At 35.5% G+C, this 288,358-nt stretch overlaps 2 protein-coding genes across 4 annotated transcripts; both read right to left on the reverse strand.

Annotated features, from left to right (window-relative positions):
- Positions 1-3,784: 3,784 nt before the first annotated feature.
- Positions 3,785-154,892, reverse strand: Itga1 (integrin subunit alpha 1). Its single transcript, XM_076857298.2, has 29 exons — positions 154,813-154,892; positions 100,621-100,741; positions 87,744-87,856; positions 85,102-85,190; positions 84,865-84,976; positions 84,152-84,279; positions 68,867-69,015; positions 63,953-64,103; positions 56,962-57,127; positions 52,984-53,057; positions 52,359-52,503; positions 45,246-45,388; positions 42,308-42,451; positions 41,097-41,354; positions 38,494-38,624; positions 36,830-36,996; positions 33,450-33,586; positions 31,438-31,548; positions 29,531-29,740; positions 27,542-27,622; positions 24,177-24,253; positions 21,218-21,307; positions 19,772-19,874; positions 14,452-14,565; positions 11,962-12,066; positions 11,713-11,817; positions 10,835-10,927; positions 8,626-8,742; positions 3,785-4,022 (listed from the first exon to the last, which is right to left on the reverse strand). The coding sequence occupies exons 1-29, from the start codon at positions 154,871-154,873 to the stop codon at positions 3,978-3,980; spliced, it is 3,540 nt and encodes a 1,179-aa protein (XP_076713413.2). The 5' UTR covers positions 154,874-154,892; the 3' UTR covers positions 3,785-3,977.
- Positions 142,224-154,898, reverse strand: Pelo (pelota mRNA surveillance and ribosome rescue factor). 3 transcript variants are annotated; one of them, XM_076857299.2, is made up of 4 exons: positions 154,813-154,898; positions 144,811-144,944; positions 143,178-144,428; positions 142,224-142,872 (listed from the first exon to the last, which is right to left on the reverse strand). In XM_076857299.2, the coding sequence occupies exons 3-4, from the start codon at positions 143,901-143,903 to the stop codon at positions 142,441-142,443; spliced, it is 1,158 nt and encodes a 385-aa protein (XP_076713414.1). In that variant the 5' UTR covers positions 143,904-144,428; positions 144,811-144,944; positions 154,813-154,898; the 3' UTR covers positions 142,224-142,440. The 3 variants fall into 3 exon arrangements, with proteins under 3 accessions (XP_076713414.1, XP_076713415.1, XP_076965603.1); XM_076857300.2 differs by lacking the exon at positions 144,811-144,944 and having other exon boundaries at positions 154,813-154,889; XM_077109488.1 differs by lacking the exon at positions 154,813-154,898 and having other exon boundaries at positions 143,178-145,025.
- Between the last annotated feature and the right edge of the window lie 133,460 nt (positions 154,899-288,358).

Raw genomic sequence — 288,358 nt, forward strand, 5'->3', positions numbered from 1 at the left:
ATCATCACTGAGAAAACAAGGTCAGAAATCCTGTATAAATGATCCATTCACTGAAGCTGGTGGTAGTCACAGCAAGCAACACATGTTTAATTAAGATGATTTTCCTACAGAAATCTTCCTGAAAATTTCCCTTGGAGGAGAAGTCTGTTGGAGGGGGCTTGAGAGGTTTGGGAAATAAATGTAGAATACATAGAAGACTATTTTTAACAATTGATTTAACAGAAGCATGGTTATCTGGACAATAATGTGACTGCACTGCACATATGAGACAGGCTCTGAGCCTGAGTTTTCTCTAGTTTGCTCAGTGTTGTGCAGGGCAACATGGGTGGTTCACAAGGAATGGGTGGCATATTCAACAAAAACACTGACCACAGGAAGCACATTTCAGGGAAGCTGATGGGCTGCCATTCAGTGTGCAAGATGTGGCCTTACATAGAATATGGGCAAGTCTTCTCACAGATTCTACTACAACCAGAGTTACACGATCACAACCCAACTAATTTTTTCTTTTGGTGTAAAAATATTTTCTCCCCCAGTTGTACCTAGACCTTGATTTTATAAAAGGAAAAGAGAACACTCTATAAGTAAATACAAGCACGTGAGTACACATATGTATTTACAGAAGCAATTGTTGTGGTTGTCTAAATATCAAATTTGATGAAATATTTCTTCCCACAAGCCTCTTTTCAAGCACACTTAATGATACAAAAAATATCCAGGGTGGAAATTGTCCGTGAACCCAATGCTTAGAGAAATATAGTTTAACAAATTGCATCACAGATGTGAAAATTATTTATAAAGAATGACCTTTCACTATGGTGCTTGCAGGGCTCTGGATTCCTTGAAAAAGTAAAATCTTTGTGACCACTGAGCAGGTCTTATTCTTACAGTGTGCTACTCCTTGTATTTTTTGGCTTTCAAAGCCTTCCTTTTTTCTGCAAATTCATATCATTTTATTAACATGAAAAGAAAGTTACAAGTTTAGAAACTGAAGAATGGGCAGTCAGATAGCATTTTGTCTGCTTGGCTAAATATAATCAGCATTTTAGCGTGATTTGGAATATGATTATATTGTGTGTATTGACTTGAGTATAGACATGAGATGATTATCATCGATCTTACTATCCATGTATCTATCATGTAATCCCTGTATGAAGCCAGCTCATACTAGTTCCTAAGAGCAGACAGATTTCAAGGAATTTTGCAAGCTAATTATGATCATGTTGGTAATATGAAAATGGCTATGGAGAGAATATTTAAACCATGGAAACTGAAAAATGACAAAATCAGAGTTTTTTTTCATCTTTGAGAGCAAGTCGCTAAATAATTTAGCAATATGCATTGCAGAGTTGGTCAAGAAAGGACTTGCATACATAGTTTGGTTTGCAATGGAAGCAATAGACATATTTGAAAAGATCAAATTAAAGAAAAAGAAACAGGTAATTTATTTTAGCCCATGAACACATAAACAGTTTTAAATATTACCCACTTTTCTTATTAATTGTTTTAAAATAAAATGATAGAGTTTAGTATATTTCTTAATCATTAATATGATTTAAAACATTTGTACAAAGCTAATATAGAATATCTATTGACATTTTTAAAATCAAAACCTCTGCATTTATGTTTTTTACGCAGTTGTAGAAATGTTAGCTAAACCTAAATATTAATAAAAATATTATGTAAAAAGTAAAGGAATCAAATTTTCTTGCTGGTATAACTTTTGTGTGTTTATTTTTAGCAAACCCTGTTATTTGGTGTTAATTTTGAATTCCTTGTGTATCTGTATGTGTGTGCATGAATTTACAGACACTCATATAGAGACCTTGACAGATTATAATATTAGAGAAATGGAATCTCTGGTCCATTGAATATTCTACTAATAAACAGGAGGAATGACTTGTGATAAAAGTTGTGGCAGGTAAATGGCTGTGACAGCTATCTGATCTGATTAAACAGCTCTTCTCCTTTCTTCAAAGTTTAAAATATGTTCATTGGCTTTAATTTAGTTTAAATATACACACTCATGTTGCAGGGAATGCTTTCTCTTAGCAGTGAGAATTTAAATTGTATGTTGAATTTACTTCTAAGAAGGTATTAAGTTGGTGGGGGGGGGGCTCAGCAGGTGAGCAGTGGAGATGTGCAACTTTAACTCTGAAAAAGAGAGACCCTGAGTTTTATTGGGCAAAGAAAGAATAGGTGGAGAAAAAAATAATTTCTGAACTTGGAGAGAGATAGCAAGAATGGAGGAAATTCCAAAAGAGGATACTTCTGAACAGTGACAGGCCAACAGGAGGACATCAAAGCTCTGGACAAATTTACACTTTCTTCCAGCTCCAAATAACCTTGGAATCCCCCAGGCACATCCCTTTGGTTTTCAGGATCTTAGATGAAGAGGTGGAGAGTCCAGAGGTAGGCTGACTCTGAATCCTTAAGACAATTCCTCAGAAATTAGTTGAAAAAATTAAACCCATGGCATTTGATTTCTCTGTTGATTTGCTGTTTTTTTTTTGTTTTTTTTTTTTTTTTGAGGAAAGCAGAGCTTAGCACTTTCAGGATACTGACAGATTCCGGATCTTGTGATGGTAAATCAGTTGGAGAAAAAGAGTTGTTGCAGAGTATCAGCAAATTTTACAGCAGTAGTTCACACATGCAGCTACTATACATTCATTCATTGTTATTTTCCTAAGAAACAGAGCAACCTGGGAGGTGATGCTACAGTGAAATCTAAGGAGCTATAACAATTACTTAAAGAAAAAGAAGTGCATACAAAGATGTGTTACCTTTCTGTTGGTTTGAGCTTTCAAACCCTAAATTCTTGAAAATACATTTCTGGGGTTCTATTTAAAAGCAGTGACTTCTTGGTAAAATGCAATACTGAAATGAAACACTACCTTTCCATAAAAACAAGAAATATGTTTGGAAAATTAAATACTTTAAAAAAGTTAAAAATAAACATACTCTCACAGTTGGGGGTGGGGGTTTGAATGAACCCTGTACCAAGGAGTTGAGGAAACTCTCAATTTGTGTAACATCCTAGAACCCCGAGCATTCAAAAACTGCTCAGCAAAGATGATTTCTCAGCATTTCAGGGGCATCTATTTATGCTGCCATGTTCTGTTCAGAAACCATTTTGGCATGTCCCCCACACAATGTGGCTTTTCATGACAATAACTGTTATGCTACACAAAACTGCTTTGAGTACTTTATTCTGTATAAAAGAGTTTTGTGTTTGAGAGCTCAGTGTCAAAATTAAGCATGTTCTGTAAAATTTTAAATTAATCCATTCAGTGCACTTGTTTTCTGTCCTATATGGAAATTCAGCTGACTTGCATTATTTTCCAATCATGTTGGAAAAAATAAAATAAAAAGCTTTCCAACTACACAAAGTTGTTGAAAGTGTTCTCTGTGATTGAATTTGATTTTTTAGTCTATATTGTACAGGGATTCTATTGGGGGAAAATTTTTCTCATTTGAATTGGGAGAAGTGGTCTTTATCAGATAATTCCTTTCATGGCTTTGAAAATGCTGATTGTCATGTTGAATGTGGATATCCACCAGGAATCTAGGGAAAAAACTTAATTTACATTGTTTTGGAATTAAATGTTTCAATAATCATTAAGCTCTTTTTCTGCATTCCTTAAATACTTTAGGTGGTGGCATATTTGTTATTATGCAAATAAACATTTGAAGAGATTCTTCTTTAAACACTTTATAGTTTTGCTTACTCAACAAAAATGAGTAATTACTTAAAAATATTTTTCATCCCTTTATAAAATAGATCTTTGTGGTACTGTTTTTATTGTTTTTGGATCATGCTTGATCTGTCATTTTCCAAGTGATTAATCCCTGATGGATTACGTAGAGTTATGTGACCATGTCTTTGATTATATTTATAAATTTCTTGTCACATATTTGAGGCAAACCTGAGGAGAGATCATTGCAGAATTGTTATTTTTCTTCTTTTGTTAAATATTTCATTTCTCCATTTTCTTCTTTAGTGGCCTTTTGAAAAATCCAATCTGTTGAGAAAATACAAAACAGCATAATTTTTTTTTAAATTTAGGCAATAATAATACTAATTTCTTGGGATAGAATCTGATTTAATAACATTGACAATTATGGGCAAACAGTTAATTCATATAATTGAGAAATGTTTTTCATTGACCTATTAATCTTAGGTTTCAATAGAATGACTTTTATTAAGTTGCTTAATTTTTTATCTCTTTAGCTTCTCATTGGTTAAATATTTAATGCCTCTTAGTGAGATATTGCATGCAATCTTAGAGTTCATGGGAAACATTTTGGGAGACTACAAAATGCAGTTAGCTGGAATTGTTTCTATTTTGCTATCATCTTTTTTCAGGGTGGCTGCAGAAAAATGTTTATCAAATAATGATGGTCATCGGTATAGGTCATGAGAGCTGACAAGGAATGTTATAGGGTATTGAATGCTAGGGAGATTTCTGAAGTATCTGGATTAACTCTAGATGTGTTATATCTGCCTCTAGGCTTGGCATGAGAAGCCTCTTGAAAGACCCTGTATCATTTAAACATGAAAATAAATCCACTAACTGTAAGGAAAATTTCACACAGTGGTAAATGTGAGTCATATTCATTACATATTCATTATTCTTTGTCGATTTGGAGCATCATGCAAAGTTTTAAGTACTGTATTCGTTTTCTATTATACAGACTAATAAAAATAAATGTGAGAACTGGAAGGGATTTTTGCAGTGATTTAATCTAAAATGCTTACTACAAAGAAAAGGAAATTAAGGGTCTAGAGTTGTAACCTTTAACTCCACAAGTTTATGATAAATTATGGGAGGGAACCATATATTTTTAAAATAATGACTGGACACTTGTGGACTTAGAGGGTACAAATGGTCAAAAATAAGGACTTTCAGTTTACAGAAATTTTACTGGGGGCTCATGTCTTCCTCCATGCTAGAATCTAGTTGATGGTAGACGGGGAAAGAATGACAACAGAACAAACAAACATGAAAACTGCGATACATTTGCTTTCTGGGAAGACATATTTCTCCTTCCCATTTCTTTCAGTCAGCTAGAAGAGCTCTGGATTCACAAACCATTAAGCTCCTTGACTTGTGCCTGCATGTCCTGACTCAAAATAAGTCAGCCAAGGTTTTTCACAAAAGCAGGTGGTGAATTTTAAGACTTTCTCTTTCCTGTTCTGCCTGGCTTTTAAACTTCTTTCCTTCCTCTCTAAAGTCTCTTTGCTGCTGCTGCTGCTTCTTCTTCTTCTTCTTCTTCTTCACCAACTTTCCTTCTATACCCTAAACATCTTATTTTAAAACTTCTCTTATCTAGACTTTTCTACCCAGCCAGTTTTATAAACATTATTTTTCTTGAAGGGAAGTTTGGTGAACAGAGTGGAGATTAAGAGAACATAATATTTAGCTGCAAACTGGACTGGGACAATCCTACCCAAACTCTTAGTAAGAAAACTAGTTTTCAGCTTCCAGACTTCCCTGGGTACATTCACTTAGCTTTCCTTTTTAAATTATTAGTGATCCTCTTTATATTTGTCCTACTTTAAAACCCTATTTGATGAAACAGTCCTGGCAAAAAGTAAGTGCTTAATGAATATATAGGAATGAATGTTGAATGAATAAATTCATAAAAATATGTAAAAGACTAAAAATGATGAGTAAGGATAATCTCCTCATTCACTAGGAAATACGTTCCAAGACCCCCAGAGGATGCTGGAAACATAGATAATACTGAAACTTAGATGTACTATTTTTTTTTGCCCTATATGTAAACACCCACGATAAGGAGCACAGCAAGAGACTAACAACCATTACAACTAATAAAACAATGATAACAGTACACTATAATAAAAATCATGTCAAAGTATAGCATAATGAAAAGTTAAAACATCTTATTATACTGTACTGGATTCTTGGAACATGGTTGACTTGGGTAACTGAAAGTGTTAAAAGAGAACTTATGAATAGGAAAGGAGTAATGTATTCACCACCCCCAATAAGTTATATTGGGTGAGGAACAAAGCTGTAGGATTAATAAATAAATCATCATAGGTGAGCCTCAGGCATCTGTGTGAATTGAGTGTGGAGAGGCATGTTTATTTTTTCACAGTTTCTCTGTGGACTAAGTCATTTTACTTTACTGGGTACACTAGCCCTTAGCATTGGTGCCATATTTTAGGAAAAATTCCTCAACTTACATAAACAAGGTTCCTCCCATCAATCATGATGTATGTTAAGCTACAAGTTTTAATTCTGCCATGTGAACTACAAAGACACAGATATGGAGACTGTATCTTTTGGAATAGAATTGCTGCTTCAAGCGGAAACAGTAAGCACTAAATAAGAGCAAGTCCCCGTCCCTTCTACCTTAGAATCACAGATTTGATTGCTAGATCTCTCACTAAACCCACTGATCAAGCGAATCCAAAGTTCATTAAACAATCTCCTTTGGGGCCTAAAATGAAGACCTCAGAAAAGATCAGAGTGTATCATCACAACCTTTACTGGATGGCAAAATGTGCTCATTTTACATTCATTCTTTTTTTCAAATTAGAGAACAAAAACAGATGGATGAAGTTTGCGTTTGTCTGCCTTAAATTGAGTTTGAGGCCGGAGAGACCTATCCAAACATGAGCTCTGGCCTTCCTTTTCCCTTGCCTGTGACGTCCTGAAACGCTTCAGGCAAAAGGCCTGCTCAGACTAGAAGATCAGGCGGGAGGAACACATTGCCTCACAGGTGCTTATGAGTGACACTTCCTGTATTTCAAGCACAGCCAGTAAGCCAGCCCTTGGGTACCACAGTGTGGCAAAACCAGGTATTACAGTGAGAACACAGACACCTTGTATAGTAAAAGGAAAGACTGGATATAGGAGGTGGTGGAGTAGTTTGCCTTGGGGACTGTGCTAAAGAAAAGTCATGGATTTTATTGATTGAATTAAATGCTACTGACCTACATCGTTAATGTGGCTTTGTCCATATTCTCCTCTTGAGAGTAACCCCCAAAGAGAAAGTCACTTATCATAGATGAGTTAGGAAGAGTTGACAATTGAATTGCTAATGAATTAGGAACAGTTGGTAATTCAGGGGGAGAGAAACTTTATATTTAAACTTTTCAGTCAAACGATTTTGTTGCTCATGTACTAGAAAAAATGAACATGTAGCCACAATCTGTCTTTTTAACATAGTTCAACCATTTAACAACAACAACAAAAAAAAAATAGGTAAAAACAGAGTGGCATGTAAGTGAAAAAAAAACATTAAATTCATCTTTTCTATGGAATTTTATTCTCTAGTAAATTTATCCTAAAAATATCACCTTGGTTTGTTTGAAAATGATATAAAGCTATTTAAAAAGTTTTACATATCTTAGCCTAAGCAAAACTCCTATGTAAATATCCAGATTTATCTGATAGAAAATGAATGGTTACTTAGTTTTACAAAAGGATTTGAACTAAACATCTGTGAAACTTTTAGATACACTTTACATTAACTAAGTAAGTTCTCTATACCTTACTCAGGCAAAAATTTATTACTTAAAACATGTTATGCCTGTTTATACATTACAAAGTTTTTGATTTTTATGTGGCATATATAAATAATGGAATATCACTCAGCAGTACAAGGGAATAAAATCATGGCATTTTCAGGTAAATGGATGGAGTTAGAGAAGATAATGCTAAGTGAAGTTAGCCAATCCCAAAAAACCAAATGCCGAATGTTTTCTTTGATATGAGGAGACTGATTCAAAGTGGGGTGGGGTGGGGAGTGTGGGAAGAATAGACAAACTCTAGATAGGGCAGAGGGGCGGGAGGGGAAGGAGGGAGCATGGGGTAATTAATGATGGTGGAATGTGATGAACATTATAATCCAAAGTACATGTATGAAGACACAAATTGGTGTGAATATACTTTGTATACAATCAGAGACATGAAAAATTGTGCCCTATATGTGTAATAAGAATTGTAATGCATTCTGCTGTTATATATAAATAAAAAATTATAAATAAAAAGATACATATAAATGTGTGATTAGGAGAAGGTTTATCTTAACCATGAATCTACTGCTTCTGTGTCCTAAGATTGACACAGGAATCCATTATTTTTCTTTTCCTATAAAAGTTTTATTCTGCTCTGTTTATAAAGGTAACATTGCTTATTTAAGAATTTTAAATAATATATGGTTCCCTATAATCCTATACTCTAGAGAGATTCTCTGGTATTTTGGATGTATATTACAAAATAAATTTTTTTTTTCATTTACCACATGGGATCAAGTTGTGTATAACGTTTGAAATAGCAGGGTTTAAAAAAAATTTTGTGGTTGTAGATGGACGAAATGCCTTTATTTTATTTGTTTATTTTTCTATGGTACTAAGGATTGAATCCTGTGCCTCACACATGCTAGGCAAGTGCTCTGCCACTGAGCTTCAACCTCAGCCCCAAATAGCAGGGTTCCTTTTTTTTTTTTTTTTTTTTTTTAAATCTTGGTCATCATTTTAATGCTTATTTCATTGCTATATAATACTGTATTCCACAGCATGAGTAAAACATAATGTATCTCACCAATTTACTGTTGATGAGTACAATACAGAGAAACTTTGACACTTACCTTCCACAGTGCCAATATGAGCAGCATTAACAGTAATAACCCAGCAAAAGCACTCAAGAGGATAACCCACAATGGCACTCTGCCTGGTAGCCCATCTTTGGATATTTGAATAGCAAGCTGAAAATTATTAAACAAGATGGTTAATGTGGATAAACACCTATGAGAACTCCCAGAACATTGAGTTCTTTCAGGCTATAATTTTCTACCAAACAGTGTACTTAATCTCATTACTACCTACAGAGAAAACATTGGAGTTTACATTTGAAAATGTCCTTCCTCTATTCTAAATCTCTAATCGGGTTAAATTTATTTGAAAAAGTTGTAATTTGTCTCTCAGAACTTTATACATAGAGAGAAAACTGTCAATGATCAGAATGCTCAAGGGTAGGAGTGGATTTCTATTTACCCCAGGGAGAACCAAAGTATTGTATGTTTTGAAGAATAATAATAGACGATTGCACTATCACAATCATAGTTTAGTCTGGGGCATCATAAGTCATTGAAATAAAAACCCGAGTAGTCTCCTTATTCTAATACTCATGTGGTATAATTCTAATCATATGAAAAGATAATTACCAGACAATAAAATGCACAGATTTCAAGTATATAATAAAGTTTTAATATCCACCTCTAATGTGTTTTTATTATACCACACTTCTCTTCTTCTCTCCCAGATGAGTTAGCTCTCAGTCATCTGTAACTTAGAGCTGAACTCAAGAAAAGTGTGAAATGGATCATTTTCAGTGCTCTGGCTATGCATACTCTCTCAGTGTGACACACAACCTCAATGAAACTTGTCTGCTCTGTGTCCCATCCCTTAGGCATCTGAAAAAATTAGCTTATGGTAGATATCAATGGCTAATAATAGCTCAAGATTCTGTATTTGCTTATCAGAGAACATTTTAATTTCCCAACCTACAGGAGGATTAGGGTAGAAAAGGAAAGTAACAGGGGAGACATTTGCATATGGTGGATATTAATCAGAATCCTTCCAGTCACTGCTGGTAGGTCACTACTGATGCACTGGGACACAGAGCTGGAAAGAACAGAGATATACCCAGAATCAGGCCACCAGGACAGACTTTAAATACATCTAACACGATCCCTTGAATTTACAGATGTGGAAGCTGTCATATGGATATGATCAGTGGCTTCCCCAAGATCACAGTTACAAAATGATCACTTGAGTAATTTTATCAATGTAGGTAAATTTTTACATTTTTCCTTTAGGCTGAAGCATAGAATAAATATCTCCAGGGGGAATTTTTAACTAACATTTAGGGGAAATAAGGCTATACAATTTCAACACAACATATTTAGGAATCCTATGTACATTTTTGCAATATAATCACACTCATATTTTCCAGGTTTTAGTGAAATGCTGACTTTTGTGTGGAACAACTTTGCTCTTCACATTGATCAGGCTAAGTGCTCTATATGAAGTGCAAGCATTATGTACAGGCATTTTATTTTTCCTTAAGGGTATATGTTTAGCAGTTTGTTGATATTGAAATAGTTTGAAATAGGTGATGTTACAAGAATAGCAGAATGGCTCGGCTTGTGTGGTGCTGTTTATCCATATAGGGTATTTAAACCGTCCCAGGACAAGGGAAGGAAGTATGCAGAGGTGCCTTTATTCATAACTGCACAATTGTTCTTATTTCATAAAATGAGAAGGGAAAAAATTCAAACTTCTATTTTTACCAAGGACTCAACATGAATTTTCATTAGAATTTGCCATCTCATTTTTCCTTCCAATTTCCAAATGCCTTAATGAAGAAAACTTTAACAATTTCATATGTATTCCTGGACAGTATAAATGTACTTTCTATAAAAAGAAGTTACTTTTTCAGGTGTGCTCTTCAGCTGTCTGCTACATTTTGTAATGCCAGGTTTTAAAGAGGAAAGTCACAAATATATCATTTGTTATCAAGATGAAAGTGAAAACATCCATTTACTGTGCTAGTTAGAAGCAATAAAGTCAAAGGAGGCATCTTAGTTGTAAATATCTCGATTTCCCCCGTCTCTTATAAGGAAGAACAGGGCTGAAATCCCAGTTGACATCAAGGTAGTATGAACTAAACAGTAAGTCACTTAGTGACAACAGTAGCAGTCACTTTACGGGTTTACAAGAAATTATAAGTCATGATGTCACAAAATGTGGTGTGAAATACACTGTGTTCAAAACTTTAACTTTTTTAAAACTTACCTCTCTTTTTTGGTTGCTACTACTTAAAACTAGTGATGTATTTTCACTCTGAAGTTCTCCTCTTACTGTAAGATTTAAGCTGGAGAAATGTGTCTGTAAAGAAGATTAGATTTGTTTTTAACACATTATGCTAATTAAAATGATAGCTAGTCATGCCTGAGAAGTCCAATTATTAAAGTTGTGATTTTCCCAAGAGATTGAAAACACTGATTTTGCTAACTTCCAAATGGAGTTGGTAGTATCCACTGATGACTGGGTACTTACCCTTCCTCCTTTGCCTCCCCAAATTCTCATCTAGATCCTTGTTTTTGAGTGGAAAAAAAAAATTCTAAATAATTTCCATTCTGAGTTTTCCTTAGAGATATGAACCTCAAATTCTGCATACTTTTAATGTAGCCAGTCATGAAATAGCTAAACTCTGATAGTAAGATTTATATGTAAGATTATACATGAAATTGCCAGTATTCAACAGTTCTTGACTTATAAAATTAGCAACTTAATATGATCAAACCTGAAAAAAATTTTGCAGAATAAACTACGTACTTCTCGAGAGAAATAATATAAACTACAATAAACTATGTTTTAAAGTAGCTTGTTATCAAATGAATTTGGCTTTATCAGGGGTTAAAATGCCCTTCAAAATTTATTTTCATGGAATGAAACTTATAAAATGCACATCTAAAGATTACTTAGTTATTAGCAAACAGGAAGATGAAACTCACACAGTGGCTAAGTAGAGCTGGGCTTAGATGGCAGCCTTGGAGATTTCTAATCTCACATTCTTTTTACAGTAGTACTGTGCTTTGAACAAACACACATGTCAAACAAATATTTGTTGATGTGAATCAATGATTGCAAAGATCAATGTGAGTACTTACTTTTATAAAAGTTGGTTTCCACAGGATCAGTGAAACATTAACTTGGCTAATGTCAGAAGGCACAAGATCACATGTGATGGTAGCAAGTTTACATGTACTGCAGTCCTGTTGAAATGTTCAGAGGTTCCAGTTAGTGTTTTTACCAACTGACCAAAGACACTATATGAAAAAGATTTCAGATGGATATTTCTAGTTGATATTGAATTTATTCACTCGGAAAATCTAAGGACAAAATAGCACTTGATTTACCAGGAGTGTGCCTCGTTTGAGATCTTCAGATTTTGATATGATCATTTTCTTTCCAGAGTTGATACCAAGAGGATCCTCAAGGCTGTGGGGTCTGCAGTTTGCATTCTAAGAAATAAAAATATTTCTTTTAAAAGAAAATGACTAATGTGAAGAGTGAAAACAAGTTGGCCCTGTAATGTGAAGAATCTGTGAATAACAGCCATTGCCATGTATTAAAGATCCACCTTTCCAAGTGTGCAGGATTGAAGAGGTTTGTTCAGCACGTGCCATATAATCTCATGCCCAGATAATGATCACTGTTACCATGGTACCTTTGAATTGTAATGGATTCAAGTAAGGTTGCTATGGAAAAGAAAGGATGCTGGTAGCATTTGCTATTTGATAAATAACACACTCAATGGTTGATTGTTTTCTTCAAAGATTAGCTTGTAAAGTCCCATAATCCAGAAAGAAAAAAATTAAAACTCTACTGAGGAAAAAGAGTTAGCATTTCTTCTTCATTGTGATGGCTCATATGATGACTTAAGAAGCAGAATTGTAAAGGGAAGAACTTTCATTTTATTTATGTTTTGAATACCTACTCACTAAAGGAAAGACATTTAATTTATGTGGGAGACAGATATAAATGCCAGCCCTCCAGATATTAAAATGCTGCTACTTTAAGTTAGTGATGTATGCATCATCTTTCTGGACTTAATTTAATAAGTCTAATAAACCATTTGCTTCCCCAGAACTCTCTGCTTTTTTGATAAAAGGTAATAAGGATAAAAATCCATAAGTAGTACAAAAACTACACAATTTTGCTTTCTCTCTCTAAATTGTCACAACCCTGTGTTTTTGGATTAAAGGGGAATTCCAGAGGCTTATTCTTTCCTTGCCCTTAGGAAAACATTTAAATAATTACAATGCTACTTCTTGCTTATGGGAATAGCTTAATTTTATAAGATGTGTGAACATAAGTCAAACCCTGAAATCATGTATTCATTAATTTAATACTTTGATTTTCTATGTTTTAGACACTATGCCATAGTAACTCCTATGTAGTCTCATTCAAGGATATACATACAAAAGGAGTATAAGGAATGGAACCACCATTTGACCCAGCTATTCCACTTCTTAGTTTATACCCAAAGGATTTAGAATCAGTATACTACAGTGATGCAGCCACATCAATGTTTAAAGAAGCTTAACTCACAATAGCTAAACCATAGAACCAACCTAGATGCCCTTCAACAGATGAATGGATAAAGAAAATGTGGCATATATATATACAATGGAATATTACTCAGCCTTAAAGAAGTATGAGATTATGGCATTTGCAGGTGCATGAATGGAGATGGAGAATATAATAGTAATAAAATAAACCAATCCCCCAAATCCAAAGGCCAAATGTTTTCTCTGATATGCAGACACTAACTCACAATAAGGGGCACAGGATGGGGTGGGGGAAGCTAGGGAAAAATAGAGTTCCTTTGGATTAGGTAGAGGGGCGTGAAGGAAGGGGGGGGTATGGGGTTAAGAAGGATAGTAGAATGAATCAGACATTATTACCCTATGTGCATATATGACTACATGACCGGTGTGATTCTAAATCATTTACAACCAGAAGAATGAGAAATTATACTCTATTTATGTATAAAGTGTCAAAATGCATTCCACTGTCATGTATAACTAATTAGAACAAATAAAAAAATAAAACAAAGAAGAGTACAATATTACAATTGTTTGGGATAAGTGAGTTAACAATATTGCACTATTTTGTGTGCAGCTCTGCTTATTTAGGAAGCATTAACAAGTCTCTTTACAAGAGTTATTTGACACCATAAACAAACTTAAAGGATAACACACATTTCAGGCATAAATAATTATTTAAATATACTCTAGCACAGTGAACAATGATCCTAAGAAGATATGCCCAAGTCCTAGTACTCCAAACCTGTGAATTTCACTTTATTTGGAAATAGAATTTGCAGATGTCATTAAATTAAGCATCTTTAGATAAGAACATCCTAGATTTTAGGTGGGCCCTAAATCCAATGATAGTGTGCAGAAACAGAGACAGAAGAGAATGGGCTCATGTGAAGTCAGAAACAGAGACTGGAATTAGGCTTCCAGAAGCCAAGGAATGCCAGGATTTGCCAGCAGCCACTGGAGGCTAGGAGAGATGGAACAGAACAAATTCTCCCTCAGAGTCTACATAGCTCAACAATGTCAACACCTTGACTTTGAACTTCTGGCTTTCAAAATGGTGGAAGAATACATTTCTGTAAATTTTAATAACTATTTTTTGGTAATGTGTTACAGCAGCCTTAGAAAATGAATACATTTATGGAGTAACCAGTGGAAGTTACTATTATTTTTAATTTTCTGAATGCCTCTTCAGATTGCTTTGGTAAAACTCCTTATCACAAGTAGCCTGCAGAACAAAAGGCTTAATAGACGTTGGAGAGGTAACAGTAATGAGGTAATTCTAAGGCACACATGACTTACATCAGAAGAAGACCATCCAGTCGGGTATAGCACAGGGTAACCATCTGACGTCAAATTGGGAAATGAAATTGACAGCGTAAGTCCCGGCAACGGAAAATGTCCCCTTTTTTTAATCTATGGGGGGAAAATAGAGAGGTAATCATTTCTTTTTCTTTCAACTGCATCCTTTCCATTTTCGGTAGGACTATGGTTTTAAATTGATGGATTAAGATGTGCAATAATTTGAATCCCCAAATGAATGCAGTTTTTGTCACTATATGGAGAAATAACTTAACTAAGCAAGAAAATAAGGATGTTTTGTGGTCCTATGGATTAGCTACAATCATGTTGTTTCTTTATTCTTCACTCTTAAAATAAAACTGGGATTAATAAAAAATAAAAATTGAAAAATCATCTCTTGTCACACCTGTTGTACTTTCTATTATAACAACTTTTTTTTCCTTTTGTAGCTGTGAAGAAAAGAGACCATTTGCCTGATATAATTTACAGTATGTTTGGTTTTCTTCATCCAGTTGGTCATAATCGCCCAAAGCCATAAGTCATCCTTCACCCTGGCTCAATGGGCTCTGCCTCCACTGCCAACAAACCAGATCCCCATATGCTTCCCTTCACAGTTCAGTCCCCAGATAGAACTATCGTGTCACTGGCTGTTCATAATCTGGACTAATGAGAGTCCGATTGACTTTCATCTTAATCTGTTTTTAACCACTACTGCAGTGATTTGACTCAAATCCATAACAGCTGATATCCAGAACTCTAGCTTGGCTATTCTTACATCTGCGACAGTGATTAACCAGGATGCTTTTTTCAATATCTACTTTATTATTGCTTTTTCCCACATCATAAAGTTCTATTTTATTTTTGAGCTCATACAGACCTAGGTTAATGTTTTTCTTATCAGTTTTATTTTTTGATTGGAGAGTTTTTAAACATTGCAATGGAGATTTCACTTAGGTAAAGCTACAAGACCTTTACTATTGTCTTATGTGTTGTATGTCTGTATGTGCGTATATCCATATATCATATATGAGGAGCGCTCATGAATAAATGGATCCGAATTTTTTTTATTATTTATGTGATTTTAATGGTTTAATTTAAATTGGGTAAACAGCTGTTGAGGATTGTTTTAATATGTGTACAAATAAGCAGGTTAACAGATCTGTTTGTTTACTTTTACCTTTCCTTTTCATTACATTTAATAATTCTGTTCAGGATAATGTAAATTGTTCAAAAAATTGTTTTCTTAGTACCTGTTGAAATGTTACATAATTTTTTTTTTTTTTTTTTTTAGCATCATTGTCAGAATTCCTATCTTCATCCCAGTGCAGGTGAAGACAAAGATGAAACCAAACTACAGTTTCTTCGATAGTTATCACAACAAACTGTATAAACTGATGCATCAATGAATAATAACAAGTAATGCTCATTCAAGGAGTCGATTTATTTTGGGAGGATATGGACATATTGATAGATTCCTCCGCTTTGAACTGCTTACAGAACTTGCCTGGACTATGTATCACTTGTATGCATTGTGATCTATCTGTTGATGCAGCGAATTATGGTAGTGCTGGCGTATCTTTGCTGATGTGTCACTAGTGTTGCAATTTTTCCTAAAGAGCCGTCAATTGACTTGGTGTCGTGGCATTTCTGTATCCTCCTCCCTTCTACTAGTGATGGTCTAATTTTGGGGGCCAACAGAGGTGAGGCAAAGAACCTCACCCCCCCCACTGACACCAAGGCCAAATTTGGGGGCCAACAGAGGTGAGGCAAAGAACCTCACCCCCCCGCCCCACTGGTGCATAGGCCTATCCACAAGTATGGCTCTATGCTGGACCGGTAGTCAGTGACTGGTATGTTCCAATTGCAGTGGTATCAACCTAAATCAGGAGGCTGAGGCCTAGAGGTCAGTTTTCCGATGACGGGTAAGAACCATATGTTGAATTGGACAAACCTAACAGGCAGGGTCCCTAGCCACATTGCTTGTTGCTTAATTAAACAGAAGGGGGGAGATGCTAAGAGCCACAGCCAAGTAATATGATGCATGGCATTTTTGGTTGAAAGGTGACGCCAGCTAGCCATTGAGATGATATGATTATGTTAAGATTTGCATTCATATGGATATTGGACTCCAGCTGTTCACCTTGGCCTGCTACAGGACTCCTGGAGTGTTCCCATTGGTTGGGGAAGTGCGGTAGGAGGAACTTCCTCTGGGGATCCAGGAGAATGCCGGGTGCGTCGATCAGCAATCTTCCGGGGCATTGGCGGCAGTTTCAAAAAATAAAGTTTGTTCCTGCTTGAGTGGCTCGTGATTTTGTGCCCAGCCAGACTGCAGCACTGCAGAATTCCCATTTGATGTCACACTATACCATCAGTAATGAGGACAGCTTATTGGGAAGGATGGACAGGATGATGTTCAGCAGAAAGCTGGACCCTATCCAGAATCTCTGTCCATATAGAAGGTACAATTGGGTTGTGACCACCCTGTGCAGTGGCCCTTCTTTCTTCCACACAAGCATGGTCTCTGCATCCTAAGTCCTCTCTGTGACCTTTCTGTGAAACTAAGAGGAGGAGCCACTTGGTTTCCATGGATAGATGTCAGAAAATCCACAGACCTACCTCACTAAGTCTCCTAGACCAAGAGCTACTCAGATCTGGAGCAACTCCCTGTGGGGCTGAAGATTAAACATATCCTTTAATCCTAGATTCTGGAGATTCCCAATCAGCTGTGCCGGGCCTCTTGAAAAGGAACATGCTCCCCAACTCTATCGTATGAAAATATGCCTGCTCTTGCCTCACATGCCCTCCCCATTTGAATTTCATCTGTTTCCTGATATTTAGTCTAAAATCATGAATTCTGTTATTATTACTTGTTTTTTTCCTTACTAAAAGTGTTCCTTGTGAAAACATTGAAAAAATACTGAAAATGAGCAGAAAGTAAAAGTTTCTTACAGTTAAAATACCTTGGCAATATTTTAGTGTATAAGTTATCTGCTTTTATTATTTGCATGTAATTATATTTTGTAAAATTTTCATCACATAAAAACAAAATTTTCTATACTATGTAAAATTTATTATGATTGGCATTTTGAGAATGATTGTTAATAGCTAAATAACAACCACAATACCAATATTTGTTGCTGACTACATGACACTCTACTGTGCTAATGATCTTATTTACATTATTGCTTCAACCTTTTTAATAACCCTAGGAGGTAGATTCCCTTGTCTTTATTTTATCTATGAGGTAACAAGGTTAAATGAGAATAAAATAATTTACAAGGTCACAGAGCTGGTAAATAGCAGAATTCGGGTTTTGTAGTAAAAAAATGTACTTTCTAACATATATATATATATATATATATATATATATATATATATATATATATATATATTAAGCTGTCTATCTAGTGAACATATCATATTCTCTTCACTAAATACGTGGTAATTTAAGTAATTCATGAATTTAAACTTTTAGATTTTGTCCTGGTTTAATTTTTAAACTATTATGAATAATTTGTTAAGAATGTCACTGAAATCGTTGTACACCAATTAGTTCCTAGGGAAAATTCCTAGCAATAAGTTTACTGGGTCTCATCTAAAAATGTTCCCTCATTTTCATTCCATTAATTCAGTTCTAGAATTTATCTCAGCAAAATAATCAGAGAGACACACAATGATTTATGCTTAGAGATATTCTTAACAATGTTATTTTTATCAACACTATTTATGATAGTTAGGGAGTGCCTATTTCATATCTGGACCCTAATAAGTTACAATATATAAAGATCTACAACATTTAGTTTTTCTAAAAAAATGTTGTTGTGTTATCTTATCCAGGAAAAGTAAATAAGGCTACAGAAAAATTAAAAAAATGTACCAGAATCAAATAGAGGGGATGGCCTTCATGCCAATTCCCAAGGTATAGCTTGTCACAGCAATTACAGCAAAGAGTGCAAATACAACAGTTACTATTATGGTATTATGTAAAAATGTGGATGTGTAACCGATGTGATTCTGCAATCTTTGTAATGTTTTGAATAACCAATTAAAAAAACACCAATGAAATTAATCTTGAAAGAATACCTTGTTTCCATTTTGTAAGAGAACTTCCTTTTTTATTATTGGCAATTACCAAAAATATAGGGACTATCTTCATTTCTAATTATGTTGCATCATTTAATTGAGTATTACTTTTTCCACAATATTAACTTAAGTCCATACATGTAAGTAAGTGTTATATTAAAAAAAAAAAAAAAACAAATTGTTTGCTTCAGTGGCTAGGAAAAGTTTGTTATGAAGAATTCAATAGAAGAAATAAGTGTTGTAGTGGAAATCATCACTTAGTGGGGTGATAGTACTGTTATGTTTGGATGTGGGGTGTCTCCAAAAGCTCACGTGTGAGACAATGTGAGAGGGTTCAAAGGGGAAAGGACTGGGTTGCAAGACCCTTGCCTTAATCTAGTTAGTAAATTAATCACCTTTTGGGATTAATTGAGTGGTAATTGAAGGCAGGTGGAGTGTGGTTAGAGGAGGTAGGACATTGGGGGAATGGCTTTGGGGTATATATTTGTATCTGGCATGTGGAGTCAGTCTTTCTCTCTCTCCCTCTATCCTTTCTGATCACCATGTGAGCTGCTTCCCTCTGTCACACTCTTCCTCCATGATGTCCTGCCTCACCTTGAACCCCGAGGAATGGAACCAGCCTCATATGGACTGAGCCCTCTGAAACTGGAGCCACTAAATAAACTTTTCCTCTTCTATAGTTCTTCTAGTCAGGTCTTTCAGTGGCAGCAGTGAAAAAGCTGACTAAAACAAGTGCCAACATCATTAATTTACAGTGTAATGCATGTAAAGGGTAGTGGTGTGCAGAGTGAGATATTTATTGAGTAGAGAAAAATGTTACAAAGATAATTTTAAAATAATCAATTTTTGTAATAGTCATAATTATTAAAAATATGTTTTTCTCAGTCATACTAAAACTAAACGAATTCTACAACTTGTATTTAGGAATTAAGACTGGACAATTAATAGGTAGTATCTATTAGGTTCCATGGTTTACTTTTTTTCTATGAAGTCATTCTAAATTACTGTGCCTTATTGTGAGAAAATTAAAAACATAGGTTTTTAAAATTGATTTGAAGTATAATTATCAATTTAAATAAAAATGCTTTAAAATAATGAAATTATAAAGAAAAATATTCTTGGATCTAGAGATTAAATGTTGGAAATGTGTTATTTTAATATGTGTGTTTGTTAACATCTTAAATCATAAATTTACAAATAACACTTTTAGGATTTTTACTCAGAGATAATTTCTTACCAAATAGAATATGTTAATTTCATTTCCAATATCCTCAGTAGAATTAATAACTTCAGGGACAGTCTCATTGGCCGGAATTGAAATATGGTATTCACTTGCAGAGCTTTAAGAATTAAATTAGAAAAATAAAATACACAACAAATTAAACATTTATTTAGCTTTATTCTTTTCTTTCTTTATAACATGTCATCACAAAAATTCTTAAAAAGAGTTTAATCAAAGAAGAATTCTTTTACTCAAAAATTCAAAATCAAATTTCTAGGAAGGTGAGAATAATTATAAAATTTAGTTAAATAATCATTAATGCTTATTTGCTAAACTATCTATAACTTTTTAAATAAAATTTCATTGTTGAGTTAAAAGTTTCCATGAATTCACCACTATTTATATTTAGTGAAAACAACAAGCTAAAGTTTGGAATTTTTAGTAGTGTGAAATTTTAAGCAGGATTGACAAAATGTTTTCCTTTTCACATTTTAAAGTCCTATATTTAATACTAAACTTTAAAGTTTCATACATATTATCATAGTCTTTGGATCAACTTGGTGAAACTTAGGAATATATCTTAAAAAGCACTTTAATGAAGAGAAAGCAAAAAATATTTATAAGTGTTGATCAAAATTTTATTTTAAATAAGTGGAAAAATCTTAGGTAAATCTGTGTACCAAAAGAAATAGATACAACACAATAAAAATCAGCCAACAGAATTTAAATGCCAAGAAATGTAAGCAAAATCTATGAGTATATTCTATAATCCTTATGTTTGTGGTATTTTATTAAGACAAAGTTCCATAGAAAATGAATTAACAAAATCTTTAGACTAAACTGAACTTGACATTGATTCTTATGCATTTTGTATGCATTGCACATATTTAATCAGCAAAAGCTTGGAGTTCTGCTTAAGCAAGGGAATTTATAGGGGAAAGTTTGCCAATATGATTGATATTTGGATAGATAAGAAGTTCTTTTAAGAGAAACAATGAATTATGAATAGGGAAGGAATAAATGTTTCATCAATGAGATATGCTTTAATCTTGTATGTTTGGAATTGGCAAGCTTATAGGATTCCACGGGATGAGAAGGATGGCCAAGAATTATGTTGCTGACTCCTCAAAAAACACTATATTTTGTGAAGGTCTTCTAGATCTTTGGCTTGCATTTAAGAGTTAAGACTGGATTGTTAATGTGATCCAGTATTACTGCACCTCATATTTTGGGGTATTTAGCATATAGGTTCTGAAATGTTAGGGTACATGGCAATTACCTGGAAGATTTATTTAACATGAATGTTGGGCACATCCTCAGAGTTTCTGACTGGGGTGGGGCTTGAGAATGTGACTCTCTAATAAGTCCCCAGATGATGGTATGTTCTTGGCTGAAGACCACACCTCTAGAAACACTGGGTCAATAGAAAAGCATTGATATATAAATGTGATTTCCACCTACCTGTAAAATTGTAGTCCCACTTCATATTTTACTGGGATAGAAATATTTGCTTCATTATCAAAAAGAGTTTCAGGAGGTTCTTCACTGTCACTAGAAAATGCAGAGTACATTCAGACAGGTCATTAAACTGTTGATTATTGAGAGACATTTCTAAGCATTTGAAAGACAAGCTTATATTGGCAAATAAAAGCATAAAAGAATAGAATTATTGATTTTTTTAATCAGGGGGAGGAGGGAGATCAGAGAAGGGTACTGTTAAAAGTTTCCAAGTTGATGCTAATTTGAAGCTACAGGTGAAAAACCACACTGATTTAATCCCTTATTTCTCAAAAATTCTGTGATAATAATAATGAGGAACCCCAAGTGTAATCGTTAAAAATGCACAGATTGGTGGGCTTCTCTTCTACAAATGTGAATTTAATAGGTCTAGGTTGGGGCCCATGAATTTGTGTTTTTGCCACAAATCTCCCTGATTTATTTATTATAGATGAGGACTTTGCAAAGGACCACAACTAGGGTCACACAGCTGAGCAAATCTAAAATCTTGTTTTCTCCTTTATACTCTTTCCATACTAGGTACATATTATTTGTAAAACACTTGTTTAGTACCTTGATTTTGGTAATAATTTAAACTATGTATGTAAACACACACACACACACACACACACACACACACACACACACATATATATATATATACACACACATAAATGCATGTGTATATCTCATTAGTCTTATATTAGTGCTTGTTAAAAACCATGTATAAGTGATAATACTTATATGGCCAGAGAATGAAATTGGTCTTAGAAGTTGGTACGTTTGCTGAAATTATTTAACCTCTCTGTGCTTTAGTTTCTTCATCTATAAAATGGAGATTTGAGCATTAAATGATTGATAGATGGTGATTAAATGAGTAAGAAGTTTAAAGAGCCTAGGACTGTGCCCAGGACAGAGGAAATATCCCATAAGTATTATATTTCATTGTTATTATCACACACACCTGTCCATCAACTGACCAAGCACCTAGCACACTGTTTTCCAGAATGTGCAATAGCATCTTTTAAGGCCTTTGCTTATTCCCAAGTGTATATAGTGGCTTTGTGCGAGCAACAGGGGAGCAAAAGCCATGCGCTACCTTAAATTATAGGTACTAGCATCACTGAGCTTTTACTGTGAATGGCTCCCTTCTCTCTAATATATCCCACAGTGTAGCTAAATTCATCTTCCTAAGAAGCAGCTCTGAACACGTGACTTAACTCTTTGAAACTTTCTGAATCCTTAAGACCTATTCAGTTAAGAAAAACATGCCTCTTATTCATAATAAGTCTCTAGAATAATATGCTAGGATGCACAGTTTAATTCCCATTACTACATGATGTATTACACATTCTGCATATCTCAGCTAAAATTGATTACCAGTATTCCTCAAATTGATCAACTGATTTGCCTTTGAGTTTTCACTCAAACTGTATAATTTTGCCTATAAATGTTCTACCTAATTCTATTCACCAATATCTCTGAAAAATGCTTTAAGGTCTTCCTGATTTTAAATTTTCTTGATAAAAATTTTTTTAGTTTGTCATTGCTAAATAGATATAATTTCACCCTTTGTTTTTTCTGTAACACATGAACACATGGTTTATATTTCTATATTGGACTTTCCTTACTCTAGCATATAGTATAAAAATTTTATATTAATCTTAACCTGTATTGTAATATTCACCCCATAAGGAGGTTTGTGCCTGTAGTAATTTTTGTATTTCTTGCACTGATTAACTCAATATCTTTTCCATAATAGATGTCAAAGAAATATTTGTTGAATTGAAGTGAAATGAACATAGAGAAGTAATATATCCATTAATTCATTTTTGTCATTTACTCAGGGCTATGGTTTGGATAAGAAGTGTCATCAAAATGCTCCTGTTAATACAGGACTATTTAGAAGTGAAATAATTTGATCGTGAAGGATGTAACCTAATCAGTCCATTCTAGTTTGAAAGGACTGGCTGGGTGGTAACCATAGGCAGTTGAGGCTGGAGGAGGTGGGTCACTAAGGGTGTGCCCTAGAAGGGTTATTCTTCTTGTGGCCCTTTCCTCCTGGCCCCCACTTTCTTTCTCTTTCTCTCTGTGCTTCTTGACCCCATGATGAGCTGAGCAGCTTTCCTCCATTGGGCCCTTTCCCCACATGAAGTATTATCTCAATTTGGGCCCAGAGCAATGGAGTCAGCCATCTCTAGACTGAGACTTTGGAAACCATAAGTCCCAAGTAAGCTTTTCCGCCTCTCAATTGTTCTTGTCAGGTATGTTGGTCACAGTGATACAAAATGCTCAGTTATTCCCCATCTACTTAATTATTAGTTACCAGGAATAAAGCAACAGAAGATAGAACTTGTTCTCAATGAAGGCGGTAAAATGGATAATTACACTTAGAAGAAAGTTAATCCATTCTTTTAATTTCCTCATTAGTCCCTCCCCCCTTTTTTAGCCTATTTGTTCTATGATAACTTTCAGAAGCTTTGACTGATTTGGATAAAATTTATGAAGCACAAAGGGTGTCAGTTGATCTTGAAAGCCAGTAAATGTTTCAAAATTAGATCCTGTAAAATTTTAAATGAATTTAAAAAAAATTTGGCAGATGTAAGTGTTGTTGAATTGAAGTGAAATGAACATACAGAAATAATGTACAGTACAATATACATTATATATATTGTATAATATACAGTACAATAGTGTAACCAATAATTTAATCCATTTAATTAAATTATTTCTATTAAATTTTTTTATTTTTGTAAATTATTGATAGTATTTTTGTGAAATAAAATGGTCATGGTTTTCTACTTCTAGTGATCTTATATAGGTTATAAGGAGCTGCTAGCGAGTCTCTAAAGCCAAATATTCTAATTTCATGAAAGAAATTATAGACACACATATAAACACGTTCATACACACATATACTAACCTTGTTGTACTTAGATGAATGGTCATATTTTCTGTGAGGTAAGATGTATTAAACTGAAATAATATTTTGAAGGTTACCTGTGAAATAAAAATATGTGTCCTCAGTGATAGATACTATTTATTTTGATTCAAATATTCAGTTTGCTTAAATGTATCACCCAAATTTAAATTATAAAAAATATCTTATAAAATGAAACTTTATCCCATCTCAAAAATATATAGAATAAGATATGACACACATGTGTTTTAAAATGTAAATATGTAATATGCTTTGCATATTGCTGTGTTCTGAGTGTTTGAATTCTCTTAAACTAATGTGTTGAAACCTAATGACCAATGTTATTGTATTAGGAGATGGGGAGGCAGTTAGGTCCTGAGAACTTGCAGGAATGGGATTGGTGACCGTACCAGAAAATCATCCAGAAAGCTGCATTTCTCCATCTGAGGAGAAATGAGAGGATTCCTTCTCTGACTGAAAATCGAACCCTCAATAGACAGAATTTACCAGTGTCCTGATCTTGGATTTCTCAGCCTTCATAACTCTGAGAAACATATTTCTCATTTATGTGGTACACAATTTATGGTATTTTGTAATAGCAGTCTAAATGGACTAAGACATAAAAAACTATTGACTTCATGTACTTTATTGAAATATATTAGTAAAAATATATTAGTATAAAGTATTTATACTAACCATAAGTTATTGCCACAAAGAGACATTCTATTTATTATATACCATAATTTACCAGATCACAATGACAAAAAAATAATGCAATTGTGAAATGGTCATAATTAAAACTTTTTTAGTATGGAAACTTTAAGTACCAGCAGCCATCTATACACAGTCATTATCAAATAGGGAAAAAAATACTTGGATTCACTAGTTTGATATTGTAAATTTTTTTGGACTACTAAGGAATAATAAGAATCTTGCCTTTTTAGAAGAAAGAAAATTATAAGAAAAAATGGAAAGTTTTGTTTGTAATAGATTGTATAGTTAAAAAATACATAAGAAGAATTGAAAAATGATTTTGCTATACAAACATTCTGATACAGGTAATTGACTTCTAAGAAAGTTTGCCTGAATGTATGGACTACGTAGTGTATGACTCTTAATAAACACCAACAGGAAGACCAAAACCAAAATTATTTCTTCAAAGAAATATGTCACTTTCTGTATAATAGTTCAAGAGAACTCATTAGTAATGCTTATAAAATTATATTTATCAAATTCAAAGTTAATATTGTTTTATGCTAAAGTATTTTAGAATTTAGTCCAGCAAAGTAGAAAGTCCAAAATGAACAATTAATAGAAAATACCCCAAATTTTATCTTTGTGATTCAGGGAGAGGTTTTGATTTTTAAAGCCCTGGTAATCAATTTAGGTACCATTCACAGAAAGAAAGGCGAATCTCAAAGATCAGGAGATTTACTTGGTTATACCACATCATGTATGAAGTTCTCTTTTATATTTTCTCCTTCTACATATTTGATTTACATTGAAAATGGAGGAACAAAAAGTTCTTCTAAGAAGAAAAATGTCTGAAGTCTTATCCTTTCTTTAAAATAGAAAAATTCCAGTAGACCCTTGGCTGGGTAGGCTTCAACTACAATACACAAAGGGTCAGATTATCTAGGTGGCTCAGCTAGAGCCCTCTCCTCCCTTTCCTTAATCTCCATGAATAGATTTGGCATGTGAATCATCTTTGCATTCTTGATGAGTCTTTGCACCTAGGAGAAGATTCTAGAAAAGCAGTGAAGTGAAAGAAACTGTTTATTGCACACCACCTGATCTTAAAATGCTTAAATGGAAAATCTAGATCTTATAATCAAAGTGCATTCTAAGCATAAAGCCAAAGTCAAGATGGATTTTAGATTTTCTTCCCATCTCTCTATGGATAGCATAAGAGATACTTTGATTCACACTTGCACCCTAAGCAGCAAGGAATTACTGAATACAGAGAAAAAATGGTTAAGAAATTCAGTGGGGGAAATGAATAGTCTTTTCTCAAATGTTTTGGGGTCACTAGATATTTTTAAATAAAGAATGCATTGGACTCATTCCTTACATCCTGCACAAAAGTTTCTCAAAATGGATGGTATACCTAAATATAAGAGCTAAAATTATAAAACTCTTGGAAGAAAATATGAAAAACATTCCTGACCTTGGATCAGGCAAAGTCTTCTAAGACGTGACACAAAAGCATGAGGGACATAAAATTAAATAGAGGGACACAAAATTAAATAGATAAATTGGACTGCATCAAAATTTAACAAAAGTTTTGTTCTTCAAAGAAAATGAAAAGACAACTGACAGAATTCACAAATCATATATGTGATATGGGACATGAATGTAGACTATTTGATGAACTCTTACAACTTAATAATCCAAAAGACAACTCAATTCAAAAATGGATGAAAGAGCTGGGCATAGTAGCACATGCCTGTAAATCCCAGAATCTCAGGAAGCTGAGACAGGAGGATTGTAAATTCAAAGCCAGCCTCAGCAAAAGCGAGGTGCTAAGTAACTCGGTGAGACGCGGTCTCTCAGTGAAACACAAAATAGGGTGGGGATATAGTTCAGTGGTTAAATGCCCCTGAATTCAATCCCCAGTACCCTTCCCTTTACCTTCCCTCCCCCCCAAAAAAAAGGATAAAAAAATTTTAACACACAATTCTTCAAATACTATATACATGTGGCCAATGTGCAATAAAAAGATGCTCAAAACCTATTAAGGAAATACAAAAAAAAATTATAATGAAATATCATTTCACACCCATCAAGATGACTATAAAAATACATTATAATGTGGAGAAATTAGAACCCTCAACCATTGCTGGTGGGAATGTAAAATGGTGTATCCATTCATCTACTGTAAATTTGTCTTGGTGCTTAAATTTCACTTATGCAATACTTACTTTTGAGTTTTTTCTTAATCTACTTGGACTATTATAACAAAATCCTTGGCTTGAAAAATTTATAAACAACATAAATGCATTGCTCACAGTTTTGAAGACTGGCAATTCTAGAGCAAACCACTAGAAGATTAGGAATGAGGGTCTGTTCTCTGTAGACTGTGGCTGCTATGTAACCCCAGATGGTGCAAGCAACAAATTTCTTTTAAAGCCACTAATCCCCAAAGCCTCACTTTTTAATGCTATCACACTGGGGATTAAATTTCAACCTAAGAGTTTTAGGAAGATACAAACATTCAGACCATAGCAGATTTGAAGCTGAAAAGGATTGAATTCAACCTTTTTCATCCATATCGTCCTAAAATCCCATTAGAAGGATTTATATATTTGGCTTTGAGCATATCATTTTTCATATCCAATTGCTACATGTGTTTTTTATAAACTGCTCACCATTTCTCCTCTTCTTAGGAAAGGATATCCAACTTTACATGTGATATTATGATTGGATTCACAACTATCTTTTTGGATGCCCTAGAAAGAGAAATTAAAGAGAAACAGAGTAGAGAAGCAGGTGAAATATTTGAGCTTAAACTTCTTATTTTAGAATTTCCCCAGCTGTGTCTTGGTGACATCCTTGCCAAGATTTGTCTCTATTTAGCTGGAGGAGCCAGCACTCTGGGACGACGTGTTCCATAGTCCATGAAAATCTGAAAATTCATTTGAGGGTGCCTAAAAGACAACACACATCTCACTCTTTCCCAAATCCTCATTTGGAAAATGAGACCACTGATAACATTTACTTACAGGTGATTGTAGTACTGGACAAAATAATACTGGACTGCACAGAATAGCCCACAGTGAATGTTAGTACTTAAGAGTTTAGTGCAAGTAGAGAAGAGCAAGGGATCTGAGCTGGGACCACCAGGATTGAACTCCTGCCTCCACCACTGTTTGCTCTAACCATGTCAAGATTGCTCACCTATCTTGGTCTGATCATCTAACAAGTGGAGTTGGTAATGCTCTACTCTATCAAACCTAAAACGTCATTGAATGTGAGATACAACATTATTTTATAAACAAGTGGGAAGGAAAAAGCCATTCTTGCAGTTAAACAGCACACAGTTAATTGTAAAATGCAATTGCAAGAAATGTTAACATGTGAAAATGGTTTATCCTTGAATCTCCACAGTAACTAGGTACAATGATGTCTACTTATCAAAGAATGATAATCAGATCAATGAAATCCTTGGAACAGAACTCAGCATGTAATTCAAGAAGGGGTAGCCATTATTGATACTGTACTAGTATTATTAGTATTATTAGTAGTATTATTGATATTGTTCATAAAAGCAGAGGAGGTGCATGTTTGGTTTTATTGCCAAACTCAGTAAATTAGCTAAAGAGCATACAATTATTTTTAATATAGTTACCCTTTTCAGAGGGAATTTGAATGGTTATACTTTCCAATATTGCTTTGCACCTATATTTTGAATTTATATGACTATATTTATAAATAACATTTTGAATATAAGATATGGTATACTAACATAGTAATGTATGATGTACATATTATATACAATATATAATATATAATACATACATTTAATATATATGATATATAGAGTATATATATATACATACATAATACATATATGCTTAGATATATATTATTATGCATAATATGTATATATACTTCATATATTATTATATTAATATACTATTCTAATATTCAGAATATTATTTATGAATTTATTATATACTAATGCATATAGTAATATATGATTTTTAAGCCTATTTTAACCATCATATCTTTTAAGTGATATCCTATCAAATGGAGAGATATACAAGTGAAAATCTTGAATTCATATCAACTAGACAATAGCATTTTAATACTATCTGTAATAAGTGCATTGCCTTTTAACATGAATCATGCATATTATTAATTCATATAAGCAAATACAGAATTTCAATTCAAGAGAATTCATTTGGAGATCAGAATTAAAAGCAAAGTTCAAACTTGGAAGTATTAGCTACTCTGTGATATAAAGATGTAGGTACATAGATACAGATATCTATATCTACATATATTAGCACAGGGATCCCTCTCTGCAACTCTGTTAAAATATTTTGGCTTTGATATGTTCTTCCTTTACTCAGTCTCAATTTCAGTGGTTTAAGTTCTTTGTGAAACATACAATTTTGATACTTCAACTATTCCTTTCTGTGGCTGAATAAGAAGAAAGATACATCTCCAAAGAAATAAAGCAAAAGATTTTTTAAAAAGCTTGGTACTTTTACCACTAGTGTATGTTTACTTTATACAAAAAACCTTTTTTATTCTTCTAAATTATAATATGTTAAGAGCAATTATCTCAGTAGTATGAAAAGTACATTCAAGAAATGCTTGCTAAGAGAGAAAATAAATAACTACAAGTTTACCTCAATTCCAGAAAAAATTAGATTTGGAGAATATTGCACAATTGTTCTGGTGTTATAGGCACTGTCCCTTTTATTTCTCACTGTCAGGCTAACATTGAACTTGTCATTTTGAGACTTGACAATAAGCAGGCCCTTTTCTTTGGTGGATACATCCAGAACCAGGTCTGAGATACATTTTTCCTTATTTCCACAATCTTTGGCAAAAGGAATCTGAAACAGTAACAAGAAAGTATTTTTGAAAGTGTAGTTATACATTATTGAAAATTATGTATCTTTTTATGTAACAGAAATTACATGTATCAGAAAAAGTTAAGCAAGTCATAATGAGGATAGATTGTACTGCAGAAATTTTAAGAAATTTTATATTTATTCTTGAAATCTATAGGGAAAGAATAAACTTTTACACATATATATTTTTCCTAGTCCTTTTAAGAATGCACAGTATTTATGGCTATTTTCCACTAGCTTTAGTCTGTCAGAGAAGGTAAAAATTCTAAGATATTAAAGCCACTCAACACCAATTATAAGATTTTCTATTGAAAAGAATCAAATACTTAGGAATATAAAAAAGCTGGGTCTAGAGGATGGGAGAATGGTCACACCATGTATCTGGGAGTTCTGTTTGATTCTTCTTCACTAAGTCTCCCCACACCCACAGAACACAGCCAATCTCCAAGCACTGTCCAATCCACTCCCCCTTCTAAATACTGCCTAAATCTTTTCTCATCCCTCCTCTTCCTCTCTGAACTAAAGTAATAGCCTCCAACTATTCTCCCCCACCCACTCATTTTTCTTTGATCATTTTCCATATTGTGGCTGAAGGAATCCTCAGGAATTGCACATCTAGCCCCAACATTGAGCTGAATTAAAACTTCCAACAATATTGCATGGCTCATATAAAAGTTTAAAAAGTATGCTGTGGCACCAAGTCCTGAAGGATCTTGCCCCTGCTTTGGCCTTCAGCCTCAACTCACATCACCTCTCCCCTTGTTCTTTAGTTCAAGCCACAAAAATGAGTACAATTTAGCTTTTTTTTTTTTTTTTTTAAATATCTCGGGACCTTCATATATACGATCCCCTCTGCTTCCCTGACTAAGTGGGATGGAAAATCACCCACACCTTCAGGTCTCCACCTAACTGTGTAGGGGGCTTTCCTGGACTCCCCAGACTACACAGAAGTTCCTGTAGTGCTCTGAAGTTCTCCACAATCTAATTACTACCTAAAACCTTCATGTTGACAGATTCCTAGGTTTTACTGCAAGCCCTGTGCCTAGTATGTATAAGACAAGAAATCTATTTGGAAGGTAGGAAGAGAGTAGAAAATAGGTGTATGCGGGAAACTAATTCCTCATCTTGAATATTTCCTCTACGGGTGCTGCATGGCACTCTCCTCCATCTCTGTTCCCTATTTACTGTCAGGTGTGGGGCATTGAACTCTGAATTTGGAAGCAGGACCTGGGGAGCACAGCTCAGCCCCTTCTTGTCTATTTGCCTTTGGGGCAGCAGTGTGGACAAGGGAAGCATACATTCTGATTTACTCCACTTGCAAGTGTTACAGGTGGGCCCCAGTGAAGAAGGCCAGAGATGGGTCCACAACACTGTCACTACTTGGTTATCCATGATCTGAGTCCAAGGTTTACTATGAGGGTACCCTCTCTACCTAAACTGTGCTCTGCAACTCAGTGTTCCCTAGGGTAAAGGGGGGCATTTCTTTTGATTGGTCCTGAATCATTTATTAGTTTCCTTAAACTCCAGCAATAGGAAGTTAAAGGGTTAGGAAAGGTGTCTAATTACATAAATGTAACATAATATATATAATAATATGACATATATAGATATATGTGTTTCAAGCTTTTTGCTAATACAGTCACAAGTAGGTACTCTGAATTTAAAAAAATCTGACTTACGTATTCATGTACTGAATTTGGTAGAGAATCATCAAGGATTGGGCCATTTTCTGGATCAGTAAGATTAAAATCCAAAGTTATCCTTACAGAATCCTGAAAGTCATGCTTGTCCTAGAGTTTGAAACATAAAATATGTCATTGGTATCATACTGACCAGACATTCTAATCTTGTAGCTTTTTCTGCCCTGTGGCTTACTAGAACATTTTTTTTTTTTTACAACTAATTTGACAATATGCCTCATCAGACTTTTGTTTTGATGGATGGAGATGGCCTTTCTGCTTTGACAAGGGACACAGCTGGGAAGCAGAGGTTTCAGAATGTAACCAGTTGACTCACCTATGGCTTCTCAAAGAGGTCTGCTGAAGTAATGGGACACAGCATACCTTGTCCCAGGTCAGGATATACCACCCTGATCTGCATGCATAACAATGTCATTTCTCTTGATACCTTGAACTAAAAAATCAGTATGTAATACTTCTAGGAAAGTCTATCAATTTCAGAAGGGCAAACTGCCTTTAAATGGACTTATATTTTATTTTTATAATATATATATATATACACACCCACACACATATAAAATTTTATAATGCAAATTGATATAGAAATGATGTGAATATTATTAATAATTCCAAAATTATCACTAATAATAATTTTCATTTATAGTGTCCAAAATTATGAGTTTACACATTATTTTCAATACTTCTTTAACATGAATAACTGTTAGGGTTTTTATTTTATATTGGCTTAGTTGAGCCTCTATGGCCAAATAACTTTATTAAAGTAACACAGAATGTGGGGGAGTTGGGATAGAAATTCCATCTGGCTAACTCCAGAACAAGTTAGCCAGGAAATTTTGAAGCTAGTTTGTTTCTTTTAAGGTACTTGGGTACCTGGACATCGTGTAGATACTGAACTTGGGAACAAACAGACTGCAATTGCTTTTAGGAGACTGGTGGCAATGCCATATCTGTCTTACGCACATGGAATTTGACACAAAGTTTTAACTCCTAAATGTTCAGTTCTGATGAGCAACATCAGAGGGATTACTCCAACTTTATTTTTTTCAGATCATAATATTGATCTTTATGTTGATAGAGTAAGTTTATTATGATGTCTATCATAGGTCATACTGGCACAAAAACCATTGAGAAAGAATAAATATGGCATACCAGGATGCACATTTTCTGTCACTCTCCTCAACCTAACTATATTTTTCAAAATATTTTATATAAATACATGAAGAATATGAAAGCCAGTCACAGGTTGGAAAATCAGCCTGTATCCTTTGAAACTACAAGGTCATGATCAAGCGTCTAAGTCTTAATCTCTGTTACTCAAATCAGAGTTTCCTCACTACCTTCATTCTGCTTTAGAAAAAAATGATTATCATGTACACTTTAGGAAAATGTTTAAGAAACTCCCACCCTCGATTGAAAACACTCTCCACATATGCAATACCACAAGAAAATATATTTAAATTGGTACGAATTGGCTTATCAAGCCATCTCTAGAGATTACTAATTTGCTTTCCAAACCTCTCTCATCCACTGAAACAGAAAGAAACTGAAGTAGCACAAACCCTCAGAAGATTAAAAAAATAATAATACCAATGGACCCCGAAAGCATGTGTCCCAATTAATAGTCTGCCCTCAGGGCAGTTAATCACTGATCACTGATGAGGTCCAGAGAAGTCAAGTGGTGTTTTCAAGTTGAAAAAAGTGAATGAATGCAAGAATGGAAAGAATAAGGGAATGAGGAGTCCTCATTCATGATTCCTTGATTCTGTAATATATGGATGTCTGATACACACAGGGAAGATTAAAGAGTTTCTCATTTGGAAACGACCTGCAATTTTTATTTATTTTTTCTGATGAGGGAACAAGCAAAATGAAATTTACTTTATGTTGTCCACTTTGAAATAAAATAGTCAGAACTTGAATGACTTGAAATACAACATTTATATTATATTCTATGTTTGGAATAAGGCAGCTATAATATATGATTTACTTGCCAACATGTAGAAGGAATGCCTAGTACATTCTGATCCTTGAACTGTGATATTTCGTTGAATCTTTCTCTCCTGAGTTCCAGAGAAAAAACTTCGTGATATCTGTCTTAGTGAATCTAGGGTGACACGATACTGCATATCTATAAAAATAAAAGAATAGACAAAAATGTTTATTTAAGAATGATTTTCACAATTCAACTCATTGAATAAATATATAGAAATATCTTTTGAGCAATTAATCAAACAAAAGAGTTTTATTTCTTGGCATATTCACATTAGTGTAGTACAATGATACTAGCAGTCAAGAAGACCATCCTGAGGAGTGCTCATGATTTCATCATGAGTTCATCATGTATTGAATTATGCTTATTTATGATGTACATATATATGAAGTACATACATATGACATACATGTATGTGATGTACACATTCACATGCATACACACCCACCCATCTAATTTACTGACCATTCTGTATTTACTTGATTTTCACTCAAAATATTGATTTAGAAATGTTGGAATACTGTTTGGAATACTGTTTGGAATACTGATCATGTCATATTTCAATAGAGATAAAAAGACATTAATGGCATTTTTACCTTTTTCATAAAAATATGTCATTTTAGATTATGTTCAAAGCACTATTAAATTCAATAAAATAAGTATATATAAGTGAAATCTTGTACTTCATTTGAGGACTACAATCCTTATTTGATTCTTTAACTGTTTTACAAACATCAAATAAGATGAAATAATGTTGCATATGAAAACCTGATTTGTATTTTTGCATTACTATACCTTATTTATTTTCTATTCAGGGGACTATTTCAGAGTACATGTATACATATATACAGAAAATTAAGAAAAAATTATTTTAAGGATGAATGGTTTTTCTCATTAATTTGTCATTCAGATTGCAGAGTAAATTACTCTTCTGTAATCAATGGACTTACAGCTTTGGCTCCAACATATTTCAACATAATTTCAAAACTTCCTTAGAAAGTATGTGGATGTGTAACCGATGTGATTCTACAATCTGTATTTGGGGTAAAAATGGGAGTTCATAACCCACTTGAATCTAATGTATGAAATATGATATGTCAAGAGCTTTGTAATGTTTTGAACAACCAATAAAAAAATCTAAAAAAAGAAAGAAAGTATAGAACGCAGAAGGAGAAAGATGTTCAGACTGACATGATCCACCTGAGAAGCCCACACATCGTAAGTCTGACTCTAAAAAACTAGTGTGACCTTCTCAATAGAAAGGAACAAGTAGTTTGAGTTCTTTATATACTCCGGAGATTAGTGCTCTATCTGATGAGCATGTAGTAAAGATGTTCTCCCACTCTGTAGGCTCTCTCTTCACATTATTGGTTGTTTCCTTTGGTGAGAAGAAGCTTTTTAATTTAAATCTATCCTATTTACTAATTCTTGATTTTATTTCTTGTGCTTTAGAAGTCTGGTTAAGGAAGTCAGGATCTAATCCAACATGATAAAGATTTGGGCCTATTTCTTCTGTTAGGTGCAGGGTTTCTGGTCTAATTCCTAGATTCTTGATCCACTTTGAGGTGAGCTTTGTGCATGGTGAGAGATAGTGGTTTAATTTCACTTTGCCGCATATGGATTTCCAGTTTGCCCAGCATCATTTGTTGAATATGTTATCTTTTTGCCAATATATGTTTTCAATGCCTTTGTTTAGTATAAGATAACTGTATTTATGTGGGTTTGACTCTGTTTCCTCTATTCTGTACCATTGGTCTACAAGTCTATTTTGGTACCAACACTATGCTGTTTTGTTACTGAAACTCTGTAATATAGTTTAAGGTATGGTATTGTGATGCCTCCTGCTTCACTCTTCTTGCTAAGGATTGCTTTGGCTACTCTGGGTCTCTTATTTTTTCAAAATGAATTACATGATTGCTTTTTCTACTTCTATAAGGAATGTTGGGATTTTAATTGGAATTGCATTAAATCTGTAAAATGCTTTTGGTAGTATGGCTATTTTGACAATATTAATTCTTCCTATCCAGGAACATGGGTGATATTTCCATCTTCTAAGATCTTCTTCAATGTCTTTCTTTTTTAAAAAAATATTTATTTTAGTTGTAGGTGGACACAATATCTTTATTTCATTTTTATGTGGTGCTGAGGATTGAATTCAGGGCCTCATACGTGCTAGGTGAGAACCCCACCACTGAGCCACAACCCCAGCCTTTCTTTCTTTAGCATTCCATAGTTTTCATTGTATAGTTCTCAAAAAGCTTAACACCCAAAAAATAAATAACCAAATCAATAAATGGGCTAAGGAACTGAATAGATACTTCTCAGAATAAGATATACAATTGATCAACAAATATATGAAGAAGTATTCAACTTCTCTAGTAATTAAAGAAATACAAATCAAAACTACTCTAAGTTTTCATCTCACTCCTGTCAGAGTAGCAATTATCAAGAATACAAGCAATAGTAAGTGTTGGTGAAGATGTGGAGAAAAAGATACACTCATACATTGCTGGTGGCACTGCAAATTGGTGCAACCACTGTGGAAAGCAGTATTGAGACTCCTTAAAAATCTTGCATCAGAACCACTATTTGACCCAGCTATCCCACTCCCAGTCTACACCCAAAGGACTTAACATCAGAATACTATAGTGACATAGCCACATCAATGTTCACAGCAGCTCAGTTGAGAATAGCTAAATTATGGAACCAAACTAGATGCCCTTCAACAAATGATTGGATAAAGAAACTGTGGTACATATGCACAATGGAATATTGCTCAGCATTAAAAAAAGAATAAAAATTATAGTATTTGTAGGCAAATGGATGGAGCTGGAGAATATCATGCTAAGTGAAGTAAGCCAATCCCAAAAAACCAAAGGCCAAATGTTCTCTCTGATAAGTGGATGCTGATACATAATGAGAGGGGGTTGGGGAACTTTGATTGGGGCAAAGGGGAGAGAGAAAAGGGGAAGGAGCATGGGGACAGACACACTGGCGGAATGAGATGAACATCATTACCCTAGGAACATGTATACCCACATGGAGCGACTCTACATCCTGTACAACCAGAGAAATAAAAAGTTGTGCTACAATTGTATATAATGAATCAAAATGCATTCTGCTATCATGTAGAACTAATTAGAACAAATTTTTAAAAAAGAAAAAAAAAAAAAGGAGTTAAGTACTTAGGTCATCTGCAATATTAGTCTTCCCCAGGAGGGGGCAGAAGAAGGGAGAGGATTCTTTGAAAATTGAAAAAACAAAAAACAAAACAGACTGTTTTTGAAGTCCATTTCAAATTGCTGCCTCTGAGTTGATATGCCTGTACCAAATTCTACTGTATTTCACTGTGCCCCAAAGTACTTGCTTAAATAAGCTTACCAGCTTTGTAAATTGAGTCTTCTTTGGACTTCAATTTCGCATCAAAACATATTGTAGCATTTATGCACACTGTTTCCTTTCCCTCCATATGGCAGTTTTTCTTTTGAATATTCACTTTATTTGGTTCAAAATTCATGGTCACTTTAACTACAGCTACATCTCGAGACCTACAAACACAAAAACAATGGAAATCACTCACACCTTTATGCATTTCATGAATGCCATCAAGTTGGCAGTGCAATGTGACAGCATCAGAAGAGTCTCCTTTGTATATCCTGAGGACTCCTTTCCTCTAATGAGTCATCGATGGAGAAGAGAATGTATCTTATGTTCTGTGGAGATCCAGGCTCTTTTAGAAATATCCTGGGCATTTGGTTTAAAGTCTTAGGATCTAGTTTTGCTTGTAATGGGAAAAAAGTAAAATGAAGTGCCTGGGGAAGAGCTCAGAACCAAAACAATATTTGGGGGATCTCTAAGTTTGTTTCCCCAATTTGAAATGGTCCAGAGGTCCCTAGAAAACTTGTGGGCCCCAGTTAACCTTCATCTAGACTAAGAGATTTGTCTATTCTTGTGGGTTCAGCTGTGCCTATGTCTGGGAAGAAGAAGCAGAGTAATACTTGAGGCATTGTGTTAACCATGTGTGTTATTTCACTTAAATCTTAAATTGACTTTGACTTTAAGAAGAAAAACCATATAGTACTCCATTCCTTCTCCATGTTTTGCTTTTCCCAGTCTCAATTATCTGTGGTCAAACATGGTTTTCATTTTCTTTTTTCTTTTTTGATAGTTTTTAAACAATTTATTCACTGGAAATATGAAAAACATAGAAATGCATAAGAAAATAGGAATCACATAATTCTGCCTCAGCAGTAATAGCCATGAACATTTAGTACCCTTAATGTTTTATTTATTAGCAAAATAATAGAGACTTATGCAAATATATACATATATGCATATATAAACACACAGGTCCTTCTTTCACATATACACAAGCATATATATGTATATAGATATATACATATATGTATATAAATGCACATTTTTGGCTTTTGGTACTGGAGATTGAACTCAGGGGCACTTAACCACTGAGCCACATCGCTAGCCCTATTTTTGTATTTGATTTAGGGACAGGGTCTCACTGAGCTGTTTAGTGCCTTGCCATTGCTGAGGCTGGCTTTGAACTTGTGATCCTCCCATCTCAGCCTTCCAAGCTGCTGGGATTACAGGTATGCGCCACTGTGCCTGACTGTGCATGCACATTTTAAAACTTGTATAAAATATCAGCCAGTTTACCCTTTCATCAGCAATGAATGGACATGTCTGGTTTCCTGTTTATTAGTATGGATTCTCCAGACATGAGGCCACCTTGACCACATTCCACCCTATACATTCTTTCTGCTTCCACTAGATCTTTACAGTAGCTATGGCTCAGTCTAGTCCATGTGACAGGACTCTCGCTATTTGAATGTTTTTGACTACCTCTATTCATCATCTGCCATTTGTACTCAGATTCAACCCCTACTTCAGCATTGCAAAACTTGCTCTTTATGTCCCAGAGCAAGTTTTAGAAGAAATTTGTTATGGCATGAGCTCCAGTCACAATCTGAGCTCTGGAATTATTTGTGAAACACTGTTGGATTAATCAGATGTTATAAAATACATACCAAAAGAGGGCAGCCCCTCCAAGGCCCCCAATAGTCACATCAGTCAGACCATCACCATTTAAATCCATTTCTCCATGGATAGACTGGCCAAAAAATTTCAGTGTCTTTCCATCCCCACCTGATGGAATACGCTGTGAAAATCCCAATGGAGAATTTTATGTTAGAGTTTGTGCAAAAGAGCTTCAAATAATCTGGGAATTTATATTGGTTAACAAATATTGAAATCAAACTTTTTTTGCGAAACAGGAGGCCCCTCATGTAGTGACAAAAGGAAATATTCAGAAGTTCCCAAAGGATATTGTTCTTTTTATAGTACAGACAGAATCATTTCAGAATGATTGGCACCACAGAGAAGGGAAAAGATTATGTAGTATCATCTTGTATTCTCAAGGGAAACATGATTAACTGACTCTCCTTTCTAGTTACTTTTTAATCCCATTGTACAGAGATAATTAAAGGCAATGAAAATCTTGAAAAAAAAAACCTATTATAAAAGCAAGTAGGAAAATGGAAGATTGTTCTAGGGGTCAATTTGGGGTTCGTTAAATTTTGTGTCTGGTTATAAATAACATATTCCATCAAGTACATTTTTCAATATTCAGTCTTTTTTCTTTGGTGGGGATACCAGGGATTGAATTCAGGGACACTTGGCACTGAGCCACATCTCCAACCCTAATTTGTATTTTATTTAGAGACAGGTTCTCACTGAGTTACTTAATGCCTTGCTTTTGCTGATGCTGTCTTTGAACTCACCATCATCCTGCCTCAGCTTCCCTAGCTGCTGGGATCACAGGCATGTGCCATCATGCCATGATTCGACATTCAGTCTTTTTTACTGCGTGACAAAAATTGTCCTAAAAGTCAAGGTCACAATAGACCAACTCCACTCACATGTATTCTCAATGTAGGTAGAAGTGAATATTGAGCTGATTTGTTTATATCACCATACATAGATATCTGCACTTCTTGACTTAGCATTGGTATATGATGATGCTAATTTAATAAAGTCTGCTGACAAGGAGGCAGGACTTACAGCCCCCCTCTAAACTTGGGGTGTTATCATCTTCTTGTTTTTTACTTAAATAATAGAAAACAAGAAGCCAAATAAGGCAAACCAATTGGAAACATTTCTCATGCTAAAAATTGTATGTCCCATTGGAAAGTCTTTCCACATTTTTCAGCAAACAAATAAGGAGATGGCTTGGGAGAACTTAATTCCATTTGATTATCCTGTACACAAGCAGCACCTCTGGTTCCCATGGAAACAAGTAAGCACATCCTCACTTGTTCCCTGGGAAATCATTTTGCTGATAATTAAATGAGCCTAACTTTAATATTCTGCTTTGTTATTTTTGTTTAAAGAGGCATTTTGATTTATCACTATTTTACAAAATAAATTTCTTACGAAAATCTGTTCCATTAAATGACAAAATGTCTTCTTTTTTCTTCTTCAAATGCCATTCTATTGAATTAGCAGGATTAATAGTGAAAGAATAAAAGTGGTGGAACAAAAGAAATATACCTCTTCCTGCATTTCTTGGTTTCATCATGTCCCAATGGTAATAATGCCTGTATTTAGTGAACTATTTAATACCATGACAATTTTTAACAGAAACAAATCATTTATCAAATGAATAGAAACTTTGTTACTGAAATAACCCTTTGGTTTGTTCACTATTAATGTCATTATGACTTTATGAAAAATTCAACACTTTACCATACATAATAGATTTTGAGAACTATCTTGACTACAGAACCAAGGAGACCACTCAAATGCAAAATTAAATAAGTAATGCTATGATTTCTTTTCATGGCACATAAGCTAGAAAGTGGTGAGTTTTATTTTATTCATAATTAATTATTCAATGACTAACCAACTATTATTACAGAAAAACAATTATATTAGAACTACTTCAAAATCTCTTGTTTTTGTACCACATTAAGCATTTCTGTAAATTAATATTTTCCTCATGTATGAGGAAATTAAATTAATAGATTAGAGCTATTAATGGATAATAAATTTAAAACAGGAGCAACAGGAATCCCCTGCAGATTAAGCCCTCTTATATAATTTTCTTCTAATGAGGATTACTTACAAGAAAATTATAGACCTTCAGAAACTCAAATTTATGTGATGAAAATATGCCAATTTAATTCACAAATATAAATTTAATGACATCTTATTATAACAACATGAACACTAAATATGAAAATAATCTCACTCTTACCTCCTTTATTGACTAAATCATAATTATTGTTCTCTTATTCAGAGGAATACCCTCTCTTTAGTATCAAACACTTTGCAGATATTAAATAGCATTATTATGAAGTGTTCTTTTTTGTTTTTGTTTTTTTGCCATTTCAAAAGATCAAATCCTAGAGATATGGCAAATGATAACAGAAAAGAAACCAGATAAAAGTGTGAAATTAGAAGGAATCATTCTTAAAAAAAAAAAAAAAAAAAAAAAAAAAAAAACTCTCAGTTGAGAATTAGAATTGAGTTTCCCAACAGAGTGAGAAGAAAGAAATCAAATAGCTCATTAAGTAGCCAGGCAATGCCACTCAGCATTGGAAGGTGGGAATTTGTAGGTTTAACTTCTTACTTGTGCATACTCTTTCCTTACAGTCTTCCCACTACCATGATAAATGTAGACGGCGCCTGCGTGATCATTCTCCAGCGGAGCCCCTATCACGACGTCATTAAATCCGTCAAGATTGAGATCTTTTACAGCAGCAATTGCTGTTCCAAAACGAGCCCCGCATGGTTCATTTTTGTTTTCTTTTGTGCATGAGTTGTGCTTCAGAGATGAGCAGCAAGTCTGCTTAATTGGTTCCAGGCTCATTTGATATTCAAATCTTGTCTGGAAAAAAGATAAATAGGATACTTATGGATTTCTGTCACTACTAGAGCAGAGTAGATTTTTAAAGTGCGTGCCAAATCAACACTATTAAGAACTATCTGTACATTACTAGTACAGTTTGTAAAATTTCTTAAAAAGTGAAAGCAAAGTTGGGGATTCCAAAGAAGAGATTGTAGAATTATCAGAAAGAAAAATAAGAATCTCTTTTTAACACAATCAAATGAGTTTGTAATAAATAGCATATGTTCAAATCCAAACAACTGATTTTTTTATCCCTCAGTTTCTTCCAAATTTTGTGCTCTTTTTCTCTCTTCAATTCTCCCCCATAAAACAAAGAGGAAATACATCCTGTTCAGAAAGCAACTTTCTCTAAAGCTGCCTAGAGTGTGTGTGTGTATTTGGGGGGCCCGGGTGGAGGCAGGGGCAGAAAGCAAGGACAAAGTACTAGCCAAGGTGCTCAAGAACGTATTTTCTTCTTCTTCTTTATTAAAAAACAAACAAACAAACATTTTCTTGGAGGAAATTTTAAAAATGTGACTACAGTGGCTTCTGGGAAGCATCTGATGTCACTGATTTGGAACTAACTACCTCTTTTCTACTGCCCAACCCACTACATCTCTAATGATACCCAACAATGAATATAGTTTACAGGTGGATTTATTTAGCAGTTTAGTGAATTTTATTTTTGTCTTTTCTATCCTATGTATTCTGACAACAAACCAACCAACCAACCAGCACTTCATATTTCCAAGCAGAAAATATCTAAGGGTTGGAATGATTTAATTAAAATTTAAAATATTCCTTTCAAAACAGAGTTTGGTGAGATGAATGGGAGCTAAAATCTTTGCTCATTTTTCTAAATTGAATGAAAAAATCAGAAATGCATTATTCAAAATTGAAGAAAGGGAAAAAGGTTTTCCTGGGTTTCAGATACCAAATTCAGATACCATTACCTGATTCAGAGTGTACACGTACACTTTTCCTTGTTCCTCTTTCTCTGTTCCCATGTACATGGGAGCCCCGACCAGAAGGATGTCAGTGTTAGAATCTTTATCAATGTCAACTGTAGTTAAAACACTACCAAAATAGGAACCAATCTAGGGTATAAGACAAAACAAGAGAGCCTGGTTAACATCAGACATTCTCAAGGAAGTTAAAATCTGCATTTTTTTAAAACTTTTTTTCAATTTAGAACATGATTGATGTTTGGTTGACAAAGGAAATGAAATATAGAAACTGGTTGAGTATTTTTTTAAGCTAAAGAATATCAGTCTATCTCATCTTTGAGGGCAAATAGATGTCACTGATTTTATAGCTTAAAAGTAACAGAAAATATTTTCTTTAGATTTTTGTCTTTCTCCACAAATCAGATAGATAATACTACAGTGGCTTTTTTTTTTAAGGAAAATGAATAAAGAGGAGAAGGCATTCTAAAATGGTTTCATATATGTTTAAGTATAGTAATAGGAAATTATGAAATAAATGGATTAAAAGGAGCTGACTGGTTTTGGGATACTGTAGGGTATTTTATCTCATGGTCTTAGATGATTATCTATTTAACAATGGGTAAGTCTTGTCCCAGTAGTTATGAAAGATGGAAAAATAAGAAAGGATCACAGGGGGCCATCCCCTTGCCGCAATATATTGTCTCTTTTAAATATAGAGATCTGTTTGGGGGAAAAGCAAGAAACTCACATTTCACTATCTAAATGCTTAAATAACCTTTTAAAATACGTTTAATATTTGACACTCCTAGTTCCTCTCTTATTGACACTTCCCATCCCAGATTCTGTGCTTTCATTTTTGCTCTTATGATTCTGTTCCTATATCTCCAATCATCCTTTTTTTTCTTCTTATTTGCTGGTCCCATCCCCTAAACTTTGGCCTCCCTGAGAGCCTAGATCTGAGGTTTCCTTTCTATTCTCTTTCCCTAGACCATCAAAGCTTCCCAAACATGTTCACAGCATATTGTACATTTCTTTATGTTTTCATCCTCGAGGCTCAAATTCTGCATTGATAGACATATAGATATTGTGAGATGTACTTTTTATGGCTTTTGAAGGTAATTTTCTCACAGACTTGAAGGCTTAGAAGGCTTTTCAATATTAAATTAATCACAAATATTTAAAAAAATATATAGTGGGCTCTGTCAGCATTAGGTTTTTATTCCCCATGCTGACCAGGGTTCCCCCACTTTTTAGTGTTTAATGCCCAGCAGCTTTTCTCATTTATTTTACCTTACTGACATCTGCAAGCATCTGAATTTGTGCTTATTACTACAAAAAACATATCAAAATCTTAATACCAATTTTTTAACTTTTTTAAAAAGTACCACAACTGCTTTTTCTACTGGAGCCACATTTCTCTCAGATTTGCAGGCCTAAAACTGAAATCACTCATGATTTAAATCATTCATGCTATTTTCCTCTACTCAAGTAAGCAGTTTCCCACAAAATTTTATACTTCTTTTCACCTGTAGACAATTAACAGAAAGATAATCAACTGAAGATGTCAGCTAAAATGCTTCATTTTACTTTCTCAACTCCTCTTTATTTGTGCCTATTACACCTCTTCCTTTTCCATGTTTGATTGTTAATATCTTATTTTAGGTTCTTACATCATCCTTAAATCACAACGACAGCTTCATTTTTATTGCTGATGCATTTTGTGAGCATGAATGTGGCAAAGAGTTGATAAAAACACTTTTGCCTGGTATATGAGAATCTGACCTCTGGTGTACTCTGAGATTCCCCTGGGAACCAGCTGAGGATAGGATTCCAATTATATTGCAAAGCATCACATGGTGGTGAAATCAAGCAATGGCTGGAATGTTGTATTGAGGTCATGTGGAATCAAGAGTGAACTCTACCTGATAGAGGTAACATATTTTGGACTTCTTTGGGTGGTGGCTCTTGTAGCTAGCTTGCCCTCTGCAGACACCCTGTAAACTATGTCTGTGCTACTGTCATAAAGAATACTAGCTCCTATGAAGAGAGGGCTTTAGAGCCAGGGCAGTTGTAGATCTGCCTTGTGTAAGTTTGTGGCACCTGGGCTGTACGTTGTGCTGGTCTAGTTTACTGAGATAAAATACCTACTGAGCCCTAAGAAGAACCCCCTTGAGGATTGCAAAATAAAGTTAATAATTCCTCATTGTAGAACACTTGGAAAATACAGAAAACTATAAAAATAGACAAACGTTACCCAAGTTATTAAAATCCCCAAAATAGCAACAACAACAACAATAACAAATATCATAGATAGATGCTATTCTTTTGGTCTAAAAAGTACTATATGTATTTATAAGTTTGTATAATTTCTTAATTTAATTTTAATGTAATTAGTGTAATCTAATAATAATTTTCCAATTTGTGTTACAATCAATTTCCCAATACTTTGGGGATATAAGTCAAACTTTTTAGTTTGTGATTCAATGTTTCACACAATAAGAGTCCCCATTATTTTTTTAACATTCTCTTTTACTTTCCTTTCTACTTATCTATATTTTATCTTTCCTTCTAGACTCACCCCAAATTCCATCACTTATTATGGCTTTTTGCACCAATCTTAACTTAAAATAGTCTTTCTACTTTCTGAATATACTGTCTATATCCTGGCACTTTTATGATTCTTAATGTTTTAGATCTCTTTTCTTGTACATATTTTGCAATCTGCAGCTACCCCTATTATCTCTACATCTTATCTTCACTTCCATCCATCTGCAGTGTTTATGAGGCCAAAGGTACAGACACGTTACATCTTTCCAAAGAATCTAATAGGTAACCCTGCTTACGGTGGATATTGACTATGCAGGTATTGCTTTTAAAAGATTTAGAATAACAGAGACATACATGGAATGTGAAGAAACTAATTGGAAACAATTTTCAAGCTTACCTGTTCTCCTCTGAGCGTCTGGAGAATCTTGATGTCCCCATCTTCCATTCTGTAGATAACAACCTGGCCTGTGTGGTTGTACCGTGGCTGTCCAGCAATATAGAGGACACCTCCAGGAGCAGTGGCAGAATTTACTGTGTAACCTACCAAAGAGATTCCAGACATATATCTGGCCCCTTAAAGTCTGCATGTAATATGCTATGAATGACTTTAGATTGTCAACTTACGGAGAATCACTGATCTATTTTTAAATGGATTTCTGCTTTTCTGAAAATAATAATTTTTAAGTGCACATAAAAATCTTTTGGTTAGAAACTTTTTCATTATCTACCACAACAACTTTGTTCTGGAAAGGTATACCCCCCCCCCAATCTCAGTTTTTCATTGTTTAAAGGCACAAATGATATAACAGTGATGATAGAAAAAGAAAAAAAGGTATACAAAGCTCCTTACCATTCCTAGTTCACCATTTTGGAATATATCCATTATATTCTATTTGGACATAAGTATCTGTGCTGTAGACATTAATGATAACATACTGTTAGGATTATAGGAAATATAAATTTATTTCTTGGTAGCCTGATTTTAAATTGTAACTTAATTGGTGGATATTATTTCTGTGAGTTCAAAATAAAGTTATTAAATTTACTACTTGACCATTCCCTGATGGAATATTGGAATTTAAGTGGTTTTTGATTGTTTGCTATTGTACTAAACTTGCAAAAATAAATATTTATTTACTTTTACTAAACTTAAATCCTTGAGTTCAGCATTACTGTCTGCATTTTTAAGCATTTATTAAACATTTACTTACTTTTTCTATTTTTGGATTTTTTTCTTGACAGTAAGTTTAAGTAGATTACTAGATCAAGTTTTTAGTGGTTCTTATACTATCTTTGGCAAATTGTTTCAAAAACATTTCTATTAATTATTTATTCTTATGAACAGTTATATGGGACACAACTAGTCTTGGGAATACTTGGGAAATGTCCCCAAGTATTCTGACTTATTATGTAAATTTTTAAATATTTTAATAGGTGTTAAACATTATCTAACAATAGTACTTGGTAATTTTAATTTGTGTTTGATTATTAGTGAGCTAGTTTTTCATATGTCTGATCATTCATCCTTTTAGGGGCAGGTATTAAATTCAGGGTTTTGTGCATGCTAGCCAAGCATTGTGCCACTGAGCTACATCCTCAGCCCCTTTTTTTAAAAATTTATTTTGAGACAAGGTCTCACTAAGTCACCCAGGCTGGCCTCCTGCATCCTTCTGCCTCAGCCTCCCAAATGGCTGGGATTTCAGGCATGTACCACCTCACTTAGCCACTCCATTTTAGTTGAGTTTTCAAAATGCTCTCCAAAATTTGGAGTTGTTTTTTTTCCCCTTACTTTTACATTCATTTCCATGTATTTTATGTCAAATTTTTCCTGAGCCGTAAGTTTTTGATTCTTGTTTTTTCTTCTGTGTAATCTATTATCCTGGTTTAAGAACAGTTTGTTTTGTTGCAGTCAGGATTATCTCATTGTGACAGAGGGAGATTATAAATGGGTTAATCCAACCATGAGCTCTGTAGACACACCCAGTTCATTTGGGTGTTTTGTTCACATAGATGTGCTCAACGACCAAGGAATCTACCCATAAACCCTTGAGTTCAGCTTTACCGTCTGCATTTTTAAGCATGCAGAGCAAAATATCAGCACTCTTTCTGGGAATCCACCTTCGATTGGGCCCACCTAGGAAGGGCACCATCATAATGATGGAATAATGCACAATGGAATTATAAGGTAACTTTTCAAATACTTGATGTCCTTTTAGATATGCATACACATGATGGCTTGGAAAGTTTTATAGATATTCTTAAAGTGATGGAGAAGATACTAACATCTTGAATTGCATGATTTTGTAGGGCTTACTGGGTCAAATGTATAGCAAAGTATTTTGAGAGATCACATCAGGCCATTTATGGGAAAGAACTTGAATTTCGACTGTAAGTTAGATGATTATTATTTTTGGAGTCAAGAATTAGATTTATTCTTTCTGTCATTAGAAAACAGAGCTAAATCAATGGGTAAAAATGACTTTATGTACATGTCAACTCTCCAGAAGGAAAAACTGTTCTAATAACCAGAGCTGTTCATTAGTGGTGCAGGAAGCAGATTGTTTTTTAAAATTCCATAGAACAGCATTTCCAACAAAAAAGACCATATTTCTAATTTACTTAACAAGTATTTCACTATAAAGTATTAGTTCTACTTTGTCTCAAATTTTTAAAAGAGGAACAGAGGTTTTTGTACCACTTAATTCTTACAAGTGCTGAGGGAACACAATTCCTTAGACATATTATCTTTTATGAGTAGTTTTATCACGTTTTCATTTGTTCCTTTTTCTTTGAGTTCTTTTCTATTGTTATATATAACATAATGCAAAATATTCTTCAAACACACAATGTATTATTTTTTTATATTACTAGTGGCAATATTGCTTAAGAGTAAGAATTTTAGGATCATGTTTATGCATACATAAAATAGAAAAGGAGATGTGCAAAACAAAGATTGCATTATTTCCTGCCATTCTACTAAGAAATATGAAGAAGGGAGTGGGATAGTGCAAGGGTTTTAAAAATATGTTGATTATTATTACTTTGTGTGATTTTCAGAGCTGTGAATGCAAATGGGTAAATGACTCTTTAGAAAACAAGTTGAAAATTATGTTTGGGACTTGGAGTTGTACAATTACTTAATTAAGTCTAATAATTTGCACTTGATAACAGAAAATATTGGCTTATAAATCACAGGGACAGTAACTTGCTTCTTGCTGGGGGCTCAAGTGTTCAAAGACAATAAAAGGAAAAGAAAAAAGAGACAAATGTAGCCTAACTTTAATAAGGCAAATAATTATAAACATTCATGCGTAATATTGCTTCTTGAAAAGGAAAAGCATAAAATGAAAGGGGGGAAAAGGGTGGCCTCGTCCAATGCATGGATTTATGAACAGTAAATGAGGTCAGCTCCCACAATTCACTCTTTGGAAGAAGCGTGAGAAGCTGGTGAGGTCATGGGAAACAGGCATGAACTGTCTCCATTCCACTTCTTTGCCTCACGTCTTTCCTCTTCCTTTAGAATCTGTCTGGCATGATTAGAAATCAGCAAACTGTGGCTGGAGGAACACAATCTCATCTGCATTCTCACCATTAAGCCCACTTACTAAGCATATATTAAGCACATATTGAGGCAGTTTGCTGAGTTACAGAAAGACAGCCACATTGATGGGCATTGTGGCTCAAGCTTGTAACCCCAGCTACTTGGGAGGCTGAGGCAGGAGTAACACCACTTCAAGGAGAGCCTCAGCAACTTAGTAATACACTGACTCAAAAATTTAATAAAAAATTTAAACAGGGCTGGGAGAATTGTGCTTGCCTAGCATGTGCAAAGGCCTGGGTTCAATCTCTAGCAGAGAAAAACCAATAAATAAATAAGGGTATGTGACTATATCCTGAGAGAGATGTTCATTAGCTTCCATTCCTACTTTGTTTTGATCAATATTGATTTCAGAGGATTTTTTTTTCATACAGTATCTAACTCTTGCTTTGCTTCCTCCATTAGATTTTCCATGGTCTCACAGTCTGCAATCTGTATGGATTTTAAAATAAAATATTCCATCTCTTCTTAATTTGCAATGTCCATAAGAAAACATTTTGAAAGCCTCATTCCAGATTTAGAACATTGGGGGAAAATCCTACAACACAAGCTATCCACCCACATGTTTTACTGAGTTCTTTTCTATTTTGAAAGAAAGTTTACATATATCAGACTTTGTTGGCAAAATATCATGCACTCTAAATTTTGATTAAGCTAATAAAATGATTTGTGAAACAATATATATCATCTCAGCACACTGTAGGAAACATGCAAAAAAGTTCATATATCGTTATATGTACAGATATGGCTGGTACTTTTCTCAGCTTTATTGAAGTATAATTGGTAAGAGGGGACATATAAGTACTGTAGTCAGAAATGAAGGCTACTTTAATGTTTTCTTAATTGTGATGATATATTTAAACCCTGAATTCTCTAATTCTTCTTTAATCAACCAATAAATCAATAAGTAAAGCTTTGGAGGAATAACAGATTTAGGATTCTAACAGTTTATTTAGTTTTAAGGACTTTTATCATGTAATCATAGCTCAGAATACCAAAAATTCTGGATTGTTAAATTAATAATTAAATATGTGAACTTCCTAAAAGTAGAGAACATGTCAAACTTGTTTGTGGACTTCACAAAATGTTTTTAATTTTCTAAATATCCAGTACTTAGAAGTTGTAATATTTACGTCAGCTACTGTTATTATTACATATAATATACCTGTATTAGTTTTCTATTGCTTCTGTGACAAATCACCACAACTTGGTGCTTATTACACTACAAATGTATTATCTTACAATTATGTTAGAAATCTGTCAAAGTTCCCGCAGGCTAAGATCACAAGTAGCCAGGTCTATGTTCCTTTCTGGAGGAAAGGTAGAATCTGTTTCTTGGAGCTTTGTAGCTTCTAGAGACCACACATATAACATGTCTAGTGGTCCCTGTCCATATTCAAAGCCAACAACATTGCCTCTCTAACCATTTTCCATAGTTCTAGCTCCCTCAGATCACATCCAGGAGATGTTCTCTGATTTTAAGAACTTGGTTACCATGGGCCATGCCAGATTTCCTGGGATAATCTTTCCATCTCCAGATTCTTAACTTAATCACACCTGCAAAGTACTTTTTGATTCATAAGCAAACATATTCCTGAATCTGTGAATGAGGACACAGACATCTTTGTGAATCATTATTCTACTTACTACAATGATAGTAAGATGAATATTTATTGTATAACAGTACATACCAATAAAACACCTACTGAATATTAGCATCTGTCAGGCATTGTATTAAGCACCTTATGGTCATTATTTAATTTAATCTTTTCAATAGCCTAAATTATATATCAATTTAATTATTGCCACTTTATAAATAAACTGAAGTGTTGCTAAGGCTGTAGGAACAGGGAGAGACAAATATCTACAGCTGAGAGCCATCTTTAAATGACAGCTTCAGAACTGCATCAGGTCTTTAGTATTATGGCATTACATGGCATATGCCCATCACTTTTATTTTGATGGGCATATAAGATCCCAATAAGTGGATTTACTATTTACTTCATTATTCCCATTTTTTTGGACATGTGGGATAATGCTATTTCCTCTAATACCATATATATTAATAAAATGAAAATGACTGTTTACATGGCATTCTTAAATGTTGGATTTGTTAGGTTAGATTTTCAGAAGTGAAATTTCTGGGTCAATATGTTGTGAACTTTTTATGACTCTGTAAACACATTGTCAAATCCCTTTCATAAGGAGTTGTACTGATGTATGTGCTACTCATTATATTTGAGGGTAGTTGGTCTATAATTCTTCTATCTAAGATAGGAAGCAGTTTCTGATTGAACTGCTTCTTGATTCCAAGGCATTTCATGTTGAGCAGTCTCATAGAATCTTTCTCGAATTTACATCACAAACTTGCCAAATTTCAAAGTTGTACATTGTATGATTTCTTGTCTCAAACCCAATTTCTTCAAGTTATGGAGGGAGAGGAACTTTTGTTGGAGTGGTTTACAGATCTGTATTCTCTAAATAATCTTTTACTGGAACATTATAGTTTATCATTTTGCCTTTGAAATATGTGATAATAAAAACAATGGGATATTCTAGCTGTTGTCTGACCAGGGTACGATGTAATGAGATTTCTATAGGAAAGAAGACTAGACTTTCATTAATGTGGTTCAGAGAGTAGTCACAGTGTCCCTGCTGATCACCATTATATTTTTAGTTATCTATAACACAGGCTTTTATTCTTTTTATATCCTCCTACCTCTTTAATAGATGTTCTTGAATAAGGAGGCATATAGGAATACCAGTAAAAACCTGCCACTCTCCTCATAAAGTATAAAGGAACTGGCTTATGTTGCTAACAAGACTTGCTCCAGGACAGAAAGATCCCTCAGAGGAATGCCAACAGACTAAAATGTGAACACTTCAAGGTTAAGGTATTTGTTTACCACAGCATTCCCAGAACCAAGAACATATGCCTGGGGGCAAAAGAGGAGCCAGAAAAACATCTGCTGAAAGAGAGTTGGGAAGGTGCCATTCCATCCCACTGTTCACTGAGATCTTCTTCCAGTGATGAGGGTGCCCCCTAGTACCCCTGGCATCTCTGAGCCTGGTACAGATCCTGAATAAAGTGGTACCATATATATTCTTCCTTGTGACTAGAAGTCATTAGAAAGCAAGAGGAGGTTACATCACTGGGGTTAAGTTCAATATTTGCCTGATTACACATAGAGCTATGAGAGAAGAAGTTATATGATGAATCAACTTAAAATTCTCTGTCTCTCTGTGTCTTTCTTTCTCTGTCTCTGTTTCTCTCTCTATGCATGTGTGTGTGTGTGCACTGGGGATTAAACACAGGCCCTTGCACATGCTAGACACACATGCTAGCCATCCCTTTTTAAGTTTTTACTTTTTGAGATTGGGTCTTGCTAAATTGCCCCAGGCTGAACTTGAGCTTAGGATTCTCTTGTTCACCCTTCCTAGTAGCTGTGAGGTTATAGTCAAGAGCTACTGTGCCAAGCTAAAATTCTCTTTTTAAAAATTAAAACTATATACAAAAAACTAATGGTAAAAGTTATTTAAGAGAATATGGGAATCTATTCTTCAGAATAGAGAAGTTAAGGTCTCTTTTTCTACCTATTCATTTTCTGTCCATAGTTCTTGAATTTAAAGAAAATACCAGGCATAAAGAGACCTCTTAAAGTGCACATAGCCTGAATCATTCCCTGAACTACAAGGTCCCACTGAGAAACATTGACCTCCAGGTTCTGAAACTTCAACTTGCTAAGGCTCCTCATAAGTATGAAACCTTTTATGGATTTTTAAAAATACTTAATTCTTTGAGGTGTTCTCACTACATGGTTTGCACCTAAAGAAATGCAAGCAAATAGCGCTAAAGATTAAAACATTTAAAAAATAAAAAATAACCTTCTGTCAATTGCATTCAAACATTACCTAAATAAGAAGCAAGAGGTTCATTCTTCTTGGAAGATTCAACTTTAAAGGTTGTGTTTTGAGGTATTATGATTTGATTAGCTTTCTGCATAACCACTGTTCCATTCCAATCATAGGCTCCTACTGCTCCAAGCATGACCCAGTCCTTATACACAAATAGAAAAAGCAATAATGTTTAATATTTAACTACAAATGGTATGTTTTCTAATCTTGCCTTTTTGCTTTATTTTGGGTATCCTAAATCCTAAATCTTAGAAGTTTAAGGAATTCTTGCAAGACTCTTCATTATCTTAATTAACACTGAGAAAAAGATTCACTTCATGTCTGAAGCAAATAAATTAAGTATTTTGTTTAGCCAGATATGTGATTATATAAGACAAAGCTCAGACTAGCTGGTTCACAATTATTAGTAACATATAATGAGTTGTGTGAGACAATGTTTTCCTAATAATAAGACTGTGAAATGTCATTTTCCTACTTGGATTAAAAAACATCCTCACAGTCTGTATAACTGCTCATGCCAGAAACCACAAGTAGAACTTGTAATACTGATGGCTGGGTGTTAATTTGAGGGGAGGTAATCTAGCAAAAAGGTATTTCATTTACTGCCAAGTGATCAGCATACCTGTGAATAATGAGCGCTGAAGCCAGTCTGAGACATTTCCATTTCAAATGAAGCTGCTGACTGGTCTGATGTAGCTATAACATAGGAAAAGATCACCATAAGTAACCAACAATGCCTTTTAGTGCACTGCTGACTTGCAGGACCCAAAGACCCAGTAGAGCCTGATATCTTTTTTTTTTTTTTTTTTTTTTTTTTTTTTTTGAGAGGGGGGGGAGAGAGAGAGAAAGAGAGAGAGAGAGAGAGAGAGAGAGAGAGAGAGAATTTTAATTTTTTTTTTTTTTTTTTAGTTTTCAGCGGACACAACATCTTTGTTTGTATGTGGTGCTGAGGATCGAACCCGGGCTGCACGCATGCCAGGAGAGCGCGTTACCACTTGAGCCACATCCCTAGCCCAAGCCTGATATCTTATCAACCACAACTTTTAACATCTCAGATACTTTCAGTAGTACATTTATCAACCCAAAATTTCTAGGCTGAGCTGAGTAGAAGACAGGTTTGTGAACCAACTCCTGGCTCCATTCTCGTTCAATAGCTTCCCCATCCTTGCTGGAAGACTGAAGAAACTTGCATTCTTACACTGCAGCACACTCCTATGTGGCTTTGGGTTCACCTGGTTAAAGTTGCATTACAGAAGCGGGAAGCCTTTTTCATCTTTATGACCTGGGAATCCTGCGTAGGCTAAACTTACTTGATATTTTACAGGGCTGAAAAAATTTCATTCACGTATTTAAAGAGGAGTCTAGCTCCACCAGTCCCACCCACATTTCAGGCCATAAAACTGGCCCTAAATGCATAGTTTGCATTTATTATATCTCTGGTTATAGGTATCGCTCATAGATCAGGAGAGGAGTTTTTTAACAGGGCTCTAGGCTACATGCAGCCTGATCATGTACATTTCAAATATCCAGTGCACACTTTGAAATGCTTCACTGAAATGCAGAGAAAATACAGAGCATTCTCTCTAAGTACAATACTCCCAAATTATTCTCAAATACTCAGGAACCCAAAGCTACAATTTCCTGAGGGAACCAAGGGAATGTTGATTTACTTGCTTCCAGTAGGGAGTTACTGATTCATTTGGCTTTAAAGATAAGTTTAAAATAACAATTTTTTTTAAAGTCAGTCTACCCTCCCATTGAGGCATGAGAATAATCAAATATGTGAAATGAAACACATTTACTATTTATTTACTGGTGTCAATTATCAACAAATCCATTAGTAATTGCCTTTTATAGGACTAGACTAATGGAATAATCATTAAGAATTTTTCAAATCTATCGTTTTAATCTCTTGCACTTATTGCCCTCTCAATGACTTTAAGTTAAACATGTTTTTTGTTGTGGCTGTTGTTTTTGGGTTGAACCAAGGGGCACTTAACTACTGAGCCACATCCCCAGTCCTCTTTTTTATTCAGGGTCTCACTAAGTTGTTTAGGGCCTCACTAAGTTGCTGAGGCTGGCTTTGAACTTTTGATCTTCCTGCCTCAGCCTCCCATGCTGCTGGGATTACAGGCATGAGCCACCACACCCAACAAGTTAAACATGTATTCTAATAGACAGAGCTCAAAGGCAATTCCTCACTTATCTTTGCAAGACCAACAGTAAGAAATCAGCAGCCAACTGTGCATGTTTGCAGCCTGCACTGTGCTGCTCTTATTGAAGCTGAGAACCAGGAGAGAGAAGCTGTGTGACACTCCACCAGCCATATTGGCACCACGTAAGAGCCTGTCCTCTCTCTCTGAGCTTCTGACTTTGAACCGCTCCCTGTTCTGTTCTGGGTGTTGAGCTAACCACTCTGACTCCTGCACAGTTTCTGGTTAGGAATTGCATCATTTTCCCCAACCCTTGATAGGAGAGGGAGACGTTAGACCATTTCCTGTTTCATTAGGCAAGAACTTGGCATGCGTGCCTCATTAGGTGGCATTGTGCTTGGCAAGCAGGACCTTCATAATTGTAGCTATTTACCCTGAGAAGATAAATGTTGACAGGAAATGGATGTTTCCCAAGTAACAAGGAAAAAGGCCACTTTTGATCTCATTATGAAAAAAAAAAACAAGAAATAATCTAGTCAAAATACTGGTTTTGGTTAGCTTTAATTATGCAACAACAAAGATGTGGAAGATGTTTTTAGTCTGTGGAGTTCCTTATAAGACACTTTTTATTTTTACATATAGAGACTTCTTGAAATATACTGGGCACTCCTATGTGGGACTTGTTACGTATAGTGTGGGTAGGCTAGAAACAACCTGAAAATGTCATTTCAGGGAAATTGAGCCCCACCACCCCCGAGGATTTGGGATTCATTTCTGCCTGTACTAGTTTATAGTTACTTGCTTACTTAAGAAAATATATAGAAATGCTACTATATATTTAGCTATCTAATATGACTGATAAATATTAAGTTATTTTTACAGATTGTTTGTTGGCCCATGGTTGTTAAAAATTAAAAGTGCAGAATAACTCAGAAGGCCTAACATATTTCCTTAAATCCAGGCAAACTTATGACCTGGACTGTTGATAAATGACACTATGATGGCTGTGGAAATACCGAAGTTACATAAAAATGACTTGTACACAGAGTACTGGACAGCTGAGTCCCTCAGAAGCAAGTGCAACTTCAAACTAATGAATAATTCTAGAGTCCTTTCTCTGAAGGCTCAAAGGGAAAGGAGCCAGAGAAAAAGGGAGACATTTCTGCCTACATTGTCAATCCCCATTATCTGTAAATCAAACTCTCTAAGTACTGATTATGACCCAATTGTGAAGTCTACAGGAAAAGTGTGGTGAGGATTTTTTAGTTGCTGTTGAGAGAGAATAGAGTAAAATGAAAGAGATCAGAAATTATCATAGTGCATTTCATATAATTAGAATTATTTTTGTGAAACTTGGTTTTATTTTTAAATGCACATATATATGTGCGCTGGGTTGCAAAGAAAAACATATTCATCATCATGGGTCAGTTCAGAAGAAGTCTGAAAGCCATTACTTTAGATCATTTTCTTTTTCTTCTGTGAGTTTAATATTCTGTGTTAGTTACTTCCCTGCATTTTTCTAGCCTCTGCTGGGAATTTAAAAATTCCCATGTTTGGGAACTCAAGAATGACCCACCTTTTTTCCAGTAACACCTCATTCCCATTTTACGTCTTGCTTGATATCATGAAAACTGAGAGGGAACTTTTAGATTTCTACTTTTATGAAATAGAAACCACAATTTTCAATGTTTCCTTACAAAGAGGGTCAACTGGACTTGGATGCAGAATAAGGAAAAAAAGAATTCTCTGGTGGTTCCTCCTCCTAGGTGGGGAGCAGGGCATGTTCTCTGAGACTCCAGATCATCATGGAATGTGAAGAAGGAGGCTATGCCAGTTTGCCTGGAATAACATTTCTGAAGACTTTTAGTTTCCAAAGTAATCTGTTACTTGACATCCCCCATCTAAGGCAGAGGAGGGATCATTGTGACTCAATATCCTGAGCACTGAGAAATCAAAGAAAATTCTACAAATATGCAACATAATTCAGTGAACTGAAGTCTCACCACCATGGGGCTCGAGGCAGAGCTCTCTCTGTGAAGACCATTAAAATGTTCAAGAAGCTAAATGCAGAGAAAAATAAATGAACAAAGAAATCATTACAGCAGAACAAAGAGAGGGAAGCAAACAAAGAAACAAATGGAAAAAAAAAAAACAAAACTTGAGCTAGAGGCTTCACAGTCTAGACCTGTGTCACAGAAGAGGAACAGCACACGGGCACATTTTTGTTCTTGCACATCTACACTGACCATTGTCTTCATAGGCTCTTCTAACAGCACTATCATGCTCTTATACAGATGGTTACTAATAGACACAGGGCTATATGAAACAACCAGCTACCGTGCACAGTGAAAACGTATTTGTGACATGCTAGGAATACATTCAAAAACTCGACTGCATTGAGTTTGAATTGTAGAGAGAACATGCAGGATGAGGAGAAATAGTCATACCTTCCAGGGCAAATATTCTTTCTCCCAGAGCTTGAACAATAGTGACGAGAGCCAGTTCATCAGAGACGTTGAAGAAATGCTTTTCAGTGGGTTCACTTGCAATTGATTTTATTTCCTCCACAAATTTTTCAGTGCTTAAATTTCCTCGGTTATAGCTGCCAAGAATCTAAGACACAACAAAAATGGCAAGAACATATTTGACTTCTGTATGTTCAATGAGGATCTCAAACATATTGTCAGTAAACAAAAACACAGAGTATCTTAGTGTAGTGCAATCTTTATGTATTTCCATACTTGTGGAAGAAGAATAATATTCAGAATATGTGGTCTAATATTAACTATTAAACACTGCAAGTAGTGTAGGAAAACATAAATGACAATTTCATATGTGAGCAAAAATGTCTTCTCTTTCATTCATGTGTTCATATTTATTAACAGCTATATCTTTGAAAGCTAATACTTCAAAAGTAATATCTAGCTTCTGAATGTCTCTGAATCATTCCAGTTAAAGACATTCTCTTCTGCGGGACAAAATCAATCAGCAAGTAAGTTGCTTGATATTGGAATAAGTCATAATCTAAGTCAGCAACCCAGAAAATAAGAAATTTGGGCATTTCTTTTTGAAACCAAATGCTGAAGTCAGAGGCATTCTATTTTATGAAGAGGAAAGGGAGGCATGAATACCTATTATGGTTAACAATAATTATTTAGATATATGCAAGCAGATTTTCTCATTTAGTTTATCTTGAAAGTAGGTTTATTGAAATACAGTTTATATAGTAAAATTCATGCTCTTTAGGTGGATAATTCCATGAGTTTTGGCAAATCAATATGGTTGTGTTACTATGAACTCAAGATATAGAATATTTCCATCAACCAAAAAGTTGCCTCTTGCCTTTTGTGGTCAATTCCTTTATTCCCACTCCTACCCCAGGCAACCATTGATCTATTTTATGTCCCTATAGGTTTGCTTTTCCCAGAATGTCATAGTTAGAAATTACATCCCTCTCTGTCTGGCTTTTTCACTTTGCATGTATTTGAGAACCATCCATGTTGCTGTGTGTATCAGCAGTTCAGTCCTTTCCATTGCTGAATGGAACTCCCCTGCCTGGATGCCTCTCCTTTTATTCATTGAGAACATTGGGGTTGTTTTCAGTTACAAGATACCACAAAATAAAGCAAGCTGTAAATTTTTGCACCTCGGTCTTTTTGAACATAGGCTGAGATGGGAGTGCTGAGTCTTACAGCAACTAGAACTTTTAAGAAACTACCAACTGCTAATGAATCAGACATAACTTTCCTATGTTCATATTAATACATCACCAAAGTGTCACATCATGTGTATAACCACAAGAATGGGATCCTAATTAGAATAAGTTATATTCCATGTACATATAATATGTCAAAATACATTCTACTGTCGTGTGTGTGTGTGTGTGTATGTATATATATATATATATATATATAAAACCTGCCAACTAATTTCCAGAATCATTGCTGGGCTTTCCCATTCCCATCAGCAGTGTAAAAGAGATCCAGTGGCTCTCAATCTTGTCAACATTTGGCATTGTCAGTATGTCTTTATTCACTTGTTTTAGTGTATTGGTGTATAGAAGCATTTTATTTACTTTGCATTTTCCTAATGACTAATGATATTAAGAGTCCTTCATGTAATTATCGGTCATAGTGTTTCTTCTTTAGTTGGTATCTGTTCAAATCTTCTGCCCATTATAAAACATGGGTTGTTAGTTTTATTTTCCTTTTAGTGAGTAGGAAAGTTCTAGGTATATTCTCTATATAAGCCCTTTATATGTTTTGCAAAAGTTCTTTTCAGTCTATGGGTTGTCTTTTCATTTTTTAACTGTATAAAGAGCAGAATTGTTTAATTTTGAAGTGTAACTGAGCAACTTTTGCTTAAGGTTTATGCTTTTTATGTCTAGAATTCAGTTTTTTTGTAAAAGTTTCTTAGAATTTTGAATTTGAATATGAAAATATTCAAGTTAGTGAAAAATATTTTAAAATAATATGTAAATTTTAAAATGCAAACCAGTTTATAATCCTAAATATAAAGATAAATAGGATCAAATTCTATTTTTTAAAATGCCTAACTATATGGACATTAAGAAATTGGAAAATTTTGTACCATAATCTATTATTTTTAAAATTTATGTCTAATAGGAGTTTGGGTATTTCCTCCTTACATTTGCCTAAATATATTTTTAAAGTTGTTCTTTTACAATAAAAATATCAGTTTCCTAATAAAAGAAAAACGGTTAATCACACTATGTGCTAATGTGAGACTATGAGAATGTTCTTTACTGGAGAGAAGGTGGCAGTAGATTTGTTCCTAATTTGTTTCCCTTTGCTTGAGTAATGCCCTTGCCCCTTTCCCTCGGGAATATCAGGTCCTAGCACAGAGAAATGCCACATGTATCCACAGTAGAGGACTTCATGACAACTTCCTGACTCCTGATACCCCAGAAAATCACTTTCCTAGCTCCTGTACCTGTTAAAGGTGGTTACAAGGTGTAATGTGCTAATATCTGTGAAGAAGAGCTACTTTTAAGAGGCAGGCTGTTAAAGAAAATGGGAGCTAGCTCTAAGGTAATCAGTTTACCATTTAGGTAGGTTTTTAATTTTTGAAATCATTCTCTGCTAGGGTATCTAGACTTTAGCTAGGAAGGTCTCATCCAGAAGCTTAAAAATCACATCAAAAATTAAAAATTAACTCCCTGTCTACTTTGTTGAAAAGAAAGTGTTAAACATAGTAGCTGTTAACATTTAAAAACACACCACTGACACTTTCTCCCACTTTAGCTATGTGATTGATGGAGGAAGAGAATTAGTGGAGAATATACTAGAAAACTGCTTCAATAAGTGAAAGCCAATGGCTGTTGTTCTTATTACATTGAACAAATCTTCTCTTTCACTTAGAAACAATTATCAAGATGCTCTTCTTACAAAGAGGTATCTCATCATATCTGGGAAGCATACGACTCAGAGTCAAATAGAAAATCAAAGTCTTCGAGTTTCAGAAGAAACATTACATCCATGGTATTCCTCTCTAAACACAATGTTGAACAACAACTACCTCCTCCTCCTCCTCCTCCTCCTCCTCCTCCTCCTCCTCCTCTTCTTCTTCTTCTTCTTCTTTGTCAATCTTTTTGTTGTTAATGGGTTTCTTTTAGATTCATATATATTCTGAATTATGTGAGGCTCTTTGAGTCTCTACTGATTTACCTAATTCAGTCTTATAAGTTATTTGACATATGCTAGAGTGAAAAACTCCCATCGTTCCTCCCTGGTTCCTATTTAGCATATTCTAGTTTGCCTGTTGGATTCACCCATTAACTTCCATTTCATTTATAAATTGATAATCATCTATGAAAATACATATAAGTGCTGGGGTTGTGACTCAGAGGTGGAGTGCTCGCCTAGCATTTGTGAAGCACTGGGTTTGATCCATAGTACCACATAAAAATATTGTGTCCACATATAACTAAAAAAGAAACATTAAAAAAGAAAATACATCTAAAACAAATCTAATGAATTTTGTACTATGCATGATTGAGGTTGTTAATTGAGATGTGAATGTTATCAGACATTTATTGTCTATGTGACAGGACAGAGTCAAGTGAATAAAGTTCAATAGAAAAGAAAAGCTCAAGTGACATGCTTGTAGAATAAAAATAAGGTATAATATATACAATATAGGAGTACCTGTTTTGAAGAAAAGCATTCCTGAAGTCACTGTGACTTGCAAACTGTTTTTAACTATTTTACATTATAGATTTTAAAAAATAGAAACATATTTTGATTCTTCACCCAAGGGTCTGTTAGCTTGTAAAAACACAGCTTTCAATGAACAAGAAAGTTTCAAAAACAGCACTCTGAATTGCTCAATTAAAATATGTCAAGCCCAAACATTTGAAATTCTGCTAATGTTTACCTTAAATAGACATTCAGAATTGAAATTTCCTTGAGGTAAGAAGATGTGTCAAGTGTAAAGTGTACAATTCATTTACATAAAGTATGGTGTCTTTATAAAAAAAAATAGAAGAAATTCTAGGATCCTTTCTGATGTCTCCTTTTTATTTGAAAGCTGTAGGTGAAATACACCTTAGAGTTATTATTTTCTAGACTTAGAATCTATACAACAGACCCATGCTAACAAAGTCTAACACTCTCAAGTGACAGAAACAGACTATGGAGTAGAGGACACAAATCCAGCAAAGTACTCTCACCAGATTTGAAAGTTTGACAGGAAGTGTTCACAATTTTGACACAGAGAATTTACATTATCAATAGCCCATAATTTTGGAATCTATTTCCTGGCAAAACCTATCAAATGGTGGGTAAAAAAAAAAAGATGGAGTAGAAGGATGAATTCAGGAAATGACTGAAGCAGAACTTTAGGTTTATTCATATATAGATCTTGAGAAATCCTAAAATCTTTCTGTGTTAATGCACAAATAAAAGGAAGTAAAAGAATTGTTTTATTTTTGAGTTTAGCCCAAATAATATGCCAGCCACAATAACAAAACATATTTCACTAGGAAAAAGAAACATGCATTAGAAAAAAATAATAAAATGATTCTTGCTAAGTGAAATTTTCCTTTATGTTTTTATTTATACCACTTTTGAGCACAGTCTGATAATAATTCACTGATTAAAATAGAAAAAAAACTTATGAATATATGGTTCTCCATGAAATTCATGGAATTATGAGATCTGTTTCTGACTAGATGAGAGGCAATATGTTAGGAATTATCAATTAGGGATCCACCAAAGGGAAGCAGTGGTTTAATAGCAGAAAATACTGAAAATATAGCCATATATGATGTAAAATGCAAGATTCATTTGAAATGAAGAAGTCATTTATTGATATTTTCTTTATAGTCAATTTTTCCTAGTGCTGTTAGTTTTGATGATGTTCAGTACTATTCAGAGTCTGCATCTGTGACACCTGGAATGCCAGTCCTTATCCTCTGGGGGAAGAAGAACAAATGACACCACCTCTGAAACTAAGCCCGGGGGACACACTGGGCATGTACTGGCTTTGCAGACTAAAGGGATCAGCTATAGACTCTAAATGTCACCACCATTTGGACATTTTCTCTGAGTGAAGGCTGGGTCCTGTGAATTCTTTTTAACTATGAATGCAATCAAAATAGGTACATTGTAGCAACAGGAGAGGTAACAAAGACTCAACAATAATTGGCAAATGAAAATTTGTAAAAGTAACAAGAGGGGGAAATGAGAGAAGTAATAGATGTTCTAATTTTTTTATATTTTATATGTCAAATAAAATAATAAAATCTTGTTGTCAGAAGTTGTTCATAATCAGGTCATCTTAGTTATAAAATAAGGAATACCTTACCCCTGGGACACAGTGAATCAATTATGTCCAGAAACTTTTATCCATGGATGAATTTTTTTCTTCCCTTTCTACAATGTTCATACTTTGAAAGAACAGAAATAGATATCACTGATTGCTAAAAAAATAAGGTGACTAATATTTGGTTATTATTTATAAATAAAAGGGATTTTCTTGAAAAATAGAGTAGGCTGAACTCTTAGAGTTCTGAATATTTTCTCTGACTTTTTAAAAAATTTTCCCCCACATTTTTAATGGTGCATTATAGTTGTACATAATGATGTGATTTGTTTTTACATATTCATACAGGGACACAATTTAGCTCCCTGATTGTCCCAGGACTTAAAGCACTTATGATTTTATCATTTCACAGTTGCAAACTTTTTTAAAAATGATGAGCATCGAGTTCTGAATGACACTCTGCTACATTTCAAAATCGTTATCTCACTGATTATGTTTTTTAAATATATATATATATATATAATATAGTTGTAGGTGGACACAATATATTTATTTTATTTTTTTATGTCATGCTGAGGATTAAACCCAGTGCCTCAGTGTGCTAGGTGAGCGCTCTACCACTGAGCCACAACCCTAGCCCCTCACCAATTCTTTACCTGGGACAGGGGAGAGAAATAACATTACCCTATTTTACAGATGAAGAAGCTGAAGCTCAGAGTATTAAGTGGCTTGTCCACTTGCCACACAGCCAGTATACAGATAAGACAGAATTAGGACACAGGTGTTGTATAGTGTCTTTTGCTCTTCCCCTGCCCACCCTTCTATTCCCTTCTGTTCTGTTGCTCACTTCCAGGAAATGTCATAATCTAGGTTGGTGTAAGTCCCAGGACAGACTGACTAAGAGTTGTAGCTATGAAGATATCATTGTGACTTAGATTATTTTAAAAACCATCTCCCCCGTTTTCAGTCTATTAACTTTCAGTATAAATTATTAATTAGTAGGCAATGGGTTAATTACTAGTATATCTTCAGTGTCTGTCCTCCCTCTCTCCCTCCCTTCCTTCCTTCTCCTTCCCCTTTTCCCCTTTATCTCTCCCTCCTTCCTCTCCTTTTGATTTTCCTGCCTCTTTCCCTAGATCGTTTTTCTCTTGCCCACACTCTTCCTCTCCTTTCCACCTTCTTTTCCCCCCTCCCTATTTCTATCCTTCTTTCTCCTGCTATTCTCTCCCTGCCTTCTTGTTGTATTTTTTTTTTCCTTCTTCCTGTTGGGTGTGTGGGAAACCTTGCCTTTTGGTTTTATTTCCCCCATCAGGTTTTCCCATTACCCCTCCTCCTCCTCTCTGAAGGGTGCCAAGCAGAACAAGGGCACCAAAGTCAAAAGTTTTGGTGAGTCACTCGTCTTTCACTTCCTCCTTTCTTCTTTCCTCATTTCTTCCAATGACTGTGTGTTGAGTGTTTGATTGGCCCAGCACTGAGCTGGGCACTGAGGACACAGGACAGAGCAGGACCTAATCTTGCCCAACAGTTTACCTTCAAGTTTGACAGTTTCTCCTTTCCAACCCTGTGTGTGATCTTCCTTAAAACTCCCACAATATGCTCACAGTTGTCTTCACACCAGAGTTTGAAAACCATCTCTAGCGAACATGTACTTACAGCTATGGAAAATCGTTGGATGTTTTCATCTTCACAGTCTTGGATGACCTTGTTCAGTCGGTGATTGTCATGGGACTCTCCATCAGTCACAATGACCATGACTTTTTTAACTCCCCTTCGGGCACCGCGGGCTTCAGTGAATGCCTCCTTCCTGAAGTGAGCACAGGGGAAGGGAAGCTGATAAACACCACCCCAAGGATAGCAAAGCGAAAAAGCAAACTGAAACACTAGCACTCTGTATAGCTGGTGTGTTCCCCCAAATCTGTATCAATAGCCATTTTTCAAGCCAGGAGGCATGAGGATCCTTGTTTGTAATGGTTTCAGAGATGTTCCAGACGAACACCATGTGGTTCGTCACCATTTGGCTAATCACCACTCGTCTAATCACCACCTAGGCCATATACAAATTGCAGCAGTATTTTTTTCTTTGAAAATTTCAAAGGGAGAGCATGACCAGAGTGTGCAAGAGGAATAAAAGAATGTAGAGGTTGGTGGTCTGTCAGGGGCAAATTTGGCAAGGTTATAGGGAAAAGGAGGAAGTGGGTGAACTAGGTTTTATAACACAAACCACTAAAGGTGGAGTGAGAGGAGGTGAAATGAAGAGAAATAAAAAGTAACCTAACCACAAAGAAAGGAATTTTAGTTTAATTCAATAAGCATTTATGGAGAGAGACAATAGAGAAAATGGACAAATTTTTGTTTCTTTTTATGTATTCTACACACACACACACAAAAACACATGAATACTTTTCCCCATCTATTACTTCCTTTTACTCAACTCACTTTGCTCTCTGGAGTCTTGGAAGAGAGGAATATACTTTAATAAAGAGTGAAACAATGAAAGGATTTCATAATATACTCTTCTTAGGTTTTGAAATAAAGTGTAACAATCATTGCACTAAATGTGCCTTTAAATATTTTACTCTGATTATAAGGATGCAAAGCTGCAGTTAGGGATATATATGCCAAAGAAGCACCTCTCATAAACTACTGTTCCAAATGTTGCAGGATTCCTGTGAGTCCTGCCATGGATCCACAGGAAAAGCACAAGAGTAGGTATCTTGGATCAGGGGCAAAGATCTGGTAATGTGGACAGTGATTTATTTTTCTTTTTTATATTTAGAGCAAATATGACAACATGTTGACAATTGTCAATTCCATGTGGATAGATACATAAGATTTCATTTATTATTCTTTAAATTCTTTCTTTTCATTAAATTTTCCAAAACAACGAAAAAAATGGCTAACTGTATTTCTCCACCTGGTATCCTTCACAAAATCTTTCTCTTCAATCACAATTAAATCAAACTCTTCTGAGTCTTCTTCTAGACCAGGCTCTCACCCTCAGCTTTGTCCTTGGTCTGTGCAGTCCAGTTTTAACTGAAGCTGCTAAAGCAGAGTCATCTGACCCTATTCTGGTTCTAAGTGCTGCCTGATTCATGGGTCATTCTTTGTTCAAATGCACTGTTAAATTTAATTCATCTGAAGTTTTTCTTTTAGTAAGTAAGAAATATGTCTTCTGCCCTTGGTTCCTGACACATAATTACAAATTCCTTGGAATTTCCTGGGTGGTAGGAGGGTCTAATGATGTGACTCTTGGTGAGCTGCTGGATGGGAACTGGCCACCAGAAGGACAAAACCATATTTAGAAGCTTGGAATTTATAGCCCCAGTCCCCATTCTTTATGAAGTGGAAGACAACTAGAGACTGAATTAATGACTGATTAGTCATGCCTACCTCATGAAGCCTCCATAAAACCCCCTGAGCTATTGTTCAGAGAGCTTCCAGGTTGCTGAACATATGCAAGGTGGTACACCCAGAAAAGACATGGAAACTTAGGGGTTCCTCCCCCATATATGGGTCTGGATATCTGTTGCATCTGGATGTGCCTGAGTTGTATAACTTTATAATAAACAGTGCTTGTCAGTACTGTGAATTACTTTAGCAAATAATCAAACCCAAAATGACATTATAGGAACCTCTGATTTATAGCAAAGTTGGTCAGAAGGTGTGGGTAATCTGGAAATCTACTGATTACAGTTGGCTCCTGAAGTCTATGGGACTGAGACATTGATGTAGGGAATTGCACAAACTCTAGTTGATGTCAGAATTGAAGTAAATTGTAGCTGGTGTCAGAGAATTGGTCAGTGTGAAAAAGAACCTACTCATCTGGTGTTGAAACTGAAGCACTGAAAGTTCAGAGTATAGAAAGAGTTTTTTCTACTCTTCACCTGCCTTCAGCAAGAATCATGTTGAGTCAGTCTAGCAAGACTTACCCTAGCCTCATTATTTCCTCAGAGTAATTTTCCATTCACTGACTTTCTTCTCTGCTCCACAGTTTTTGTGTTCCAAGCTGAGCCCAATATCTCTTAGCTACTACAACCTCCATTGAAGCCAGGCGCTGTGGCATACACCTGTCATCCCAGTGGCTAGGGAGGCTGAGGCAGGAGGATCCCAAGTTCAAAGCCAGCCTCAACAAAAGCGAGGTGCTAAACAACTCAGTGAGACCCTGTATCTAAATAAAATACATAATAGGCTAGGGATATGGTTCAGTGGTTGAGTGCTCCTGAATTTAATCCCTGGTACAAAAACAAAAACAACAACAACAAAAAAAAAAACCCACAAAAAACAAAAAACAGTGGTCCCTCTTGAATCAAGTCTTTCTCATCATCTTTAACAAATATATGAATAATTTTTCTTCAACTTACTATACAAAAATATTTTTTGACTTCTTTAAATATATGAATAAATGTGAAAACAGATGCCAAAAATTAGGCCTTAATAGAAGTTTGGACATGGATATCATGAATTCGAACCTTTTGTAATTTTAATTCCTTAGAGGACTGCCAAAGATTGCTACTTTTCTTAAAGGTCAAGATCATAACTGAACTAAATGAATGGCAGTTAAAGGAGATGATTAAAAGACTGTTCTTAAAGAAAATCTGGTTGTTCTGAAACCAGGGCTGAATTTATGTAATAGAAGAGTGTCCACTGACAAAGCTCCTGAGTATATACTTTCTATCTCAAATATATTCCTTAATAAATTGTCCTTGTCTCCAAAATACTAGAATCCAATGTTCTTTCTTGGAATTAATAAATTAATTAGAAATTAATTCCAAGGAAATTAACTCCTTTAAGAATTAAAATATCCCAGGGAGGTTACTTTCTTTGGGGCAAGAAAATCTAGCCTTATATTTAAAAAGCGTAATTCCTATTATCAGGAATGAATATTTGGTATAGGAAGAAATGAAAATTTTAAAAGGTGTTTTGAATTGGGAGCCACTGAAAATGAAGATAATGGATTCTAAGAAATTTAAAATGTTGTTTGCACCTCACCTTGCCTGAAAGGAATAAAAATCAATTTAAAATATGCATAAATATGAAAACCTAATGTGTGAGAAAAATAGTGCTGCAATATTACTATGAAATTTTAGTGCATATTAAAAATTCAACAAATTCTGTGTCCTATACACAGACTCTTTGTGAAGCATGTAGGCAAAAACCATACAGAGACATACTGTTTAGAGTGGTATTTATGCAGAAAAAAAGCAGTCAGAATATTTCTTCAATTAGTTTCAAAGATGAATATTCATTCTTAAGTGATTGCTTTTGGAAAATGCACAATTCTTTGCAGGCTCAGAGTTTTCAAAGAACAATTGGATTTATTTTGAATGTGTGGTCACATTTAGTCAGTTACTAAAGAGGGCACATTCAGGACACCTAAATATATGCACACTGTGCATGCAGATTGGTGATCCCACAGGCAGGTAAATGCAAAATGATTCCTTCTGTTGGTGGTTATTTTCTCTTGAAACCCATGTAACGAAACCCACATGCTTTCCTAACATTTATGAGACTGAAGCTACACATGAAATTTTAAATATCTGACTATCCTAACCCATTCTTTGTAGTCTCCATATTAATCTCCACTTTAATCTCTTTATGACACTGATTTTTGACAGGCAAATGACCCTGGGCAATTAGCTCTTCAAAATCAGGTAAAGTCTAGCAGTTGAACAGAAGGGTTCTTCATTATTATTAGATTTGAATTGAGTATTATCCAGTTTTTGTTTAGAAGCTTTCTAGGTTGGACGGTAATAAGGGGAGCAATATCAAGAGAAAAGAACTAGAGGAAATTGGGGGAAAGGCAAGAAATAAAATGTGCGTTTGTAAGCATTTGTAAGAGAGGACAGTGTGCTCTGTGTTCTCCATGAAGAAATCTGCAGAAAGGAAGAAGGAAGGAATGGAAACTGTAGAGAATTCAAAGCAAGAAAGGAAGGACACAAAGCAGTACAAATGATGAAGCCTTTTTCATTTCTTTCAAACTCAGCACTGAAAATAATTTCAAATAAGACAATATTTAATTTGGCTTCTTAAAAATTATTACCTGACAGCTTCAATAATCCTAAATCAAGTACTAAAAATATATAGACAAACTAGAATATATATAATATATATATATATATATATATATATATATATATATAGATAGATAGATAGATAGATATAGATATAGATATAGATATAGATATATAGATAGATAGATAGAGAGAGAGAGAGAGAAGTAGATTACATTTTAATCCATTGTTTTAGGTTGAGATTCCAAGAAGGTGAAAGCAAAGAATTGATGGGAAACTGTTAACTAGCATTAAGTCTTAAGAACATGATGCAATAGACTACGTGCTTTTAAAAAATTGATTCTCCATCCAATCAATTATTGTTTCTTTAATACTGGGAAAAGGTAAGAAGGGTTGTGAGATTGCATTATAGAAAAGCTTGATTCTCTAGTAGCTAATCTTCTAAATCTAATTTAAAACAATAGGTCATTAAATATCACCAAGGAAAATGTTCAGAGGGCAACATCATGAGCAGTTATTTTGTATAGTCTTTTACTTCGGGTTTTTATTCAAATACCTTGCTGTGTCTATTCCAAGGGCTGTCATAGTCTGGCGGCCACCTCTCTGGACAATTTTTTTTGCTGCAACAAGTACCTCTTCAGTTGATGAATACTTATTGAGGTTGAACTCATGGGTTACATTTTCTCCATACTGTACAATTCCAACCTGAAATACCAAACCACCATGAGTTATGCATCTGGTAATATTCATTTTCAGTTTTCTCCAGTTTAAACCTGAAGGTCATATATAACACATTTCAGCCTCCTAGATAGGTCTGAAAATCTCTCAGTGCAGAAATCCTTCTTCAATAGCAATAATCATAATCATTCTATGGGTATGAATAGCCTGAAGAACAAAACTGGTTTATCTATTCGACTATGTTTCCTGAGTGATTCTGGCAGGCTTAAAAAATAAAAATAGTGTGCTATATTTTAAATTATTTTTTTCATTTTACTCTCTTCTCTAGTTTATTCAAATTATAGTAACAGAAGTAAGTTGCTATATGATCAGAGTCATAAATGAAGACACAGTTTTAAAAACTCACTTCCTATAGTGAAGGGGTATAAGAGTGTCTGGTTATTATTATTTATCCCAGGGCTCTACTCCTCCTCAAATGTGCCCCTGAAAACCCTCCATTCTTTAGTCACTTCCCCTGCTCCCTTGTAGTAATCAGAGGAGATGCTGAGATACACTGGAGTACATGATAAAACACAAATGGATGATATTTTAAACAGAAGCAGAGCACATGAATTCTCCCTTAAAGATGCTTAGTTGTGTATAAGATAATAAGAAAGAACTAGAAAATATATGTAAGTGAAAAATGAGATGTATATTATAAACTGAATGAAAACACAATCTATTCAGTAGATTAGCTCTGTTCTTCTATGAACATACCTGTCACCCAATATCCTTTACCATCTGTCCCAAGCCATTTGTTATTTGGAACAAAGATGACCAGAATACCTTTGAGAACAAGGTAGGATAACACCAACTAAACACATAAAGCATCAAAAAATTCATGAGGAAATATCCATGCCACCAATTCATGTTATTTTCTTGATCTATAATTAAATGTGATGGCTATTTTTATTATCTTTTGCATATAATTTTTTTCCTACTAGGAATTGAACCCAGATGTGCTTTTTTATTTTTTATTTTGAGACAGGGTCCCACTAAGTTGCTTAGGGCCTCCTTAAATTGCCTTGCAATTCTTCTGCCTCGGCCTCTCAAGTCGCTGGCATTTCAGGCATATGTCACCACAACCAGCCCTTCCTCATAGATTTAAATGTTTTTCTCCAGTGTCCTTACCAGCTTTTGATTAGTAAACTTGGGTGACACTGGATAATTATTAAGAGGAATCCATATAGGTTTCACATTATTTTTGGTATCTAAAAGTTCAGTGTAAATAAAAGTGAAATGATTTTGTCTCCAAGATAATCATTATACCTAATCCTAGGTCCTAAGGTGAATAAATAATGTGGTAGAAGTTAATTGCTCATCCATTCAGGACATCTTGCAGAGTTCATTTTGTTTTTTTATTTCCCTGTGTTTTTATTTGATTAAGCAAGAGGCTAAAGAATATTTGAAAAATTTCACTTCTTCTCCAGCCATTATTCTTGAAAGGTTTTGCATCTACCTGGATAGTCTACTGGACACTGTTGTCTCTCATTTCTTTGACTTCTTCAGCTTTTTTACTCTAGCTTACCTATGCCATCCTTTGCAAGGTCTTATCCTTGACCTTGTGATCTGGAAGAACTGCAGCCAACCAATTAAATTTCACATGTTCTTCTTTCTGGTGATTTACTTCAGCTCATTTACTGAGAACACCCAATTTATCAATTTCTTGGCCACATCAGGACTGCAAAACCTCAAATAAATTCATCAATCTTACTTGTTTTTGTACTTAGCCTAGATTTCATGGTCCAATGTCTATAATCATTTACTTGAAACAATTTAACTCTCTTAACCTTTTTTCCCCTCCATTAACTCACTTGGCTAACTTCCAAGTCTGGTTAAATCCCACTTTCTTCTCTGAGTGTTCTTCTGTGACACCAATGGTTGCTATGCAAATGCCACACAACTGGTTTCCCTTTAAAATTAATGACCATAGGTTTTGAATGGGGTTGCACATTTAAGTACTGCCCAACAGTCCTACTACTTTGTACAAATGAGTGTACTTTGTTCCCATTTATTGATTTTAGTCAAATTTATGTCATAAACTGTTAACTCCTCAGGAAAAAGAAACCATCCCACTTATACCTGAGGAAGAGAGCTCATGAGGGGAGGTGGAGCCCTGACAACCAAACAAGGCTGCTTTGAGCTGGATGTATGTTAATACTTTATATACACAACATGCTTTATGTATCTTATAGAGGCTGCTATGAACTATTCCATTATCTGTATAAATAACACTAAGAATGGTGAAAATTTAAAACCTTGCTAAGTTTTAGATATCAGTCCCTTATATTTTACATCTCCATCTACAATCTATTATCTATCTATATTATCTATTTCCCTCCCTCTCTCCCTAACATGTGTCTTACTTCTATTCTCTATTACAAACTTATCCTTTGTAGATGTTAAGATACAGGAGAAACTAAGGCTGATGGTTCCCTCATCTCACCTGTATACTTAGCTTCTAGTTACTCCACCTGAGACTTTCTTCAGCCGACTGCCCTTAGACTTGTGTTATTCATTTTTTTGTTGCCATGAACAAAATACCTGGATATGAACAACTTAGAGGATGACAAGTTTATTGGGGGCTCACAGTTGGTTTCAGAAGTCCCAGTCCATGGTCTTCTGATTCTATTGCTCTAGGCCCCAAATGAGGCAGTGTAGATGGTAAAAGGTCAAGGTGGAGGAATGCTGCTCCATTACTGCAGCCAGGAGGCATAGGGATGGGAAGGGACTACAAAAAAGGTGAACCCTTCCAGGGCACACCCCTAGTGACTACCTCCTCCAGGCTTGCCCCACCTGCATATAATTATCACCTTGTCCATTCAAACTAGGCTGGACTGATTTGATTACAGCTTTCACAATCCAATATGTTCACCTTTGAACACCACTGCATTATCATATGAGCTTTTGGGATACACTTCACATCCAAAACATAATAGACTCCTGAACTGCTTTGCCCCAAATGTTTAAAGAGCCAGAATTGCCAAGGAATGCTCTCCCCGCCCCACCTCTCACTCTCCCCACAGGCAATGCCTGCATCCAAGGAACAAAGAACCTGCCCCTTGACCCGAGTTGGAGCTCCCCTTTTAGATTAGGCTTAGGCCTGGACTTCATCTGAAACCACACCCCTATTGCTACTCCAATTTCATTCCCCAGATTCCTTCCTATTTTCTATTGGAATTGCTTCCTTAATAAATAACTAACATGCGAATCCTCTCAGAGTGTTCAATTCTCTCTTTTGGAGAATGGAACTTAAGGCAGCTATCATCCATGTTCCTTTATTCCTGCCTTAGCTCAGGCCACATACCATTGCCTTGAACTTGGACCACAGCAATGTTGGTCTTTCCTCTGATGATCTTCTTCCTTCCATTTCCATTCTCCTCATTTTTTTCCATATATTACTGGAAGATTCAGTCTGACATTCTGTATTCATCACATCCCTTCCCTCTTCCAAAACCTCCAATCACTCCATTGCCTACCTCAATGACTTTGAAATATAATTTAAAAGAGAACATTTTATTCTAATTTAAAAGAAAACAAATAAAACCTCAAGCTGCTTCTTGAAATACAAGGTTCCTTCAAAAAATGTTAAAATCTGGTTTTTCTCCCATGAGTCTGGTCCTACCTTCTCTATTCACCCTCATCTTAAGGACTTCTCAGGAATAACTGCACCTTACCAAATGCTCTTCCTTTTCCTTCCAACTAAGCTAAACTCTACCCATTTTGTAAGATTTAATTCAAGTCCTACTTCTCTACAAAACTCCCCCCACCTGGTCGTAGCCCATGTTGCCTTTCATCTTCTCAGAACTCTGAAGCAGATTTGTCTGTGAGTGGTGCATGCTTCACAACTGATCTGTGAGCACACTTTAGCCCTCTGCTACATTGTGAGTTCCAAGGCAGAAGGCAGAGGTAAAGAGCATGGACTCTGCCATACTTATTATGTATTCTTTTATTTCTTACTGCTGCTCTGCTGCTCACAGCTGACCTTCTTACATTCCAACTAGATGACTGTAACACTTCACATGAACAAGTAAAGCTGATATCACATGGAAATAATAATAAGCAGAAAAAGAGAGCTAAAGAGAAGTGTGGGAAATAAAAAGGGGGGGGAGGAAAAACCCAAGTCTCAGGGAAATAACATCCAGTGCAAGTCCCTGGCTGATACTGGCTGCTCGTTTCCTAGGAAACCAGATGGAATAAGGCCTGCTGTGAGTCGTCCCCAGAAAAGGGTACCATTTATTAATTTCCATTACAGGAAAAGGGTCAAAACACAAAAAAAACACATGTAATACTGTGCTGAGTATTGGTGAAACCCAGATCAATTGAAATAGTTTCAGTCCCACCTTAGCTTATAATTTAAAGTAGATACAACTACTGATTGACTGATACAAGTATAATGTGGATATATGCAGCAGAATCAAATGAGAATTAAAGATAAAAAGTGAACCAGGTACTGAAGACACATTGTGAGGTGGTGGGAGGAAAGAGAATCATGAGCATATTCATTGTCTCACATTGAAAAGCCTCATGGAGGAGGGAGATCCAGCTTCCAGAATAAGGTAGCTAGGTAAAAAATAATAGGTAATTCAGTATAAAAATACAATGGGAGGAAACAAAGTGTTCTTAAGGCTGGAAAATATCTCAAGGATGATAATTAAATGAATTTAAGCCATTTTTCAAAAATTAGAGAGGCACAACCAGTAATCATCACATTTGATCTGAAGTCGTCAATTGCACTGGAATGATACAAAGTCCAGGGGAGAGAAGTGGAGAGCTGTTAAGGAGTGATGCACATGGAAGATTCCAGGAATATTGTTACATGAAAAGAAATAAGCAAGATAGCAGCTAAAAGAAGCAACTGGATTAGAGGTAGCCTTTTTTTTTTTTTTTTTTTTGGTTGCTGAGGATCGAACCCAGGGACACTTTACCACTGAACCACATCCCTAGCTCTTTTTTTCTTTTTTATACTTTATTTAGAGAAAGGGTCTCAGGGGGCCTCACTTAGTTGTTGAGGCTGGCTTTGAACTCACCATCCTCTTGTCTCAGACTCCTGAGCTGCTGGGACTACAAGTGTGCACCACCGTGCCTAGCTGAGGTGGACATTCTTTAGGGGAGAATGGCAAAGAGAGAACTGAGGCATCAGTAGAGTGAACACAGTTACCATGGACTCTAGAAATACAAAGCAGGAGTAAGTAGTCACATGAGAAGGGACAGTTCCTTTTCAGAGATAACTGGAAGGGACATGTTTACTTCCTGGGGAGATTTGGTTTAAACTTCTTAGGTAGAACAGACGACACAGGCATCTAATGACAATCTAAAACCAAACAAGCCTGAGAGTTGATTCAGGCTATAGCATAAATTAGGCACAAAATCAGGCTATGGATTTTGTTTCACAAACAAAAAGTCTGGAACACTTATTTGAATTTTCCACTCAAGTATATGATCTATAATCCTTTTTCAGATAACCCCCCTCTCTAAACTAATACCCCCTTTCTTTTTCCCCCAGGGATTTCTAGCACCCCTTCATATATTAATAGGCATAGTTTTAGAAGAGAATTTCATATGGAATTATCTTGGAAACAGCAAGTAAAGCAGTTATACATGTATCTTTATGCCAGAATCCCTGTACCCCTCCCATCTCTCTCCACTTCCCCCCATCTATATAAAAATGCCACAGATTTCAAATGGTGCAAAAGAGAAAGTATTTCTCTTATTCCTGTCTCCAACTGCTCTCTTTTGAAAATATTCTCAGGGTCTTTAATATGAAAGTGTGAATTGTGAATCATGAATTGGAAGAAAGACATAATGTATTTTATTCTTTCTTAGGGAATATTTTGTGAGAAATATATTCCACACCGTATATAGCATAGTATGGAAAACATTGATCTACAATAGGAGTTACTTACTTTTAAAGGTCAATTAATTGTTTTGCTTTCATGATCTTTATCATATTTATGACATATCATTATGTATTGCATTTATTCAAATATATGATTTTACTTCATTTCACTTCTTTCCTTTTTCTTTCTTTCTTCCTTCTTTCCTTTCTTTACTTTTTTTTTTAGCTCCCAGGAATTGAAACTAGGTTTGCTTTGCCACTGAGTTCAATTTCTACCCCTTTTTATTTTTTATTTTGAGACAGGGTCTCACTAAGTTGCTTAGGGTCTCATTAAGTAATTGAGGCAGGTCTCATACCTGCAATTCTCCTGCTTCAGCCTTTGAATCGATGAGATTACATGCATGCACCACAGAACCCTGCTGATTTTACCTCATTTTAAAGTTGGAAATGTTTTTGGGATCAGGGACAAAATTTTACAGGCTATTATTATTGCCCATGACACTTAGCATAGTTTGTGATCAATTGAATATTTCACAAATATCTGCTGAATTTAAATGAATGAATTACCTAAATGACTTCACCCTTTGGGGGGTAGGAAAAAAAGAAGGGACAAATGTAAGAACATATAAAAGAAAGGGGCATTCCATAAATTGTGGAGAGGGGGCCATTCTGATTATTCTGTCATGAAATCCAGTCACATTTAAGACTTTGATAAATGTCTTAAATGACACAGGAGTTTAAGAAACAGAAGTAGTTAAAGTAGCTATGAGATATATTGAATCAAATAATTATAAAGGAAAGGGATTATTCATTCACTTAGAATTATAGTATTACCTTTTGTTGTAAGAGTTACAACGTCAGTGCCTAAATTTTAATGTCTAGCGTGAGCTAAATTTCTGGACTTTCTTTCAATGACTAACATTACAAAACCAATGTTTTTATTTTGGGAACTGATGACATTGTAAAGCCATGAGGTTTTCCATGTTACTGTAAGATTCACAATTACTTAATGTGATAAGACCTCAGACTTTGGGTCTGGCCAATATATATTTCATTTTATCAAACGAGGCTACAAAAGCTCTGACCTGCAACATGCTTCTCATGTGATAAGTTAGGCTGTGAATGCAGACTGCAATCTCAGTTAACTGTAATTCAGACCTTTCCGGCACTATTTTAGCTCAGGTCAGATTTCACCTTTTGTAACTATGGAGAGGACATAAATGGAAATGATTCAAAGATAGATGATGATTTCCTAAGTAAACAAGTCTTCAGAAACAGAAGTAAAATTGACAGATAACAGATAAAGGGCCAAAGATAACAGGTTGTCTTTAGGTGGCTTCTTGTTCCATAGAAGATGCTGCAATAAACAAAAGACCCAAGAACAAAAATGCAAAGGTAGGAGAGGTCACAGCACACTTTAAACATTTCGTTTTTGCAGAAGTGCAAGGGCTAGAAATTGGGGCTAGGAAAAATGGAGCAAGGTGAGTGAACACCTGCAAAGAAGAAAACCAGAGGTGAACGTTAAGTGTTAAGTAGAGAGGTGAAAACATGAAAAGCTTCCAAGAGGAGCTCAGGGAAGTCCCTACATAGAAGTTCTTTCTAGCTAAGTGGATCAAAGTAAGAGAAAGAGATTGCTATAATATTTTTTTTCCTTTACTAGGGAATGAACACAAGGCCTTTGAGGAAATGCTGGGCAAATACTCGATCACTGAACTACATCTATAACATTTTGTTCGGTTTAGAGACAGTATCTCACTAAATCACCCAAACTGTCCTCCATATTTTTATTTGTTGTTTTTAGATATACAGGACAGTAGGGTGTGTTTTGACATAATATACAAGAACAGGGTGCAACCCATTACAATTTTGATCCCACTCTTGTGGTTGAACATGATGTGGAGTTTCACTGGTGGTGTATTCATGTATGAACATAGGAAAGTTTTGTCCAATTCATTTTCTCTTTCCTATCCCCATCCCTTCTCCCTTCCCTTTGTTCCCCTTTGTCTAGTCCAATGAATTTTTATACTTCCTCTCCACACTCTCCTTTGTTAATCCACACATTAGAGAGAACATTTAACCTTTGTTTTTTTTTGGGACTGGCTTATTTCACTTAGCATGATAGTCTTCAGTTTCATCCATTTATAGGCAAATGCCATAATTTCATTCTTCTATATGGCTAAGGAATATTCCATTGTGTATGTCTGCCATATTTTCTTTATCTATTCATCTGTTGAAGGGCACCTAGGTTGGTTCCATAGCTTGGCTATTTTAATTGAGCTACTATAAACATTGATGTGGTTGTGTCAGTATAGTATGATGATTTTACTTCCTTTGTCCTCAAATTTGTGATCATACTGCCTTGGGCTCCTGAGTATACGAGATTACAAGTGTGCACCACACACCTGATAATGATGATTTTTAATATAGAAGAAATTACAAGTTCCAGGAATTCTGTTTTTCTGACATGATTGACTTGCCTCTTCTAGGTGAGGCTGTAGATGGTATTCCATAAATAAAAGAATGAAAGCACAATTGTGTCACCTAAGTATTCACCATCTACCAGGCAGATCTACAAAACAAAGAGCAAGGCCACCATGGAGTGATAAGATCAATTGCTGAAGAGTTTAGAAATGCTATGGAAACAAGTGAGGGGAAGCCATTCTTCTTGGGAAGGGTAGTCAAGATAATCAAAGAAGATTACAGAAAAATGACATTTGAGTTGAATCTAAGTTCACCTGGTACATAGGGTGGGAGAGGGACATTCCAGACAGAGGGAGTAACCTGAACACAGCACATTGCTTGCAGTGGGGGAGTGGGAGGGGTGGGGCCAAGGAGTCTGAAAGGCAAAAAGTGACAGAGGCACTGGGGAAACTGTATGCATAGAGAATGACAAGGTGTTCAGTGCCTTTAAGTGCACTGGAGAGTTTTGATATTATCCAGCAGCCAGTACAAGGTTTTTAGGTAGGGAAACTATCTGAATTTAACTTTGGAATAATTATTTAGATTAATTTTAGATAGAAATGGGGTGGGGGATGGAGATTAGATGCCAGTGAGAGAGAAGATCTGCCACATTCACTGTACCATATTCAAAAACTGTGGCATGATTGACAAGAGGATAGCTGCAGGGCTCAGCTCAGCTTCTTTTCAGACTTAGAAAACAATGAATCAAGCCCCATATTTAAGGCTTCTAGGGAAAAGGCCATAAAATGTGTAGTCAAAAGAAAGATAAATAATATTCCTAAAATTTAATTAATTTCTCTCGTTCATTTTGCCTGGTTTAATGTTATGCTACACTCCTGATGTGAACAATCTAGACATTGTTCCATTAGTATATTTCACTTTTATATCAAGTCTCACAATTTACTAGTTTTATTTAGGGTAATGCACTTGTATTTGACATATTTACATCATTCCCATTTATTATTAAAAGCAATGTTATGTTTAGGTATTGAGGATCAATAAGACCTCCATAATGTTTATACCATCATATCTTTTATGGCAAGCTCAGAGTGTTTCAGGTTTGTTTTTATAGGTTTTTTTTAAAGGCAATTTTATAGCCTTTACTCTGTCTTGGATAAAAGATTGGTTAGCAAAAATTCCTTGACTATGTTTGCAAAAGTGCTAATGGGGCCACACAAAAATACAGAACTCTTTAGAATGGATGCGCCCATAACTTTTGTTGCATTTCCCTGATGTATATTAATTGTCTCATGAAAACATTCAGGCAAGCATTTTCACTTGCCTTCCTTCTTTCCTTCCTTCCTTCCTTGCTTGCTTCCTTCATCTTTTTGGAGGTAACAATTAATTTCATATCTTTAGAGACTGTCTTTTACCATTTGTAATTATTAAATGACAAATTTATGACAGCATAAAATTGATGTAATTAATCTTTATCTAAGGTACTAAATGTACAATCGCAATGAATATAGCAAACAAACATAATCAGCAAGCAACCTTTTTCCTTGTATCCTGTTATCCCTTTAAAATTTATTTGGGGTGAAGGTCTCCTGTTATTCTTGAATGGAAAGATAAATGCCATATGCTTCAATTCTTAATTTTAAGATTTCTGTTTAAATATGATGCTAGAGGGCTAGGGGTAGAGCTCAGTTGTAGAGCTCTTGGATAGCATGTTTGAGGTTTGATCCCCAGCAATGCATAAATAATAAATAAATAAGGCACTCTATTTTAGGTTGTGCCACATGAAATTGCTATATTTTCTGGTAAACAAAAAAAGAATAAATTACAACTATTTCACATAGTTCTAAATTTAAAAAAATTCAAAAGACAAAACATGAAAATTAATTTGTAGTCAAACTTTCTCTTCTTCTCCTACTAAGGATATATAGGGGGTAAAAAGCCTGTGGTTATAAAAGGACATGCAGTTTTTTTTTTCTTTATTTGCTTTTGTACGTGTTTTTCTTAGTATACTTTTTGCCTTTTCGGGGACAGGGGTAGAGAAGATAAAGTCTGTGGTATAAAAATTCTTCCTGGAATGGTATTATCCTAAGATGAATCAAATCCTGAGAGGTGCATATAACTTCTTTATGGATTTTTTTTTTTTTTGAGAATCTCCTTGACTGAGATGTCTCACTCACATCCTTTCACAGAGTGAATGTATTTAATGACCATAGTCTATAGAAATTCTGATGTCTTCTGCTTTTCTCTGCAGATGCATGCACTTACTTCTACAAGACAGTATGGTCAGGACCTGACAAGACCTCATACTGGCTCTCCGTTTGAGTGACCCAGACTGACTCATGGAACATAATCTTCTTTTTTGATGTTGTTATAACAAATTCTGGGAATAGGCTGATCCCAGGGCAGCTACCTCTTCTTTGAGTTGTCCTTCCATCACTAGACACTGCTATTGTGCCCTTTAGATATTTCAGGCAGGAGACAGACATCAGTTGACTATGTCCCAATTCGATAGACAAACATCAAGATTATTGTATGATCCCAGGGAAGCCATTCTCAGTAGGTCCTCCTACAGAGAAATCCTCATAACATAATCCTCCTGCTAACTCCATCCCTGATGCTTTTATAATTTTGCTGTGGATGAGATGTCTAAGAGTTTGCTACTCTGCTTGCTCTTAGATTTCTATCTTTGTAACTTCTGGAAAATGTCTCCCAGAATTTGTTTTGATATTTGTTCCTTTCAGGAATGGGGTTGAAAAATTAAATATAAGGAGATGAAAAAATTCCAGCAGCAAATTCTGCCAATCAGTCAGAATTCAATGCTTTAATTCAAACAAAAAACATTCAAACACAAACAAAAGAAATGAAGGGAAATCAAACTTACTAAATTATATTAATAACTCATCAGGGGAAAATTGGTTGTCAAAACAAATTGTCCATTCTTGGAATTACAGTGAGACCACATGAAAGATGAACATGCTTTTCAGTGTACATTTCTGCAAAGAGGAAGTATCTTTCCAAATTTTCTATGAATGAATTTCTTTTCTGAATCCACTGAAGGAATATCAAACATTAAAGACAGTTTGAACATGTTATACTCAAAATCCTATTCAATGTTGTTTAGGAAATATAATAGTTTAGGTAATCTGCCCTTCCAATTCCTTTATTTTAGAGAATTATTTGTGAAATTAGTCCTAGACATAGCTTAATTAAACACGAAAAGATTAGTGGAGATTCAAGTATGAATAATAAAGACCAAAGTATACATTAATGTACTTAAAAGAATATTAAAGATGCCAGTTATAGAAAAAGTCTCATTAAATGTCTACATCAGAGAAGAATACAACACTGTATTTACTATGATATACACATGTATTCAACGAGTGTTCTTGAGGGTTTATTATTAGAATGCTGGGCTGGTCATGGATGTAAGAGATGAGATAGTCTTTAGGAAGCAGATTCTTTCTGGTAAAGTTAGAAGATACTACAAATGGCAGTGTGCTGATTGTTGTTTTAAGAAATGTTCCTCTGTATATAATGGGGTCCTAAAACTAAATAACTTTGGCTCCACTTCTCTTTCTCAGACTAAGTTCTTTTCCCTCCATTCACTGGTGCTTCTGGGCTCCAACGGCTGGCCCCTATTGTTCTGAATAGAGTTATTGTTCCCTTCAAGAAATACATACAACTCCATGAAGCCCACCAGAGTGGAATTCCCCGGTAGACAAGCAGAATAGCTTCTTGAAGAAGGGAGGGCCCTGATTCCCCAGGTGAGGTTTCCTGCTGAACATACAAGGTTCAGGGGCTGCCAACTCACTCCGGCCCCCAACTCCACACCTTCCAACTACAGGTCAAAACACACACACACACACACACACACACACACACACACACACACACAAACACCAAGCATGCAATAGGCCTGAACTTGACCATTATATGAACTTCCTGGGGTGGCAGATAAAGATAAAGAGCATCTTTATCTTTTGGAGCTGAGTACAGACAAACCCAACATGCATTCAGATCACCTTGTCAAGTACCAAACCCAGTGTCAAGGGCAAAGAACTGACAAGATGTGTGTAGAAATCCTGAAATCTAGTGCAACAGCCTGGCAATCCCACCGTTCGTGTCTGTTTAAGTTATGAACCTGCATCCTCAAGGAGCAGTCTGGGGACCCTAACCCATGCAGGGTCTCTCCTGTGCTGGACCATAAGCAAAAAGCCACATCCATAAGTATTGCTCACCTCTTCCTCATTTCTCTCTCAAATTGAGCAAAAGAACCCGTGGATGAACTGATAACACCAAAATAAGCTAGAAACATAAAAAGTGCTATCCTTGCCTTCTTGTGATTCTGAACAGAGCAGAAAACACATACACACCAAACAAACAACAAACAAAAACAAAAGTCCACACTGATTGGTAGCATCAGGACTTTTAGTAAGGAATTGCAGTTCTAACAGTAAAAAACAAAATTGTAGCAGAATGAGAGGAGTGTATAAATCCTTGTTATCTATTTCCAAAACTGAGTCACTGGCACAGGACTTCACTGAAACAGTGATTATTATTCTGAAAAAAGCTTGTAGACTGAATTCCTGAAGCTAAAGAATGACTTCAAACTCATCACAGCTACACCAATTTTCACTCATAGCTACAAATATTTTTAGAGTAAAATAAATAAATTTGAAGGTAAAATAAAATATTCAGATGACTATGCAATATTAGAAAATGCAAATGATATTCCCAGAATATTATTAGCTCTGGAAGGAAGAGATTTGATGAGAAGGTAAACTGGAAAGGACAAAACAGTGTAGAAGGGAAGAGAGCATAGCACAGAGAAAAGTGGTGGGAAAGGGAACACTGAGCAAGCAATTAGTTTCAGGTATATCAAGCAGGGAGTGGGGCGCCAGGAAGCGCCGTGTGGTTCCAGCTAAGGGGTTGCCCTAGGAAGGAGGAGGAAATAGAAAGGGATAGAGAAATACTATTTAGGCAGTTAGATTGGACCTGCTCTGAGAGCTCTCATAAGGTAAAGCATAGGACTGCAATTAAAGATCTGTGTGTTCTGATCCACTATGAACAAGCAAGGTGACCTTGAACAATATACCTGGCTTCTCACATTCCCTTCAAACTGTGACATTTGGGGCTCTTAGACTTCCTTGTTTTCAGTTTACAAGTCTATGAAATCTTATTGACCAAGATGAGAAAAGAGAGGAGAACAACAGAAAGGAGGAAGAGAGATGGATCTTGAGAAGCAGAAAAAAAAGGAGGCCCAGGGCAACTTGTGCTAGAAGTAAGAGCAAGTAAAAAGTCTAGAATGGTCTTTGAGGATGTAGGCTGACTCATGCCCCAAGGAAAGAGGAGATACAGTATCCTTTCCAAACCTCTAATGATTCACTTGAGAAGGTCAACCACAGATGAGGAGTTGCAACTAGGAAAGTTTACATTTTGTGATATGTAAAATCCCATTTCCTTTTAATGATTCTACATTGATTTCAGTAAGTTCTCTGTTGTCAGTGGGATATACATGACCGAACCTTCAACTAGACTTCTACGGAGCCCTATTCAACCTTGGAATAGTGAAAAATGATATTTTGCTTTTAGTTATGAGTTATAATTTGAACTCTTCAACTATGAAAATCTTTATCATTTTGAAAAGTTGTACATATCATGGGGGGGCTAACTCCCCCCACAGAAGCACACAGACACCAATCTGTGTATATGAGTGTACTGTGTCACAAGTTTAACCTGGATGTGACTAACACTGATATATATAGTCAGACCATTTTTTTCACTGCTTCAGAAAATTCTCCCAAATTAGTCTCAGAGAGGAAGGAGAGATCAGTGGACTGCATGTACATTCCTAGAGTTTTCTATGCCCTCTGATCGCCCCCATGCCATGCAGTAACCTTTAGACTCAGGTTCTAGTGCTGATTCCTACCTTGTACACACTGTCTCTTTTGACATTTAATTTGCCTATTATCTATCATGTCTGCTCCATATTTTATGTACGACCATATAAGTTTAAAAAACATTAAACAAATTAAAATTAACTCAGCGTCTAGAGTGAAAGAGTTCTGTAAGAATTTTCACTTCATTCAGAGGAGATAAAAGGGGATGTATTCAGAAACAGATGCTTGGTGGAGAACAACAATGGCAGTGACAACAATTTGACTTTCTTTAGCTAGAGCCTGGAGCATTGTTTTTTATTTAAGGAAGTAAATTAATATAGGGGAAAAGATATTTTAATCAATATCCAGTGGTTAGATATTAATTTGTTTATACAGTTTGAGAAAAGAGATTATAATGTGATGGATTCTTTGAGACTTCATTTTAGTTTCTGAAAACTTGCTCTGATATTATCAAAGGTGTCTACATTTGTTGCATACTTAGTAATTAAGTTATAAGTTTATAGATACCCTTCAGGGATATCTTTTAAGAACATTGCAAATGGAAGTTTTCATACTTTGTGTTTAGAAAATTACATATTCTAACTCAGTGCAGTGGTGCATGCTTGTAATCCCAGCAGCTTGGGATGCTAAGGCAAGAGATCGAGAGTTCAAAGCCAGCCTCCACAATTTAGCGAGCCTCTAAGCAACTCAGTGAGACCCTGTCTTTAAATAAAATGTAAAAAAAAAGGACTGGGGATTTGTCTTAGTGATCAGAACCCCTGGGTTCAATCCCCATTGGGGGGAAGAAAAAGAAAATTACATCTTTTGGAGTAATGTTCCTTTTATTAGAAATAAAACAGAGATATGACATATAAAACACATCCTCAAATTTTGCTTTATTAATTTATTTTCAGAATATTTTTATTTATTAAAAATTAATGTATTTTTATCTTCAGAACAACAGAAATAAAAATTCAGAGTCACATACCTGTGTCTGTTTAGGACCAATATCCATTCTTTCCAGAAGGTCGTTTAAAAAAGCCGTGACACTCTCCCAGGGGTAAATACTGTTGGAACCATCTAGCACTATGACTATGTCCAGCTGAGTGCTGCATTCTGCAATAAAAGGAGGCAGTTGTGTAAATTTGGAATCTATGTTCTCAAGGACAACAGCAATTCATTTTAAAAGGTGAATGGATGCTCTACAAAGTGGACACACTACTTTTCTAATAAGAAAAATAGTTTTAGATAAGTAAAGGAGAGAAGAAATACTTATTGCATTGTTAGGATTGTTCTGGCTTCATGGTGAGTAAAACACATCTCTAATTAATTTTAATTAATGTTGTACATGAGTTATGTTAGGAAATTATCTCAATATTAATTTGATAAAACACTTCTCGTTCTGTGAATATCTCACATGAAGTTCCTTTCCTCCAAGAGACTCACCTTTAAACACAAGTAATGAGACAGCCTTAGCTATGAAGTTTAAATATGACTTTCTAAAGGTTATTTACACTGTATCAATTCCAAAAATAGCTACAAAGCTTGGTTATAAGTTGGCAAAGCAAACATTTACCTAAATTGGTAGTGCTGGTAGCTGACAAAACACTCAAAGCTTTTTGGTATGCTCCCGTGTATACATACGCCTCATTCATTGCTTATGCTTTTCAAACACACGAGAAGATTGCATAAAATTGGTACCTTGTACGGGGGCAAAGGAGTTCACCACTTGAAATGTGGGACTGACGTCAGAACAGATTCCAGTTGTGTAGTGCAAATGTCCACATCTATAGGCATATAAGGGCCCACAAGCCTTTTAAAAAATTTAAAAATTAAAAATGGTAAGAATTAAAATGATATAACAGATTAACAGATTTTGAAATACTTATAATAATAGCATGCCTGTTGTGATGAAAAATATTACTCGTTCTTTCTTACCAGAAACCCTCCATTTGGGTTGGTGACTAACGTTGATCCAAAAGTCATGTTCTCCTTTACTTCTGTGACATTTGGAATTGATGTATTAACTACAAAATAGAACAAAGTGTTTAATATGAGTGAAAATAAGTTTCAGAAAGTGAAATGAAGACCAGTAGAGGAAAGGAAAGGGAATAGGGGAAAGGGAGATGGAAGGAAAAGGGGAAGTACGGGGACCTAACTGGAGCAATTTTATTCCATGCTTGTATAATTATGTCAAAATGAATATCAATATTATGTGTAACCATAATGTACTAATAAATTTTTTAAAAATTTTTATTTGGTTTTCTCATAGCACATTCTTCCCTTGGTTCAACTAAACAGACTTGCAAGTTTTACCAAGAAATATAATGAGCTAGCTAATGCAAAAGAGTTGGCTTCTGTCCCAGAAATGTTGTTACAATGTTTCAAATAGTTTGTTGAACTATGAAAGAATGCAGAACTAGCAGGGCAATGAGAGTGTGGGACTACCTTTCACAAGTTTTTGCTAATTAAATCAAATAAAATATTTAATTTCATAAGATGGTAATAAACAACCAGTGACGAAATGCCAGTTATGTCTAGAAAGCAGAAAATGTGTAGAAGATCAGAAACACAATTTTTTTCACTATAATTTCCAAATTCTTGGGGGCATTATGAGAGTTATAGTGAAAACTGAAACAAGATTGTAGAGGTGACCAGGAAATTTGGATAAAGGGAATATGATGAAGAGAGCTACATTAGACATTACAAATACGAATGCTAGATTCTGCAGCATACCAACCTGACAAAATTGGCAAGGAACTCCTTTTATAAATATATATTTTAACAGTTTGGATAGGAAAAAGCAAAATCATCTAAACCTTGTTTAGTAAAGTGCATAAATATTTGAAAGGAACAAAATTCAAGATCAAGAAAAAAATTGTCTCAGCCTCATACCTTAAGACTATAGATTTAAATTTGACAATGAAACAGAGGTTTCTGAATGATTAATATGTCTTCTGATCTGAGAATTGGTCTTTATCCAAGACTTTGGTCTTGCTTTCAAAGCACCTAGAACTGGGCTCTTAGATACATTGTTCCTGAATAATCAGGATTAGATTTTTTTATATAATGGTTGATCCAAGAGCAGCATTGCTTGGACAATTAGGGGATACCACAGACACTACCCTGTTCTCCTTGATGTGGTTAAATTCTCTAGGCTAATTTTAACACTCTGTTCCAAATAATAGAGGAATAGCTCCTATCATTAAAAATCCTTTGGAAATAACAGGTATAAATTCTAGGAAAAGGAAAAAAGTATGTCTGAAACAACTATCTGAAGGAACTGGAAAGTCACCAAAACCAGGCAGAAACTAGGAAGGAAACTATACTAGGAAGAAGAAATTGGCACTGAGTGAGTATCTTATTTTTGTGTTTTATTTTGGTTGTTTTTTGTTTGTTTGTTTGTTTTGTTTTGTTTTTGGCTTTTATTTTGAGGGAAGACACTAATCAGTAGTAAAACTCTAACAGAACTCCCAGTCTTGCTATCTTGAAGAAAAACAGGATAGAAATTGGGGCCAATGACAGAATCTGCAAAGTATAGAGGGGAGATATCTTCAGGGAAAAAAAAGAAGCACAAAATGACAGTTCTAACATATGCATTCTGTTCAAATAACTGGAAGACTTGAATATTAAATGTGCAGAGTGGACTTCATATAGCTCAGCTGAACTGAATGGAGATTTTAACTGCTTCTCATTGCAGTAAAGTTAGTATATGCAAATTGACCTTAGCCACATTAATTGCCTGTTAAAACAAAAGTTTAGACTGTTCAAAGGAACATAAGAGAATCTAAAACTTTTACACTTGTAATTCAAATATACAATCAGTTTATGATTCAAAAATCCTACACATAAGAAACAAGAAAATATGACTCAAGGAAAGGTAATAGATGTAAAATAAGGTTGAGATATTTCAGTTGTTGGCATTATTAGGCAAAGGTATTAAAGCAACTATTGCAACTATGTTCATGAATGTGAAGGAAAAAACTGCTCATAATGAACAAATAGGAAATTCTTAAAAGAAAACTAAAATGCAATTTCTGCAATAAACTTGTGGAACTGTAAATCATTTTTATGGTACTTAATATTGTACAGAACACTAATAATGTTCTAACATCTATCCTTCTAATCATGATCCAACTGCAGAGATTTTTCTATCAAATATATTTACTTCAACATTCAATATGAAAATTTTTTTTAAAAAATCAAATTTATTTATTACAATTTCTCTGCTCTATTTCCCTTAAGAACCAGGCAGTAAGTTAAATTTTGTGGAAAAAGGATGAGGGACTGGCTTATTTGAAGTTCTTTCATGTTGCCCTTGGTTTACAAAGGATCCAAATAATGCAGAGAGGTAGAAGTTACACATCTAGTAAGATACTCTAAATCTATGGATGTTTTGTTATGACCTGCTAAAGCAAATGAGGGCAGAGAAAACTGAAATGTTATTGTGGGTGCATTTGGATGATAATTGAAGAATGATTACAGATATTTCTAAAATATTTATTGGGTTACTTGAAAATTATTGCCAGCAAGAATATTGGGCATCATATAGAATGAGAATGTCTTTGATTTTTACATACCTGGGAGATCCAGTTTTGTACAAGGTAATGATTTATCTCTTCTAACTGGACACTTATAGACATCTCCAGTTCTAGTTTTGGGTTGACCAACTAAAGGAGAACCAATAAGCACCCTGGAAATTAAATGAAGCAATTAACATTTTTAACAATAATAAAAAAGTTTATTTAATTATTTTATGACTAATTCTAGATTATTGAGAGTAGGTTACCATGTATATAATTAGGTAATAATCCTGTTGGCAATTTAGTATTATCTAAAATAATATCACTGATTTGAATTTTAAAATATATGTGCTATTATTTGGATATAGAACGTCCTTTAAGTCTTATGTGTTGAAGACTTGATTCCTAATGCAGCAATGTTCAGAAGTGAGGCTTTTAGGAAATGATGGAATTATAACCTCATTTATTAATTAAGCCATTTTTTGTATTAGTAATCTGAATAGACTACGGGAAGGCAGCGGAAACTGTAGGCAGATGAAATGTGTTGGAGGAAACAGGTTACTGGTGGCATGCCCTGGAGGAGTATATCTTGTCCTTGGCCCCTTTCTTCCTTCCTCCCCACCTCCTTCATGGCTGCCATGACCTGAGCAACTTTCTTCTCCCACACCCTTCCACCATGATGATCTATGTCATCTTAGGCTCTGAGCAATGGAGCCAGGTGATGATGAACTGAAACCTCTGAAACTGTGAGTCAAAATAAGTCTTTCCTTCTCAGCAATAAATAGCTGACCAGCACACTATATGAATATGAGAGTAATTGATAGATTTGTTTTATTTTTTTCTATAATCTTATCAATTTTTAGACGCTTAAATAATAAATAATAGCTGAGTCTGCTACTTTGTTTACAAAACACAAAAAAGTATATGACTTTTTTCCCATGGAAAACTGATAATTTCCCAGAGAAGTCAAGAAATACAAATGTGGGATTATCATAAGATTTAACATTCTATGTGTTAGTTTATATGCACTTAGAAAATGGGGATAATTATGAGATCCAAAAAAAAATCACTTATTGTCTTTTTAAACAGAATTATAAAATCACTCTAATAGTGAGAAATAGAAAAAATAAAATCACTATTCATTTTAGTTCTCGAAAGTTGTCTAACAGTCTCTCATGATTTTGAGAGAAATTGAATAAATGAATGTGGTTGAATGTTAGGGTACTTGGGTGGACCCACAGTTGCTGATTCATTATTGCCTAACCAGCTACATCCCAAGACTGATTTCTGCCACCAAAGGACTCTAGCCATATACCATAAGGCTTTGCACTTGTGATTATCACAGACTACATCTTTATTGATGACTAGAACAAATACACAAAAGCATTCATATACTTAAAAGTTTATCTACCTATCAATATTTATATTTGAGGACTTAGATATATCTCAACATTTTAGAATAATAAACATAAAATTTAATAAGAAACCATGCAAATAACTTCACTTAACTGCAAACTATTGTCTATATTAGTACAGGATGTTGGAAACCTCACTAATGGGAGTTCATGTCAAAAAGTCTTGAGGGATTTCATTAACAGTGCTCAAACATGAGCCAATAGTGTATTTTGGTGCCAAAAATGCTAATGTGACCTTACTCTGCATTGCTAGAAATAGATGCCCTGGTCAAGTAAAGTGATAGCCTTGCTGTGCTCTGCACTGGTCAGACCACGTCTGGACTCTCCAAATTCAGAAGGACATAGGCACAATGGAATGTATTTAGGAGCATGTGACTTAGATGATTAAGGGCCTGGCAATTTTGTCAGACAAGAGATATTCACAAGAAAGATGAGAATATTTAGCATGGAGAAAGAATGTCTGAAAAAACCCTAAGAGATTGTACAGGGGTACAAGTCAAGCAGGCATACATTTTTAAATATTTAAAAATATTGAAATATCTGTCATATTGAAAAAGCAATGAAAACTTTTTCTATAGGTCCTTTGGGCAAACTAGCATTGATGAAAATAGGTTTTATAACAATTGAATTATTGAAACATTGAATAGACTCCTTAAAACATTCTTATAGTATAATGCCTTTGCAAAGCAATTTCTGCTGTGCATAAACACCCATTAAAAACGTTCAAAGCCTTTAAGGCATAATTATTATTTCTGGGAACATATTATTAAAAAATTAAAATAAATTAAAGCTTCATGCACAAAGATAATTCCAAGAAAAAGGTAACAGTAATATAGTCAAAACAAGAACTAATTATTTCTGATTCACTCTGTAAAATATTGTGCTGTCATAAGAAATAATAGTTAATAAGATTCCATGGTAGTATTAAAAATTATTTGTCACCAAATTCAAAGCAAAAGCCTACCTAATTTAGTGAAAACCTGTGACCTATTAAACTGAAAGATACTGAATCATTAATCTCCTCATGATAGCAATAAAAATATCTAGCATTTATTGAATTTATAACATGTACCAGACACTGTACTAAGTGTTTTCTATGCACTAAGTAATTATGTTCTCTTCATGAAAGATAGCATAAACTTTGGTGCCAGATTTTGTGAGTTCAAGTCATGACTTGACTTAACATTTACTCAATTGCCCTCTTTGTGCCCTAGTTTCTTCATTGAAATGGAGATAGTGGGAGTACCTATCTCACAAGATAATCGTGAAAATTAAATGAGTTAATGAATATAAAAAACTTACCACAGTATTTGGCTCACTGTATGTGCTACCTAAATTTTAGTTCTTTTTTATTGTTATATTTTTATTTCATATTATTAAATAGCTAACATCTTTGTAAAACATTGATTAAAAGAAAATACATCAAAACATAACAAATTATATAAAAAGATTATAATTAGTCTTTTTCAATGTTTTCAAACTTTTACATGTAATATGTCTGAATAAATTAGCTTTATACTTAAGAACAGTTTGGAGAAAAGAAGTATGAGCCTATTGTTCTTCAAAGTATTTAACTGAGGCAAATAGATTAATTAATGTTTGTTAAAAACATTCTACCTGTTGGGCATTTACACCAGGTCATGGAGACTTAAAAGGGATAAAATACACTCTTTTTTAATTTGCTTAAAATTTATAGGGACAACCCAAACTATGAGTGTATATTGTAATACTGAATAGGTTTGAACTTGGTACAACATCAGCAAAGCCTTAGAAGCAAGAAAAAATACCACTCCTTTGATAAGTACATATAGCTCAGGTTAGCTGGAATGTAAGTTGAGGCTGGATGAGGAAACAGGGTTTGATCCTCTTTAGGAAATATTGATATATTTTATAGAAGAGGAAGTTAGGAATTGTTGAAACTTTTAAGGAGAGTATGCCATGATCACGTCTTTAATTTTAAAGCTTATTTGCTTCATGTTACAGAAATAAATGGAGAGGAGCAAAACTAGGGTCAGAGACAAGGCCAGAGTTCCTAAAGTAATCCAGATGAGCAATTGAATTAAGGACATAGAGAGGAAAAAAAAATGACTCTAAATATTTAGGATATAAGTTATGTGAGTTTGGTGTGCATGGAGGTCTTCATAAGCAAAACTGAGGTAAACTAACTTGAAACAGATAGATTTCTTGGTAGCAATTTCAAGTATGTACAGGTGTGAAGATAGGGGCAATGGGGCTGGGGTCGAGGCTCAGTGGTAAAGCACTTGCCTAGTACCTGAGAGGCACTGGGTTCAATCCTCAGCACAACATAAAATAAAATAAAGGTATTGTGTTCATCTACAACTAAAAAAAAAAAAAAAGATGGGGGAAATGACAGGTAGAAGGAAGAAAGTCCCCCGCCCCGAAAAAAAAAAGGTGTGTGTGGGGGTGTTGCTTCTGTAGGTAACTGGGCTCAGTTTTGCTAGGGAAAACTATGTGGAACATGTAGGAGCAGGCTATAAGTATGGTTGAAGTCCTAATAATAAATGTTACCATGCCCCCCCCATAGTTTTGTTGGTGCATTATAATTGTACATATTTGTAGGATTTATTGTTACCTATTTTTACAGGCAAATGATATAACAATAAAATTTGGCCAGTATCATTCTGCAAATGTTATCATCATAAAAGAGTACAGAGTAAGAAGAGCTGAAGACTGACATTTGATGAAAATATCAGAGTTTTAATGAGTGAAAAGGAAAATTAGGTAAGAGTTATCAGAGAGGGATAGGAAGTAGTGTCAGAGAAGCCAAAAAGGGAAAGTAGGTCCACAATGGGAGTTGAGAACAGAAATCATGAACTTACAGTGGGCTTCATATCAAGTAACACCTAAAAAATGTAGGCCATGGCTTCTGCTTATATTATAAATGCAAACCTATATTTTGGGGGCAATGAAAAACCATTAAGTATCTAAGACAAGTTTAAATTCATTATGGAAGAAACCTCCATATGGTTAAATGATGGTAAGAAAGAACAAGTAACAAGAGAAAGTGGCACAGGAGAGGGAATGCAGATCCCTGTCAGATGGACAGAGTAGACACAAGAAGCACAGGTTTGTCTTAAAAGTGAGGAAGGCCAACATTCCCTGGACAGGGTTCTGTATAGCCCAGCATCAAGATGTGTGTAAATGTGGCAAGAATTGCATACACATTTGTAATGTGACTGTGACCCTCAAGAAAAAAAAAAAAAACTTTCTTCCTGTTGGATCTTGGATTTGTTTTGATAAATGGAATGCACTAGAAATGACCACTATGACTCCTAGGCTAGATCTTTTTCAGATTACATTTTAACTTTTTGGAAAATCTGAGAATACCACATTGTGAAGAAGTCTCTTCTAGCCTACGAGAGGAGGGAGAGGCCTCATGGAGAAGAGCTGATGCTTTACCTGACGGTATGAACCACCTGACATATGAGTTAAGCACTCTGGCATCAGCTAGCCCCACGCTGAGATACCAGATGAGTAAAGTCCTATGAATGAACCCAAGCAACAGGGGAATACCATGGTCCTCAAAATACTGAGAAACTATAAATAATTTTCTTGATTTAATCTACTCAGTGTTGGGGTGATTTGTTATACTGCAATGGTTGACTGAAACTGGAAGAAAAAAATAAGTTTTGGCCTCGTAGCTTCTCTCTCTCTCTCTCTATCTCTCGACCCCCACCCCCCCTCTTTCTTTTTGGAAAATAGTAGCTATAGTCATCTTGTGAGATTTTGGGGAGAGACAGTAAGGTGGTGGGCTTGCAGAGATTCACTAAAATTGCCGTAGGCCAGTCAGGCCTCCCTGGACAAGACAAAGTACTTTATCGCTGGTTGAGGGTAATTTGGAATGTAGTTCCTTACTGGGAAAAAGATAGGCTTGCAAATTCCCTTTCAATTCTCATGTTCCATCATCTGAATAAAACAAATGCAAATGTGTAAGGGAGGACCAGACTAGTTTGGAAAAATGTACTATGAACCAGGGGAATTGAGTACAATGGATGAAACACTAGTCCTAAACAGTGGGCTGATCATAAAGCTACTGTGAGGTACAAAGCAGAAGGAAAGGGAGATTGTGGATGGTGCAGGGAATGTGCAGAGACAGAAGAATGAAGACTGAATATGGAGGATCAGGAGGAAGTGCAGGTAGATACAACATAGGATACAGCCTGCAGATACTGGGACAGGGAGGCTGAGCTTGCATTTGATCTTGAGGGCAATAGAAAAAGTACCTAGGAAATGGTGATAGCTGTAAAGTGACATGAGACAGCAACTGGAAGCATGGCCTATTGCATATTCTAAGGTATGTGAAGGTAAGGTATGAGAGCTCAGAAAGTTGCAGAATGTACTAGTCCATGATGAAGGCAGGAAGTCTGGGGTTTGGAACCAACAACAAAGAATAGAGTAGCAGGACCCAGGACATAAAAAATAATTCTGGGTATGTTCCATACACTGACAAGCATGAACCTCTTGAAATTACATATATTTTACAACTTTAATCTTAAATAAACCTCACTTTCCCCAAGCTGCATAGAAATAACAAGATCCAAGAAAAGTATTAGCACAGGGTTTATGGAATTTCAGGAATTTCCAGCCTTCCCAGACTCATCATGTTGCTCTTTTTTTTTTTTTTAAAGCACTGATTCCATTTTGTCTAATGATATGATATAACCTACTTTTTTTTTTTAATTTTGTATTCCTCTTTCTCTTATATTCCAGGAGAATAAAAGCTCCACAACATCAGGCATTTTTGTTGTTTTTATTCACTTCTATATCCTTAGTGAATATAAGAGTGTCAGGGCTGGGCAGAGTAGTGCACACCTGTAAACCCAGAAACTCAGGAGGCTGAGGCAGGAGGAACACAAGTTCAAGGTCAGCCTCAGCAACTTAGCAAGGCCCTAAGCCACTTAGTGAGACCCTGTCTCAAAATAAAATACAAAAAGAGTGGGGATGTAGCTCAATGCTAAAGCACCTCTGGGTTCAATTCCCAGCACTAAAGACAACAAAAACAACAAATATCAATGCCAGGTTAAAAAAAATGATCATTTGGTGAGTATTTATTGAATGAATAAATTAATGACTATGTTAAATACTCTAAAAATCTGAATAAGGTAGACCTGGAAATTTTAGGTCCATGTGACCTGCTAGGAAGTCTGAATTGTGAAATCTTTCTTATTTTAGAGGCTGGATATTTTTCTTAAGCAGAATGCCATAGATGCCTTGGCATGACATGGAAGGCATTTCACCAGAACGAGGTTCTACAGAATTCCTGTTAGAGGAGAAGAATTGGCCAAAAACTAAGAAGGTTATTTATTGTTCAAAGTCCTGGACTTGACACATTCTTGTTTCATAAAACCTGTGGCAATTCATTCTGAGTTGTATTTTCCTGTTTAGAAAACGACTATGATGACAACATCCGCCCAAACCCACTAGGTTAATGTGAAGCCCCCAGGCATACTGTTTCAGAGACTGTGGGTTTTATCATTTTAAAATGTAATGCAAGTTGGCTTTAGTTGACTACATTTTATTTTTATTAGAATTTGGGGGTTTTCTGGCACTTTCGCAATGATTTGTCTACAGATTAAAAGAATCATAGAATGTTCTGAACATCATTACAGATCTCTTGAGAAACCTAATAAATTCAAGGATCATCAAAGTAAGAGAATACCTTTTTTCCAAATATCATAAAAGTTAGTGCAGTGAGAAATTTCTTTGGTTTGTAAGTCATTCTTGTTATTATGACTATTATTATATCTATGTAAAGAGTAGCTGGTTTCTGATGTTCCTGTTTTATATTTATGCCCACCCCCAATAAAGAATAGTTTTATGAAGAGGAGTGTCTCATAATTATAATATTTCATTAACGACCCTTTTTACCTCTTTCTTATGTCTAGTACGTAGATCAAACCAAAATCACTCTCAGAGCACCACACATTCCCTGTCAATTTTCTTTTAAAAAGTAAATGAAGTAAGTGTTCAGTCATTGGAGAGACTGAAACTTACCTGCTGACCCCATTAGCCATAGTAATTTTGCTCATGGATGATAGGGGGGTGGCAAAGAAGTGAGCCAAAGAAATGACAAGTTTGGTAGGGAGAAAATTTTAATTTCAAAGCCTTTATAAACAATGTAAAATAAACATTAAAATCTAAAAGAGAAAATGTTAGAAAGTCCTCCTGTCAAACTTGCATAGTCCTTATTTAAAAGATACACATATTGGAAACAGGGCCTCAATTACTTGGTTCACTGGTACCCCTACCTGGCATAGAGCAGAGTCCCCCAGGGAAAAGATAGAAGGAAATCATATTTTGATACACATTGGACTGAGGAGGGTAGGGAGGGATCTACAACTTGAAAATCTACCTCGGAAAGACAGACCCACTAAAGTCATGAAGCCCCCAAGAGAGGTTGCTTAAATAGCAATGAAAAGGCTCCATACAGAAAAATAAATAAATAAATAAATAAAGCAAACAAGCAAGCAAAGGACCAACAGAGAGTGGAAAGTCCCAAACCACATCTTGCATTTTTCCACTTAGCTGAGACTTTGCCATGCTGATGACTACAGGAAAAAAATCTGGAAGACTTTTGTGCAGTGCTGAGGATATTTAGATATTTAAATTTCTTCTCTTTAATACAGATTTATGAGGCTAATTGTGCTCTTTCTGGATTCTTCTGAGCTGCACTGCAACTACTTGGATGCTCCTGCTCCTGGTCTCCATAATGAACAACGGCTGATTTTAATCAGAGGTATAATGTGCTCTGCTACTGAGAAAATGTGGCTTCACTAGGAATAGATCAGCAAGGTTCTTTTCTTTAGTGCTAGAGCCACGAGGTAAGATGGGTCAAGATGATTTTTTTTTTCCAGTCATAGGTGGTTGAACTTTCAAAACATGAGCAGTAAATATGATTTATGAAGGTGCTCACCCTTGGAGAAAATTAAATAATAGAACCCATGTTCCCTAAACAATTATTCCATAGTTCAGTTCCCAAAGTAAGTCTGCATTCTATCTGATTTTATAAACACTTACAGACTATCCAAACATGATTCTACGATTTATTTTGCATCATCAGTGCCTGCATCTCTTTAGAACAATATGTGGCTACCATGCCAACCTTAAAGGTTGCAAATTTAGGTACTGAGGTTTGCTTACTTTGAAATTTACATCTTTTTGGTTACTCTGATTTTTTTGAAACTTTTCCATAAAATCATTGCAAATATGAAATGCCAAATGGAATTACAGTAGATGCTCACAAACTCTACATGTTAATATGTAAAGTCTAGTACTTACCACAAGGGTGGTTATTATCAACATTTACTTTTTAATATAGTACTAATAAGGTAAAAGGCATGAGTCTGAGAGTGAGACTTAAGATCTATTTCCAGTTCTGGCCATTAATAGTGACATACCTCTAGAAGAGTCTCTTTTTATTTTTTATATGGCTATTTTTCACTGGTGGTAACAGAACATTAATCTAGATCCAGTTGTTCAGTCAACACACAATCACTGAGTGCATATTATGTTCAAGGCATCCTGATAGACGTAGTATGCAGGGCTGCAAGTGCTCCAAAGCCAGTCCTTGCTCACTAGGCATTTCCCCTACTGTGTGAACTTCTCCCCTTTACCCATATTTCAGTTTGAGGTTTTCAACTATCTAGACATTATCTTGAACTCAAGCTGTTTAAAAATAGATTCATTCACTTCCTAATAAAATTTATTTTCATTTCTTGTATACATATATGTCTTTGGCAAGGAGTACCCAATTACCTATTAATCTGGTACAGAAATTTCGGAATATGTCTGACGCTTCCTACACTGTCATTTTTCATTTCCATGGTTCCACCAAAGATTCATCTAAGTGTATTCTAGATACATCTTTCTTTTATTCATAGAATAGGGTCTAATCTCATAAGCAGTAGATTGTGGCTCCTGTTTGCCTAGTTTTCAGACACTCCCTTCTCCATTCCAATATGTATGTAATTTATCAAACTAAACCTCATGAAACAACCAACAATGTCTTCTCAATGCCCATATGTAATGTTCAGACTCTTTTGATAGGCTTTTAAAGTCTCTTATACTTTCCCCTTCTACCTTCCCAGTATCAGATTTGCCTACTTACCAGTACTTACAGTTAAGTCTACCCTTGCTTGAGTGACTTTTGTGCTTAAAGTGATATTTCTTGTTCTCATATTGATGGGTAGCTCATTTTTTGAGACTCAGCTCAACATCATCTATTTTTGAATGGCAATTAAGTTTATCTATTCCAGATTGCTTGGTAGATTATTTATTCTTAATTATTTCATATATGTTACCTATTAGTTTTTATAATTGTCTTATGCTGATATTTCCCATAAATTTAGCATGATACAGACACATATGTTGTATCACATTAATACTTGTGGCTTGATTGACCCACATGCATGCTATGACAAAAGAAAGAAATTCCAGTACACTAAAAAACATACACAGAGATAACTAAATTAGATTTAATGAATGAGACAAGATTTATGAGTCATGGTCTCTGATCTCAAAAAGGCCTTATTATTAACATTATCTTACAAATGTATATAGAATTCTGAATGGTCCGCCTAAAGGTAAATTCAGTGTATATTTACATTATTAGCAACATATTTTCACAACGTATTCTTACTGGTCCATCTATTCTTTCTTTTGATTTCCTTCCCACCAACACCCAATACTGATCTTTTTTCTCAACTACATCTTCACCTCTCCAAAGATAGGACAAATTTGGAAAAATAATTTGTCTTGACATCAAGGTCTCATTCAGGCTAGATTTTTCTTTTTCCCATTCTATGACCTTCTGATGCCTTGAAATAAAGGGAGTAGAGAACTTAGTGTAAACCTTACAATAAGATATATATTAAAGTGTGAGATACAGAAAGAAAAGATCAAATAGTGGCACTGAGGAAATATTATTTTTTTAACTCTATTACAGTCCATTTAGATAATTAAGGACTTCTGATGCTGAACTGCTCTAAAAGCAGAGAGATAGGACATTATTATGATTTGAATAATAAAGAGGACATTTTGGTCCACCTTGTGTTAGGCAGGGCAGGAATGTCCGGAGGTAAAGTAATTAGATTATGAGTGCTGTAACCTAGTCAGGGGATTTGTAATTTGGTGGATTTGTGATTTAAATCAATTAGTGGATAGTAACTGTAGGCAGGTGGGGCATGACTAGAGGAAGTAGGCCACTGGGTATACCACTGGGGATTATATTTTTTCCTGGTGTTTCTCTTTCTCTCTGTCTTTCCGTCTTTCCATCTGTCTCTCTGTCTTTCCATCTCTTTCTCTCTCTCTGTGTGTCCCTCTCTCTTTCTCTCTCTCTGTCCCCTTCTCTCTGTCCCTCTCTCTCTCCCTGTCTCTCTCCCTCACTCTTTCTCTACTTCCTGGCTGCCAGGAGCTAAGCAGCTCTCCTCTGCCATGTCCTTCCACCATGATGTTCTGCCTCATCTCAGGCTCAGAGCAACTGAGTCAACTGACCATGGACTGAATCTCTGAAACCATGAGCCCCAAATAAAACTTTTCTCCTCTCAGTTGTTCTTGTCAGGTATTTTGGTCAAAGGGATGTCATACAATGCAGACTAACATATAGGACTAGATGGGAGAAGAAACAGGTTTTTCTTTTATGTGAGAAATAAAATAAAATGGAATGAAATTGTCCAAATTATATATGAATATACCACAGTGAATTCCACCTTCATGTATATATAAAGCACCAATTAAAAACAACAATAAATAAATAGAAGGAAGACTAAAGAGTAGAGAAAAGGAGGAGGGAAGGGAAAAATTAGGAAGTACTAGGGACTAGATGGAGCAGATTATACTCCGTGCATGCGTGATTACATCACAACAAACACCATTATTATGTATAACTATAATGTGCTAATAAAAGCATCTGAAATAAAAATAAAATAGGACAAAATATAAAATAAAATAATAAAGAAGAGAATTTCATAAAGTATTTTAACAATATTTGACCATCCTTTAAAAAGATACTTCATTTTAAGTAGGTGGTTTTAGTCTCTAGAGTTTGCTATTTCCTATATTCCTCTTTAAAATTTATGTATCTATTAGTCATTAATGAAAATTAATTTCATAAATGTTATGTAAACTTTACATTTTTAAAGAAAAACTCACTGCAGTTTATTGTTACTATGCACACAGAGAAACCTGACTTGTCATCTATTCACCATTATTCTCCCACAAATGAACCTCTTTGAACTGCAAGTGTAATTATAAAAGAATAAAATTGGCGTCTAGTGCCTAAAACAATATTTTACCTGTTTAGCCTTAAAAACTTGGTGGGGGGTGATGGAAGTGAAGAGTATAGGATAGATGGATGGAGGATTTAAAAACCCATCATATTATTAGATTTCTTTCTTTTCTTTTTTTTTAGTTGTAGTTGGGCACAATACCTTTATTTTACTTATTTATTTATTTTTATGTGGTGCTGAGGATCGAACCCAGCACCTTGTATATGCTAGGCATGCACTTTACTGCTGAGCCACTACTCCAGACCTATTAGATTTCTTATCTGGAATATTTGTTAGAAGAGTTGAAGAATTAAGTGCTTTCCCCAAATCTAGTGTATACCTAGCATATAATATTTATCCTTAGAAAATATGAGAACTCAAATCATTACCCTTAATAGTCTTTGGGGGAATATTATTAACCAAGTCTAAAAGATGAAGCAAGATATATCTATTCTTCTGTGAAATAATTACTGAGGGCCAAAAATTCACTGTTATCCAAGCAGATATGAAGTTCTTTCTGTTTATTATTGTGGTTGCTGGAAAAATGAGCTTGTTTAAGTTACTAGACTGAAGTGAAATTTAACTCCTGATCATTTTTATACAATATTCACTTTTAGAAATCACCTTTACTACAAAATAAAATAAATGAACTCTAATTATTCGCTTGACATAAACTTCAATAACTTAAAATGCCTAAAAAATCTGACCTAAAATTAACTTAACCAAATATTAACAGGTTTGAAAGGTATAACAGAAATCCAATAAGGTTCATTATAAATAATGGACCAAACATAGTAGATCAGTTAAGCACCAAAGATATAAGCTCCCAAATATGGAAGTATAATTAAACCTTTCAGGGCATCATCTCATCTTCTTTCAATCCTTCCTACTAAATTTCCATCAAGTGTATTCAAGTTATTCTAAAATGAGAACAATTAAGAAACTTTTACCAAAAAACATGACTACTAAATAATGACTGTTTTGGATAAGGACCCTCCTTGAGGTCAATTCAGGATTCAACAGAAATCACTAACCACTTCCTCTAACACAGCCAAGGAATTTTCTTTCTTTTACTTTAAATCACTTTCTGTTACCAAATGGTCAGATTGTATTTGCTAGCATTAATGATTCATTCTGTTAAATCTCATTCATTAAAAAAAAAACTGTACCAATTAATATTTTCTATTACCTTGTAAAATAACTAAACAACAATAACAAAATCCACTGGCTTACCATTTTCCTTCTTCATTTTCATATTGTTGAACTGTGTATCCAAACATATCTTCCACAGGGCCACTGAAATTCATTGCATTTTTCACATCAACATTGAATGATACGCAGAAGCCTAGAACAACTTTAAGAGGGAAAACAAAGTCAAGTTACACAATGTTAGCTAAGATCTCATCGTGTTTTGAATTATGGAAGGCATTCTTGAGGTTACACTGAAGGCTGTTTTCTTATTTAAAAGACCAGGGAAGCTCAAACAATGAGAACTTCGAGGAAGATCCTGATTTTAACTGTATTACCAACTAAAAGTCAATATGATGGCTTTAAAAAAGACAAGTATTAACATGCAGACAAAATTCCAGAGCAATTTAGTATCTGTACTATTTCTAGAGATAATAATTTTAAAAATGTGTTGGATAGTCCCAGAAACTCAGAATGATTAGTGCAGTTGCAGATAATTTTCTAGTAGTGAGCCTGACAGAGAATCTCAGCCACTGGTGAACTACACACAGCCTCATTTCCCTGTTTCAGCCACAGAATAGTTGACTAAAAGCCTCACAGGAAGAAGATTTCTCCTTGCTGCTTCTAAAAGGAAAGGCAAGCTGTCTGTATCCATCAAGGGATGGCTTCCCACATAGGCCTGAGATGTGTTGTTTCCCTTCCTTAATCAAGGTGTGGGTAGAAGCTTGCCCATTGTAAATTGAAAGATGTCATGTTGAAGCAGGAAGGCTGACAGCTGACATCCCCTTATAATGTTGCTGCTCATAACCGCACAAGTGGCTGTATGGATTGAGTTAGATGATATATCCAAAAGTTTACTCAATGCCTGGCACCTTCTATATATTCAACTGAAATAATTCTTCTCAATTTCCTTGTAGCCTAGGTAGTGGGAAATCCTTTAATAAATGAGACTGTCTCCTAAAGGGGTTCTGGAATCGTATACACAAATTGATGATGCCAAATTCCTCATTGGGTGCTGGTTTATAATGTGTACTCGAAAATTTCCTAAGTATTCCTCTCCTGGTTATAACTAAGAACTCTTTGAAAAAAGCACACTGCCTTATAAATCACAGCACATCAAAGGATATATTTGAAGGTAAAAATTCAGTTTCCTTTGTCAAAACCATATAGCCACAGGGATTCTGAAATATTCTCTCTCACAGTCTTACAGATTCTGAGTAGATTTAGTCACTCCAATCTTATAACCCTTACTATAAACTTCCCCATAAATACAGTCTAAATCCAGACTATTATAATTTCTAATCTTCAAATTTTTGTAACAATAATAAGTGCTTATGTGATGCACAGGATTCCGAGTTAACCTAGGAAAAAATTTATTCTTCAAGGAAATGAACAAAAAAAGATATTTTACATTGTGTAAATCTATTTATATTCTTTGATCTCCACTATTTAGAAGTAATCTCTTTTCTAACTACCCAAACCTTTTCTTTTCTTTTTTTTTAAGAAAACTCTGAGAAGTAGCTGTTAAACACTGTCTACACTGTAGTTATCTAAGTGAGTTTCTTTCCTAGATTGAATTGTTCTTAAAAGCAGAGACGATTTTACAAATTTAGCATAGTTCTCTGTACAGACAGGCAATAACATATTTGTAGACTGAAAGATAACATGCTGAAGGAGAAAGCGTTCCCACTGTAGTTGGAAATGAACTGGCTGTTATTCCATCCTAGTTAAGGAATACTTTTCAAATAGATTTTTAAGGGGAGAGACAGATGAGATTTGGCAGTTGAAAAAAAAAAAAGTACATATCAAGGATTTGGGAGGGTCTCTGCAAGTAGAAAGACACAGGACAGGACAAATATGGTTGCAAGATCATGAAGAGATTTGCCTGGCTGGTGTGAAGAAAAGGAAAATGAATGGACGAATAGCACACATCCTTTTATGTACATTTCCTGCTCATTCTTCCAGAGTAATGAAGAACAGCTGGTTACTGTCTTCTGTATAATTATCTTTCATATATTTGAAGTTTGTTTTAAACACCACATACTCTCTATTCCAAGCTAAACAGTATATGCTCACAGGTTATACTTATTAATTTTTTGAACAATCTCAACACATTTTTCATATGAGAAACATACAAAATAGGATTTCTACAGCAGGGTCACTCCATTTTGACACTATTGACACTAGGGGTCAGAAAATTCTTTGCCATGAGGGGTTCATCCTGGGTTGAGGGGTGTTTAGCAGTATCTCTGGTCCCTATGCACATGATGCCAGTATCACTGCCTGAGTTGTCACAGTCAAAAATGTCTTTAGGACACTGAAAATTGCTCTATGGCCAAAATCGCCCTCATCTGAAAACAAGCATTTAACACATAAAGATCAGAACACCATCACCAATTATTTTGTTAAAGAAGGTGATGGAACCCCAACTAGGGACCACAGATCAGTAGCATCTGCCTTGTCTAGGAGCTTGCAAGGACATAGAATCTCAGGCCCCACCCAGACTGCCTCAATCAGTATCTCTTCCCCAACAAGATCCCTGGGGAACGGTAGTATTCCTATTGGAGTCTGAGAAGCACAGGTCTATAACATGTTACTTCTTTTTTTCCCCACAATTTCCATGCGGGTAATGAAATTTACCTAAATTGAAGGTGCTCAACAGGATTTAGGCAAAAGGGGGACAGAGTTCTCCTAACTTAGGGTCCACTTCACCTTGTGAAAGTATTTTTCCAAAACATCCTTACCTTGAGTAAATGCTCTCCCAAAGCCCATTCTCATTACTTCCTTAGTGTAAGACCAAGAGCTTGTGGTTTCCTTTTGGGGCCTGTTTATTCTACATGTTGTATGGAATGTCTGGGGGTGTTTGCTGCACTTTTTTAAAATTTCCTGTCCTTAGAATTCTACAGGCCATTTGCCTGAAGTGATTGTAAATTAGTCTCTTTCATGTTTTCTGAGGCACCAAGGAGCCTGAAGCACAGGAGATGACATTAAAAAATAGTTTACATCTTGTTCTTTTGATTTAAAGGAGTGAGTAAACAGTAAAATCAGCTTCTCATAACTTTGAGTTCAACGTTCATTTTGGAACTTAGAACTTTATGTACCAGAAGTAAAGCAAAATCATATTTATTCTCAACCAAAGCAAAAAACCAAAAACCAAAACCAAAATAGACTGGTGTGTTTTAAGGAGCTACATAGAGAAAATAGGAAAATAGCTACATCTTCAATACTTATTGAATATTTATTGAAAATGATGGAAAATAAAACATAGATAATTATCAGATATCAAAAGTATATTCTGATTTTACATGTATCATTAAGAGAAGTTTTCTCCTTAAGAATAACAACTGTATTGTGTAACTTATGTGGTATTCTTTATTCATTTCATTAAATTTTCCAACAATCCTACAATCAAACAAAATTATTTTCATCATTATATGGATGAGAAGAAGAAGCTCAAGAAAACCAAGAAATTTTTCCACATTTCCACAGGATTCCAAAATCCAAAGCATTAATCACCATTCAAGTTGAGTCAGTTTTTATATCTTGTCCTTAAAACTGGAAAGTGCTAGGGAAAGGTGACAAGAGGCGGAGTTTAGAAGAGAGGTACAAATAATGAATTGGGATGAGTCTATGTAATTCCATCTTTTCCGAGGCAAATTTGAGGAGGAGGCTTTTCTTCACTGGTGATAGGCTGGGGAGGATTTTGGGAATGAGGGGGAGGTTGGCTAAGAAGTTATGGCTACAGAGCTCACCTAAAGCTTCTTAAGGGTTTCAGTTAAAACATACATTTAGGCAGAAAGAAATTAAAATACTTGCTCCTGTTCAAATAAGGTTATAAGAGGATTAAAAGAGAAGAAGAAGATATGATTGTGGATGTTAAAGAGTGCTTATGTAAAATAAATTATTTTATATAATCTTTTCCCCCCAGAATGAAATTTGATGTGTAAGACAAATAAGTAGGAGAAAGGCAGAACATAACCTACAGTTACAAGATGTTTCCTGCTTAAAAACATTTCCACATAAATAATAGTAGTGAGCAATTCAATAACCTGTGGAGGTTAGGAATAGAAGCTCAAGTAGGTTGAGTGATACGTCCAAGGCCAGGCTGCATTGGCAACAGAGGCAGGACTTCACCAGTTGGTCTTCTGAGGTCAAACCGTAGACTTTCTCTAACTGAAGTGCTATTGAGTTGGTTAAATTAAGGAGGTATTTTATCTCAAAATAATGCTCAAATAGCCCATGATGGCTCATAAGGTTTTGGAATATCTGAAGCTAGGCCAGACAAAAAAAAGCTGAATGAAGGTGGCAGAATCTGAGCATCTCTGTTGACTCCAGTGGAAGGAAGTTCTCCGTAACTCCTCACATCCCTGACTCCAACAAGAGTCACTGTAGCGTGCTTGATTGTTTCTTTGAAGAACAAAATCTGTACTTGAGGAGTTGTCCCAGGATTCTTGCTCTAATAATATTCGGATGGAAATATTTACTAGTTAATGGAACTCTGTACATTGTAAATTTTAAGCCCAATGCAAGAGAGTATCAGATAAATGATGACAAGGGAGCTGTATTAAAATGCTTTTGCTTTATTTCAATATCAGCTTGTGCATATTTATCCAATCTAGAAATAGAAGTTATGCAATTAATTTTACTTTATTATTTTAATATAGTGAAATGATGATATAAGATTCAGATAGGAGATAATAATAATTGCATTTGAAGAGTGAATTGATGGAGCTGGTGTTGTGGCTTAGCAGTAGAGCACTCACGTAGCACGTGCAAAGCCCTGGGTTCGGTCCTCAGCATCCCATAAAAATAAATAAAATAAAGGTATTTTTTTAAAAGAGTGAATTGATAGATTTTAGAGTAAATTCCTTGACGATATAGAAAGATGGTGATCTTTGGAGATATATGAACCAGTTATACCATGAATACAACCAAGTCTTTACTCTGATTAGATATATGCCAGATCCTGGAAATACAGTTATAAAGAGACAATCCCCCTGCTTCCACAGAGCTTGTATCCTATCTGGAAAAAAAATAGCAAGTGACTTAACTTCTATAAGCCTTAGTTTATCATACTTAAACCTAGCCAACACATATCTCCCAGGCATTGGTTACTGTTTGAAACACAAATTATGCATGCAGCAACAGAGAATGCCTAATAAATGAGTCAATCAACTCCTTAGGTAGAATCCACATAGCTAATTTACTATCTGGCAGAGGAGGAGATTTCTTTCACAAAATGCTTCCCTCATTGTGATGACTATTTGTGAGTTGAATAGTGATATAAATGTGCTATATCAATGGGTAAAGCACAGCGAATTCATTGACTCATTTCCATAGCAGACTCCCTGTTTCTCAACCTGGCTGCAATGACATAGGTAAAGAAAAAGATGACAGGCCTTCTAATTAGAAGAGCTAGCCATGGAGGAGGGGCAGAGGTAACACACATTCTTACATCACTCATCCTAGATTCCTTAGATTTTCAACTTAGTTCCTCAAGATGAAGTGCATATTTATGATACCATTCAGGATCTGAGCTGGTGAGCGACAAGCTGACTCTGAACTCCAATGACAATCTACTCTCATCTAACCTGGTTCAAGAATTGCAAGTCTCCTCCAAATACAGGGCAACCCTGCAGTGACTCCTTCTAGTGTATTCAGGCCTTATCAAACAAGTCACAGTCCTTGGCCACCTGAGAATGAGAAAGCACACCTGGGCAGTATGCTTTCTGTGGTGCAGAGCTGTGGACCCCCCTAATCTTCCCACATATGAGTACTTGTACCTCCTGGGCAGCTTTGAACACTTGTGCTGACATGCCTGGTATTTGCTCTGCTAGAATGCACATAAACTCCTGAAGTCATACATGCTCACTATAATTTGTCATTCGATGGATATATCATGTATTTTCTAGGACTCCAAATTTCCCTTTTTTTCTCTTTAGATACAGAAAAATATCGATTCAGCTTTGTGGCAATGTATGGGATTGGAAGAAAAGTATTTTAGTGATGAAACTGGTTAAAATTGAAAGTCCTTTCCCCTACCTTGAAAAATATGACATCATTAGACTATTCCTATTATGAATCTGAAATCTTAATTAGTTAAATTACTCTTATTAGGCTAAGTGGATCTTAATTTGGGAGTTATAATGTTACTATAGATATAAAATTTGATGGTGAGTATAACTGGATCTGTCCAAAAAGGCTATAGAATTGCATATTCTAGTTGATTTGAAATCTGAGATGATCATTTTCATAGCATTTCAATCTTAAGAAGATGTCTAGTGGTAGAGACATGAGAAAAAAGACAATAATATCTCAAAGAGTATAGAATAAACAAAAGTTTTTCCATATGTCCTCATACTCTTAAGTTTAGGAAATTTATATTTGCTGTAAAAATAATATATCCAACTTTGTATCTTCCTCAATAAATGGAACTTCCTGATAACAGTGAAAGGTAGAAAAAAATCTGGCTCAATAAACATTGACAATCAGAGTTCTTTCATCAGAAATGATGAAATATGTCAACAAGATATCCACCTCCATCAGCAACCAGAAATGCCATTCAAGTGACTGGGTAGTCATGAGATTGATTTTCAAGTTTCTTCCTAGGAGGCTGCTTTTTAACTTTAGTTCTCTGTAGTAGGTAAATTTTTGTAAGCTTTGAATTTTAGTTCTGAAGTTCTGTGAGTCTCAAGTTACTACAAATGGTATTTGAACTTCAGGCCACATACGGGTGTGTTCAAGATGGTATTGCCGTAAACTGGTTTTTGAACTTCAAAGTGAAGCTGTGTACCTATGTTTATCTGTACATGACCAGTGAGAAGAAGGCAAGGAAGCATAATTCTGGCACATGGTAGGTATTTAAAACAAGTTTGTTGTATGGAACAGAATGGAACAAATAGAAAATAAGAACTTTTAGTATAAAGGTCATTTTGGCCGTAAAAACTATGTCGCCTTTCATAAGTGCTACCCAGATTACTGAACTCCACCAGAATGTTTCCCAAACATCCTTTGTTAAAAATCCCCCTTGAAAATTTTGACATACGTTTGTTCTTCCATAGTGTTTATTTTCTTTGTAGTATCTACAGACATCTGCTCATGGCTCCATATCCTCCCACCACAAATAATTACATGCTTTGCCGGCTCCTTTCAGACTGTCCCCACTCTGAATCTTGGAAATTCTTAATCAGTCTCAGAACCCAACCCACTCCACCCTGTCAGCATCATGTTCTGGTTCTGTGTTTTACAGGATAAAAAAGCTGCAGAACCTCAGGGGTCCCTGGATCCCACTGTGGGAATACAACCCGTGTGTTTGTGCAAGCAACATGAGCACAGGACTCTGTTCTCCAGCTGCCTTGGCATCTTTAGAGCTGAAATCACTAATTTCTGTGACTGTGAAGCATGGAGCACTATATATGGAAAGGCGTATTATACTTTAAAACAAAGCAGGATGGTTTCATCTTGAAATATTTACCCAGAAATATGAGATTTGCTGTCTTGGGATATATCAGAACTTGACGAACAGCTGTACTTGTTAGTGGTATCTTCAATGGATTTTATTAACTTACATATAATGTTTTCTCAGTGGTGTATATGAATGAGACAGTAAGGCATTTCCAGTGTTTATTTTTAATACATACAACAGGTACTTTCAAGGGTCAGGAAAGAAAAGAGGTAGTTTGCATTGTAAAATAAATTATTTTTAATATACCTAATATGCTTAACTGACAATTTCAAATTCCAGACACTAACAAATTCCACTATTGATTCTCCTCACCAATTAATTAATAGGATAATTTTTCTGGATGAGCTTTTGGTGAGCTTTTGGAAGACATAACATGTCCAAGTGTGTGGGTTAATGGGAAATATGGTTTCAAAATACTTCCATTATTTCACCAGGGCCAATGAGCTACCCACTTCTTGTTTTTTTTTATATATGTTTAACAACTCCAATGGAAATTAGAAGATTGAAAATCATTTTATTAACCTGCATATGTCTCTTGACTTTTCTGACCCATGAGGCTACCTGTTGTGCCTATTAACAAAAATAACCACAGGACTGGCAAGTATTGCTGGCACATATATCTCCTTGAGAAGAAATTCTATGTAAGTCACTAAAATTTACTAAAAAGAATAATGGTTAATGAAGGTACAGTCTTGGTTAATAAAGGTACAGTCTTGCATTCAGTTTCCTTCTTCTAATGCATCAATAAACAAAGTGCAGATCAATATCTGAGTAATATTTGACCTTAAGATAGAACCAGTGGCATCTCAAAAATGTAAAGAAAAAAAAAGATTATCCAGTAAATTCATGTCCAAATAGTAGAGGAAGAGCCAAAAAATTTTTTTCTTTCCCTAATGTAAAATTCAGAGATTGTAGCTAAAATTAAGAATATACTTCAGTGCAATCAAAAGACAAAATAGAGTCAAATGGAAAAGAATAGCTATACTACAAAAAACCAAACAACCCAATCAACAAATGGGCCAAAAATCTAAACAGACACTTCACAGAGGAGGATATACAATCAATCAACAAGTACACAAAAAATGTTCACCATCTATAGCTATCAGAGAAATGCAAATTAAAATCACTATAAGATACCATCTCACTCAAGTAAGAAAGGCAGCCATTATGAAGTCAAACAATAACAAGTGCTAGTGAGGATGTGGGGAAAAAGGTACACTTTGTACATTGCTGGTGGGACTGCAAACTGGTGCAGCCAATTTGGAAAGCAGTATGGAGAGTCCTTGGAAAGCTGGGAATGGAACCACCATTTGACCCAGCTATTCCCCTTCTCGGACTATACCCAAAAGACCTAAAAAGATCATACTACAGGGACACAGCTACATCAATGTTAATAGCAACACAATTCAAAATAGCTAGACTGTGGAACCAACCCAGATGCCCTTAACAGATGAATGGATTAAAAAAATGTGGCATTTATACACAATGGAATATTACTCAGCATTAAAAAATAACAAAATCATGGCATTTGCAGGAAAATGGATGACACTGGAGCAAATTATGCTAAGTGAAGTTAGCCAATCCCTAAAAAACAAATTCCAAATGTCTTCTCTGATATAAGGGAGGTGACTCAAAACAGAGTAGGAAGGAAGAGCATGAGAAGAAGATTAACACGAAACACGGAAAAGAAGATGGAGGGAAAGGGAGGGTAAAGGGGAATTGCACGGAAGACGGAAGGAGACCCTCATGGGTTCACAAAATACATATAGATAAGTGTCACAGTAGAATGGGTAGACAATAGTGATGGGAAGAGAGGGGAGGGGAGGGGGGATAGGGAGGGCAGAAGAATACAACTGACACTAGAATTGCTGTATGTATACATATGGCTGTATAACCAATGTGATCCTGCAATCTGTACACGTGGAAAAATGAGAATTCATACCCTATTTGAATCAAATGTATGATATGTCATTGTATTGTCTTGAGCAACTAATAAAAAAAAGAATAGCTGCACTGTTTTCAAATATGCATGTTACCTCAAAACATTTATTTAGATTGTTGAAATTTGAAGAGTAAAAGTTAAAAACTTTTTAAAAAATGTTATCATTCCTACTGCTATTTAGTATCACCCATAAAGTATAATAGGTTTTCTTCAATAGAAAAATTCCAACATGTAAAAAACATCAATTGGTTGTGATTTTTTAGATATAAAAACTATTATTGGCATTCTGATTCAGCTACATTATTCTTTCAAGAAGGGAGTAGGCCTAGATTTTCAAGAATGTTTTAATTAGTGTGCAAGGTTTTAAGGACACAATGAACACAAAAAATGAGGTCTACCCACATTTTATTTTGCCATAGGCCCTAAATTTTGCTTTCCAAGACCTCTCATTCTTTTATGTGCTGTATGATTTAGAAGCAGGAGTATATTTGATAAAGTTCTGTTTTGGGGGGGGCACTCCGAATGGAACCTAAGACCTTGCACATGTTAAGCAAGTGCTCTACCACTTAGCTATATCTTGATCCCTAACATTTCTTTTTTTTCACAGAGTTTATCTATCTAAATACTTTCTGGCTTAATGTAAATGTGATCAGCTACTCACCTGAATAAATTAACTTATTAATTTTGATTTTAACAAGAGGAAATACTGTGAAAACTCTGACAGTATACTTCAACCAAAGCCATCATTTATAAGCTCACCCTAGAGTCACCTGTTAGCTTTAACAAGCAATTTCATATTCCAGATACTGAGAGACACCATTATTGATTCTTCCATGCTGCTTAATAGGCTATTTTTTTTCTGTATGACTCAGTGCTGTCCCTAATAATGCACTATAATTTAAATTAAAATGACACTGTGTAGCTTGTTTTCCTTCCTAGCAACTTATTATTGTAATTTTCCATTATCTCATTCACTACCAAACATTCTCTTCATTCAAAAGCTTTTTGGTACCTCTGCTCAACTTCAAACTTGTCCAGAGAATCAAGAGAGAGAAAAAAAAGTAAGCTGCATGAGTGTAATTTATTATTCACCTGAAAACATTTGGAAAATAAATCAGAAAGTATTTTAAAGGACATTGGAGTTTGTTTATGAGAAGTGAAGCAAAGTCTCAGTAGCTTGGAATGTTGAAACATTTCAGAAGGCAAGGGTCAGTAGGGTGCTTGTTTTCTTTTCAGAGAAAAGAGATAACTTTTTGATGCTTTCTTTTCTGTTTTGAGATAGCTCTAAACTTTGTTTTCTTAGCTATAATTGTTGCTAAGACCATGATGATCTTTTAACACTTAAAACATTAGTTGAGCATCCTTGGATCCAAAATCTATTCCTATCTGGTAGCGGCATCTTTTACATTCTTTCCATTAGTACACTAGAGTATCTTCAAATGCAAGTAAATACAGAAGTTGTAGTCAATATCCCAAACAACTGCAGCCAATAGTTCCCTTAAATGGAAATATTCTGAATTTAGAAACACAGCCCTAGTTACCAAATACTTGTTATATACAAGGATCTTAATTCAAGGTAGAGGTTACCCTTTGAACTGAGGGGAGAAGTAGGAGGGGAATAGGCTTCAAAAGGAGATTAAAATGTGGCTTCACATTTTTTATAGAGGAAATGGGTGCTTCACACATCTGATGTTCCTTTCCATGTGGACAATAATTTCACTGTCTGTAACACTCCTGGTCTATTTCTATACCCACTCTCCTTGCACACTTAACTGATTCATGAGGCTGGAAGGAGAAACTGCCTGGGTAGTCCAGCCATCTCTTACTCCTGTTCTCTTGGAAGTGGATCTGCCTACAGAAAGAAAATGTTTTAATTTTTGCTTCCAGTATTAGGCTCTCAGCTGGTGCCGGGGGGTAAAGCGAGCTCTTTAGGGTTCAGTTTGGGGGAATTTCACATATCAGCCAAACCCTATTCTGATTCTTTGTCATTTCTCAATTGATTCTGACCTCAAGTAAGGAAGAGGTTTGCTCATTATTAGGCTTTCTCAAAAATTCTAAAGAAGTTTTATTTCTTATGAAAATCAAACAGTCATGGAAGAGTGTTTAGGTTTTACAAAGCTGGATAGTAGGTACATTGACATTTCTTTCTTATTTCTCCTAATTTTTTGTTTGCTTGTAGTATTTCATGATAAAAATACTTTAAAGTGATGTCTGTGTAATTATCATCATGTGTTTGAAGAAATGTCAACATGATGCTTCTCTAATACTTTTTAATTTCATCACTATTTTGGCAATGAAATCAGGATAGACAAATGCCAATCTTGTTCCTTTGAGATGCAAGGAGACAAAAATAAAAGAACCTGAATGAATGGTCTTTATTATCTTTACTCATCACCTGTTCTCTATGCTCTCAATACTTTTAGTCACATTGAGGGCAAGGGACGAGGGCAGCAGCAGCAGCTGAGAAGGGCTGGTGAGGAAAAGCGGGACATATGGTAAGTTCCGAAGTGGGCAGAGAGAACAACAGACTGGTGGAAGTCTGGCCAAGAGCTGTTGGGAGCTGACACATCACATTCACATTCTGGTATGTTTCTAAGTTTCAACCTATAAGGATAAAAACATGAATGACTTTGGAAATGAAATTGACATTATGATTAGATACATTTCATTATTCTTAAACAAACGTAGTTCCCAGAAAGGTGCCAATTGCTAGATATTTCTCTAGTTCCTCTTCCTATAATGCGATTAGTTCTTGTCCATGGTCCAATTTCTTTCTTTCTTTTTTTTTTAAATACTTATACTTTTCTTTTATTTATTTATTTTTATGTGGTGCTGAGGATCAAGCCCAGTGCCTCACATATGCTAGGCAAGTGCTCTACCACTGAGCCCCAGCCCCAGCCCATAGTCCAGTTTCTTATTTCACATTCTACTCTGTGCTGTTCAGTCTGGATGGAACTGGGGTTCTTTAGAGACCAGCAGACAGTTCTCACCACCAAACAGAGTTAGATTAAGGAAGAGACTTGTGATTCAGGAACTCATAATTCTTTGCTTAGGGTGAGATTTATGAAATAGGGAAGTCAAATAACTGACTTTTCACAGGCAATTCTATTTCACCAACATTAAACACTCAGGGAAAATGCAAAAGAAATATGTCATCACCCAATTTAGGATTTCCCAGCATTCGAGCAGTGGGTGGAACATCTATTCTGAGAATATCAACACAGAAAGATGAAAGGAAGATACCCAAGGAGTTTCTGTAATTATTAGCAGGCTTATTAAAATATAGCAAAACTAATGCAGATAAATGAGAATGTGTATTGGATAATTTTCCTCAAGAATTGCAGTTTTAAAAGATTTTCTAATTGATGTCAATCATTTATTACCATTGTATATATTTTTTGAACCAAAAGAATAAAGGTGGATGACTTGACTTTATAATTGTATCTTTAACAAGGCAGAAATTAGCAAAACCAAACCAACAATAAAAACCTCACCTTGTGTATTGACAGAAAACTTACACCACATTTCCTCAGAAGTGTTTCTTATATTAAAACTCACACATAATCAACTGTTTGGGAATTCATCAATTTATCCTCTTTCTGTTGCCTGATGTGTATTTTTGAAAAACACATATGTGGTTATAATATTGTCTTATCCTTGGATGGCTCTCTGGAGTCCAGTACTCCATAAATAGCATTGTAGACTCATTCAAATTAAGGTTTTTTTCTACCTTTCCAATCTCATTACCACTCCTACCTAAGAATGTCAATTTATGTCCACCCATTAATATTTTCAGGTTCTAGAAATATCTGCATTCTCAACTGAACTGCCAAAGTTCTTCCCTCTCCTTGATACTCCTTTCTTTACTTCTTAGTGAAGTGAACCTGCATCTGTCTTTCAAAGGTTATTTCAAAGTCACCTTCCCCAGCTCCTTCCATTCATAATCACGATCTTTCTGTAGAACTTTTACACATTCATTTCATAGGATCTATCATCATTTTATATTACAGATAACTAGTCTGTGTGCACTCTCAGAGGATAGTTGGAATATAAACTAATTGAAGTTAGGAAATCAGTTTCTTATCCTTAAAGCCTAGCGAAATTTCTGGAAGTGAAAATAATAGTTTCTTAACTTCTAATATTCATTTCTTCCTTTTCATTAGTAATAATATATCTATCTTACTTGAGGCATTAGTAGTATATATTACTAGAAGACAAATTTTAGATATGTATAACCTTATGACTACATTCTGGCCAAAGAAAAGTAAATGGAAATCTTGTATGAGACATTCTAGAAGGTCCTTATGCAAAATTGACTCATCAGAGAGGTTTACCTTCCACTTTTTCTTTTATCCTTCTTCTACCTTTTCCCTTCCTACTTCCCTCAATTATGAAGTCCTACATAATAACTAGAACTCTATTATAGTGCATTGTGTCCCCCTAGTATTCACATGTTGAAACTCTAACTCCCAGTGTGACTACATTTTGAGATAGGGCCTTTAGGGAAGTAATTGAGGTAAAATGAAGTCACAATGTAGGCAATTTCAACTTTCTTTTATATTAACTCCTAAATAGACTCTTGCAACAAAATAACTAAGTTACTCTAAACTACCACTTTATGATCACATAAAGGAAAAAGAAACTCTCAATATCTAAAAATATATCCTAGGATAAGTTATATTAGTTGACACTGAGTAAGCTTTCTGAAAACTCTTAACTCTGGCAAGAGCATGATAGTAAAATCAAATGGTAAAATTTAAGAGAAAGGTAAAATGTCTGAGATATGCCTGCTTGCTAGAAAACATCTTTTCCCAGAAAACATATTGCCATATGATTTATGGGGCCCCAAATATAACATATAATATTCTGAGGAAAGTTTTTAAGATCTAAGAGTTATAGAAAAGCTACATCTTATAAAATGCATGGACAATTAAGTGGCATTAGACTGGAATGCACTCTTTTATAAGGTAAAAGTTAGGATACTGATACAGTAGCTCATCTAGTAAAAAGTCATTTACTATCTTTTCAAAGAAGTCCTTTCTGTCTATTGAGATTACACACAGGTAACCAAATGTACAGTTTTTGATTGCTTTCCAAAAAGAAAAATATCTTTTTCCACAAACCCAACCAAAACAAATAAAATAACCCAGAAAAACTAATCTTTTATAAGAAAGGACATCAGAAAAATATATATGTATGTGTATTTGAATTTAGACATTCTTTCAGAATATAAAAAGGGTCCTTAAACACCTAGAATATCTGTCAGCATTTCATGTTTTTTTATTGATTTTATTTTTTAAATAAATGACAGCAGAATGCATTACAATTCTTATATACAGAGCACAATTTTTCATATATCTGTTTGTATATAAAGTATGTTCACACCAATTCATGTCTTCATATATGTACTTTGGATAATGATGTCTATCACATTCCACCATCATTGCTAACCCCCTACCCCCTCCCTTGCCCTCCCACCCCTCCGCCCTATCTAGAGTTTGTCTATTCCTCCCATGTTCTCCCTCCCTACCCCATTATGGGTCAGTCACCTTATATTAGAGAAAACATTTGGCATTTGTTTTTTGAGAGATTGGCTAAGTTCACTTAGCATTGTTTTCTTCAGTGCCATCCATTTACCTGCAAATGCCATGATTTTATTCTCTTTTATTGCTGAGTAATATTCCATTATATATATATGCCACATTTTTTGATCCATTCACCCCCTGAGGAGCATCTAGGTTGGTTCCACAGTTTAGCTATTGTGAATTGTGTTGCTATAAACATTAATATGGCTGTGTTCCTGTAGTATGCTGTTTTTAAGTCCTGTGGGTATAGACTGAGCTGGGTCAAATGGTGGTTCCATTCTCAGTATTCCAAGGGATCTCTCTATTGCTTTCAAAAACAGCATAGTATTGGCACCAAAACAGACTGGTAGACCAATGGTACAGAATAAAGGACACAGAGATTAACCCACAAAATTACAATTACCTTATATTAGACAAAGGTGCCAAAAACATGCATTGGAGAAAAGATAGCATCTTCAACAAATGGTGCTGGGAAAACTGGAAATTCATATGCAGCACAATTAAATTAAACCCCTATATCTCACCATGCACTAAACTCAACTCAAAGTGGATCAAGAACCTAGGAATTAAACCAGAGACTCTGTGTCTAATAGAAGAAAACGTAGGCCCTAATCTTCATCATGTGGGATTAGGCCCCAACTTCCTTAATAAGACTCCTATAGCACAAAAATTAAAAGCAAGAATCAATAAATGAGATGGATTCAAACTAAAAAGTTTCTTCTCAGAAAAAGAAACAATCTGTGAGGTAAATAGAGAGTCTACATCTTGGGAGCAAACTTTTACCCCTCACACATCAGATAGAGCACTAATCTCTAGGGTATATAAAGAATTCAAAAAGCTAAGCATAAAAAAAAAACCCAATCAATAAATGGGCCAAGACCTGAACAGACACTTCTCAGAAGAGGATATACAATCTATCTATCTATCTATCTCTCTATATAGATAGATAGATAGATAGATAGATAGATATAGATATAGGTATATAGATATAGATATAGATAGATATAGATAAAATATTCATCATCTCTAGCAATTAGAGAAATGCAAATCAAGATATCATCTCACTCCAGTAAGAATGGCAGCAATTATAAAGACAAACAACAATAAATGTTGGTGAGGATGTGGAGAAAAAGGTACATTCATACATTGCTGGTGGGACTGCAAAGTGATGCAGCTAATATGGAATGCAGCATGGAGATTCTGTCAGCATTTCAATCTATATCCAGGTTTCTAGTGACAGTGTTCATTCCCTGTTATAATATAATGGAGATGGTAATTGGTCATCTATTATAATTCTTCCAAGAGAAATACATTTGGATGACTATATGTATAGTAAACTATTAAGATTAGAAAAACCTGCATATAATTAATTATGACGTCTAATACTTGACTGATTTCATGATCAATTATAGAATGTTATATTTGGAAGAAATATCTCACCTATTATTTAATTTGGTCCTCTCATTTCATCAGAGCCAGAAACTACCTTCTTTAGGCATATATGTTATTCTAAACAAAGATTTCAGACTGTGCTGCCATGCTTTTAAGTGGCCCTACCACCCAGATCACAGCTGACTGGTCCGGTAATGAGCATCAGACCTGAAGTGAGCCAGCTAGTTTCCTGACATTTAGGCCATGGTTGATTAATTCCAGGGGGATCAATCACTCAACTCTGATGTCAGGCAGGTGCCTTGGTGTAGGCTTCTGTCAGGTAGAGGGATCTGAGAACAGGAGGCTCAGGAGCTGAGATAAGTGTGACTCCTACAAGGAATCAGGTTTTTAGGGTGAAAGAATGAGGTCAAGATGAGGAGGGAGAGGGTCATAGAATACAGAGGGAAGTGAAAGATAGGTTAGTTCAATAATGAGTCTTCACACAGCATTTTTCTCCACTCTGGCTGGGGGAAGGATGGGGAAGAAGAATGAGGCAGGGAGGGTAAGAAAAATAGAGAATTAAAACACTCAACTCAATTGTTCCTTCTTATGCTTTTTTTCCCCCTAAAAGCTATTCAGTATTAAAAACAAAACAAACAAAACAGAGAGAAAGAGAAAAAGACTGGGTCTGCTAAATACACAGTTAACAAGTATATAATACACAGATAACAAGTATATGCATGTATGTGACTAGAACATGAATATGTTTATTCACTCAGCAAACATTAATAGAAGTCCACCATACAGAGAGAGGTAGAGGAGCTCTAAGGGATTAAAAGGTGAAATAAACAATGGTCCTGTCCTCAAAGAATTTTTAGCCACTTGTGAAACATAATGTTAAAAAAATAAAAACACCTCCAAGATCATAAGTAATTCTAAAATTGTGACTATTGATGTGAAGATTTTAAGAATCCCCCATTTTTTTCTCTATTTAACCACTGGAAAGGTCTTTGCTATTTCATAGAGATGGGAATAGATATCATGATAATTATCTTGGGTACTCCTCTACCTATTATGAAAAACCATGCCCTCTTGTAGTTGATTAGGTAGGAAATTTAGTAGATTAAAAAGTTACTGAGAGGATTTCACAGTCAGGTAGCAAATTGCTTTCATCATTTTACATCTGTGTTAGAAGCACCACTAGAAAGTAAAAGTAAATCAGGAGGAAAGCGATTCAAAACTCACACAGACTTTCAAGGCCAGGTCAGATTTAAAGTTGAAGTCTTCCATTATGCACATAAGAATCATTCATTTAAACACACACAAGACGGTAGTGATGTCATCAGAGAATAACTCTAGCTTTGTGTGAGGATGGTCTTAGTAAGAAAGCAGAACTGAAGAGGCACCAGGTAACACATCTACCAACCTGATACCCCTCTCTGGTGTTGAGGATGAAAGGCTCACAAGGTGAGCCTTTCTGCTTCATGTCATTTATTCTATAGCCAAACCCTGTGGCATGTTTCCTATTCCATATTATGATCAAAGATCACCAACGCAATTTGAATGGATACTTTATAAATACTTGGCTCTTTACTACTTTAAAAATATAAAAAGAACTCTGAAATTTTTCAGACATTGAACTCCCTCAATTTTAGACCTTTTACCAACAAGAAATGACTTTCTGGATGAATTCCAATTAACTTACAAATGACTATTCAGATATTTTTAAAAACCCTGTCAAATGAAAGAGGGTATTTTGAAGATATATTCCCTGGTAAAATAATTAGGACTTATTCATATCCTTCACATACTCTCAGATATGAATGCTTACAAAGTTTACCTTTGAAAACAGGTTTTGTAGTGGGAATGATTTGAGAATGTGGTGAATCAAAGCCTGACATTTGTTTCTTAACAGTGCTGTCCACAAAGAAAAAAAATAAGATTCCAGAATAGCACAAGCATACAGAAAGTGGACTAAATTTTCTGAATAAGGCCATTGTTCAAATTCATAAATTTGTGTGTCCTTAGTCTGAAACTCTTTTCAGAGAGGCACTATATCTTACCAGGTTTTTATACTTAGAAAACCAAAAAACATTTAATATGCTGAATTGTAATTCTTGGGAAGAAAATCCACTTCATTTTCTTTTTATTTAACTATATGAAGTGAGACCCCAACAAATTTGGTCATAAGCTATAAACCATATTAAAATACTGGGGCTAATTGTTGGGTATATTATTTTTTATTATGACCTGAAACCTCAAGCAGTTGACAACAATTCCAAAGTTGGAAATCACGATGGCTCCAAATGCCCAAATCACTATATATATATATATATATATATATATATATATATATATATATATATATATATATATTCTTATTAGCTTCCTCTCAAAAAAATGAAAAAGAAAAACATAAATATTTTTTGCTAAACTTATTCTTAAAAGCTTCTTTTCAGAATCAGAATAAGTAAAATATTTTTCAAAGATTAAAATTTCTCCTTTTTTATGATGGTAAGCATTAGGCAAATTTCTTTCTTTGTCCTTAACCTGTAGGTCTTTTGACTCAGAAATCCAGATTATCACAGTGTTCTAAAATTGTTTGCATTTCTTTTCTTATTTTTTAAAAATGGAAGCATGTCATATTCAGTGCAGTGGGTTGAATTGAGTAACCCCCAAAATATATCCAAGTTCTCACCTTAGATATCTGTAATTCAACCTTATTTGGGGGAAGAGATCATTCTGGACCAAAAATGCAATGATTAATGTTTTCCTAAGAATATGGAGAGGGAGATTTTAGATACCTTACACAGAAACACAGAGGCTGTCATTTGAAGATGGAGGATGAGATTAGGTGATGTACCTCTGAGCCCTGGAATGCCAAAGGATGCCAGGTACCACCAGAAAATGGAAAAGGCAAGAAAATATATCTCAGAGGGACTGTGACCCTGCCTACTTCTTGACTATGAACTTCTGGCTTCCAGCATTGTGAGAGATACATTTCTGTGTTTTAAGCCACCATGTTTGTGGTGGTGTGCTATAGCACCACTAGGAAACACATGTGTTTAGAAAAGAAACCACATCCTTCTTTTTGAAAACTATATACAAGGACACTAATGATTATAAAGTGAGCATATCCATATCATCCAGGCTGGAAAAAGAACATTTATAATACAATAAAGTCCTTTTGGATTAATTTCCTTTTAAAAGAAAAGTGACTCAATAAAAACACAAACAACACAATTAAAAAATGGTCACAGGATATGAAGAAACATTTCACCAAATAAGTTACACAGTTGGCCAATAAGCACATCAAAAGATGTTCAACAGCTTTAATCATTAGGGGAAAATACAACAAAACCACACAAGACACCACTTTACACCAAATAGGATGGTCATCAGAACAAAGAAGTACCAGAAAATAAGTTTTGGCAAGGATGTGAAGTAATTAGAAGCCTCATACATTCCTTGTGGGAACATAAAATGGTGAAGTTGCTGTAGAAAACAATTTTGCAGTTCCTTCGAAGTCAAAGTTAACATTTGAAGAAACAATTACAGTTCTAGGTATATTACCTCAAATAACAGAAAACACGTCGACAGAAAGACTTGTTCATGGTTGTTCACAGCAGCACTTTGCATAATAGCCAAAAGTAGTAATAACACAAATGTCCATTAAACTGATTAATAGATAAACCAAATGCCTGCTTCTCCCTCCCTTCTCTCTCTCTCTCTCTCTCTCACACATACACACACACACACACACACACACACGCACACACGCACACACACACGCATGCACACACACATATACAGAAATTATCATTCAGTCAAAAACAAGAATGGAATTACTAACACATTCTACAATATGGATGAACCTTGAAAACTATACTATGAAGCCAGATATAAAAGGTGTGGTTTGATTCTATTCATGCAAAATATCAAGAATTTCCATATTCATAGGAACAGAAAGATTTGCATTTACCAGAAGCTGAACAGAGGGAGGATTGGGAGTGATAGCTTGATCCCACTTGGGGTAATAAGAAGTTTCTGGAACTTGGAACTTGGTAGTGGCGCACAGCACTGCGTTACATTATGCATGTACTTAATACCACTGAATTGTAATTTTAAAATGTTTTAAATAATTTATTTTAGGTATATTTTATCACAATAAAATAAGAAGCAACCCAATTAGCCATATATCATACAACAATGTGCTATCTTTAAAATTTAACTTTTTATCACAATGTAGAATTACATTACAATGTAATATTTTCAATGTAATATAATTATAACAAATAATATAGATTCCTCATGTATCCTTTCCCAGATTCCTTTAAAAAATAATTTTCTGTCCTGTTTTTTTTTATTTGAAGTAATAAAATAAAAAATTTAAAAGTGCCTTCTTTTTGGTGGCTAATATAAAATCGTGTAATTGGATATTCTGTAATTTCAGCTTCCTGCCATTAAAATTAGACAAAAGTACTGTATATTTTACTTGGTTACTTATCAGTCTATTAAGAGAAAGCCACCTTCTTAGTTATTTTATCTTTAATGGGAGACAAAAGGAGGAAACACTAATAAGGATAGATATCAAAATCTGGATGACTTAGGTGCATATTTTAATGTGTTTCCATATTTAATTTCATTGATGAACATTTTATAATTGCATTATTTAATTATTGCCACATGCATGTTTATTTACCATTTCTTTGTAACCCATAAAATCAAGCACGGTTAGGGCTGAAGGAAATTGTTTCACAGACCATTAAGTATGAAAACATAAAACACATACGGCACTCCTAAGATAGGATGCATATTCTTCAATCTATATCTCTTCAAGCATCTGACATACTGTCTATCTTAAGTATAGAAAATGCTAGTGATATTTTGTGTACTTGCAAAATAAACTGGTAAGCACTAATCATATATTTAATTTCTTCGTAAGGGTTCTCACAGACATGGGAAAACCTGTTCTATTTGCTAAATACCTCAGGAGAAATTAGAAAGAAACATTAAAAGCACTTTCCCCCTTTCTTTAATCCTTGTTTTCTCCTAGTTTCTATTTCTTCCTTTTTCTTTGACTGTACTTCACCACTCTGCACTATTTTCTGTCTCCACTGAGCTATATGAAAGCCCAACCACAGGTTAAATATTAACCAAGTAAATAACTATTTAGCTGGTTGTGAGTCCGCCTTCAGTAGGATTCTGAAATAAAAACTAAAACTAGAAGAGGTCTCAGGAGTTAGGTGGCCTCCATATCCCTAAGGCAGGAAAAGTTTGGGGTGTCAAGAATAGTGTCATTCACTATAAACACATCCATTTAATCTTTGTGATTTTAAATAGCTATAGTCAAATTATAAAATTGGTATTAAGATGAGTATTATATACATTCACTTTAATTTTGAAAATGCTTGTATTCTCAATTATGTTCATTAAAGATGATTCAAGTTGGTCCAAGATATATTTATCTTTTTTAAAAATTAATGACTTCTACTTAACAAGCTTTGTATTTTTAACAATAGGTTTTAAAATTTCTTAAATTGGCCACATGTAAAATGCCTAAACATATCATCGAGATCTGATGTTGCCATATTGATCATTCTATCTGTATCTGAGACTTGTTTAGGATTTGGAAGGATGTTATGATACTCTGGGTACTAGTAAGAGACCTTACTCCCCATTAAGCTCAGTAGAGTTGGTTTCTTGGAACCCTCCTTTAAGTAAACACTAAATAAGCCCATTTATGTTCTTGAGGAATTTCAGAAGACTACAGCTGGAAAAGTTCTAATTAATCTACCTACTTAGTATCCTAAAATTGTGAGAATCCTGAGGCTCAAGCAGTTGAAATATCTTGCCTAAGTTACTGTGGTTCTTTTACTAACAACCCAGAGGGGAAAACAACTTTCTGCTGTCATTTAAGTTTCCCTTCCACTATTCCACATTATAAAGCACATGAAGAAGCAGTGATGAGCCATCTTCACTATGCATCCCAGGGATGAAATTACAGTTCAGAGAAGTCAGGAAGATTGGAGGTGACTGGCCCTCTACAGTTTTACAGCTGTTTCCACTGGGTAAGACAGGATCAGGGGTGGAGACTAGAAGAGGGACTGTTGTGGGAATAGAGCCAAGTAACAGACTCCCGTTGGCAACAAACTAGGGCCACTTGGCCAGAAGCCACTTAAGTGCCATACAGCCCTGCAGAGCATCCAGAACACTCTCAGCTTCCAACTCTTCTAGGAAATTAGCAATGAAAGTGCTTCTTTGGGTTTGAGATTGTCTGGTCTTTCCCTATACAAGGTGAAAACAGCTCCAATATCAATACAAGAGAGAGGGGAGGGAGCGGCTGGAGGAAAGCTGGGTTTCATCCTATTTTTCTGTATCACTAGTCTCCTGAAAAAAAAAAGAGATGCTCAAATATGTTTATTTGAACAGAGTATAACTAATTATGCTAAGAACTTTGTCACTAACTTCCCTGAAGCAAAACCTTTCTCTCCTCTAAGACTTGATTTCCAAGTTAACTAGGTACAAATGATAACAATGTCCTTTTTAGGAAATTGAAATGAGATGCTGAATGTGAATACCATCTGAGAACTCTAGAACACTCTGGTATATAAGATAAAAGGTAGAAAACCGTCTCCATATGGAAAGTTTTCAAATAGGCTCAGTGCCCATTTTGTTATTAATATTCTTCCATTCCACAAAACATGGAAATTTAAGTTGTAATAATACAGGTATTTCTACTAAAAGATAATATATTCATTCTTAAAAGGAACCTCATGTTTTATACAAAGTCATTTATAAATAATAGAGCTCATAGTTAAAATAGATTTGGGATAGGCAACTCAAAACCTACATACCTTTTGAGCCCAAGAATAAACAAAGCCAATAACAACCTATATAAAAATACTAGTCTGAATTTAAATGCAAGTTAAGTGCTTAACAAATAAAAGCTCTGCTAAATGTAAGACTTCAATAAGAAGAGTAAGAAAATGTTGAGTCTGCAGAATTATAGGAACAAGGGAAAATGAACTAAGTCTAAAGCCAACCATATAATAAGTCCTTCCAAGAAATCGCACACTTAGGAAAACAAACCAAGAGGAAGAACACAAGGAGAATAGGTATTGTGTATCATAGTGTGTTAATCTGTGTTTGTTGTGTCCAGCCTCTGTGTACTTGGCATTCAAGCTGGTATTTGGTGGCATAAACATTAAGGTGCTGGGGAAAATAGCAACATAGTGGCTTATGTATTGTAGTAACATCATTTCTCCATTTACCAATTTTGTATGAGCTAGTTTGCTTTAGCAATGTGCACAAAAACAGAACCAACTCAATCTTTTTGAAGAGTTTCAGTAAGACCATTTTCACATAGAAGTAGGGAATGAGCTGTCTAAAAACTATTTTTTGACTAATATAGTTTCCTGGAAAGACAACAGACTTCCCAGTTCAGTCCATTGGACATTCTTTGAGAAACACTGATCCAAACTAAAATCCCTAAGCAGTCTAGAAATGTAATTAAAGGCAGTCATTCATTATTTTTTTATTAGTTCTAAGCAATTATACTTCACAATAGAAAGCTCTTAAATTCATTGTATACAAATACCTCAGGAGAAATTAGAAACACTAAAAGCACTTTCCCCCTTTCTTTAGTCCTTGTTTTCTCCTAGTTTCTATTTCTATCTTTTTCTTTGACTGTACTTCACCACTCTGCACTATTTTCTGTCTCCATTGAGCTATTTGTATACAAATGGAGCAGAATTTTTTGCTTCTCTGGTTGTGCATGAAGTAGAGTCACACCATTCGTGCAATCATGCATGTACCTAGGGTAATGATGTTCATCTAATTCCACCATTTTTCCTATCCTGCCTCCCCTTTGCCCCATCCAAAGTTTCTCCACTCATCCCATGTCCCCCATTACGGATTAGCATCCTCTTATCAAAGAAAACATTCAGACCTTAGTTTTTGATGATAGGCTTATTTTGCTTAGGATGATGTTTTCTAACTCCACCCATTTACCTGCAAATGCCATATTTTTTTCTTTCAATGCTGAGTAATATTCCATTGTATATATGTACCACAGTTTCTTTATCCATTCATCTATTGAAGGGCATCTAGATTGGTTCCACAGTTTAGCAATTGTGAATTGTGCTGCTATAAACATTGAAGTGGCTGTGTCTCTGTAGTATGCTGTTTTAAGTCCTTTCGGTATAGACCTAGAAGAGGGATAGCTGGGTCAATTGGTGGTTCCATTCCCAGTTTTCCAAGGAATCTCCATACTGCTTTCCTGATTGGTTGTGCTAATTTTGATGTCCCACTAGCAATGTATGAGTGTACATTTCCCCTGACATCCTCATCAACACTTATATTGTTGCTTGTATTCTTTTGTTGTTGTTGTTGCTGCTGCTGCTTGTATTCTTGATAGCTGCCTTTCTAACTGGAGTTAGATGAAATCTTAGGATAGTTTTGATTTTCATTTATCTAATTACTAGAGATGTTAAACATTTGTTCATATATTTGTTGATTGATTGTATAACTTCTTCTGAGAAGTGTCTGTTCAGCTCCTTAGCCCATTTATTGATTGGATTGTTTGTTTTTTGGTGTTAAGTTTTTTGAGTTCTTTTATATCCTGGAGATTACTGCTCTGACATGCATGTAGCAAAAACTTACTCCCAAAATGTAGGCTTTCTCTTCACGTCATTGATTATCTATTTTGCTGAGAAGAAGTTTTTTAGTTTGAATCCTTCTCATTTATTGATTGTTGATTTTATTGCTTATGATTTAGAAGTTGGAGTCTAATTCAACACAATGAAGATTTGGATGTACTTTTTTTTCTATTAGGTGTAGGGTCTCTGGTCTAATTTTTAGGTCCTAGATCCACTTTGGGTTGAGTTTTGTGTATGGTGAAAGATAGGGGTTTAATTTAATTTTGATACAAATGGATTTTTAGTTTTCCAAGCACCATTTGTTGAAGAGGATATCTTTCCTCCAATATGTTTTGGCACCTTTGTCTAGTATGAAGTAATATTTACATGGGTTTGTCACTCTTTATATTCATGCTATTGAATGGCAAAGACGTTTACTGAATCCAAGAGTATATAAACTCATCTTTATCTATTAATTAAGTAACATTTATTTAATACATAAGTCAGCTTAATATATAAGTCAGCTAGCTGTTGTTAGGATACATGATTTCTTTTTTTGTAATGACTATAACTAGAGGAAGATACACATGCATACACACACAAAAAGTGAGCTATCAATACAAAGAAATAATGACATACCAATTTAATGATTGAGGAGTTAAGAAACATATATTAGACCAGAGATTTTTCTGTCTATATGTTAAGTGGTAGAGTTTTAAACACAACACAGTCTCAAAATAGGGGAATAAAAGGAACACAGCAAACATTCAACTAGCATATGTTCTTGTTGAAACGAACTAAATGAAAACTGAGATAATATACATTTTTTTTTTAGTCCTTCCTGATTAACTTTTGAACTCAGCTCATGAATCAAGGGCTTAGATGGGTTTATGTGGCAGTGAGAACTTGCTAACGATCACTAGCACCCACGTATTCCTCTTTATTTGCCAATCTCCCTTGCAGTTATGGGGAGCCATGTGAGCTAGTTTTTGTCAGTGACTGATGAGAGGAAGTGATATGTCAATTCTGGCCAGGGCAGTTGAAAGCAGGTGTGCTGTTTCCTATTTACCCCTTTCTCTTCCCTTTGGCATGATCTTAGAGTTATGTGTTTCCAATGGCAAAGTACAAGGGGGAGTGGGGTCATTTACCCTACAATGGATGAGAAAAAAATTGGTGAAACAAAATCATTGTGGTATTAAACCACTGACATTTAGGGGTATTCAAAGGTAATTAATTGTTTTTATCCCATTTTTACTCTTGCATGAAGCATTCAACAGCAGATACTCCCAAATAAAATAAAATATGAATTTACAAAATTAGAATTAGAACATTAAAATGATAAGAGGTTGTTTATCCTTCTAATATATGTGTGGTGTTGGATGTTTTGTCAAGGAGTTGAAGATTGAGTTGGCTTGTTACACTATTCTGAAAAAGAAAAAGAATTCACAAAGTTTTCTCTAATTCTGAAAATTCTTTAGTGATTTAGGTATATCATTATTTTAAATTTCTCTCTGCAGAAAGAAATCACACAAAAATGTTTCTAAAAGATGTTGTTTAAGGTAAAATAGGAAATAGTTATGAAAAGTTAAGTGCCAAGTCTAAGTGGTTAATCCTGGCAGGAAATTCTTTGCAATACAATGGTTCAGATGCTGTCAGGTAATCTATCCTTGAATGTACTTCCCAGGAAATTCACAAAATATTCTTGTGCAGCAGAAGGAAATCCTGCCCTGACTGTTCCTATAATGAGTCTAAGTCAAATTTCAAAATTTGTCTCTCTCTCTCACACACAAAACAGTAGTGCCTATTGTGTAAATAAGCAAGGCTCTATGTTAGAAAATGTACAGGTGAAATGGAAACCAACTACAATGTGGCTTGCATACCAGCATCTCAACTGAACATACTTAGACAACTACACTATTTTTAACTCAATAAGCCTTCATTATGAAAGAATAAATGCACATGCCAAAGTTATTTTTATATAACTACTGATTTAATAACTTGTGAATTCAAATGTATACACACTTCTCCACTTAGATGAGTTGCCTTTATTATGTTCAAATTATAAACATACTCTATACCATGCTCCAGTTCAGGGAGTCAGCAAACTACATTCTCTGGGCCACATCCTGCCCAGAATATGGAATATGGCCATGTCATATCATTTACTATTGTGTATGGTTGTTTTTGTCCTACATGATGGCTGAGTTATATAACCACTACAGAGACCCAAGGGACTGCAAAGCAAAAAATGTACTATCTAACTTAAAAAAAAAAAGCCAATCCTTTCTCAAAAGTAAACTGCCCTTTCAACATGTATATTAATTTCAATATGCAAACATATGTATCTTAAATCTGTTAGATCTTTGTAAGTCTATACAATTTTAGTTTCCTACACTTAGTTCAAAGGTGGAAATAGAGAAAGATTCTGTCAGATAAAATAATGCTTTTGATTTTACTTTTCTTTTTATAGTGCCAGAAATTGAACCCAGGGGAGCTTAACCACAGAGCAACATCCCCAGCCCTTTTTAAATTTTTTTTTAATTTTGAGAGAGGGTCTTCCTAAGTTGCTCAGGGGCTTGCTAAGTTGCTAGGTCTGGCTTTGAATTTGCAATCTTCCTGCCTTTGGCTCCTGAGCTGCTGGGATTACTGGCATGCTTCCCCATGTTCAGCACATTGCATTGTTTTTAACATTTGGTGTACCAAAGCAAAATTGTCTAATTATGCAGATTTCAATCCTCCTTTGGGAAGGATATTTCTTTTCAAGCCATTTAATTTCTTTGAGAGGATGATCACTTCTATGTGATCAGAACATCAAAGGTTGAAAATTAACATTTATTTTGCATCTCCGTAAAGAAGTGACTTTAGCAAAACTTGTGACCATCCCCCTATGTCATTAATATTAAAATTTATTGAACATATAGTAAGAGTATAAAGCACTTGCATCAATGGTTTATAATTTAATCTTTTTCACATTTCCAGATGCTAATATTCTCACATTATAGAGGAGACTCACAACAGCTTAGTGATAACTAAAGTCACAGACCACTTAATGATAGCAACCAGATTTGGACTTGGTTCTCCTTGACCAAGCCTAGGGCACTTTTCTGCTCCACCCCTTCCTTGTATTCAACTGTTTTGGTATATTAAACTCCAACTGACTTCCACTAAAAGTAAGAAAGCCAAATAAGGAAAAATATATTTTGAAAAGATTAACATCTTATTAGTTCTAAATCAGACTAAATGTTTAATGGAAAAGAATTCCTCAGATATGATTTCTCAGTGGATACCATTTAAAGCTTAGAATGCTTCGGGTTTGAGAGGTTTTAAACTGCTCTAAACTGATTCCAAGTTGAGACAAGTTTATCACTCCAAGTGCTTCCATCTCTCTGCTCTTAGGGTGCCAATTCTGTCAAGGCAAAGGAACCCAGCTGCTGGGTGACACTGCTTAAAAACATTACTGCAAAGAAAACCCCCACCTGCTGTAGCCAGTCATAATACAAACAGACTTTTCCTAACTATTTCTTCCTCACAGTTCTGAATAAAAGTGAAAAGGCCTAGAAGAAATGAACACATAACTTCCTGGAAATAAAATGTTGAACAGAGTTTTGCCATCTTTCATATGCAATAATGCCTGAGGGGCTCTGGGAAGAAATATGCAAGGCAAAGGCAGCATGCTGTGCCCCTTTGGATATGGCCCATGGACCTTGGTTGATAGCTGGGACACTGGTATCTTAAAAGGAAAGGTGAGAGTGGCTGATATGATCTTTCTCAACTCTCCTTCAGCCTGATGGAGCTCTTAATTCACAAAACAGTCCATTCAGTAGCTATCCACCTCCCTACCCTTCCTGAAAAATAAAAGTTTCTAGTGTATTTATGTTGGAGGGGGGGGCAACATGAAAACTTAATGTGAGGGCTAAGGGTTTAGTTGAGCAGTAGAATGCTTACCTAGCATGCATGAGGCCCTGATTTAATCCCAGCACTAAAAAAAAAAAAAAAAAAAAAAAAAAAAAAAAAAAAAAAGCCATAGGTAGGGACAATTCCTTTGGATTAATAGAAATAAACACTAACTTTGTGTTTTTAATTCCTAACTATGAGGGGCTGATGTGTTTAACTGACTGAAAGATGTCATCAATTTTCTTTTTTCTCACAAGAAAATCTCCTTTATTTGAAAACAAGGATATTTGCTTTGTTTCTGCTGGCACATTGGTTTCCTTTCAGAATTGAAAGGAAATTCTGTTCTTGATAATTGGGAGGATCCCTGAGAGAAAAATTTTGATACAACATATAAAATAGGTAAAATGGTTTAAGCTTTACTCTGGGCCAAGCATTATAAAAGTTTCCATAATATCAAATAATTTTAAAAACCCTAGTAGGCTGTAGGTGAGAAAACTGAAGTTTCAACACAACAGTATTAGGGATATTGAACCCAGGTGCTCCAATTCCAGAGATTTAGCCACTGCCTAATACTGTCTTCCTCTTATAGGTTACTTCTGTATTTAAGAAATTTTTGTGTTTATTTCTATTTAGTGATATATTTTAGTGAAATATAAAATATAAATTTTAAAGCTTAAAATGCTTCCTTTGTTTTTCAAGATTAGGAACCCATTTAGAATTACTAATTGCTAGTTTATTTTGTAAGAGAACCTCACATTTCCAAATTGCATAATAAATACAACCACTATTACCATAAAGACACCTTATAATTAGGTATTGCCTGGGCATGATATATTTTTTTTATATTTTATTTTTTAGTTGAAGATGGACACAATATCTTTATTTATTTATTTATTTATTTTTTATGTGGTGCTGAGGATCAAACCCAGGGCCTTGTACATGCTAGGCGAGTGTACTACCGCTGAGCTACAACCCCAGCCCTTAGAATAATATTTTAAGATTCAGAAATTATCTAGGCAAGATGTGGCTAAATAGACACTCATTTTTCTTCAAAGCTAGATGAATTCTTCTCCATTCTTCCAACTAAGGCTCCAAAATTACAGCCAAGACCAGTTCTGAGTAGGGACATATTCACCAATGTTCTTTCTAATATGCACCCAAGCAAAGGTCTTTCTAGCCCAGGCTAATCATAGCCAGCCAAGTCAAAAACAGATTAACATGAGGGTGTCAGAGTGCTATATCCTGATAGATTTTAATTTCAGGTAAGCTTTTAGAAAAATTATCTCATTCACTGTCCCCTATCCACTCACCCCTTAATCTAGTAACCCTAGGAAACTGGGAAAAAAGCATTTCTTGTAGTCTATATATTTTTTCACATAAGATCACATCTACATTTAAATTTCATTTTAGGAGAGTAAAACTCATGGCAGATTCTGTTCTTTTAAATTTTAATGTCCTGCACAATTTAGTATTTGGTGTTCAACAGGAAATCTGGATATATTTGCTAGCTGATATTTGTCTTCTTCATGCTTAAATTTTGGCAGCTAGATTGGAAAACAATGTTTAAGCTAAGGACAAGTATGCATTGGGATGAGGAGGTACAACATCATCTTTCTCTTTCCTGCCTTCCATTTCCTTCCCACTCTAATGTCAGCTAGGGAAAAGCAGGACTAAGAAATCTTAAGTGACCTGAACTGACCTTAAGAAGATCTTAGACTGAAAGCAAAGTATTTCCTAAGTTTACTGCATGCTTCCATGATGCTTCAGGACTAATATCAAATTCCTTGCTGAAATTTTTCCCAGGCTGAACATTTAGAGATCAACTGATTTTGAAAATTTAAATAAGCCATTATTTTAAATCTATCAATAGGACTAGTTATTAAACTTGTGTGGGTGAATCTGTTACCCATTCCAATATTAGAAAAAAAAAAGTGAAAGGAGAAGTGATTTTATATTAATCATTCAACCAATTTATATGATTTGATTTTTTTTTTCAAAATAGATTATGATCCCTGCAGTCTGTTTCCCTAACAAATTGGCATCTCTACTGTGATGGAAAACACAGAGTTAAAAACTCAGTGTGAATTACAGACTGAAGCTAAAGAAAAGTAAAAAACAGTATCGTGGACTACATAAAATACTGATATAACTCCAGGCTCTGGAGTCATACTGATTTCTGTTCCTGGCTCAGCACCAACTTCATTTTTTCAAGAAGGTGGCCAAGCTGGTATCTGAACATGCCAGTCTGTCTTCAGGGTACTCACACCAGTACAATGCTGGGCCTTGGCAAGGTACTGAGTGGATGTTAGTTCTCTAACTCTGATTATTTTAAAGTGGTTAGTTGGTACTTTCTTTTGATTTTCCCTATCAGCATCCACACATTCTTCCTGATTTGGGGAAGGGGGTAGAATCTCAAGCTATGTGGAAATAAGAATGGGAGGAGATGTAGGATGGGACCAGAGAATAGCCCCTCATTTTGCCTGCTGGCCCATAAAAAGTAGACATGTAACCTCTTCATGGCTCAGCTGATGTCCCAACCATTACATATTATTCTCAGAAGCTCAGGGTTAGTTTTAAAGCCAGGATATTGGTGATGATTGATTGGGGGTGGTCATTACATCAGCTGCACTGTCCTACAGATGATCTCTGTAGCAGGGTTTTCACTATGCTTTCCTCTTGGTTCCTATTGGAGTCTCCTCATTTTCTTCCTGAAGTTACTTTCTTTTACATAAACAGAGTTGGTTTGTTGTTTGCAAGTAACTTAAGAGAATTGTGTTTGCTTAGATTTGTACATGGTTGAAGCACCCAGGGAAAGAAGCTGAACAGTAATTATAGTCAAATAATAATGAATAAGTACCTGAGAGTTAAGATGTTTAAATGAACAGAAAGAATAACTATTGTCTAACCTAAGAATTAGCATTACTTTTACTTGACCCAAAGTTTAATGATGGGTCACTGCTGACAGAACTAGCGTCTGCACTGTGGGCTGCAGGAGCTTCTGGGGTTCACTTCTGTGGTTCCTATATGTTGTCAGGACCTCCTGTGGAAGGTGAGTGGTTAGCATTCTGTGTGTACTCAGTGGTACCTGCAAAATAGTCACTGATTCTGGCATGAACTTCACAACTGAAATATACTTTTCTGTGCTCCCCTACATTTGCTGTTGTCAGTGACAAAAATGGGGTTTTCATGTTGAAATCTCTGTGCCATAAGGTGAGACATGCTATGCATACAGAGGTAAAGACATGAAAACATTATAAAGACTGCAAATAATCTTTACAGCTCATCCCTTGCTATGGGTAACTGGACAGAGGCCTCCTCTTGTTCTGGTTTGAACACTATCAATGATAGAGTTTGGTAGGGATTTCTGATGAAGAAGCATATTTTTTTTTTTTTTTGTATCACAGTTCCACAGCTGCTCTGGTGTTCAGGTGGTAGCTGTGGTCAAAGATGTAATAGGAATGAAGAAAACTAAGTTAAATTGAACACCTACAAATTTCCAGGTTTTTTGCTTAAAAAATGTAATTTATTCCTTGTAACTCTGTCAGGAGCGTCTTCTCATTTATTTTAATTTTATATACTAAAGCTCATGAAGCTACATTTTAAGATCATAAAGGCCGCATGATTTGCCTAAGTTCACGGAGCCAACCTGTGGGAGAGCTAAGATATTCTAGTCCAGAGCCTATGTTCTTACTCCACTAGACAAGTGAAAAACATTCAAAAGCTGGTCCAGGTTCAACTAACATCTTCTTACGTGATGCCAGCCATGCAATCTCTTCCTATTCTCAACAATAATAGCTTTCACTCTCTGTCCCATATATGATTTCTTTTTTCATTCTTGTTCTGTCTTTTTTGCATTCCCAAGTTTATAAGTTTCATCTTTCTAAAAGAGTAGGGACTTGATTTTCTATTCTTTTTTTTTTTTTTGTATTCTTACCTCATTGTATCTTGCAACACATTTGTACATAAAAGCATCAAGAAATAATCACAAATTGATCAATATTATTCTTAATTGTGCGTTTATGATAACAATGCAAATGCACTAACTCCATAATGAGACATTAAAGCTAAGGAACTATATTTTTCTCATCAATTTTTTAAAGTTGCCTTTACAAGTAGTGTCTATGTCCATTCTTTTTTCTTAAACAGTAAGTTGACTTGTATTGTAGCCACAGAACACACTAAAGCCACTGACCTTTTCAGTGATGGTACCCCATGGTTTAACTTGGTCACAGATAAGTAACACTTGGGGAGTTAGATCATTGTAATGTTTTGAGCAACTAATTAAAAAAATGCATAGGTGCCAGGGATCCCTTTCCAAATCTGACTTGGGTTTAGGAATCAGTCATCAATATGTGAATATTTACTATCAATATTTAAAAGTCCCTATGTAATTGATGCTGTCTTGTTTGAGAAAGCACTAGCTAAATGGAAAAGAACATTCCAGGAAAAATGAAGACCTGTGTTTTCTTATTGCCTGTTTCTTTGGAAAAAGCAAGCAAAGTTCATAGAGGAGGAAAATAACCAAGAAAGAAGTAGCAGGACTCTGCAACCTGGTATGCCACTGGAATGTAGCAAACTATTAAAAATAGTTGCAAACCTCAGGATTTTTGTGTACCTATTAAAAAACAATGGTTTAAACAATTGTTTTCTCATTAATGCTCAAGTTTAAAGCCTCCAACAAGTTTGAAGACATGGGAGTGCTTGGCAAAGCATCCCAAATAAATGACCCTCAACTCTGGAATTTGCTCCCACTATTAGGCTGCTCTCTTTAGCAGTCAGCCAAACCCAAAGTTTGGCAGCTTTTACAGAATGGTGCAAAATAGATCTTTTTTAAAATCTGAGAGTCACTAAGGATTTATTTTATATGACTTGCAATTATTGCTACTCACCAAGTAAAATCAATGATCTGCAAGAGAGATGATAAAACGGGAGCAATAGTTCTATACTCATTCTATAGAAAGCAAGCCTCAAAAATATGAAATCATTTTCTTAGGTCATACAACTTAATAATAGGACCTGGGCTTATCTCAGGATTCATGGGCCAGTTGTCATACAACATCCTCTAAGAGTAACATGCATGATTTCTTCTTTGTATCAAACTTGGTTATTCACAAACTTGCAAATATTAATATGACATACTTTGGTAACTGTAGCAAATAGCATTTAAACTATTTTTTAAATTTTTGAATGCAACATCCTTTCCATATTCCCAGACATAAAGTCTGTTTGCACTACTTCCTTGATCCTTACAATTAAAGTTTCCAATTTACTTAGAAGAACACATGTGAACCTGTGTATAACATGCAAATCTGAGAGTTTTAAATTCTTTATGAAACCATTAGGAAAATTCCTTCACTTTCTTCATATTTCCTGCCTAATGTATTTCCCATTACGTTTTATCATGACTTAGAGAAACTGCAGTTGTAAACGCGAAAATGACCCCCAGGAAAAAAAGAAAAAACTAATTAGTAAGCTCTATTAAGTTGTCAGGAAGCAGTTGGGCCCAGAAGGAGAACTATGGTAGTCAACAGTTCATTTTCTGAAAAAAATATGATTACATTTAATGAGGCAGATAGTTTATTTTTTTCTCAGTTCTTTCCACTTTTGTACATTCCACACATTATTCTATTTCCTTCCACTTCAGGCTGAGAATACCAGTGAGACACAGGGGTCAGAGAACTATTCCCAGAGTTCATCCCTCCTCATGTTTTGTGTTCTTTACTCCCTTCTGCAGCAAATTTCTTTTCCTTCTCCTGCTCCCAGTTCCCATTGGCCATTTATTAACATGCATAAATTAAGACAGACATTATTGTTGGTGCAGGGTGTTTTCCTGAATTTTATAATCAAGGATAAAACGATGAGCAAGGAGACAGGGAAGACCCAGTGCGTCCTTCTACTGTCACAGCTTTGTGGCCTTTGCTAGGCCTAAGCTGGCTTTCTGTGCCCTCTTTATCTTGACTGCAGGACCCTCAGTGGGCTTCCCTTTCCCTGACGTGGCTGCCACCATCCATTCTGTCCCAGGGATCTTTTTATCCAAGATACACTGTTGAGAGGACAGGTGTTCTAAGCTCCCCAGTCACAATTCTCTTACTTTCCTGAAAACAAGTTAAGCTTACTTTTTAGGTTTAAATATGTTGCTGTTAGTCATGAAAGAACATGAATATCAAGAACATGGATAGTATAAACATTTCAGAATCTTTCAAATTCCTTTCACTTATGGTCCCAGGTTTGTATTTCTGATTTCATCTACCTTTGTCATTTATCTCTGAGGGTGGGAGGTAAAGTCATAGCCTTTCTCCATGATGTCTCCTCTTCTCAGCTTTGTGGATTCCATTATAAATATTTAACATTTAGAGAAATTAGGACTTCCAGGACAACATGAGAACAAAAGTGTTTCCAGAGAGTAATGTAAAGTGAGCATGGGCTTCTGGAGTTCACCAGGTTCAGTCTGGAAGCATCTCCTCACTGAGGTCATGCCGAGTGAGGAGCCCCTCTGAGGTCCCACATTCCCATGCTAATAGTATTGTTGTGATGTTTACTGTCTATTTCCATCCTGGGGTGTGTTTCCTTGAGAGGAAGGGACTGTGATCTCTTTTTACTTTGGATTGCTGGGGGTAGCAGAATGCTTACAGTTGGTAAATGGTCTTCAGAAGACAGTCAGGTGAACTCTTCTCTAGTGGGATATAAATAATACTTCAGGGAATGGACAAGAGGGTTTCAAAGCTGAGCTTGGGGGTCAGTGATGCTGCTTATAGAGAAACTGTTCCTTATCCCAACCAACTTCCAGTATGCATTAGTGACAAGAAAAGGAATGGTATGGGTCAAACAGGAATGTAGACTCCTGTTTGTGTGACTTTGATCCAATTACCAGTGCTCTCTGGGCCTCAGTTTACATCTATATCATGAAGAGAGAAGGTCAGATGATATATAATGTTCTTTCAGATTTTTAACATTTTATGATTCTAAGTGATTCTGAGCCATGAATTGCAATGTATTTTAATCTTCTTTTCCCTGACCTCACTGGGGGGAAAAAAGACATCTACCATTGTCAACAACACACTTGTGGAGGAAAAATAACTATAAATTATGGCCACAGGATCAAATGAGCTGAAACACAAGATTAAAATATGTTTTATATCCAAGAACAATTTTTCACAATGGTGTCAAACAAAAAGTTCTAGTCAGTGTTTATACTAGGACTTGATGAAAAATTCCAGACATAAACTTCTGGAACCGAGTCTTGAACTCAGAAGGACCTCCCACCTCTGAATAAATTTTACACATAAAATCTATTAGGACTTTTTTTTCCTTAACAGGAATTTGTCCTTCAACAATTGAGCTTTCTTATTGAGCATATTACAGTACGGGAAAAACTGTGTATCCTGGGACTGTCACTGTAGACATAACAGAGAGCTAAAGATTTCTTTAAGTACCATTATCTTTTTAATAATTTTGGACAGAGGGCTGTGATATAGTAAGAGGTAGAGAAGTGCTTGTCTAATAAGTGTGAGGCCCTGGGTTCAATCCCCATAACCACAAGTAACAGTAATTTGGAGTCAAAATCATTTTGAAAGACATTATATTTCCTTAATTTCTTTAACAGAATATGTTGACTCTAATTCATTTTTTCCTCAATATGAATACCAGTTACTATATCACAGTCATGTCTACAGGTCCCAGAGAAACTTTCTAAGCCCTAAGCTTTGTTCTTTTAATGATTCAGGATTCACCTGAACTGCACATGTCATTTCTGACAGCTATAACTTTCCTTTTAGCTTGGCTATGTGTGATAATCTCTCCCAAGTATCAAATTTGCTGACTACAGGAAGGAAAAAGTTTCCAAATTCATCTTTGTATACCCCAGGATATCACAGTTGAAGCCACTTAAGGTGCTTAGTTAATAAATGTTTGTTGCATGCCTTAATATTGTAGGTTTAAAAATTGTTAAAAATTGCTAAAACTAGATTCAAAATAACAATAAGTAGATGTTGGATAAAAGCAGGCCTTATGCATGTGAGGTAAGCACTCTACCAACTGAGCCATATCCTCAGCCGGAGGTGCTTGCTTTAATATACATTTTACCTATACTTTCTAATACTCAGTATGTTCTAGACAGAGTGTCAAGATAGAGTTCCTGATTTTGCACAAAAGACAACTAAATGACAATGAGATAAGTAAAACACACAAAATAATTAATTAAACCTTGGATAATTATACAAAATTTCTTGTTATCAAATAATTTATCAATAATTTTCTAGGCACACATTTGACCTACTCCAAACTGAAAACTGAGAAAAGGAATGGCATTCTTAGATTTTTTAAGGGAGTAGATTGTTAGGGAACTTCATTACACTCACTAGCAATGACTTTGAACAAATTATTCTACCTGTTTTAATTTTAGTTTTCTCATCTGAAAATAGTAATAATAATATCTTTCTCATGAGGTTCTTGGAAGAATTAACATACATTTTAAAGCCCTCCCATAGGAACTTGTACTTAAACACATATTTACTTTTATTATAATAGTTTGTCCATGCTCGGAGTTGGGGCAATGGTATTAATATTGCCATAGCCAGGCACTGTTATTGCCAAGACATTTTTCTCTTCTATTTGCTGCCTGGAAGATATTGTCCCATGTTTCAGTATCAGATATTTTGGAACTAAATACATCCCCCAAATCAAAATAGACTATAAGGTCTCTAAATCTCTGACTTTCTCTCAAATTTTTAAAAATGTATAAGTCTTTTAAACAATCTTCCTGACTCCAGTATCACTTCCTCCAGTCAATTCTTGATGTTGAAAAACAGTGATACTTTTGAAATGAAGTTTATCATAATATTCTCTTGCTTAAACATAACAGTTGTTTCTCAGCATAGTCAAACTCAAACTCCTTATTGTATGACACCTGTCCTCCCAGTCTTCCCACATGACTTCCCCAAGTTTCCTCTCACCATTGTAGGTAAGCTTATTGGTTCTTGCTCTATAAAATTCCTCCTAAAAATGACCACCCTCTCAACATTGCTCTTTTATACACTTTTTACAAATTACTTGTGACTGATTTGATTAATGTTTCTCTTTTTCAAGTGCAGCCTAGTGAATGGTTCAAAGCAGAAGCTAAAAAAAGTGAATGGAATTAAATGTATCACTCTTAATGACTGATGTAATATAAATATGGACATCCTATAAGACAAAAAATATCCTCTCCTCAAATCCTTAGAAACTCTTCTTCAACTTGTAGTCTAATATATTCTGATACTAAGCACAAACAGTCATATCTGTGAGGAAATCCATATGATTTAAAGCCACCGTAACCCTTCTCCAACTAAGGGTTTCTGTTATGGAGGATCTGTGCACATACCATTTTATCTGTATACTTGTTTTCTGCAATAGAAACTTTTAGTTCCAAAATATATGAATTGCAGTAATTATGAGTCACTTCTATTAAGGATAATTTAAAGTTGAGAGAAATGGTACGAGGACAAAAAAAAAAAAAGGAAACTAAATTTAGTGACTGAAAGTAAGACAAAAAGCAAAATTAGCTTTATAAAGCTATTCAACCACATATGACAGGAAAAAGATCCAAGTTGCTTATAAAGGGATAATGAAAGTAAAACCCAGTCATAAAATTAGCAAGGTACTTAACATATAAATGGGGAACCAGAAATAGCAAAATATAATTTGATGTTATATTCACAATAAAGCAAAAAAGATCTGCATTTTTCTAATTTATTGAGTCTGGGTGAGGGTAGCAAATCTTTATGCACACTAAAACCAGATAGAAATTTACAGTACAACTTTAGAAAAGGTTGTTATTGAACACTTTATCGCATATTCCTCAATATTAATGAACAGAAGTTGGAATTATACTGATTGATGGTTCATTTTGATTTTTTGTAAAGTCAAATTACTAGAATTTTTAATGCCATTTGCTTTTATCATTATGTTGATATTTCCCCCATTACTCATTAAGAATTATACTCTTGGTGATGATATAAAGTGTGACCTTCTGAAAATAGGAATTAGCCACACATGGTGGCTCATGATGGTAATCCTAGCAACTCAGGAGGCTGAGGCAGGAGGATCACAAAATTGAGACTAGCCTGTGCAACTCAGAAAGATTTTTTCAAAAAAAAAAAAAAAGGGCTCAGTGGTAGAGCACCCTTGGGTTGAATCTCTGATTAACACCCCCAACACACACACACACACAAATTTAAGTTTTAAATCAATACTTCATATACATAACAATATGCTTATATTTAGGGGTTGGATCCTTGAGTATGGATAGCTGTTTTGAAAGACCTTAAAACTGAAATTTGTTTTTTTCTATGACTGGTAACCTCAGCCAGAGATTTCCTACCGCTGGATACTAAAGTATTGTCTCTATATTTATTATGTACAGCAATCACCTGGAGATGTTGGTACAAGTATATTCTAAGTTGAAAGTCTAGACTAGAATTCTGGATTCTAGTTTAATTCTCATAGATGCTGTTTGTCCATGGACTTCATTTTTAAATACTAAGTTTTGAATCAGTGGTGTGTGTGTGTGTGTGTACTTTAGTTGTAGATGGACATGATGCCTTTGTTTATTTCTTTCATGTGGTGCTGAGGATTGAACTCAGTGCTTGACATATGCTAGACAAGTTCTCTACCACTGAGCCACAATCCCAGCCTTTCAGTGGTTCACTTTTGATGCCTATAGGAATCAGCTGAGTAACTGTAAAGCAAACTAAAATACAAACCTCAGCATTCTAGGGAGTGAAAAGTTACTTAATTAGACTGGGGTGAAGTTTGGGCATGGAGGTGGTTTTATTTGTTATTTTTTTTTGTTTTTTGGTACCAAGGACGATTAACCACTGAGCCACTTCCCCAATCCTTTTATTTTCATTTCCTTGGTACCAGGGATTAAACCCAGGATTGCTTAACCACTGAGCAACATCCCCAGCCTTTTTTTTTTTTTTTTTTTTTAATATTTTAGTTAAAGACAGGGTCTCGCTAAATTGCTTAGGACCTCACTAAGTTATTGAGGCTGGCTTTGAACTTGCAAACCTTCTACCTCAGCTTCCAGAGCCTCTGGGATTACAGGTGTATACCACCATGCCCAGCTGGGCAAGGAGAATTTTAAGAGCTCTCAAATTGTAGCTAACATTTGAGAACATATGGCCTAAAATGTATTGCCTAGATTTATTAGATTTCATCTCAGTACTGCATAGATTTTCATAGTAAGCTGCTTCCAAATTTTAAAATTTTTACTGATTATGATTCATTATCAGATTCTCACTTTAATGATCTTAGTGGTTTCCTTTCTATATTCCTTATTTAATAAAATACCTTTATACATTAAAACTAAATATTTATAGAATTATAATGAAATATTGGCAATAAATTCTTTTTAGATTAGGAGGTAGATATATATAAATACAAACATCTGATTTTAAAATATATGGAAATGTCAGTTCCCAACAAACATTACATGAAAAGGTTCAGACCAGTTAGGAAGTTTTATCAAAAATAATCCCCAAACCTGTTATGTGATGAGAAAAGAACACAGACACAGAAAAGACAAGCAAAGGTTTACTTAGTATCACTTCTTGAGGTAGGAATCATTGATTCAAGAGTTACAAATCACTGTAAGACCTTTCCTAATTATTTTTCTAAGCTGAGGTTTATAAAGATCGAGATGTAATTCCATTCCTAAAGCTCCCTCTATAACTCTTAGAAATGCATATCAATAATATTTAATAAATGCTAGGTGCAGTGGCACACCTGTATTCCCATCTACTTGGGAAGCTCAGGTAGGAAAATCACAAGTTAAAAGTCCACTCTGGACAAAATTAGTGAGACTTTGTCTCAAAATAAAAATTAGGATGTAGCTTAAGTAGTAGAGTACACCTGGGATTGATTCCTACCACTGAAAACAAAATAGCAACAACAACAGGAGCAAACCACTTAATAAAAAGGATATCTTAACTTCTGAAGTACTTGCAGAAATCCCCTAATTACAGTAAGGAATACTGGAGTATAACCACCATGCACTAATGGTATGACTTAATCAAACTTTCTGAATATGCTTTTTAAGACCTAAAATAGTCCAGTAAGATTATGAAAACAGACTAATTCCACAAATTAAACATAGAATTAAGTGTAACTTTGATAAGCCAAAAAAAGTAAATAAACAAATAAAAAGTAGTGTGGCAGTGTTTCAATGTGAACACCTGAAATCTAAATTGGAAACTACTTTCAGGTTTGCCACTGAAAGTAGTCTCCAATTTAGATAAGGCACTTATCTTAGTCTTATTTAAAAAAATAGAGTCTCCAAAGAGATTAACTATTAACTCCATGATCTGAAAATGACTGATTAAGTATTCCTCTAAAGCAAGTATGATTTAGTCTAACAATGAAAAAGCACAAGTTTTTTCTAACATGATTAATTTAACAAATCTCTGAAGAAAAATAGCATGTTAAACTTGTCTTCAAAATTTACTAATTGGTTATCAATTAAAAGAGGAAATGCATGTAAGTCTAAAAAAAAGGAGGTGGGTAAAAAAGGAATCATTAAATGCAATGCAAGAATACCAGGCAAAATTAAAATGAACAATAAAAACTCAGGATAATGAGAGAATATAGCTTTTTTTCATAAGGAAAACTAACTCAAAGTATGCAATATGATATTTTATGATCTATGCCCAAAATAAGTATTCCTATTTTTTTAGATATAAAAAATTTTTTTCCAAGTACAAGTAAAATTATCCTAATTAATAAATATAAAACATGGAATTTATTTCATTTAAGTTTATTGTTTAGTTTGAATACATGTTCTGAGAACTATAAAATATCTAGTGTGATCAAATACATGAGAAATTCCAGTATGAACCCAAAAGTGCCCATCTTGCAGCTTTCTCTCAAAGGATGCTGAAAAAAATATATTAATGAAGTGAGACAAAAGGTTGTCTCAACTATAAATTTCAATCATTAATCTTCTTCAGAACTGGAATCATCCTCTTGGTCAGAAAGTTCAGGAACAGGAAATCGAAGAATGGCGGCTACTCCAGTCAATTGGCTGAGCTGTTCCCCAGATACATGAAGACTAGAGAATATCCTAACAGTGCCCGCATTTTCTTTTACACTGTCCACCAGCCTTACATACCGGCTACGTGTAGCTACATCCTGGTGTCTGAAGAGCTCATCGCTGATGAGCAATGTGTCAACAGCCATGGCTTCGTTAGCCTTCTCCACCTGCTTGAGTCCATAGAAGGCTCGGTCAGGTTCATGTTGTAACATTTTATAGAAGTCATCCAAGGCTTTAACTTCCCCAGCAGCTTTAGTGTCTGAAAGGCGGCTAGCTACAGTAGGGTCACAAAGGGCCTCTTTCAGGGAGTACTTGTGTCCAGAGGAGGCATGTACCTAGAATCACAATTATAAAAGACAAAAGAATCTCTGAAAGCATCCACTAAGCAGTCCATGTTTACCTAAAGTCTAAAGAATTAACAAGGATACATATATGTGTGTGTGTGTGTGTACGTGGACTTCAGCAAAGTTTATTACTTAAATATGCTAGATATTGAGCAGTTCTCTTTTCATTACTTCATTTACAATCCCAGCTAAGTAGAGCTTCTCCTCTTTCACTTTTCCCAGTTCTAAAACTTTAGGAGCAGTTTATACCAATCCCTCTGCCCATTCTTAACTATCTCTGAGTAAAAACATTTTACCTGAAGGAATTTGGACCGGTTTTCTAGGAGAACTTTGTTGTCAGTCTTCACTGCTTGCTGAAACATGTAGTCGCAGAACTGTTCCCGCACAAATCCTGGGCTGGCCACCAGGACACACTTTACAACATCGAAGTTTATGTGGCGCTGGATGGCCTGAACCACCTGTTCATAGAACCGCTCCAAGGCCCGGTCATGCTGGGAGCAGTTGCCTTTCCTTTTCCTAGGGATGTTCACCTCCACCTTGGCCCGAGTGAGGGTCATGCTGGGAGTGACTAAGCAGATATGTGCGAGACCTTCCTGCATGACCACCGCTGCCACATCAGCACTCCAGGCAGGGTCACAGGCCTGTTCAATGCGCTCCAGAACCACACTATCCCACTGTTTCTTGGCCAGGGTGAACTGGCGGTTGGGCTCCAGCTCGATGGTGTGGTAAGCCCCCATCTTGACATACTCATTCTCTTGGATATTGGTCCCTTTGACCCGCAGCTGGCAAGCTTGAGAGTCAAAGTCAATGGCCTCCACGCAGAGAGTGAGCGTTGTACGGACCCGGTTGCTTCCTACGCTGCCAGTGGAGGACTCGGTCTGTACCTTACGGATGGTGGAGGCGCGAAGGCTGTCGCCCACCTGCACTAGATTGTAAGTGTGCCACATGTCCTCAGGCTCCTCGGGGACCAGGGTCACCTGACCCGCATTGTCCTTCTCAATGTCCTTCCTCACCAGCTTCATGACCTTAGTTGAGGCTCAGTAACAGAACAAGAAGAACTGGGGGGGGGGGGGATCCCCAGAGGGAAAGGAGTAAGGGGTAGGGGGGAAGGGAGTCTAGGCCGGGAAGGGGGCGGGGTCCAGTTTCTATGGTCACTTGCCCGGAGGGAAGGAAATACTGTAGCTCTGACTCATGCAGCCGAGGGGGCACTTACTCTAGCCCTTCCGGTTTTAGTCTCCCCGCGCGGCCCGACGAACGCGCCCAGGAGACACAGCAGTGAACACGAACCTCTCGAGGCTGCAGCCGTCAGCTCCGAGCAAGTGGCTGACGCAACGAGGGCGCATGCGCAGTCCACGTCCCGCCTCCCACCGCCCGGCGCACGTTTTACGTCCTCAACGGAGAGGCGGGGCCGCGGTTGGCCTGCGCAGGCGTACTGAGCGATTGGCGCTCCTTGGCATTAACTTTCTTCAGAAGGAGCACGGAATCTTTGGTGGCGGTGCTTTTGTTTTAACGCTGAACTTGGACATGCTAAGTTTTCCCTTTCATTCCTGTTGTGAAGAATTGAATACGTGAGTGCAAATATATATTTTTAGCTGGGCGCGTTTGTCACGCTCAGCGGTCCTCACTTGGCGTACATCCAGTTTCAAAACTTAGATCTGACAGTAAAAGGAGGTCTCAAAAGTTGCGGACTTGGCCCCTAAAGTTCCAAATTGTGCTCGGTTTTGCTCAATCCTTGTCCGCATTCAGACGTGACACGCCTATTAGAGCCGGTATTTCCAGAAGCGATTTCTAAACGATTGCGTCTGGGTTTTGAGCAACGTGCCCAGCTGTTTTCTGCGCTGAGTTACCCGAGTCTGCACGATCTAATTAACCCAGATGTTAAAGCACTGATCCCAGAGAGAGCGAGAAGAAACTATGTGTGGAATTTACCCCTGGGTGGACTTCTCAGTGGCTTGACCTGGCGTCCTGGGAATCCCAGAATCCAAAGTTGGCAGTCAGCAGTCTGAAATGTTCAGGGTGGGGGTTGGTAGCAGTAGTTTGGCACGCCAGCTTCACTGCCAAAGCTAGGGTAAAGGCAGAGGATATGGGATTTGGAGATAAACTGATCTACTGCTTATGACTGACACAGAATGAATAGCTACAGAATCGATGTTAAGAAAATCATTATGACTGCCACTTTTCAAGTTGGAGAGTGGGAGCGGGATTGACTCTGAAGAAGACCAACAAGTAGGAAAAAAATCACCACAGTTTTCTTGAGAATTAAGATGGAGAGCAGAAAAATGCTCCACACATTTTCTCACGAACTTTCCTTTTGTGTTATGTATTTTAAGGTGGAGCTCACTGTTGGTGAGACAGAGATAAAAAGGAAGAATCTGGTTTTGGTACAAACCTTGATAATTTTAACTTAAGTGTCATTTATCTTCCTCAGAGACATTCAGGGGAGAAAAGGGTCCCTTACCAAGACTCTCATATAAGGTAGAACCATTATTTGTTTGGTGGTTTCTTCCCAACTATATTTTCCCATCACCCTATCTTTCTTCCTATCATTCTAAAGTTCCTAATGCACGTTGCCTTCTTCCTCCAATTCCAAGAGAACCCAGTAATTTTTCACTAAATAAGGAACTGGTCACATCAAAGCATGAAGGTGGATTGCCTTTCCAAAGGACATTTTACCATTTAAAAGGATCTCATTAACTTAGAATTCCTAACTTCTTAAAGTGAAAGTATACGTATGTGCTTATGGGAATATGTTTATGTGGGGAGGATAAATTTGAGCTGTGGGCTTTGAAATGCTCCTTGATCACCAATGGGAGTATACTTCATCTAGCACCTTAATTTGCCAAGGATTAAAAACCACAGAATCACAATGGTAGGTACAGAATAGGTTTTTATTGAAGAGCTGTCACTGAATATTCACCAAGTGCTTTCCTATGCTCTTTCTAATCCTTGCCTGTAAGGTAAATATTTGTCCTTTTTAAATTTATAGAAGAAAATAAATCATGGGGAAGTTGAGACATGTGTTAAAGATCACATAACTAGTATTCAAATTCTGGCCTGTTGGACTCTCTATATAAAGGCCCATTTTGTAGGAGTCTACCTAGAAAGTTTGAAAGCTCTAGATCTTCCTCTGCTTTTATTACTTCTTAAAATCATATTTTTCTTTTCCACATGGTTTTCCTTTGCCTAGCTTACATCATCATGATAATCTTTAACAAATATATTGTATTTTATAGGATATTATATTTTATATTCTATGAAAGTATACAACTTTCTACATTTAAAACATATAAAACACATGAAATCTTAATTTCATGGCTTTTTTTTTAAAAGATATAAGATTTTGGACTATCTTTTTAAATATCAATATGCCCCAGTGATTGCATACACAGCATTTTTCATGGAATTGCTATTTGATCTGGGATATCTGCAACAGCTTAGAACTTTTTCTTTTTTTAAAAAAGTAACTTGAGCTTATTGTTGAATGAACAGATGTTGTCTCTAAAGTTATGTGTTATGGCTTAATATAACTAGACTGGTCATTGTTACACTTTTATTTTGAGATATTTTGGATTCTAGTTCCTAATTAAATCCCAAATTCCTGAAGTTTCAAGCATCAATACTCTGGCCTCAAAAAGCTTTATTTCCCATTTATACCCTTAGGGGGCTCTTAAGAGCACACCTTGACAGTAACTTTGTTCCCTATACATCCTAGAAACTTTGTACTTTGCTATCTCATTCATCTGTTCTGCATAAATAGAACTTCTTTTCTTTCCTGTTTCCATAAATCCTATGTATCTATAAGGTTAGTTAAAATCAACTTGAAACTGTGCATCATAGCAATTTGAATGCATATCTTGTTTTTCTTATTGGGCTCTGGATGGTTTCATCATTGTATTACTCCACTATTCCCTGAAAAGTTCTCTGCATGTAGTAGGTACTCATACCTGCATAATAAGCTAGGTGGATAGAATGTAAAGTGTGGCAACTATATTAACATTATTTTCAAACACCTTTTAAGGCACTCATATTGTTATCTACTTTAGTTCACTTAATAATGGTAATTCTAAAACTCCTATGGTTAAAAATTCATTTATTTTCATTTTTTTTACAAAATAAGCAAAATTATGATAAAAAGACAAGCTCTTTTGCTTAAAATTATAGTTTTATTGCCTTTTTGAGAATAAAACCTTTATATCAGTAACTTTAATTATATCTGTTTTTCCTATAATGACTTGTTTATATTAATCATTCCAGAAGACAAAAAAAGTCAGAGTGGGTATCTCCAAAAGGTTGTTTTGCTTTTGTTTTTGAGACACTGGAGGAGAAGTGGGGTAGAAGTCAAGATAATTGTGGTTCTTACCCTTCAGTTGTTTTTATTGTAACTTTTGGCAGTACTCATCCTCTAAAACTCAATTTCCTTTACTTGTGAATTGAGGGAATTGGATTCAATAATTAAAATCATTGTAACTGTAAAAATTATGCTGCAACATGTAAAAAAATTAAATACTACCTATAATCTCACCTAACATGTTTTTTTCAATTTTCATGCTATCTTTTAACTTTGAATCTTTATAAGGTCCATTTTAGTGATAAAAGACTGATTCAAGTTAAACTATGTATACCAACAATCTGCAGACCTGAGTTAAATTTCATAACCTCCATAAACCCAAACTTTTCTCTATATTGTAAATGAGGTAATTTGTTCTGCTTCTCCCATTTGACGATTAGTATGTGGTTTTAATGATATTTCAATACTTTGTAAATTGAAGAGCTCTATAAACAGGTAAGGTACTATGATAAATCTCTAAGAATACCAAAGATTGAAGTTAGAAATCTGACAAGCCAACTGTGAGGATTCACTTTGACATGATCATAGTTATTCAGCCTTGGAAGCATAAGTGATTTGGTAATTTCCTAATGGATAATCTTTTGTGTGCATTTCTTTATTTTAGCACCTCATTTGTAAACCTTAGGTTCACCCTTCTGTGTGAAATTGTTCATGCACCTAATTGGTGAATTGGATGGAATACAGTCCTTCCTATTATACTAATATGTCAGAAATGTTTTTTTTTATGAGAATGGCAGGAATTACGGGCTCCTGGAGAACTGAAATCTTGTTTGAACACCTTGTGCTCAGCACAGTGTCATAGTAGGTACTGTATAAATTTTTTTTTTGTCTCCATCTTGTTTGCTTTTGTTCTGTTTTTTTGTTTGTTGTTTATTTTTGGCCAGACTTACTTTCCTGCAACACAAACCTGAACTCTTCATTCCTCTTCATAAAGCACCTTGGGAGCCTCTCCCATATTGCTTCTTCCAGACTGAGTCTCTTAAGGGTAGAAACTTCCTTTTATTTGTCTTTGTGTTCCTAGAACCTAACACAATGATAATCGTATATATTATATGAAAGAATGGTTACTAGTTTTCCTTCAATTCAGAACTTTTAAATTGTCTATCACTTGATCTTAAAATTAAGAAAGTATATTCTGTTTTATAATTTTACTAAGAATTTTCAAAGAGGATTATGCATAAGGTAAGTTTCTGTAAACTTAGTTTTTGAGATATCTATGCTTGCATAAGAAAATGGTGATTTATATGCATCTTAATAAGGAAAAAGTCTTGATATATTTTAAAATAATTTGTAATGGTAATTAGTTTTGATATACATGATTTGGGAAGTTATCTTTACAGAATTTATAAGTAGTCAAAACTCAGATTATGAATATCTAGTGTTAAATGGAATTGTTTCTTTAGAGAAAATGTACAAACCTCAGATGTTACAAAGTCTCCCATGTGACTTCTTCAAGCAAAACTAGACAGGTGTATGTGAGGATTATTCAGCTAATTTAGGCAAAAGGGAAGAGGGAAAAGGGAGAGTTTCCCCCTTTTTTTTTTTTAAAGGAACTTGTACTTATTTACTATTCCCTTTTTTTTTAAGGAACTTGTTTTCATTTACTATCTAAATTTCCTATGATTGAAAATGCTTACTTGCAATTGTGACAAAACAATACAAAACTATCAAATAAAATACTATGAAAAAAGTGTGTGTGTCTATTTATATGTATTCCTATGCATTATACGATCATTTTGCAAAAACTATTAAAATAAAACATAATACAAGCAGTTTTAAAGTCTAGTTAATGAAATTTTGAAAGTACATTTAACCTGTAGTAACAGTACATGATTTATAATAAAATATGTAAGCTACTATAACCATTTGATATTCTAATGTGATTTTAAAATTTGCATTCATTTAAGCAACTCATATTTCATATGCAAAAGCATATGTCTTCACTCTTGTTGATATTTTAATTACAATGATTTTTTGTTATTTCAGATTTTTCTCTTGTTTATTTACAGAGATCTGCTGTTCAGGTAAAACAGTATTATAGTTTTGGGACTTACAGTGAATTCTTAACACCAGTCATTGTGTGCATTTGAATTTCCCTTTAAAATTTAGTTAACTTTTAAATTACCCTTTTAAGTCAGAAAAGATTAGATTAAAATTAGGCCCTTACACAATGCAAACCCTAGTGAAGCACCATGACAAAAGATAAAGAGTTTTCTAAAGCTAGAGTCATTGATTCTGTACAGCTGGAACATTCTTTACTTCTTATTGTCATCTTTCTCCTAAAGCTCCCTTCTAAAGGTAGATATTCAGAGGAAGCTTTGTTTATGGGAACTTGTGAGGCTGCTGGTAGCAGAGGAGAAATTATTCCTTGAGTCAGATACAAACTTGACTCTGGAAGAGAACTAAGAGGACAAGAACAGTGTTCACAGAAAGGGTGTCATATTAGCCTCTTTGAAATCTTAAGGTGTAGTTTTCAAGTGTAAGAAGAAATTTCCATGTAGATATACTTTATATTATGGATTATAATTTTCAGATGTGTTTTTTCCCCACATTTCAATATCTCTGAAACTAGGATGCATCTGGCAATATATTAATTATATATTGGATTGATAGTGCTTGTCTTAGTGGTGCATAAAATATTGGTGCATTTTTCAATTGATGGTATTTCCAATTCAAGTAAATATAAACATGGGTGAGGATATAATTAAAGGGAACAATCTAATTCCTTAAGTACTTCATAAGTTTGTCTGTTATTTCATAATTCATTCAATAAAAGGTACTTGTGATTCCTAGATTCTAAGGGTAATAAGCAAAGACCCTGCTCTCAACAGAGCATAAAGCAGGCTTGGAAAACTGACAATTAGATATTTAAATATTTGGTATATTATAAAAGCAAAGGAAGTATGGTCACACCTGTCCCTGGGGAAAGGGTTTCATTATACTCCAGGAAGTTTCTTAGGAATGACACTTATGTCTAGAATTAAGGATCAGCAACAGTTGGAATAATTATACAATGGCTTGGAGGAAATTTCAGGGAGATAGATAACAGAGGAGCTGAAAGAAGTTAAAAAATCTTGAGAAAAGGAATATATTCATCTAATTTTCAACTCTTGATACTTTACTGTACTTGCTTGGAGAGTGAATACAATTAGCTTAATGCCAATTCAAGTACACCATTTTGTGTTTCAAACAACAAAATAACAGTACAGGTAATAATGGTATTTGGTCTCTCATAATTTTCTGTTTTTAACATGAGCTATTTTATTCTGCAGTTATTTTAAGGGACATAAAAATTTATCAAGATGTAAATCTCAGTGGGATGTTAGGATTGAGGTGGAGGAACAAAGGCAGAGGATCATCTGTCTAAAGAAGTGGGATCAAGTTGGGCAAGATGGCACATGCCTGTAATTCCAGCATTTTGTGAGGGTGAGGCAGGATGAATTCAAGTTTGCAACAACTTAGCAAGACTCCCTCAAAAAATTAAAAAATAAAGGACTGGATATGTAGCTCATGTTTGTTACAGGGCCCCTGGGTTCAAGTCCCAGTAACCCCCCAACTCCCGGCCAAAAGTCAACTTTTTGATCCGGAACTGTGTCCCCACAGATCATGCATTAGAATCTTGAATCATGAAACACAGAAGAAACATAGGTAAACTAGTGTAACAGATAGATTTATTACTCTCATTGCTTATTTACTAAACAACAAACAAAAATCCTGCAAATTCATTGCTGCCTTTACAGACATCATAATGACCAAGGAAGTTTTCAGCATCTTTGGTGACTCCTAATTCCTAACATCACATTGTCTGACCCTGGAGATAATTTCTTTGGTTTGGGTAAGTGATTTCCTCTGCATATTCAGCCATCTCCTCACTGGAGTTCATTTCAAACATGGAATCCTGCCTGTGCAAAAGGTCTCAGAAAAAGACCCTAAATGTTTATAGAGTGCAGAGACATACATAACTCACTTAGGGTGATTCTATGTTTATGTTAATAAACATTCTTATTTGTGTTATACTTAGTGTAGGGTGGATCATCATCTAATTTCACTGTACACCAAAAAATCATGAAAATAACACTTGCATTAACTAGAACCTTATTAAAGTTTTTTTTTTAGATGATTATATTTGGATTTCACAGAGGATAATCAAGAGGGGAATAGACTTACATTAGGCAGGCTGTATAGCATATTTCCGAGAATGAATTTGAGGTCAGGGATCTGAATTGAGTTAAATTTGTCATTTACTTTTGCTCAACTTTGGACCAATAAAATTAATCTCAGTACTTTGATATCCTCATCTCTCCAATAAGGATAATAGTCCCAAATCTTTGCACTTTTTTTAGATTAAAATGAAATAATACAAATGAAGTTGTTGGCACTGGGCCTTGCACATATACAACTTAGCATTAAACTGTACTAGGTACTCTCTGTTATTTTCTGTCTTGATCTTGTCCTCTGGAAAGCTGAATCCAACCACTTGGATATGGCCAGTGGAAGGACTGGGCAAGATATTACAGTGTAGTGGGGAAGGGAAGTATTTATTTCCCCTATCCACTTTCTTGCTGGGCTTCAATATTGGCATTAGCTGCACTCTTCTACCTGTAGCCATTGTTTTGGTCCAGTGACCCTACTATAGCTAAGAGTTCAGAGTCAAGCTCCTTGGGTCTAGGAATGGTCATGGTTTTTCTTCCCACTGTTCCTTTAGGTGCTTTCTCCACACTGTTGTTCCATCATCATTTTTTGGTGGTTGTTCCTTTACAGTCTCTTAAACTGTCTCTATGAAAATTTCTTCAGTTAAATTCTCTGTATGTGCTATTAGTTGATGCTGATACTTTGTATAAAATAACAATAAAGACTATATTGGGCATAAGTGAGAATTTTGATTTTGACAAATAATTAAATATTGAAAGAAGCTAATTCAAGAAATTCTAAATGCACTGGGAAGTTTATTGGGATGGTGGCAGTTTGTACTTGTGATGTGAGCTCAGCTTTGAACTCTGGAGTTTGTTTAGATGGCAGGGACTAGTGGGAAGGAAGGGTGGAGTTCTTTATTACATGCTTAAAACTAGAAGAGCATATCTATAGTGGCAAATAAACAGGAGGATTATGGAGAAAGTAAGGAATTGTGACTAGATATGATGGGCACTTTTATTTAAGAGTCATGGTAGGAATAATACTGATCTTCTAGAAATGACTGTGCTCTAATTCCAGAAACTTGTGAATGGCAAAAGGACTTTGGAAGATGTGATTAAATTAAGGATTTTGAGATGGGGGATTATTCTGGTATGCTCAGTGTGCATACAGGGATCTCTAGGGAAGCAATAGTGTCATCATCAGAGAAAGAAAAGTGACAATAAAACAGAGTCAGAGGGAAAGGTTTGGAGATGTTATCTTATTGGCTTTGAAGAACAACAAAGAGACCAAGAGTCAAGGGAAGCAGGTAGACTCTAGAATCTGAAAGAAGCAAGGAAACTGATTCTCCCATGGCTTCTCCTAGAACCTCTAGAAGCAGTACCCTGGTAACTTCTTGATTTTAGCCCAGTAAGACTTAAGACCTATAGAATTATAGTAAGTGTTTTAGATTGGAAAATCTGACACCTTGTTACAAAACCAAGAGGAAACTGATATGGGGCAGTAGGAGATAGGATGCTGGATTTGGGCAGTTGAGAATTTTGGATTTTATCTACAGTAATCAGGAACCACCATAGATTTCTGACTAAAAACTCAGATATAATGAAAACAATATATTAGGAGGGTGGATTAGAGTTTGGTTTCAAAAAGCAAACAAGAAAGATAAGCTTTACAGTAGTGTACATGGGTGGGTGTGGCAGTACAACTGCAGATTAAGTGTATACTCTGAATTGATGGGAAGTTTCCAAGTATGAACAATTGATAAGGAAGAGCTGTTATTAGAATATGATGACTAGTGGGGAGGCCAGCAAAAGAAAGGAAAAATTCAAACCTCTGATCCTTAATGTTGTGAAATGATCATAAAAACAGTATATATGAAGTGTCTGCTGAATCAATAGCTATTAAAATTCTAATTTAAATATTTATACACAGAAGAGCTAAATATTATAATTCAGAAATATCTTGCATTATTTCTGTTAAGTCCCTTCCAAGGATTCATCAAGACATATTATACCACCATATATATGACACTGTAAATCGTTAACCTTTCCCCCTTTTTAAAAGTTTCATTCTTTCTTTTTAGAGGAGATGCAAACTTGATTGGATCCTTTCTGTACTAGTAATTACTTATTTGGTAAAATGAAAAACAACTTGAATAGTAAGCTTCAGATTTTCAACAACAACAACAACAACAAAATGGAAACAATCTTCAAAAATGGGGATGAAGAAGAATCGTAGGTCAAATAGGTGTAGAGGGTAGTGGCGGTAGCTGGTAAATGAACTCCCTTCCCAGCTGAAATGCTGTTCAGAAGCTACCACTGTTTGGATTAGGAGCATTTCCTGATTAGTGGAGAATATTTGGATGAAAAGCCAGTAACTCAGTATTAACTCTCTACACCACCTCACTATGGAAAAAGTTCTGCTTGCTAATAATACATTTCTGAGTGATCTTCACAAAACATTAGCAATGCCTGGCCATCTGAGACAGGGCTTAACTGTCTAACTTGTCCCTCTTTTTAATGTTAAGTGCTAAATTACCAGTACTAACAAGTATGCCAGCTACAAAAACACAGAACCAGTGAATGCCAGTGATATGCTAAAGCCAACCATTCATTAAGCCATTATTTGGTGATTTTTCTTCCCTAAAGCTTATACCTATACACTTCCTCCTATCTGCCTTCTTCCTGACACCATTTCAACTTTCCCTCCTCAACCAGAAACTGGTTTAAAAGTCTTGGTTTAATCATTTGAAATTCCTTAGAAAATGCTGTGATCAACCTAAATTGGATATAACTTTGCATTCTAGTGTTATTTTAAATCCCCTCCTTAAAATTCATATTATGTAATAATACTATATTTTGCATCTTAAAATTAGCTTGTGCTGTGATATTTACAAAATAAATGTTCATTACTCCTCAGTTTCAAAATGTTCCTCCTCTCGGGTGCTGACATGGAAACTTCATTTAGGGACAGGAAACAGTTTTGCCTTGAATACACTCTTGTTTTTTTGTTTTGTAGCAGAAAAATCCTAAATACTACACAGCAAGAAAATGCAATACTGTTCATTGCTGAACAACCTGAAGATAGGAATTTTGCATAAAAATCAGGCACCTTTTAGTCATCCCCCCAAAACCATTCAACAAAATCCTAAAATACAATGAAGATTGTAAAACAACTTTAATTTGAAAAGGTGATTCTACTTAAAGTTTAAAGCACTGCCTTACCATTAGTCATGGAGCTGAAAGGGCCTGAAGTTACATCCGAACTAATTTTTATCTGAACCAAAAAGCAGAAGCTCCTATACACTAACCTGGCCAGGTTACCTGGAGTGCCTGAAAGTAGGCAGGCGCTCCCTCCTGCTCTCTGGCCCACAGCCCTGTGGACCTCCCTCCTGGCTCCAAGCCCCAAGACCCGCGCGCAGGAGATGCTCAGAGGAAAGCAGAGTTGCTCACCGGTGAGGAGCCAGCAGCAGGCGACAGCGACCCCTCGGCTGTCATGGCGCAGGAGGGCCATGGCTGGAGTGGCTACAGTACTCCGGGATGAGCTGGTTCAGAGGGCAAGACCTGGCAGGACTGGACTCGGGCGCCGCGCGCTTCTGGCCACTTCGACGGTCTTCTCGGGTCTCACTCGGTGGCCCCAGGCGGCCGCAGCGTCCAAGCGCGGCAGAGGAATGATTTCCTGTGTTTTCGTCGAATGCCTCTAGGTCAGCTCCACGTTTTTCCCATCCAGACGGATTGCCACATCGCCCGCCCCTTCGCGCTCTTGGTCTCTGAAATCTCACTGGCAGCCTCCCAGGCTCTGTCCGAGACATGGACAAATAAAGCCAGCTTCGCGGGTCGGTGTTTAGGCTAAAGTCCACAGGCTGCAAAGCAAACCTTAAAGGGACATCTCTTTCATTGAGAAGGGGATCTGGCTCTCTGTGCCAAATCCCTAAGGTGGTAGGAAGGCGGGCAAGGACTGGACCTTTAGAGGGTGTCGCCAGTCCTGTGGCTCCGCCTTCACACTCTTTACTTCTCCGGAGTCTGGGTAGGAAGGGCACTTTCAAAGTGTCCAGGCTCTTCAGGCCTTAAAGGGAGGCTGCTTTTCGGGGTCCGATTGCGCAGAAGGAATCATCATCATTTCACTGTGAAAATGAGCAGATCTGATACCCACTCTCCTTGCCTGCAGACGCTTGAACTTTGCTTTGAAGTCCCCACCACCCGATATGCTCCACTGAGGGCTTTGCTTTTCTTTGTGGAGAGTTTGCTTCCCTTACATGACTCCTTGTTAAAGGGTGGTTGTAGATAAGATTTTCTTTGGAAAGATAATAAGATTGGGAGTGGGGAAGGGGGGAGAAAGATGCCGGCAAGAGGGTAGAGGGAGGGAAAGAAAGGGAGGAAAGCAGTTTCCTTAGAAATGGAATGTGTGTGGGCTATTTTGTTTAAGCTGAATTGGGATGTTTGTACACTGGGAATTGAATCTCATAAAAAAACTCAGTGTACTGTTTTGTTTTTCTTGTTACAGACTTTAATGAGTAAGTGTGCTTTAAGTCGTGTTCCTGTCAGTCTTCCTGGGAGAGTGGGGCCAAAAGACTTGCCTAGGAGTTTGCAAGCTTCCCTTGCACGGTGGATTGAATAACCTCCCTGAGTCAAGAGCCATATTCACATGTTGGTTTCAACAAATATTTGCTGTTTTAAAAGCAGTGTGCCTTAGTGGTTTTGAGAATTCAAAGGTGACAAAAGAATGGATGAGTGGACTTGTGTGTAGAGGTGTTGGAGGGAATCAGTTCAAGTATTTGTCTCTATCAGGGTAGGTCTAGGCAGGACAAGAGTGCCACCCAAAGGAGGGCTCATTGCCTAGAACACAATGCAAGTAACAAAAGCCTGTAGGAGTGTGGGTAAGCCTGCAGGGGTGATTGGATATATTGTTAAATAGAGGAGTGCAGCAAGTAGAAGATGAAGAAGACAAATATTAACAAAAGTTAATGAAGGTCAAAAATAGGGTGAGCAGAGAGTCTGAAGACTGTCAAATCTCAGTACCATGACTGTTAGCCAAGGAATTCCTTTTCTAATTGTTGTATTTGAACTAATTCATTACTTAGTAAGTACATTAGAAACCCTATTTCTCCCTAATTTTTGATTTCATAATGACTTTTTAAAATTCTAGCTTTAAATTTACACAAATAAATCTCTAGAAAAATAGTATTGTATTGGGTCAGAGTTCACTCCTATTATGCATTATTGGGATTCCCTGGCCTGCATTCAGTGTTCTCATATTTTTCCACAGAAAAAATATGTATATATTTCATCTCCCTGTTTATAGTCTCAGTTATATCTTCTGCCTCTCAGTATGATCCATAGGGTCTTGCAAAATAATAAGTATCAATTATAGCTTGGGTATTGAAACATCATAATAAATAATTTCCCAACAATATTTCCTGAAATGGTTTGGTTTCAAAAAACACATAATAAAGTATATCTATGTGTGTTTGTGTGTATATATACATGTAGAGAGAAATGTGTTTATATATGTGTGCAAATGTATATTCATGTGCTTATGTGGCATTCCAGTAAATTGTAATGCATTACATGAGCGAAAAAACAAAAAGTGGTATTTTAACATATCACAGAGAAATAATATGGGGTTAAAATATCCTTATAATATGATCAAGGCTATTATCTATTAGAACTTTTCCCTTGGAGTGGGGAGTTAGAATATACTTTCAATTTAAATATTTGTATTTCCCTTGGACTTAAAAACTTCATGGTCACAACTATTATTACCAGTGATAGTATTAAAATTAATTTCAAATGTGCTATGATTTTTACAACAATGCTTATTGATATCATGTAAAACCATTGCAAATGTAGAGAGTGAAAAATAGCTATTGCTGTGTAATTATATTTAGAATAAGTACTCATTTTTGAACCACAATAGCTCTAAATACAAAGCTATGTCAAGCAAACTATTTATTTATTCTTATACAAAGACATTAAGAAAACTAAGAGAAGATAAAATCTTGCATAGTGTCATCAACTAGTAATCATATAAGTTCACTAAATGACAAATGTTAAACTCTAAACTAATACTTTTCTATTTTAAATGAGACCTGATTTGATCAGACTTCTTTCAGAGTTTGGAAGCAAGAGTGAAAATTAATATTACACTAAAAGATAGAAGACATAAGTGGTTAAGAATTTGGAAATTACTAGTCTATGAATAAGAGTAACTAGTATTATTAACCAAAAATATTGAAAGGAAAAACACTAAAGTATCCTTGGATTTCATCTAATATACCAAATAGATTATTAGAGTCAGTAAGGTTCTGGAGTCATGCTGCTTGAGTTGAAGCTCTGGAGCCACAATGTGTTAGCTGGGTGATATGGGAAGTCATTTAGTTTCTCTAAGCTTCAGTTTTCTCAAATGAAAAATGGGGATAGAAATAGTAACCTTCTCTAAAAATTGTCATGAGGATTAAATGAGGCTAGCTATAAGCATTTAGCACCATTCCTGATTGAAATGAATGTTCAATGGAAAGGAATCATTCTTTCCAGAAGATTCTGGTATTAAATGTACAATTTAATTGGTATTAAATGGACAATGGAAATGTAGGGCAGGTGCTGTATGTGAGAGGTCCTCTAAGAACTGAAGCAACCTGCTGGCCATCAGAAAGGGAATTTTAGTGTTTAGCTAAAACAACTCCATCAACTCCTATTATTGTTTCTGCAATCTTCAGCTTTAGAATATTTACTTCAGATTATGGAATTATCTTAAAAATATGCCTATAATATTAGCAAACATGAAGACATCAGAACCCCATATAACGTTAACCAGAATTTGCTTTTTAAATTCAATAATAACTATCCAAAGGATTTTTTAAGCAGAAGTAAAGATAGTTTAAAACTCTGCCCCTGGTGAATGCCTAGATTCTTTGGTAATAAGATCATGGGTCTTAAAGTCACAGGAAAAAAAAAAAGTACTCCCACATGGAAGGTATTTAGAAAATATATAAGAAAATCCCAAAATGAAAATTTTAAAATTTAATATGAGATTTCAAATAAATTTTAAGGTAGCATCAAAGAGTGCTTTTACCCACTCCTCATCCTCTTCACTGGGGAGTTGGAGGTAGGTGGGGTTGTCTAGAACTGCTTTTCTCTCTTTCTCTTTTTTTAAGGATATCATAAACATTATTTAAGATTTTATTCTGCTCAGCGGAATGTACTCCAAGACAAAGATGTGGGCTAATTCATAAGGCTTACCCATTTGGGCAACTTAATCTAATTCAATAATTTTTAAGTTTCTGCTCTACATTGGGTTTTAAGGCTATGCTATGCAGAGGTAAAAATGGGTAGGACAGTGGATCTTATTTTGCCAATATGCTGTCCATTAATTTCTTTCACTTGTTAATAAGAACAGAACATAATTAGTTTTTTCCTCAATTTTAACATTGGCATGTTTCATTTTAAGTTTATAAAATTAAACAGTCTGAATTAGTTGTTGCTGTTTCAGCTTGGAAACTCATGATTGCTTCCTCTATGACCCAAACAAAATCACAGTGATGTGGAGCTTGAACTTCACCACTAGCCAACCATTTGTTTTTTGTTATTACGTAATGTTCTTATGTTCATGTTTTTTCACTTAAAATATAAAATAGGTGTTCCTCCCAGCCTATTTCCTGAACACATCTGTGCCAGAAACCTGGTCCAAAGACTGGCAACTGGTTCTTTTTTTAAAAAAGGAGGGAGGGAAAGTACTTCAGCTCAGAATCCTGGTGAGGTGACCTTCTTAACATAGTAGGAAACTTCCCGACTTATTGGCAGACTTCAAAGTGACACATCAGGGTTATAGCAGGGAGGACATACCAGGGTGGTACCTTGGCAGGAATGTTCAATTCGTGGTGCTCTCTGACTCAGAATAACAACCACTGATGAGCAGAAACAATTTAGCTGTACTGCTGGGTCCCCTCATTTGAAATATGAGTTTATGATGTTTTATTATATTATACAGTTAGGTGATTCTAGGTTGATTTACTTATTTTCCTTTAACTAGTTTCTAAAAAGGAAAAAAGTAGATTGGCTCTAAAAATCCCAGGATTACAACCAGTAGTTGATTAATTAGTATTTGAAACCAAGAGTAATGTTTCTTGTAGTAGAATTGGGCCACTAAACAAGTATGTGGCAAAATACCCTGTCGTTAATAGAAAATCAATATATTAAAAGAGAAGGAGTCTTTTATTTGGCAGTACATAATTTTATACATTTCTTCAAAAGAAAGTATTACATATTTGGCTCTGAAATAAGACTTAAATAACTTGTTTTATAATAATTACATGCCTAGTTTTTGTCTGTACTACTAGACTAAAATCTATACCAAGATAGTCAATTACTCATTTTCATCCACTACAGACTCTGCCCTTATGTATTTCAGTCATCCAAACATTTAGTCAAACATTTCCTTCTGTGCAGCAAGAAGTCTCTTAGGACCTGGGGATTAAGAAATGCTCAGGAGGGCTGGGGATGTGGATCAAGCGGTAGCGCGCTCGCCTGGCATGCTTGCAGCCTGGGTTCGATCCTCAGCATTACATACAAACAAAGATGTTGTGTCCGCCGAAAAAACTAAAAAATAAATATTAAAATTCTCTCTCTCTCTCTCTCTCTCAAAAAAAAAAAAAAAAAGAAATTCTCAGGTGCTAGGTCCTTTCCTCAAGTAAATTTACAAGCTATTTGGAGATAAATGCATAGAATGTACTTTCTACTTGCTTCTGACCTCCCAGAATCAAGAATGAATAAAATCAACAGGGCTTCTTAGAGATAAAGGGCAATGGAGGTAAGCCTGTGGCAAGTGGGCAGGGAATTTTATAGGTGAACATTAAAGGTAATGGGCGTTGGAAGGAAAGGCAACATAAAATGCATGAATAGATTGGGATCAGAGTAAAGGGAGGCAAGTGAAGTTGGAACCAGATTTGAAAAGATCTTGGAAAGATGCCAGTGAATTTGGACTTCTTATAAGCATCAAATATTTTCATGTTTCTGAGTGATATACACAAATATGGTTTTTACTGTTTTTTTTTCTTTTTTTGTTTACTAACCTGGTTTGATTCGATATTATTTTTATTGTAGTAAAAACTAAAATATGTCACAGGCATGGAGCACACTGTGAAACTTTTCCCAAGATTTTTATGTAATACTTTCTTTGAAGAAATGTATAAGTATTTACTACCAATAAAAGCGTATGCACAACCTGAATAAAGCTGGATAAATTGTTCATTATTCTTTTCTGATAAGAGAAGATAACCTTTGTTGACCCTTTTGAAATTTGAAGAGGATAAATATGAAGCCACTTGTCATGATGTATCAAAAATTATTAACTACTCCAATAAGACCACATATAAAAGGTATTTAAACAGCAGTAATTATGTACTGCCAACGTGAAATATATTAATTGGGGGTGGGGGCAAAGTAGATTACTGGGATGAATGCATAATCATCCAAGTCTTTGTTCTGTGAAGTGATTTCTGCTTTGAAAAGTCCTCACTGCTGGAGGAGACATTGGGGCTCTCCATGAATGTCAGCCATGACTAATTCATCCCCCTTCAGAACAGGAAAGGGTGGAAAACCCAGAGACTAGAGACAGACTGGGAGTTTGAAAGCCACTGAAGTCACTCAAATGAAACAAGAACCTAAAGCCAATGTGAGTAGGCAATGACAAAGGATTTCAGGATTAGAAAAGAAGGTATGGAAATTTTGAAACTAAAGCTGTGAATATCAGAATCTGCCTAGATTTTTCTTTCATATGGGCCCAGATATTCCACAAAAGACCAAAGAAAGACTTTCAATGATCTGCCATGGAGTTAGAACTAAATTTACGTGACCCATAGAAAGTGATAGAAGAGATAATTTTTCAAATAAGTACGTTTGCATATTTAATAGTGAAATGATACTATTAATTAAGCAATTGTTTATTTTCATAGTAGGGAAATTTTTCATAGTCACAAAAATGCAGGGTATAAAAAGGAGACTGGAAACTAGGATCCTAAATTTCTCTCTCAAGCCCCAGTTATTAAGAGGTAATTCAGTGTTCCTCCTCTTTTTTTTTTTTTTTTGCCACTTCTTCCACCCCTGGGGTTTGACTTTTTCTTTAAGTTGTATTGAGAAGAACATATAAAATGGAATAATATATGACCAAGAGAATTAGTTTTCCTTAGCACAAGAGCTACAGAAATTTATTGAATCCTTTGAACAACAACAACAAAAAAATGAGTTCAGGATATGAGAATATAGAGGAATTGGTAGATTCTGGGATGGGAATTTGACCTAGAGTGACTACAAAAGAGTGGAAAGAGCATCCAGACATTAAGGCCCAGTTACGACTTAAAGCAGTACCATCATTTGACAGCACCTGGCAGCTCTGCTTGTGAGTCTTGGTCTGTCTGCTATTCTTGGCCCTACCAATTGCTATGTAATAAGCAGAAGACTCAGTAACTCAGAGTCCTTCATGAGCCATAGCCAGCTGTTGTGTTGGCCTGGCTATGATCTGAATCAGTCTACATATGAATGCCTTTGAATACAACATAATTTTCAATAGCCTAGGCCACTTAAAACACTCCAAAGATAGTACCTGGACACTTAGAAGAGTTGTGTTGGCTAGAGAGGAAGGTAACACTTTCTTATCCTACTTATGTTTTGGTTGATTGATGAACCAGATTGTCATCTCCATCTGAGTTGGGGATGATTAGAAGCATCTCTTATACATTTACAAAATAGTAAATTGTATTTATTTAGCATAGGAATGATTATTCCGTGCCTAGCAAAATTGGACATGGAAGTGCTTAGAAATTAAGCCTGGAAATTTACAAACAATATGTGTCTGGCACTTGGCTATATGTTCACTGGTTATATAAGCTACTCTCTTGCAAGATCTTTTTTATAATTTTTTTTAGTTGTTGATGGAGCTTTATTTTATTTATTTATATGTGATGCTGAGAATTGAACTCAGTGCCTCACACATGCTAGACAAGTGCACTACTGCTGAGCCCTAGCCCCAGCCCTCTTGCAAGATCTTATATTTCATTTTTACTATTCCCCCTTAATTACAAAAGCAAGCAGAATAAAGAATTTTAATGTGAATTAATCTAACAATGTAGCAATGTTTAGATTTTCCTATCATCTCTGCTTAATTTTGAAATTTTTTCATATTTTATATCACTAGAAGTTGACAAGTGAATTAGAATTTTCTTTTTTGTGTTGATCAAAGTAACTATGATAAGTAAAAATGTTATTTTTATTTCATGAAAGTGTCTTAATAAAAACCCCTTTTGTGTGGACTGAAATAATAGGCATGTTTGTGCAATAGTAAAATGAACAAGAGAGGAGAAATATTTCCAAAATTGTGGAGAAAGGACCTCCAAAAATCTACTTCTCTGTGAAACAATGAAAACACTGGGAAATTTTGTCAAAATATGTTTTTTAACACGAAATTAATTAAACTTAAAAGAAATTTTAAAAGAATCAAGAAAAAAATATGAAAAATTTTTAAAATGAATAAATCTGTGACATTTTAATTTATCCTATTCCTATTCTCTTGCCACCTGCAGTTTTGTAGTAACTCTAAAAGTGAATGGTGTTAGAGTCTGTTAACAAGTCAGGATGGCGCCTGGCATTTTGCCAAAGAAATGTTAGAGTCTATAAACAAGTCTGGATGGCACCTGGCAAAATGCCAGAGGGAGTGGTTTGTGAAGTAACTCCATCAAGCCATTAAGTGTGGAGATTCCTTATTGGTTGACTGCTGTATCTAGTTTATGTTAATTAAGATAAGCTGTGTGTCCTACAATAAACGGCTCCTACTCCTGCTGTATCAATCTACACAAGTTGTTCCTCAACCCCCGATTATTTTGCTGCAGCTGGACTGCGGCAGAATGGCTAACAATTAGAGTAGCTATGAAAACCAGCAATCTGACAGCAACTAGAAGTGGTACAATGCATTTGGAATTCCTCAAATGCCCCTCCTAAGAGAATTAGTGCTGTTTGACTTTCATGGCAAGCAGTTTCCTGAAAGGCTTAATTCCCAAGATTTGCCTTTATTTGGCCTGATTCAGAGATAGCTCTGAGAAAGCAAATTCATTTCAATGACATTTATTGAAAAAAGAAATGAATGGCAATTGTTCAATACCATAGCAACCTCAGGCAGCAATACTAGTCAGGGAATTGCTGACTAAAAACATCAGGAAAAACTGGGAAATTCAATGTCCACAGAGAACTTTTAAAAGGTTCTACTATTCCTGGATATCTAGGAGGACATGTGTACCTGCAGGCCTGCATGTTTGGCATGGAAAGACCTGAAAATACCCTTATCTCTCACTTCTGATTGACCTTGAGGCTCTGTGAAATTAGGAAATGAAGGCTAAGGTAGAGTTGTACACTTCCTGATGGTGCAATGCAGATGTGCTTCCAATAGAAAGAATGGGGAGAAAGTATGAGAGGGAAGGAGGGAGAGGGAGAGAGAGGGAGGGAAGAGGGAGAAAAAGAAGGAGAGAGCAACTTTGGCAAATGCGGAAGTCTTATTGTTCAAAGTTATTTAAGATAATCTCTATTTAATAATTAAATGACTGTTGAGTTAATCAGAGAATTTTGCCCATAATAAACAAAAGATAAAACTTTACAGTGTTAGTCCAAAAAAGTCACTAAACAAACATTATCATAATCATCACCACCTGAAGCAGAAGTAACAATGGACAACAACAAGAGCAAGCTAAAGAGAATAAGAAATTTGGTTTCCAAAATTGCCATATTTTTTCTATAAATTCACATTTCACATATAATATGTGACAAAGAAAAAGGAAAGTATAACCTAAACAGAGGTAGGGAGTGGGGTGGGATGAGCAATAGAATCTGTACCCTAGTAATCTAAAATGTTGAGCTTATTGGAAAAAACTTTAAATCAGTTTTGATAAATAGCTGAAATTATTTACAAAGAAAAACTAAAAATTTTCAAAGAACTAAAAAGAGTCTAATTAAATATAAAATAATGATGTTTCACCAAATATATAATATTAACAAAGATGTAAAATGGGAAGTATGAAGTTATAAATATAATAGCTGAAATGAAAACTTTACAAGAGAGATTCAAGAGCAGATTTGACCTGGCAGAGGAAAGAATCAGTGACCTTTAAGACAGGTTAGTTGAAAGATCCAATGTAAGGACCAGAACAACAACAACAAAATACACAAAAGAGAAGAAAAATAAGCAAGCACACCAAATTATGCAGGATGAGAATCCCAGGAGTAAAGAAGATAATAGAAACAACATTTGAAGAAATGAGGGCTTAAAATTTCAAAGTTAATGGAAAATGTTATTTTTCATATTCAAAAAGCTAATGAACTCCAATCGGGATAGAACCAAAGAGAGTCATACCTTGACTCATAGTCATGCTGTTAAAAAGATAAAGAAAATAATGAAAGAATAATGAGAGAATCAAAAGTACTCAATCTATACTAGTTCTTAATAAGATTGGCAGCTTTTTATGAAACAACATTAAGGTGAGAAAGAATAGGATATATCATTAAAATTGCTAAAAGACAATTAAGCACATCCAGTAAAATTGTCCTCTGGGGGAATAAAAAAGAAGAGAAATTTAGATAATCCCAGATATGAAAAATCTGAGAGAAGTCATTGCTAATAGACCTGGTTTTATAAGAAATGCTAAAGGAGCCCTTCATTGTAAAGAAAAAGGACACTGAACAGTAACTCAAATTCACATGAAGGATTAAAGAATAACAATAAAGATAATTACATATGTAAAACATAAAGGAGAATAAAATGGATTTTGTTTATAACTTTTTTTCTTTTATCATATTTAAAAGAAAATATGGAACAATAATTATAAAATTGGGTCTGTGGGCTTACAATTAATAAGATGTAATTTGTGTGGCAATAATGGCACAAACCAGGGTGGGAATTGACTATATTGGAGCAAAATTTTATATAGCATTAAATGGGTCCTAACCAGGTTATTATAAGATAAGGTATTAATTATAATACTCGGGTCAACTATGTTGAAACTAACTATGAGCATTGTGTAACAGAAACAGCAAGGCAATTACTATGGTGTATTATGAAATATCTATTTAACAACACAGAAGCCAATAAGGAAGGAATAGAGGAACTCTCCTTATACCATACACAAAAACTGACAAAATAAATCATATACCTAAATATAAGAGCTAAAACTATAAAATACTAGTAGAAACATATTTGCAAATCATAATGACCTTGGGTTAAGCAATGGTTTCTTGGCTACAACACCAATAATGCAAGTAAAAAAAGAATAGACAAATTGAACTTTTGTACTTCAAAGACCACCATCAAAAATGTAAAAAGACAATCTATGAAACTGGATAAAATGGTTGCAAATATAAACCTGATAAGGGTCTAGTGCCAAGAATAGCTCAACAAATAATACAATTTAAAAGTGATAAAGACTATAAATTATACGTTTTTACAAGGTATAGATAAAGAGGATCCATGAGCACTTGAAAAGATGTTAGCATCATTAGTTTTGGGAAAGTCAAATTAAGACCACAACGAGATACTGCTTACTACCCATCAGGCTGAGAGATAATAACAAATGTTGGAAAGGATGGGCAAAATTTAACACATTCATAGATTGTTGGTGGGATTAAAAATGGTGTAACCAGGTTAGAAAAAAATTTGTCAGTTCCTCAAAAAATTAAACAGAGTAATCATAGAATTATCATATGAACCAGCAATCCAATTCCTAGGATATACCCAAAAGAAACGAAAACATATCTTATACACCAATATTCAGTTTAACATTCTTTGTAATAATAAAACACTCACTAAAAATAGTTCAAATGTGCACCTTCAGATGAGTGGATAAAATGTGGTATATCCATACAATATTATTCAGCCATAAAGGAATAATTTTCTAAAACATGCTACAACATGAGTGAACCTTAAAATCATTATATTAAGTGAAAGAAGCATTATACTAAGTGAAAGAAACAAGGCACAAAAGGCCATATATTGTGTGGTTCCACTTAAATGAAGTGTCCAGAATGTACAAGTCTCTAAAGAGAGAAAGTAAATTCCAGGAGAAGAACAGAGAGAGTACTAAGAGTTGGTAGCTAATATATAAGAGATTTGCTATTTGAGTTTATGAAAAGAGTTCTAAAATTAGATAGTGGTGGTGATTGTACAACTTTATGAACCTACTGAAAAGAAGTGACTTATATTACTTAAAGTGGTAAATTTTATGTTATCACAATAAAACCATTGTAAAAAAAATCAATACTCTGCTAATAAACTGCAGGGGGAGTGTAGGGTTCAAGAAAGTACTATGCGCACAGTGGTACAATTAATGAAGAATAGTTTTTTAAAAAACTTTTGGTAAAACCAATATGTCTATGTATTTATTCTGTTCTATCAGAAAACACCAGTGATTCACAATTAATACCAGTCATGATTTTCATTAATGTGTATAGATAATAAATTATCATTTAAAATACTTTGCAACAAGTTGGCTACTATGCACATAAATTCAGAAAAGTGAATAATGTGCTTTTTTTTCAACTTTCATCTCAATGAGTGTAAAAGTTCTAGAGAACAACACAAAATACTGTACTGACAATGATTATGAAACAGAAAAATAAACCACTAGACTTCCTTAAAATACGCCAATCTTCACTGGTTTAAAATGATAGTAGTTGATTTATTATTTGTTTGAGGCACTGGTTCAATGATATTACAAATTAGAACAAACTCTTAGATAATATAAAATTCTAGAATATCTCTGTTCACAACATTTTAAGGAACTCATGTTAGACAAGGAAAGAGAATAGAGAGCATATTCAATGGAAAGGAACTTGAGGAATCAACAAGACCATGGGCAAAGTGGACCATAGAGGGATGTACACTTGCCTTTAGTTCACAGCTCTATCATCAAATCTGCAATTTTAACTGTCCTTAATAAAGTTAGATGTTTTAAAATTGAAAATAGGAAAAACTGTTGGATATAGAAATCCCAACAAGTTTCCAATTTCTGATGGTCTATAATTAGCTCCAGTTGCTTATTTTAAGAATTATTCCAACCCCTTATTATTAAGCAATGGAATGAAATTCAAAGTAGCCAAAATGAAATTGAGTTTTAAATTGTCTGTTGTAGAAGGGAATTTTAAGATTTTTCTTGAAATTGGAGAGAGAGAGATAGAGAGAGTGCATGCGAAAAACCAAATTGACGTTTATTAGTCAAAAGATAAAAATAATCAAGTTAGCAAATTAAAAAATGAGTCTGTGTCTGGTTGTATCCTAACTTTTAACACACACACACACACATACACACACACACACATACACACACAAACCAGCACATAATCCACAATATAATAATGTTCTGTGCAGGAACACAGACTGAGGTTATTTAAGATTTTCATGTATTTAGTTATTGCTTCTGCAATACTTTACCCCTTTTCTTTCTTTATTGATGTTACATTACAGCTTTTTAGACTTTCATGTGATATTATCTTTTACCGCTCTTTGCGAAGATCTTGTCTATTTGCAAATTTGAGAAGAGTTTTGTCATTTTATAAAGACTCACAGAAAAAAAATTGTTACTCATGTGATATTTAATAATTAAATCAGAATTGCTCTGTTTTTTTTTATTATGTTTTGAGTTTCACAGAAACTCAAATTAGGAAGCCTCAATAAATATCTTAAATTTATTTTAGTTTTTAGAAACCCAGAGTCACTTAATAAATGGAACTGCTGAAACTGAAATCTAAGTTTGGAGGTTTTATATTTTATTTTTTCAATTTTGTATACCCACAACCTGGGAACATTTTTAAGAGAATTTTTTAGATAATTTACTATATGCTAAGCTGGTATTTCAGTATTTTTCTATTTGTAGTAAACACACACAAAATATTAGAATAAATCTCTAGGACACATCTGTTTCCTGTTCATTGTGACATCATGTTATAAACTTTTGGAATGAAAAGTGGCATTTGAAAACCTGAAGAAATGACAATAGCAGCCACAGTGATGTGTTTTGGTGCTCTCTGGTAATGTGGGCACTGATTATTTATCTCAAAAGGCTTTATAAAACAACACAAACTTTGGGATACATTCAGTTGGAAAATAAACCTTGAAATGATATGGTTTCCAATAACAATAAATAAATTCAAACAAGAACTTTTTTTTTTTTTACAAAATGCTAACATTTCTTAAACACTTGTCCATGTTGTTTTTATTAATTTTATGAGGTGGTTTAAAATTGATGCCTGCAGGTGTGCCACACATATTATTCTTTCTTTTAGGTAAGAGTGTTGTTTAAAGCATCAGAAAACATTCCTAAATAGGTGCACAATTTTAAAAAATAGCATATTATGGGCAGGTTGCAAACTTCTTATTTGGAACAAAGTATATTGGAAGTTGGCCTTCTGATCTTATTAACCAAATATACTTTAATTTAATATAAAAAATCTAAATTAGGGGCTTGAGAGTTAGATCCCTTTAATGAGAAAACATAACCAACTGCCTTATTTGAAGAGGAATAGGTTTGGTAAACATACACTGAATATCAGAGGATAAAATCCTATAGTGAGGTGTAGAAAAATTTGTCTCTATCTACTCTCCCCTTCAGTCCTTCCCCTTCTCATTTTCTTCACTGGAAGGTTTCTGCAGTTTTTGGTTTTCATTTTTTTTTTTCCTGCAGAGAACAAAGTTATCTTACTAGGAAAGTGGTCTCTTTGGTCATATACATGAACATATTTAAATGTGTACTTATGTATGTGTTAGGGGACAGACATATGGGGATGGTGGGAACACGAACATTCTATAAAATGGGTCCACTGTGCTGAACCCCACATGCTTTCTTTTCCAAGAAGCAATTTACCTGTAGCTGTGCCTAACCTAAGTGGACAGGATATGTCACATTCCTCAGCAAACTACTTGTTATCTGCAGGAGAAATGCAGACCCAAGATAATATCCCTGAAGGTAAACTGAGTAGACTTTTGTGACCAGATCCTGAAACTCAGGAAGATAAGGATAATTCCTCCTAGGAATAAAATCTGTAGAATGTACAATGGTTAAGAATCCAGTAGAACTGATCAGCATGGGCCAAGGTGACCTAGAATTGTTACAACAATAGGTACTTGCAAGTCTGATGTCATCTTGCTATCAGTCATAAGTCAAGAGGTGGACAAGGGCGAGACTCTGTGGAAACTTCTCTGGAATCCCCAATAAAACTGGAGTGCAGGAGAGGCATGTTGTTCTCTTCTCTCTGAGAGGACCCACTCTCTCCATTGAGTGTCACCTTTCATTTTTTCTATCTCCTCAATAAACTTATTCCTGTTACTCTGTGCGACATGTGAAATCCTTCTTTGATGGCAAGAATCAGGGTTTAAAGGGGGGGTGGATCTTCTCACTGCCTCAGTTTCTCAGAAGACCCAAGATCTGTAACACATGTACTAACCTTCACTCTGTCAATCTTGTCCCAGCAGGTATTAGAAGTTATAACCAGCTGAGATTTTATGTAATAGTCAACAAAGATATTTTTACAGAGGTGGGACACAGCAGAGGGAACCATCAAGGCATGTTGTATCAGGAACTGTTCCTACACCCAGGCATCAAGGTAAAAGGAGGCAGAGAGTATTACTACTGAGAGGTGGAGCCTCGGGAGGGAGTGGATATCCAGTAGATGTCCTTGTAGAAACAAGCAGCCAGTAAGGTGGGGTGAGGGACAAGCCTAGTGTGAGAGGAGCTAGGAGAACATATGAAATACCTGATTTTTTCTTTTTTTGTGTGCTCTCTAATAACGTGCAGTGTCTCCCACTGGCTTAACGTGGGTGACGCCATTCATAAAAGTCAGTCTCCTCTAACACAGACCAGGGTGGAAAGGACAGAGAATGGACATGGGGGGCATGGCAGTAAGCTAACTAACCCCCATGGCCAATGCTTTATTTTCCTAGTTTGCTGATTTTCTGCCTAAGGTACCAAGTGAACTGACCTCTCAGGACTTTGTTTACTTACATAAGTGGGTATTGCTTCCTAAGTGGGTGGACAATGCACCATCCTGTGGGCACCAGAAGAAAGCGGGCAAGGTCTTCCTCTGACCTGCTCTCAAACCCTAACCTCAGATTATTGGGAGTGATGGTTGGGAGTGGTGAATGCTTTCTAAGTCCCTCTTAGTTCAGTTTCTCCACAATCTGGAGTTAATGACCAGGATGAGTCAAAGTCAGGGCAGAAATCATTTTGGAGGAGAGCTCCTGGGAATTCTTAACACAGAACTAAATATGGATTCACATTCCTGAAACTAAAGAGCCCCAGGAAGACCCTTAACCTCTGGTGGGTCTCAGCTCTCTCTGCCAATGAATTTTAAATAAAGCAGGACTTTGGTTATCACACTGACCCACCTCTTGTGGCTGGAACAGCAGGCTAGAGGCACCAGAGGCACTGGTTGTACTCATAATGCTGCCATACATATTCCAGTTAGATGAGCAATCACCAGGCTAGGAGGGCTCTTTGTTCAAGACTGAAATATGATGTTTCTATAGAAATGTTCCTATAAAATAAACTTGTTTTTTAAAACAAAATTCAGCATCTGATCTTCGTAAATACTGGTTCAGACCATATACGTTCTTCAGTACATTTTTGAAATGACCTTTCTTGTGTTACTCTTGTTTAGGGCTTTGGTTCTCATTTTAAGAAAGAAACCATCTTGCAAAAATGCACTGAACAGTCCCTAAGAATGCATCTTTTTGGTATCATATAAACATGGACTGACATGAAGATAACTTAATGTTATTAATATGTCCGATTTTCTCATGTTTTGAAAGTTTTTTAAATTTACGGCTTCAGGAAGGAAAAAATTTGTGGCCAACACATTGGAATTAACTGCTATATTCTATTGAATAACTCCATTGATCCAACGTTATCCACTTAGCAGAATTGAATTGAATACTTTCAAATTTTAAGACCAATATTATGATCACTATTGCTAATTTTTTAAAAAATTTTTTTCTAATTTTTTTCACTTTTATCAAAAATATAATGATACAATTGAAGAGGGAAAAAATCAATACAAGAAGGCTTAGAAAGATTTCAAACTTATAAATAAGGGAAATATGGACATTTAATTGTTTTACCATTGATCAAGCAGCCCTTAAAATTCTGCTGCTTCATGGCACAGTGTCCTCCTAATTATCTTGTCTGTCAAAATTTATATAGAGAAGGATCATAAGATCTCAGTCAAAATCCTCATGTTGTTAAATACAGATTTTCATTGACTCATTAATTGACACAGACTATGAGACTCTCTTAATTCCTAGGGTAGGGGTAAGGTAGGGACTTAGAGAATAAGAGGGGGGTGTGTTAAGGGAGGTCTGGTCACTTAGTCTAGTCACTGAGTCCATAGGTGGAGGTTTGTTCTACCAAAGGAAGGGACATAGGAAAACATTCTGTAGCTGAACCAGAGAGGCTATGTATTGTTCACTTACGGGAATAGGAATCTACGACTTTGGTTTCAATTGTGAAGTATCTGGGGTCAGGAGGAACACAAATCTGTGCTTTGACTGCATGGGGGTGAGGCTGATAAAGAGCTGGACTGCAAGGACAGGGACAGGGCAGAGGTGTCCTCGTGCCAGAGAAAGCCTCGAAGCAGAACTTCTTTTTTAAAATGTAGTTTGCAACTGTAATTTAAAACTGCTGAATCTATCATCTGTTAATTGATAAATCTTTTAAATCTGCTTATCATTAGGACATGCAAATTCTATTGTTAAGGAACCTGCAAAATGTCTTCAGAACTTGGAGAGTAGAGAGTATAAGGAAAGCTTGTGCTTTTATTTCCTGATTCAGTAAATAATAAATACTTATGGAATACTATGAAGTTTTATACAGCTGCCACAAAATATTTATCACTTAATATCAAAATTTTCCTTTAACTTAAAAAAGTTTTTTTCATACTTGTGTGTATATGTTAGATATTTGGTTTTACATATATATATATATAGATATAGATATAGATATAGATATTTTATATATACTTATACACACATATAAACAAATTATTAATGTGTTTTTTTGAAGATAACATTCCTCAGTTAAAGCCATGACCTCTGAAAAAGTTTTGAACAGCCACACTGTGACACGAAAACAGCCTTGTAAACAAGGATTTCTGGAAGTTTGATATACAAGGTCCTCCACCCATTTTCCTGTCACACAGGAAATGGCTTTTGTTGAAATGCAGTGTGACACTAAATAGCTGGCAGCCACTGAATGTGTTGCTTATTATTTGGATCACTTGATAGTTACATTTACAGGAAATCAAATGACTTTTAATAGATAGAAAGTACTGAGGTCAAATGAGAAAAGATAAGTTAAGACTTTGTTATAAAACTTTTCAGGTATAGCATTTAATGTTTAATACACACCAAGGAAAGCTTTATTCTTATAAATGCATATTCACAGTTTAGGTGCACATTTAATAATTATCTGTGAATCTAAATTAAGACCCATAATCCTTCTTCATTTAATCCAGGTCTCCTAATTTAGCTTATGCTCCAATGAGCTGTGATTGTAACAGTGGAACTTTTTGCCAGTGGAATTGGCTTCAGGGGAATGCAATAAAATATTTTACCCTGTAGCTTTTCAAATCATAGTATATTGTAATTTTATTGAATATTGATTTTGGAATCAATATTTACCACCTGTTGATGAGTGTATCTACTGTTGTCCATGTTAGAGTGGAGTTCTGGTTCTTGGACAATTTCTCAGAAAAAGTTTATTCCCTTGTTGACATTGACTTGTGAGTCCACAAGGATATGGAAGGATTAGGTAGAGAAATATTGCTTAACCTAATGTGCTGCTGCATCTGTTGAACCCTCTACTACTAATTAAGTGACTACTGCTCTCAGGTAGGAGAGTTGGTATACATATTCATTCATTCATTTTTCAGAATTTATTGAGCATGAACTATATCTAAAGCTATTCTCAGGGACTAAATAAGATAGAAAAATTCCCTGTCCTCATAAAGCTTATTTTTACATTGGGAGGAAACAATAAATGAATAAATGAAAAAATATCTTATAGGAATACATATATTACATGAATAAATATCACCCAGATAATTACAATAGAGTGACTGGTGGTTATCACTTGGACAGCCAGGGAAGACTTGTTGTTATAGCAGTAAGTTTGTCACTAAATGGAATGCCTAAAACTCAAGTAGGAAAATCTATGAACCAATATTTTCTAATTTCTAGTTTATGAAACATAAATTGAACTTATAAGGAAAAAAACAATAAAAACAAACCAAAAATCTATCCAGGTGAACTGGGGTTATGTTCAGAATTCAGCACCATGCCAGAAGAATCCACAACACTTATGTGGTGTCCAAGTAGAAAAAATAATCTGTTCGGCCTTTGGAAATGGAATGTGGAATTCATTAGTATTTTGAGAACCAGGTTTAGTTTTAAATTGTCGTTTATAATTATTCCCTTAATCTAGTGTTTTCCAGGAAAAGAAAGACATTTCATTATCTGAAGCAGAAAAAACAAATCTTGAGAAATTCCAATTTAAAACTCTATGCTGTGGGCTGGGGTTACGGCTTAGTGGTGGAGGACTTGCCTCACATGTGTGAGGCGCTGGGTTTGATCTTCAGCACCCCAAAAAATAAATAATAAGACAAAGGTATTATGTTATTGTACAAGAACAAAAACAAACAAATAAAAAACAATCCTCTATGCTCCATCTGAAGTGATAAGGGAGTAAAGTATCTTTCTGTCCCTAGTTGAGTGAATCATATTTCATTGTTCAAATTAAAAATATTGTTTACATTAGTAACCTTTATTCTTCCTGTTAAAGGGAAAGAAACATGTTCAATATAAGTATGATAATTAATCAGAGAATTAAAATTAAAATAGCCTCAAGTGATAACCTCTATTAGTAACTTATTTTTATGCGCACCTGTATATTTATAAAACTATGATCACACTATGTGTGCTATGTTTTTTATCCATTTTTTTCATTATGTAATTTCTTCATGCAATGTTTATTTATGATCATGTTTTCATGCTAGTGACTTTAAGTTGACACCATAATTTTTCATTATTTCATTTCATTGCATAGTTTTATCATGTCCTCTTCTATTGGACACTTGAGTCATTTCCAATTGATGTTATAGTGAACAATGAACATTTTATGTACCTAATCAGGAGTAATCAGAGTGCAATAAAAGCATATATGATGGACACTTAACCCAGTGTAGGGAAATCAGCAAAACTTCTCAGAAGCAAAACCTTTCAGCTGAAATCTGAGAAGACCATCTCTAAATGATGGAGAAAATCAGAACTGAGCTGAACATCATTTATCTTTATTCTAAATCTTTCCTTAACCATTAATTTAATAGAACAATTCCTTAAGGGTCGATGTTCTCACTGACCATCAGAATTAGAAAAGACAAATGTGACCTTTTCTTGCTCTCTTTATTTCCTGCTCTCTGTAATATTAATAAAATGTTTTCATTTGCATAGGCAAAATAAAATTTGTTCTCCTTTTATTCCCAAAGAAAACTGAACACACTGATCATGCAACAAAATTTCTTGAAATGTCTGGAGTGTCATATTTGATAATAGTCTCATTGAATCAGGCATAACAAGTCCTCTTTATCAAATAAGCATTGTAATTCATATTTTGAATTAATGCCAACAAAACCCCCCTAGGAACCTAGACAGATATCTTCTCTGTGGCTAACAAAATAAGCCATATAGGTAATATGTAAGGCCACTTGCTGGAAGCCCAGAAGCCCTGCATATTTGAAGAATCTTGAAAAACAAAATGTCAACCTACATTTGCCATATCTTTGCTTATTAGAATCTTAATCTTCCTTTAAGACACATTTCCAATATCCTTTTCTCCATGAAGACTCAAGAACTGATCATAGTTCACAGGAATTATAAACCCCATCCCTGGAGTACTGTCCAGTAGTTAGGGTAACCCGAGGAATTGTAAAGACCAGAATAAAAAACAGCTAACAGATATGAGAATCAAAACACCAGGATTTAAGGTAGAGAGAATTTAAAAAGTAAAGACTAAGTAAGGATCCAATACAGAATATAAATTCTTACATTTTAACTCAGTTGTGAATAGTGACCCACATCATGAGTCAGAAAAGATACAGAGAGAGAGAAAGAGAGTAGGATTCCTGGTTCACATGTGGCAATCTACTAGCTGAACTGGCTTTAAAATAGTGTTTCTGCCCACTTTCATTTCAGTCATGAATCAAATATGGATTGGGGAGAGACAAAGTTATATTAATATTTCCTTTTTTACATTGTTTATGATTTTACAAACTGGCTTGTATAGGTCCTAGGAAATTATTGGCATATGAGGCAATAGCTTTGTCTGTTGCTTCTATTTCAGCATTCAGGAAACTAGTCCACTTAAGGCTGGAGAAAATAAGAAAGCTAGAGGTTGTAAAGAAATATTCTAAGGTGACTCATCTCTGGCCACCGTACAGTTGGAAATACACAACAGTGTTTTAAGAACAATTAAGCAAAATAAGAATTGCCAGCAAGAAAGCTCAGGAGTTTGCTCAAACTTTGAAAAAGTGATTTGGCTTTCTACGGACGAAGCACTATGATAAAGAGACCAAAGAAGCTTTCAAAAATTTATTTATGTTCCATACAAGGTTCGTGTACCTGGTGTTCAAATTCATCAGACAAATTTTTCTGAATTTTCCACGTTGGTTTGAATTACAATATGACATAGGAAATCATCAACACTACACATTTATTTTCCTGTTCATGACTATATCTTACAAGTTTATGTAGGAATTTCAAGTAAAGTGTTGACAATTTGCCAATTTTTGTGTTGTTACTTGGATGGGAGGTATAATTATGTTGAAAAGAATTTAAAATATCTTTTGCTATCAAGAAATTTTTGTGGTTCAGGAAATTTTAAGGCCTAATTTGTCAAATTCCTCAGAAAAAAATAATTCTTGCTTCTTACTAATAAAAGAAAGAATGTCACAGATTGATTTTAAAATTAAGGGGGAAAAATAAACAAGGACAGCTCAATTTACTTTAAGGAAGTGAAATATTCAGATTCAAACCAGACTTGTGGGTTGAGTAAATGGGTACTTGCTTCCTTTTCTGAACTTATCTTGAGTTAAGCAGATTCATAGATGGCTCAGATTTGCAGATATATTGTTGTAAATGAAGGTCCAGTTTCAAAAGAAAACCCTAAGTCATAAGAAATATAAAACACACTTTAAGTTTTGGTTGAAACTCTTGGAATATAAACCTCAAGGTCTTTCTAGATCATCATAAAGATATAATATATATATATATATATATATATATATATATATATATATATGAAATCTGGTAGTACTGGAATTTAGGAAATGTGTATCAGTCTTAAACCAAGTGAAATATTCAGCTCTGTGGCCAAACACCTGGCAGAAATTACTAAAATAAATCTGAAAATTATCTTTGATGATGTTAACCTTAATTTAGAATTGTATTGAATACTCAAAAATTTTTAGTCTTTAAATTTTTAAACTAAAAAAAATTTTAGTTAGTCTCTGTTTAAATGCAAACAGTGTGTTCTCCTTCCTTGATCAATATATATCACTTAATAGCCCTGGAAAAGTTGAAAGAAAACTTTTTATATTTAAGAAATTTACTGAACAACATTTGGATTACTTTTGGATGTTTTGGCTATTTATTGGGTTCTATTTTACCAATTCTATGAATGGAATACATAGCTCACCCTTGTGGATTTTGTTCATGTTGTCATTGTTGTAAAACACAAGGTGGTGACCTAGGTATAAGTCTTTCAATATAGACAGTTTCCTAAAATGTAAATAAATACATAAAGTTTTAAAAAATTATAATAACATAATTTAATTTGTGTTAATACACATATACATATATATTCTGCAAAAGAATGAACAAATAATGATTATATATATACAAGCTACTTTAAGAAATCTTAACCCATCATAATTTTTTAATGACCACGTGATCACATTTCACTTTTTTCTGTGCTTCTTTCTTACTTTCTCCTCTGTACCTTTATTATTTATAGAACTTCGTAAAATTAAAATTGAAATCTTTTGAATAAAATCATATTATTTTACAATACCATAAATTCAAAAAGGAGAAAATAGGGGTATCTTAGAGAAAAGCCAGGAGACCTGCTGACTCATGGCCTACAAGGGGCAGCGCCCTGGGCTCAAATGCTCAACAATGTCACCATGGATGACCACTCCTCAGCAAGGAACAGCTTAGGGTTGTTTCACTTAGGTTGGACACATAGTTTATGGATTTTTGTGTGCAATTGTGAGGTGGGTAGGAGGTGAACAAGGAAGTTCCAGAAACTTTAAGCATGACACATATTGTGTTTCCTAGGGGTTGGATGTTTTAGTAATCCTCTTTAGAAGAAAAAGCCAGCAGGAAGCCAGTGGCTTTCAGTTACTATCTGTAAAGCTAATTAGTAGTTGTGACTACAAGATAGGTATCAAGAACTCAAATAAGGCCAGGGGCTCATGTGTCAAAAAATACACCTTTGTTTCCACATAGATAACCTGTCATATAAACATTAAAACATGAATTCATTTCCACAAAATAAATGTGATTTTTCTAAAATTTTCTTTAAATTTATTATCACCTTAATTTAAATTTCCCCCTAATATTGATGGTGACATGGGAACAGAAAAAAATTAATAAATTAAGAGTGTAAAAGGCAGATCAAATTAGATAATATATGAAACTAACATTTGCAGGTGAAAGGGTGAAGAGAACTGGGGTAGACAGTAAATTGGAGTCATTACTCCATCCTGCTGACTTTTGCCCTTTAAGAATGTGGGCTTAGTATTATAAAATCTTCCAGTGTTTTAAAAAGAAATCAGAACTTGATAATATATAAAAATTGGCAACCATCTAATTTAAATTTGCTGGCTGTCTTCCACTCCACCCTTCTCCAAATTCTTCAGTGGAAATTCTTTAAGGAAAACCTGGTGGAAGGCTTGAAACAGCCCAGAGGTCTCTAGTTTGTGACCATGGCCAGAAGATGAAATAATAATCTCCCTTTTAATACTTTTTGGTCGTTTTATGACTTTTTCTCCTTAAAAAATGTTTTATGATTACACAGTGTGATGGTTCATTTTATATATAAACTTTTCTGGGCCATGGGAGGCCCAGTTATTTGTTCAAACATGGTTCTGCTTGTATCTGTTAGGATGTTTGTGGATGAGATTAACTTAAATGAGTAGACTGAATAAAGTGGATGCTCTCTTCCAACGTGGGTGGGCCTTATCCAATCCCTTGAAGGCCTGAAGAAAGCAAAAAGGCTGGATAAGGATGAACTCCTGTCTGACTCCCTTTGAGCCAGTACATCAGGGTATTTTCCTGCTCTCAAACTCAAACTGAAGCATCAATTCTTCTTGGGTCTGGAACTTGCTGGCTTTCAGTTGGGAACTACGCTGTTGGCTCTTCTAGAACTCTAGCTTGCTGAGTGTAGATCCTGGGACTTTTCTGCCTCCATAATGGCATGAACACATCCCTTAAATCTGACCTTTTATATATAAAGATATAGTACTATTTATATCTGCCTGACTCCCCCCCTCTCATTGTTCTGTTTCTCTAAAGATATCTTCTAAAGGTTTCTAATCATAAAGATTAGAAAAATGGATTTGTTTGTAGAGAGAAAAAGGGAGTTGAGTGCCAGGAAGTTTCACTTCCACTCAATCCACTGATTTCTGAGCAGATCCTTCTCACATAATAAAGCCAATGTGAGAACTTGAAAATACATAACAAAACTTTGACATTAACATAAGGAAAAAGAAGGTAAGCAGAGAAGGCTTTGTCAAGTGATCTGTTTTTGTCATTAACGGTGTGCCTTTGGGAAAGTCATTTCCCTTGGGTATAATAACTTGCTGAGTACAACTTGCTGCATTTGAGGATTAAGGAGCCAGACATTAGAGAACTTGCAATTAGAATTCTATTTTCCAGATATTATACATTTTTAAGTAAAATATCAAATACACATTATCTTTCACTTATCAGATAACTAGGAAAGACTGCATTAGTAGAAAATATAATTAGATATAGGCAAAATATTATCACAACCATTTATACATGTTTATGCTAAATCCAGCTCTTGCAATAGACACTATTGGTTTTCTGTTTTTGTTTGTTTCTTGTTTCTTGATTTTTTTTCTTCAGTGCTGGGGATCAAACCCAAGGCTTTATGCATGCCAGGAAAGTGCTCTACCACTGAGTTACATGCCCAGTTTCTTGTCCATTGATAGTTGATATTGATAATAATGATTACAACACCAAAATCATAAAAGGAAAGGTTTAATTGGAAATTCATTTTTATTAGCTTTGGTTTCTGAAAACTGCAAAAAAGTTTTTTTATAATGGAAATTATGGGAACATAATTTAAGGACTCCTGCTAGAATACATGTTCCCCAAGGTCCCTTCCAGATACAATATTTCATGCTTCTAATATATATACAATATATATAATATCTAATATATATAATATGTAATATATATATACACATATATATATATATATTATATATATTTGTTGTTGTAGTTGGAAACAACACATTTATTTTATTTATTTTTATGTAGTGCTAAAGATTGAACTCAGTGCCTCTCACATGTGTGGTGAGCGCTCTACTGCTGAGCCACAACCCCAGCTCCATGCTTCTACATTTTTAAAGAGTGGCCAAGCAAGATCCATGTTCTCATGGTTGAAAAAATTTTAAGAGGAATTCTCTTCAAAACAAAATATGGCTCTGAGCTATTTTTTGTTAATTGGAATTGAGGAAACAACAATTGGGGACACACAAAATAGTTTAAATGCATAAAACTTTGTTCACACAATCAACTTTTAGGGATTTATCAAATGTACCTTTAATCAAGTCTCCATACAGAAAGCTTCCTATTCTTTTACATTCTTTTATTTTAGTGTCTATTATGAATTAAGAAATCTTACACTGGAGACACAGTAATGATCAAAAAAAAAATAAAATTTCCATATTACTGAAGCTTTTATTTTAATGGAGAGAAATAGAAAGCTGAAAAAAATATGAAAAATATGAGAACATTGTTTATGGTAAATTTTATGGAGAAAATAAGGCAGAAAGAGAAAAGAGTTTGTAGGGTGGAGAGATTTAAGATAGGATAATCACTGAACACTTACTGTGAAGATAAATAAACATGGGTAAATCTATCTTTGTTACCTTGGGCCATTCACTGGGTGATTTAGCAACACTGATTCCTCATAGTTTTGGAAGCTGAGATTTCAAGACCAAGGAGTCAGCATATCTTTCTGGTGAATGCTCTCTTCCTGTTTGCAAACCACTGTCTTCTGGTTGTATCCTTATATAGTAGAGAACATAGGGAGACAGGGGTCTTTTGTCTCTACCTCTTTTTTGTTTTTATTGGTTGCTCAAGACAATACAATGATCTTGACATACCATACATTTGATTCAAATGGGGTATGAATTCTTATTTTTCCACGTGTACAGATTGCAGGATCACATTGGTTGGTTATACAGCCACATTTATACATATAGCAATACTAGTGTCTGTTGTATTCTGCTGCCCTTCCTATTTCCCTCTTCCTACCCCTCCCCTCCCATCACCTCTCTCTACCTCTTTTCATATGGATGCTAATCTCCTTAGGAGAAACCCACCATGACATGAGTTTTCTAACCCTAATCCTCTTCCAAATACCTAAGTTACAATTACCTCCAATTACCATGACTGATAATTAGGTTTTAAACATAAAAATTTGCTTGTGGGACACAAACATTCAGTCCATAACAAGGTCTATGTAGGTAGCTAACTGGGTAAATTACAGCGGAAGGACCCTAAAACAGGAGCATTCCTGGAATGTTCAGGACACCTGCCTATTTGAGACGGAGTTATGGTAGCAAAGAATGAAAGCAGATGAGGAGATCATATAGAGACTTGAAGGCTATTTGGAGGATTTGTATTTTATTCAGAGATGGAAACCAGTGGAGAATATAGGGGGAAAAAAGTGGCATCATCTGACTATTTTTAAAGAATCTTCTTTTCCTTTTTTTTTTTTTTTTTGGTGGCGGTGGTACTAGGGTTTGATGCCAGGTGTGCTCTACCACTGAGGTACATTCGTGGTCCTCTTTCTTTTATTATGGCACAAGATCTCACTAAGTTGCCCAGGCTGGCCTTAAACTTGGTGAGCCTCCTGACTCAGCCTCCTGATTTACTGGGATTACAGGCCATTCTCTGCTCATTTAAAATTAGACTATAATGTGGCAAGGACTGACATATAGAGCAGTGAGGAAGCAATAGTAGAAATCCTAGTGTAGCACAATAGAGGTTCAGATCAATTTGCAGGTGGTGAAGTATGGGTAGAGCTGACAGCCTTTTTTGAAGATATTAGATCTAGAGTGTGAGAGAAGGAGAATTATCAAGTTTAAATCTAAAGTCTCCAAATCTAAGCTCTTCCTCACTTGGAAATATTCCTATCCCAATCCCAACAGCACTCCTGGGAGTTTTTTTTTTTTTTAATAGCCTATTTTCTTTGCTCCACTTCAAAAGATGCCAAGACCAGTAGAGTGTGGGCAGGCCCCACATCAAGGTCACCTACAAACTGATATCTTACCAAAGGACCATTAACTCATAGGCTCACACCATCCTCATATGACCCATAAGATTTTCTGCTCTGTGCTCCTTACATGTGGTTGTTCATCTGATCACCCATACCTCCTGGGTCCAGCGCTTATCCTCATACTTATCTCTAAAGTCCTTCCGTTTGAAAGTGAAAATAGAATCTGCTGGGCGTGGTGATGCTCACCTGTAATCCCAACAGCTTGGGAAGCTGAGGCAAGTTCAAAGCCAGCCTCAGCAACTTAGTGAGGCCCTAAGCAACTCAACAAGGACCTGTCTCAAAAATATTTTTAAAAAAGCTGGGGATGTGGCTTAGTGGTTGAGCATCCCTGGGTTCAATCCCTGGTACCTGGTACCTGGTGCCTTCAAGGCTCATATATATATGATCTTACCCAGTCTAAGTATGCCAACATGCAAGCATGGATAATGGTAGGAATTGGTTCAATGAGAAATAATAGGTAAAGTTCTAGCTGCTGAACAAATGTTAGGAATTTATTATTATTGTATTGAGATTTATTCAAGGAGTACTTGTTATTTACTTAGGGGTTTAATCACATTCTGAAGATGAAGAGCTGCACTGTATACTATAGTAGTCATTAGCCACATGCAAATATTTAGTTTCAATTAAATATAAAATTAAATGAAATAAAAATTCACTCCCTCAGTCTCAGTCATATTTAAATTGCTCAATAGCCATATGTGATTAGTGACTATTCTATTGGGCCCTGCAGAATGGGGGACACTTTATATCATTCTCCTTTACTGGAGAATGCAGCTACTGATTACAGAGGAGGGTGACTGAGAGTTAATTGATCACAATACCATTCTTATATACTAGTTTTCCTCCTGGGGAGTTGTCCTTCAGAATTTCTGTAAATATTTGGGGATTTTTTTTATACTAATGACCATACCCTAGGTTTTTAAGGGTTTTCAAATTACCTCCATTCCTTAATGTATGTCTTATAGGCAATGAGGTACAATCACAATATTGTGTGCCCATAGGAAACCAAGAACTGCTTTCTTTAATTCCATAAGGTGCATGTTTTGGGCTCAATACAACTCTTAGCATTTTTCAAATGCCCTTGTCCTGAACTTCAAAAAAATGTGCATTTTAAAGGAAATGAATTCCACATGTTTTGGTATATTTATGTTTGTTCTTCCAGTTTTTGATTTGAAGACTTGTAGTGTTTGAAAAATCTTTGGGGATTTTCAAATTAGGTTTAATATTAATTTTCTCCTCCCAAAGAGGAAGTTACTCTTCATCATGGGTAAATGATCACAAAATTCCAAATGTTTTATCTTGCTTTCAAGCTCAGATACATTGATTTGGAGTGGGTGTCAAACTTGGCAAGAGATATTCTTTCATTCATGAGGCTCACTACATTAATAGTTTTATGTTTTTTTTAAAGACAAAGGATAGTGAGAGCTGTCCTACAGTAACAATATTTAATTGTAAATTATTATGTTTATGCAAATTGCAAACTATGAACCATTTGCACTCTTTAGACTTTCCAAAAGGTAAAACTGGAGCTGAGCAAGTCTACCACCAATTGTGTCTTTGGAGATAAATCAGTGAACTAGAAAAACTATAAACTAGTACTTCAGACTTCAGAATAACATCTAAAACCATCCAGAAATTTGTTAAGAGCCCAGTTAGATAGTTGCTACTAGCAATAGTGTGCCCCATGCTCTTCACACTCTGGTTAGCACCAATAGGTCTATGTCAGTTCAAAAGTTGATCAATAATATTTGTAGTATCCAAAATCATAGTGTACATCCCTTAGGCTAGGTGATGTTTGAGTGAAAATACCAGATCAAAAACTTGTTATAAAAAGTGAAGATGCGACTATAAATTGTGATCTTGCATCTATGTGTCCAAGTACTCTTTCCCGTACATATTAACATACTCATTTCATAGTTGAGTAGAATAATGCTTAAAAGCAGCATCATACAGAATTTTCTGACTCTGACTTCAGAACTCCAGGGTAATCTCTCTCTCTCTCTCTCTCGCTTTCGCTCTTGCTCTTTCTCTGTCTCTTTCTTTAGTGCTAGGAATCAAACTCAGAGCTTTGCTCAGTAATGTCATTACCACTGAGTTTCATACTTAACCCTCAGATCTCTTTTTAGTAGTTTTAAACTACACTTTACTTTTCCCTTGAATTTCAGTTTAAGACCTGTAGAGAATGATATTTGGATTCTAATTAAGGAAATGTAGAAACAAAAACAAGGTCTACTGAGTCATCATAATGGGGAGCAGATAGTATCTATAGAGAAAGTGGATAAGCTAACAGGGTAACTGGGGAGTTTTAATCACCCTGAGGCTGGATGATACATACATAGCTGACTATATCCTGAGTGGTATCACAGTCCTTTGATAAATTCAGCCATCAGGCTATTGGAAGTATTTGCTCTTCTATTGGAAGTATTTGCTCTTCTAAATCCCATGACCACTTTTTTTTTTATTTTGAAATTTTTCTTTTGATTTATTTTTATGTCACACATTTTTTTACAGAGAATACAAATACTTGATTTTTAAAGAAGTAAATTTCTCCCCCAAATTAACTTCTTCAGATTGGCATTCTCCAGGTTGAATGAGTAGCACTTGGAACAGAGTACAAGGGTCATTTATTAGGAAATTAAATGACAGAGTGAACAGGCAAAATATTTAGTGATATTTGGTAATACTTTTGTATTTTCTGAATATTCCCCATTCATTGTCTTCCACTGAAACTACTTTTGTGGGTAGCTGCTCTTTAATTCCTGAGCTCTTTTCTCCTTCTCTGGCTTCACTTTTCAGAGGTTGCTGCCTTTCCTCCATACACACGAGATTATGCCCCTTCCTTTAAGTGCTAATGGTGATTTCAGGTGGACAATTATCATTTTTACTCATTTCATTAAGGGTTTTGAGAATCAGGTTCCATGATCCAATGTCATTCTGCCATTTTAGCCTGTAAGTGAATGCTATAAAACAAATGAATTTTTAAACCATAAAATCAGTAGACAAGTGGACAGAGGAAGATGTTTCTAAACCCATGACTACTTTTCATAAACCTATTTACTGTAAACATTGCTACTATATTTTTAAATCCAAAATCTCCTACCTATTTAATGAAATTTCTTCATTGTGCCATTGAGAGTTCTAACTTCAATGCTAAAAATAAAATTGTCTAATACACCACGTAAACTATCAAAAAAATATTAATTCTCTTTGCTCCTTTCTTTGAATTTATTTATACTTAAAAATAAGTCAAAGTTCTGTGATTTTCATTCTAGTCCAGTATACACTATTAGCTTCTTCCTTTAACTATAAATTCCATTTCATAACAACTGCAAATTCCAGGGAGTGCATTTCAGGGAAGTTGTTGCAGTTCATTTGAGGATAAAACTATTGGTATTTGACCTTTGTTGCCTTTTGTAGCATGCTACAACTTCTCAGAAATATATTGCCTTGTGAAGCCTCTTACTTAATTACATCTTCCAATAAATTTCTTGAAAGGCAAGTCACTAAATAGCAGTTACTGATGTGGCAATATTATTTTATATTCAGAGGAGTCTTGGACATGAGTACTGAAACAACATCCTGTGAAAATGTAAAGTAAGGCAATGCATTTGATGTGTTAAATGTCTTTATTTTTCCTTTTATTTATTTATTTATTTTTCTTGATCCATTTTTATTTATTTTTAAAAAATTTTTTAAATTAATTTTTATTGTAGGTTGTTCAAAACATTACATAGTTCTTGATATATCATATTTCACACTTTGATGCAAGTGGGATATGAACTCCCATTTTTACCCCGTATACAGATTGCAGAATCACATCAGTTGCACAACCATTGATTTACATATTGCCATTCTGGTGTCTGTTGTATTCTGCTGCCTTTCCTATCCTCTACTATCCCGCCCCTCCCCTCCCCTCTTCTCTCTCTACCCCCTCTACTGTAATTCATTTCTCTCCTTTATATTTTTCCCCCTTTCCCCCTCACTTCCTCTTGTATGTAATTTTGTATACCCCTGAGGGTCTCCTTCCATTTACATGTAATTTCCCTTCTCTCTCCCTTTCCCTCCCACCTCTCATCCCTGTTTAATGTTAATCTTCTTCTCATGCTCTTCGTCCCTACTCTGTTCTTAGTTACTCTCCTTATATCAAATAAGACATTTGGCATTTGTTTTTAAGGGATTGGCTAGCTTCACTTAGCATAATCTGCTCTAATGCCATCCATTTCCCTCCAAATTCTATGATTTTGTCATTTTTTAATGCAGAGTAATACTCCATTGTGTATAAATGCCACATTTTTTTTTATCCATTCGTCTATTGAAGGGCATCTAGGTTGGTTCCACAGTCTTGCTATTGTGAATTGTGCTGCTATGAACATGGATGTAGCAGTGTCCCTATAGTGTGCTCTTTTTAGGTCTTTAGGGAATAGACCGAGTAGGGGAATAGCTGGATCAAATGGTGGTTCCATTCTGAGCTTTCCAAGAAATCTCCATACTGCTTTCCAAATTGGCCGCACCAATTTGCAGTCCCACCAGCAATGTACAAGAGTACCCTTTTCCCCACATCCTCGCCAGCACTTGTTGTTGTTTGACTTCCTAATGGCTGCCAATCTTACTGGAGTGAAATGGTATCTTAGGGTGGTTTTGATTTGCATTTCTCTGACTGCTAGATATGGTGAGCATTTTTTCATATACTTGTTGATTGATTGTATGTCCTCCTCTGAGAAATGTCTGTTCAGGTCCTTGGCCCATTTGTTGATTGGGTTATTTGTTATCTTATTGTCCAATTTTTTTAGTTCTTTGTATATTCTGGATATTAGGGCTCTGTCTGAAGTGTGAGGAGTAAAGATTTGTTCCCAGGACGTAGGCTCCCTATTTACCTCTCTTATTGTTTCTTTTGCTGAGAAAAAACTTTTTAGTTTGAGTAAGTCCCATTTGTTGATTCTAGTTATTAACACTTGTGCTATGGGTGTCCTATTGAGGAATTTGGAGCCCGACCCCACAGTATGTAGATCATAGCCAACTTTTTCTTCTATTAGACGCCATGTCTCTGATTTGATATCAAGTTCCTTGATCCACTTTGAGTTAACTTTTGTGCATGGCGAGAGAAAGGGATTCAGTTTCATTTTGTTGCATATGGATTTCCAGTTTTCCCAACACCATTTCTTGAAGATGCTATCCTTCCTCCATTGCATGCTTTTAGCCCCTTTATCAAATATAAGATAGTTGTAATTTTGTGGATTGGTTTCTGTGTCCTCTATTCTGTACCATTGGTCCACCCGCCTGTTTTGGTACCAGTACCATGCTGTTTTTGTTACTATTGCTCTGTAGTATAGTTTGAAGTCTGGTATAGCTATACCGCCTGATTCACACTTCCTGCTTAGCATTGTTTTTGCTATTCTGGGTCTTTTATTTTTCCATATGAATTACATGATTGCTTTCTCTATTTCTACAAGAAATGCCGTTGGGATTTTGATTGGCATTGCATTAAACCTATAGAGAACTTTTGGTAATATCACCATTTTGATGATGTTAGTTCTACCTATCCATGAACGGGGTATATTTTTCCATCTTCTAAGATCTTCTTCTATTTCTCTCTTTAGGGTTCTGTAGTTTTCATTGTATAAGTCTTTCACCTCTTTTGTTAGGTTGATTCCCAAGTATTTTATTTTTTTTTGAGGATATTGTGAATGGGGTGGTTGTCCTCATTTCCATTTCAGAGGATTTGTCGCTGATATACAGGAATGCCTTTGATTTATGTGTGTTGATTTTATATCCTGCCACTTTGCTGAATTCATTTATTAGCTCTCATAGTTTCTTTGTAGACCCTTTTGGGTCTGCTAGGTATAGAATCATGTCATCTGCAAATAGTGATAATTTGAGTTCTTCTTTTCCTATTTTTATGCCTTTAATTTCTTTCGTCTGTCTAATTGCTCTGGCCAGTGATTCGAGAACTATGTTGAAGAGAAGTGGTGAGAGAGGGCATCCCTGTCTTGTTCCAGATTTTAGAGGGAATGCCTTCAGTTTTTCTCCATTCAGAATGATGCTAGCCTGAGGCTTAGCATAGATTGCTTATACAATATTGAGGTATGTTCCTGTTATCCCTAGTTTTTCTAGAGTTTTGAACATAAAGGGATGCTGTACTTTGTCGAATGCTTTTTCCGCATCTATCGAGATGATCATATGGTTCTTATTTTTAAGCCTATTGATGTGGTGAATAACATTTATTGATTTCTGTATATTGAACCAACCTTGCATCCCAGGGATAAATCCTACCTGATCATGGTGCACAATTTTTTGGATATGTTTTTGTATCCGGTTCGCCAGAAGTTTATTGAGGATTTTTGCATCTAGGTTCATTAGAGAGATATTGGTCTGTAGTTTTCTTTCTTTGAAGTGTCTTTGTCTGGTTTAGGAATCAGGGTGATATTGGCCTCATAGAATGAATTTGGAAGTTCTCCCTCTTTTTCTATTTCTTGAAATAGCTTGAAAAGTATTGGTATTAGTTCCTCTTTAAAGGTTTTGTAAAACTCTGCTGTATACCCATCCGGTCCTGGGCTTTTCTTAGTTGGTAGTCTTTTGATGGTTTCTTCTATTTCCTCAACTGATATTGGTCTGTTTAGGTTGTCAATATCCTCCTGACTCAATCTGGGCAGATCATATGACTTAAGAAATTTATCGATGCCTTCACTATCTTCTATTTTATTGGAGTATAAGGATTCAAAATAATTTCTGATAATCTTCTGTATTTCTGAAGTGTCTGTTGTGATATTGCCTTTTTCATCCCATATGCTGGTAATTTGAGTTCTCTCTCTTCTTCTCTTCGTTAGCGTGGCTAAGGGTCTGTCGATTTTATTTATTTTTTCAAAGAACCAACTTTTAGTTTTGTCAATTTTTTCAATTGTTTCTTTTGGTTCGATTTCATTAATTTCAGCTCTGATTTTAATTATTTCTTGTCTTCTACTTCTTTTGCTGTTGTTTTGCTCTTCTTTTTCTAGGATTTTGAGTTGAAGTATTAGATCATTTATTTGTTGGTTTTTTCTTTTTTTAAGAAATGAACTCCAAGCAATAAATTTTCCTCTTAGAACTGCTTTCAATGTGTCCCATAGATTCTGATATGTTGTGTCTGTGTTTTCATTTATCTCTAAGAATTTTTTAATTTCCTCCTTGATGTCTTCTATAACCCATTGATCATTCAGTAACCTATTGTTCATTCTCCAAGTGATGCATGATTTTTCCTTACTTCTTTTATCGTTGATTTTCAATTTTATTCCATTATGATCAGATAAGATGCATGGTATTATCTCTACTCCTTTATATTGTCTAAGAGTTGCCCTGTGACATATTATATGATCTATTTTTGAGAAGGATCCATGTGCTGCTGAGAAAAAAGTGTAACTTCTTGATGTTGGGTGGTATATTCTATATATGTCAGTTAAGTCTAGGTTATTAATTATGTTATTGAGTTCTATTTTCCTTATTCAACTTTTGTTTGGAAGATCTGTCCAGTGGTGAGAGGGGTGTGTTGAAGTCTCCCATGATTATTGTATGGTGGTCTATTAGACTCTTGAACTTGAGAAGAGTTTGTTTGATGAACATAGCTGCATCATTGTTTGGGGCATATATATTTATGATTGTTATGTCTTGTTGGTGTATGGTTCCCTTGAGCAGTATGTAGTGTCCCTCTTTATCCCTTTTGATTAACTTTGGCTTGAAATCTATTTTATTTGATATGAGTATGGACACTCCTGCTTGTTTCCGAAGTCCATATGAGTGATATGATTTTTCCCAACCTTTCACCTTCAGTCTATGTATGTCTTTTCCTATCAAATGCATCTCCTGAAGGCAGCATATTGTTGGGTCTTGTTTTGTGATCCATTCTACTAGCCTGTGTCTCTTAATTGGTGAGTTTAAGCCGTTAACATTTAGGGTTATTATTGAGATATGGGTTGTTCTTCCAGCCATATTTGTTTATTTATGTTACTAAACATGGTTTGTTTTCCTCTTTGATTATTCCCCCCCCCTTTACTGTACTACCTCCCGCTGTTGGTTTTCATTGATATTTTCCATTTCTTCTTCCTGTAATATTTTGCCGAGGATGTTTTGAAGAGATGGTTTTCTAGCTGTAAATTCTTTTAACTTTTGTTTATTGTGGAAGGTTTTAATTTCATCTTCCATCCTGAAGCTTAATTTCGCTGGATACACAATTCTTGGTTGGAACCCATTTTCTTTCAGTGTTTGAAATATGTTATTCCAGGATCTTCTAGCTTTCAGAGTCTGTGTTGAAAGATCAGCTGTTATCCTGATTGGTTTACCCCTAAATGTAATCTGCTTCCTTTCTCTTGTAGCTTTTAAAATTCTCTCCTTATTCTGTATGTTGGGCATCTTCATTATAATGTGTCTAGGTGTGGATCTCTTATGATTTTGAACATTCGGCGTCCTGTAGACTTCTAGGATTTGGGATTCTGTCTCATTCTTCAAGTCTGGGAAGTTTTCTCATATTATTTCATTGAATAGATTGCTCATTCCTTTGGTTTGGACCTCTATACCTTCCTGTATCCCAATGATTCTTAAGTTTGGTCTCTTTATGTTATCCCATATTTCTTGAATGTTCTGCTCATGGTTTCTTAACAGCTTTGCTGAGCTGTCTATGTTCTTCTCCAGTTGAAATACTTTGTCTTCATTGTCTGATGTTCTATCTTCTAAGTGTTCTACTCTGCTGGTAGTATTCTCAATTGAGTTTTTAAGTTGGTTTATTGCTTCCTGCATTTCCAGGATTTCTGTTTGTTTGTTTTTTATAACCTCTATCTCCCTGTATAATTGATCTTTTGCTTCTTGGATTTGTTTATGTAATTCATTGTCGAAGTGGTCGAAGTGGTCTTTCATTGTCTGATTTTGCCGTCTAATGTCTTCCTTGAGACTCCAGATCATCTGAAGCATGTATATCCTGAATTCTTTATCTGACATTCCATCTGCTGCAGATATTACCTCTTCTAAAGTTGAGTTGACCTGCATTGCTTGTGGTCCTTTCTTTCCTTGTCTTTTCATACTGATCGCGTTTCTTTCTGCTTGATGAAACTGTTGTGTTATTGATTTTTCCCCCTATATATTTATATTGCTCTTGTATAGTTGCAAAGTCTCCCTCGCAGGCTTTGGCGGTGGTTCTGCCCCTCCTCCAATTGGGGCAATATGCCTACCACGCTGGCAGGCCGCTGGGCCTGTACTTTCGGTGGGCCTGTTCTTTCGGTGGTCACAGGTCCGCCTACCTTGCAGGCATGAGCAGCGGCTCTGCCCCTCCGCTGGCCGCTAGGCCTGTTCTGTCTGTCGGTTGCAGGTCTGTCTACCTAGCAGGCGCTGGTGGCGGCTCTGCCCCTCCCCCAACCGGGGCGATGTGTCTGGCGGGCCACTGGGCCTGTTTTTTCAGTGGTCACGGTTCCGCCTACCTTGCAGGCGCGTGGGGCAGCTGTGCTCCTCCGCAGGTTGCTGGGCCTGAACTGCCGGTGGGTCGCAGGTCTGCCTACCTTGCAGGCTTGGGGGGTGGTTCTGCCGCTCTGCGGATTGCTGTGCCTCTTCTGCTGGTGGGTTGCGGGTCCACCTACCTTGCAGGTGCCCGGCGGCTCTGCCTCTCCCCCAACCGGGGCGATGTGTCTGGCGGGCCACTGGGCCTGTTTTGTCGGTGGTCACAGTTCCGCCTACCTTGCACGCGCGTGGAGCAGCTGTGTCCCTCCGAGAGTTGCTGGGCCTGACCTGCCGGTGGGTGGCAAGTGCGCCTACCTTGCAGGCGCGGGGGTGGCTCTGCCGCTCCGCGGGTCACTGGGCCTGATCTGCTGGTGAGTCGCAGGTCTGCCTACCTTGCAGGCGCCCGGCGGCTCTGCCCCTCCCTCAACCGGGGCGGGGCGATGTGTCTGGCCAGCCGCTGGGCCTGTTCTGTTGGTGGTCACGGTTCTGCCTACCTAGCAAGCGCGTGGGGCAGCTGTGCCCCTCCGCAGGTTGTTGGGCCTGACCTGCCGGTGGGTCGCAGGTCTGACTACCTTGCAGGCTCCGGGGTTGGCTCTGCCGCTTTGCGGATTGCTGTGCCTGTTCTGCTGATGGGTCGCTGGTCTGCCTACCTTGCCAGCGCCCGGCGGCTCTGCCTCTCCCCCAACCGGGGCGATGTGTCTGGTGGGCCACTGGGCCTGTTTTGTCGGTGGTCACGGTTCCGCCTACCTTGAACGTGCGTGGAGCAGCTGTGTCCCTTCGAGAGTTGCTGGGCCTGAACTGCCGGTGGGTGGCAGGTGCGCCAACCTTGCAGGTGTGGGGGTGGCTCTGCCGCTCCGCGGGTCACTGGGCCTGATCTGCTGGTGAGTCGCAGGTCTGTCTACCTTACAGTCGCCCGGCGGCTCTGCCCCTCCCCCAGCCGGGGCGGGGCGATGTGTCTGGCTGGCCGCTGGGCCTGTTCTGTTGGTGGTCACGGTTCTGCCTACGTAGCAGGCACATGGGGCAGCTGTGCCCCTCCGCAGGTTGTTGGGCCTGACCTGCCGGTGGGTCGCAGGTCTGCCTACCTTGCAGGCTCGGGGGGTGGCTCTGCCGCTCTGCGGATTGCTGTGCCTGTTCTGCTGGTGGGTCACGGGTCCTTTATTTTTCCTTTTAGTTTTCTTTCAAGACCTCTGGTGTTTTAAATGCTGGAGATTCACAGTCTGGTTTCTTACCTATTTTTCCCTATTTATCTCTGTTTCCTCATGTTAGCACTCTTTGATTTTATGTTTTAGTTCACTGAATTTATTCTTAGACTCTGTTTTGTCCTGAAATTATCCCATCCTTTGCATTTTCAAATTCATTAACAGTTTTAAAATTTTTTTCTACAATTTCTAATTATCATATTTATACACATATCCGTCATCTATCTATGTATCTATCATCTTTGATTTTATGTTTATGTTTATTTTTGCTCAGTAATTTTTCTGCCCATTTACATAAAAATATGTCATCAAGTATTTCTTTCATATCCTTGATATTTTTAAGTCTTTGTCAGAATTTTTTTTTAAGGGACTGAGGATTGAACCCAGAATTCCCCTACCACTGAGCCACACCTTAGTCCCCCCACTCCTTTTTATTTTAGGACCAGGTCTGGTTAAGTTGCCCAGGCTGTCCTTGAATTCATGATCCTCCTGCCTCAACCTCCCAACTTTCTGGGATTATGGGAATGTGCTATAATGGCTGGCCTTGTTGGACTGTTATAAAATAAATGCCATATGGAAAAGCTCCATTAGCTGATTGTTGATTTTATTGATTTTGGTTTTTAGCATCAGATATTCTTGATATGTTTTGGAATTTTTGTATAATGGTTTATTTGGTTTATTCTCTTTCCCCCTCCTTCTCTCCATCTGTCTCTCTGTTTTTGTCTTTTTCTTTTTCTCTCACACATGCACACACATACGTGTCCCTTCCAATTGCACAAGAACACATTGCCCCCTCCTGCCTGCCCTTACCCCTCTCCGTATAGGGAATTCAATGTTCCATCTGTATACTTTAGGTCTTCAAGAGAGTACTAGGTTTTGTAATCACAGTTTGAAGTTACAGCCCCCGTGGGATGGCTGGGAATATGAGGAATCCAAGCTGAAGACAGAAGGCAGCTTGATTCAGTTTTGGAGAAACACCCCTCCCACCATGCCTCCATAGACCCATGATTTCTATATACCATTAGCTTTATTTAGCAAGCAATAGTTCTTATGTTTCACCTACTTCCTTTTGCTTGTTCGAGAGACACACCAGATCCAAGTCTCCACACAGTACTTGAAGCTGAAGTCCTCCTTGACTATGAGAGGACTGCTATGACTGACTTGTGATCCTGCACTGCTGAGCGTTTTGCTGAAACTTTGCAAAACCCAGAAAACTGTGCCTCTGTTCATCACTCTGTATCGGTTGTTTTTCATCTACGTGAATATCTACCTTATATTTGATGGATGTGCTTGTGTGTGTGTGTGTGTGTGTGTGTGTGTGTGTGCACGCGCGTGCGTTTAATTTGCACCCTGTTTTGTTGTGTATTGGAAAGAAAGTTTCTTAAAGCACAGATTCTTATCATCAGGTTGGCCCAGAAAGCTCCTTATCTTTTCTAGCTTCTTGAAAATATAGTTCATTTTCAGTAACTCCATGTTTTCCCCACAAATTATGTGTTCTACTCTCATTAGGTGTCTGTTCCCATCATGTTAAGGAAACTGCTCTTGGCAAAGTCAAGAGAGATCCAACTTGACCTCATATTATCTGGTTGATTACTGACATTGCCACTGCTCTAACTTCCATGTGTATTAGAATAAACCTCTCTTACTTATATAATTTGAATGAGCTTCTGTTCCTTGCAAACTAAAAATCCTAATGAACACAGAACTGTAAAATAAAAAGTCTTTTTAAGATTGAGTCATGTTTCTCATTTGCATAAAATGCTTTAGTGGCTCCCAATCACATAAATAAGAGATAAAAGCTGAAATTGCTTAGCACATCTCTCATGTCTTTTGTTTGTTTTTCCTTTTCCCTTCTATCATGCTCTCCTACAAAACCCATCTGCGGTTTTTATACCTGGCACCAAGCACAAATGCCTCCATCTATTTGCATATACTGCCTGCACATTTTTTTTTTTTTTCTGAAATGTCCTTCTGATCTGGCCTTGTTCTCTTCCACTACCATCTCAGGAATCATAACATATTCCTTTAGGAATGCCTTTTCTACAAATATTAAATAATGTTCAAGAAATAGTAATTGAGAGCTTTTGTACACATTTGTTATGATTTAGATGTGAGGTGATCCCAAATTTCATGTGTAAAACACAATGAAAGAACGCTTAGAGGTGAAATGATTGGATTATGAGAGCCTTAACCTAATCAGTGTATTAATTGGTAATTGTAGGCAAGTAGAGTATTGGGGTGTTCCTTTGGGGTATGTATTTTGTCCTTGTTGAGTGGAGTTCTCTCTCTCTCTCTACTTCATGGTGCCATATTCCCAGCTGCTTTTCTCTGCCACACTCTTCTGTCATGATATTCTGCCACACCTTGGGCACAGAAGAATGAAGTCCTCCATCTAATGCCAAGACCTCTAAAACCACGAGGAACAAACAAACTTTTCCTCCTCTAAAGTTGTTTTTCTCAGGTCTTCTGATCACAGCAACAACAACAACAAAACAACAATAAAATCTGACTAAAACAACATTATGCTGGGTGTTGAGAATTTAGTGGTTGGCAAGAAGAGACATGCTCTGAGCCCAAGTCGAAGTTTCATATTAATGATATTATTGGAGGAAACAGAAACTCATCAAGTGATAACAGGATAAATGGAGAACTGCATCTGTGACCAGTACTATAAAGGATAGAGTCATGGTGCTATGTGAACCTGTAATTAGGAAAGTTTACCTTGTGGATATTTCTTTGACATTCCCATAGAATTAGACACTCTCTCCTCAATTATTGTGTACATGGTTTTGTTGTTTCAATAACCAACATGGATTAAATGTATTTGTTTACATGTTTATCACTAGGCTGTAAGTTATTTGCTCATCTTGAATCTCTGTAACGAGAATATATGACTCTGTTACATAGTAGGTATATGTTCAACATGATCAATGAAATACTTTTTGACTGAATTTAAGTGTAACTTAAGTTGTGGATTCTACAGAAATTCGCACAGAGGAATCAGGTTTTTTTTTTTCTATTATTTACTTTTTCTAGAACAAGAAGTTCACTGTGTAGTTGCTTTACAGAAAAGAGTATTATTCTGTAATAATGATAAGCTTTTTAGCATTATTTCTTATAGGTCACAGTTACTTGCTAGCTTTGAGGTTGGAAAATGAGGGAATAGCATTCACTAGTTTAACTATGAATTATTTCAAAGGTCAGAGCACAAGAGCACAAACTACACTGGTGCCTTTCAGAGAATGGAAAGTGATGAACGTCTATTTGATGAAAAAAATATTGTAATGAGAAGAACAAAAATAGTCAAATATTTCTGAAAAAAATTTCTATCAAACATTTCTGAAATAAACAGAGAATGATAAAGCATTGTTAAATAAGCCTATGATTTCTTATCCTATTGATTTTAAAATGCAGAAACAAAAAATAGAGAATGAACTCTAACTCCATATTAGTTCATTTCCTCACATGAAATTAAATATTAAATACAGCCTATACAGAACTGAGATTATTTCCATATATTCCCACCCCATTCTCTTCCTCTTTCTAACTGGGTCAAAAATAGAAATTGTGCTTTGAGTTTTGACTCATGCTCCCTTCCCAGTGATCTTCTTTTGAGTTCTTCTCCAGGCAGCTGCTCCACAGGATGCATAACCCACAGCTCTGATCTGCAGGGGACACTGGCAGACCAACAGAATGCATGGTCCACATTAACGTATCTGGGCACAAAGTTTGGTCCTGCAAGACTAGAGATGGCTTAGAGATCCTCTGATATTTCATTGTCCTTTGTACATTTTCTTTTGGTGCTCAAACATGTTTTATTAAAAAATCTTATTAGTGTATTACACTTGTAAAATGTTGGGGTTAATTTTAATATAAGAATAAAAACATTGAATGTAATTTACTCCAATTCAGTCCCCAGTACTTCCTCTTCCCTCCCCTCTTCCTTCCTTTTACTTGGTTCTAGCATTTGAATGTTTGTGTCCTCTGCAGAATTCATGTTGAAATCCCCCATGAAGCAGTAAGAGATATAGCTTTTAGGAGATGATAAAATCATGCCACATGCCATATTATTGGAGGAAACAGAACTCATCAAGTGACAACGGGGTTACTCTCCATGACATCTCTTTTGAGATGTTTATACGTGTAAAATCGTACATGTATGAATATAATACTGTTGCTCTTATAAAAGGGCTTGGTGAAAAGAGTCCTCCCTTTTGCCCTTTTGCCTTCTTCCATGAAGACACAGCATTCATCCTCACCACAAGTCATAGCAACAGGGCACCTTGGAAGCAGAGCAGCCCTGAGCAGACACCAAACCAGCTGGAATCTTTACCTTGGACTTTCCAGCCTTCAGAACTATGAGAAATAAATTCCCATTATTTATAAATAACCTAGCCTATGGCATTTTGTAATAGCAACATAAATATAATAAGATAACTGGACAGCTTACAATTTCAGCAAACTCCTGAAGAGGTACAGGAGAATAACTGAAAGATGTTGGAATTACATTTGGTTTGAATCACAGCTCTGAGACTTACTGGCAACTTGGACACAAGGCAAGTTAGGAATGTCTTCTTTTCTCTTACTGGAAAAAAGGAATGTGTAAGGACTAACTGGTCAGGCACACAACAGGTATACATCAGGTATATACAAATCAAAGCCTGGGTGGACACAAACACAAATTATGCTCTTGTTGGACAATCCCTCATTCCCACTTAGCAGCAGGAAAATAAATTTATTCTAATATGTAAACAAGCCATTTCAGTCCCTTTTTCAATCACTCCATTTAAAGCCAGATGCTCACAGGTTAATATGAAGTCAAATTCCATTATTACATTCTTATTAGTTCATGTTAGTAATTCCTGGATCTCTCTTCCCTGTTTTCTTCTACCTTAAAACTCCTCCAGGTGTCAGATACAGCATTGACTGGCAACGAGAGTAGCAAGACAGAAATAAGCTTTCTGAAAGGATATGAGGGGTGTATTAATGAAAATGGGGTGTTGTGTGGGTAATTCTCATTTCCTTTGTAAATTGATTTGGTTGCTGCTACCCTCACCATCTGTAAATTTACACTGGTTCTGAAGTGGATGCTGTGGTTTGTTATCCAGGTTTTCCTAGGCAGGAAAGAATTCATTATCCCAGCAGCTAGGAATTTTGGTGGCTATGGACCCTAGCTGAGTTGCTCCCCAGAAACTACCTTCAACTGAAAGTCACTCCCCCAACTCATGAATAACAGTAGGTTGGTGAAGAAACCCTTGCCTCCAGGCTTTCCAGGATTGGATGAGACCTATGTTGAACTGCATTGAGAGCATCTTTTCCCAACCCCAATTGCCCTCTCCATAGATGTCAATCCATGGGAGTTTATCAATAAACTTCCTGCTGCAAATCTTCATCTTAGACTGAGGAACCTTGCCTAAAATACCCCCAAACCATTCCCAAATTTTATGAGAAAACAGGGAAGAGAATCAAATTTAATGACAACATTGCCATTGCTTCAATATTAAATTCTTGTTTTAGAATCACATTCAGGAATATTGGCATGGTCTTAGAAATGTTCTTATAGTGATAGTATTTTCAAATGTTATTACTAGCTTATTGAAAGTAGTAAAACATACAGTATTAAATTAAAAGTATAAAGTACTGGGATAACTGCCTTAATGACAGTTGGACATTGGTACAGGGATAACTTATTAAAATATTAAGTTTTTTTGTCTTCATAATGGCTGCCACTCTTACTGGAGTGAGATGGTGTCTTAGAGTAGTTTTAATTTGCATTTCTCTGATTGCTAGAGATTATGAGCATTTTTTCGTATATTTGTTGATTAATTGTATATCCTCTTCTGAGAAGTGTCTGTTCAGGTCCTTGGCCCATTTATTGATTGGATTATTTGTTTTTTTGGTGCTTATTTTGTTGAGCTCTTTATATACCCTAGAGATTGGAGCTCTATCTGATGTGTGAGGGGTAAAAATTTGTTTCCAGGATATAGGCTCCCTGTTCACCTCACATATTATTTCTTTTGCTGAGAAAAAAACTTTTTAGTTTGAATCCATCTCATTTGTTGATTCTTGGTTTTAATTCTTGTGCTATAGGCATCTTATTAAGGAAGTTGGGCCTAGCCCCATGTGATGGAGATTAGAGCCTACTTTTTCTTCTATTAGACAGAGAGTCTCTGGTTTAATCCCTAGATCCTTGATCCATTTTGAGTTAACTTTTGTGCATGGTGAGAGATAGGGATTCAATTTCATTTTGTTGCTTATGGATTTCCAGTTTTCCCAGCAGCATTTGTTGAAGATGCTATCCTTTCTCCAGTGCTTGTTAAATGGGGTTGGGAGGGAGAGCAAGGGAGGAAGATTACCTCTAGATAGGGAATAGGGATGGGAGGGAAAAGGAGGGAGAAGGGGAATAGCATGGATGGTGAAAGGAGACTCTCATCATTATGAAAAAATAGATGTATGAATGTGAATTTGGTGTCAACATACCTTATATATAATCAGAGATATGATAGATTATGGTATAATGGTGTATTAAGAACTGTAATTCAAAAATAAATAACTAAATAAAGATATTAAGTTTTGCTTAGTTCTAGGGACCTTTTTCATTGTCTGATTTCTAGAGTCCCCAGACTCTTTTTGTTTTTTCATCCTTGGGGTACATTGTACTATCTTCACTGAACACCTTTTGTTTCCTCACCAATTTCCTGTGCACAACTCTAGATTTGATATGATTGTATTTTTGAAAGCCTGCTTTATTTTATGATATTAAGGGTTACTGGTAATAAAGACATAGGAGGAGGAACTTGAAGAACTTGAAGAAAGAGATACTGGGTATAAGAAAAATGTTCAGATTTTTCCGAGAGTTGGGATTCATGATCTACTCTTAAAAGCACCCACAGCATTGGTCAAGCCTTTCTTGATAGAGAGGTGGCTTCAGAGTGTATATGTGAGCATGTGGAGTCTTGAGATTCCTGTAGTTACTGGCAACAGAGATGTTAGATATTAAGAAACCTTAAGAAATTGGAGAAAGACAATATTCAGAGTTGCTAGTTTGTCTCCAAAACCTGAGAAACTCACAAGTATTGGCTCCATGTAGGATTTCTGTGTATGATTATGGTGGCTTTTAGGAACTGATATAAGAGAACCATCCAGCAATAACTAATATTGACTTTCATACCACCCATTCAGGAAATTAATTATTCTGAGTTAATTATTCTAATTAAATATATTAATTATTCTAATTTAAGTAAATTAAATTAAAAGTGAAGTAGTAACATTTCGGGCATTCCTAGTGCTTTATAGAATGAGATTCACTCATGGAACCCTAGTTGTGATATAAATTCTAAAGCAGGAGCTCCACAAGTATGTAGAACAGTTGTGAAATAAAACATCTTTTTTGGGGGGGGTATGACAAAAGATTTTTGAAATGCAACATTCATTTGAACATACTTTTATATCTATACATCATACATTTGTAATAATGGTGTTTATGTGGGACTAGGATTGTGTACATCTTAGAGTGTGGTGCAATTGCACAGATGTTAGATACAAGGATCATGATTCCTTTAGGTATGGTTTCCCTCACTTTGAGTGGTTTCTGTTACTTAAATCTGTGTGAGGTTTTCTGGGGTGCAAAGCACACAAATTATGACTCTCAGTTGTTTTTATTGCTCAAGGTAAAGCTAACTTCAGATACAGTTTTATTTTGAGCTCTTCATATTTCACATTACAATGAATATCAAAAATATTATTATGGCCTTTGGACCTGGCCTTATAATTCTATGTAATTTGCCCTTATTTCATGCCACAGAATGCACATTAAGGACAATATTAAGTGAGAGGTTGACTTTAAGGTGTTTCCCTGAAGACTCTCTGACGTCTTCTCAGCTTGTGTTTCTTCTCATAGAATTCCTAAGTTTTTCAGTTTCATCACATGTATCAGCTGTAGGCCCTTCTCTTTTGATTTTGTGATCTCCAGTTGGATTCTGTACCGTTGGATGCTCTTCCTTTCCCAATTCACTTGATTCAAAATTGCACATTTCCTTCTCTCAGCTTTTAGTTTTCTTCCAGAAAACAGATGCTTGCTCTACTAACCTTGGTTTCCAATGATACACATAATCTTCTTGGCCACCAGTCTAACAGTCAGAATCAGGCACATCCCATGTATGCAACTAATAAGCTATTTGAGTAATATATCCATGGCTAAGGAATATGTGAAAAACTTTATACTGAAATGCATCAAAATTATAGGATCAAAGTACTATAGAGAAAGATGAAGGATTACTACTTTAGAAAACCTAGAAGAAAGAAAACTTCTAAATTACGTGTTGAACTGTGTCTCTCCAAAATTTATACATAGAAATCTTCATCCCAGTACCTCAGAATGTGACCTTATTTGGAAATATGGTTATTGCAGTTGTAATTCATTAAGATGAGGTCATGGTAGAGTAGAGAAGGCCCCTAATCTGACTGGCATCCTTGTAAAAAAAATTGGACGTAGACACACACACAGGGAGAGTGCCATGTTAATATCAAAGCAAAGATGGAGTCATGCATCTACAGGCCAAGGAATACCAAAGACTGCCAGCAAACCGCTAGAAACTAGGGGTGAGACCCAGAACAGAGTTTTACTCACACATCACAGAAGGAACTAACCCTGACAACACTTTGATCTTGAATGTCTAGCCTTCAGGATAATGAATTTCTGTTGTTTAAGTTTATAATACTTAGTTATTGCAGCCAGGATAAACAAATACAAGCTCTTGAACACAGATTTGCATTCCTACCTAGACAGCATGGTCTCTTATATACTTTCTTAAACGTCCATATAAGTTGGATGATGAAAACTTCATTTTTGCATGCCAAAATTCAATCATAATAATATATGGATTCCTTCTTAGTTTATAGCTCTCTCTACTCCTTTTATACACAAAGTATTTACCAAACAAATTAAATTCAGATATACCACCTTGAACTTATTTTATTCTCATTTTCCTTTATTAGTGATCTGACCCTGACTTTACCCTGGTTTTGATTCCTTAAAAGGGAGAACATTTGGCCTAGCTCCCAGGTATATTTGGCCTTTTGCAAGTTGAGTGTTCCTTAGAACTTCCTTCCTCCCCAAGCATGCCAATTAATTCACGAATAGTTTATTAACTAACAGTTTTGAATCTCTCTACATATTCTTGAAGAAGTACTTCAGTGTCACCCATGTTAACCAGGCACAATGCTAGGCATTAGAAATAACAGCTGCGAACAAGAAAAAAGTATTTTTTCTAAAGAAGACTCTGGCACTTGGTTGAAGTTTACAAAAGAGTCAAACTATAACCTTTCGTGGCCTGGATTTTATGTAATAAAGATTTCTTCCAGGTTAATGTGACACTATTACAGCAATTCAAGCTACCCACTTCTCTTCTTTTTAAATTTCTTTTTTTCTTTTTTTTTTTTAACCCAAGAAAAACAATAGTTAGAAGTATCTAGTAAAAACTGTAGTCCCTTATCCTCTCTTTTGGAACTATGTTCCAGCCTCATGCCCCAGAGACAACTGTAAAATTTTGCATTTTCCTCTTATTTCCTCTGTATTTAATAAATAATATTTCTAACATTTCTTTTTATTGTTATTTATTTACTTATTTTGTATATACTCATGGGGTTCAGTGTGATATTTCCATACATGCATGTAGCATGCTGCTTATCAAATCCCCCACCACACCCTTCCTATGTCTAGTAGTCACTATTTTACTATCAAGTTGATCATTTTTTGGTTTCACATATTAGATAAAACGTGGTATTTATTTTTCTGTCATTTATTTCACTTAACATCATGTCCTCCAGTTCCATCCATTTTGCTGCAAATATTCATGTCTGAATAATACTTCATTTTGTATATTTATCACATTTTCTTTATCCATTCATCTGTTGATGACTATGTAGGCTGATTCCCTATCTTGGCTATAAACAGTGTGCCTCAATAAACATGGATTTTCTGGTATCTTTTTGGTATGCTGGTTTCATTCCTTTGGATATATACCCAGATATGAGAAGTGGGATCATATGGCAGATTTATTTTTAGTGTTTTGAGGAATCTTCATACTATTCTCCAAAATGGCTCTACTAATTTGTATTCCTACCAATAGTATATAAGTTCCTTTTTTCTATATCCTTTGTTCTTTGTGATAATAGCATTTCTAAATGGAGTTGAGATGGTATCTCACTGTAATTTTGATTTGTATTTTTCTTATGGATAATGCTATTGAGCATTTATTGTGTATTTGTTGGTATTTATATTTTGAGAAGTATCTATGTAGATTATTCACCTATTTTTAAAGTTGTATTGCTAGTCTTTTTGTTGTTAAGGTTTTTGAGTTTTTTATATATTCTGGATATCAACCTTTGATCAGAAGAAGAGTTGTCAACTATGTCCTCTCATTTTGTAGGTTGTCTCTTTATGGTTCATTGTTTTCTGTGAAGAAGATTTTCAATTTGATATAATCTCATTTGTCAATTTTTGCTTCTGTTCCCTGTGCTTTTGGGGTCCTATTCAGAAGATCATTGCCTGCACTAATAGTTTTTTAGTTTTCTTTCTAGTAGTTTTCCTGTATTATATCTTTAGTTCATTTTGATATTTCTTGATATGTCAATTTTGATTGATTTATTGATTTCCTGAGGTAGTAATTAAAAATTACCCTCCTCAGCATCCCCCTGCCATCATCATACCCAAATGTATCTTGTCTATAGGCTCTCAGCATAGTTCCACCCTACATTTTGGGGTAATAGGCATGTGAACATTGCTATGAGTATATAAATAATATAAATTGTTGCTCTCAGATTCTTTCTTAGACTTTAGCTTTTACTATAATCACCAGGTAGAAATGACCTCCATTCAGTTTGAAGACTGTATAATTCCCTATTTTCAACCAGGGGCCCTCCTGGTGTTTTGTCCTGATGCCTGGTAGCCCTGGCCCTGAGTTTAAGAATTCCACATAGGGAGATGACTCAGTGTCTGGTGCTTCTACCCTGTTGAGAGGTGGGTGCCATTCCTTTTGCTCTGTTCAGTCAGTAACCAGTCCTACTTCTACTCTGTAATATCAATACCATTTCCTACATGATGATTTTGAAGGAATTCAGGAAAAGAAGAAATTAACATGCATGTTCAGATGTTCAAACTTCCTCTTACTACATCACACATTTCTGTTTTGTGGACTCAAGACTAATAGACTTCTCTCCCCAACCCAGCATTGAGATGGTCTCATTTATTTTCCTCTCAAACATCTTTTTAAATGTTCTACTATTTTTTTCCAGTCACCTTATCTGCTTGTCTCTTTCTCTCTCTCTATACCTCTTCCAGTTTCCCTGTGGCCCTTACATTGAAGGAAAGATGTAAAATGGTATATAACCTGCTCAATGGGTGAAGATGCAAACATGTATGTGTTGCACTCATTGTACCAAAATATTAGCAAGACACTCCTCTGGATGGCAATAACATCTTATAACCTCAGTTCATCAATGGTAAACAAAAATTTTTCTGAATTTATTAAGTCGTACAAATTAAACCAGGAAGAGAAGGGATTTTCCATGTTCAGATTGTTGAGGGATTAATTTATCATCTAATTTCATTCTCATTGATGATTTGAATTTACATGCCAATGTATCTGGATAATTAAATGTGGTACCTATTTTAATTCAGGTGCTATTTGATCAGAGATATAGAGCCTAAAATTTGGATACTCAGCAAAATTTAAACTTTGGGGAAGACATGGCAGTGTCATGCTGTTGATATTCATAGACTGCTTCACTTCTAATCTCACTGATTGCTTGTCATGCATATTATATACCAGAAATTCTGTTAAGAAAATTAGCTATCATACAAAAAGGTAATTTTATGATAGGATAGTGCTAGACAAATCTGTTATTATTAATGGACAAAGAAGTTCCATTTAGACTACCAGGGTTAATGCTCAGAGTATGTTGAGATAATTGGCTTCAGGAGATCAAGAACAATCTCTTTCATTTTGTTGTCATAGGGCTTGGTATGTAGTATTCCAAAGAGTCACTAAAGTACTGCTTACTTTAGCCCAGGCAGAAATCAGTCTCTGGTGATTGCCTTCTAGACCAGTCTGATTCCACCTTCCAGAATCAGGATTCTGTTATCTAAAAGTTGCTCTGCCTCATGTCTATGTAGGGAAGGAAATGGTCATTAATATCCCTATGAAAGTCTTCTACCACAAAATACACCTCATCTGAGAGAAAGGTATGTGCATCTTGTTAAGATGCATTGTTGGAAAAAGCCGACAAAAGATCTTTTATATTTAATTTGTCACAGTGTTCCAAATGTCTAGCATAGAGCAGACATTCAACAAGTATTTGCTTATTGCCAACATGTCTTTGCTGTTATAGAATTTACAGTCTAACTAGCAAAATAAAATTATAATAAGCAATTATAACAAATTGTGAGAAGTATAGAGGATGGTGAGGTCTTCATGGGGAGGCACTTAACCCAGACCTAGGAAGGGAAGGCAGAGCTCCTGGAGAAAATGATGCCCACATGTGAGCTGGGGAATGAGTGGAACTTAGCCAGACAGAGGTAGCTATGTGGGCCAAGGAGGGAATCTGAAAGGTAGGGGAAAAGTACAGCTGGGAATGTTCCAGCAAGAAGGACTAGTATGAGACAGAGCTTAGAGAAGAGAGAGAATTTAGACGGAAAAGAAATTGACTAGGAGTAGAATGAGTGACGTGACTAAAAATAAAGCAGACCATAAGGAAGTGCTGCAAAGTCCACACTTAAGAGTTTGGATTTTATTCTAAGAACCGCAAGTATCTGTTTAAGCCAAGGAGTGACAGGACCTAGCATGTCAGCTGGCATGGGGTTCTCAGAGGGACTTGGATTCTTAAACTTCAGTGGAAAGGTCAAGGGGAAAACACCATTCCTTTTCTTGGCCATATTCAAGGGGATAGTTTGATTATTGGCAAGCTGAAATTCGTAACTCCTACCCAAACCAAAATAACTCCCTGGATGTGATCCTGCCTAGTCTTTATTACTTTCCAGCTACTGCATAAAATTGATGCCTGGTATTTATAAGGAGGAGTCCATTTTTTAAGGTTTCTGGAAGTCAGGGCATGTTGCTTGAACTCAAATATAATAATTTCACAGCTGTCCCAAACAATTTATGCATAAATTTCCTAAGGTTCTGGGGTTTCAGAACTTATATAACAATCCTTGCTAGACTAGATTTAATACCCACATTAGGATATGTCATTTCAGTAAGGCAGTATCCCAGATTGATACTATAGAGTCTTTTTTAGGATCACCAGAACTTTGTGGCAGGATATTTTATTTCACCCATTAAGTTGATAAAGGCCACTGAAGTGTGCTCTGGTAAAACTGATTCTGGTGGTTATGTCATGAGGGTCTTTGTTGGAGTGTTTCTGCAGTCTTTGCCATCAAGCATGTGCTGGAAGAGCACTGTCTCTCATTCTCCTGAGAGCAGCCATGGAGCAGTGCCAGGTTGTCCCCTCTCATCTTTACTTGAAGCTTAAGGTATAGGTGGCTCTGCGACTGTTATTTGGCTGTCCTTGTCTACTCCTTCTTTATCCTGGCATTTGGGTAATAGAATCACATGATGGAAAGAAGCACAGAAGAAAACCTTAGTAATCTGATGGACTTGAGCTTCAATCTTGATTTTTATCACCTACCCATTATATAAGACATATCCATATTTTCAATTTCATTGTGCTCCTTTGTAGAACAGGGGCAGAAAGACCTGATACTCAAGACTGTTGTAAAGACGAAATGATGTGCTATGAATCAAGTGTCTACTACAAGGTCTGTCACAGTGAAGGCTGTTAAATGGCAGATGCTGCTATACTCTTGAGGAAAATTTAAACTCTTGGAATTTGCCATTACAGAAACCAAGTCTGGACTATAAAGTTAACCAACCCTCCAGACTAGAAGTACAAAGGCAAATCACATTTGGACGTGGTCTTCACCTGGGGGGAAATTCACAAAGATATCTCTTCTGCCATCAAAAAGAAAATGTCAGATTGGGGTTGTAGCTCAATTGGTAGAGTGCTTGCCTAGAACGTGTAAGGCACTGGGTCCAAACCTCAGCACCACATAAAAGTAAAATAAAGGTATTGTGTCCATCTACTATAAAAAAATATTTTTTAAATAAGAAAATGTCACAGAGATTGAGGAAGTAACATCTGTATGAGAATTGTGATATTGCTTCTCTTGCTTTATTTTTAGCTTTCTTATCTGTAAAATTAATATTTAGATTACATGATATACAAGTACTTTCAATCCCATATCTCTGAAGTGCCAAGGACAATTTTTAATCATATTAAATTTTACCAAGGGTTAAGGCCATTAAACATCCATGTTCTGCTAAGAACAAAATTGCTTAGTTTTGTGGGAAAAGCATGAATTGAATATACAAAAAGATCCAAAAAGGAAACAGTATTGATTTTTTTGTTCTTACATTTTCCAGAAAATTTCATCATGATCACCACAGGGATTTTAACAAAAACTTACACTTAACTCTCCCCACATTTATGATGGTTTGGTTTGCTTCTCTCCTCAATGGTCTTATATAAACCTGCTGTACTTTTATATGTATGTAAGTAATTCAAGCAGTTTATGTAGTTTGTGGGTATATGTGTATGGCTGTGTATGTTCTAGAAACAGACCTTTGATTTCAAGAGATAGCCCTGATTGGAAGAAAGTGATGTGATTTTAAGCGGATCATAAAAGGCCCCAATTATTCAAAATTTATTTCCTATTAATCCCATATTGATCTTTTCATTTAATGCCATGTAGTATCTGTTTTATATATCATCTAACTCATTACTTCAACTACCACCTACATTTTAGTAATTCATCAAATAATATCTCCAGTCCTTCAGAGAAAATCCTGTTCCATAATCTTATATTTAAAATCCACCCGCTGTGCTCTGTAGACCACCTATAGGCAAGTCAATTGGTTTATTTTCTCATGAATTTTGACTGAAATTTGCTTTTATTCTTATGACTGATGTAACTCATTGGCAACATCATCTTATTTCTACAGTTACATTGTGTTTGGGCAAACAGCTTGTGGAAAACTCTGGTGGCATGTAAAGTAATGAGATTCACCATTAGTGCTTTTGCAAGAAGTACAGCTCAGAGTAGATACTGCTGAAGAATATAAAGGTAATAAAATAAGATAAATAAGCAGTATATACACATAGGAATGCATTTACATTTAGAAAAATAACAAAGTACCTGGTTTATTATTGCCAGATAATAATTTTGTCCAACATTTGGTGGTTTAAAAAATATTCATAGAAGACTCTTGTTTTTTTCATTTTTCATATATGAATATATATACACACTTTATATGTAAAAATAAATGATAAATGTGCTATTCTGATCAAACTGCTTACAAAGAAAAGTCCTTCTAATGAGCTCAATAATTAACTTTATCAGTCTATTAAGTTAAAATTTCTTTTTACTTATAAATATATTAAGATTAACTCTTTTGTATATGAATAAAGCTAAATATATTCATGTATTGCAACCTAATTTTTGAACTTGAATCCTGGAAGTTCAATGTTAATATTCCTTCAAGGTTCACATATATTTCTTCTGGAAGATTTATTTCTGAGTAGATCTCTGCTTCTGCTGTAATGGTGAGAAATTCATTGGGGAAATCCTGGGGAAATGACTGGGAAGAACAAAGCAAAATTTAGAAGAGGAACTATGAAGAAAAAATTGAGGAAGAAGAAAGGGGGCATCTTGGAGCTGGAAAGCAAGAGCCTGGGAAAGTCCCAGGGGGAGTTAGCAGAAAAGGAGTGTTTGAAAGCAGGTATGGGGTTGTCACAGAGGGTGCTACTGGTATTTAAGACTAAAACCTTGGACCAACAAAGCCAGAGTAATAGTGCTGGGAAAAAAAACTGATGTTCAAAACCAGGAGATTCTAGCTGAGTAAGAGAAACCAGATATGAGGTAAAAACCAGAGGTCAACTCCAGGTTACAGTTTACAAGCTTATCAGGAGAGCAGCTGCAGACACATGTCCAAGAGATAAGGGAGCCTTGAACCAGAGGCACACTCTACTCAGCGGGAAATCTCTTTTTGAGTTGAAGCAGAAACAGTTGATGCGATTTATAGCAAGAGCTTCTCAAGGCCTCGAGGTTTAAGGTCAATATCATCCTCTATGTCACCACCCTTAGATCCCAGGATTGAGAAAGAAGGGTATCCAGGGCTGAAGATTACTCCTGAGATACTCAAATTAAGTCAGTCATTTAAAAAGTATACAATTGTATTATCCAAAGAAAAGTATGTCATTGGTGATTATAACAGTAGAATATAGAGTTTGATAATAGTAGAAAAGTATTTAATATAAGAACTTGCCCAGAAAATCCAGGTTAAACACTTGTTCACTTACTATGGATTGGACATAAGAATATGAGGACTGATTTTATATAAAATGGATAATTAATATATTAATATAAATTTCAGACTCTCCAAGAAGTGATTAATGTGATCAATGGCTCCAACAATAACACACAAAAAAACGTGTTAACACACATTAAATCAGGACTGAAATTCTTGGGTAGGTCATCACTGCCATAAGAAAACAAAGACCTGCTGAGTATGTTGGTGCATGCTTGTAATCCCAGTGGCTCAAGAGGCAGAGGCAGGGGATTATGAGTTCAAATCCAGCCTCAGGAATTTAGCAAGGCCCTAAGCAACTCAGGAAAACTCTGCCTCTAAATAAAATATTTTTAAAAAGGCTGGGGATGTCACTCAGTGGTTAAGTGCCCCTGGGTTCAATCCTTGGTATATAAAAAAAAAAGACCTTACTAGTCTAGTAATACTTGATATTTTATTTTGTAGAAAATAAAATATACGGCTTCCGATTCTGCTCATTGTTCACTTAACCTGTCATTAAGTGCTCCGTTGAAGATGGATTGCAAAAACAAAAACTTAAGATTTTACAATTGAAAAGACATCAAAGTGTGAAAATAAAGTCATTTTTATTGCCTAAAAAAGTAAATTAACTTGAATCTAAATAATACAGCTTACTAGTGCTGAGAGGCACAAATTAAACCACTGGATGCCTTTTGGAAAAGGAATTTCAATGATAAGTTCCATTGAGTCAATAAAGCAAAACTATCATCTGGAGAGGGCTTTGATCTGCCATCAATATTATCTTGCTATTCTCACAGATAAGAGCACATATGCACAGCTCTCTGTATTTCAGTGGAGTTTGCCAGACAACTATCAGACAGATCCATGAGGAAATGGAGAAAGATGAGTGCCATCAGAAATCAGCAATCAATAGACATAGTATTGCCCAATTATATTCTATTCTTTGTCTTCTTAATTATTTGGAGATCATATTTTAAAATCCTATTTCTAAAAAAATTTTATTCAAATCAAACCAAAAACTGTACTTAAAATCCATCTGGTGATTTGTATAAGGATCAAGTATTTCTTTCTTAAAACAAAGAGTTTAAATATACTTACATAGATTGTTCTCATTGTACCTTAAGGAATGATCAGAAAATGGCTTTCAATGTGCAGCTTTTCTTTGGATCTAGGAAAACGGTAGTGTGGTAAATTTAGCAAATTTTTGCATTCAGCAGGAAGAAGGCCTGCACAGTTTCGCAAATATTTTAAATTGCCAAATTTACCCAAATACAGGAACAACTAAGCTTGCATTCCTGTTTTGGAGGGAACAGACCAAGATGCTTCATGTGCACCAATGTGACCTGCCCAGGGTAACCGTGAATGGGCCAAGATTACTAGGGTAATTTCTAATACAGGGCTTCTTGAGGTGAGTTTCCAAGGCTACCTGTTCTGGAATCATCACAGATGCCAGTTAAAAATGTGGATCCTTGGGTCTATTTTCAGAAAGTAGTATTCCTGATGAGGAAATCAGAAAGACCTGCAACTTTCCCAGCTGATTCTAAGGTATTCTAAGTTAAGAGGGCTGTGGCTTAGTGGCTCTTCTGGCCCATTGCTTTGATAAAAACTGGATGGAATTGGATCACCTTGACACATGATCTGGGGGAGTGAAGCAAACTTCTATGAATCCTTATGGTACCCTGAGCTGGAAAAATTGCCGGCAAACAGTGAAGACACCCTCTGGTGTGGCTTGAGATGCTTTCTGGGATGCGGTTTTGTAGTTTCAACCTGAAGATTATTTTGCTGCTTCAGCTGTTTTAAGATTATCTTATTGTGCATAGTTGTTACCATTTGTGAGGAAAGAACTTAATGAGGCTTTTAAATTGTTTTCTATTATCATCTTTACCCTTTTATCTGGTAACTTTTAAAAATTGTACCACTTATTATTTTAATTAAGAAATAAATACAGTTAAATTTTATTTTTGCCTATGATATTTCTTCTGTTTTAGTACCTTTTTCTTTCCCTTGGCTTCCTTTGATACTTTGAGGATTTTCTTTTTTCTTTCCTCCTTTCTGTTTTTCTTTTTTAAAATAGTGATCAGTAGTAAACTTTCTATCTCTTTTTCAAAATCTCCCTCCAGGGTAGTCATCCCTTTTTCCTTTCATAGCTGGTTATCTGGCTACCAATTAAGGAGGGACCCTGGCCTCTGTGTCTGCTTCCTTTCATGCTGAGAGATAAGGTAATGGAGAGGTACATCATTGTCTCAGATGGGTTCTGGTTCTGGCTTCCGATTCTGCTCATTGTTCATTCTGCCCATGTTCATTTCTCTCTCCCTTTTCACATGTGAATTCTAAGAAGCAGAACTTCACAATTCTTTTTCTTATTTCCTGTCCTTTTCTTCCTCCTTTTCATTCTCTTTTTAAGTTTTTATGGTTTTTAATATTGAACTGTTTAAAAAGAAAATAATTTTATTTTATTCCTCCAGCAGTTTCAATAATTTGAAGAGAATAGGGAGAAACAGGAGTAGAAGTTAGATAAAAATTCTGGGTTACTGGTTTTCTAAGCTCTTGGTAGTATGTACCCCATAAAGGTAGTTACAATCTGAACTCTACTTATTGCCGTGAAAGGTATTTTCTTGGACTGATAGATGGTTAAATTATGAATTAAAACAAGATATCAATGCTTTCATTTATCTTTGTTACATATAACTAATTTATCCATGAGATAAAAAGATAAAAATAGAGAAAATAACTAAAAGTAAGACAGAATTCTCAAATTTCTTTGTATCTTATAGTTTCAGATCTCTGTATATTTTTTCTTATACATAAATATGATTTCTACCTTTTTTTCTTTCTTGATCATCTCCTTTCCTCCAGAATTTTTGAAAAAGCTGCCTTAAACACTTATGTACTATGTTGATAAGACTCATATTCTAGAATGTACACTCAGGCTTGCCTCTCCATGACTGAATGGTAGGGAAGCATCTATAGGGAATGAAAGTTTGTTAATTCTGATTAGAAAACCTGATCCCATTATTTTTACTTTTCCTTTTTATTCAATATGTTTCTGACAATTTCACAATTCACTGGTTTAGCTGAGGAATAAATTCATTTAATTTTTAATCCTTGCCTAAAATTTTGTTTCTTTAGTCTTAGTACCCTTTCTCTTACACACACACACACACACACACACACACACACACCCATCACTCAGGAATTTTGAATAGGATTAGTGTTCCAATATTCATTTCTTTCATCCAATTCAATCATATTTTGGAAACTTCCAACTAGAAATGGAAAAGCCAACAATTTAAAAAATAGTACCAGTAAAGCAAGAAAAAACAATCCTTTTACTTCTCCACCCAACTTTGGGCTTCATAACAAATATAGCAGATAGCAGGAATGAGGAGCGGTTTAGGGGAATACATGCTAAATGTTATGCTAATATCACATTATTTCTCTTCTCTTTGTATTTGGCAGGCATATAGATATGCATTTGATTTCTCTTAGTGAGAACTTCTTCTGTGGGGAGATTCTTTGGTTTATTATTTTAATGTCACTTCTACCTCAGCTAGTTTTGCTAGAAATATTGTTTTAGAGAAGAGAAAGGGTAGCTTAGCTTGATGCTTAGAGCTCTCTTTGAAACACCACAGGTTAAATCTTAATGGTGAAGAAGAGAACAAAATGGTTTTAGCACATGACAAAATTTAAACATACTGTCAATTTTTCCTCACAAATTTATTTCTCCAAATAAATTGTTATCATCATGGCTAAGTAAAAGGTAAGACTTAAGTGACATATATTCTATGACATGTTTCAGAAATATTTCCTCAATAGTTACACCCTATCAAGTCAACTCACAAAACTGGATTCTATGGAACCACCATTTAACCCAGTCATCCCACTCCAGGTTTACACCCAAAAGTCTTAAAATCAGCATAGTAGAGTGGCACAGCCACATCCATGTTTATAGCAGCTCAATTCACAATAGCTAAACTATGGAACAAATCTAGGTACCCTTCAACTGATGAGTGGATAAAGAAAATATGGTATACATACATAACAGAATGTTACTCAGCATTAAATAAGAATGAAATTATGGCATTTGCTAGTAAATCCATGGAAATGGAGAATATTATGCTAAGCAAATTAAACCAATCCCAAAGAACTTAAGGCCAAATATTCTCTCTGATATGTGGATGCTAATTCACAAAGTGCATATTTTGGGAGAATAGAAGTAATTTGGACTAGACAGAGGGAAGAGAAGGGATGGGAGCGGGTCAGGGGTAGGAATGATAGCATAATAAATTGGACATTACTACCTATGTGCATATATGATTACATGACCTATGTAACTCTACATCATGTATAACCAGAAAAAATGAGAAGTTATACTCCATTTATGTATGATGTGTCAAAATGCATTCTACTGTTATGTATAACTAATTAGAATAAAAATTGCACAAAAACCAAATTCTATTTGTTTTAGTAGTTTAAATTTATTTTTAATACCAAGGGTCTTTTACAGTAGATTTCTCTAAAGGATTTTAAAAATTCATCATGCATAATGCTTGAATAATAGATACTGGATGTCACAGAATATCAACAATTCTGAATAAATGCTAAACATGATATATTATGATCAAATACCAAAGTCATACAATTCAACACTACAACCAACCTAAAATTTATACTTGGAATGCCTTTTAGAAAATTTTGTTTCTGGTTGAACCCACACTGTTTTCTTGTTTTAACAATGATTTAGGAAGTCTGACTCATTTATTTAAATTCAATTTTAACCTGTTTAGTTGATATTTCATTAGGGAAGCATTTGGAATTATGTAAGTCCTGATAAATTTCAAATCGTGTAATTTAAGGAGAAATACAACCGAATTGTACCGTAAGCAGAAATGGGCTCTGTTTGCATTTACAGGCAAGAAGCAGGAAATACTATGCATATACTTCTTGCCTGGGTTTCATTATGTGGTAAATGCAAAGTAAATAACACCTTTCAGAGATGAGCGAGATTAATACCAAAAGATTAGCATCATGTCTGATACCACACACACACACACACACACATATATATGCTCATTGTCAGAAAAGTTAGTAAAATTGCAAATTAACATATTACATTGCAGCACATAAAATGCAATGATTATTCATCCAAAACAATAGCGTGGCCTTTTCATTTGCTCAGTCTTAGGTCTTTTAAAATCAAAAAGGACTTTAGAAGTAATTTGATCCAGGAATTCTTAAACTGGTGTGAATATGACTTAACTCTTAGGAGACATTAATTTAGTCATTCCACTGAGAGCTTTTGGGAGGCCATGATGTACTAAGTAATAATTGAGGATTCAGATGTGGAAAAAAAAGTCTCTGGCATTCATGGATATTTATTCCATTTCAGTGGGAAAGTCTGATAATAAATATATAATATGATGCTGCCTCCAATTCGAATGCAGAGTTGTGTGTCTTAGATTCATATACACATTTTTCTGCAGGTAGAATTTGTTGAATCTTTGCGAGTGATATGATCACCAGAAGATTCAGAATCAGTGACCCCATTACAACCTGTACATTTGATAGATGGTGAAACCAAAGTGCAGACATAGAATATATGAGCTGCTCACACCATACAATTAATTAATGAGTATTTAAAGATCAGAATCCAGACATATTGGTGCTTAGTCATTATTGTGCACTGTAGGAGGGTTGATCTGATATTTCCTTCCTTTTTCATGTGTATGCTGTTTTTTACAGTATCTACCTACCATTGAGACACAATAATTCATGCCAAGAATTGGAAATTAGATCAGATAGCCTTCAATACTAACTTTAGTTTTGTGATTCTAGAAAATTATGTAAAGCTCTGAGCTCCAATTGTCAAGTCTGCAGAATGATAATAAGTTGAAACTGATAGGCTTTTGTGAGGAATAAGTAAGATCACTTACATGCTTCTTATTTAGTATAATACCTTTTATCTAATAAGCATGATAACTATTATTATTATTATTATTATTATTATTATTATTATATTTATTACTCTGCTTATTCTAAGATTCTATAAAGACTGTTCTTTGATGCCAGGTTCCCAGTCTCTGAAAATCACTCCCTATGTCTTTTTGGAATATGATTCAAAGAGTAGTTATTGGGTTTTTATTAAATTCAGGGGAAATGCAAGGGGAATTCATCATGTACTCTGAAGCTTGTATTCCTGGGTTCAAATCCTGGCTCCAGTATGAATGCTTTATGTGTTGTCTGACTTTTGTGCAATAAGCATGCCATAGTTTTTGAGAAAAAAATAATAATAATAAGAAGAAGCTACTTTTAATACGAAGAAATAAAATATGGATTGATTTGTTGGTGACTTGCCATATCTGTCCTTTTGAAATCATGTGTCTTTGGCAGGCTGGGGTGTGTGGCTGTCCCTGCTCAAAGGGTTCCTGATTGATCTTCCCTGGTGGCAACAGGATTCAGCCCCCTCCTTCCTGTGGGATGAAGGAGAAGCTTAAAAGGATGGTCAGATGGGAAAGCCCTGGAGGCTAACCCTCATTCCCACGATGTCTGACTCGAGACAAGCTGGCTCCTTTCTTTGGTCTTCTCTCTCTTCTCCACTTAGTGCATCACGAATGTTCTCCCAAGAACAGACTATGTGAAGTCTGTGACCCATGCTTCATTGAGAGAGAATGGAAAAGGAAGTCAGATCTTCTCTGTCATTCTGTGAACAAAAGGTTTTTCAGAGAAAGCTTGAATGCTATTTTTAAAGTAAGTTCTTGTATGACAGAAAGTAGCCAGTGAGGGAGGAAGTCACATTCCTAGGGACAATTACCTTCTCGTTCTGCTCCCTACAAAAACTATCTCCTTACATCAGGATCCAGTGTTCATGTTGTTTATTCCAAGGCTTATTAATTTTTTTGTGTGTGCAAAACTGTGGGTTGTGTGTATAGGCAATGATGTGTCATTTTCTTTTTTATTGTTACAACTGGAGTCATTGCGGGTTTAGTTTTAAGAAAATTAAAACTTAGATTTTATAAATAGTCTTCATTGATACTGGTGATAGTACATGGAAAGCTTGAACAACATCTTCTCAAAAATAATAATGATTGACTTGGCAAAGACAAAAAATACTGGGTAAGAAACATTTAATATCCTGTCCAGAACATACCCTTATGACTGTGAAATGGTGCATTGAGGGAAGCATCGAAGAGTAAGAAATAGCTCACTAAGAAAGCAAGAGAAAGATTATGACAGGAAGATTACCAAGGACTTCAAAATACAAGCCCAGGTATAAACTAATAATGTGTGTCATCGGTATTGTTGAGCAAAATGAATATGTGTATTTTTTTGGTTAGGTAAGTCCTTCCACTGTTTAAAGAAGAGACACTCTCAGACTTCCCTAGATCTCTTCTCCTTAAATGTTGCCACTGAGGTATTTCTAAATGGTAGAAGAGTGAGAAAGGAAACCATTCAATCCTTAAGGGAGCTATGGCCGGGAGCATATCTGTAAGCATTGTGCAGGTGTTTTAGTCAGCTTTTTCACTGCCATGACCAAAAGACCTGACAAGAACAATTAGAGGAGGAGAAATTTATTTGGGGCCCACAGTTTCGCAGGTCTCAGTCCATAGATGACCAACAATTCCATTGCTCAGGACTGAGATTAGGTAGAATACCATGGTAAAAATTTTTGGTGGAGGAAAGTGGCAGAGAACATCACAACAGAAAGCAGAGAGAGAGCCCACCTGCCACTGACCAATAAATATATCCGAAGGCACATACCCAGTGACCCTACTCCTCCAGCTACACCCTACCTTCCTAAAGTTACCACTCAGTTAATCTCTATCAGAGGATCGACACACTGATTAGATTAAACCTTTTATAATCCAATCGTTTCATCTCTAAACTTTCTTGCAATATCTCACCCATGAGCTTTTGGGGAAAACCACATATGTAAACCATATTAAGAGGAAAATTTGAGAATCATTTGGTTTCTTCTGTTTTGCTTTAGAAAATTATATAAAATTTTTCTTTTCCTTTTAAAATCTGAGAAAAGATGATCCAAGGAAATGTATCAGGCTTACTAATTGATTATGCAATAGTTTATTTGTCAAAAATATCATATATTCATTACTATTCAAGAAACAACTTAGATTATGGATTTTTTTCTTTCTCTTTTAAAGGATAATCAGGGACAAAAAGAACCCAAAGGAACTTATCTATGGGCTGTAGAATCATGCTGGATTTCTAAGTTGTGGGATTCCATGTCTGTTAATATGGAATTTTTCTTTTGTTTTTGGGGTGGTGGTATACTGGGGTTAAACTTAGGGGCATTCAATCATTGTGTCACATCCCCAGTCCTATTTTTTATTTTATTTAGAGACAGGGTCTCACTGATTTGCTTAGCACCTAACTTTTGCGGAGGCCGGCTTTGAACTCATGATTCTCTTGCCTCAGCCTCTAGAGTTGCTGGGATTCCAGGCATGTGCCACCACGCCCAGCCAATATGGAATTTTTTTTTTTTAAAGAAATCTCTTTCAGCAACTCTTTTAGTAGCTATGTGCATTGTACATGTTTTATGGAATAATTATATGCTGAATATCAAACTATTAGTATTTAATATTTACATCATTTTTATAATATCCAGTAAATAACTAAAACTTACAACAATACTTAAACCGAATTGATATGTCAAAGAATGAAACAACTAAAGAGTGCTGGGTATTATAATTAGAAGGGTCCAAAATCAAAATAAGAGCCAACTAAGATCAGAAAAAGGAAGTCAGAAAGTTCCTTTCCTCTTTATTACATTAAGGAGGCATACTGGCTTAAGAAAGACCTGGGAAGAAGGACAAGGCCAGCCTAAGAAAAATCCCCCTTCATTTAAGGAGCCAAGTGATATGTGCCTGTTTAAGACATATTTACAATGCTGTCCATATCAGAAATGTCATGAAATTATCTGAGACTCTAATGAACCAAGCAACACATCATCTTTATATTTTCACTGGACAAATGAAGAGATTTGCCCCAGTTCTTATGAGTGACAAATGTAAAATAGGGTTGTTACTCAGGTTTCCTTCGTCAAAGTTCAAAATTCTTCCGGCCTACACACTCTGTTGCTTTCCCATGAGTCACACAGTCTCAGTGTGGTCAGTGTCTTCTGGGTGGTAATGCAAGCATTTTGTTAAAAAAAAATACAACTTTAAAACTAAGTCAAACAGGCAGTTGAAGTGACAGAGACAGCACTTTTACAACCAACATGGCTATCAACAATTGTTTAACTATCTCAGCCTTCAATTTGGAGAGGTTGGTACTTTGAGTGAATCATTCTGTTCTAATTTAATAAAAATGCTATAGTCCCAGAGAATATTCTTATATGAAATTTCTGTTAGCAGTCTAATTTTAAACAGCTGGAATTCATTTGTTAAGTTGTAGTCTCTTCCACTTTCTGCAAAGAATGATATATGGATTATTTTCTTCCACACAAAAGTGGAGCTTTCCGGAAAGTCTGAACACATCATCTACTTGAACTTACAGGATAGCAGCTGCTTGGGACCCTACTGGGCAGCTTGGGCCCTTTATCTTCCACCTGGGCTCAGCTATTAAAGTTATACCATGTTAAGCACTGATTCAAGGCTGAGGGCTGGCTGCCTTCCAGGATGCTATTATTTATGGCCCTTCCTTTTATATCATGTTCTGTTTCTGTAATTATTGATGTTGTTGAATCCATCTAAGAGCCCAGGTGTGCTACATCTTGTGGTCCATGTAATACTGAAATTTTAAGAATCTGCAGGCTATCAGGAACAAGAGGGGTAGAGGAAGAAGGAAGGAATTTTCATTGACTCCAAAATATGGTCAGAGAACTTTGCAAAATACAGAAGGTTAAATGATTGCAGAACCCCCTGACAGTTTCATTGTGTTTTTTTTTTTTTTTAACATACCACTGCATCCTGTATGAACATAGATCCCCACTTATCACAGATGAGAAACAGGACATGGCCCTCTGTAACTCCTCACCTTGTATTTATCAGACTGTATCCGAAAAATGTAACAACAGGAAGTTTTGGAGGAAGCCGTTGATGGCTGAGGTTAAACAACAAGCACTGGCTGGTGTGCACATGTCACAATATCACACGTTGATCTTGCCCAAACTCTTGCGTGTTAGGTACCAGAATAAAATATAGGACAAATATATGTCAAAAGCAAAATCTTAGTTTTGGTTTTTCTCCTGTTCTATTGTTTAAAAAGTATTCCTTGCCTGATACTGTGCTCTGTATTCCTGCTCATATAGTTCATTCAGATGAGTAACTAAACCTTTCTGCAGACAGAAGCAATAATGGAGCACAATATAGTCATGGTTTAATACCAGTGAGTGGTCACTCTCATACATTTCTAGGCTTAGGTTAAAATACAACTGAATTCTTTTCAGGTGTTCTTCATTCTCTCTGCCCCCCCCCCCATTTAGGATGCTGACTTTTAGGACCTATGTTTATCTGGATGGAACCACCAGTACTAAGTAATTTATTTATCAATTGAACAAATCTTCATTGAATGGTGTTCAATGTTCCAGGCACTGAGAACTATAAGAAACTTAATAGTCCATATTCCTGATGATATAGCTATTGTAGAGTAGCTAGCCTAGGCTACTCTGTAAAATAGCCTTTCCCAACTAGTTCCATAAAAGAATTAAACTATAGAGAAAATGACTTGAGAAAGTATTTTCTCAGTTCTTCCAACAATGGCACAGAATTGGTACCATGTGAGATGCATAGATGATAAGTTAATTCATCACACACAATAGATGCTTTAGGTCATTAGGGCTTCATTGACTCTGATTGATAAGGTTTTTTTTTTTCAAAAGGAATAAGTTCTTTTCTTCTCAGAGTCCTAACTACAATCCTGGTCAAAACTCGTAGGAGAAGATAAAAATGACTTATGGTCAGGAGATTCACAACACTGGCCCTCCCCATTTAAAAATGACCTTGAGGAGAGGAAGGACAAAAAAAGTGGGAGAATTCTTTTTTCAGAAAAATAACTCCCAGTTATTTATTGGAAGTATTTCTTGGGGGAAAGTATTGCTCAGAGGTGGAAGCTAATGAAGTAGCAAGATTCACCAAATTCCTCTGGGGAAGAAGAATAAAAACCAGTTTAGAGTTGCTGAGGACTAAAGAAAGATAAGGACTAGACACCTAATAAAAACTGAATGCACAGTATACTACAATCCCTTTAAATGTTTTTTGACAGGTTCAAAGTAGTATGTAAATTTCCATTCTGTCCATATTTATTTAAATACAACATGTCTCTGGGCCTGGACAGCATAGCGTTTGGTTTAGGTAGGGTTATACTCTATGGGCTCAGGTACCTTGGCTTGCTGGGTGTCTATGATCCCACTCTGGGGAACTGACGTCTATTCTACCAGGTACTCTACCTCTTATATTCCAGACTCTCTACTCTGGATCACCACTTTATCTCTATTCTTGTTCCTTCACTCAATTATTTAAATGTCTCTGTGGGCACATTAGTATTTTTTTCTTTGGCCCCTCAAGTCCATCTCCTGATAAGCTTCCCATGTGCTTGAAACATGCATGTAAGACAGATAATTTATTCACACTTCCACCTTGATGAAACAAGAAGTTGAAAAACTTTCTATATCTTTTTAAAAATTTTTCTTTTCAGGCATTTGTTATGCAGGATAATGATGAGATCTACTCACATCCATTAAAATTTAGAGATGTTTCAGGTGGCATGTTTATTTGGCAATGCAGACTGCAACCTCATTCTATCCCATTTCCTCTCACTCCTCCATACAACCAACATATTCCCTGCTGGTTTAACTCTTCAATTCATAATGACTTGATTAGGGGGAAAGACATCTCCATACAGGAGAGTAAAAAAATATGTTTATGTGGACAAATATTGTGTCAGATGAAATGTTTGGCCTTTTCAGTAGCAACATTTTGTCCCCATGAATGTGTTGCTGTGTTTGGGTCCCTCAGAATCCTGACTTGTTCTGCGAAAGAAAGATGAAATGATTCAGTTCTATGTTTTACTTTTTACCTTAATTGAAAAATAACTTAGTTTTTTTTCATATTCACCTCTGTGATTTCAACCACTTTACCTGCCAATACTACATGTAACTGGTCTGCTTGCAAAATAAAATGTAGGAGAAGAAAAAAGAATGTTCATTTCCAGGTAAGTTCTTAAATATTTATTAATTATCCAGTGGGTTCAGGACCTGGTCATTGACTACAGGAATTGTTGGAAGAGAAAGTAGGGATAATGTTGACTATCAAGAAGAATTTTAATTTATTATTTTTATTTAAAAAATTTTTCTTTGTATTTACAACTCATTAAGAAAAACAACGAAGTCAACCACTTATTTACTTATTTGAGGTGGTTACCATATTGTTACTCAAATTCTTGAAGAGCCCTGATTGACAGCCTCAAACGAAACATGCTTCAATATATTATTAAAGTAAATTTTATAAAAAGAAATGTTTAAAGAGATTAATCTCCTCCTGGTGTGATGGAACATTCCTATAATCCCAGCAACTCAGGAAACCAAGGCAGGAGGATTGCAGACTCAATGATAGCCTGGGCAGTCTGTAAGAACCTGTCTCAAGCTTTTTCAAAGAGCTGGGTGGTAGAGTTTTTGCTCAATGGTAGAGTGTTCTTGGGTTTAATCCCTACCCAATACCACACACACACTACAATTGCCCTACAAATTTCAGATACTTTGATTCCTGATTAGAACACATATTTGTTGTCTAGAATAAGTGAAAACACTACTACCAAGGTATTCTTGAGGTCTTTTGGTCTCTGTGTGTATGTGTATGTGTGTGTGTGTGTGTGTGTGTGTGTGTGTATGAGTATGAGTGTATGTGTGCGTGTGTAAATGAATACAGCAATGAACAAATTCACTAGAAAATTAAAATCCTTACTTGAATGTTTTAAAATAAATCTATTCAAAAGTGAATCCTCCAACTTTGGTAAACCCAATCAAGTTTCTGTCATTCAAAAGGGGCTTATTTTAGCATGGTGAGTGCCATTTGTTCCATCCAGATGTCCCAGTCTCTACAGTGCTTCTTTCCCACTAGCAGAATCTTCATCCCTGATGCACAGTATTCTCCAAAGTATTTTCATTTCCATCAGGAGTGTTCAGTTTCTGCAGAAAGGATATTTGCTGTGTAATGTAGTTAGAATTAGTACTTACATAAATGAAGTAGGACAAAATAGAGGAAGAAACTGTAGTGCAAAAAGGCCTCCGCAAAGATCTCATCCAGACCCATGGGGGTGCTCTGGAACTCTGATGACCCTACATGTTAGTTCTGACATGGATAAAAGAGAACCAAGTCTTTATATCCCTGTAACAACCACATGGTGAATGTGCTCTGCCCTTGAGAAGGGGAAAGTGCATTGTGTAGCATGGGTCTTCCATTAAGGGAAAACTTAGGAGAGGGAATTCTCCTGAAGAGTCAGAAATTGGTGAAAATAGTGCATCAGTACTGAAGAATAATAATCTGTGTGATCATCACAGTCCATCACTTACGCTGCTGGGATATACTTGGTTCATGTAATTTCTAAGAGACATTCCTTTGGGATTCTGGTTAATGCCTCTTATTGTAACTGATTTCAAAGTCCCAACTGATATCCACTTCTATCTTCCTCTACAGTCCATTCTGTATTATGCTCATCCTTGTCTTGTATCTCTGCTTGCCTAGGTGGATTAACTCATAGGGTAACCCAGATCCTTATACACAAGAGATCTGAACCCTAGACCACTACGCTCTTTAAGGACCAAAATTGATTGACACATTTATCCATGTACCATGAAAATTGTACAAGGGAATGCATAGGAAAACATGAACTATAACTGATGGATTACTGGAGGCTCAGAATGGACAGATCCAGGGGTTATAAACTCCAGAGTTACCCTGTCATAGTATGGCTCCAATACCTTGAGTTTTATCATTAGGAACTCGACCCAGCTTTCATGGTGAATATTGGAAAAAAGTCTCCTCAGACATTAATTAAGGAAAGTAGAAAAAGAACAAATTTGAAACTAAAGCCTAATGTACTAGAGTTTTATTAGAGTCTAAATAGTCCAGGGAAAAAATAATATACAACTCTATTCACCTCTATCTTCTAAAGGGAAAAGGAAGTACCTAATTCCAGTCCACTCCAGGCATTCTGTCCTACTAAGAAAAGAAAATGGAAAGCACTAGTGAAGTTCACAGTCTTGAGATATGGCCTTGCTAAAAGACTGAGACCTAATCATAGGATTTTAGGATGTTCCCTTTCCAACCATATCTTTACCCACAATATTTAACACTTATTTACAACGATTCTTTATACACAGTACATGATATCTGGCTTCCAAGAAAAAAATTATAAAACACACTAAAAGGAAAATAATGTGTTTTAGGGACAGAGCAAGCATCAGAAACTGGACTCAAATATGGCAGGAATGTGGGAATTATTAGACCAGGATTTAAAATAACTGTGATGAATTTGCTATGTCACTGATGAATGTAGCAGAAAGGATAAAGAAAACTGTATGTCAGAAAGGAAGTTGATCAGAGAAGAAATAAGTGGAAGTAAAGAAATAAAACCTTTTTATTATTTTAAATTGATCTAAAAATATCATTTTTTTCAGAATAATAGCAACAATGTATTAATTGTGTCTGCATATATATACTTACTTATGCTTATTCAGATGTGGAATTAATGGCAGCAGTTACACAAGAAATGGGAGAAACAAATTGGGATTATTTTGATATTATAAGGTGTTTGTATTATCTTTGAAGTAGTACAGTATTACTTGAAGTGAACTTGAATTGATTATAAGTATACATTGCACTGTGTGGCAATCATCTAAATATTTAAAAGAGGTATATTGACATACTAAGAAAGGAGAAAATGGAATCATATAAACTGCTTAATTAAAACTATAAAACACGGCAAAAAAGTAGAAGCAAGACATTTGAGGAAGAAATTACACCAATTCTCTATAATCTCTTATGGCAGAAGTGGACGTAATATTTCCTAATACATTTTATAAAGCCAGTATTACCTCATTATCAAAAGTGATCAGAGACTATAAGAAATGAAAAGTATAACCTTTATCTCTGATGAGCATAGATGAAAATTCCTTAAGTATTAGCACAGTTGAATCCAACAGCACATAAAATCTTTTTTATACCACAACTAAATGAAATTTACCTCAGGTAAGCACAACTGGTTCAACAATCAAAAATTGGTTAAACCCATTACAGCAACAGGCTGAAGAAAAATGATCATATCAACATATGTAGAAAAAGCATTTAACAAAATTCAACACACATTTATGCCAAAAACAATCAACATGGAGTTGGGGGAGGGGGAAATTCCTCAACTTGCTAAAGTATACCTACAAACAAAACAAAACAAAACAAAAAAACCAAACCAAAACAAAACAAAAAAACCCTATATTATGCTCAGTGTGATAAAGTAGAAACTTTCCCAGTAAGCACAGGGATAAGGAAAGGAAATACCCATGCATGATTTCTTTTTTAACACTGAACTGGAAATTCTAGCTAATGCAGTAATAAAGAAAAGGTGGTAAAAGTTAAACTGACTGGAAAAGAAGAGATAGACAGTTTCAGTCACCTTTTGCCACTGGGACCAGAAGACCTGACAAGAACAATTCTAAGGAAAAAAAGTTTATTTTGGGGCACACAGTTTCAGAGTTCTCAGTCCATAGATGGCTGACTCCATTCTTCAGGCCTAAGGCCAGGCAGAATGTCACAGCAAGAGTGTGGTGGAGAAAAGTGGCTCAAGGCATTTCACCGAGAGAGAGAGAGAGAGAGAGAGAGAGAGAGAGAGAGAGAGAGAGAGAGAGAGAAGTTCATTTCACTAAGAAGCGCACACACACACACACACACACACACACAGAATGTTGAGGGCCACAGACAAGTCAAGATGGCGCCTGGCACTTTGCCAGGAGGAGTGGTTTGAGAAGTAACGCCAGCGAGCCATTAAGATGATGGAGATTCTTTAATGACTGACTGCTGTATCTAGATGATGTTAATTAAGTTAAGCTGTGTGTAATTATTAAGATGATGAGGATTCCTTAATGACTAATGGATGTATCTAGATGATGTTAATTGAAACAAGCTGTGTATGATGAGATGATGAGTCAGGTATAAATACCTCTGCTATCCTACAGTAAAGCGGCTCCCGCTGTTTCAACCTTCACAAGTTGCTTGTCACTCCCTGGTTATTTTGCCCAGCCAGACTGCGGCAAGAGAGTTCTGCTTACCAAGGACAAAATAACATCCCAAAGGCATGCCCCCCCCACAGACCTCATTCAATTACCTCAGTCAACCCTTTTCAGGGGATTGATTCACTGATGGGGTTAAAGTTCATAACCCAATCATTTCACCTCTAAGCTTTTTTACATTGGGAACATATGAGCTCTTTGGGGACATCATATATTTAAACCATAACAAAGTACCTTTCTTCACAAAATGAACACCTGGAAAAATTGGCCAAAAATAACCCAAACACACACACAAAATCAACCAACAAACATTAATCTTCTGGAAATATATGATTACAGCAAGGTTGCAAGATAACACATTAATAGACAAAAGTCAATCCTGCTCAGTAGCAATGAACAAGAAGCTAAAATCCCAAATATCATTTGCTTAAACATCCCTTAAAATAAAATTCTGAAGTATAAATCTAACAAAATATCTAGAAGACCTATGTGAGTAATTCTACAAAAAAAATATAATGAAAGAAATTAAAGGAAAACTAATATGTGGAGATACATTTGGTATTCATAAATAGGAAGACTCAAAATCCCAGCTAATTTTTTTTGTGTCTATCCACAGAAGTCAACACAAAATTGAAGAAGAACAAAGTTGGAGAACCAACACTACCTGTTCTCAAGACTTAATAGAAAATCACAGTAATCAAGGTGTGGCATTGGAAAAATAAATATATCCATGGAACAAAATAGAGAGCCTCCAAATCTACCTACATATATGTAATCAACTGATTTTTGATAAAGGCAAGAAAATGTAGATAAGAGTCCCTTCAACAAAGGTGCTGGGGTAACTGAATTTCCACATACAAAAAATTAATTCAGACATGGGAACTTCACTCTTGACAAAATTAACCCATCAATGGATCTCAGGCTTTAAGGTAAAATGAAAAACTATAAAATTTTTTAGAAAATAACATGGGAGAAAATGTACATGTTAATGTTTATCACTATCTTACAAAACAAAACTTACAATTATCATATGATTCAGTAATAAACATTCTTGGTATTTTCCAAGTTGAAAACTTAAGTCCATAAAAAAAGCTGTATATAGATGTGTATAGATTCATAATTGTCAAAACTTGGAATAAATCAAGTCACAAAAAGAATTGGAGGACACTTGAATGCATATTAATAAGTGAAAGGAGCCACCTGGAAAAGGCTACATATACTATGATTTCCACTATATGATATTTTGGAAAAGTCAAAACTATGCAGACAGTACAAAGATCAGTGATTGCTGGGGTTAGCTGCAGAGGATTTTTAGGGCATAGAAACTACTCTGTGTGATACTATAATGGTGGACACATATCATTATATATTTGTCCAAACACATAAAATGCACAACCCTAGGAGTGAAACCTAATAGTCACTGTGGAGTTTCAATATTAATGATGTGTCAATGCAGGTTCATCATTTGTAACAAAGATACCATTCTGGTGGGTGGTATTGATAACAGGGGAGGTCTGGCATGTAGGGAGGAAGGAGTATATGTGGAATCTTTGCAATTTCCTTTCAATTTTTCTGTGAACTAAAACTTCCCTAAAATTAAAGTCTACTTACAAGGTTGCACATGAGAGTCCTAAGAGATGGCCAGGTGCATCTGCTGGGTGACAAACATTTTTTCCTGCATCCCTTGTGTCAGAGCAGTATGGCTGATCTATCCAATATTCCTTCTAGGATTGTGACTTGTTTCCTGGTTAGGGGACAACTGTAGCATAAAATTTTATGAAGCTCTTTCTAGATTCCATTTTGTGAGACAAGAAGCACAAATACTCCAAAAGAAGTGCTTGGATTTATAGTGAGTGGGGTCATTCCCACTATGACTTCAAGAAATTCATAACTGTTGGGTGTTTCAAGATTCATATGATCAATCTCTAGCACTCCTTCTCTTGGTAATAATCTGTGATTCTAATTTATATTTTAGAAACTTTGAACATATATGTAAATAAACATCTAGAGAACTGAAAATTGTCTGTTTGTGGAGCATATTCTCTAAGATATGAAAACCATTTTAAGGATTTGACCTCATTTATTTATTTTTGGTACCAGGGATTGAGCCCAAAGATGCTTAACCACTGAGTCACATCCTTGCCCTTTTTAATATTTTTATTTGGAGACAGGGTTTCACTGAGTTGCTTTGGGCCTCACTAAATTGCTGAGGCTGGTTTGAACTCACAATCCTCCTGCCTTAGCCTCCACAATCTCTGGGATTACAGGTGTGTGTCACCAAGCCAGCCTGACCTCATTTAAATAATAAAAGACTAAGATAAGGTAAATACAAATGAGATTATTACCTTTATGTATTCAGGTATACACTGAAAGACTAAATAGGCTACTCTTGTTGAAATTATTATAGTCTTAGATGGAAACCTCATTTTCCACTCCATCATTGATGTTAATTTTCAGTATGACTTTAATAAGTTGAGTAATATATTATTTCCTTGGGAATCACTTGGGAATCTTTATGAACAAGCATCCACAATTAAACATTTTTATAGATCCTTCTAACTCAAGGATTTTATGTTTCTAGACTTATTTCCAAAATACTTTTCCCTGATTCTGTAATTAATATTTTGAAGCCCAATACGCTACCATTAAATACTTGTATGTGCTTATTATTTTCAAAGTAGGAAACAAAAATGTAAGGTTTACAATGCAAAATATTATTTTAAAACTCAAACCTGAATGAGAATAAAAGTAAGAAATAAAAAAAATTCCCAGTTGTTGAGTAGCACTTGTTAAACTAGAAAATCAAATACTACAGAATTAGTATTCACTCTTCTCAAGGAGAAAGGCGCCCACCCTTTACTTAGAACATCGTGACCTGTATTCTTATAGTTATCACTACCATGTATTATAGACACAAATAAAGCAAAGCTGAATGTTTTTAAATACACTTTTGTATAAATTCTTTTGAATGTTGAAGCTTACAGAGATGAAGATATCAGTTACAAAGCATGAAGAGAGCTAACACATAACATCTGTGAGAAGACATCATATTTCTAGTCTATCACTTGCCATGATTTTGGTTATGTCTATAATAAATTATCAACCTAATATCATTTTTCAATGAGATTTGAACATGGTAATCTAATGTTGATCAATGTAAGTTTTATAACATTAGATAGCTGTATATTAAATATTTATATTCTATACACAGGTATTTTTTTTCTTTTATTTAGTAATGCTTTCCTTCAATTACATGCAGCAGTGATGGGAGCATCAGCTGAGACTTAGAGTACTTTGTAGTTCAGACTCTTAGCTCCTACTCTACTACCTGTATGGCCCTGGGTAATTTTTTTAGTACCTCGATGGATATACTTTTTTAAAAATAAAGAGGTTGATAGTAGTTCTTAATCTCTCTTTTGGTTTTTGGGCCCTTTTATGAGTCTGATGAAAGCTATTGATACTCCAGAAAAATTCATGGATGCATACTTACACTAAATTTTGCATGCCTTTGAGGAGGATCATAGACTTATTGAAGTACATTGATGGACCCAAGGGTGAGAAAAACTGGTTGAATAAAGCTTTTATTATATTTCTATATGGTAGAATTTTCAAAAGTCACTTCAGAATCCTTATGTACTTGTTTATTTTTTGTTTTAATTAATTATACATGATTGTAGAATGCACTATGATGCATCATACATAAATGGAGTATCATTTCTGATTGTACATGATGTAGAATTTCACTGGTCACATAGTCATATATGTACATAGGGTAATGATGTCTGATTCATTCTACTATCCTTCCTGCCCCTGTATTCCCTCTCTTCTCTTCACTCTCCTCTTACCTAATGTAAAATAACCCTATTCTTCCCTAAACCCCACCCCACCCTTATTGTGAGTTAGCATCCACATATCAGAGAAAACTTTGGGCCTTTGTTTTTTTGCAGATTGGCTTATGAAGAGACTAAAAGGGAAGGTCTAAAGACTAAAAAAGAAGTTAGCACAGATAATTTGTTAAAAATTATTAATGATTCTGGTGATGGTCAGATTTTTTAACAAATTATTTTAATTTTTATCAAATTATCTGTGCTAACTTTCTCTTTAGATCTTCCCTTTTAGTCTCTTCAGATTATCTCAGATTCATTTCCTCCTGACACCATGCCTCTGACCTGGATCCTTGTATAACAATCTTCTAACTGGGACATATGTGCAGCCTACCAAAGAATACCACATATGAGTCTAGCATATCTCTTGGCCACCTGAAGAAGAGAGCGTTGGCCCAACTTTACTAAGAAGCTAGAAAACCTGACTCATTAAAACAGAGACTTGGGGATTTTGTGTGACCACAAACTCTGTGCTCCAACAGTGTGATACAAATTTTAGAAATATCTGTGCAAGTCCACATAATTTTTAAGGACACCAAAATTTCAATTCCTTTATGACCAAATTCCAAGGCTCCATCCAGATTATGCTATTTTTTAAATTTTGGGTCATGACCTGTGGATCACAATTCAAAAATCACTCTTGGAGTCAAAGTAAGAGGAGATATGAAGGATGAAGAAATCTAGAAACCTTGCCATATGAGGAATATATAAGCAATGGTCACAGGGACCAGGGATGTTTCATCAGAGGAAGAACACTTAAGGGTATCTTCAAATACCCACAGGAGTATTATAAGGGTAGTGGAGTTATCTTACTCTGGGTTCAGGCAGTCAGAATTAGCCAACGGCTATTTTTTTTTTTTTTAAGAAAAAAATCCAAAAAAAACAAACAACCCCCCCACAAAAAAAAAAAAAAAAAAAAAAACCTAAAACCAAAAAACTCAGGGGCACTTAACCACCACTGAACCACAGTCCAGCCCCCAACACACACATTTTTTTTTTTTGAGACAGGATCTCACTAAATTGTTTAGGGCCTTGCTAAATAGTTGCTGAAGGGCTTTGAATTCAAGATCTTCCTGTATCAGCGTCCATAGCCCCTGGGATTACAGGTACATACTACCACGCCCAACCCACAGCTAGATTTAAGGCGCTGTGAGTACCAAATTTCTAACAATACATGAAGTGCATATATAAGACAGATTGCTTTGTAAAGTTGCATCAGGCAATGGCAAAAGATGACACACAGGCTGCATGACTGTCCTATCAGAGAGATTATGGAAGGGATGCAATTTGGGAGTAAGCAGAGTAGTGATTGGTGAGAAAGACCTAGATGAAATCCAAATATATATTTTCTTTTTACTATGAATTTTATAGATGATGATGATGAAGATGAAGATGATTTTTAGAGGAAGGGAGACTGGGGCTTTAAATGGACAATAACTAGACAGAATGGTCATTTATGAAGTTTTAAAAGGCACCAGGAAAGAAGAGTCTTGCTTGCTACTGATTTCCAAAGTCATTATGGCAGTTGAGGTAAAGACGAGGCTATCACTCCTGTGACAACTAGTAGATTGTATTATGAAATACTTGCCCTAGAGAATGAATGCAAGGTGCTATTGTCAACATAGCTTGACCTGACACTATCATTCCCTAAGTGGAAATGAGCATAAATAGTGGCAATACTAGTTGTCACATATACAATGTATATGTTTTTTTTATTACCACAACAATCCTACAAAGGCTTCACCAATAAGTCCTCATCCTTGTTTTGTGGTTGAGAAAATAGAGGTGTTGAAAAGATAAAACAGCAAGTAGAAATGGAGATAGAACATCCATTTCTCAGCCTGAGTTCCTGGCCATGCGTTTAACAGTGAGATCATACCACTGCCCCAAACAAATTTGTTCAAGAAAGATGTCTACTAAGTTATATACACTTTTTCAAGTTGATAGACCTTACAGACTATAGACATAATGATTTTGGTATAACGTTATTTAAGAATGGTTGAACAAATATTTATTGAGCATTTTTATAAACCAGAAACTAGTTTATGTCCTAGGTATTCAGCAGTGAAAAAAGTGACAAGAATCCATATCTTGCTCACTTTGTAGTGGGAAGACACAGTTAATAAAACACAAAGAAGGACATTTTATAACCTTTTATAGGTAATCAATAGTATAAAGTTAAATGAAATATCACAGGGAAGGGATAAGGAAGTGCAGAGAAAGCAGGTTTAGATGGAGACATACAAGGGGTCCTTGGAAAGGTAATGTTTGAAAGCTGGAAGGTCCTCCTTTAATCCAATGAAATTGAATTTCCCAGCAGATCCACATGGATATATGTGGGAAGTATGGTGAAATCCTTAAGAGTGGTATAGTTGCTACTTTAACCAACAGAATACTATTTTAGCTGTGCCTGTAAGTAATAACTTAAGTAGAATTTGAAAATAAAATCAAGAAGTCTTAGACTTATTCGTGGGTCCATAAGGCCAAGCCCCAGGCTGCTGCATTATTCCATCTGCGTGAAGCATGGAAAGGACCAGTGATCTGCTTCTGCCCAGTGTGCTGGGAGGAAAGGAACACCTCCACCCAATCATGTCTCTCAGGGAAACACCAGAGATGTCTCAAACAAACAGGAGGCATTGTTCTGAAGTTTGTTGTAAAGTTTGCCAACAAGAAAGATGTGACAGGATGTCTAGTGTTTTGCTAGCTACCTCAATTTGTCCTGTTTTTTTTTTTTTTTTTTTTTTTTTTTGCTGCTGGGTCAAGCAGTGGGAAACCTCTAAAGCTTTGAAGAGTCTTATGCTTATTTTTTCTTTTCCTTTACATGTATGTGATTTTAGGCCACCCTGTATGTTTCTGACCCTGTAGAATATTTTCACTCCTAAACTGATGAGGAAAAGCAATTAGAACCATTGAACACTAAGATCTGTTTACTAAGACTGTTAAACTCTAAGCTTTTTCAGGGCAGGAATTATGGTGTTCCTATTTGTATCCAACTCAGAAGTGATTCGCATTTATAGGTTTGCTGTAAATACCTGTTATAAATTAAATTAATAAATTTTCTACATGGTATTTTTAAGAATAATGAACACCCAATAAGGTTTTTCAAGGCTTTTAGCCCAAGTAAGTATATGATTCAAAAATAATTTTACTTTAAAATGAGCAAGCAGATCTAATATGCTATCTTATCTTTTTTTTTGGGGGGGGGAATAGAATAAGAATAAATAAGTAAATAGCAAGAACCAAAATATGTATACACACATAGTGGTTTTAATCCTAAATATTCATTTTTATTTCAGCAAAGCAAGTTTTTCATGCAATTTGCAAACATATTAGCAGAAAATGATATTTAAGGAAGAAATTAATACCTGCAAACCAAAGCCACAAACCTATCATGGGTGTTATGAATAAATAATTTTGTGCAGCTGCTCTGGTAAGCTGTTTGCCTCCATAATACTGCAGTCTTTCTTTTCTTGATATGCAAAAGACAGAAGATGTTGGTAAGCAAAATTTTTAAAAAGTCTGTTATGTTTTGCTTTCTAAAGTAGGAATCTGAGAATGGAAAGTCAAATGAAATAGCAGTGAATCGTCAGTTTTGTCTCCCCTGGTTCCTCTGAAACATCCTGTACTTTTTGTTTTTCTAAGCACTGAATGGTTAAGTCTGACACTCTGGAGAAGTAACATAGGGGTGACACTGAAACATCCAGCCAACGTTTCTCTGGGTGTATTTAGCTTTTTAAGTAGAATTTGGCAGTAATTCACCCAAATCTGCGTCAAAAACATTAATGTTTGGGGAAAAAATTGAGTTTTCCTAAATGTCATATTTTCTTTTGCCTTTGAAAGAGTGAATACCTTCATCATTACTGCTAAATAAAATTAGTTTTGACATTTCCTCCTCTTCTTAAATAAATAGTCACTTCTCTATCCAGGCTTAGATGTCTTTTCTGTGTCTGATGTATTTCCGGCCTTAGGGTTAAGGTAGGACTAGTGTAGACAAGAATAATTTTATTTTATTTTATGCAAGATGGAAAAAATCTAAAAAGAAGAAGGAGAGACGTGCTGCTAATTACCACGTAATACTGCCTCCCCCATTGTTTTAAACGGGAAATTTATCCATCCGGAAGCCAGAAGTATTTCAGGCATTAGGGGAGTCAAGACAGGGAGTAAGTGCTAATGAGACCATAGAAAGAAGGCGATAAGCTGCTCTAGACCTCAGGCTGGCTGTTCTCAGGAAGTCAGGAAGTTACGGAAGTTTCCAGAACAACAACATTCATAGTTGCAAATGCCTCCAGCATGTCCCCAAAAAATATTCTTAAAAAAATTTTTCATGCTTGCTGAAGTCCACAGCTCTTCTACTCTAGCCTCTAGAAGAACAATAATGTGGCTTCTGCTTCCTTTTACTACTTTCTGAATTTTGCACAAATGCCTCCTCAACTGGAAATTGCTGGCACAAATTGTGGAAAATAATTTTCAGGTTTCTGGTTCTTTGAGAGCAGAAGAGGGGAAATAGTGCTGAGATACCAGCAGGTAATCTGCCACTGGAGAAAAAGGGATACCAGTAAGGTAGGGAAAAATAAGATAGACCCAAATTTCTAGATAGATAAACTGATGGTTTACACACCCCCCAAATGAAATATCAATTATCATATCCCATGGTTTCAGCCCAAAGTAAATCACGTCAAATAATCCCTACTTTAAAATTTGAGATGTTACTATATCTGGCAAGTGAGGGGATGACATTGTCTCTTGATTTGAGTGAAGGATTCAAAGATATAAGATCCTTATAGACAATATGGAAAAAACATGCTTGATGTCACTGTTAGGATATTAGAAAATAGATAACCATCTGCCTTAAGAAAGAGATACTTCTTCATGGGTGATACCAACCTATTTAAGGAAGTTCTGAAGCAGTGGGCCACAGGTCTCAAAGTTTAGCTCTATCTTGCCCAACGTTTTTGCAAATGCTTTGGATAATGACAAAGTAGAACTAATACAGTGAATGGCATAAAAGACCTTATAAGGCAGACATAATGGACTAAAAGAAATTTGTTGTGCAATGACAGGATATGGTTGTCTGGGTAATAGCAATTTCTGTGACCTAGGAAATTTAATTGACTGAGAAGTCAAATGAATCACAACTGTGATTGAAAAAAATTAATGTACTCATAGTTTATGTGGCTAGATGCATTTTATCTGGTCCATTGGTGAGATTTATTTCATTCATTAAAGTATTTACCTGAAATATAACTATTTATTCTGGAAGCTACATAATTAGAAATTCATCAATATAAAACTCATATTCAAAGAGTGGGGACCTATGACTAGGGTCTCAGATAAAATACACAGTGATTAATTAAATTTAAATTCTAGTTATAATGAATAATTTTGGAGGGAGAAGTACATCCCACATAATGCTTGAGACATACTTATTCTAAAGAAAATGATTTGTTGATTATCTGAAATCCAAATTGAACTAGACCTCCTCTATATTTATTTTCTAAACCTAGCAACCCTGATCTACAACAGTAAAGGGGATCAAACCCAGTTGGTAAGAAGGAAGCATTGATATGTGGTCCTGCAAAGGGGAAATTTACTGGGACATGAGTATTATATTCGTACAGCCAGAGGGCTATTGTGATTCAGTATAAGAAAGAACTTTCTAAAGGTGAGGAATATCAACATTTCCCTGTGAGTCTCAGGCAAAGTCCAAGCAGAGGCTAATGGCATCAGGAAGGTTGAAGAAAAAATTCTTGCATTAGATGTTCTGATTACAACTGAGGCATAAATTAAATCATAAGGGAAATGAAGTTTCTTCTATGGAGTTTAAATTACATTGGCCTTATAACTCCATAACTTATGTCATAAAAATCCTCTGATATTTTTTCTCACTACCTTACTCTCCTTTGGGACATTGCTTTCTCTCCTGTCCTTCTATTTCTAACTTTTGACTTATATTTTAGTCACCATATTTTGGGGGTAAAATGTCCAGAATATAATTCTTGGAACTTCCTAAAATTTTATGAACTGAAATAGCAATTCGTAATCCATCATTGGAAAGCCATATGACATGCTATGTATAATTAAATATGCCAAAATATGAACTGAGTGACTGTTCAACTGTACATTTTTTTCTTCCTACATAATATAAATATACATTTTTTAAGTCCAGGCATGACTTCTTGTCAATTCTGTTTCTATGTAGGTCAATCTCACTTCTGGACTAGGTAGGAAGGGGTGATAAGAGAAAAACTGACTTTGATGCATTTGTACTATTTAGGTTAGTTCATTGTCTTTTTCACCTGACCACCTACGTCAAATAATTGAAGTCAGTTGTTACAGGAAATAAATGAATTTAGGCCTTATATAAATAAATGAGTTAAGGGGAAGAGGAGACACATATGCTTTAGCTCCTATCAATCAGCAACATCAGGAATTCTCTCGAGTTCCAAATGAGACTTGTGATCTAGGGACACCATTTTCCCTGTTGTTCAAGCCAGAAAATTGTCTCATCCTTGAATCCTGGCCTCCTTTCCTACATCCAAATCAATTAAAAATTCCTGTCCATTTTTCCTCCTAAATCTTCTATTTAGTCCCATTCTCTTCTTTCTCCCTCTCATGGCACATAACAAAATTTGTTAAACTGCTTCCATACAACGTCCTTCTGTTTGAGTCTATAAAGTTTCTCTTCATTTACCAGTTACATGTTTTTTGTTATTTTGTCTTTTTCTCTTTCAGAGTGACTCACCTAAATGTGTGTAAGACTACATTAGTTTTCTTTAATGCCTGTTGGGAGTTCCCATAGTCAATGGGAGAAAGTATAAATGTCTCCTATTTAACATAAACCCAATGATCTGGTGCTGTTGACCCCTTAGACGTGTTTCTTTATGCTGCAATCACACTGAAATGCTCACTTTATCTGAACCCTTCCTTCTTGTCTGGCCAGTTTGTATGCATTTGTTTGCATAGTGTTTAATAACTGAATTAATTGACCATAGTTATTTTAGTTTGTTAAGATAAAGAATGGGAAAGAATAGCATTTAAAATTTAATCCAAGTCACTTTGAATTCATTTTAAGAAGAATACCAAGGTGTTACAAACTGTTTTTTTTTTTTTTTTTCTGTTAACTCTTTTACATCTGACTTTTTATAATGACTTCGAGTCTGACTGAGTTGTCACATTCCCTGAGCAGCAACCCAAGGCTCCAAGGCTGAGGTTACTTTCTTTTGCCACCAAAGCATCCTGTAAATGTATCATATCTTCAGTTAGTAATAATGGGGGTGGGGAAGGTGTCTTCTGTATGTTATCTAGCCACAATTGGCTTAGTACTCAGGATGTGGTGAGGCCAAACACCATCAAGTAAAGTGCAAATACTAGCAATGTAAATGTAACAACATAATTGAATTTATAGGTATATCCCTAATATAAGCTGCTTGGGTACAGGATTTGTATTGGTTTTTCTCACTGTTTTATCCTTCATGTCTATTGCAGTGCCTTATACTTGGAAGCAAATCAAAAAATAGTGTTTAATAATTGAATTAATTGACCAAAGTCACATTAGTTTCTTAAGATAAAGAATGGGAAAGAATATCTATTTAAAATTTAATCCAAGTCACTTTGAATTCATTTTAAGAAGACTGCCATGGTGTTACAAACTGTTTTTTTTTCCCTTCCTCCTCCTCCTCCTCTTCCTCCTCCTCCTCCTCCTCCTCCTCTTCTTCTTCTTCTTCTTCTTCTTCTTCTTCTTCTTCTTCTTCTTCTTCTTCTTCTTCTTCTTCTTTTGCTATTAACTCTCTTTTACATCTGACTTTTTATAATGACTTCAGATACATTAGATTTTCTCAACATTGGTAATATTTGGACTTGATAATTAGTGTGTGTGTGTGTGAATGTGTGTGTGTGTGTGTGTGTGTGTGTGTGTGTAGAATATTTAGCAGCATGCCTAACCTCTGCTGGGGGAAGGGATCATCCCTGTTTGAGAAGCACAGAGAGATGTGTTTGTGTAGGTGGTTTCACTAATCAATTCCCATCTGCATTTATTAGTTTTAGTGTAACAGTTTTGTTTTTTAAGATTAAAAGATCTACGCACCCTTTCTAGAATAAGGCAATTGTTTTTAATTGTGTCATCTAATTTTAAGTGTATTAGCATGTTGTTCAGAATTCCTTAAAGCAAATCAAAGTCAGAAGAAGGAGTCTACAGACTGAAGTACAGAAAAGAACCCGAGTCCTGCCACACACAGACCTTTGCTCCCATGTGTCCCCCCGTCCATGCCTTTTCCTTCCTAAGATTATTTTGTTTTAAATTCTTCTCCACCTCTGCTATTTTCATTGTCAGAAACTACTGAACCAAAGATTTCAAGAATTTTTGTGATGGAGTTCAACAACATGCTGAAAGTCAATGTCAATTCTTTATCACCTTTGTAATTCTTATTAGCCACTAGTTATGCAACTAGTGAGGCCTCTGTAGGCCCTGCTCATTTAATGGTCACAAATGCTGGATAAAATTAATAGCTTTAATTTTCCTAGAGAGAAGGTTAGGTATGCCAAGCAACTTATTCAAGACCACACAGACAATAAATGACAAATCTCCATCTGAAACATTTTCACTTTTTTTGGTAAAGAACTAGATAGTAAATATATTTTGGTTTCATGGGCCACATTATCTTTATTGCAACTACATAACTCAGCTGTTGTACTGCAAAGTGGACATAGAGACTATGCCAATGAATGGGTGTGTTTTGCTCCAAGAAAAGTTTACTAATAAAAGTAGGCAATGGACTGAATTTGGCCTGCAGGCTAACATTTACTGATACTAGATCCTGAGTAAAATTTTATTCTCTCATGCTACATTGGTGCCAAAAATGAAATTTACTATTAAGTTACCTCTAAATTTTTCTGTGTCATTGTTGACAACTATTTCTAGAACCTATTGTGCAAGGGAAAGGGACATTATTAAAACTATACCAGCACATTGTGCCCTAAGGGTATGAGGCAGTATTTCATCTCCAAACATGAATGTGAGTGGTCCAACCTACAGGCAAACTAAAAATATTTTATGAAATTTGCTTTAAAACTATTCCATTTGTAATCTGGTAAAAAAATAATAATGTAGTCTGTAATCTCACATACAATTTTGTCTGTCATCCTGTTATTTGAGAGATGTGATATGGTTGCTGACATACCTTTCAATATTCAATGACTAGAACTACCAGTTGGCAAACTGGGTTAGAACAGAGAACAGAAGAAAATGTATGCTAACTCTTGATGGGCTATATGAAGTTCTTTACATAATTTTGTGTGATTTGCCATTGAAAATGTATGTGACAGAAAATATTTCTCTTTTTTCTTGTTTTGAAAAGTCATTCAGCCTAAGTATTTGACAAACACCAGGCAATCTAGTGAGAGATCATTTCTATAAACATTTTTGAGCCGTGTAAATCATTCATGAAATTCAGTATGCCCGGAAGAGTATTATTTGGTTCAAGAATTCATTTCATCTCAACTAATTCTACATGAAGTGTTATTCTTTTCTTTTCCCACTCTCTTCTTTCTATTAATCCTTCCTACCTCACAATAATGAGAAAATGTTGATTCTACTGATGAAGACACAAATTGGTGTGAATATATTTTGTATGCAACCAGAGATAAGAAAAATTGTGCTCTACATGTGTAATAAGAATTGTATAAATGCCACACAATGGAGTATTACTCTGCATTAAGAAATGACAAAATCATAGAATTTGGAGGGAAATGGATGGCATTAGAGCAGATTATGCTAAGTGAAGCTAGCCAATCCCTTAAAAACAAATGCCAAATGTCTTCTTTGATATAAGGAGAGTTACTAAGAACAGAGTAGGGAAGAAGAGCATGAGAAGAAGATTAACATTAAACAGGGATGAGAGGTGGGAGGGAAAGGGAGAGAGAAGGGAAATTGCATGTAAATGGAAGGAGACCCTCAGGGGTATACAAAATTACATACAAGAGGAAGTGAGGGGAAAGGAGGGAAAATATAAGGGGGAGAAATGAAGTACAGTAGAGGGGGTAGAGAGAGAAGAGGGGAGGGGAGGGGGGAGGGGGGATAGCGGAGGATGGGAAAGGCAGCAGAATACAACAGACTCCAGAATGGCAATATGTAAATCAATGTGCAACTGATGTGATTCTGCAATCTGTATATGGGGTAAAAATGGGAGTTCATATCCCACTTGAATCAAAGTGTGAATTATGATATATCAAAAACTATGTAATGTTTTGAACAACCTACAATAAAAATTAATTAAAAAAAAAAAAAAAAAAGAATTGTAATGCCTTCTGCTGTCATATATAAATAAAAAAATAATTAATTAAAAAAAGAGAAAATGTTTTGAGTTCCTTATTTTCCAAGGAACATCAAATGGAAACAAAAATGAGAATAATATTTAAATCTAACAACTGCTGACTTTCTTGGGGCTATGGACATGTGAACTACTAACTACGAACTGAGGGAGATATAAAAAGTAGAGCTTGTCCTATGGTTGTGCACTTGGGCATGAAACCAGCGTCAGGGGACTTCATGGGAGGACAGTTCCATAGCCCGAGCTCCATTGCCATATCCTGTGCCTGAGGATGAGGATGCCTACTGAACCAAAAATAACCCAAAGGGGAGCAGACTGCAAGGAGTCTTTATTAAGCAGAGGCGGAATGGCACATTTTTAGGGAAGAACATGATAACTGGTGAAAAAAAGGGTCTTTTTTTTTAATAGGTTTTAATGAGAGTTAATCATAGCAGAATGTTTAGTGTGACTTAATCATTAGAGACTTGGGCAGTCAGGAAAATAGTTGTCCAGGTTCAAAGTCTAAGTCAGGTAAACAGCTATAAAAGCTCGAAACCTGTTGATACTAGGATGAAAGTCCAGAACTCAGGTCTTATCGTTTGCCTTCTCTACCCAGGGCTCATTGTTATTGGGAAACGATGAAAGCCCAGAGCCCAGAGCCCATTGTTTGCCCTCTCCTCCTCCCCTTCCAGATCCATTGTCTTCCTTTTCTCTCTGGGGGCTGTCATTCCCCTTTTCCTAGGGAATATTATTTTCCATATCCTTCACCTAGGATGCCCAAAGGAAGGGCATCCTTTTCCCATGTGTTATTCCTGGCAGAGGTGCCTTTTCTAGTTTGTGATTCCAGAGTTGGGAACACATACTAGTGCTTGTCTTGGTTAGAACCAGCGTACCTTCTTATCACTTTGCTACTTGTGTGTTCTGCTGCATTTTTATGATTGCTGATAATGAAGCCTAGATCCACTCCTTCACAGAGTGGAGACTTTATAATTTAACATTTTCCATGGAATTAAAGAAATGTGTGATTGTCCAAATAAGAATAGGGACAAATGTGGTTAGTTATGTGCTCTGTGGTAATTTGGACCCCTAGGTCATTCATATATATTTAAATTATGATTAATTTAACTAAGACTTAGATTAGATTTTTTTTTTTTAGCTCTGGGGAAAACTTACATTTTGTTGAGTTTAGTTTACATGTCAGAAAATCTTGGTTTGCTTTCTGGGATATGATCCACTTAGCTTCTTTCACTTAGAAAATGCAATTATAAGCACTCCTCAACTTCCTTTTTAAAAAGATTCAGTTTCTTTTGCTTTTGAGAAAGGCTTGTGAAGTGTTCAGACCTCTACAAACACAAACATGGAGCTGAAAATAACATGAGGGAGGGAATCCTCTTGAGGTTTCTGATACTTCCTGCCCTGGCCAGTCCATAAATAACATGAAGAAGTAATGCCTTTGGTATTTGAGCACTTCCAAGTTTAGTGATTGAGACAATTGGAAGTGCAGAGGTGTGAGAAAAATGCAGGGTATCCATAATGAGCATGAGCTGGAGTTACAATTTGGGATTTATATAAACTCTGGACTTTACTATTAATACCAAATGTTGATTCTCTTGAGAACTTTCCCTTTAGTAGTTTAATTGGAAATAGCAGTGTTTCTCCAAGACCTGTATATTTGAAAAATTTATATGTATGGCAAGAACTGACAAACCTATTTATTTATTTATTTTTGCACTGAAGATTGAGCCCAGGGATGCTTTTCCACTGAGTACATCCCCAACCTTACTCTTGCTTTTTTAAAATTTTTGAGACATTGTCTCACTAAATTGTTTAGGGCCTTGTTAAACTGCTGAGGTTACCTTTGAAATTCAATTGTCCTTTCTCAGCCTCCTGGGTCCCTGGGTCCCTGGCATGCGCCACATACCAGTCTGACAATTTTTATAAGAATATTTAAGTGATGTTGGTGCAACAAAAGGATGCTGTCTTGGAAATATTCAGCTAGATGTGCCTACATACATTGAACAAAGCAATACCAAATCCCAATGCCATTTCAGGTCCAAGAAAACAATAAGAAAATAATTGTTCAGATTTATTCATTGATTTTTCTAACATAGAGGAGTCTAAGGTGACTGACTTATGGCTGTGATAACATTAGTTTCAGTTTCACTTTATGAGCCTGAACAAGAGAAGCAGGTTTTGTGCCTTACTATTGTGTCTAGAACTGCATTCTAATGCACATGTATAATTAGAAGTTGAAGTAATCCCACTGATATGGTGCTAGTGATAAGAAAGTAACTTGTGAATTAGGGGAATAATGTGTGTACATGTCTGTGACATTAATGTATATTTCTGATGTTGTACAAAAGAGTTGATACCTTTGAAAGATAAATGATACAGTCAGTTCCTTTCTCCTTGGCCCCATCCATTCCCTTTCAGGGTACTCTTCTCCTGAGCTTTTATCCTGGGTCAAAAGTCCTATTCAAGTGTACCTGTTAAAATTCTTCCCATAGCATCTGCAGATAAAATTTTATGTCACTAATATTGGGACACTTGACTCTAGAAAGCCTTTTCACAAGAGGCTAAGTGGGGAGTTTGGCATTTTGAGCCAGAAAATGAAATTGTTGGGAGAACTGCCTGACTTCCTATTCACCACACTGTGTAGGCTATCTCACAAGGTGGGTCCTTTCTCTGCAAACTCATTTTATGACAAAATTAAATATTTGCATGTCTTCCCAAATTGCTTCTGTGGATTTTAAGATACATTTGTCAATATTTTGCGAAAAGAAAATCTGCCAAATATTCTTAAAAATAGTCGTTGGATTGTGTGCCTATGTAAACTATAATTAGGGGTGTTTATGTGGGAAAGAGAGACTCTTTCCTCCTTTTATTCCCAACAGAAAGGAGTTAATCTGTAACCTTTGGACTAAAGCAAATATCTGTTCAGGAGAGAAAAATTATATCAGGTGGCATATATTTCCTTCAGTTCTGACACATTTTTTTCCCTTCTCTCATTTTAGTGAAGAAAACAGATTATTTGGGGGTAGCTTGTTTCAGAAAACATCCCAGAAGTTTTCGTTGTTGCTTTGCTTCCCCCTCCCCAACTCCCTAATTTTATTCTGCACCTTGTTATCACTTAAAGTATCTTCTGGTCTATCATTTATCATTATTAACCTTGCTTTCCCAGAGCCAGGATGTCCTGCAAGATGCATCACGGACATCTGTGAATGCCTCCAACTGTAGTTGCCAAGGCCTTTCTAAATAGAGTATTAACCTAAAATTACATGAGATCAAATGATTTAGATGGAAACAGGCCTCCTAAGATGTTTGAAATTATCATTTATGCAGTCTTTGGATGATCAGTAGTTAAAAAAAAAAAATAACCCAAACCCCAGCCCATTCCAAATGTCAAGTAATAATTGTAGAATACAAGCACCTGAATTCCAGGCACAAAGGGAGAATAGCATCACCAATAGCATTAGAAATGGCCCTTCAGTACTTTAGCTGTCGACCCTGTAGCATATAATCACAGTGTATGCTCAAGTTATGAAGCAATTGCAACATACCTGAAAAATGTAGCTTTCTAACATCCATCAAAATGATAGGATAACAAGTAAAGGGTAATATGAGACTCTAAATTACATTTACTTCTAAGAATACATTTTTGTATGTAACTAAATTCACATACTTGGAAATATCGTGATTTAAAACTCCTCTCTCCCAATATGTGTTCCTAAATATGCTTTGAAAATAGAACATAAGGTAATGATTTTAGAAGTTGGGTCACTTTAGCCTTTTACCCTACAGTTGATCTCAGGGAGGAATGAAACTCCTTTCATGCTTCCATCAGAACATTCTTCTTGGATTGGCCTCTATTGACAGGGGTAGGGTTAGAGGCTCACACTTTGTATTATATGTTCTATTGATGAACTTGAGTTCCATGATCCTCTGTCCTTAGATAGTAAGGCACATGATATAATGATAATTTAAGAATAAAAATAATTATTCCCATTTAAGTCCCTTCTTTGGGTTAAGATTATAAGCAGATATTGTTAAAATACACATAGCTTAAGCTATTGACATTTTTTTTTCATTATAAATATGGTGCAGATGGTTGTGTGGTTGTCATCACAAAGAGCAAAAAGGAGGGACAAGAGAGACTTGAATAAAATTCAACCCTTTGGCAAGGGATGGGCAAAGGAAGGGAGAATAGAGGAGCAACATCATGCAATAAGCTTCTTTGTGGTTTGTCTGAGAGAGAAATGGAGCCCTGGATATCAAGAGGCTCACTCTAAGAACTGGGCCTGGAGGTAAGTCCACGTGTCAAATTAGAATTTCATAAGAAGCTGGCAGAGTCCAGAAGGCCGGAAAATGTCTCTGCAGCTAGCCAACTCTAGCAGTGTTAATGGAAGAATCCCGTTTATTACTATAATAATTAACCACAAAATGCTATATATTATTGAAACTATTAAAATGTGTGTAACAGTCTCAGAGCACTCCAAAGTGAACCCAGCCATGATGCAGGAAGTTCCTCTTAGATCTTTCACTGAGCAATAAAATGAAGACTGGAACAATCTTCACTGATCAAGTTTTCATAGTAGGAAAAAAATAGAACTGATTTTGAAATGTTTTTATATTTTAAACTTTAGATAATGTAAAAATAAGGCAAGTAGGAAAGAAGGAAAAAGACTGAACTGCAATATAAAGAGGAAACATTTAAAATGATGTTTAATTTGTATTCTGTATATATTTGTGATCAGTATTTTCACCTGTTATAACTTCTTCTGTTCCCCATGTTATTAGAAATTCCTTGTGTAACTAAGTTTTTGGTTTGTTTGTTTTGAATCTTCTGTTTGACCCACTGGTGAAGGAGAGATTCTCACTCTAAGCTATGATGGCAATGCCTGGCACGCAGCCCGGACAGATGAATTACAGCAGTTTGTTAGTCACAGAAACTCACAGCTCTGGGCAAGTGACACAATGCACATAGAGGACACACTGTAGAGTCACAGGAAGGTTGCACTTTAGAAGAGAATGTGTGGGAGATGGCCTTTATATACCAACAGAGTGTGTACCCCTGGCTCTTGCAGGAAGATGTGATTAGTTTGCTTCAATAATTCTGCAACTGGCAGGGAATTAAAATTTGACTCTCAGGGCTTAGCAGGAACTGCTACCAGTTACCTTGATAAACAGGGGGTGACCTAAACCCTGGGGACAGAGTTGGGGTGGGGGATTGTGGTTAGGACATTGAGGTGAGGCCTTCTTGATTTCTCCAAATTTCAGGATAGCACATAAAATTGGACCTTAATTTAGTTAGGCCTTATAACCATATTTTTATCATGACATGATATTTTTGTTACATAAATTGAATTTTTACAGGTTTAGTAAAATAAACAAAACTTCAATGTTTATCTCTATACAAAATGGTTTAATACTAATTAATATTAGTTAATGTTTTCATAGTTAATCATAGGACCACAAAAGAAAAAAATAGCCCAAAGGAAATGGACAGTTTATCTTCTTAATATACGTTCCCCAATTTTTTTTTTTAAACAACAAAACTTCCAACTCTGTGTAAAACTTTCTGCTGCACTGCAATGCTTTTGCCAATTGCTGTGATCATGAGGGAATCTTAAAACAATAGTCTTATTTTTAAGTCACTGCTCATAAAGTTTAAATAACAGAAGAACAGCTGACTACATGATTATAAGTACCTTGAAGCCCCAGGATGAGAGTGAAAGTCAAGGCCCAATTCTACTCAACCATGCAATTATGTAATACATAAATGTTTTACAATATCAGTTTCAAAATCCCATGTCATGCATACATTCCATGTTTATATTAAATGAGAATCATGTATGTGAGGGACTAAACTGTGGCCTTTCAAGCTTCATATGCTGAAGGTCTAACTTACACCCAGTGTGTCTAAGGTTCTGCTATTGTGTTGATGCTAAATGTCCCCCCAAAACCCATATGTCAAAGCCTTGATTTCCAAGCCTTTATTGGGAGGTGGTGGAACTTTTAGGAGATGAGGCCTACTGAGAGGTCCTTGGGTCACTGCGGGTATGCTCTTGAAGGGGACTGTGGCACTGTCCATCCCCTCTGTCTTGATACGTGACTGCTTGGTCCAAAATACTCCCACCATTGCCATCTGGCACTCTCAATACAGTTCCAAAACAAAAATGTCACCCAACCTTAGTCTTGAACCTCCAAAACTGAAGTTAAAAAAAATCTTTTCTCTTTATTAAGTTGGTTGCCTAGGTATTTCATTGTAGTTAAATGAAACTGACTAATAAAGAGTCTTTATGAGTATAAGGAAGGTTAAAGGAGATCATGGGCACGGGGACCTGATATGATTAGTGTCTTGGCAAGAAGATACTAGAGAGATAGCTTTCCTTTTCCATCATGTGAAGACACAGTTGGAAGGCAGCCATCTCAAGCCAGTAGGAGAGCCCTCATCAGAACCCCATAATTTGGGCACCCTGATTTCAGACTTTCAGCCTCCAGAGTCGTGAGAAGATAATTTCCATAGTGTAAGTCATTCAGTTTATAGTATTATGACAGTTGGAACTAAGACAATGAATATTAATTGAAATTTCATAGTTTAGAATTCACTGGAGTTCAGATTATTTTGGTTTTCTTTCAATAATTATGAATGACACACAAAAGTTCTTATAGTCTTTTGAGGCATACATTGTTCTTCCTGAGGCTTGTTACAAAGTGTTGTACTCAGGAAAGGTCCAGTGTATTGAAATTTGTTTACTTGTTGGACTTATATTTGACTAAATATATGGCAGTGATCATTTTAGATATGTCTAAAAATATCCTACTCAAACTGATTAAAGTCTGTCTAATTTAAACAGCTCATCAGTTTACATAATTTTATCTTCCTTATCATAGTTGCAGACACAGGTTCCCATATATATAAAACCACAGGCTTCTCAGCTATAAGCTGCTGTGCACCCTATTTGCTATCAAGGAGATCAAATACATAAATGCAAGAAGGAGTACAGAAATCCTAGGACTTTGTCAATATAGTAATGCATCTTGGCTATTTGTTCATTTAAAATGTATGCTTCACAATTTTGAGCAGAATTTTGAGTTCTGACAATTTTGAGTCCTCTTTTGTGGTCAAAGTATGATTTCCAAAATGGAGCTCCTTGACGCGGAGATGGCATGGTATCTGAAGAACTTGTAGGCCTGCTACTGGGAGCCTTCAGTTCTTATTTATGTTATGTACTGCTAATAAGATCTGGGTCCTTGGGTGAGGCATTTAATGTGTTTAGGTCTTGATGCTCTCCCTTATAAGTAAACATGTTGAACTAGATCAGTTATTTTTAAACAAGTCTTCAGTCAGATGGAGAGGATAGGTTGGGTTCAGATAAGCCTGAAACTCCCACCAAGTCTTCAATCCTGGAAACACTAAGGTTTATTTAGGATAAAAGGCTGTATTGATTTGTTTTTGTTTTCAGTGACTAAATTTGGTGACCTCAAATGCCTTTTTTTTTTAAATTTGCAAACAATTTTGTGATTCTATATGAAAATCACAGCTTAACTGATTCAATTAATCATAAATATTCTTTTGACAGAAGTATCATTGTCCAAAAGCAACAAGTCACTATATTTTTTGGAGATTCTAGTTTCTGGCCAACTTTTTTCTTGTTAACATATATGGTATTTGGAACTAGCATAAAATAAAGTAGGTGGCATTTTTCCTACATTCAACTATGTTGATGTTTTGATTTCCCAACCAAAATGTTTTCCCTGACGTCTTGTGATTTCTGATTGAGAAATCTATCCCTCTGTGGCCCACAACTTTGGAGCTACACAGACCTAGAGAATATATTTGCAGTGTTAAGCGTGTGTTGGGAGCAGTCAATTTTATAAGACTTCTGGGAGAGCAAGGAACCATAGCTAGACTAATCTGTGGATTTTATAGATTGCATTTTATCATTATAATCAAATTTTTTTCCAAGAAAGAATTAAATTGCACACTAGTGAGAATTTATGATCTTGAAGAATTTAAAGAACATTGGCATTACTACTTCTTATTTGATATGCTCTTGGTTCTGCATGGGCAATGGGCAGGCATTACCTAAAAGAGTCGGCTTTTTGGCTATCTACACACACTTGCCTCAGTCCTCAAAAAAAAAAAAAAAAAAAAGAGAGAGAGAGAGAAAAGGTTAAAAAAGGCAGAGCAAAATTCAGAAGATCTTGGAATTATTAAATGATAGGATGGATAAGATAAAGATTTAAAAAAAAACTTTATTAAGACTGACAATTGATGTTACCTCACAGTCTATGGTGGAAATCTTATTTTGCAGAAACAACAGTGGATAAGAAGCACGGTAGCAACAGTAGGACGAAGGCTGAAAATTACACTAAAAGGTTGAGAAAATAGGAAAGATGGACAAGTTAGAAGTGAGAAGACTGATGAGCCAAATAGCACAAGCAGGAGGATGACATAGCTTTTTTTTAAAGCAGTACATATCAGTTCCTTGTTATGGAAGCGTCAGTCATTCACGGCACCACACCAATTCATACCCAGTTTCTCTTTAGTGACCAGGTGGGTTGGTGAAAAGTGGACAGCTTCCAGATGAAGTTCATGTTCCCACAGAAGACACTGCTGTATGTATTGAAAGGAGGTCAGGCCATGTGAGGATTTTCTAGAATTGTGGGAAACATGAGAAATGAAAAGAATCAGACCCAGGGCACAGCATGGATATGTTTGAAGCTATCTAATCCTTGAAGCTATCTAATAGGAACACAGTGCCGCACTGCTATAAGTGTATTCTATAATCTATGGAAGTGGAAGGGAGATATTGAGAATAGGGACTTACGGAGCGTTTGCAGATTTTAAAAAGAAGCTGATGGAGGATAGGTTCAAAGAGAGATGCTAAACAGCAAAGAGAAAAGAGACTAAGGGCCGTACAACATAAAAAGCAGTGGCAAATCCTCTTCTAGAACATTCTGACTCATCTAGCAGCCATAAATTTGGGCCTCCTAATATATTCTCTCTGGTTATCTTTATTGAGTTTATTTTATTACAGCTTTTCTGCTGGTTATTATAACCATCTCAGCAAATGAGGGCTGAGAAGTGTTCCACATGAAATATTCATTGGGTTTAGAGCCTTAATGTTAAAAGTAAAAACTACAGCAAAAATCTGGAGTCAAAAGAGTTTTAAGTATCCATTTTATGTGTTCGAGAACATAATGAGAGGATACAGAGGGGTTCAGCACAGGGAGGAGAAAACCAACAGGAAGGAACTACATGGGAAGATCCTGAAAGCAAAGACCCCTTTTAAAGTTGAAGTCTGGAATATGGGAAAAAAATAACAGTGACCAAAGAATCTGAAGAATTGAAAACTGTTTGGAGGAAGCCAAGATGTGACTTCAGCTGTCCAGTGTGGGAAATTGCCGCTAAAGGAAATGGAGAGGTTCAAAGACATTTGTCTGAATGGGGGAGAACAGCCCCTGTGATGAAGATCACACAGCCTGACCCTTAGGAGAAGAGCTCTGCAAAGAAGGCCTTGCATGGGTCAGGAGTCATTCCAAGTAGCAAGATAATAACAGCATGGGGAGGGGCAGGGGGAGAATGCTGTTCCTTGAGCATCTACTCTCTTCCTACAAGATCCATGTGAATCTACTAGGCATTTTACATAAGTTATTATTTAGTTTTCACAATAGTCATCATTATCCGTATTTTATAATTACAGGAGCAAGACTAAAGGTGTTAAGTGATTGACTCAAGGTCATAATATGGAGCAGAAGAAATAAGGGGGAGAGCCAGATGTTTCTATGTTTAGACCCCAGAACTTTTCACAGCCTCATGCTGCTTCCCTTCTAACTGTGCACATTTCCCATTTTTAAATAAAAATGTAAAGGAAATAGCAGTGACCAACTTCATCTGACACTGCTCCCGCTGATGCCAATTGTGAATTAGAGGCAAATAAGTGCTCCCCCAAAAAAAGGCACTTTAAATAGTTTCAATAAAAATAACAAGGAAACTACAGCCTATTATCTATCTGTTTGGGAAAGAAAAATAAAAGGGAGATAAAAGACAAGAGGGATCCTTTTGCTGAGGATGTTGAGGGTCAGACAGACACAGTGGGTGCTCTAGAGCAGTGGTTCTCATCATTCTCAAACTTGGCTTCACATTGGAAACCCTCATGCCTAGATCCCGTCCTAAAGATTCTGAGTTTACTGGTTCAGGGGTCACTGGAATTTTTTCACTGGAAATTCAAAAGCCTTGCTTTATATGTTGAGGCTCAAATGATGCTCTCTTACTCCAAACAAATATCATTAATCGTTGTGTCTTCCTATTAGCTAATATAATGTCCTATGCATAAAAGATGCTTCATATGGAATATGCATAATAGATACCTAATATGTGTTTAGAGAATTATCTTGATGAGCCATGAAGTAATCATGTAAGTATAGCTCTGGTCCTTTTGTCACTGAGTACCACTTAATGCCTTCCAAGTATTCCTAGGAATGTTTACTGCTTCTTTCTAGTACAAACAAGTCTCAGCAGAACTGTGCAGCAGGAAATTTCCTAATGAAGGGACATTTGTATTTCTTCATCTGTTGCAAATTTTCTCCTTTTTTTGTAGAATCCTGATACTAAAATCAGGATAGTCTTCCCCATGATTCTTCTCTTCTTTCTTTGGGATAGCACCTGACTTCTTCTGGCAAATCTTGCTTCCTCTAGGGAGGCTGACCTCTTGTGGCCAGAAAGGCAGCACACCAACTGTGGTCAGAAGCATGGACCTGGAGTCAAGGCCTCCTGAATTCAATACTCTGCTGTTTATGATGTTGGTAACCTAGGGTGCATCACTTGCCCTCTGTGTACCTCACTTTCCCCTTAATACCAAAGCATGAAGGGAAAACATATGTGCTTCACAGGAAGGAGGTGAGTTTCAAATGAGTTTGTGTATATGAAGCATGTAGAACAGTGCCTGGTACAAAGTAAAGGCATATAACTGTGTACTACTATTCCAGGGAGACTATTGTACTACAACAAATTTCCATTGTTCACTGAGCATCCATGAATTCTTTTGAAGAGCAATATTTTGAACAGATGTTAATATCTAACTGGTAGAATTTAAAGGAGCATGCTAAAAAGAACTTCTACTGATGAGAAGATTTTCAGGTGTTACTCAGAACAGGGTGGGATGGGCCCTGGGGAGGATTTAGTTCTACCATTTTCTCTGTTCCCAGTACATTGAGGTTAGCCTCACTAGGCACAGTATGTGACCAAGATCCACATGAATAAATTATACCATTGGTTATTATGATGCCAGTAATGATATGAAAGTCTGGGCATATCTGTCCTTCTTTGCTAATTTGTTTCCTTGGCTGTTTTCTTGCTTTTAAACAGGATTAAGGTAACAAGTACATCAGATACAGCTTGTGGAGGGATGTCAACCTGTCCATTGTGGGATGATTTTGAAGTGTCCTACATCTCATCTTCACTTTCTCAGGCAGGAAGATGAAAGTTGGAGAGAAACCTTGCAAAGAAGAAAGAATGGGAACTCAGAGATATGTGCAAAGTGTATCAAAAATGGAATCTGCCATTCAGGAAAATATCCAGAATAGACTTCACAAAGGCTTATTGAACAAGGTGAAGAAGATGATAAAAATTGCTGAAAGTTAATGGATAAGGACAGGAATCATTTATATTTAGTAGTTATGAGTGATATTAAACTTTAAAAGTTGTCCAATAAACTTTAATCTAAACAGTAATTTAGCTTGAGTTGAAGTTCTTTGTTAGAAATCCCAATAAAGCCCCTTTGTAAACTTAATGTTTTACTTCATTTGGACTCTCAAGGAGATAATAAATCAAATGATAGAATCTGAGGGTTGAGGAAGGTTTATTTTGGGTTTCCAGCTGTGATTTTTCTGGATTTCAAAATGTCTTGATATTTATTTTTTCTCTTGGGAAAGAAGGGAAAAAACCTTCTCCTACATTCCCACTGTCTAGGATATTCACTGTTTCAATTCCTATTGGCTGACCTTAGGAAGGAGGACAGAGCATTCCACCAGCTCAGCTTTTTTTTCCCTTCTCACTATGGATGTTACTGTACAACTCACACTGAATATTGGATTATTCTTTGAGAAGCATTGTAACATGACCTGCACAAAGAGACAAGCAACTATCCTATTTCCTTCCAGGCTCCAATTGGCACAGTTAAAATTCTCATGCATTATATTACAATTACAGTTTGTGACTTTCTGGAAAATGCCTCATCTGGGTTTGGCTTCAAAAATATCAAACTGCTCTTTTACCAAAAAAGTAGAAATGATTTAACATTTCATTTTTCAAGCAGTTAGTCTACTGGCTAGTTTACAAGAACCAAACAAATCTAAGAAAATTAGCTGTCGTAGCTTGTGTTGATGAGTGATAAACTCATGCTTGTGAGAGCATGTGTACTACTATTTATGGCTTATGGAGAAAAAAATGAAGGTTTTTATTTGTTAAAGGAACAGTCAACTTCTCTACACTCTAATATTAAGCCACCCATTATTTCCGTGTTTGATTTCAAAGACCATGTATATTTTCAGATGAATTTTTCTCTGCGTGAAAAAGAAACCCTGACACAAAGAGACATACATATCAATACTGTGGGATATTCCTGCATATGTCTCTGTTTCCTGAATTAGGATCCTGGGGGCCCTGTAGGTTGGAGACAGCTTGTAATAAGTTGGCTGCAGCACTAATGTGGAATTACTAAGGCTTATAAAGAAGAGATTTTTTAGAAGTCACGGAATCCTGGATCAGTAAGCAATTTATAAATATTTATTCAGTGGTTACTGTTCACAAACATAAGGTATATGTAACTGGAGTGGAAACTTTGCAAATCTCCAGCAAGTATACAGCATTTACGTTAGTGATTCCAGCCCTGCAAGGCAACTGGCATACATAATTAATACCAGATCACTGAAAGGAATAGAATAAAAGAATTCTAAGTAGAGAGAGGGGTGCAAAGAATGAGGAGGAGGAAGAGGAGAAAGAGGAGGAGGAGGAGAGGAGGAGGGAGGGGAGGAGGAGAGGAAGAGGAGGGGGAGGAGGAGAGGGAGAGGAGGGGGAGGAAGAGAAGGAGGAGGAGGATAAGAAGAAGGGGGAGGGAAAGAGAGAGGAAGAGGAGGAGAAGGAGAAGGAATGGGGTGGAGGAGGAGGAGGAGGAGGAGGAGGAGGAGAGGAGGAGGAGGAGGAGAAGGAGGAAGAGGAAGAGGAAGAAGAACTAACTACTTATTCACCTTCATGGAGGCATTAGGCTTAGAAAATCCCATATCCAAAAGCAGGAAGGTATTAAGTCATAGACATTTTGTTAAGCATACTTGATTGAGGAGTACACAAAACCTAAATTCTGAAGTTTCTAGCTTTATGCAAATGTCCAGGTATATTTAGTTTCAGGAAAAGTCAACATGACTGAAATGTACTTTAGGAAGTGTCTGTGTTAACAGAAATTTTGAGACTGCAGACAGGAATAGTGGAAGGACCTTTCTCTGAACTTCCCTTCCTTCCTTCCTTCCTTCCTTCCTTCCTTCCTTCCTTCCTTCCTTCCTTCCTTCCTTCCCTCCTTCCTTCCTTCCTTCCTTTTTCCCTAGCAATCACACAGCACATATGGCCTGTATCCAGTCTTGGGCTACAGCATTAGCTCTCGCTTCTCAGAAGCTTAGCAACTCAGCACCTTTCTCTTTGTCTGAATGCCTGGAGCCTTTTAACAATTTTTCTCTTGTCCTGGTGTTGCCAGCTCCAGTTGATTAGGACAAGAACGTGAAAGCATGGTCTACAAAAGGACGTTAGTATTTGGCTGCCCAGAGCCAGAGTAGCCTGTTCCATTTCTTCCAGAAGAAATCTAGAAAGATTTATACACCTGGATGTTGCACTTACAATAGGAAACTCTCTTGGGAAATCCCTGGCAATAAACCAGGAATGTATTTATCAACCAATACAAAGCATTTGGAGAAGAATCTCATAATACCTTAAAAACAGTACAAGTTAATCTCACGGAAAAGAGTTCCTGTTAGTTTTGTAGTCTTTTCTGATCCTCAGAAGTATGCTTAATGTGATGATGAAATTGCACCCAAAAACTATCCCCAGGGATAGTAGCTCCTTCACTAACAGAGAGTGTTAGAGCTCCGATCCTTGGGAATGGTAATTCTCCTAAAGTCAGGCTGAAAAAAATAAATATTATAGAAAGTAGATTCACAGGAAGTACTTCATGTATTGGAAGGAATTGTTGAAGCTGGCAGTTTTGTTTGCCAGACTGAAACTGATGGGAGAAGTGGTCTGCTAAAGGCAGACATAAATTCTTTGATACTCTTTTCACTGAAATTTGAGTTCAACATCTCTGTCCTTGACTGAATGAGTTTTAGATGTGCTTGACAGAAGAGATGTTTCAATTTCTGAGCCTTGGATTATGAGAAAGTGACTTTGTCTTCTTGTCTCTTGGGTACTCCCTTATGGAGTACTGATTCATCACACAAGAAGCTTGACTATACTCAGTGAGAAATCATGAAGAAATTTCATATGTACTTTTCTTGTGTTCCATAAATGCTTTCTGAAATATTTGAAAGATATGTGTAACTGTTCTCAGGTTTCAGAATGGCCCCATTGTTGAAGGGTTTAACATCTCTGGGCATGGCTGTGCATGCCTGTGATGCCATTGACTTGGGAAACTGAGGAAGGAGGATCACAAGTTCAAACCCAGCCTCGTCAACTTAGAGAGGCCCTAAATAACTCAGCTAGATCCTGTTTTTAATAAAATATTTTTTAAAGGGGGCTGGGGATGTGACTCTGTGGTTAAGCACTTCTGGGATCAATCACTGGTACAAAAAAAAAAAAAAAGTCCAGCCTCCCTATTCCCTGGCACTCATTCATTGAATGCCAAGGAAGTTGATCTTCTTACATGGTAGTTAAATGTTCCAAGCAAAGATTTCTAAGAGAGAGAAAGAACATGGAAACACTCTCTTACATCTTGAGCCAGAAACTGGCACTTCCATTGTATTCTACTATTCAGGGGTCAAAGATGCTGAAAAGATTTAAGGGGAGAAATGGACTCCACCTTCAATGAAAATAGCAGAAAATAAATTGCAGACCTCTCTAAGATGTGGCTATTAAATGTGGATTTTTTTTGTACTGGGCATTGAACTTAGGGATCCTTCTGCCTCAATTTCACAAGTCACTGATCCAAGGAGCCACATCCCCACCCCTATTTTGTATTATATTTAGAGACAGGGTCTCACTGAGTTACTTAGCACCTAATTTTTGCTGAGATTGCTTTGAACTTGTGATTCTCCTGCCTCAGCCTCCAGAGTTGCTGGGATTATAGGTGTGTGTCACCATGCCTGGTGAATGTGGACTTTTAACCAATAGCTCAGCATTATCTGAGAATTTGTCTTAAGAATTACTGATATAAACTTAGAAATAAAAGTTTATAGTATGCAGTCAATTTCTGAAGACTGCCAATGCAGTATAAGTTGAGGAAAGATTGTACAATATGTTCTTAAGGTCCTTAATGACAGATTCTAGTAATATTAGGAAATCATACAGCTCGTGGTATTTGTCTACACAACTATATTGGTCTGCATTTGTGCCTTCTTATTTTGTGCTTGATAGGTTTCAACAACGGAAATTCTATTACATTTACAATTATAATTATGACTGAACATTTACATATACATTGTTTTATTTTAAATTACTTTTCTTCCAATTAAATTCAGAGAATTACATTAATTTTTTAAGAATTCATAAAGGCTGGTTATGTTATTCTATTTTAGAATAGTATATTATGCAATGATCTTCCAAAGATGTTTACTTTTGGGCCAAACAGGGTTGAGATCCACTGTTTCACACGGTTCATGAAGATTTCCTAAGTTAGTTTAGGAAAAATTACAGATAGCCCATATCACCATATTGAGCTCAGAAAGTGTGTGAACCTTGGATTTCGGATGATACTCCTCACCAGAAGAGCTAGTGGACAAACATTTGCATCTTAGGGAGGTAACTTCAAATTGCTAGCCACTTTGAAAGAAAAAAAAAGATTGTTATATTTACTTTAGGTTTTTTAAACTATAGATAAGAGAGAGCTCTCCTTTTTTCTTCTTTAAAATCCTCTTTCCAACTTTCTTTTTTCTCCAGAGGAAAGTATTATTGTGAATTAGTTATATAGTCAATTCATGTGACTTTACTTTTTCTTTACACATACATGTGTTCAAAAGCAATAAAAAGTTTTATTTGTTTATAACATTGACTTAAATAATACCATATTATAAATAACATTCTGCAATTTGCTCTTTTCAATTTCTTAAATTATATTATCTACTCATGATATTCCATTTATTTAATTTCTGGTTATTATTCCATCTTATCAATAGAACACATTTATTGATACTTTGCCCTTAAAAGATAATTATACTTAATTATTGCATATACGTACACACACATGAGCACACACATACACATACCTTTTATATGTGTGTTAAGATGTATGTGTTGTCCATTTATGAATTAATCTTTTAATTGTTTTTCCACTTTGTCTTTTCAAAGACCACTTTTTGTTTCTTAATTTTTGTCATTCTTTCTGTTGGGCTAGTTTTATTTTTATTAATTTCTAATTTTGTCTTTCTCCTGATTTTCTTTTTCTGACTTCTTTATGTCTAATTCATTTATTTAATGTTTTTAAAAATGCACTAAAAGAAATAAACTATTTTCTAGTTATCACATGATGGAGGAAGAGAAGTGTCCAGACATGGTGTCAGAAATATGAATAACCGGAAAAATTGATGGTATAATTCAGCCTGAATCCTTTAAAGGCCTAAGACCCAGACAAGTCAATGGTCTAACTCTCAGTCTGAGACCAAAGGTCTGAGAACCTGGGATGGAGGTGGAGTAGAGAAGATGGGGCACTGGTATAAGTCCTGGATCCAAATGTTCTGGAACCTGGAGCTCTGATGTTCTATCTTTTAGGCTGGATATAATACAATAATACTCTCTGTAATTCCTGCCATATTTAGGTATTTATTGCAATTTGGTTTGTATTTTAGCATACCTTATTAAACTTTATAATTGTGTAATGTTTCTACTTTTTCTACTTTTTTTCTTATTTTGTGACTTTCGTTTTCTTTTTCATTGACAGAACTTTCTTTATTCTGTCTTTTTTCTTTCTCCATTGGTTCAGAGGTTATTCATTTTGCTTAACATTTTAAATAAGAATTTATCTCAAATTTTAGCTTGTATGTTTAACTGAAAGATGTTTGAAGTTCTTCAGAATCTTTACCCACCTCCTATAGAATACCCAAATAATACAAAGATCTTAAAACAATCTAATTTTGGTTCATTCCATGTTATCATTGCCTCATTTATTAATTTAAATGTTTTCTTCTCATGTCATCATCAATTTATTTTATAACCAATTATACTTACCAAAAATTCATACTTACCAAAAAGTATAAATTATTATACTTACCAAAAAGTTTTAAAATATCTTTATTTCTTCCATTCTATGTATTCCTTCTTGGTTCATTTTTTTACTGAATCACCTCTTTTGTTTCCTTTAACAAGGTTCTACAGAATTATTAACTCTTCATCTAGGTTTATTTGAAGACATCTGCATTTTATTTTAAAAAATAAAGCATTATTATTTTCATTTTATAATGATGAAACTGAGTCATGGATTGGGTAAATAAATGTCGCAGACTGGAAAACTCTTAAAAGTTACCACCAGAGAATGCTAAAGGCAATGGAATGATATAATTCAAGGGGAAATAACTCTTTTAAAAGTCTATTCTTAACTGACATCCACAGATCCAAAATATGTTGTCTATCTTGCTTCCTTCGGGTAGTTTAAAGATTTTTATTTGACATTTTGCAGGAGTATTTAGATGGGGCTGGATATGGATTTGTTTTTCTTACCCTGCTGGTGCCTTGGTGTGCTTTGTCAAGCTGAGACTTGTGTTCTGAATATTTCGATGAACAATGAGTCTTTCTCTAATATTTTCTATTTCCTCTTTCATTCACTCTTCCTAGTGGGCCACTGACTTCCCAGTCTATACTTAATATTTTCTGCATTTATCCTTGCCAATTTGTACTGAATTCTGGAAGGTGTCTTCAAATGAGTGTTTGAATTAATCCATTTATATTTTCTTTGTATCTATTGTAATGTTCAATTTACTCACTGATGTATTTTTCTTTTAATTTTGTAAATATATGCACGTAGGGACTCTGCAAGTATGAGTTGCTCAAAAGGAAAACAATTCTGCAAGGGTGAGTTGCTCAAACCCTGTACCTGCCCAAGGAAGACCTGTCTTCAGAACTTGCCCTTGGACAGCTCCTGGGAGACAAACTCTGAGTCCTTGGAATATTCTGCATGTTTAGAGTGTTTTTATACCTGAGGCTGGGGCCACACTGAACCAATTTGATCAGATCATTTATGCAAACACTGTGACTCATGCTGAGTACCTGTTTTTGCTTTGTAGGGCTGGTATAGCTGAGTTTAATCCTGAAGATGCTGCATGCTACTGACTGACATCTAATATAAACCCTGGTCACAAGACGACGTGCCTGACTGACAGAAATTCACATGTTACTACACATTGCTGTTGGCATAATTAAGCTGTTTGATGTGACTCCACTGGAAAAGGACACCTAAAAGTCTGTTCTTCTTGACCTCATGTTTTTGTCTTTTCCCTTGCTCATTATAATTTGTATTCTTTAGCTATGATAACATATAACCATAGGTAAAATAGCTTTTTCTGTGTCCTGTGAGTCTATCAAGTGAATCATTAAACCTGAAGGTAGTCTCAGGGACCCTTCACAAACAAAACATAGGTTTCTTTTCTCTGCATTTAATTTTAATCAGTTTCTCATTAGTCTTATTTTTATCTTCTGTTACTGTGTTATTTTATTTCCTTTGTTAGAAAATTTTAAACTTATTTAGAGCTTTTTTCCCAATATTTTTTAAAAAATCTTTTTGTTCTTTGGGTGCAGAATTTTCCTGTCCTTGAGCCTGCTACTTCTACCTCGTAGTCTCCCAGTATGCTGTGGATTAGCAGTCAGCTGCAACTTTAGCTCCAACTGACTCCTGCAGGTATCCAGGATTTATGGATACATTTCTAAAGGTGGATTTAAATTCACCTACATTAGAGATCTCCATGATATTCTGGTTCTGGATTCTTTAATAATAAATTTCTGTTCTTGTGCTAATTTGATTTTAAAGCCACATAGAGATTAGGATGTGTTTTTTTTTGTTTGTTTGTTTGTTTTGTTTTTTGAGCATTTTATTAAACTCTTTTCCCTTCTTGGTTGGTCTGGTGTTTTGACAAGCATTTTTACTACTTTTCTATGTTCATCACTGGCAATTTACTTTTTTTTCTAATTTTTGTTTCATGGGTTTATTGAAAGTTGAGAGTTGATCTTTTCATTTATTTGTATGCTTAACCAGATTTGTTTTAGTGTGTAATGTACTGAATAAAGTGTGCCATAATCCATTTTATCATCGATTCAGCTGTCTTGAATCACGAAGACATGTGATTGTATTAGGCGTACTGTGCATACATTTTTTGGGGGTGGGTACTGGGAATTGAACCCAAAGATGCTTTACCACTGAGTTATGTGCATTCCCAGCTCTTTTTATTTTTTATTTTGATACACTAAGTTGCTTAGGGACAAGCTAAGTTCCTGAGGCTAGCCTGGAACATGCAATCTTTCTTCCTCAGCCTCCCAAGTTGCTGGGATTACAGGCTTCACAACTGCACCCAGGCAGTGTGTACACTTTAAATCAATTCTTGTGATTTTCTCTGTAGATGGCATCTTGTTGTTCTGTCCCTTTTATTTATGTTTAAAAATTAATGTTATTTACATATAGGTGCAGTGTCTCTCTGTGTAGAGTTAGGAAAAGCAAAGTTATCAAGAGGATCCCAATATATAATTTTTTTGTGGACTCACTCTTTGAATGTCATTTTGTCTAAGGTTCTTCCAAATCTTGGGCCAAGTCTTATTTTTATAAGAATTCTTTATTCATAGCTCAATTAGGAATATAAAGAGGGCACTGTTTAGTAGCTTCCAAAGAATTTGTATGTCTAATGTCACAAGAATGTGAATAGCTAATTATAGTTAGAGATCAGAAGTATAGAACGGATAGGGCTATTACAAAAAAGCAAAAGAATTTTAGCTGAAAGAAGGAATGTATACATTGATACAATATTTAATAAATTATTTGATCAGTCACCATGGAGCTGACTGGTGGGTGGACAGAAAGCCAATAGCTTGCCCAGGAAAGGGTATCAAAGTTCTTATATGGCAAATGAGTAAGATTGGTTAGGAAGTCGTAATTTCGGAGTATTATAGCATTCTAAGGAATGGCTTCATGTGTTTAAGTCAATGGATCAATTGTAGAAGCAAAACTTAAGAGAGAATGCTATAGTTTTATGAAGAAGAAAAATATGGTTCAAATGAATGAATGTTTACTTTTGCAATGATTCCAGGAAGCACTACTATTGTTTAAATTCAAATTAAGCATGCAGCACAGGTACATTTCAGAGTATTTTCTTATAAATACACTATTTTTTCCAGTTCTTGTAGTCTTTTATGGGTAATACCAGTCATGTATTACCTCTTAGTCATACAAAAATAAACATTAAAAATATATATAAATAATTTTCGAATGTTGCCCTGATGTGTTTATTTTTCTATTTGAAGGAGTAGATGTCAACTCCAAGTTTGTGATTATGAGTGTGTGTGTGTGTGTGTGTGTGTGTATGTGTGTGTGCATGTGTGAAAAAGAATATCTTTTAAAAAACATAACTCATATCTTCCATAGTTTTTGAATTGCTATGTATAACTCTTTCCTAACTAGGTCAGGAAAAATAAATAATAATAAGTGAAATTATTATTATTAATATGTGAAATTAGAACTATTAGAGAAAAAGAAGATAATATCCTTTGGGGAACAAAAGTAAAAAAATATATATATATGTACATACATATATGTGAATATATATGTATATGTATACACACGCACACACACACATATAAACACATATATAAAAATACACACATACATATAAACACACACACATACTCTTCTTTCATTGACCTATATCTCCCTTGGGTATTTTTTTCATATTGACCAACATCTAAATTTTGTTCCTATATGTCCTGACTGTTTTGTATTTTCTGATTTTCCTTTTGTATTCTGCTATTTGACTGATTTAAGAACCCACTTATTTAACCATATAATTCATGACAGGTCTTATCTTATTTCTTTGTTTGTATCTTCCTCAATTTATACTGTTGTTTATACTGTTGCTGACAATCTAATCTGATTTTGACTTATGTACTCACTCACATATCCAGATCCTGTAGCCTAATTCTGGCCATTTCCCTTCTACTTAAGGCCCATTTCACTTATACTGGGACATAAATTTCTTTTAAATAAAATTAAATTAAAAATAGTAAAAGACACCTAGGTAGATCTTATGATCAAAGCAGGATATACATGTTTATGGAAGTTTCACAGTGAAACCTAATAATTTGTACAAGGTTAAAAAAACATCAAAATCTACAACTATTTTAGAAGAGAAAGAACATGATGAGATTTGTGTGATGGAGCCAGTATTGATGAACCAAGAGAAATATATTGGAATAAACCTGAGTGAGCAATGCGATTCACCTCATCTAATGGACTGGAGGTCCCTAGGTCAACCACAACTGACAGGAGGTGGGATTTCAGCAAATTCTTTCATCACATTCTTCAAAGATTACTCACTCTATTTTTAGCCTTAAATAAACTCATCATTTCATCCCTGGATATATCCAGCTACATTTTAAACTTGAATGGGATTGAGGGAGATGGGGATAATTCTATTTTTATTTCAGAAGTGCTCAGGGGAATAAAAGAGAAAGAAGAATGTCAAAACAATAAGTTTTTCTATAGTTTAACAAATCTGTTTTCATTTCCATGTTTAAAGGCATATAACACTGAATGAGAAACTAAAACTTCTGAAGCTATGGCACAGCTCCAGTTGTGACAATGAGTGTCTCTGCTCGTTAATATTCAGGTTTACTAAATTCAGTACAGGAAATGAGTTGAGATTGGTTTTTCAGGTTTATATTTTTTTCCCAGCTTCTGTCCTGTAAGTCATTTTCTTGTGATCAGGAAGTCTGATCTATGTAGTAGGGCAATAACATTATTATCTTTGCAGTCACTGGCCTGAAAAAAATGTGGGATTTTATATATGCTAGAACAGGAGAGAAATGACATTTGATGGAGTCTCCATGAACCTTCTTCACTAGAACGTTCTTCTATGAGGATTAGGTGTCTTCTCAGGGATCAGAGAATTTAAGTTAATACATGCTGCCTTGTATGGCCATTGCTTGTTGACTTCATCAAGACTCTTCAACTCTTCTTTCCACTGCCATTTTATTCCAATTTATAAACCTTACATTCCCACTTCCTTTGTTTTTTTAAATTCTGAGTTACATGCTCAATTCATTTTTTTGGTCAGTTCTATGTGTTAACTTTTCCCTTCATCTGTCAAAAAAACTGTCTCTATGGACAAACAACACTGCATCAATCCTTTAAACTGCTGGATTAAAAAACGTAAACATTAGGATCAATCATACCAGAAACTCAGTTTTCAGTCATAGTGTTTGCCAAAGACCAATTCTTTTTTATTTTCTTATGTATTGTTTCAAAACTTTGGAATTCTCAATCTTGGATAACCTCTGCGGGCGCCATCACCATCTTTAGTTGGGTGGGGCAGCTTCCATCTCCCATCAGGGGCCTCAAAGTCCAACATCAAGGTACCTACAGGTTTGCCACTGCTGCCACTACCAACTAGAGATGTGGCCACTTCCACCTAGGAACAACAGGACCAGAAAGACCATCACCAAGGTGCCTGCAGCCTTGGTTATACCTGAGGTCTCTCTGGTAGGTGTGCTAATAATCATCATCTAGTTGCAGAGGCAGGAGAGAGCCTCACGCAGGGTTGGTGCATTGGAAGACAGTGTGAGGGCAACTTGATGCGAGCTTGCCCAGCCAACCAGCTCAGCACCCACTGGGTTCCCAGGGCCAAATCAGTGGCACTTGCTGGGACCCAATACCAGGCTCCTAACTCCCTTCCCAACATGGCATGCACTGATTACCTGTTCCCGCAGGTTTGGCAATCCACAGGGCCTTCAGGCACCCCAATCATCAGTCTCTCAACCCCAACCCAAGCCACCAACTGGTCCAGCACTTGCAGCTACCTGGCTGGCCTGCAGCTCTCAATGCATGGTTCTGATCTGCCTAATACAGAATAGCTCTCCAGGACAGGTGCACAGGTCCTGAAGCTCAGCCCTCAGGACCTCCAGAGAGAGTGGTTCCTGACTGGGAAGATGAAAGGGAAAGGGTGGAAGAGATACAGCTTAGAGACTAAATGAGAGATGAGGAACTGTGGGGCCCACAGACAATGTAAGGAATAAAGAACAGTTTCCTACTTCACATGACTGAACCCAAAAGGAGATTTTTGGGGTGAAGTCTTCCAATGGGGACCAGCAAATGCTATACCTTACCTCCAGGAGTTCCCCCTCCAAGTCTAATCCTGCTAACTTAGTAATCTTCACCATCCTGAGGGTGGAGATACCAGCAAACTCTAGATAACCCCACCTATCAGATGAGAAGGGAAGGAGAGAAGATATTGTATTCCAACAGAAATAATTGTTCAATTTTCCTTCAAGATTTTTTTCCTTTTCCCCCCTCTCACATCCACAATATTTGTGAAAACAAGTACTTTTCATGCATCAGGCTCCTGAGGATTGGGATGTCTGAGTAGTATATTATAGTTTTGTTGTAAATCTTCTATTTTTACATTTTCCTTATTTTTTTCAATTTTCTTATTCTTATTTTACTTTTTAAAATTTATATTTTTATTTATTCTCTCTCTCTCTCTCTCTCTCTATATATATATATATATATATATATATATATATATATATATATCCTGGAGATTAGTGCTCTACCTGATGTTCATGTGGTAAAGATTTTCTCCCATTCTGTAGGTTGTCTCTTCAGATTATTGTTTCCTTTCCTGAGAAGATCCATAATACAGAATAGAGGAACTTTGGATTGGATAGAGGGGAGTGAGTGGAGGGGAGGGGGTATAGGGGTGGTAAAGATAGTGGAATGAGATGGACATTATTACTCTTTGTACATGTATGATTGCACAAATTGTGTGTCTCTGCATCACATAATGAAAAGTTGTGCTTCATTTGTGTACAATGAGTTGAAATGCATTCTGCTGCCGCAGCCCGGCTGCAGCAAACTAACCGGGGGGCGGTGACAGACGACTTGTGTACCTTGATACAGCAGGAGTAGGAGCCGTTTATTGTAGGACAGGAGCAGTATTTATACATTCCACACAGCTTATCTTAATTAACATAAACTAGATACATCAGTCAACCAATAAGGAATTTCCACACTTAATGGCTCGCTTTTGTTACTTCACAAACTATTCCCTCTGGCATTTTGCCAGGCGCCATCCAGACTTGTTTACAGATTTTAACATTTCTCTGGCAAAATGCCAGGTGCCATCCTGACTTGTTTACAGACTCTAACATTCTGCTATCATATATAACTAACTAGAACTAATAATAATAATAATAATAATAATAATAAAAGTTACTTCCAGGAGATCCAAGTTGGTGGGCCAGAGGGAGGCAGCATTCTGCATGGCTCCGTGACCTGGAACTCAAGTAGTTAGAATTCTGCTTCTCTGCGAGTGATATTCCTGTTCCTGCACAGGAGTTTTGGTCACGGTCCCCTTCCAGGGCTCCAGGCTTCAGCATAAGAGTAGGTCTCCCAACTACTCGCCCATGCAGGACTACCAGGTACCTTAGTGAGACCACTGGCAGCAGCACCCATGAAGAACTTTTGGACACCCACCCGAGCAGAAATCACACAGGACACCTGGCAGCTTTCCATGCACAGGAACTCTGGCCACCACTCCTGTGTAGACTCCCATCTACCAACGTGGGGCTCTCCTGGTAGCCACCATCTTGAGATTCTGCAGCAACAGAGATAGTCCTTTGTACATGGTGTCTGCCTGCACTCAGAGAACTTCACGCAGGCTCTGAAGTCAGCTGACAGCCACACACTGCACTCCACAGAGCTCTGAACTCATTGTCCAATGCCATCGCTTGGCTCCCCCCACATGGCCAAACATCCCAACACTAAAAGAAGAAGCTTTCATCTTGGGCCACCTTTATCACCATCTTCAGTGGGTTAAACTCCTAGTTTAGAACTCCAGCTGACCTTGTACCCAGTTTCTAACTCCCTCTTCGCTCCAGCAGCTTCTACCCTGGCACAGTATCACCCTGGTTACCTTGAGCATCCTGAGAGCAGAGATACCAGCTAACAGCAGATGACCCCACCTATTGGATGAGAAGGGAAACAGGAAAGATACTGATCTCCAGCCAAAACAACTCTTGTTTCTTCCTTCAAGATTTTTTTCCCTCTCCCTCTCTATTCTCCCACCCTCACATCCTCAACATATGTGAAACCATATATTAGCATAAATTAGGATTTGGGGGACTGGGATGTCTGAATAGTATATTACAGTTGTGTTGTATATTCTTTTTTTAAATCTTTTTTTCCACCAATTTCTACTATTTTAATATTTTTCTTAATATATATGTGTGTTTGTTTACACACTCTACTCTCTTCCCATTTACTTGCCTAACCAAAATTACTTCCTCTCCTTTACCCTGCTACTAATCCTCCTCTTTAGATTTCTCTTTCACACTTCCTAATATATAACAACTCTATATCCTCACCTCCTACCTCCTCAGCATATTATCCTATTCCTCATTCCTGGTTCTTTGTCTACTATCAAAAACTGTAAATCCTTTTATTAAATCCTTTAATAGATTATTATCTATAATATACTGAATATATTATAGATAATAATTCAATTCACCATTTCTATATATCGTGACCAAATTATAAAAATCTTAATAGCAAATTTTTATAGGGTGTATGTTGTTTATATTGGGATCTGATAACATTGTCCTTCACCTCAACGAAGAGGTATTGGATCCCTACAGGGGAACTATAAACCTATAGGGTAAAAACAGTAATGCCTCGGATCCATAGAGCTAGAAAGGAAGACACCTAGCAACATGAAAAGACAATGGAAGAAAGTGCTTCAAACAAGTCAAGATACCACATTATTAGAATCCATGGCCAACACACAGAAAAAATTACAGAGAAGGAGTTCAGGGCGTACATAACTAAAATGTTCTGCAAATTAAATGGTGGTATAAGAGAGCAAATACAGAAAGCAAAAGATTTTATTTTAACAAACAGCTACATAAACAACCATAAGAATCAAAAGATTACTTCAATAGGGAAATAAAGGTTCTAAAACAAAACAAAACAAACAAACAAATTAAAAGTTCAATTGAAAGCATCAACAACAGATTAGACAACTTGGAAGAAAGGACCTCAGACAATGAAGACAAAATATAACATCTTGAAAAGAATGTAGACCACACAGTGAAAACGGTAAGAAACCAGGGACAGAATATTTAAGAAATATGGGATAGTATAAAAAGATAAAATTTAAGATTTATTGGGATAAAGGAAGGCATAGAGTTTCAAACCAAAGGAATGAGCAATGTATTCAATGAAATAATATCAAAAATTTTTCCAAACATGAAGAATGAATTGGAAAACCAAATTCAAGAAGCTTACAGGACACCAAATGCACAAAATCACAACAGATACACAACAAGTCACATTATAATGAAAATGCCTAACATACAGAATAAGGAGAGAAAATTAAAAGCCATGAAAGAAAGGAATCATATTACATATATAGGGAAACAAATTAGATTATGTACATATTTTTCAACCAGACCCTCAAAGCTAGATGATCCTGGAACGATATGTATCAAGCTCTGAAAGAAAATGGATGGCATCCAAGATCTTATATACAGCAAAATTAAGTTTTAGATTTGATGATAAAATAAAAACCTTCCATGATAAACAAAAGTTAAAAGAGTTTACAACTCGAAAGTCAACACTACAGAACATCCTCAGCAAAATATTTCATGAACTGGAATTGTAAAATAGGAATGAAAATCAGCAAAGGGATGTATTACACTAAGGGAGAAACTAATCAAAGGAGAAATCAAGTCACATTAAATACCAAAAATAAACAAAAATGACTGGGAATACAAATCATGTCTCAATAATAACCCTGCATGTTAATGGCCTAATTTCACCAATCAACAAAAATACATATAAGAGGATGTGAGGCGAAGGGGAGAAAGAAAAAAAAAACGAGAGAGATAGAGAAATGAGTTACGGTAGATGGGGTAGAGAGAGGGGAAGGGAGGGAAGGGGAGGGGAAGGCATGGGCGTTAGGAAGGGGATAGGAAAGGCAGCAGAATACAACAGACACTAGTATGGCAGCATGTATAAATGTGGCTGTATAACCAATGTGATCCTGCAATCCGTATATGTGGGAATAATAAGAATTCATACCCCATTTGAAACAAATGTATGATATATGATATGTCAAGATCAATGTAATGTTTTGAGCAACTAATAAATTTCTGATGTTTAAAAAGAAAAGAAATGGACTGGAGCTAAATCCGATCAATTATTTCTAAGAAATTGCCAATTAACTGATTTTCTGATCCATAGGTTGAAGATATATAACTTTCAATAAAAATAATGAAGTTATATTCATAAAAAAGACATAGACTGGCAGATGGAATTAAAAAAAAAAAAGACCCAACAATATGCTGCCTCCAAGAGACTCATCTCATAGGAAAAGACATCCATAGAAAGAAGGTGAAAGGTTGTGAAAAATCATACCACTAACATGGACTGCAGAAGAAAGCAGGGGTTTCCAACCTCATATTAAATAAAGTAGACTTCAAGCCAGGGTTAATCAAAAGGATAAAGAAGGATATTTTATACTGGTTAAGAGAACAATTTATTAACAAGACAACAATAAAAAAATTTATATAACCCAAACAAAGTAGCATCTACATTCATCAAACAAATATTTCTCAAGTTCAAGAGTCAAATAGACCACAACACAATAATTTTGGGTGACTTTAACACACCTGTTTCACCACTAGATAGATCATCCAAACAAAAGCTGAACAAATAAACTATAGAACTCAATAATACAATCAATAACTAAGACTTAACTGACATATATAGAATATTTCACCCTTCAATGAACAAATACACTTTCTTCTCAGCAGCACATGGTTCCTTCTTTAAAATAGACCATATACCATGCTGGAAAGCAACTCTTAGCAAATATAAAAATGTAGAGAAACTACCCTTCTTTCTGTCAGATCATAATGGAATGAAATTAGAAATCAATGAAAAAATAAAAGCTACTTCAATACTTCTAGACCAAATAATATGCTACTGAATGAACAATTGGTTGCAAAAGACATCAAGGAGATTAAAAAATTCTTAGAGGTGAATGAGAACACAGATACGATGTATCAAAATCTCTGGAACACTATGAAGGCAATACTAAGAGGAAAGTTCACTGCAGGGAGTTCATTCCTTAGAAGAAGAAAAGGTCATAAAATAAATGACTTAATATTACATCTCAAAGCCCTAGAAAAAGAAGAACAAATAAACTCCAAAAGTAGTAGAAGACAGGAAATAATTAAAATCAGAGCTGGAATCAATAAAATTGAAAAAAACCTGAAAAAATTGACAAAATAAAAAGCTGGTTCTTTGAAAAAAATAAATAATATTGACAGATACTTAGCCATGCTGATGAAGAGAAAAAGAGAAAACTCGAATTAATGACATACATGATGAAAAAGGAAATAACACAACAGATACTACAGAAATAGAGAAGAAAATTAGAAATTATTTTGAAGATTTGTACTCCAATAAAATAAAAAGGCATTGACAAATTTCTAGAGTCATATAATTTGCACAAACTGAATCAGGATGATATACAGAATTTAAACAGATCAATTTCAAGTGATGAAATAGAAGATGCCATCAGAAGCCTATCAACCAAGAAAAGCACAGGACCAGATGGATACACAGCTGAGTTCTACAAGACCTTTAAAGAAGAACTAATACCAATACTCTTCAATTTATTTTAGAAAAATTTTTTAGAAAAATTTTCAAACTCATTCTATGAGAAAAATATCATCCTGATTTCAAAACCAGATAAAGACATCAAAAAAAAGAAAACTTCAGACCAATATCTTTAATGAACATAGATGCAAAAATTTTCAATAAAATTCTGACAAATCAAATACAAAAACATATCAAAAAGATAGTACACCATGACCAAATGGGGTTAATCCCAGGGATACAAGGTTGTTTCAACATACAAAAAATAAATGTAATTCATCACATCAATAGACTTAAAGTTAAGAACCATATGATCATCTCAATAGACACAGAAAAAGCATTCTACAAAATACAGCATGTCTTCATGTTCAAAACATGAGAAAAACTGGGGATATTAGGAACATATCTCAACATCATAAAGGCTATCTATGCTAGGCCCCAAGCCAACCTCATTCTAAATGCATAAAAATTGAAAACATTCTCTCTAAAAACTGGAACAAGACAGGAATACCCTCTTTCACCTCTTCTGTTTAATATAGTTCTTGAAACACTGGCCAGAGCAATTAGACAGACAAAAGAAATTAAAGGGATCCAAATGGGAAAAGAAGAGTTAAAATTAGCACTAGGTTGCCAACAATATGATGCTATACCTAGAAGACCCAAAACATTCCACCAGAACTAGTAAATGAATTCAGCAAAGTAGCAGGATACAAAATCAAGAGCCATAAATCAAAGACATTTCTATATATTAATGACAAATCCTCTGAAAGGGAAATGAGGAAAACTACCCTATTTACAATAATCTCAAAAAATAATATAAAATACTTGGAAACCAACCTAACAAAAGAGGTGAAATATCTCTACAACAAAAAATACAGAACGCTAAAGAAAAAATTAAAGAAGACCTTAGAAGATGGAAAGATCTCCCTAGTTCTTGGATAGGTAAAATTAATATTGTCAAAATGACCATACTATCAAAAGCATTGTATAGATTTAATGGAATTCCAATAAAAATCCCAATGATATTCCTCAGAAATAGAAAAAGCAATCATGAAATTCATCTGGAAATACAAGACCCAGAATAGCTAAAGCAATCCTTAGCAAGAAGAGGGAAGTATCACTATACCAGACCTTAAACTATACTACAGAGCAATAGTGACAAAGACAGCATGGTATTGGCACCAAAATAGACTTGTAGACCATTGATACAGAATAGAGGACACAGAGACTAACCCACATAATTACAGTTATCTTATATTAAACAAAGGTACCAAAAACATACATGAAGAAAAGATAGCCTCTTCAACAAATGGTGCTGGGAAAACTGGAAATCCATTGCCGCAGCCCGGCTGCAGCAGAATAACCGGGGGGTGACGAATAACTTGTGTACGTTGATGCAGCAGGAATGAGAGCCGTTTATTGTAGGATCTGAGTGATATTTATACATTTTACACAGCTTATCTAATTAGCATAAAATAGATATAGCAGTCAACCAATAAGGAATCTCCACACTTAATGGCTTGCTTTTGTTACTTCACAAACCACTCCCTCTGGCATTTGGCCAGGCGCCATCCAGACTTGTTTACAGACTCTAACATTTCTCTGGCAAAATAACAGGTGCCAATCTGACTTGTTTACAGACCTTAACAATCCATATGCAACAAAATAAAATTAAATCCCTATCTCTCCACAAAACTCAACTCAAAATGGATCAAGGACCTAGGAATTAAACCAGAGACCCTGCATCCAATAGAAGAAAAAGTAGGCCCAAATCTACATCATATTAGATTAGGTCCCTCCTTCCATAATAAGACTCCTATAGCAAAAGAATTAAAATGAAGATTTAATAAACGGGTTGTATTCAAACTAGAAAGCTTCTTCTCAGCTAAAGGTGAATAGAGAGCCTATAGCTTGGGAGCAAATTTTTACCACTTGCACATCAGATAAAGCACTAATCTTTAGTGTATATAACGAACTCATAAAGCTAAACACCAACAAACAAACAAATACCCCAGTCAATAAGTGGACCAAAGAAGTGAAAAGACACTTCTCAGAAGGTGATATACAATCAATCAGCAAATATTTGAAAAAATGTTGAACATCTATAGAAAGTAGAGAAATGCACATCAAAACAACTCCAAGATTTCCTTAATCTAATCAGAATGGCAGCTATTAAGAATACAAACAACAATAAGTGTTGGTGAGGATCTGGGGAAAAAGGTACACTCATACAGTGCTGATCAAACTGCTAATGGTGCAGCCTATATGGAAAGCAGTATGAAGATTCCTTGGAAAACTGGGAATGGAACCACCTTTTGACCCAGCTATTCCACTTCTTGGTTTATACCAAAGGACTTAAAAACAGCATACTAGAGAGGCACATCAATGTTTATTGGAGCACAATTCACAATTACTAAACTGTGGAACCAAACTAGATGCCCTTCAGTAGATGAATGGATAAGAAAATGTGGCATTTATACACAATGGAATATTACTCAACAATAAAAGAGAATAAAATCATGGCATTTTCAAGTAAATGGATAGAGTTGGAGAATATAATGCTAAGTGAAGTAAGCCAATCCCTAAAAACCAAATGCCAAATGTTTTCTTTGATATAAGGAAGGTGATTCATAGTGGAGTTGAGGGTGGAGCATGGGAAGATTAGACTAACTCTAGATAGGGCAAAGGGGAGGGAGGAGAAGGGATGGGGCAAGGGGATAAAAAATGATGGTGGAATGAGATGGACATCATTACCCTAAGTAAATGTATGAAGACACAAATGGTGTGAATATACTTTGTATACAACCAGAGGTATGAAAAATTGTGCTATATATGTGTAAAATGAATTTTAATGCATTCAGATGTAATATGTAACAAATTACAATAAAAAAGTTACCTCCAAAAAACAAAAACAAAACCCCCAAACTTTGGAATTACCTTCTGGTCTCTGTACTGTGATTTGACCAAAACTGTGACTCTCAGGGGTAGGCATTTATTAATATGAAACATGCCACAATTGCTGGAGTGCATCTTGGAAAGCGCTTTGGAAAGCAAAACTGGTGAGGAATAATTTTGATTCATCTTGCAAAAAGCCACACTGTAATTTATGGTTATCCTCATGTATCACCAGACTCCTGACTGCATTTACACTGGGATTTCAAAATTCAGCTGCTGAAAGTGATAAATTAGCACCAGAAAATGATTAATGAGAAACTCATTGGAGCTCAGAGTAAAATACATGTGCTTTTCAACAATGTTAGATTGGTAACTGGAAGCAGTAAAGAGCGGTGACTGCTGGTAAAATGTAACATGTATTACATTTAATTATATAAAATTATATGGGGAATCCATTAGAGTTAATAGTCTAATCAAAAGTATCTTATAACTAAATTATATATATATATATATATATATATATATATATATTACTACAACTGATATTATTAGATTGCTCAAATTCATTTTGAATTTATATAATTTTTTTATATTTTGAGGAACACTAATAACAATAAATCAGAACCAACATTTATTGAGTTTCAATTGTATGCCAAGACCAATACTAGGCTATGGAGCACTAGATATGAAATGCCTAGTTGGATCTCCAAGCACTATTTATGGCAAATTGTAATCTGCTTTCTATGTTATTGCACAATCTTTAAATATATGGGCATTATGGATTTTTAAAGCTCTTGATAATATTACTAATGTGGTTAATAACTCAAGTAGAATATTTTTCAGCTTGTTTTTTTGCAAGTACTACTTAAAATACCTGTCATCCATGGATCTTTCCACTCTGATTTTTATTTATTCAAGTTGCCACCCTTCCCTGGTTACTAGTCCCTGTACTGGTCTGTTCATTTGTTCATAAACATTTACATAAGATGGAAAAGTTGAAGTAATTTAAATTTAGTCCATTATTTTATACCCAAGGTGAATTGTTTGTCACTATACTACTTCAATGCAAGGTTATTCATTGGTTTATTTTGTCTTTTTATGGTTTCCAAGCATACTTAATATCTGTGATTAACTAAAAATTTCAGATTAACATCTGCATTTGATCATAAGCTATTTCTTACTTCCTAGGCTGGTCAATGTAACATTTCAATCACTTCTCCTTTCTCCACTCATGTAATAAAAGATTCAAAGTCAGTTATACTTTCTCACTTTCAAAGACACAGAGCTGCACTTGAATAATATTTAAGAAAGTTATATTTCTTTGAAGTGGTCAAAGGAAGCATATGCTCAGTATATATAAACAGGGAGGAGAGTAGGGAGAGAACAGAAGAAAGAGAAAGAGTTGATACACTGATTAGGAAGCCTTGGTTGATTTATACAGAAACGTTTTGTCTCAGAGAGAAATGAAAGGCTATATTGGACTCCAAAAACCACATAGCTCCTGAATAACAGCACTGAAATTCAAAGAAGAAGGTTTTTTTTTTCCCATTTCTTTGGTTTGTTCCAAAGATTTCTGAGAAGTCCCTGTTTAGTTTTAGTTTAAACACTCTTTGTCTAATTTTTCAAAGTTCTATTATCATGGAGAATGAAACCTGAAGGATTGAGGATCTATCAGGATTTTTTTTTCCCTACTGCATAGCATCATTCAAACTAGTTCCTTCATTTTTTTCTAAATTCTCCATAAACCTATAATAAATGATTCAATTTAAAGAACAAAAAATATAATTTAATCAGAACAGCTAAATGTGCAGTCATGTCTGTTCACTGTAATTTTGGCAAACCTTAACCAAATTCAGGTAAATATTTACATTCTTTCCCAATTTTCGTTCTGAAAACTAGAAAGGGGGTAGGGCATGAGCATCAGTGCTGAGATTTAAATTAATTGAGAAGTATAATGTGAGCAATATTCTTATTTTTAGTACACAGGACACGAGACTACGATGAGAAAATTATATAAAATTATATAGGGAATCTATTACAGTTAATATTTGAATCAAATGTATTTTGTCACTAAATTATTCTGACACATTCAATGATTAGCATGATCACTGATGCTCTAGAAGGATTTTAAAATGCACAATACATGTAAAAAAATCACAATGATTGTAATATGTGTTCATTATAGAGTTAAGTAAGTCTTTATTCTTGTTTAGTCACTAATAGAAATCATGTGTGCCCACTATGTGCAAGACCTTAATTGCTTTGAAATTAGGAGTAAGATTTTGTTTACAATTTTATCACCAATGTCATATGCATTCAAAGTTCATGAAAAAATGAGCAGTATATGGTGTTTGCTACAAATAATCTTCACACTTTGTTTTCTAGGTTCTGAACATGTGTAACCATGTTTAATGAGATGTGTTAGTTGGCTTTTCATCACTGTGACCAAAATATCTGAAAAAGACAACTTTGAGAAAAAAGATTTATTATGGCTCGTAGTTTGAGTCTTCTGTCAGCAGGCTCCAATGCCTGAAATATCATGGTGGACGGGCATGAAAGAGAAAAGCTTCTCATTTTATGACAACCAGAAAGCAAAGAGAGAAAGGGTGGGGGATTGGGACAAATGTACTTCCCAAAACCAGGGTCCCCATGAACTACTTCCTCCAGCCATGCTGCACCTGCCTGTGGTTTTCACTATTCCCAGGAAATTCACTCCATCAAATGGAGATTACAGCCCTCATGATCTGATCATTGCCTTGAAAACTCCGAACCTTGCTGCATTGGGAATCATGCTTTGAACACATGAGTTTTTGCCAGGATATTTCAGATCCAAACCATAATATGAGGCATTTCCTTTTTTCAGTTCAATGTTTATCATCTACACTCTCACATGGAAACACAACAAAACAGAAAAGGATCTATGTTAAATTCTTTGTCAGCTTCCATCTTCCATGACCTCAGTGTCCTTGACCAGGTCAATTGACTATCCTCTGCTTTTAAAGGCTCAAATGGCTATGGATGGCATGTGGGAAGACTGTCATCATGCACCATGGGTGGGGGCCAGATATGCTTCAGGGGATTAAGGAGTGAAAGTGGAGATGAATTTTGCATTGAGGACATTGGACCTCTGGGAACACAAGAAGGATAAGGAATTAGGGCCTCAGGGAATTACACTGGTTTGATGAAGGGAGGAATAGGGCACAGATTGCTGGTTACATGGATGTGAGACACTACAGACAGTTCTCTAGAGGCAGAATGTAAGACTTCCAGTCTGTGTGTCCCAGAAGCAAGAGACCTTCTGAGGCAGAAAAGCCAAGAACATTTCTTTCTGGCTGTTTAACCACCTGACACCAATTAAACCAGGGCCACAGGCAGAGCTGACCTTTAATTGAAACTTCTGTTTCCACTCAAAGTTGCTCTTTATTTGTGTACTCTTTTCCAGAGTCCAAAGATAGATCCAGAGTTTTCATCAACATAGGCCTCAGATAGCAACAACCAGTAAAGTCAGACTTAGGTTTTAGATATAAAAACAATCCTAACTCTAGAAATAATGTGGTTTCAGTAGCAATGTGAAACACCTCTTGCTCCTACTTTGACTTCTTGCTTGCCCTTTCCCAATAAAAATTTCCCTCTCCAATTTCCTCCCTAACATGTGATATTTTCTTTGACAGATAGCCTTCCCTTCAACAGTTGGAAGTCATCAATCTGTGCTCACAAATACTTTCCAGCTTTATAGCTGTTCCCTCTTCATGTCCCCTCTATGTCATCCCTTCATGCACATGGCTCCCTGCTTTAGCACTCTTACTACAAAAGAGCTCCTTTTCCTGTCACCTGTGTAGTCTGCCTTCCTGTCTTTTTGGCCTGCTGGGGAGTGGTGTCAGCCTGCTCTATCCACATGTTGTCCACCCATTTTCTTTTTTATCCTTCGCCATCAGGCTTCCAACCTCTCTGTGCTCTGCTGTGGTTGCTTTAGAAGCAGCTGCCATCTCTGCCATTTTTCCTTTTTTGAGGACTAACAGTGGTTCATGAAGAATGAGATTAGCATAAATGTTATCATTAAATGTCTTAAAAAAGGAATTTTAGGAGTTAAGTATGAGCGAATGGGTATAAAGAGATCCAGTAATTTGTTGGAGGACACATGGAGAATAAGTAGAAGAGTGAGGAAGAATTAATCCTAATGGAATCCTAAACCCTTAGCTGGCATGACAACCTACCTTTGTGTTAACTCTTCCCCTAATATTTATGTTCTTCAATCTAACACTGTGTAAAAGAACTCTCTGTCAAGATGCATTTTTCTGTACCTGCACTATTATTTTACAGAAGCCGCTTGCCACATGTGGGTGTTAAACACTTAAAATATGGCTGGTGTCAATGAGGAACTACATTTTTAGTTTAATATGATGGAAATTTAAATAGGCACAGGTTGCTAGTGGCTGTGTTCTCACTAGAGAGTGCAGCTCTATACCTCAGTGAAATTAAATATTTTTGACTGTGCTTCCATACTGACACTTGCTTCCCTTGCTCTCAAGGATCACAATCTCAGGATTATTCCCTGTTTGCTGCCCCTGTGTTTGCATTCTTTTCATCTTCTTGTTTCCTATATGTAAGCTATTCCCTTCCCAACTTTCTTCATGAACCCTTATTTTCCTACGTTTTATCCCTTGATGCTAATAACACTAATTCCAATCTCTTTAAATATTCTCTTTGAATACATGATCAAAATCTTTACTCTCAGTCACAATCTTTCTGTGATTTTTTAAAAAATCCTTTCCAGTTGCTTACTGAATATCCTATTTCTTGGTGCCACTATTTACATGTCTTCATATATTCCTTGTTTCTATGAATGGCACCACACCAATATTCTTTCAGATTCTAAGATTTAAAACTTCTAATTCTTGGGCAAATATGCTTTTAACCTGGTTGTGTGAAAACATTTGCCAGGTTTCACTGATTCTGTCTTCCACATATCCCAAGTTTGTCCTGACTTCTTTGCTTTCTCAACTAGGAAACCATATCTGAGATCTAAAAGTCATTAAGAATGGGGGGTCTGAAATATTGTAATTTTCCAATTTTCTTTGTACTCAGCCTTCATTGATGTTACCGATCCTCACCACTGTGATTAAATGAATTATTTTTCTCAGTAGTACTCTGACATTCATTTTCATTTCATTTAAATTAAAACCCATGTACTTTCAGGCTGAATATGACTTTCAATTACCATGTCCAGTTCCTATTTCCCCACGTAAACTTCTGAGTCCTTTTGGCCAGGAAAAAGATCTTTCTCTAATTTCTCACAGTAATATAATTTTCTATCTTGCTATGTATTCTTATTGACATACATGCTTGTTCCTTCCTTTAGCTGGTTAAAGGTGGAAAACTATTTTATTTGTATTTTTATTTCCCAGAATACCTAGAATAATGACTTACAAACTGCAGAATTTAAATAATCTTATCAGGTCTTAACTATTTTTTAATTTAAACTGTTTTCTAGTGCTCCTTGGGTACCAAATATCTCCAAGTCATTGGGAATACAAGGGTGGGGAAAGGTGTGTGTCTGTTAAGAAGATTTCAAAGTATTGTAGGGAAGACGTTTTGAAAATTATTTTAAAATAAAAATGCATGCAGGATTATCAGGATTGTTTTCTTTACATTATGTTTGGATGTGAGGTATCCCCCCAAAACTTACATGTGAGACAATGCAAGAAGGTTTGAAGAAGAAATGATTGGGTCACAGCCTTAATCTAGTCAGTAAATCAATCCCAGATGGGATTAATTGAGTGGTAACTGGAGGCGGGAAGGGTGTGGCTGGAGGAAGTGGCTCATTGGGGGTGTGGCTATGGGGTATATATTTTGTATCTAGAGAGTGAAGACTTTTTCTCTCTGCTTTCTGATCATCATAGGAGCTGCTTCCCTCTGCCACACACTCTGCCATGATGTTCTGCCTCACTTTAAGCCCCAAGGAATGGAGACAGCTATGTGTAGACTGAGACCTCTGAAACTGTGAGCCTTCAAATAAAAGTTTTCTCCTCTAAAGTTGTTCTGGTCGGGTTCTTTCAGTCAAGTAGTGATAAAGCTGACTAAAACAGTATAGTACAAAATAAAGATTTATAAAATCTGAGTAGAGAATGTAGGAAATTTAGTTGACCAAGAAATCTTGAGATATTTACATTTTAAAGAACTTGAAGGAGGAGTTTATCTAGAAGTCTGACAATAATAAAGTACCCAAGGAACATGGACAGCTTGAGCAGTGGCCTGGAGGTGTGAGATTGCATGATGCTTATTGGAAAACTACATGTATTTCTGAGTATCTAGAGCACAAGGTGATTAGTATATAAAGAAGGTAGTGAAGTGGAAAGGGAAGAAATGGAACATGAGCATTAGCTTTAAGCATGCATGAGGGATTTTGTATGTCATCCTAAGAATTTTGGGTTTTTCCTCTGGGTAAACCATTAAAAGTTCTATGTAAGGGCCACAACTTACTAGATTTTTCTTTTCAGAATCTTCTCCTTGGGAGGAAAATTAAAGGGTTCAATATTTGAGGCAGCAACATGCTTTTAAAAAATTGTCATAATGCACTAGGCAAAGGGAATAAAGTTCTAAATTAAAGCAGTGGCAGAGAGGATGAGAAGAAAGAACCCAATGTGTGATTGGTAGATTGATGCTAATGGAGTTAATGAAATAAAAGAAGCATATTTTTTTTTGTTTCTTGAAGAAAATAAAATGCTTCAAGCAGGAAAGAGAATGAATTCATTCATTCCTTTTAGTCCCAAACTAGCTGACCCTGTGCACCTCTGTGAATTATCAGGTTGTTGGGTCCACAAGGCAGATGAGTATAGAAAGATAAGTGTCAAGAGAGCAGTCTGAGATGGAGATATCATTTGGAGTTCACCAGATTTTAGGTTAAATAAAAACTTAACATGGCTTTGGGAAAGGATGCAAGGAGTAATAGGCCCAAGTGTTGAGGCCTATTATTTCTGTGTTGAAATGACAAAAGGTTTATTCTTTAAGGAAATTAATTTCATCTGTCCTCTCTAGGCTGCAAAGGAAAAACATTATGAAGGAGGATAATTATGATAGTATTTATTAGTTATTCTTTTTAAATTATTATTTGAAAATAAAAGATATATTGTTTTAGCATACATCTGAGGTACAATATATTAAAAAGATAATGGAATTTTTAATGAAAACACAATAAGATATTTTGACTCCTTGCTTCCATCTGTGGCTCTGTAAAACAGGTTTTGGATGAAACTGTTCTTGTCCCTTTGGAAATGAAGTCTTTCTAGAGACAAAAAAGAATTAAGATAGTTATAGTCTTACTGCCATGCATTTACTGAGTTTCTACTTTGTTCCCAGTATAGATGTTAAAAGTTACTCAGTTTCACAAATAATTTTCAAAATTACCTAGACTGAGAAAATACTTTGCATGATTTCCCATCAGATTGTGTATTTTTTTTGTACTTAAATCCTTAACTACATTATTAATTATTCATTCTTGCAGGCATACTTGAAGTTTAGTACCTTCTCTTCTGTTAGCATTACGCAATGCTAAATTGCTAGATTTTATGGTTGCTTTACTTCATTCTATAATTACAGCATTTAGCACTAACATATCTTAGGAGATGCTTGATTTCTGAAAATACATCTATCCATAAGTGGTTTGAGTATTCTTTCAGTGTTATCTATTTTTTCTTCTTTTCTTTTTTTATAGTGAATCTGGTGGGATATTTAGCAATTCATGGAGATTGAATAAACCCAGTGGTGCATGAAGTAGGGTCTCACTTTGAATTCTGGGAAAAAGGAAACAGTATATTTTTTGAGAAGGGCCTTTGGCCTTGGAATTCTTTTCTGACTCTTCGCCAGAGGCTGGGCTGTTGGTCTGTGAATCACAGAGGAAGACCCATCTGGTTTCTCAGGCTTCTGCTTTTAGGGAGACATGAGAAGGAAGTGCTATGAAATCTCTAGGGACTGGCTGGGATTCTTGAGACACATTTATAGTTGAGCTCTGTGAGGACTCATTCAGGACTATGCAGATGAGACATCTTATTTTTTTTTACATTATTCTTACAGAACATTTCATTACTACATTTAATTATTACATTTAGTAGTTAATAAAAAATATTTTCCCTTTTTTATGTCATTCCATAAATAAGTTACTAATATTATAGTGATATGTTCAAAATAATAAGAGCTGGGAATTATGTAGAAAGACTTGGATTTACATATATACATATCATTTTATACGTATAATTTTAATCTGTAATGACATGAAATGGGTTTTAACATTAATTTCATCATTATATTAATAAGTCCTCAGATTTTTGTATAATTTATAGATCTATAATATTCCTTCATAATTAATTATTCATAAAATGGTCAATTGATGAATCATATTGTTAAAATTATTTTTCAAATAATTATTTACTTTATACTTTTCTGTAACACATCATAATTATATTTTTATGTTTCCTGATTTGATCATATCAATCTGGGAATCCATTATCTTATCAGATGGAGTTCAAATTAAGTTATTCTGCTATCTTGTGGTTGCAACTTGAAATAGCAAATATTGTATTCAGGAGTTAAGTCTTTAAGCTTAGTTGTTGGGATAGGAAAAAAAAAATTAGGGGGCAAACTACCCTGAGAGAACACTTGATCTTAATCACAATTTCAATAGTTATCAAATCATGCTGCTCTCTCAGAACTCAAGCAGACAGTGAAAAGAATTCAGTCATATTACAAAGCCTCAGAAATGGAGCCAGGGCAGTCTAGCAGCTTAGCAGTAATGGTTTAAATTGTCCCTTAGTGGTCCTAAAAAATTAAAGCAGTTATTAAATTTTTCTCAGAAACTCAGACTTCTGAGAATCAAGCCAAGTGATTTTTCTAGTAGATAGATTAATTCAGTGATTTTTCTAGTAGACAAATTTCATTCCTTTTCTCACTCAAGTCAAGGGTAAAGTAAGCCTTTAAATGCAGTCTCATAAGGATGGTAGAACTCCAGCTATATCTTCCAGTGTAGTTATTTTTATTTGGGGTTCTAGCAGAGAATCCTATCAGAAAGACAGGTGGGAATAGAAAAAGTACAATTTTCAGCATTTTTAAAGTTGAGCTCTGTGAAGACTCATCCAGGACTATGCAGATGAGACATTTATTCTTTTTACATTACATTTTGCTAGCCCCCCACTTCCATCCCCTAGCACTATGAAGTCATTCCTGCGGTAGTGTCCATGCATTCTGAGAAGGTAGATGGGACTTGTCTCCCTTCTTCCACTGCCTTCACCCAGCAAGAGTGGGGCTCATACCCCATTTGAATCAAATGTATGATACATGATATGTCAAGATCATTGTAATGTTTTGAGCAACCAATAATAATAATAAAAAAATATGCCTGGGCCATTACAGCTATCATCCTTAGGGTGCCTTCCTTTCCTGTTTGTGAAGGAAGGATTGGTTTCTGTTTACAGTTTTTATTTTCCCTGTTAACTTCCAAATTCAAAAACTACCTATAACAATTTTTTATAGAAACTTCAAAGAATGTTCCAGTGTTTAAGAAATAACTTTCAATTGCACAATGTTAATGGCAGAGGTGGGTACTTGAATCCAGACTTTCTGAGTTGAACCTCCTCAACTACTTAGGCAAATTGTTTTTGATCTATGTTGTTTATGCTTCAGCTTTAAGTATGAAACCTTGTTTCGGTAAATTTCATTGCAGCATAATCAACAAATGGATTCACATCTGCTCAGTTCTACCGCCACCTTTGAAAAACATCATTCTCTTTATAAAGCCTTCTATTTCCTCTGGCAGATGCTGAAAGTATTAATGGTGGCCAAGAGGCTTCTGTCTCTTAATGAGTAGCAGGTGTGGTCAGAATGGCTTATTATTTATCACTTCCTCACCCAGGATATTGTTCTATGCTTGTAAGACATTTATGCACTTCTTCATCAATGGCCTCTTTATTTCACATTCAGTATCTCTGCACCTGAAATTAATGTTATGCTTCCCACTAAACCTTGACATTCACTACCTCAGAGACTACCTTCAGCTACCAGGGACAGAAATGGGGGACAGCTGGAGCAATTCTGCTAATGTTTCCCAGATTTGGAGATTATTTGAGGTCATGGGGTAAGGTAGTGGGTGGAACAGAGGAAGGTATGGAGGAAGGAGATGACTATATTTCTTGACACAACTTTTGTTTCTGATCCTCACGGTGTGATTGAAAACCCTGCCCGTGGTCTGGCTGGTCCAGATGGATTGGAGCGGGTCCATTTTGGATCACTTTGTTTGATGTTCTGCTGTGAGATTAATGAGAAAAACACCTTTTTGGATGCATGATAGTTTTGCATCTTAAAGCAGAATCCAAATGACTGAAAGGTTTAGGATTCATTAAATTGATGGAGTATAAATTCTTTGATTGAGAATAGAGAGATTTTAGACTTTGATACGTATTTTGAATTCTTCTACTAAGCTCAGGGAGTTTGCCTCGTGTTTTTTTTTTCCCCCAGATTCTTTCTGAGGCTGCTATTCTTCTATAAAAAATTGATAGGAATATCTACAAATTCCATAGACATACGTTTCCTGGTTCAAGTATTAAAAACACCTTGCTGTAGGGTTTGAATGATGGTGAAGGCTGAGTGGCAGCTTCCTCCTTAGTCTTAGTTGTTTTGATCCTAACAGTGTCTGGATTCATTTGTTCCCTTGTTTATAGGCCACTTATATGTGGGTAGTCGAGTAGACCTAAGCAGACAGGTGTTGAGTATTCTGTTGTCTCTTTGGTATATAAGCTGTCATATATTTTAAAAAGGAATTGAACTGAAGGACAGAAGATTGATGTTTTAATTTATATATTTTAAACATAGAATTGATCATCAAACTTTAAAAGAAACAACTCCAATATAATGGTTATATGTATATATTTAGAAATTAAATATTTATATAAATCTATGCATATTTTTTACCAACTAAGATTATTTGAGTTTTAAAAAGCCTGGTTTGCATGTCCTTTGCATTTCATTAGCCCTTAAGAATAAAGTTTAGGGCTTACTTAAGATTTGGGACTGGTCCACTAAGTACTCTTTGTTGGAAGTGAGCCAAGTTTTTATAGCTAAAATGGTGCTATGGGAAAGAAGTGGGAATTTAGCTGCATTTTTTATTTCATGAGTACTTCAAGAGACCTTTCCAATAATTATATTGAGAGTTGTAATAATTAATTGAGAGTTAATTGCACTTTGTATCTCCTGTATTTTGTTCAACTTTCAAATTATTTCATACATATATAATTTGCATTTAAGAAGGAAGATGCCTATGGATGTATAGATGGTCTTAAGCCTATTAAGGCCTTCCTTTTCCTAAAAGCCAAATGTAAGCAAAAGAAAGTGCCAGAGCTCATTTTGTAAACAGGGATCCATAGTTTCAAACAGTGAAAATTTAGCATCTTGATAAATAGTTTTTATATTATTTGAAGAAACAGTTATCAATTCAATTTACTATTCAATATCTGTTATCTATCTCTTGGATTGTCTCTTAGCAAGAACCCATGAAACATTTTAAACCCTGACATGTCCAGTAGTTTTTTCCACCTAATTTGACCAACCAATCTCTTATTTAAAAAGTTTCAGAAATTTAACACAATGCAAACTAATATTTAAGGTCCTCATTCTTCACCCAAAGAATATAGTTTAAGATTTATCTGAAACCAACAAGAAGAGCAAGAAACTGGTCCAGTCTCTTAAGGCATAGATGATGAATATGTCAATCTAAAGTGGAAGAGAACAAAATATTGTGAAGATTTTATTGGTTTTGACAATTTTTCTTACTGGGATCAGGCTGAGGGGTGGTTGAGATGTTAAAATCTAATTTAGAGTTTTATGGGAAAAGAGAAACTTGTTTAATGACTTCTCACTCCTCAGAGGGAACATAAGATAGCAAAGATAATTTGGTGTGAAGGTGCTAATGGCCTAAAGTTTATACTCCAAACAAATGAGAGCAGTTTCTCTTTCTTGTAAGTACTGGCCCCACTAGTGGTTGCTCTCACTTTGGAGGGGGAGAGAGAGAGAGAGAGAGAGAGAGAGAGAGAGAGAGAGAGAGAGAGAGAGAGAGAGAGAGAGAGATTGAGAATTATGAGCCCTGAATTGGACTGATAGATTTACCTTCTTTAACTTGGTTCAATAAGTACTATGTTTTTCCTAGAATGTAAAACTTTAAGGATGGTGGACATTTTTGCCCTGAAAACTAGTAAGTCTACGAGATTTTGAACTTTACATTCAGGGAGTCTACAGAAGCATCTTAGTTTCTTCTCTCATGAGCATCTTTCCTAGTTGGCACTCTCCCTTATTACTTCAAATGATCTCTTCCCACCTTTATAGGAGACCAACAGGTGACCAAGTATTCAGACAAGTAGGCTATGTTCTATGATATGTTAAACCTTGAGAATGAAGTTTTATCACTGTGTGAAAAACCTGAATGTTTAAGAAATATATTTATTTTTAAAATTTTTATTTATATGTGACAGTGGAATGCACTACAATTCTTATTACACATATACAGCACAATTTTTCATGTCTCTGGTTGTATACAAAGTATATTCACACCAATTTGTGTCTTTATACCCATACTTTGGATAATAATGATCTTCACATTCCACCATCATTTCTAACCTCATGCCTTCTCCCTTCCCCCAAACCCTTCTGCCCTATCTAAAGTTCATCTATTCCTTCCATGCTCTCCCTCCCTATCCCACTATGAAGAAATAATTTTTAATAGAGGCAAAAAGCTTTACAGCAAGAATCCAGGGACCAGATCTATCACTTATTTTTGTTTTCTTTTATAAAGAAATATTGCAGGGAGTAGTGTGATGTTCTTGATAACTAGATTAGAAAAAATTCTCAAGGAGCGAGTCAAAAAGCAGGTTATCCAAATGTAAAACCTGTCCTATTTCTGCCAATTAGAAAGAGTGTAAGATAGTCCCCTAAAGCCCTTTATTTTGAGAGGCACGAATCATAGGTATTTACACTAGAGGAGCCACCAATAGCAGAGTTTTTGAATAGGAGCCGAGCATCAGCCCTAGATAAAATTAGATTCTAGACAATTTTTAAAAAAATAATACCTGTGTTTTGTTCATTTTCTCTCCCTCTGCTGCTAGGTAACCCAGTAACTATCTTCTCCTCCACTTTCTTTTCAACAAAGGGTCAATAAATGTTCACTTAGTTGTTGAGTGTAGAGGAATTTGACTTTGCACAAAGATAATTTCTTTTTGAAAAGGAACTCCTGAAGGTCAAAACATCCTAATTGTAGAATTAAATGAATGAATCTAGAATGCGGGCAGCTCAGGGACTTCAAAGAGAAAGAGCAACCATCTAAGGCATCTTGGATTTCCTCAACCAGGTCTTCTGTGGCCACATATTCCATCAAGGCCATTCCTGTCCTGTGTGTGCTATGATGCCTCCTCCCTCTTTGCCTTCAGTCTGCCCATGCACTGTCAGCACGTCTTACGTTAGCTCTTGCACTTTTCTAACTCTTCTTCCAATGAATAGGGGGAATTGGGAATTTGGGGACTTTCTGTCTCCCCCTATGGGTGGTCAAGAATTCAGAGGTTTTATTAATAGATACATATAATGTAGTTATACGTATCTATTAATAAAAATATATTTTTATTAATAGCTATTAATAAAAAATCTACAAAATATAATTTATGGTCACTCTCCATAAATCTAATGCTAATGGCTGTCCACATATTGTTATGTTCAAGTTATCCTATAGGTCTTCTACCAGTTTAGAGAACATGCTACTAGATGGGACTTTGAGAACTGATGTCATTTGCTTATGTATCTATTGTATTTCATTGCTATTCTTAGTGGAAGGAGTTAATGACATAATTCAGGAGGAAGAAAGCCTTGTGGAATTTGACAGTAACAGAAAGCAGTGGTGTGCTAATTTGGTCATTGTACATATCCCAGCTTGGTGTCTCAATTTTAACAGTAACTCAAGTGCTAAGTCATGCATACAGATGTTGAAGATATGACCTCAGGGGCTATTTCAGGCTGTGAGAGACTATTATACCTGGTACATTTTGTTACTGAGATGCTAGCTGCCTCTAGTCAGCAGCTAATTTGTACAGCACACATGATCTTTTGCGTGTTGGCCAAGAGTAGTAGAATACACAGTTTCTCCTGGAAGCTTTCAGTGCTAGTCTCTATGTATAACTTCATATTCCAGAAGTCATAAATGATAATTGTTTTGCTATAACATATAAAATATGTATGTTTGTGTGCAAGTATGTAATCATGTGTGCATATAAATAAACATATATATATATATATATATACACACACACAATATGAATAGATATTTATTTAGTTATACATTTGAAATATTCAAGAATCAAAGTTCACATTAAAAAATCAAACTTATTTTGAAATGTAAAAATGAACTGAAGAATTATCTTGTATGGTATATAGTACTGAACACAGTTGAAAATAAAATCATATTTTGCTGAACTGGGGACTCTGTCCTGAAGTTCAAAGTGTTTTTAACCTAAAATGATTAAATAGTATTTTCACTCATCATTTCAATAATTTAAACTTTCATTAAGAAATACTTTTTCAAAATTATATATATATATATATATATTTAAAGAGAGAGAGAATTTTTTTAATATTTATTTTTTAGTTTTTGTTGGACACAACATCTTTGTTTGTATGGGGTGCTGAGGATCGAACCTGGGCCGCATGCATGCCAGGCGAGTGCGCTACCGCTTGAGCCACATCCCCAACCCCAAAATTATATTTACTTAAAAGCCAATTCTTATGATATCAGAATTAGAGTCTGACATTAGTACATCCCTAGCACTCTTTTTGCTTTTCCTCTCAGGAAGGATATATATTACTTTTGATTTCTTCATTAACTGAAATATTTGTTTTATCTTATCCAAATTACATAAAACAGGAAAAATATGCCTTCCCAATAATGCTGTAAAACTAAATCAGCAAGTTTTATCCTTCCTCCCCATATCAGCTCATGAAAGAAAGTCCTCTTCAGTGTCTTCAGAGCTGCTGATGTGTGTTAAGTGTCAGGCCACAGTGAGAGCCAAGGAAGGTTTGTTTTGCACTCTTGGCACAATGGGATCTGCACCATGTCAACAGGATGGAAATAATTGCACAACAGAGTTTTTATGATAAATAGTTTTATTTGACCAATTTTATATTTTCCAAGCTGAAGCATGCTTTTCAAAATAAAAATCCTTATTCTGGATTTTTACTGCTGTAATCTAGGCAAAAACCTCCAAACCAGTCACCAATAATTGGGGTCTCTGAAACAGAGAACTTCCCACAATAATAATATTTTTTTTAGAGAGAGAGAGAGAGAGAGAGAAGAGAGAATTTTAATATTTATTTTTTAGTTATCGGCGGACACAGCATCTTTATTTGTATGTGGTGCTGAGGATCGAACCCCTGGCCGCACGCATGCCAGGCCAGCACGCTACCGCTTGAGCCACATCCCTAACCCCACAATAATAATATGTCATTCTGTCCCTTGTATCTAAGTAAATCTAACAAAAACTCACTAAGGGAAATTTTCAGAAAATCCTACTTTCTCTACAAAGAAGAAGTGAAGATAATACAATGAGTCTCTCTCACTAGTTTGCTAGATGACACGTTGAAATGTAACATGGAAGTTTATCCCTTTTTATAAAGTCCAAAGATATATTTCTAATCATGGAATTTCTTACTATGTTATCTTTTAGACTATTGTTGTTTGTCTGAAAAACCATGTACTTCTTTTCTCTGAAAGTTTTTACAGTGGCCCTTTACCAATCAGAAGTAGCATTTTGACCTGAACCAGCATTAGGTAATTAAAAATAAAACACCCTGTTTCCAGTAAAAGACCAATTGTAACTCAATATACAATTTCCAAAAAGAAAAGAGGGAAGGAAGGGACATTAAGGAATTGCACCATTTATTCCAGTATAAATCACTGTAAGATCACAATGACAGAAAAAATTAGAGGTCTGCATTTTTCCCTTCATAGATGGTAGAATACTATAATGCAAAAGGAGATGGGATATTTTTGCATAAAACTGAGAACTGAGAGGTCCAAGCCTATTGTAATTAATGATTATCAATGAGTAAAAGCTCTTCAACAGCTAGGACTTCAGTTCCCATTATGAAATAAAAAAGTGGGACTGTAAATGCACTGAGTTACTTTCTTATCATAAAATCACATAATTTTCTTTAAAATGTAAATGGACATCCTTTTAAACATTATTTTGAAAAATAAATACCATGGTTTACATGTTATTATTATTATATTAGGAACATATAGTTTCTAATATAGTACCTGGGACTTAGAAGAGGATCAATAAAACGCAATAATACTTGTGATGAATTTATGACATTACATTTTCTATAGCAACCAAACCTGTTAAGACATGTAATTTCAACAGCAGCCACAAGATGGGAGTATTTCTCTTTATAGTTTTTCCTTCTTTTTTCTAATTACGTAGCTGAAGGAAATGAGCATTTTGTTCTTGTTGTAGCTGCTTCCTTGTAGAACAAATGAAGAAGTGGTTTTGTCTCTTGAAACAAGAACGGTTTTAAGATATTTTGTATATGTGCACATCCACACACTCCACATGTCAGCTTCAATAATCAAATATTCAATATTCAAATATCTTGGTAAATTTATCCCCTAACCATATATTTCTTCTGAACAATTCAAAATCAGTTTGAATCTCTTTGTGGATATGATGCATCTCAAGTAGTGGACTCCCTTTCAGCCTCCACACACATCAATGAGAGTGAGAGTGAGAAATAAATTGCACTTCGAATTTTTCACTTTGATGAATCTTG

The sequence above is a fragment of the Callospermophilus lateralis genome, chromosome 5 (assembly GCF_048772815.1).
Source record: "Callospermophilus lateralis isolate mCalLat2 chromosome 5, mCalLat2.hap1, whole genome shotgun sequence".
In the NCBI taxonomy this organism is placed as follows: domain Eukaryota; kingdom Metazoa; phylum Chordata; class Mammalia; order Rodentia; family Sciuridae; genus Callospermophilus; species Callospermophilus lateralis.

Excerpts from the sequence above, each read along its gene's own strand:
- Pelo (XM_076857299.2), bottom strand. The coding sequence starts at position 143,903 with ATGAAGCTGGTGAGGAAGGACATTGAGAAGGACAATGCGGGTCAGGTG. Across the intron at positions 142,873-143,177 it reads ACCGGTCCAAATTCCTTCAG|GTACATGCCTCCTCTGGACA; the intron begins GTAAAATGTTTT and ends TTGTGATTCTAG.
- Itga1 (XM_076857298.2), bottom strand. The coding sequence starts at position 154,873 with ATGGCCCTCCTGCGCCATGACAGCCGAGGGGTCGCTGTCGCCTGCTGC. Across the intron at positions 29,741-31,437 it reads CAAATTCAGTACATGAATAC|ATTCCTTTTGCCAAAGATTG; the intron begins GTAAGTCAGATT and ends TTACTGTTTCAG. Across the intron at positions 21,308-24,176 it reads ATTCATCTAAGTACAACAAG|TGACAGTGAAGAACCTCCTG; the intron begins GTTAGTATATGT and ends TGCATTTTCTAG.